Source organism: Pelodiscus sinensis, chromosome 6 (assembly GCF_052426305.1).
Source record: "Pelodiscus sinensis isolate ZL-2025 chromosome 6, ASM5242630v1, whole genome shotgun sequence".
NCBI classification, from domain to species: Eukaryota; Metazoa; Chordata; order Testudines; family Trionychidae; genus Pelodiscus; species Pelodiscus sinensis.
This window is the reverse complement of record NC_143057.1, coordinates 14,342,532-14,630,889: the sequence shown is the minus strand read 5'-3', so window position 1 is coordinate 14,630,889 and position 288,358 is coordinate 14,342,532. Positions and strand designations below refer to the sequence as shown.

Below are 288,358 nucleotides of genomic sequence, written 5' to 3'. Positions count from 1 at the left end.
GAATGTTATGGATAACTTCTTGGTACAAGTGCTGAAGGAACTGACCAAGTCCATGCACAGCTTGACCTGCTGTTCACAAACAAGGAGGAACTAGTACAGGTGGCAACCTGGGCAGCAGTGATCATGAATGAGATGGTAAATTTCAGGATCCTGACCAAAGGAAGAAAGGAGAGCAGCAAAATACACACCCTGGACTTCAGAAAAGCAGACTTTGACTCCCTCAGAGAACTGATGGGAAGGATCCCCTGCAATGGTAACATGAAGGGAAAAGGAGTCCAGGAGAGCTGGCAGTATTTTAAAGAAGCCTTATTGAAGGCACAGGAACAAATCGTCCCATTGAGCAGTAAGAAAAGCAAATATAGTAGGCAGCCACATTGGTTTACCAGGGAAATCCTTAGTGAGCTTAAACACAAAAAGGAAGCTCAAAATAAGTGGAAACTTGGACAGATGACTAGGGAGGAGTATAAATGTATAGCTCAAGAATGCAGGGGAGTTATCAGGAAGGCGAAAGCGCAATTGGAATTGCAGCTAGCAAGGGATGTGATAGGTAACAAGAAAGGTTTCTACAGGCACGTTAGCAATAAGAGGGTGATCAGGGAGGGTGTGGAGCCCCTACTGGATGAGGGAGGCAACCTACTGACAGATGATGTGGGAAAAGCAGATGTACTCCATGCTTTTTTTTCTCTATCTTCACAGACAAAGTCAGCTTCCAGATTACTACATTAGACAACACAGTATGGGAAGGAGGTGGGCAGCTCTTGGTGGCGAAAGAACACATTAAGAACTATTTAGAAAAGCTAGACACACACCAATCCATGTGTCCAGATTTCATGCATCTGAGGGTACTGAGGGACTTGGCAAATGTCATTGCAGAGCCTTTGGCCATTATCTTTGAAAAGTCATGGAGATTGGGAGAGGTCACATATGATTAGAAAAAAGCAAAAGTGGTGCCCATCTTTAAAAAAGGAAAGAAGGACAGTCCAGGGAACTACAGACCAGTCAGCCTTACCTCAGTCCCTGGGAAAATCACTTGGAAGAAAGGAACGTGATCAGGAATAGTCAACATGGATTCACCAAAAGCAAGTCATGCCTGACCAATCTCGTTAGCTTCTATGATGAGGTAACTGGCTCTGTGGACATGGGGAAATCAGTGGATGTGATATACTTTGATTTTAGCAAAGCTTTTGATACCCTCTCCCAGAACATACCCTCTCCCAGAACAAGTTAAGGAAGCATGGATTGGATAAATAGACTGTCAAGTGGATAGAGAGCTGGCTAGATTGGCGGGTCCAAAGAGTAGTGATCAATGGTTCGGTATCTGGTTGGCGGTCAGTTTCAAGTGGAGTGCCACAAGGATTGGTTCTAGGTCTGGTTTTATTCAACATCTTTATTAATGACTTGGATGAGGGGATGGATTGCAACCTCACCAAGTTTGTGGATGACACTAAGCTAGGAGTCACAACCATATATACCAAAGGATACAATTTAATTTTTTTTTAAATTGTATCCTTTGGTATATATGATTGTGACTGTTTTCTTCCATTATTTGATCTGAGGAAGTGGGTCTGGCCCACAAAAGCTCATCATCTAATAAACCATCTTGTTAGTCTTTAAAGTGCTACATTGTCCTGCATTTTGCTTCAGCTACCCCAGACTAACACGGCTACATCTCTACCACTAAGCTAGGGGGAGAGGTAGATAAGTTGGAGGTCAGGGATAGAGTTCAGAGTGACCTAGACAAATTGGAGGTTTGGGCCAAAAGAAATCTGAGGAGGTTCATCAAGGACAAGTACAGAGTCCTCCTCCTTCTGCCATCTGTCACTACTGAGAACAGCTTCTTGCCACCCTCTCTGGAATCCTCCTTCAGATAGTTAAAGGCTGCTATCAAATCCCCCCTCACTTTTCTTTTCTGCAGACTAAACAAACCAAAAACTCCATGGATGGTCAATGGGTTTCAAGAGACTGTGACAGACCAGGCCAGGTCTGGGCACAGCTGAGGGCATCTGCTCAGGGTGAATTGCTCAAAACTCAGGGCTCCTTACGGCCCCAAGCTGGAAACCTTCTGGACAGGTCACAAACCAGTCACACTGAACACTTCAGCTGCCAATCTGGACAGCCAGAAACCTCACGAGCAAAACCCTTCTAACACCCCAGCTCTTCCTGTGCCCCAATCAGTGGCAGGCCTAGACAAAGGTGAGGAGTTTTAGAACCCAATCTCACCTACCCTGAGCGGGTTATTCCAATCCCAGGAAACCAGCCACAGGTCCCAGTCAATTTACACTCCGGATCTTATCCACAAGATCATGCTGAGCCAGTCCTTTAGAATCTAACATCTAAAGGTTTATTACTATAAGAAAGAAAAGCATGAGAGTAAGGTTGTTAAGGAGAATACATTACATGCATCGAATCACCCAGTTCTTGATACAGGCTCTTAGCCGAGATGTTATAAGTCTCTGTTGTACATCCTATGTCGGGATGGGTCCACGGTTCCTTCTGGCTCTTTGTTCCCTGCAAGGCTGCATCTGGGGTCAGGAGCTGAACTGAAGACCAGATGGAGGATGACACATGGCACTTATATACCTCTCCTGGCATCTTCCTGGCCAGAGCAGGTCACGTGGTCAAGCGACCTATCTCTGTTTCACATGCTGGCAGCCATTATGCCCTGGCTGGTTTGCAAGTATCAGTCACATTCCTCAGATGTGTATTGGATACACACTTAGAGATTCATTGTCTCCTTGCTAATTAGCATAGCCACTGGCTGAACATTCTTTGCCCATTGCTCTGTCTCAGACAATTTTCCAGCATCAACACAGAGTACATATTTATAACTCCACATACAGATATTATACAAGTACATGAACAGCATATACAGAATCAGTATTACATAAGCTTTCATTTGACACCTCACATGGCCCCCTTTGTACCGACTTTTGGGGCAACCTCGCCTCCTATGGGTACAGCAATGATCCTTAAAATTCAATAACATGACAGAGAAGCACCAAGTAAAGTAAATTGTTCTAGAGTTTGTGCCCAGTTTTTACTCAAGTTAATTGTCTTTAAATTTGAGCTGACACAATATTAATGAAAAACTTAAAAAACAATTAATAATCCAGCAGCACCTTAAAGACTAACAAAATGTGGTAAAACCCATTTCTTCAGAAGAATTGAATATTAAAAGTCCAGTTCCAAAATGAATAGGGGATGGTGGGGCAAGGGGAAGGAAGGGAAAAATAGCGAATTAGAGTGTTCATGTTACAAGAAGATAACAGGAAAGGTGCAAATTGTTCTTAAGTACCCATTGTTTAGTTCGTTAAGGCATGAGACTGGAAGGTAGTTTTCTAGCCAGGAATTGTCTTTATTCATACCTTTGTGATGACTCCCAAACTTGTAAATAAAATTAAGTTCCAATGCTTCCCTGTGTATTTGGTTTGTGGAATTAACCTGAAACAACATGGTGACTTAGAGATCCATTAATGAGTGCCTAGGCAGGTTAAAGTGTTCTCCAACAGGTTTCTGTGTGTTGCCTTTTCAGATATCTGATCTGTGTCCATTAATTCTTTCCTGTAGAGACTGTCCAGTTTGGCCAATATACATGGCAGAGGGGTATTGCTGGCATTTGATGGCATAGATCACATTAGTGGATGAGCCTCTGGTGTAGTGGCGAATGTGATTGAGTCCAGTGATGAACTTGCTTGTGGACATGTGAGGACAGAGTTTGCATAGGGTTTGATTTCAGGGGTGAGTTACTGGAACATTATGATGGAGGTGTGCTGCATGGTTAATGGAAAGGATTTGTTTGAGGTTAGGGGATTGTCAGTAGGTAAGGATTGACCCTTTCCCCCAAGGCCCTTTAGCGTGAGGGGTCATTTTCCAAGATAGGTTGTAGCATGTTGATAATGCATTGGAGGGGTTTAAGTAGTGGGCTGTAGGTGATGACAAGTGGAATTCTGTTGTTTTCTCTTCTTGACCTGTCTTAAATTAGTTCATGTCTGGGTACTCTTCTGGCTCTCACTGTTTTCTCACTTTTCCAGGTGTGTATTTCACTTTTAAGAATGCTCTATATAGATCCTGTAGGTGTTTGTCTCTGTCTGTGGGATTGGAGCAAATCCGGTTGTATTTTAGGGTTTGGCTGTAAAAAATAGATTGAGAAATATGTCTTGGATGGAAGCTAGAGGCATGAAGGTAAGTGTAGCAGTCAGTAGGTTTCCAATATAAGATGGTGGAAATGTGTCCATATCATTAATTTGTACTGTAGTGTCAAGGAAGTGGATCTCTTGTGTAGACTGATCCAGGCTGAGTGATGCTGGGTTGGAAGTTGCTGAAATCCCTTTGAAATTCTTTAGGGGTCTCTTTCCTGTTGGTCCATAAGATGAAAATGTCATCTATGTAGAGTAAAGGTGATAGAGGGCAAGAGCTGAGGAAAGGTTCAAGGACAGCCATAAAGACATTGGCATATTATTAGTCAATGCTAGTTTAGACAATCCACAAATGTTTGTTCTAGGACACAATAATTTGTTATCTATCTAGACTAGTTGTTATTATTCTTAGTCAACTTGTGGTAACAGGCAATTAAATAAATTATAATCAGTGAAAATAGGACTGCAAACTCTTTTCTAGATAATCTAATCCAGTTTAGATTGGAGAGCAACTGAATGCCATGCAGTTGAGGTCTCCACAATGCAGAGAAAAGAGAGGAACTTTGGATTCACTATTACTGAAAACTGACTATGATGCTTATGATTGAGATTAGATTTCCAGAGGTGCAAAACACCTTCAGCTGTAGTTGTGGGTAAAAAAAATCAGACCTTGAATGTGTCAAGGGAAGCATCCACAAACAATGGCACCAAAAATTAATACAGTAGCTCCTTGAAAATGCTGATCTCAGCTTCTTGGAGATTTATAGCTACTGGTGCTACTTCTTGGAGATTTGAGAAGTAGTAGAATTAAATCTATACATATGTACACACAGCAAGATTGGTATGTGAAAGGATTCTAAAATTTTATCCTAACAATTCTGTCACTTATCAGGATTTATCTGAAACAAAATATATTTAGACATTGCCTATATAGGGCCATACTGTGCCAACTTTACTCCTGTTGAGCAGAATCTTATTGTGTGAATAACTATTTGTTCCACACGTGTTACTTGTAGTAGGTATTATTCAGCATCTGCATTAGAATTTGACCTATAATTACAGAATTGGTTCAATTAAAAGTAGATTTAAATCCTTATTTTTCACAAGTCTCCAAATCTTGTCCCATATACTTTTGAAAGCAAAGCTGAAATGTTTATGAGTCATTTACATATCATAGCACCAATTGGCCAAAAACTGGCATGACAAACTGTCAAAAAATACAAGAGATGATTATACAAGAGATCATTAAAAATGTTAAGTCTGGGTCAGAATAACCAACAGTACCATAAAGTCATAATAATCTATTTATTTTGTCTGGAAAGATTATTTAGTAATTCAAAAAGCTATCATTGTTTTATAGCTTATACAGTGAAGTAGCACTGGTTTTCATTGAGTGAAATTACATAAAAATGCTTCTTGTGATACAAAGCAGTCAGCTTCTTATGAAGTAAATAGATGGCATATTATCAAGCTGTTGAGAATAAATCTGGACACTCTGGGTGTAGTGAAAGCAAGCAAGAGGATTTATTACACACAACATTGGTAGAGTGTCACCCAGATGGTTAGGCTGGTGAGCACTGCTCAAGCAAAACTATACAATAGATTATACAGGGGGCTGATGGGCGGAGAGGAAGCAATTGGATAGGTTCTAGCAGCAATACGAAATGAGCACGTAAGCCAATATGCTAAAAAGGTTACACAGCATCTCCTCCCATCATCAGTAAAACACCTTATCTCTAATACAAATGGTTTTCCTTAACAAGCTAAATAAGCCAACAGAAACAAAGCAGACAATTTAATGGCAACCGTGTCTAATTGAATTATGATGCATCTGTGAAGAAGGCGGTGGCACCTTGAACTGGCATAATGCTTGGGACATGGGCCAATTATCTAGGATTAAAGCAAAACAGTGAGAACATATCACACTTACTAAGTTAGAAAGGTTGTTTTGGCGCCAGTCTGTGTCTTATCTGGTGTGACCCCCTGGAATGTGGTTGCCAGGGCAAAGTCCACTCACACTAACTGCCTGTTCTGTTAAGTTTGCAGGATTGTCCCAGATTTTAGGGTTGAATAGGGAGTCTTAGCAAAATACCATGGACTGAGTTTTACCCTACACAAGCAATCTTCAGCCATCTTTTTCAGAGTTGGGACACAATTGCCAGATGAAACCTTATTACTTGGTTCCTCTAACTAAAAGGAAATGGAAATTTTGCAAAAAGATATTTATTTCCATTAGTAATATTTTAATTCTGCAAATGTTGTATCAATTTGATGTGGGCTTTTTTGCTGCAAAAATTGAATTTCGGTTTAGATTTATGGGCCACTGAAGAACAGTCAAAAAACGGATTTCATATTTGTTAAGATTTATTTTTGGCAAAAATATATAATTGCACTGTATCCTTTAGAAAAATGTGTGCAGATATTCCTCACACACACATATCCCCTCAGTTTCTGGTTAAGTGACCTTTCCTGTGAGCCACAGATGTTAAATGTTCTAAATGAAGAGATCTGACATCCAGGGATATCCTAGCATTAGTTTAGCATGAAGCCAAGGCTCTGCTAGTTGAGGGTGAGGGTCACAAAGGATATGCTGTGCTTCCAGACAGCTTACAATAAGGATGAAGCATGTTTTCTTTGGTGTGACTTTATTCTAAACTGTCTATAATCTTTGTTTATAACCACACTGCCTTCATTATAACAACTGCATGGGCACCTCTATTTGTTGTGTTGCAAACTGTTCTTCAGTGTTCTAAACCTGTGTACCTTTTTATACCAAGAGAAACCCATTTGTTTTTGCTTGTTTTTGCCTAGCCTTACATTCTGCCAGAAGTCAGGTAAATAATGAATGACCTTTGCACCATACAGCAATAATAAGACAAAACCATGAATTTGCACCTAATATGCTGAAAAGATAACAACAATAATAGAGGCAAAATATGGATACCTGGACAAGGAAATCAGAATAATAACTATATTAAGAACAGCCTTATTGGGTCAGACAAAAGGTGAATTTAGCCCAACATCTTATTTTCAGACAGTGGCCAAGGCCAGGTGCCCCAGAGGGAATGAAGAAAATAGGAACTCATCAAGTGATCCATCCCCCTGTTGCCCATTTCCAGCATCTGCAGACAGAGGCTAAGGACACTATCCCTGCCCATCTTAACTAGTAGCCACTGATGGAGCTATCCTCCATGAACCTATTTAGTTCTTTTTTAACCTTGTTATAAGTTTGGCCTTCACAAAATCCTTTAGCAAATAGTTCGACAGGTTGACTGTGTATTGTGTGAACATGTATTTATTTTAAACATGCTGCCTATTAATTTTATTTGGAAACCTCCAGTTCTTGTGTTATGAGGAGTAAATAACAATAGCCATGTTTGTATAGACCTCTCATGTATCCACCCTTAGTTGTCTTTTCCAAGATGAAAAGTCCCAGACTTACTAATATCTCTTCAAATGGCTCCTGTCCCATATCCCTATTCATTTTGTTGTCTTTTTCTGAACATTTCCTAATTCCAATTTATCTATGTTGAGATGAGGTGACCACATCTGCACAACGTATTCAACATATGGGTGTACGATCATTTATATAAAGGCAGTATAATAATTTCTGTCTTATTATCCATGCCTGTCTTAATTATTCCCAACATTCTCTTCACTTGTTTGCCATTGTACACTGAGTGGATGTCTTCAGAGAACTAAGTACAATGCTTCCACGATCTTTCTCGAAAAAACAGCTAATTTAGACCCCATCATTTTTTACATATATTTGGGGTTATGTTTTCCACTGTGCATTATTTTGCATTTATCAACTTTACACATCTTCTGCCATTTTGTTACCCAGCCACCAAATTTTCTGAGATTCTTTTGAAGCCCTTCACAGTCTGTTGGGACTTATCTTGAAGAGTTTCATATCATCTACAAATGTTGCCACTGCCAAATTTAACTCTTTTTCCCAGGTCATTTAGAAATATTTTGAATAGGACCTTAAATAGTTAAGATTTATTTTGACAAAGTATGACACATTTCTAGGATAATAGGTCTTTATATAAAATATATTTTATTTTCTTCTATTTAGGGAAACAGGAGAAAATTAAATGTGAATTTATCCAAGTAGTATATTCCTGGGTGTAGCTATGTGCCAAGTTGTTAAACCCATCTGACAAAAAGGCTGTGTCAGCCGCTTTTCCGGAAAAACTTGCCAGTTATCTACACTGGCCGCTTGAATTTCCGCAAAAGCTCTGACAATCTCATGTAAGATTGTCAGTGCTTTTGCGGAAATACTATGCTGCTCCCGTTCGGGCAAAAGTCTTTTTCTGAAAAACTTTTGCGCAAAAGGGCCAGTGTAGACAGCAGAGATTTGTTTTCCGCAAAAAAGCCCCAATCGCGAAAATGGCAATAGGGGCTTTTTTGTGGAAAAGAGCATCTAGACTGGCCACGGTCCTGCCAATCTTGATGTGATTTTCCGAAAATGCTTTTAACGGAAAACTTTTCTGTTAAAAGCATTTCCGGAAAATCATGCCAGTGTAGACGTAGCTAAAGATTATGATAATGTTCACATTAACCACTAGAAGATTTGATCTTTTTCAATAGTTCTTGTGCTAAACTGTGTCCGCATGTGTCAAGATTGTTCCTCAGTCTGGCACTTTGAGTGTCTGCAAAAGACTTTAAAATACTTTTCCACTAAAGGCTTGTGTTACAACTCCACAAGGTTACAGACTCCTTGGCTTTGGGTTGATAATGCTGCCACCACCCAACTGCAAAACCCCTTTGAGAATCCAGAAAGACACGGTTGAGATTTTCTTCCTTTAAAGTGCCATCAAGTTATTTTTAACCTTTCCTCTGGAGAGAGCTTGAAAACCTAAATGCTGAGATCAGCTGCAAATAGAATTTTAATTTCTCTTAATAGTTGGATATGCAGTCTTAGATGTGTACACACAAGAATCTCCTGTGCTCTAGGACACAGGAGTCAGATCATGCAAAAGGGTGATTTTTATTTTAAAAAACCCACTTTTGATGAAACTTTGCTAGGTGTTGTAGAGCGACTGAAAAAGGATTAAAACATTGCTTCCCTGGCTGTAACGTAGGACATGTGTTCAGGACAGAGAAATCCAACAAACCCAAAAATAAAAACATAACTTTATTTCATCTGACTAAACAGTCCCTGTAGTATGCACATACCTGTTGTTTCAAGACTTAGCCCTTCACTAGGCATGAATGTTACTGGATTCTCCATGTCTGATACCTTGGTTCCTTATAGGTCCTCCATGGAGCTCTGTGGAACCCTGGCCACAACGGGAAACAGAAAGGGCTGCTGCCCCCAATTAAAAACCCATAATCTGCTTGCATTAGCTTTCCTGGCTTCTGCTAAGCATTCCTGGAACTCTCTAGGACTCACTGTCTATGGTTTTAACCCTCAAAGGCAAGACAATTAGAGTTAGATCTAAAGAGTTAACTACTGACAAATTTTTTAGTCAACCAAATGACAAAACACAGAACTGTAGCCTTCTGCCCATATACAGCCAATTAATTTCAGAATAGCAGCCATTACTCCAAAATAGCCATGCAAGCATCTACACAGCAATTCCATTATTTTGAAATATTTTCAAAGAATAACGCTTATTCCAAAATAGCTATTTCAAAATAAGGCATGTGTAGACACTCCACTTCTGCTATTTCGAAATAGCCTCTCACCAGGCCCATCCTAAGTTATTCCTCCTGGGGCTCTAAATCAAGATACCATGTCTATATTAGGGAAGACTGCCTCAGACTAATTTTGAGGCTTCCCTGCAGTATAGACATGCTATTTTGAAATAAGCTATTTCGGAATAACTATTCCAGAATAGTTTATTCCAAAATAACTGTACAGTGTAGACATAGTCAGTTGATGGCTGAATAGGACATTAAAGTTGTAGGCTAAATTCTGCCATGAATTACATCTCACACAAATCCGCAGGCTTCAGTGAGATTCCCTGGAGTGTAACTTATGGAAGAATTCAGTCCAAGGTGGATTTTTTTTCCATATCAAGAAGTAGTGATCTCTGAAAAAAGGAAATAAAAAGTCCTTCTTCCAAGAAGCTAGCTGAAAGGAAAGGATTTTTTGAAGGGTGTGTGTAATATATCAGAGTATGTCCAAAATATGGGATAAGGTTAATTGCATAACTGAAGTTCAAGTTCTATAACTTGACTTTTGGTGCTGTCCACACTGCAGGAAGTCGAAGGAAGAACACTCTCCCTTCGACTTCCCTTACTCCTTGTGGAAACCAGATTACTGGCATCGACCGGAGTGTCCTTCTCAGTTCGAATTAGTTGTCTTAAACAGACCCGCTAATTCGAAATCTGGAACATTGACAGAGGCAGCTTCAATCTTCTCTGTAGTGTACCCTCAGAGACAGACAGCAGTGCTACAAATTAGGGATGTGAAAGGTTAACCGGATAACTGGTAAGCATCAAACTTAATGGGGATTGCTTACTGGTTCCAGTTAACCAGTGGGGCTGGAGCACCTCCCTGCTTGCCATGCACAGAGGGCTGCTCTAGCACTGCGGGGAGCCCACTGCAGACAGAAGCTATTCCGGACATCTAGGGCAGCCCTGTCTGCAGTGGCCTGGGCACATTACAGGCATAGAGTACAGTGGTTGTCTGGAACAGCTCCTGTCTCTGACGCCCCCAGGCCCACCAAGACAGGTCTGCCTGTCCCTGGCGGGCTGCCTGCAGAACTGGAGCATCCCCCTGTCAAATCTCACTAACACTAGTTGGAATCTAGAGCAATCTGGATTTATGCCATTGCTATAGAACAGAATTTTACCAGCAGACTATAATGGTGAGTGGGCAGAACAAAAATCAAATACAATCGGTAGTAATTTGTTTTGTCTTAAATTAAAATGTACCAATATGTTTAATATTTGTACATGTATACAATTATGGCATGCAAATATTTTGCTTTTGTCAAAGTCACAAATTAATATTTTCAGTATCCTATCCAATATCCTATGCAAGCAACATTATATAAAAGTCATTTTTGTACTTCAGAAAATCATAAACACTTCAGTACAATGCCAAATGCACCTCAAAAAACCCATATGGGATTAAGTCACTTTTAAGGTCACTATTATCCCCCCATCAACACAAAAGGAAATATATTTGACAGACAGGTTTTCGAAATTGTAGATGACTGATCAGTAAAAGGGATGTAAAAACAAAATCATTCTGATTTACGTCCATAGGAATGAAGCTTAAATTAACAAAGTTGAAGTTAAAATAGAATCAGACATTTTATATACTATATAGGTTTCTTAACCTTCCCCACATAAAAAGAGCCGGACACTGAATAAACAAGGTTAGTAATATTTTTCTAAGGCTGACAAAAATCAAGAAATACACTGAATCTAACCCCTGACCACGTTTCTATGTAGCTGGGACAGTAACCATCTGTTGTCTAAAGAGGTCATGAACCTGTTTATTGCTCCTAGCTTTAGGATTTTAGGGAAAGTGAGTTTGATTAGCCACTTGGAACCAATTCTTTTCAGAAACAGCAAGAAAACTATTGCACCATTTCCGCACCAATCTTCCTGTAAACAGAGGTACATAGGGTTTTGGGGTGCAGTAACGGAAGACGGGCTGTGTCTACACTACACCCCTCTGTCGGCTGAGGGATGTAAATGAAGCACTTCGAAAGTGCAAATGAAGCGGGGATTTAAATATCCCGTGCTTCATTTGCATAATCACATCATGGTTCTGTTTCGAACAAGCGCCATGTCGAAAGTGAAATGGCAGTTTAGACGCAGTTTTTTCGACAACAGGGCAATTTTTTGAAAGATCTCGTACTCCTCATTTTCTGAGGAGTACAAGATCTTTTGAAAAATCACCGTTGTGGAAAAAAATGCGTTTAAACTGCCATTTCACTTTCAACACGGTGCTTGTTCGAAACAACACCGTGACATGATTATGCAAATGAAGCGTGGGATATTTAAATCCCCACTTCATTTGCACTTTCGAAGTGCTTCATTTACATCCCTCTGCCAATAGAGGGGTATAGTGTAGACACGGCTTGAGTGAACAGCTGGATGTAAAATATAAGAAAACCATACCAAAGACAATCAGTGGATGTAAGCTAATTTTAGAACCTTCCAAGAGAAGGTCTGTGATGAATAGGAGCAGTACTACCATTTTTGGACATTCTAGTCATTCAGTTAACTAAATTGTTTATAAGGGTAAAAACATAGACAGTGGATCCTAGAGAGTCTCCAGGAATGCTAGGGAAGTGGGATGTGAGTTGGCAGGAGGCCAGGAGAGTCAATGAAAACAGACTCTCCACATCTATTATCGTAATATATGCCATCATGTGCCAACAATGCCCCACTGCTATATACATCGGCCAAACTGAACAGTCCCTAAGTAAAAGAATAAATGGACACAAATCAGCTATTAGGAATGGCAACATACAAAAACCTGTAGGGGAACACTTCAATCTCCCTGGACACACAATTGCAGATCTAAAGGTAGCCATCCTGCAGCAAAAATATTTCAGGACCAGACTTCAAAGAGAAACTGCTGAGCTACAGTTCATCTTCAAGTTTGACACAATCAACTCTGGATTAAACAAAGACTGTGAATGGCTAGCTAACTACAAAAGCAGCTTCTTCTCTCTTGGTATTCACACCTCCAGATCAGCTACTAGAAGTGGGCCTCCTCCTCCCTGATTGGATCCAACTCGTCATCTCTAGCCTGATTCTGGCCTGCATATTATACGTGCCTCTGGACATTTCCACTACATGCATCTGACGAAGTGGGTCTTTGCCCACGAAAGCTTATGCTCCAACACTTTGGTTAGTCTATGAGGTGTCATAGGACTCCTCGCCGCTAATGAAAACATAACGTGAGTTATTGAATTGGAAGCAGTGACCTTCCTGACCTAGTCTTTGTATGATCAGAGGAAAGCCTGGGAGACCTGAATTAAGCCAAGAACCCAGTCATCTAGGCTGTGTCCAGACTCAGGGTTTTTTTCGAAAAAAGTAGCCTTTTTTCGAAAAAACTTCACCTGCGTCTACACTGCAGCCGCATTCTTTCGAAATTAAATCGAAAGAACGCGGCTTTTCTTTCGACGGTGGTAAACCTCATTGCATGAGGAAGAACACTTTTTTTCGAAAGTGCTCTTTTGAAAAAAGGTGTTCTTGAATGCCAACAGGGCTTTTTAGAAAGAGAGCATCCAGACTCATTCGCGGCTTGCTTTTTCGAAAGTACTGCTTGCAGTCTAGACGCTCTTTTTTGAAAGAGGCTTTTTCGAAAGATACTTTTGAAAAAGCCTCTTTTGAAAGAGGCTTGCAGTCTAGACATAGCCCTAGTGACATCTAGGCCTAGAGAACGGCTAAACCTTGGAACAGCAGATATGTGAATAGAACTGATAATGTTTAGTCAGACACATAAGAATATAGGAGCGGCCATACTGGGTCAGACCAAAGGTCCATCTAGCTCAGTGGTTCCCAGACTTTTTAGCATCTGATTCAGGGAGGGGGCTCCAGGCTAGAGAGAGTTGTGGTTAGGTGGAGTGTTGGAGTGCTGAGCAAACCACAGTCTTATGGATGTGGGGGTGCAGGAGTTCAGGTTGGGGTATATGAGGGGCTCAGGGCAGGGGGGTTGGGAGTATGATGGGCTCAGGACACAGATTTGCAGTGAGTGGATCGTGCAGTAGTGTTGTGGCAGAAGACTGGGGATGTGTGATGCTCAGGACAGGGGGTTCCAGTGTATGATAGGCTCAGGATTGAGGTGTGTGTGGGGGGGGGGGAATGCAGGAGTGTTATGATGCTGTGGCCAGATGGGGGCTTGCCTTGTGGGCCAGGCTTCATTTTTAAATTAAATATGGCCAGCACAAATATTTCAGCACTGTATTTATGGGAGCAGCGGGGAACTTGTTCTGGGTCGGGGTCACTGACCCACAGAAAAAATAAGTCAGGGAACACACAAGTGAGATGCAAAAAAAACCCCAAACCCTCCTAGCCCCCCCCCCCAAACCACATTGATGTGGCCCCAACTGAGACACCTCCTTCCCCTGGCACCTCAGCCTCATGGGGGGAGGGTAGATAGGACTGAGGTTCAAAGCCTCAGGCCAGATTAAGTCTTCTGCGGTTCAAGGGTTAGTGGAATTTGTGGGCCCTTCTACTCTCTGAGGTGGGGCCAAAAATGAGGGATCCAGTGTGAGGGACAGGGCTGCCAGTCAGTGAGATAGGGATGGGGTGAAGAATGTGGATGGAAAATAGGCTATAGGAGCAAGCTGGGGGTAGGTGTCTGGCCAGAAGGTAGGGGGCAAGAGCAGGGTCCTGGTTGGGCCCTGAGCAGCGGGCATGTGAGGCCCTGAGCAGGGGACAGAGAACAAGTGGGGCCCTGAGCAGCGGACAGGTGGGAGTCTGGGCGGGGGGGCAGGGTACTCGTGGGGGTCTGGATAGGAGGGCAGGGTACTCATGGGGGTCTGGGAGAGGGGAGAGACCAGCTAAGTGAGGGTGACCCACAACCAGGTCTGGGGTCTCAAAAACATGTGCCACTTGTTCCCTTGGCTGCTTCCTGACTTTGAGCTAGCAGCTGTTTGCAATTCTGCCCCCATTGGAGCCTTTAATCAATGATTATTCAAGGAGCTGAGCTCCTCGGGCCCTATTGTCTGGGCTAATTAGCACCTTTTCAAAATCAGCTCCAAATTAGCACCCTTTCAAAGTGGCTCTGGGGCTTGTCTGAAGGAGGGAGGAAGACAGACCTGGGGAAGCCACCGTGCAAAACAAACAGTTAAAGATGAACTTTGGGTGAGGTAACACCAGTGTAGGCTCTTTCTTGTGGGGCTGGGTCACCTTGCCCCCCCCTGGAATTTCTTCTTCCGCCCCCCCACTTTGGGAACCTATGATCTAGCTCAATATTCTGTATTCTGACAGTGGCCAATGCCAGAAGGGGAGAACAGAACAGGTAATCATCAAGTAATCCCTTCCTGTCATCCATTTCCAACCCCTGACAACAAGAGGATAGGGATACCATTTCTATCCATCCTGGAATATAAATATGGATGGACCTAACTTCTATGAATTTAACATGATCAGTTTTTTTAAAAAAAATTTGGGGATTATTGGACTGTGCTGAGCACATGTAACTACCTCCTCTTACACTGTTATTCGCTAAACTGAATCCCAGGGAAGCAATTGTGTTTAAACCTTTTTTTTCTCTTGCTCTATATTACCTAGCAACCAAGTAATGTTTTGCCAAGTATATTTTCTTGTTTTGTTAATAAAAATCACCTTTTCAAGACCATGATCTGATTCCTGGGCAGGAGCTTCTGTGTGCACGTGCAAAGCCAGCTATTACAGTTTTTTCAAACTGTCTCTAGAGGGAGGGTTAAAGAGCTTGAGAGTACCCCACAGAAAAGCATTCCCAAGTGTGCCTTCCTGGGTTCTCAATGTGTTTTTTTCATTTCGGTGGTGGCAGCAATTTCAAACCCAGACCAAGGAATCTGTGACCCTGGGAAGTTCTTTCAACAGAAACCTTTAGTAGCAGGATATTTTAAATGTCTCTTGTGGATTCTCCACTATCTGTACTTCACGGGGGCTACGTCTACACTGGCCCCTTTTCCGGAAGGGGCATGTAAATTTCAGCAGTCGTCGTAGGGAAATCCGCGGGGGATTTAAATATCCCCCGCGGCATTTAAATAAAAATGTCCGCCGCTTTTTTCCGGCTTTTAAAAAAGCCGGAAAAGAGCGTCTAGACTGGCCCCGATCCTCCGGAAAAAGTGCCCTTTTCCGGAGGCTCTTATTCTTACTTCAAAGTAAGAATAAGAGCCTCCGGAAAAGGGCACTTTTTCCGGAGGATCGGGGCCAGTCTAGACGCTCTTTTCCGGCTTTTTTAAAAGCCGGAAAAAAGCGGCGGACATTTTTATTTAAATGCCGCGGGGGATATTTAAATCCCCCGCGGATTTCCCTACGACGACTGCTGAAATTTACATGCCCCTTCCGGAAAAGGGGCCAGTGTAGACGTAGCCGGTATGTCTACACTGCATGCTTATTTCAAAATAAGCTATTCTGGAATAGTTATTCTGAAATAGCTTATTTCGAAATAGCACATCTACACTACAAGAAAGCCTCAAAATTAGTTTGAGGCAGGCTTCCCTAATGTAGATGTGCTATCTCAATTTAGAGCTCCAGGAGGCTGTGGGGAGGGTATCAAAATAGTAGCAGTGGAGCATCTACACCAAGGGTGGCCAACCTGTTACAGACGAAGAGCCAAAATAGTGGTGGATACAGTGCCAAGGGAAAAAAGTTGTTGAGCAAAAAAAAAAGCGGGGGGCAGATGCTGAGACCCTGCCCTTTTATGAGCAGAGCAGGCATTGCCCTTTTAATTGTGGCCATTTTGAGTGGCCATTTTGAAGGTTGCATGGGACACCGCAGCTCTGTCTCTTTCACACAGCTGCCCCTTGAAGAGCTGCAGGTGTGGGTGCAGGAGTGGGAGCCACAATTTTTTTTCTTTGAAGAGCGCAAGGCTGATCTACACACACCTTATTTTTGAAATAGCTATTTCAGAATAGGTGTTATTCCTCGTAGAATGAGGCTAGCAGATTTCGGAATAAGCTGTCTGTTATTTCAAAATTATTTTAAAATAATAGAATGGTTGTGTAGATGATCTCATTATTTTGATATAATACTAGTGGAGTGAGGAATACCCTTCACAAGGTTATTAATGGTAGTCTAGCTCCCCCAAATCTAGAAGGCAGATTTTGGCATTCTGTGACAACTTTGAAGAATGGGGACTTTAAAAAAATGAACAGTAGAGGCCAGCTATAGTCCTTCAGAATAACTCCAAGGTAATTTGCCTTGGCTTCTGGTTATTAGACTCATATTATAATGCTTAGTGCACAGTGTTTGCTTGAAATTTTTCAGAAATCTGCACAGTGTTTTATTCCAGGGTAACGATGTATATTTGATTAATGCTGGTTTCCCCATGAGATTTTTGGCATGTTATCTCATATATGTATTTGTTAGTCCAGTGTGTCCCATCGTTACTACATATAAAGTATTAATTTATAAATAGTACCAAATGAAATATGGAAGTCTAGCCAATTTGCAGATCAATGATATTTCCTAAATCATTGGTAGTCTATAATTGTAAAAAGCTGTCAAAGCTGATTAACAACTTGTCAAATTTAGTTTGTTTTCAAAGGTTTTTATATAGTCATTATGTAATTTCTGCTTAAGGTTCAATACTCCTGCTGTCACTGGGGACATTTTTCAGTTTTCAAAATCCTCATACTAAAAAAAGTCACTGTCATTGTTATTGCAGTACAGAAGCTTAACTCACAGCTTCAGACTGTTTTTCAGATTGCTCAGACTAGTACATTCTTGCAAATGCTGTATTCTGTATTCAAAACATGACTGTGTGTTCTTCACGATAAAACAGACCTGCATAGATCAAGAGCTCCATAGAACTGGACATAGCCATAACTAGCAAGTTGTCATAGAAGATGGATCAACCCATATTCAAGTGGCCTTGTTTTCAAACCAAAGCAGGAAGTGATAAAAATAAATAAATACAAATGAGAAAAGTAAAATAGTAGTGGTGTCAAGTACTCTTCCCTCAGATTTATATTGGATGGAGAGAACTAGGAGAGTCTGTTACATTTCTTACAGTTTAAAATGTCACATACACACACAATGCTCAGGTCAAACTATCCATATATGGATAAATTAGCTCTGAGAACAGTGTGGGAAAGGAACACCATGTGCACTTCGATAGCAGGGCAGAGAGACAGGAAGCCTGTGGAAGTCAATGCCTCTAAGAACATCTCTTGATCATAAACAGCAGTACCATGTTTTTCTAAAACTATAGAAAAGATGCAATCTGCTCCAGCTCACCTGTCCCACTCTGTATTGCTTCCAGCATTTGGCAGTAAGCAGGGGGTTAGAAAGGCCAACCCTCAGGTGCCAGCTAGGAGAGCAGGTAAACTAGATCATCCTTAGTGGTTAGTGGTCCCACTAACCCATGATGGCTGCCTCAAGAGCTGGTTTGCTGTGAAAATAGAGAAGGGCTTTTCCAGTCCCCTCTACCTCTTCAAAAGCAACAGCACAGGGCCAAGGATAAATTGGCTCTTAGGAGCTACATCCTCAGCTGGTGTAAACTGGACTGTGTTGCAATCAATGGACTTACACCAATTTCCACAAACTGACAATTAGCCTCCTAACATGTGGATGACAAAAGAGAGTTCTTTAAAACTGGCAATGAAGCTTTCAATACATTAGATGGGATTCTCTCCCTCAGTAAATGCATAATGCTCTCGCTGTTAATGAGAGTCCCAGACAAGTGCACTGACTACAGAATGAGAATATTGATTCAGACAATGAGGGCTAAATTTGCAAAGAAATGCCACGGACATGTAGCAGAAAAATGAGTAATTGTGAATGCCATTGGCAGAATAAGTGCATTCATGCCAACCTGAACATTTTCTACAGGTTGACGTTGAGAACACATCTGGGGTACGCCTAAGCAAGACATTCCAATGAGAAGTCAGATGTGATAAAAGACCATGTGTTTAAGTATGCAAATGCTTTTTTCAGCATACTGCAATGCACAAATGGCACTTCTAAGCTTATGTGGTAGCGCATGTTTAAAATACGAATTATCGAGGAATGCTTTGTAATGTTTCATTGCCCACTCTCTGTAAATCAAATTATTGACAGGATGCATTTGGTTGTGAACATATTTAATGATTATTTTGCTTTCTTCCTTTTGTACTTAAATGTGCACGTATTTATTGACCCGCCTCAACTAACAATTGCAGAATACATGAAACAAAGTTAAATGAAAAACAACAAAAGTCATAATCTAATAAACAGTTGTGTTAAAATCACTAATCTCCACATTTGAATAACTAATACATTTAATATTGACTCAGATAATTTAATTGCGTATTGGAAAATTATCATCAGTTTGATTTGTATCTCAGAGTGCAACTCAGAAAAAAATATATCCCACTGATCTTATACAGTTTCATCTTAAAATATTGTGACAAAATAAGTGTAGCTTGTCTAATATGAATTTCACCTGTAGTATAAATATTACCAGTCATTTGAACATTTTGGTTTATAAATAATGATTCATTGGAACATAATTTTTTCTGCTGGTTCGCAGTACATGAAAAAAGCTATTTTCCTTGCATGATAATGAAGAATTCAACACTCCAATAAGCATTTATGCACAGATTCCAAAACATCACTCTGTGCACTCTTAAATCAAAATAGTGGCTAGCAATGGAGAACACCCATTGTTAAAAAACAGGAAAAACAGGAACTGAGCTTAAAACAGTACATGGAGAAAGGACATAATGCTTTATGTAGGCTGAATTGTTCACATGGTTGTATAACAACATGAAATTAATTAAATTATCCTGTATTCATTCAGCGTTAAATCCACAGAACAATGGTATAAGGATCCAGATTCAGTTACCAGGCCAAATCCTGGTGCCACTGAAGTCAATGGGACATTGCTATTGGTTTCAATAGGATTACAATTTCATGGCTCACGATAGAGGATTTTCTTCAACACAGGAGAATGCTGCCTGCTAGAGACACAGGTTTAGGTCTTAGATTGTACCAGATTCAAAAAGATGTACAGAATAAACCCCACATTACCAGGAAGGGCTTGCTTATATACCCTGTTTTGAGGTCTAAGTTCTCCATTTCATCTTCTGAGATATGATCTCAGAAAAGCAGGATGGCTCTGCTGATTGAATAGATTGAAAGTTCCATGAATCAGATGGGACAATATTATGTAGAGCTACTCTTATTTCACACTCATTCCTCACAAGTGAGTAGAGTTGTCCATTTTATCACCAAGGTTTTCCTGTGTTACTGACTCATGTGTTGGGGTTTTGTTTTTGTTTTGTTTTTATTATCAGAAGCTGCTCCCCATTCTAAAGTGCAACCCACAGTGCCTAGCTTTTCCTTTGAAAGAGCTGGAACTTGTTTCTGCCTACAAACTCCCAATCATTTATTTTTAACACAAGTTCCAGTATCCAGAGCCATCTGTCTTCTGGTTTGTTTAGAAGAAGTGAAGTTATCATCAGCTTTTGCTTACCAGTTGAATGCTTGTTTATCTGTATTTCAAACACAAGACAACTCTAGCATCTAAACACAGAGCTGTTCCAAAAACAACTTTTCTCAAAGGTTGTGCCTTTACAATTACACCATCTTCAAAACAGGGAGAACCACCAGGTGTTTCTTGAGCAAATACATTTCTTGTATTACTCAGGGTACGTCTAGACCACAGGCTTTTGTTGACGGAAGTTTTTCGACAGATACAGTTGAAAAAGCTTCTGTCAACAAAGAGCGTCTAGATTACATCCAGTTCTGTCGACAAAGCAAGCCACCTTGTCAACATAGTGGTAGAGATGTAGCCGTGTTAGTCTGGGGTAGCTGAAGCAAAATGCAGGACAATGTAGCACTTTAAAGACTAACAAGATGGTTTATTAGATGATGAGCTTTCGTGGGCCAGACCCACTTCCTCAGATCAAATAGTGGAAGAAAATAGTCACAACCATATATACCAAAGGATACAATTTAAAAAAAATGAACACACATGAAAAGGACAAATCACATTACAGAACAGAAGGGGGATGTGGGGGGGGGGAGCTACATTGTCCTGCATTTTGCTTCACCTTGTCAACATGACAGTGTAGATGCAATAACACTTTCTGTTGACAGAACTCTGTCAACAAAAGGTGTTATTCCTTGAAGAATGAGGTTTATAGCCATCAACAAAACTGCTGAGTTCTGTCAACGTTATGTTGACAGAACTCAGCAGCAGTGTAGACGCAGGTATAGTTTTGTCGACAAAAGTCCACTTTTGTCGACAAAACCCTGTAGTCTAGAAACACCCTCAGTGTCCATTGTTATTTTTCAACTCAGGAAGCATAACACTACTTCAGAAAATCTTTTAACATCTTAGATAACTATTTTAACTGTAATAATGACTGTAATATACCAACTCCTTAATATTCTCAGTCATATCTCTATTTTGGGGTTGTCTTGCAGGGGAAATAAAAGGTTTTCTCTTCCTAAAGCTGCCTCCCACTAGCTACAGGGGGAACCACCAGGTGTTTCTTGAGCAATCTAGCACAAAGAAGAAGAAGAAAAAAAGAACATATCTCAGTGGGAGAGGCAAGCTGGCTGAGACTCAATATGGTCTTAGAAGTCTAAGCTTGTGAATCTCAAACCTCCATGCACACCTGAATAGGACTGAAATCTCCAAGTACCTACAAATCAGACACCGGGAATTGACTTCTGTTCATTCAATGAGAAAAATCTTTGGGTTTTCACACTTGAACCTGCACCTAATATTAATTTTCATGTTTCTTAAAGCCTACTGTTTATTCAAATGAAAAGAAGAATGAAGATGCTACAAACAGTGGGAAAAATCATGTCTATCAGTGAGCAAGGGGGTTGGCTATCAATATGTAATAGTGAGCATTTTCACTCATAGTCGCCTCTTATTGTAGATTGATTTTCAAAACTTCAGTCTGATTGGTTGAGGCTTTGAATTCTTTGCAGACCACAGGAGTGACCTCCCCATCTTCCACCTGCAAAGAACAGATTGCATATATATTTGCTGAAAAGGGGAAAAGATGTGAAAGGAAATGGGTATTCTCAAAAAAATCCACAACACTTTTACAAAAGGTTTCAGGTCACAGACTCATAGAATCATAGAACTGGAAGAGACCTCGGGTGGTCATAAAGTCCAGCCCCCTGCTCAAGGCAGGACCAATCCCAACTAAATCAACCCACCCAGGGCTTTGTCAAGTCGAGACTTAAACACCTCTAGGGATGGAGATTCCACCACCTCCCTAGATAACCCATTCCAGTGCTTCAACACCCTCCTAGTGAAATAGTTTTTCCTAATATCCAACCTGGACCTCTCCCACTGTAACTTGAGACAATTGTTCCTTGTTCTGCCATCTGTCACTACTGTGAACAGCCTTTCTCCATCCTCCTTGGAACTTCCCTTCAGGAAGTTGAAGGCTGCTATCAAATCCCCCCTCACTCTTCGCTTCTGCAGACTAAACAAACCCAAATCCCTCTGTCTCTCCTCATAGGTCATGCGCTCCAGCCCCCTAATCATTTTTTCGCCCTACGCTGGACACTCTCCAATGCGTCCACATCCTTTCTATAGTGGGGGACCCAGAACTGGACACAATATTCCAGATGTGGCCTCACCAGAGCCGAATAAAGGGGAATAATCACTTCTCTGGATCTGCTGGCAATGCTCCTCCTAATGCAATCTAATATGCCATTAGCCTTCTTGGCTACAAGGGTGCACTGTTGACTCATATCCAGCCTCTCATCCACTGTAATCCCCAGGTCCTTTTCTGCTGAACTGCTACTTAGCCATTCAGTCCTCAGCCTGTAACAATGCTTGGGATTCTTCCATCCCAAGTGCAGTACTCTGCACTTGTCCTTGTTGAACCTCATCAGATTTCTTTTGGCTCAATCCTCTTTGGTCACTCTGGACCATATCTCTGCCCTCCAGCGTATCTACCTCTCCCCCTAGCTTAGTGTCATCTGCAAACTTGCTGAAGGTGCAATCCATCCCCTCATCCAGGTGATTAATAAAGATGTTGAACAAAAAGGTCCATACTGTGCAAATCATAGTGAATAAGGATAACATGATCCCTTGTCCAAAAGATTAACAATCTTAGTGGACCAAATTCTACTCTGAAATACATGGAATATGCTTTATTTATGTAAGTCCTGAGTTCTCTTCACAGCTGGCCAACAGGGGTTGTGCCTGTATTTGCACAGACAGAATTGGCTCTTTTTTTATACTGTCCTCCTCAGGCATATCTGCTTATTTCTTACTTCTCCTTGCCCCACTAACTTCACTTTTAAGTCTGCTTTGGTGTTTGTTTCAATTTTAAAAAGCTAATGGCGATTATATTGGGTTTTTTTATTAACAAAACATATAGGCAGAACCTTCCATCTCAGGACAATTGAACACATAGGCAAATGGCACATCAAAGAAAAAGATTGGAAATAAATAGTTGATCCTATGAGCAGTTAAAAATCCTCTTGGATGCCAGTAAAGAACTGACTGAGTAAGGGTGCAAGAAGACACCTCACTAGCACAGGAAAAAATAAAAATAAAAAACCCCATGAACTAAAAATTTTTCAAAGTATCTAGCACCGAAAAGATTCTGAAAACATAGCAGAAAAGAGGTCTTCATTAGATTTGTCTTATACACACACATAAAATAGTTCTGTTATAAGAAACAAATACATACCAGCACACACGTTTTTGGGGAAAAAAATCACAAATATCCAAAAATTGTTTTCAAAGATTTATAATCAAAATAGAAAAATGGAAGACTACACATCTCAATCTTTGATAATTTTTACACAACATGCTACTGTATTACGCTAAAGAAATCAGCATCCATTTGGCAGAATTACTAGGGAAGTCTGACTTTTTAAAATAATATTTAGAAACGTAGGCAAAATAAATGGTTACCACAAGTATGTTTTCCAGACTGTGTTTTGCAAATATGTTCACATCCAGAGATGGATGAAGTTTTTCCAAAGATTTTTATCAAAAGAAACTGGTCCCTAAACCAATCAAAATATTTTAAATGTCCAACTTTTGGGTTTTTTAAATAAAATACATCCTTATTGAATTTTTGTGTAGCAAAAAGGGGCTTTTAGGAACTAAAAATATAGCAATTTTGATAATTTTTTAAAATAATATATTTCCAACTGTTTGAGATTAAATGAAAATGACCTAGCAGAATCAAGTTATTGTTGATTTACCAGTCCTACTAGCATAGCGTTGTAGACAGGCAGTCCATCTACATGGCAACCTGGCATGCTACAAGCAAACCATCTTGTCACACTCTAACACATTGTACAAACACTGCTTCAGCTCCTTTTTCTGTTCAGGGATTTATTTTCCCCCTTGCTCCTCTTCATCTCTCTCTTTCCATTTTTGTATCTTCTGCCTCTTCACTAATTTATTTTCATCCAGATCTTTCTTTACCTCTTCCATGAAACATTCTTTCTCCCAAAGCCCCATCTCTTCTCCATTCCCTGTTTATTCTCCCATCCTCTTTCCAGACTCGTTTCCGTCTGTCTTCTTGAACCCACCATTTCTCTACAACATCTTCTTTCCCATGTTTTCTTTGTTCTTTTTTCCTCTTGCCCTCAGCCCTTGCTGAAATCTCTCTCTCATACCACCCTATTTCCACATTTATTTTATATACTTTTACAGTCCCATCACACCCTCATCCATCCAGCTTTTCCCCAATTCTGTCCTCCGCTTCTTTGTCCCAGCGGTCCTGTGTGTGCAGTCTATTCCCCTACCTCCCATTCTTCATTGACATTGCTAGTAAAAGCAATTTTGTTATCCTCCATCTCACCTACTCCTACAGGAACACTCTTTACAAGCATTTTTTTCTCTCCATACAAACAGGAGGCTCTCAAACTCAACAGCTAGGAGAAATTTCCCAGAACAGAGATGGATATTGAAAGCAATCCTATAATAAAAATTTCTCTGCCTGAGCCTAGACAGAATCCATAGGTCACCTGCCCCATTTGCTATGCTATGTCAATGAAGGAGCACCCCAAGCAGTTCTCTTCCCTGCCAAAAGGATTCAACTGGTAGCCCCTGGAGCACTAATGAGAAGCTTCAACAAGGGAGAGACAAGGCAGATGCAAAAGAATGTTTGTCCTGTCCTACAGACAGCATCTTTAGAATGTTCCAGAAGCCAAGACAGGAGCGGTCTAGGTTGCTAGTGCAAATGTGCCCTCTGGGAGTTGTCTGTTGTTTATATATGAAATATATTGAAAATTTCACTCCAATGCTACATTATTAGGGGAAGGGTGGGGGATGTTATTAAAATAAACAGTGCCTCCTCCCCACCTCCCTCTCAAGAACAGGAATTTGAAGTTTTTCTGCTTTATATAAATATCTAATGAGTAGTTATACCAGGGACTTGTACCTCTCACATCCTCGATGAGGGCTCTTAACACCCAAAGACCTGATCTCATTCTCCTTCTTGGCCTAATGACTCGCCAATGTCTTTACGAAGGATATGCCATTTCACTATGAATTACAATGAACAGACAGTGTGTCATGGTGTGTGTGTGGGGGGGGGGGGGGGGACGACAACAAGCTCAAAGTCACAAGAATGACTCTGAAGCCTGGGGCTTAATGCCCTTATCTGTGGTGTGGCTGACTCCAGGTTCCAATTCCTGCCCCAATAACTATTTTATTATTTATAAAAGGTGGAATAGCATAAAGAAGAGAGTGTGATAAAGGGTCCATACCTGAATATCCCATATGCAGGGACTACGGTGGCCCCTCTCTCCCTGTGCTGCAGTAGACTCATATACCTTCCCCTCATCAGGCAAAGGGAGGAAACGATGCCCAATCCTCCTGCATCACTTGCACTGGGTTAAAAGTCATAAAGAGGTTAGTGGTGACTCTGCCTCACCTGGCCATTTTATCAATCTAGTCTTCCTTTGCTCTTGTTACAAGAGTTCAAAATCTAAACAAAGAGTTTTGCATAGGGTCAAAATCAAACATGTTGCTTTGACCCAACTCGATTTTTTCATTGTTTTATGAGCATTGAAATAAATAAATGAATGAATAATTCTTCCATTTTTGACCTGGAGCCAACTTTTTCTTTTCTGATATTTCAGAATTGCCAGTGAACTGCCAAACTCATTACTCACCCAGCTTTTAGTCAGGCATTTGTGTCAGAAATTCTATTGTTATAAATGACTTCTTTGTAAGGCTGAGATAGGCAACTGACTGTATAGCTCTGGAGACTGAGCACATCTCAGCCCTAATGATCACCCATCTGGCTATGAGTGAATCATCTTGAAGAAGGCTTCGTTTTACAAAACTTTGACTACCTCTATACAAGTTGTTCAGCTTCTGTGGCTAAGTAAAGAGATGAAGTGACAAGGCACATGAATCAATAGAAAACACAAAGATCATATTTCAAAATACAAGCTGCATTGGTCCTACAGCAAGGGTTGGCAAAAGAGCCTCTGCAGGCCAGATTGATCTGGTCCACAGAAGCCCTGCTGCTTCCCTCGCCCCCAGGTCAATTAGGGCCTGGGGATGGGGGGAAGTGTACAAAGTTTCTTCTGTCCTGTTAGGAGCACACAGCACTTCTAAGTGTGCCATGTGCTCCTCGCAGGTTGATGGCAAGGCAGAGGAAACTTCGTGTGCTCCTCCTGCCCCCAGGCCCTGATTGGCCTGGGGGTAGGGGGAGCATGGGAAGTCTCCTTCCACCACAAGGGGCATGGATACTTAGTGGGAAGGGGGGGAAAAGGGGCTTTCCCACCCCCAGACCAATCATGGTCTGTGGGTGGGGAAGCCCAGAAGCATCCTTGCCCCGCCCCTTCCGTTTGAGGCCCCACCTTTTTCGGAGTGGCTCCTGGCAAAAAATTATTGCTCCCCCTGTCCTACAGGAAGCAGAACATTGGGGAAAGTTCTAGAAGTGTCTGTCAGTGATGTCTCAGAGATCTGAGGAGAGGTTTCTGAGGCTTTAGTGGGAGTGAGAGAGAACGAACTTGTCAAACAGGGAGCCTTGAACCCAGGATCTGAAGTAAGGGAAAATGTTGCCAGAAGTGCATAGAAAGGTACACTCTCCTATGCTTGACAGTTTTCTTGCCCTGAAAAGATAGTTTGGTATTATTTAGATATGCAGGAGATGGTATCAAAAGGTTTAAGTATTTCCTTGGAATTTTTATGGAGAACATTTTTTTAATATAAAAGGAGGTTAACTACAGTGATGGCAACTCTTTGTTGCCCTGTTGTCCATGGACACACTTTTAGAATCCTTATTAGTCTATGTCAGAGGGAAACCTCAGAAACCAACTCACATCTGCTGCCACCGGCAGCCCATGAGCCTAGGGTGCTGGTGGCCCAGGCACTCGATGATGACATCACGGCCATTGACGGCCATGCAGGCAAGGGCACCAATTGCGCCACCCCGCCTAGGGCACCACCTGCTGCAGCCGGCCTCGGGCCACTCCTTTCTGCTGCCTTTATTACATGGATTACTACATGTGATTATGAAAACATATGCATACAATGGATAACTTTGTGTTCTTCAGAACTGCCTTATTTTAAAATCTCAGTTGCATGCACTGTTGACTCATACTGTGCATGTGGTATTACAGTGACTAATCCTATAACCATAAATTTTAATGTGTGAATGTTTCTATGCTAATAAGAGCATAAGCTATAATCTTGTCTGACAGGCACCAAATACAACTGCAATATTTATCAGTACACAGAACCCATCATTTATTCATTTTGGTCTCAGTTTTGCTAACCTAGTAAGTAAGTACATCAAATGAAATTTTAGTTCCAGGTATATTTCATTAGTCAGAAAACATGTAAATAGACAAAAATAGAGTTCAATACAGGCAAACAATATATTATGCAGTAGTATTGTATGTGCCATTGCAAAGTCAGCTTTTGCCAATATAATTGTCACATAGAACTAATCTTGATATTTTTTCCTATAGTGAACATAAGGAGAAAATGTAATAGCATTAAGGCATCTGTTGGTAGATGTTGACTTTTAAATGGTAGCTCATCTGAATCACTATAGTTTTGTGACTGATGTCATCTGTAGGGCAGTGTTCCAGACAGGAGGGGCCTAGTAATGAAATTATTTTTGCCTGTTGGAAATTCTGATTCCCCATCTTCAACAGCAAACTTCAAATTTTGTTAATGCTTTACATCTGACACATGATGAAGTGTGGAGGGGCCATCAGAAACCATCTGTACCAGTTAAGCCTTCCAGTGCACCTGACAGGACAAGAGGAACAGTTATGCATGGAGGGGGGGGGGAGTTCTTTCTGTAGAGTTCTTTCTGTAGAGGGGAATTACACTTACATATAAACCCCTACCATAAAACAAAAAGCCTCCAGAATCAATAGTTGATTATATTAGTCTTGCTAAGTCTCCTGTTGCTGGAGAAAACCAGGGTCTTTCATAGATTGCTCCTTGAGGTGCCCTTTGTATTTCTATAGGGGATGGAGAGGGGAACACTGAAATCAGGATGCCAGCACTACCGTATTACCAGGACCTATCTGAACCAAAGATATGGGAACTAAACTGTGTTTTCCAGCCAATGTCAGGAAATCAATCCCTTGGAAACACAGGACCTCCATCTGATAAATGATTGGTACACACACGAGTGATTCTGCTCAAAATCCTTGCTTTTATTGAGTACAAAGCACACACTGAAAACAGCAACAGACTCAGAATATACAAAAATAGTTATCCAAAGTCTAAGATGATATTTGGAGATAGCAGCAGGTTTTTGGTGGTTAGGTGTCCATCTCAAAAATCTCAGACTTCTTCACAGTAAAGTCTCTAACTAAACTCTTTTATAGTTTGCTCCTATTTAACAACTGGCAACATGGACAGAGGGGTCCCACATGTCATCCATCCAGTTTACACTATCCATTTCATAGCCATCCATTCCCTGTCTGGCCCCTATCCCATCTCTTTTCAGAGACTCCTTCAGGCAGGGCATTAGGTCAGCAGTTGCTTCCTGATGTTGCTTCTTGAGGCTATTTGAGATGCGTGCTTAAAGTGACCCCCCCTGAACAGCCGTTTCTTTGGTTCTTCTGCTTGCTTGCCTACCTCTCCAAGGAACAGCAAAGCATTTTCAGTGTGTGCTCTGTTTGCCCAGCTTTTGGACACCACAGCACATTTCTTGCCATGGAGCTGGAGCTGCTCCTGGACATGTGGTGGCCCCACATGGCCATGCTTCAGTTTCTGCAGCACTTTGTGCAGGATGCCTTTAAGGTTCTGCAGGAGCTTGACTCCAAGGTCAACATCGACACCCTCTGCCTGTGTGTGGGATCAAAGCCCTTGCAACCATACCCCATGGTGGAGAGAAGGTTCTGGAGGCTGGACACCAGTTCCGACTGATGGGACTGGCTGGTGATGGAGTGGTGGGATGACCAGCAGTGGCTCCATATCTTCTACATGAAGAAAGCCACTTTCATGAAGCTGTGTACCTGGCTCGCCCCATCCTCTGTTGACGGGACACCCAGATGCGATCTGCTATCCCCCTGGAGAAGTGGGTCGCCGTCTGGAAGCTCTCCACCCCAGACAGCTACCAGTCTGTGGGCAACCACTTTGGCATGGGAAAGTCCACTGTCGGGGCCCTCCTCATGGAGGTAAGGCTCATTTGGACTGCAGTCCCTGGAAGAGGGGGAGTACTTCAAAAGGGGACCTTTAGGAAAGGGGGGAGGGTTGGGAGTGTGGGAACTGGGCTGGAGAAGGAAGTTCCATCCCTAGAGGGTTCTGCAGTCCTGCCCTGACATAGCCTGTCGCGTGGAGTGGCCTCAGAGGGTATGGTTCCTGGGGTGTTTGTGGGGGGAAGCGGTGGAGGAGACATCCCAAGGGCTGGCTCAGGCACTCCCTTTGATTCCCTGTTTTGTGTCTTTGTTTGTCTCCTCCTACAGGTTTTGAGGGCCATCAATTCTATCCTGCTGTTCAGGGTCATCCACCTGGGAGACATGGACCCTATTATGACCGGATTTGCCACCCTGGGCTTCCCCAACTGCAGGGGAGCCATACATGGAAACCACATTCCCCCTTTCATTGTTAAAGGTGGCTTACCTAATTCTTTGAGGTTTGATCCCATCTGGGGAGTGCTCTCTCAGGAGGCTGAGCCCTAAACTGCACTCTCCTTGGTCCTGAAGTGGTTCAGTGTCTATACTGCTTCTCAGTGGGGGCAGGGACCTCAGTTCTGGGCCTTGACTGGGGGAGACCAGCAGAGCTGTCCCAGCAGGACCGGGTGGTGAGGAGCCTCAGGGAGCAGGAAGGCGAGTGGCAGTGGCCATGTCAGCACCCCAAGAGGCACCCCTGAGGGGTCATCTGTGACCGCACCTCATCATAACCTTCACTAAAGAGTTTAGGCACAAATAGTAATTGACAACTAAGGCTGCCTCTGTCCTTGGATATGGGTCTGACCAGCTGTGTGGATCTGAATGAGTAGGAGACTAAATAGATCACTTTTTCCCTCATCTCTGCAAATCAAGTTTACGTCTAAGCTGCACACAGATGCTTAATGAGCCCCACCCAGCCAGGGGTTCAGGACTTGTGCATGGAGCTGCCTGACTTGGGGAGGGGCATGCCTCCCTCACCAACAGCAGTAGCTCCCTGCTGAGAAAGGACTCTCCCAGCCTGTAGGGAGGGGACGTGTCCTAATGGGCTGGGAGACACTCACTACTCTGTTCTCAGAAGGGAACTTCTGCTGTCACTGAGGGAGGCCTGCCCCTCCCCCAGTCAGACAGTTCCATGAAGGAGTCCTGAGCCCCTGGCTGGGTGGGGCTCATTAAGCAGCTGTGGGGCTATGCTGCTGCGCACCTTAGATGGAACCTTGCTGAAAATGCATCCAGAACTGGAAAATACAGGCTAAGCAGGAAATTTTGTGGGGGCCTCTTATTAAATTGATGGCAGCACACCATAGTAGGTCTACTATGAGGGAGTGACATACAAGGTTATGGAGACAGTTAAGATGCTAAAGCCTCTTTGCCTACATGTTTTTCAACTGGCAGATGTCTTTGGCAGATTGCCTGATATCTGCACTTTCTGGAGGAACCAACCAAGCTAGCATTTCCACAAGGGATTCTATAATCAATCCTGAGATAAATCAGTGGAATGTCACACAGCCAAGTCCCCTGATCTCCTCTTTTACAAAAGGGGGGGAAGCCTATTAACAATAAGTTTATTGCATTTACTTCATTTAGTTTCTTGAGTGCCCAAAATCCATACTTAGTAGCAGTGGTGCTGTAACTAGAATTGTTGGCTTGAAGTAATAACAACAAACCCTCAAACACATGGTTTCCAGCAGCAGCACCACCACTATAAAAATGGTTCCAGCACCCCTGATTATTGTTGCACTAATGTGGGAGGGAAAGTAATCATGTAGTGCATACACACTGCGATGAGACGTATCTTCTAAATACCAAAAAATAGATACCAGCTATACAATTTGCATAGTTATCTAAATAGTGAGAAAAGGACACCTCTTATAGCCATTTAAAAATGAAACAATCATCTCTATACTGGAGGGTCACTCTTCAAAGCTATTTGGGACTTTCACATCCCATTTTCATGAGGGCTACATCTACACTGGTGTGATCTTGCGCAAAAACTCTTTAGCGCAAGAGTTCTTGCGTTAAAGTAGTTGCGCAAGAGAGTGACTACACTGGCATGTGCTTTTGTGCAAGAGATGTGTTTTTGCACAAGAGCATCCTTGCCAGTGTAGATGCTCTCTTGAGCAAGAAAGCTCTGATGACCACTTTAACCATAGGGCTTTCTTGCACAAGAAATTCATGTTGCCTGTCTACATTGCCCTCTTGCACAAGAACAGTTGTACAAAAGGGCTTATTCCTTAGCGGAAGCATTAGAGTTCTGGCACAAGAAGCCCTTATTTCATACATTAGAATTTCAGTTTACTTGCACAAGAACACGCTGCCAGTGTAGACAGGCAGCAAGTTTTTGCACAAGAGTGGCTGCTTTTGCGCAAGATCGAGCCAGTGTAGACACAGCCGAGGTATTCTCACTCTAGTTGCATAAGGCACCAACATGCCTTTTGGAAGAAGAAAGCTCATTGTCCTTGGGCATTTCTCAAACCTTTTGGCAGGGGAGAACTACGGTAATTTTAGGGTGGGAAATGGATAGTTATCGGACGACTTTGAAAAAAAAGAAATGGGAGGCCAACAACCTGCCACTCGCTGTCTTCAATTGGAATTGGGGATGCATAGCACCTTGGAACATGGCTTGAAAGTATTTGGCAGTAAGCGTTAAGGCAGTCAGTAAATGAGGCTAGAAATGGTAGAATATTAAAATATTCTCATTAAGTTAGGAATAAATAGGAAGACGTTCTAACTACTGAGTCCCTAACATACAGAGAAACAGTGTCTTTTTTATATGTAGAATGAAAGTTCCCAAGGGATAAGTTCTTTAAGAGAAAGGAACTCTTTGGGAACTTGATTTTTCTCACCTTGTAATTTATCTGCAAACCAGCATAAAGGAATTGCATAAGCAAGCTGGTTCAACTAAACCACTTAATACTGTTTGCTGTCAGTCAACCACAGAGTTGGCCGGTTTGCCAAATCTAGGTATCAGTAAAGGGCAAGAGGCTAAGGTGCAGTTTATTTGAAAAGAATGTAATATGAGGAACAATAAGAAGCTAATATGGCCTTACAAGGAATTGTTCAAAGGCCAGTATTTGGAAGAGGAGTAGGGTTGTTTGAATGGCAAAGCAGGGAGATAATCAAATGAGTACTCTTACTTATGGTTTATCCCATAGAGAGGAAAAAGAATAAGGAGCCTATAAAAATGTATTGTTGCCAAAAGGCTTACGGAGAATAAAACAATTTTAAAAAAATATGAGATGAGCAAAAGAAGCACTACAGATAAGAGCATTAATAAACATACGGAGGTGAAACTGTTGTCAAAAATAGCTAAGGTAGTGAACCTCTTTCAAAAATTTACCTTTACAAGAGAGATAAAAAATGAGGGACCAATGGAGAGAGAAAAAATTGAAGAAATATATTCTGAAATGAGAAAAAAATAATCCACACTGAAAGAATCTTTGAAGGTGGCAATATTTGCTATGGCAAAGTTCTTGCCATCCCTTGTTTTATTCTGTGCTTCACTTCTGACTTGTGCTGATTACATCCAGAGTTGACCAGACATAAGTGTTTAATAACATAAAGGCTCTCTCTCCCAACATAAATGAGAAGAATGTTGCTCGTTTTCTTTTAAGCTTCTAAGGAAAAATTAAGAGCACTCAGTCACTTCCAGTAGTCTGGTGATTTTTTTTTAAGTTTCTCTATCATTCTCTGCACTCCCCTTCTTCAATTGTAAGCACTGCTGGCAAAAAAGAGAAGTCAGACCTTGAAAATTTGGCACATTAAGGGGAATTTAGCCTCTGTCTTTCAAATCCCTTCTGGGCTATGATGTGCATTTCCTTTCTTCTGTCACACCCCTCCCCCTTTTCACAACAGGCCAGGAGCCTATCGGTGTGATAAGTGGAAGAAGTATTGGAGGTTTTTTTTTTATCATAAATGGTATTTATTATTAATTTTTATTTATTTTTCTGCATTGTAGAACCAGTGAAAGTGTTTTTGTCTTTCAGGGATTTTTTTTGCAAATCTCCATCTTTTTTCATTAGGAATCAGCAAATTAAAATGATTCTAGAGACAGAGTAAAAAATAGAGATAATTTAATTGGTAAGATTTTGCTGTGCTGCCTTATCCTATTCTGACTGAAAACAACAGAAATTCTGCAATGGAATTGTATCAGACCTGTGAATTTTTTAACACTTTTTGTAGTTAGCTTCAGTAGGGGGAAAAGAGACACTTATGGTGAAAAGACACCAAAAGCCCAACATCAAATTTGCCTTAAACATGTTCATCACTTTTGTTCACCTTTGTCCAGCTTGTTCTCATCTGTCCCTTTATGAAGACAAGTTGACACCACCGTTGTATTTTGCGAACACATTCTTTCCATTTTTGACCATAGAGTTTTGTCATAGGATTGGCCCACTGTATTTTTATCTGTCCAGTAAGTGGTTGCTTGTGGTTTCTGGGAATCCAGTCACTGAAGCAGGTTATTCACCTTATCTCTAACCTGTGGACCATATGACCTGTCCATCTTTACTTTGCATCATACATTTCCTGCACTACACTGATCATGTCTATTTGTTTTCTGAGCTCCTCATTCAGTATGGCTATGTCTACACTGCAAGGTTTTTGTGCAAAACCAGCTGTTTTTGTGCAAAAACCCATGGAGCATCTACACCTCAAATGTGCTTTTGCGCAAGGAAATCAAGAGTAAAATGGCAGAACAGAAGGCTTTTTCCCCCCATAGGTAAACCTCATTTTACAAGGAATAACTCCCTTTAGCGCAAGAGTTCTTGTGCAAAAAGGCAAGTGTGGATGCTCCAGAGGGAAAAAGCACAGGTGCTCTGATGGTCATTCCATGAATGGCCATCAGAGCTTTCTTGTGCAAGAGTGTCCATGTAGTGTGGACGCTTTCTTGTGCAAAAGCACATCGCACATTGAGCACATTGAGTTGTAGACTTGCTCTTGTGCAAGAAGTTTTTGCATAAAATCTCTTGTGCAAAAGGCTTCTTGCACAAGAAGCATGGGCTACGTCTACACTGGCCCCTCTTCCGGAAGGGGCATGTAAATTTCACGAGTCGTCGTAGGGAAATCCGCGGGGGACTTAAATATCCCCCGCGGCATTTAAATAAAAATGTCCGCCGCTTTTTTCCGGCTTTTAGAAAAGCCGGAAAAGAGCGTCTAGACTGGCCCCGATCCTCCGGAAAAAGTGCCCTTTTCCGGAGGCTCTTATTCCTACTTTGAAGTAGGGCACTTTTTCCGGAGGATCGGGGCCAGTCTAGACGCTCTTTTCCGGCTTTTTTAAAAGCCGGAAAAAAGCGGCATACATTTTTATTTAAATGCCACGGGGGGATATTTAAATCCCCCGCGGATTTCCCTACGACGACTCGTGAAATTTACATGCCCCTTCCGGAAGAGGGGCCAGTGTAGACGTAGCCAGAGTGATAGCTTACACTTTTGCCTTTGTATTGCTCTCTGGGGCTGTCGTCTAGACTACAGGGTTTTTTCGGAAAAAAAAAAGGCCTTTTTTTTTAAAAAACTTCACCTGCTCTTTTGAAAAAAGTCGTTCTTGACCGCAAACAGGGCTTTTTCAAAAGAGAGCATCCAGATTGCCTGGGAGCTTTCTTTTGAAAAAGCGGATCCCTTTTTCGAATAAAGTTGTGGCTGTCTAGATGATCTCTTTCAAAAGAAGCTTTTTCGAAAGATTCGAAAAAGCTTCTTTCAAAAGAAGTGTGTAGTCTAGACGTACCCTGGGTGACAGTGAATATTTTTCATTCACTTTTGTTGTTGATTGACTTTCTGCTCCATGTACCATCGCTTCCAAATCCATGGAGTTAAACAATTCTTTCCTTTTCTTATGGGCAGTTAAAGATACTTTATTTTCTTGGAACTTGCCCTCCCCTCTTTTCTCCTCCCACTGTATTCCCATTCAAATGAGTTGTCTTTGTACAGCTGCTGGCCCAGGTAAATGACCTCGATTCTTTTCCATTTACAGTGACAATTCCTGTTGTGCAATGCTCATTGCTAATGGTTACTTCCAACCCAATATCATGCAAAAGTGTTTCCACTTGCAGCAATTTGTTCTCCAGCTCTGCTGTGTCCTTTGCAAATCTTAGACAATCATCAGCAAAGAAAACATGTGTTAACAGTTCTGTGCCAATTCTGATTCAGTGTTTTGAACTGTACTACTGCAAAAATCTTTGGTGAGATTGTGTCATCTTGTCTGTGTACAAAAATTAAGCACAGGACATTGAGTAATGTTATTTCTGAACAATTTTAGTTAATTTCTTCCAGCAGGTCAATGTACCTTGGGTCAATTCTGATTTCATTGTGCATGTTGAATACAGAGTTCAACTCTGCTGAGTTGAATGCCTTTTTGTAGTCAACAAATGCAAGAAAAGAACTTGGTATTCCTTACATTTTTCCATGACCTGCTAATCTGAGTGGATGTGATCAATTGTCAAATTCCATGAACAGAAATGAGCACTGGTGTGAGGATGAATGGGTGGCTTGACAGTGAAGCATGGTAGAGCATATGCTCTAGAAGGTCATTTCAACATCCAGTTGAGCTAACATCCAGTTTAGTAGACAGTCAACCCTGTCTCTATTAATCTTCTAGGGCAACCCGGCCAATATGGAGTAGTAGTGCAGCTACAGGGCACAAGAGCTCCCCAAATGCACTGCTTCAAAATTCTTCTGTCAAACAAGCAACATAAACATGTTAATACATTTGCTAAGTACCCACTCTATTTACTGAAAAGAAAAAGGGGAGATATTTATAAATGACTGGCTATTACTGATTCATTTGGTCACAGCAGCCATACATAGGGGCTGTGTCTACACTGGGCCACTTATTCCGGAAAAGCAGCCGCTTTTCTGGAATCACTTGCCAGCTGTCTACACTGGCCGCTTGCTTTTCCGGAAAAGCAATGATGATCTACTGTAAAATTGTCAGTGTTTTTCCATAAAAACTGCTGCTCCCATTCGGGCAAAAGTCCTTTTCCGGAAAAACTATTCCGGAAAAGGGCCAGTGTAGACAGCACAGTAGTCTTTTCCGCAAAAAAGCCCCGATTGAGAAAATGACGGTCGGGGCTTTTTTCCGGAAAAGTGCATCTACATTGGCCACGGACGCTTTTCCGGAAAAAGTGCTTTTCCGGAAAAGCATCCTGCCAATGTAGACGCGCTTTTTCTGGAAATACTTATAACGGAAAACTGTTCCTTTTTAAGCATTTCCGGAAAAGGGTGCCAGTGTAGACGTAGCCATGGATTTTGAGTCAAAATTCTTGAGCATAGTAGCTTCTTTAACCCTGTAACTATTATCTGTGGGTTCTTTCTTTAAACTACTTTCCACAACACCTTAGATGCAAATACTCCTGAACTTTTGAAGAGTTTGGAACTGGGGTCTGGTTCCAAATATTTCAGATAGGTCACATTGCTAGCCTAAACAAAAAGTTTGGGGACAAAGGCCTCCTAACTTTGAAAGGTTTCATTTGAAATCCCTATGAAGGAGATAGTCTATGATAAATGACAAAAGAAAATGTTGGGGTCTTCAAAAACATAAGTCTTGTAAGGGTTAGATTTTGATTGACTAGTATATTATGACTGCTATTATGATACAGGGAATGCTATAATAATTAGCCCGTCAACTCAATTGTTACTCTTCATGAAAAATGAATATGAGGGAGAAAATAATCATACATCTTCAGCATGATTAGAACATTCTGTTTTTGCAGTTGTATGCAATTCATTCTCTCAATTAATCTTCAGAAGAGTACCACTTCCTAATAGCAGGCTTCTCCTTTATTATCTTCATTATGTACTTGAAGAGGAAGAGATAATATAATTCCCATGCATAGGCCCACTGCCTTATGACCTGCACCCATATATAAAAATAAATTAAATAAATAAAACAGACAAACAAATAATTAATTAAGGAATTAAAGGCTGGGAATACAAATTATTTACGGATTTTTTTTAAAGTTGCACTGACATTGAAATTGATCTCACAAGAAGAATTACAAATCCAGGTCATTTAAATAGAAAACCCCAAACCTGTAAATATATGGAAATTAACAGTTAAGATACAGAAGTAAACTTAACTGCCCTATAGTGATTCTGCGCAATTAACACATTATTCCAATGAATAAAGTTAAATACCTGTGGGCCCACAATAGATTACTCCTTTTTAGAAGCATCAGGACTGGTTTGATTAGAATGATGTTGAAATCGAGCAGCTCATCAATGAGAAGAGAATGCATTTCATGCTTGGTAGAATTATATAAATTGCAAGATGAAGAGAGAAGCCCATGCTAAGTCACAGGCAGAAGTCCAACATAAAAGCAGAGAATTCAGGAACAAATGGTGAACTGAGAAAGGACAAAACTCCAACATTTTATGAATACCCATAATATACATGGTTTTTCTAGTGGTATTAAGGCTATTTATGGGCACGAACCCCCTTCTCTCAAAGGATGGAAACACACTTTTGAAGGAAAATTAAGCTATTAATTTCACTGGAAATAACATTTTGAAGATCTTCTTAATCATAATTCCATGGTTGCAGATGAAGTTCTTGAGCAAATCCTGCAACGACCTTCTAGGGATGAGTTTGGAGACCCTCCCAATTTGTATGAGGTATATAATGACATCAAGCAGATGAAGAACAACAAAAGAGCAGGTCTAGATGGGATCCCCGCTGAAATCTTTAAAGGTAGTAGATCAGAGAGAATTTGGTAGTTTAGCCTACTTATCCTTAAAATCTAGCTAAAGGAAAAGATAACAAGTGAAATGAGGGTTGCCTTAGTTGTTACTCTCTTTAAAAAGGACGATAAAGTGGACTGTGGAAACTATCATGATATCGCTCTCCTTGCTGTTGCAGGCCAAGTTCTGGCTTGGGTCCTTGCAATCTGACTTCTGCCCCATCAAAAGAAATTTTATCAGTCACAGAGTGGCTTCCAACCATGTTGAGGAACTGCAGATATGAACTACATTGCACGGCAGCTGCAAAAGAAGTGTTAGGAGCAAAACTGGCCACTGTATATGGTTTTTATTGATCTAATGAAAGCCTCTGACTCAGTGAACACCATGCCCTTTGGACTGTACTTCTGAAGATTGGTTGTCCTGACAAATACATCAGAGTCCTAAAGTTGCTTCATGACAACATGGAAGCAACTGTTCTGAGCAGTTGTTGGCTCCCAGAGTGAACCTTTCAAAGTACAAACAGGAGTCAGTCAGTGCTGTTTCATTGTCCCAACCATGTGTGCAGTCTTTATTGAGTCATTTTTGACCTAATTACTGGGAAGCTCCCAGCTGGCATTGAAATCATCTACAGAATGAATGAAAAGCTGTTTAGGCTTAGCAGGCTGATAGCTAAGAGTAAGATTTCCACCACATCTATTGTAGAACTTCAGTATGTTGATGATAATGCAGTTGTTGCCCATTCTGAGAAAGATCTATAGGCTATTTTGAATGTGTTTGCTGAAACTTATGCATGTCTTGGTCTCACTCTCAACATCAAAAAAACCAAAGTGCTTCAACAGCCCTCTTCAAATGCGATACCATATGCCCCATCAATTAAAATCAACAGAGAGGCACTAGAGAATATCAATCATTTTCTCTACCTTGGAAGTTGTCTTTCATTCAGATCAGATATTGATGTGGAAATCCAGGATTGTCTGAGCTATGTCAGTGCAGTCTTTGCTCATTTATGGCACAGGATTTTTTTGAACAGACACCGAACTTCTTGTCTATCAAACCATCATTCTCCCAACATTATTGTTTGAGTCTGAAACCTGGACAACCTACAGACATCACTTGAAAGTCCTTGAGAGGTATCACCAATGCTGCCTCTTCAAGATCTTGAAGATTAAATGGAAAGACATGTGCACTACCATCAGTGTTCTAGAAGAGACAAAGACAAGCAGTACTGAGACAATGATCATCCATCAGCAACTTTGCTGGACATTGTTCAGATTCCAGACCATCGCCTCCCAAAACAGGTCCTGTTTTCTCAGCTGAAAGGATACCATAATGTGGGAGGACAATGGAAGCATTATAAGAACTTGCTAAAGGATAACGTAAAGAAGTGCAACATTGATATTGACACTTGGGAGATAGTCACCCAAGATCACTCAAAATAGAGACAAGTCCTATGCAATGGCTCCCTCCTTTTTGAATTTGCCCACTGACATGCTGAAGAGGAGAAGAGGAGCAGGAGGAAGAAGATACTGGCTTCTAGGAGGTCAACAGCCTCCTGCTGTATTTGAAAACATCTGTCCTCACTGTAATCTTGACTTGAGATTAGACGAAGGTTTCTAACCATTAGAGGAGTGAAGTTCTGGAACGGCCTTCCAAGGGAAGTAGTGGGGGCAAAAGATCTGTCTGGTTTCAAGATTAAACTAGATGGGTTTATGAAGGGGATGGTTTGATGAGATAAAATGATCTTGGTAACTAATTGACCATTCATTATCAGTGGGAAATAGGTCAATGGAGGGATGATAGGAGTTACTATAGAGAACTTTCTGGGTGTCTGGCTGATGAGTCTTGCCCACATGCTCAGGGTTTAGCTGATCGCCATATTTGGGGTCGGGAAGGAATTTTCCTCCAGGGTAGATTGGCAGAGGCCCTGGAGGTTTTTCGCCTTCTTCTGTAGCATGGAGTACAGATCACAGCTAGAGGATTCTTTGCATCTTGGGGTCTTCAAAGTATTTGAAGGCTTCAATATCTGAGATATAGGTGAGAGGATTATTCTAGGAGGGGTGGGTGAGATTTTGTGGCCTGCACTGTGCAGGGGGTCAGACTAGATGATCATAATGGTCCCTTTTGACCTTAAAGTCTATGAGTCTATGAGTCTATAATCCATTACAGTTCTGACTTGTGGTTCAAGGATCAGCCTTATCAGCCACCTGAGGGTCCATAACTCCCATGGAAGATGATCATACTTGGCAATGAGTGATCACCCATCATCATCGTCATCATCATGACTAAAGTTAAATATCTATTGGCCCATGTTAGATTACTCATTTTAAAAGATGTTTGGTATTTACTATTTTAACTTTTTTTTTCATGGTTATGCTATAGAGCAGAATTAAGGTTGTTTTGGCTATGCCTTTAGGGCCAGATTTTTAAAGGGGTTGAAGTATCATACAATGTGGCTAGGTGACCACTGGGATTTACCATGATACCAACCTAAATACCTTTTTAAATCTGTGCCTCATTGTTTACCTGGATATTTTAACTTCTTGCTGTATGTATGAACTTGACAGATCTTTGCTATCCTTTCTGCATCTTCTCTTGTCCTTGCTTTCCCAGTTCAGTATGCAACTGACAATGTTACGCTGTCATTTAGAATACTGAGTTGAGTTCTAGTCAATCCCTTTCAAAAAGGGTATAGTGAAATTAAGGGGAGTAAAGGTTCAGCGACTGTATGAGATCATCATTAAGTGAATAGAAAAACTGATAGATAGCATGTTAAAAATTAAGACTAGAAAATACTTTTCACACAATTAGCTTGTGGAATTCATTTCCACAATATGCTCAGGCCAAAATCCAAGGACATTTTTAAAAGGATTTGACCTTTTATATTGATACCAAGAGAGCCAGGTATTAAAATAGTAAGTACTAAAAACAAACAATTTCAGAAAGGATTTAAATCCTCATGGTTCAGGGCATAAGCCAAACTCTAACTATTGAACATTAAGTAGAACCTTTTTTCTGGAGGCAGGATACCTCATAATTAGCCACAGCAAGTTTTCTTGTGTGTATTTCTTCACGTATCTGGTACTGACCATTGTTGATACAGGAGATTGGCCAAGATGGACTGTTAAGACAGTATGGAAATTCCTATGATCATTCTTCCCAGTGATAAAGATAGATATAAATTAGTTCTTCCATCTTTCTTCACAAATAGGGCCAGGTACTCAGCAGGGGTAAATTGGCATAACTGTCTTGAACTAGGTTGGTTTATATTAGATGAATATTCTGCCTTATGGTCTATAAAGAAAACCAGAAAAAAGGATGCTCTTGTCTCCCCTCATTACTTTGTCACTGAAGTTGCCTGTGGCCAGTGGCTATGCTGTCAAAACCTAACTTGTGTGTCAAAAGCATAACTTTGTGGAATTGCTTGTACAACTTCCCCAGTCACCAAACACTGCTGATATTTCCCTTCTCTTCTCCATTCTATCCATTATGATATGTGGGCTTGTTTCACTTTTCCATTCATTAAAAATTCCCCTCACCATCTCTGTCAACTAGAGTCTAGAGATGTGTATGAAGAAATTAATTGAAACTGTTTCCTATGTTTAACAGATGCTACTTTTCACGTGGGTAATGTTTGCATTATCAAATGATCCACTGAAGAATAGAGAGGATTCTGTCATGACTGCATATATTAGTTTTTGCTTCTGATACCCACTTTGGAAATGAGCTGATTAAAACAACAACCACACATCTTTTATTTGCAGACTTGGAGAGAACTTCAAGTTCAATATATTTCAGATGACAAACAAGTCAGGATTTATGCCATTAAACGCTATAGCTATCATAGGATCTATTTCCCCAGTAAATTACATAGCAAAGTATTTGGCAAGACAAAGAGAGATTTGCTATGTGGGTATGTTCTTTTCTATCAAAGAAAGAACCATGGGCAAGACACGTAATTTCTCTCTCTCTCTGCTTCCTACCTGCATAATAGGTAGAATCATACCAATAACTTCCCTTTCTAAGGCACAGGTATACTGACTGTATCATCAGTTATTGCTGCAGGTGATCTGGGTTAGATTTAAAGCATAAGGTAATTGTTGCTGCCTGTTTAAGGGGGGAAATGGGAGAAGGTAGAATGTTTTTTATTTTATTTCTTTAAATATTTTACTCTGCCTTTCTATTTAAAATATGGCGGCTATTCAGTAAAATGAACAGCAATCATAGACTCATAGAATCCTAGGGCTGGAAGAAACCTCAGGAGGTCATCGACTCCAGCCCCCTGCCCAAAGCAAGACCAACCCTAATTAAATCATCCCAGCCAGGACTTTGTCAAGCTCGGACTTAAAACCTCTACCACCTTCCTAGGGTACTTCACCACCCTCTCAGAGAAATAGTTTTTCCTAATATCCAACCTGGACCTCTCCCACTGTAACTTGAGACCATTGCCCCTTGTTCTGCCATCCATCACTACTGTAAACAGTCTGTCTCCATCCTCTTTGGAACCTCCCTTCAGAAAGTTGAAGGCTGCTATCAAATCCCCCCTCACTCTTCACTTCTGCAGACTAAACAGACTCAACTCCCTCAGCCTCTCCTCATAGGTCATATGCTCCAGCTCCCTAATCATTTTGGTTGCCCTCCACTGGACCCTTTTCAATGCATCCACATCCTTTCTATAGCAGGGGCCCAGAACTGGGCACAATATTCCAAATGTGGCTTCAACAGAGCCAAATAAAGGGGAATAATCACTTCTCTAGATCTGCTGGCAATGCTCCTCCTAATGCACCCTAATATACCATTAGCCTTCAACAGCAATACACGAACTCTTTGTAAAATGTTTAGGGTTGTTAATGAGCTAATTGTTTGTCTTGACAATTTTCATTCAAACTGGGGCTTTGGGAGACCACAAAGACAAGAAACATCCTTTGAACTGGATCCTTCCACCTAGATTTTCAGGGCAGGGAGACAGGTGTTCATCTATAGACTATAGTGGTCTGTCTAGACTACATGGCTCCATCGACAGAGCCATGTAAACTAGTTTACCTGACATAGTCAATGAAGTGGAGATTTAAATAATCCCCGCTTCATTAAAATAAAAATGGCCGCTGCGCTGTGCCGACAATCAGCTGATCTGTCACAGTGCGGCAGTCTAGATGCAGATCGCTCGACAAAAGAAGCCTTTGTCTACTGCTCCCTTATGCCTTGTGAAACGTTAGGAATTTGATGCATTAGGAATTTGAGCCCTGAGTGCTTGCAATGTGATTATGATTCTTCATGAGTATTTCATGCTTGGTGGTTGAAACAATATCTGTGAAGAGAACTTTTGCAGTTAGGTGATTGTGAATGATACCAGGAAAATTAATGGAAAAAGAAGAAATAATGAATTGAAAATCGTCTGCTTTTTTTCCTTCCTACAATTCTATGCTGTTGGGATTTGAAACAGTTTTTTATCCAAGGGTGTGTCTAGACTACAGGATTTTGTCGACAAAAGTGGACTTTTGTCAACAAAACTATACCTGCATCCACACTGCTTTTGAGTTATGTCGACATAAACTCAACAAAACTCAACAGTTTTGTCGACGTATGTAAACCTCATTCTGCGAGGAATAATGCCTTTTGTTGACAGAGTTCTGTCGATAGAAGGCATTATTGCATTTACACTGTCCTTTGCGTCCACAACTGGATGTAGTCTAGACGCTCCAGTATCTGTCAACAAAACTTCTGTCGACAAAACCCTGTAGTCTAGACGTACCCCAAGTGAAAAACCCAATACTGTTGTTTTACAAGGCTGGTTTTTAAAACAAAGTAAAATAATCAAAATGTGAAGAGACATGAATGATTTTGCTTGCTTGAAAATAGAAATGTAAATTACTAGCTCTACCTCATTGTTGACGACTGTGCAGGATTATAAATGTTTTTGGCTTATTTAGGATCCAAGACGTGGGAGGCTGTGGGGTTGTTTTTTTCAGAATGGAATCACACATTATTTTCTTTCACAGTGTTTTATACTGAAACATGTAGCTATTGAATGTGAACAGTGTGTGTTTGACTCAGTGCTGGATTCTAATAAAGATTTCAGAAGTAAATGATTTTGAACTTAGTATTGAATTGTATACAAACTGGTAATGATGCAGTGTCACAAGATGAAGGAACATCAAGTAAACTTTGTGTTAACATATAGGTTGAGGTATGGTATTCTTCCCACTTCCCCAGGCAATACATATCTTGAAGTCATACAGACAAAAGACAAATGCTGTGTTCTCATTTCAGGATGATCTGAGATGGCTTTTGATTAGAAAATCCAGTTCTTGCACAAAGCAAACACCATGCAGTGGCCCCCACCAACAATGCAAGTCATCTATTGAACCGATCACACTGATTTCCATCACCATTCCACTTACGTACAAATGCATTAATACACAGTATAACTGGTCATTAGATTTTCTAACCCAAAGCCATCTTGTGCATTTACTCTTTCTCTCCCCTCCACAATTAGTTCAAAGAAGAGATACCACATAGTGAGAAAGAACCTGGCCTTGTTTAGCCAAACCTCAGGCATCTGTGCACCTCTGCGCTGACACTCAGAGATTTCTACAGAAGTGTCCTCTTGGACTGTGCATACATGGTGCCTGCCTCATGCACTGATAGTCCCTTGATATTGTTCATGGTGTGCAGCCCAACTCCTTAGTTCCTCATCTACAAAAGAGACCATATCAGACCAAATAGAAGGGAGGAGGGTGCATAGTGGAACACCCACAGGGGCACTCATCTCAAAGAATATCAGTTACTGCACAGGTGAGTATCCTCCTCTTCTTCTTTGTGAGAGATGTCCCTATAGGTGCTCCATGCCCAGGGACTAAAAAGCACTATTTGTTGACAATGCAGCGACGTCAGCTCTGATGGGAAGGCTGTAGACCATACAGCTCTGCACAATCTAATATCGGACAATGGTCCTTGCATAAAAGCATAGTGTTTGATGAACGTGTGCTCTGAAGCCCATAGGAATGATACTAACATAGATACTGATCTTGTAGTGTGAATCCTAGCAGAGGTGTGTGGGGAGGGGTCACATTCTTTATTTGCTAGCATGGTCAGGTGCAGAAATCCAGTAGGAGGTCTGTGATGGAAATGGAAAATTTAAGTGAGCTTCAGAAAGCTTCTGACCTTCTGTCCAGAGCAGTGGTGGGCAATAATTTTTGCCTGGTGGCCACTTAAAAAATGTTTGAAGGAGCCCCGGGCCATCCTGGAAGGGGCGGGGCCTAAATGGGAAGGGGCAGGACTCCCCCACCCCCATGATTGGTCTGGGGGTGAGGAAGCCTCTTTGCTCCCCCTTCCCACTAGGCACCCATGCCCTGGAAGGGGCTTAGCATGCTCCCCCACCCCCAGGCCAATCAGCACGCAGCCAGTAGAGCCCTGCAAGGAAGCCTGAGCCAGAGAGAGCTGCAGCCAGTGAAGCTGCAACTGGAGGAGCCACAGCTGAAGGAGCAGCACAAGCCAGAGGGAGTGGCAGCCAGAGGAGCAGCCATCTGAAGAGCAGCTGCCCGAGGAGCAGCAGCAGCACTTGGAGCAGCATCCAGGGGAGCAGCAGCCTGCAGCATGGCAGCCTGATGCCCAAACCATGCTCTATATGGATGGACAGGGATAAGAAGCAGCCCAGGGCAGGGACCAAGAGGTAGCCCAGTGAGCTTGGCACATTTCAGAGGAATTCCCCACTGAGCTTGTGGTTGGGAATGCATCCACCACCAACAGGGCCCTGGGCTGGGGGCTGGTGCAGAGGGTGGGTCCGGGCCCCCCTTCCCCCACCCCAGTGACTCCAAGGAGGGGGAACACTGATCTTGTGAGGGACTAGGCCACTGGGTCCAACTCTGTGAGTGATTACATCATTGGCCCTGACCCTGTGAGTGACTAGGCTGCTAGGCCTGACCCTGTGCATGACTGAGCTTCCAGGGACTACTGGTGAGGGTCAGTTTGTAGGGTGTCACCCCTTGGAAGAGGCACAGGGCAGGAGGTCCTGTCACAGATGGCTAATAAAATTGCTATTTTCATTAATTAATGTAGGAGGGAACATGTTTCTAGGGGTCAAAAGTTGAGTGGATTAAGTAGTTGAGGACCAAATACAGGTCCCATGACTGAGTAAATTGTTTAATATCTAGGTATAGGACTTATAGACCCTTCAGCAAACTCTTTGTCATGGCATGTGCAAAAATGGAGGTGTCACCAGTCTTAAGGTATAATGCAGTGATTGCTATTAGAGTAACTTTTATGGAGTTGAGGAAGAGGCCAGACATTTTAAGTTGTAGGAGCTAATCAGTGATTAAGGGGAGAGGTATGCAGCAGTTTACTTTGTAGAACACCAGTGAGGGTATGTCTATACTGCTGTTATTCCAGAAAAGCAATACTTGCATCCACACTGCAATTGCATTCTTTCAACAAAAAGTCAAAATAACGCAGGGCTTTTCCCAACGGCCATAAACCTCATTCTATGAGGAATAATGCTTTTTCCAAAAAAGCTTTTTCAGAAAAAAGGGATGTGTGGATGCGGAAAAAGGAGTTCTGTTGAAAAAAGAGGCCTACAGGAAATAACACAGATGCCCTGCAGGCATCTCCATCCACACTCATCATAACTCTATAGGGCCTGTCTCCTGGCACAGGCACCCGGGACAAGGCTTGTGGCAGGAAGCCAGTCCTGGGAGCTGCACCTCACCACGCAGCTGACATTGCCACACTTCTCCATGGCCATGGCCCAGCCTCAAGCCCACTGGCCTCCCAGGAAGCATGCCCAGGGCTCCCAGGAGCCTGCCAAGGGCATGAAAAGACATGAACCATCCTGGTCTGGGGCAGAGATCCTGTCCTTCCTGGAGGTATGAGATGAAGAGGATACCCTCCAGGATCTCTGCTCCAGATGAAGGAACACTGACATCTATGGCCAGATGGCCAAGGCCCTGGCCATGAGGGGACACCGGCCCAGGACTCTAGATCAAGTCAGGAGCAAGGTCAAGGATCTCCAGCAGGGCTACACCAAGGCCCAGGAGCACTTCCATTCCTGCTCCTACTTTAATGAGCTTCGTCACATCCTGGCGGCAGCCACTTCCCTATCCCTGGTGGTGGACTCAGGACTGGAGACACCTGTCATCACCTGCCCAGAGGTCCCAGCCAATGAGGAGGAGGACAATCAGCTGGAGGAGGAGAAAGAGATGGCCAGCACCGTCACCATCAGCGTGGAGCCAGTACCCCAGGGCCTGGATGTCTCCCAAGCACCCTCTGAGTCCGGGGAGGGATTATCAGGAGAGTGCTCGTAGTTCTTCACACACATAGGGTGGGGGAGGCTGGCTCAGAGATGCTGGTTGTGATCATCACTCAGCCTTCTCAACCTTGCCCTCATGCTCTGTGCATGTGGATGCATGTGCCCACAACCAGCCACTGCTGGGAGGAGGCTGGGGAAAAGGGCACATGCACGCCCTCACACAGACTGAGGAGTGCCACACGCCACATACGGACATGCCTCCATGCTTGAGACACCACCTGCTCCTGGTGACAGGGCTGCCAGGAGCATGTTTGTGCAGCCCCAATGGAAGCCGAGGCTGGTCCAGGCCCCTCTCCCACTCATGGGATCCCAGAATGGCTAGTTCGTGGGATGGAATGTGAGGTGGAAAGGATGGTCTCCTGGGCATCTCTGGGCTCCTGTGAGGCTTGCTCATGGGACTTCACCGTCCTGTGCCCCAAGGACTGTTGCTCGCAGCTCACAGAAGAGAGCAACACCTCAGAGACAGTGTCTGCATGGATGACTGACCACCTTTCTCTCTTTTTATTCTCCACAGCTGGACCAGCCATGACTGAGGGGTGAGCACTGGCAGGTGAGCCAGCCACCCCACCCTGGGGGAGCTGCAGGTGCTGGAGGGTACAGGAGGACCTCATGAGGGAGCATGTGTTCATCCTCTGGGACATGCAACAGACCCTGGCCCAGAAGGTCCAGGATGATTCTAAATGGCAGGCCCAAATGTGGACTGAGTTGGTGCAGCAGGGCCACAACATGTGTGCCACCATCCAGGAGATGATGGCATACCAGGCTGCTGTCCCTGCTCCTGTCCTTGTCCCCCGGGCCATGCCTATCCCTGCCCCCCACCATGCCTGACTCCACTCTAGTCCCACCTCCTGCCTATACCCCTGTTGTTCCTGCCTCACCCCTTCTCCCCCCACTGAGGTTGCAGAGGACCCTGAACCCAAGGTGGAATTTCCAGACCTGATATGCACTACTCTCAGCCCCAGCTCTGAGCCTCTCTTCTTCCTCTCCAGATCAAGGTTCTCAGTACCCCCACCCCCAATTATTTTTATTATAAAAAAATGCAAATGCTTTTTTGTTGAAACACACAACTGTTGTTTTCATTGAGTATATAGGAAAGGGGGGAAGGAGGGATTGTTGTGGGAAAGGCAGAGAAGTGCAAGGTACAGGCCCCTAGTGGGGAGGCCGTGGGGAGAGTAACTGGGATCCTTAAGAGAAACTCTCCCTCAAGGCCTCACAAATGTTTACCCCCCCACCTGATGGGCCTGCCAGATGGCAGCTGTGCACAGCTGCTGGAAGGCTCTTCCCTCCCAGCCAGCCTCTGCCCCCTCTCCTGGAAGACTTCCCCCCTGCTCTCCACAATGTTGTGGAGAATGCAACAGGCCAAGGCCCCCTGGGGGATGTTGTGTTCCCCCACATCAAAGCAGGTCAGGAAGCACCTGAACATCACCTTCAAGTGGCCGAAAGCACATTCAGCCTGGATGGGGGTCCTGCCCAGGCAGGCATCGAAATGGTCTTGCTCAGGTCGATGTGGCCAGTGTAGGGCTTCATCAGCCACAGCATGAGGAAGTAGGCTGCGTTCCCCGATGATGCACAGTGGCGTCTGCATATCCCCGACCTGAAGTCATACTAGGGGAAGAATATACCAGCCTTTAGCTTCTTGTAGAGGCTGGAGTTTCAAAACACGCAGGTGTCATGCGTCCTCCCTGACCACCTGACAAAAATGTCTGTAAACCATCCATAGTGGTCAACCATGTCTCCCATTCATACATTTGAAACTCACCAAGTATTCCCCACTCCACGTATCTAATTTTCCATACACAAATGATACATACAACAGAGTAAGATAAACAGAACCGGCAAATCATTACATGAAGATCGATGGGTTACATGAAATAATTTGCTCAAACCACTTTTGAGTTATGTATATTCACGTCCATGAGTCCATTTTATAAAGCATGGGGGGAGGGGCTCTGTCACATTGGTACTGAGGGTATAGCAAAGTGTTCAGCATCTGTAAGTGGCTGTGAAAGCCTTTTAAAAGAACCTGGTGGAAAGCTGATTTGAAAATTTGGTTCCATCAGAGCCATTCCAATGACCAGAGCTTGCCAAGCAGCTGCGAGCCCTGCTCACCAGCCCCACGGTTTCGCACAGTTCTGAGCTCTGCACAAGATGAACATACTGATGTTGAATATGAAAAATGTATACGTTTATAAAAATGGAGAAAAAATTGTGACTAGTATGAGGTGATCTCACAGTAAGAGCTACAGGATTTCACTATACTAGATACCAAAATAGATAATAGGCCTTGCTTACCTTTTTCTGAAGAAATATAACCACCAGGCTATTTGACCTCCACTGATAACTGCAGAAGCAGAAGGCTAATGTGGCTGAGGTTTTAAGTGTGACAACTCTGTACATGAAAAAAAAGATGAGACAGTTATGAAAGGTATCATCAAAACAGAGGGTGATTCATGAAATGGAATGTTTCATTATTAGGGGCAAAGGACAAAATTCAAATATTGCTGACATTTGAAATACAGTGATTCATGTGCTCAAACAGAGAGGAATCTGGTGACATCTGCTAAAAGGCAAAGAGACAAAATGTACGGAAAGCCAGTTTATATCAGTGGGTCTCTGATCTTTGCAGCAGAGAGAGCAGGGCAATGCTTATCAAATTAATCTGAGTACAGGGAGTTCCCACTATACATTGCCCCGGTATACATCTGTTCCGTACTAAAGTTGTTGACACTTGTAGAATTGTCAGGGACATAACCCCATGCTTTGGATATTCCTAAATCTCTGACTACTAGAAGCTAAGAATGGACAACAGGGGTACATCACTCTAAATACGCTGCTAGTTCCTTCTGAAGCATCTGGTAGTAGCCACTGTTAGAGGACAAAGTACGGGGCTAAACATATTGGTCTGACCCAGTATGGCCATTCTTTTGTTGCTCACCCCCTGCAGGAGGGACATTCATAGATAATGGTTTGTTTGTCAAATTGCAGCTTTTGGTTTTACATTTGCTATGTCAATTAGTTTATTTAATTTAATTACGATGTTGGTTTGTGTATACAGTATAGTTTGTCAGACTCATTATTCTAAATTCTAAAAACAAACTATGTGACAGTGCTTACACTGTATGATGGTAAACAAAAATAACAACTTTCAACCAGACAAGACCCAAATATATTTGAAATTCTCTTTTTAAAAATTGACAGTTTCATAACGATCAGGACCATCAATAATAAATCTATCTGGAATGCTAGATTGATTTAATCAGATACACTAAGGCTGCATCTAGACTGGCAAGTTTTTCTGCAAAAGCAAGGGGCTTTTGCGAAAAAACTTGCCAGCTGCCTACACTGGCCGCTTGAATTTCCGCAAGAACACTGGCGATCTCATGTAAGATTGTCAGTGTTCTTGCGGAAATGCTATGCTGCTCCCGTTCGGGCAAAAGCCCTCTTGCGCAAATACTTTTGCGCACGAGAGCCAGTGTAGACAATGTGGTATTGTTTTGTGAAAAAAAACTCCGATGGCGAAAATGGCGATCGGGGCTTTCTTGTGCAAAACCGCATCTAGATTGGCACGGACGCTTTTCTGCAAAAAGTGCTTTCGCAGAAAAGCGTCCTTGCCAATCTAGACGCTCTTTTCCGCAAATGCTTTTAACGGAAAAACTTTTCCATTAAAGGTATTTGCGAAAAATCATGCCAGTCTAGACGTAGCCTAAATGTCATAAAAATGTACCACTAGAAGGTACTTCAAGAAGTCATCTAGTCCAGTCCCCTGCATGTAAACCAGGACTCAATGGGTATGTCTAAATTACATGCCTCTGCCGACAGAGTCATGTAAAATAGGATACCTGACATAGTCAATGAAGTGGGGATTTAAATATCTCTGGCTTCATTAAAATAAAAATGGTTGCCACGCTGTGCCGGCTCAGCTGATCGTCAGCACAGCGTGCAAGTTGAGACGCGGATCGGTCGACAAGGGAAGCCTTTATTGACTGCACCCTTATGCCTCGTGAAACGAGGTTTACAGGAGCGGTCAACAAAGGCTTCCCTTGTCAACCGATCCATGTCTTGACTTGCGCATTGTGCCGACGATCAGCTGAGCTGGCACAGCGCGGCAGCCAATTTTATTTTAATGAACCCGGGGATATTTAAATTCCCTCTTCATTGACTATGTCGGGTAGCCTATTTTACATATCTCTGTCAGCAGAGGCATGTAATCTAGATATACCCAATATTTGAGACTATCCCTGACAGATGTTTGTCTAATCTGCTCTTAGAAACTCCAATGACAGAGATCCCACAATGTCCCTAGAAAATTAATTACAGTGATTAACCATCCTGACATTTTTTTCCTAATGTCCAACCTAAACCTCCTTTGCAGCAAGTTAAGCTCATTGCTTCTTGTCTTATCCTTAGGCCATGTCCACACCAAGAGATAAGGTTGAATTTATTAAGGTTGATTTTTTACTACCCAGTTTCATAAAGTCAAAGGTACATTAATTCAATGTAGTTCAAAGTAGCATGTGGTTGTTCGTCCATCATGATTGATGAAGACCTCAACACCACTAAGTGCTTTGTGACTGGATACAGTGTGTCTGAAGATGACTTATCAGGCCAATTCGGGCACCAAATGTCCTGGAACATGTTGGGCAGACATGTGTAGGCATTGCAATCGTTGCGCTGGTAGCTTTGGACTTGTGCAGCACGTGCTTGTGTTGTGCTTCAGAGACAAGCCTTGTTTCGAGAACTTGGCATCTCTTGTGAATGAGACTGCGCCAGGCAGGGCGGTTGTGTGCCAGCGATTCCCAGGTGGTTGTATCAATTCCGAACAACTTCAGGGAGGCCTTGAGTGTGTCTTTGTAACATTTCTTCAGTCCACCACGCGAGCGTTTGCGAATAGAGAGTTCCCCAAAAAGGAGCTGCTTAGGTATACGTTCGTCCAGCATACGAATGACATGACCTGCCCATCTAATTTTTGCACTCATCAGCAGAGTGTGGACTGACGGTAAACTTGCTCTAGAGAGAACCTCAGTGTCTGGTATTTTGTCTTGCCATCCGATGCGTAATATTCTGTGAAGACAAGTCATGTGGAAGTGATTAAGCTGTCTTGCGTGCCTCCAATACACAGTTCACATTTCATAGGCATACAGGAAGGTGGTGAGTACCACGGCTCTGTAGACCTTCAATTTTGTTGCTTGGCTGATTCCTCAACGTTCCCATACAGTGCGGCGCAGTCTACCAAAAGCAGAACTTTCCTTCGCTATTCTGCATGTGACTTCTATGTCAATGTTAGCTGCATGGGAAAGAGTACTGCCGAGGTAAGTGAATTGGTCCACTGCCTGTAGCATCCGCCCTGTGACTGTGATTGTGGGTTTTGTATATGGTGCATAAGGGACAGGCTGATACATGGCTTTAGTCTTTCTGCTGCTGATGGTGAGTCCAAAGTTGTCACAAGCTATGTAGAACTTGTCCATACTGACTTGCATCTCTGCTTCAGAGCCAGCATACCAGGCGCAATTATCGGCAAACAAGAAGTCTCTCAGAACAGTCTCTTTCACTTTGGTGATAGCCTGAAGTCTCCTCAGGTTGAAAAGATTCATGTCCACTTTGTACTTAAGGCTGATTCTGGCAACGCTGTCCTGGAAGGCATCATTCAGCATAGCAGTAAACATGATGCTGAAGAGTGTAGGTGCAAGTACACAGTCCTGTTTGACGCCACTGGTGACTGGAATGCCTTAGAAGATTCTCCAGTGTCTAGCACTCTGGCCATCATGCCATCATGAAACTGGCGTACCATCTGAATGAATTTTGGGGGGAGGCAGCCAAACTTTGACATGATCCTCCACAGACCTTGTCAGCTGACAGTGTCGAAGGCTTTTGTGAAGTCAACAAAGGTTGTGTAAAGTTCGCGATTCTGCTCCTGACACTTCTCCTGAAGTTGGCGCGCAGCAAAGATCATGTCAATAGTCCCGCGGCCCTTATGAAAGCCACATTGTGACTCCGGCAGGAGGCCACACTCCAGATGAGTGACTAAATGATTTAACATCACTCTTGCAAGGATTTTACCTGCAATGGAAAGCACCGAAATTCCCCGATGATTGTCACATACCTGTCGATTGCCCTTCCTCTTATAGAGGTGTACAATGGATGCATCCTTCAGTTCCTGAGGAATGGATCCTTGCTCCCAAAAAGACTGGAACAACTCGGTGAGCTTTTCTGTGAGTATGTGACCGCCGGCTTTATAGACCTCTGCAGGTATAGCATCTGCCCCTGGAGTTTTGCCACTGGATAGCTGGCTAACAGCTTGTGAAACTTCGACTACTACCGGTGGATCATCCATGGCGCTGTTGATGTCAACCTGGGGAATCCTCTCAATCGCCTTGTCATTGATAAATGATGGTCAGTTGAGGACGTCTTCAAAAATGTTCAGCCCATCTCTGCAGGATCTGAGCCTTCTCTGTAATCAGAGTTGAACCATCTGTACTAATAAGAGGGAAGCTCCCGAGAGACTAAGTTCCAGAGAGAGTGTTAAGGGATTCATAGAACCGTTTCAGGTCATTCCTGTCAGCATGCCCCTGAATTTCAGCTGCCTGGTCACTTAACCAAGCATCCTGCATTTTACGCTGTTTGTTCTGGACTGTCCTGTGAGCATTTGCAAAGGCGTTCTTCTTGGCAGCTGATGATGGATCGTTCTGATGTACACAATGAAGGCGGTGCTTTTCAGCAAGTAGAGACAATATCTCCCCATCATTCTCATTAAACCAGTAGCATCATTCTCATCAAAGTAGCAGGTACCTAGTAGGAAGACTACTGTCAACTTTGAGAGCAATGAAATGTGGGAAGCTATCCCACAGTGCCTGCATTGCTTTGCATTTGGAGATATGCTCCTGATGCATGCTGGGACCAAAACTGTGCCACGGGTGATTCTGGCTTCATGTTGTCAGTGCTCCATAATGTGATCATCTACTCCCTCCCCCCTTGCTTGAGATCAATGGGAAACAGTCTTTTTGTGCCCTTTTTTGCCCAGGTTACCTATGCAGATGCCATAGTTGCACAAGCATGGCCATCCTCATGAATGGTCCTCCATTATGCATCAAAGCATTGTGATGTTGATATCTATCTTGATGTGCCTAATGGTGGAGTATGTCAAGACAATATGCATATTACTCCAGGAAGAGGATGAGGACAAATCTCAGGATACCACGGGTATGTTGTTCAGGCAAGCCCTTGGGTTGAGCAAATTGGAAATGCAGCTAGCATTCAGTCCTGTGGAAACTGGAACGCTGGTTCTGGCACCATGAGACAAGCTCAGACTGGTGGGACCGCATAGAGCTGCAGGTATTGGGCCAATCAGAAGTTGCTGCAAAACTTCCAAATGTGCAAGGCCACTTGCATGGATCTTTGCAAATGAGGCAATAGATGGAACTCACATATCCATCTTGTCACCTGACCACGTTGCCAATAAGTACATAAACCACAACGTTTCTTCACAATGGAGCTGCAGGAGATGATGATTCACAGGGGCCATTTCACTGACATCAATATGGGAATATTGGGAAAGGTGCATGACATGCACATCTTTAGGAATTTGTGCCTCTTCAGAAAGCTGCAAGCTGGAACTTTTTTTCCCAGACCAAAAAATTAGAATTGGAGAAGTAGAAATGCCAATAGTGATCTTTGGTGATTTAGCCTACTCCTTGCTCCCATGGCTCATTAAGTGGTACGTGCGCAGCCTGGATCCCAATAAGGAACAGTTCAATTACAGGCTGAGCAAGTGCAGAATGGTAATTGAATGTCTTTTTGGCCATTTAAAAGGAAAGTTTAGGAGTCTAATGACAAAGTTAGACTCAGGAAATGCAACATTCCCTTTGTGGTGGCAGCCTGCTGTGTGCTCCATATTATTTGTGAAACCAAACAGGAAAGTTATCTATATGATAGGCTCAGATCTAGGGTCTGGGGGAAGGGAGAGTGCAGGAGTGGTTGTGGCCAGATGAGAGCTTGGGCCCAATTGGGGGTTTGTGGGCCAGGCTTCATTTTTAAATAAAATACTATGTAATTTACTATATACTCCACCCCTTCCACCTCCTCTACCATGCTGTCCTCCCAGAGGTGTAGCGAGGTATTCTATGCCCAGGGGCAAAGGCTAAATTTGTGCCCCCTCCCCCTCGATGCTGCCACCACGCAGCAGGGCCCTGAACCCTGGGAAGAGGGGAGGAGCATGTACCGCATCTTCCTCCACCCCCTCCAGTTTGGGACCCAGCCTCCGCACTCACTAACGTGCAGGCAGAGATGGAGGAAGCTCGGGCTTGGGGTGGTGGGTGGATGAGAAGCAGGCATGCCGAGGGATGAGAGGGGGAGCAGAAGGGGACTAAATTGGTGACCCCCTAGTGTCGTGCCAGGGGGCATCTACCCCCCACACACACGCTGCCCCCTCGCTATGCCACTGTGTCCTCCACACTGCTATCCTGAGTGTCTTGGGAGGATTCCATGGTCTGGCTTGGGAAGGTGGTTTGATCCTCCCCTAGGAGGATTACATGCAGCTGGTTGTAGAAATGGCATGTTTGCGGTAATGCATCAGACTGTTTGCTTACTTTGCGTGTGATAGGACTGCCTAACTGCCTTTATTTTAACATGGCACTCCTGGGTGTCCTTCAGGTATCCTTTTTTCCACCATGCAATTTGCCCTGGCTTCATAGGTTAGTGAGAACAATTTTCCTCCCTCCTCATTGTACTCCTTTTATATTTTTCAATCGTTAAGTCCCCTCTCAGTCTTCTCTTCTCCAGACTAAACAAACCAACATTTTCTAATCTTCCCTTGTAGGGCATGTTTGAGTCCTTTCATCATTTTTGGTGCTCTCCTCAGGACTTTGTCCACATCTTTCCTGAAATGTGGCACCTCAAACTGAACACAATACTTCAGGCCTTATAAGTGCAGAAAAGAACAGAAGAATTACTTTGTCTTACTTACAATACTCCTGATAATGTTTTTTTTCCACAATAGTGTTACACTGTTGACTCATAGCTAGCTTGCAATCCATTATGGCCCCCAGATCCCTTTCTGCAGTATTCCTTCCTAAGCAGTCATTTCCTATTTTGTATATGTGCAAATTATTGTTCCTTCCTAAATGAAATACTTGACATTTGTCCTTATTGAATTTCATCCTACATAAGTTAGACCTTTTCTCCAGTTTGTCCAGATCATTTTGAGTTACAATCTTCAAAGCACTTACAACCCCTTCCACCATGATATCATCTGAAAACTTTAAGTGTACTCTCTGTGCCATTATCTAAATCATTGATGAAGATATTGAACTGATCTGAACTGAGGACTAATCCCTGTGGGACTCTACTTGATATGCCCTTCCAGTTTGATTGTGAACCACAGGAAATTACACTCTTGAAATGGTTTTCCAATTAGATATGCACCCACCATACAGTAGCTTGTCTAATCTGTATTTTTCTAGCTTGTTTATGAGAAGGTCATGGAAGACCGTATCAAAAGCCTTACTAAAGTCAAGGTATACTATATATATTGTTCCCTTTCTCTCCTCATGGCTTGCTATTCTGTCAAAAAAGCTGCTGCTCTGGTTTGGCACTATTTGTTTTTGGCAAATCCATGCTGACTGTTACTTATCACTTTATTTTCTTCTAGGTGTTTGCAAATTGATTGCTTAATTATTTTCTTCATTATCTTTTTGTGTATTGAAGTTAAGCTGACTGGTCTACAATGCCCCAGATATAATTCCTCCATTTATAGCTGGGTATATGTTATTCCAGTTCACTTCAAAAATAATTGTTAATGGCTTAGATACCTTCTCAATTAGCTCCTTGAATATTCTAGGATGTATTCCACCAACTTGAAGACAACCTGAAGACACCTAATTTGCTTAGGTAATTTTTAGCATGTTCTTTCCCTCTTTTGGCGTCATATCCTACTCCATATTTACTGGCATTCACTGTGTTAGATATTCAATTGCTACTAAGCTTTCCACTGAAAATGAAAACAAAAAGTCACATAGCACTTGTACCATTTCAACATTTTCTGTTACTGCTCTCCTTCCAATGTGTAATGGACCTTCCCTGTCCTTGGTCTTTCTCTTGCTTCTCATGTACTTGTAGAATGTTTTCTGTTACCCTATGGGTATGTCTAGACTACATTGTTTGTTCGCAAAAAGCTTTTTCAAAAGAGAGCATCTAGACTAATAGGATGCTCTGTCGCAAAAAGGCCACCTGGAACCACTTCTGGCAAGACATTAGAGAAGCAGTTACTTCTGGGTGCTGATGCCTGAGGCTAGCTGAGGTGCAAGCATAAAGGGGCCCCTCAAGACAGCCATTTCTCTGCTGCTGCTGCTTGCTTGCCTACCTCTCCAAGGGACAGCAAAGCTTTAGCAGTACGTGCCACAGCAGTTCTTTTTCTTGGATACCACAGTTCTTTTTTCTTTTGGCCTTGGAGCTGGAGCTGCTCCTAGCCCCACACTGCCATGCTGCAGCTTCTGTAGCACTTTCATTGGACTGTTTGGACGGTCCTGGCCCAGCTTGACTCAGAGCTTGGCCTTGCAACCCTTGACCTAGATCCAGGAGTACTGGCCTTGCTCCCAAACCTCCTATTGGAAAGGCGATTTTGAAGGCTGGACACCAGTTCTGACTGGTGGGACCACCTCATCCTGGAGTGGTGGGATGACCAGCAGTAGCTCAGCAACTTCCGCATGTGGAAGGCCACCTTCATGGAGCTGTGTACCTGGCTTGTCCCTGCCTTCCAACGACAGGAAACCCACCTGTGTCCTGCCATCCCCTTGAAGAAGAGGGTCGCTATAGCTGTTTGGAAGCTTGCCACTCCTGACAACTACCAGTTCGCCATGGGGAGGTCCCAGAAAAGGAAGATCTTTGACCGTGGCCTGAACTTCATGTGGGAACCTGGACAGGTGTAGTCACAACAACCTCCTCATGACTACTTCAGCTGTAATAGATCTGGCTGCAGTGTCAGAAGCATCTAGTGCAACTTAAAGGGTGGTGCATGCTTTCAGGGTGCCCTCATTAATGTTGACCCTGAATGGGTCTCTCTTGGCCTCAGGTAGTGCTTCAATAAAATGTGTCATCAGCTCAAAAACGTGGTGTGTGTACTTGGCCAGCATGGCTGTATAGTTCGATATGCATAGCTGCAGGGAAGGAGAGGAATATGTCTCCTTCTCCATGTGGTCGAGGCGTTTCCATTCTTTTTCACAGAGTGTTGTTCTCGTTGCAGCCTGTTTTCCCCTTTGGTTCACTGCATCCACCACTATATAATTTGAGGTTGGATAGGAGAATAAAAAAATCAGTGCCTTGAGGTGCAACATAGTATTTGTGGTCTGACCTCTTGCAGACAGGTGGTATCATGGCTGGTGTCTGCCAGCATGCTTTAGCTGGGTCCATGAGGGTTAAGTCCATAGGGAGCGCTAGCTTAATTACTAAGGAGGCATGTAGGATATTAGTTTATATTGAACCTCAGGGAGGCTATCTAATGAAACTTCAAGGACCTCCACTACCCTTCTGTACAGATCTTGAAAGTCATCCCCCGCTGTAGGAGAGGGAGGCATCAGAGTATCGTTGGGAGAAGAGGACAATATGTGCATGGGTGGATGTGAAGAAAATGCAGACTCAACATCAGTTGAAGGAGGTTCGTCCTCCTCTTGATAGCGAGAAGAGTCCAATGATGGTATGGAACCTGTTGTTGATGGTACAGAACCTGTCGTTGATGGTACAGCCGTAGCTGGTTGAGGCTGCATGAGTTCAAACTGTTGGGTCCTATAAGGAGCCCAGGGATTCCAGTATGGCTAGTTAGGTGGCATAGGGACCAGAGATGGAACCCACTGGGGTATCTGCCATTGAGGTGCAGGTGACTGCATCTGATGCTGAGGTTGCAGCTGAAGTTGTTTGGGTGAGGAGTGTATGAGCTCCAACAAGGGGTTTCTCAACTTTGTCGCTTGACAGAGGCAGTGCCAAGAATGCAGAAGTGGACAAGGTGCTGCTAGTGGGGTGTATAGTGGAGTGGTCAGCACAGATGTCACTCTGAGCTTCTCCACTGTCATTAGTGGGAGCGGAGCCAGTGTCAACAGTACCAATGGAACCAAAGATGGGATACCACAGCTACTTGTGGTGCCAATAGCACCAAATACGCAGCAGGCTTCTTTTGTCCTTTTGGTACCAGGGTGGCATAGATACTGATGGTGCAGTGGGCACTTTGATATGCTTCAGCGCTAATGGACCATCTTTGTGATGCATCTTTGATTTGGCCTTTTTGGGTGCTGAATAAGAGGCGGGAGGTGCTTTCGGTGCCAACTTTGATTTGGGCTTGCCCAGTGCCCTGTCAGTCATCTTTGCAAGGTCCTTGGGCTCTTGGGAGCCATGAGGTGATGATGATCCCAGTACCTCCCTGTCTTGGCCCTAGAGTGGGTTCGTGCAGGGAGTATTTTAGGCATTGGCCCCAGTTTTTTTGAGGGGGAGTCACCTTTGCCTGATGAGTGATATCTCTTCCTGAGTGGATCTAGGGAAGAGTCTCGAGTGGTAGAGGCAGACAGGGCTGCCTTCTCAGATACAGCCACTGGTGAGGGCTGATGAGGCAGAGTATAGTGCTTTGCATTGGAGGCTTGCCTTAGTGTACTTTCCAGGGACATCAACTTCAGTTGTAGCTCCCTGCCCTGCATGTGGGCCAACAGCTGCTTACAAATGCTGGCAGTGAGCTGTAGCGTGTGCCCGGCCCAGGCACCGAATACACCATGAATGCCCATCCAAAATAGGAATAGAGCCTACAGGATAGGCATCATTTGAAACCTGGGGAACCTGGCATCCCGGTTAGGAGTATTATTAAGGCACCAAAAAACAGCCTTAAGCAATCCTGGAATGAGGTTTAACAGGTAGTTCAAACTAGGGCTTTATTTCAAACTACTGGGTCCCTGCCGTGTGTAGACACGGACAGTTAGTCTGGACTTGTAAATTTCAAAAATGGCGACCGGCCGGAAAGATGAAAATCAAGCGTGGGATATTTAAATCCTGGGCTTGATTTGCAACTTTGAATGCCTAGATAAGCTTCCCTAGTTCGAACTAGGGGGCTAGTGTAGACATACCCTTATAGACTTAACAGATTTATTGGAGCATAAGCTTTCGTGGGCAAAGACCCATTTCATCAGATGTAAGATGAAAACTAAGATGTAACTAGGCTATAGTACTTAAAAAAAGGAACCTAAGTTGGAGAGCACAGTGGTTCTGACTGACACTGGCGGTGACAGAGAAGGAACTGAAGGGAGGGTTGCTGCACATGCATAGTAGAGGCACCGTGCATGGCATCTGCTCCACATAAGCAGCCCATTGCTGCTAAAAATCTCCAACTAGGTGCACAGCAGCACCCAAGCACCTAAGGTGGAGCACTCCTCGAAGAAGTACATGGTTTGCTTCATTCCTCACTCTGGCTGGGGAACTCAGGATTGGACCTGCCACAGCCAGGGAACTTTCCCCCCTTCCCCAGTTGTGTCCACTAGAGCTGTAACAGCCATGATCAGATGCTTCTCACCTGGTCCTGAGTTTCTGTGATGAGAGAGGGCTGGAGTAATATTCTTTCCCCAAGGTAGCCTGAACCCCCCATCCCCAGCTCCACCTCAGAGCAATGATTTAAATAAAGCATGTGCATTTTCCAAAAACCAAAAATTAATTGAGTTAAGGACCTGAGTGATGATAGGTAAATCTTCTAATATATGTAAACCAGATATACTTTGTGCATAAACCATGGGTATCCTATATGAGTGAGTAGCACTTGAATTCCATTATGTAAGTGTGTGTGTGTATGTATATGTATAATAATGCAAGTTTGGCAAGAATATCCTTATTTTGCCATTCTATTTTTGGAATCTCTATAAATTACAAAACATAGGTTTTCATGGAACCCATTGCTTATTTGAAGCAATACAGTTTGTATGAGACTACAGTATGTGAAAACAAGTTTATTTTTATATTAAGCAATTCTGTTCACACCTAGCCATCTGCTAAAGCTTTCTATAAACCATAAGCTTTTCACAATATTTAACCTAAACCACTAAGAACCATTCACAAGCCAGTGTGTTTCATGTTTACTCTATTGAAGTAAACTAAAGAGCCATGCAGTTGAATCACTAAAGGTCATGAAAAGCCAATATTAAGAGTACATTTGATTTTTTTCACTCTGTTTATTTTGTATGTAGTCTTCTCTGTTTTAATGTATGCCTATTAGCCAAAAATGCCTATTTCAAATATACTCACAATTTTAATGCCATCTTTATTGCCAGTAATAAATTATGTGCTTTCCAATCTTTACATTCTATCTAGAAAATTCACATTCAGCTACAAGCTAGGAAGTAGGAATCAGCAAATATTATCCCTTGTATTACTGTTCATATGCAACAGACCTTACATACCTCACCAATTATCATTCTAGGCTCCTATATTGTTGCTTATCACGTGGGATACAAGAATTCTGAGTCCTGGTCAAGTGTTTTGCAAAGAAAAGCCAGGAGTGTACTGGAGGACACAAAATAAGAGGAGATTCTCCTGCTGCAGCCACTCATGAGTATTTTCTGAATTAGCCAGTCTATCTTGAATCCTGTGTTTGATTTCGAGTTACTGAAACAGCATAAGAGGAGGAAGGAAAAGAGTAATAATTAAAAGAGACAAAACAGAACCATCATGGGAATCTCAAAATAGAATTCTAAAAGCCTTCTTATGACAAGGAGCATGAAATTGCCAGTACAACAACATCACCATACTGAAAAACAGGCACTCATACTGTGTTCTAGCGCCACAATCATCTTTTTGAGGGTACGTATCTGTTTCAATGAAATTTTAGTGGAGAATAGGTTGTACACATCTAGGATGAACTTGTTTGAATCCTCAAAGTAGTCCAGGGGCTAGGACACTCACCTAGATTAGGTTAGCTGACAGCCTTGCTGGGCCCCTGGATAAGCTGTGGGTTGGGACCTGGTTCTGTCCTCCCAGAAAGGGTGGGGCCATGGGTGGAAGGAGTGGGGATGAGACAGCCAGCCTTCAGCACTGCCCAGATCATGGCATGCCCGCACCAGCCCTCAGTACTGCCTAAAGTGTGCTGTGCCTCCTCCCCCAGGTAGCCCTGGAGCATGCCACACAGGTAGCAGTAACAGTAGCATAGGCCAGGAGCCCCCCAGCCCTTTTGAATTACCAGGCCCTTTACCTCCCATGCTCCCATTAGCAGGCCTGCCTGCAATTTGAGATGTCCAAGTTCAAATACCTGCTCTCAGTTCTTTGGATTCCCAGTTTGTAGATGAGTGCCCTAACCACTGGGCTATTAGATATTCTAGGACGGGGTGAGGTCTCTCCCTCCAAACTTCAGAAAGTCTGTTTCATCCTGATGCAGAATGGAACAATTTTTTAGAAACTTTACAATTTTCATAGGATGAGAAGAGTTTACTGCCTATCTCATAAAACAAATGTTGAGAATTTAGCTTTCACCTTGGCATCCACCTGAAGCAAGCAGGAGCCTCATGGATCTCATGCATAAAATTGTCTAAGAATGAAATGCCCCTTTAGGGTGCATCTGCACTGGATCCTTAGCTCTAAATAAGCTACATAATTTGAGCAACACAAATTGCATAATGAGCTTATTTTGAGTTAATTTTGAAATAGCTTATTTTCTAATTTGGCGCTGTCTACAGAGAACCAAATTTCAAAACAAACCACTAGTCTAAAACATCCCTTAATCCTCATGAAATGAGATTTACAGGGATGTCAGAATAGTGATCCTATTATTTCAAAAGTTATTTCAAAATAATGGGCACGTTGTCATGATGCACAATACAATATTTAGGAATACCAAAAGTAACCCAAAATAGTGCTAGGCTGTGTCTACATTGGCACCCCTTTCCGGAAAAGGGATACTAATGAGACCAGTCGGAATTGCAAATGCCACGGGGGATTTAAATATCCCCCGCGGCATTTGCATGAACATGGCTGCCGCTTTTTTCCGGCTCGGGGTTTTGCCGGAGAAAAGCGCCAGTCTAGACGGGATCTTGCGGAAAATAAGCCCTTTTCCACAAGATTCCTTATTCCTACTTTCAAGGGCTTATTTTCCGCAAGATCCCGTCTAGACCTTTAATCATTCTTGTCGCTCTTCTCTGTACCCTTTCCAATTTCTCCACATCTTTCTTGAAATGTGGCGCCCAGAACTGGACACAGTACTCCAGCTGAGGCCTAACTAGTGCAGAGTAGAGCGGCAGAATGACTTCACGAGTTTTGCTTACAACACACCTGTTGATACAACCTAGAATCATATTTGCTTTTTTTGCAACAGCATCACACTGTTGACTCGTGTTCAACTTGTGGTCCACTATGACCCCTAGATCCCTTTCCGCCATACTCCTTCCTAGACAGTCGCTTCCCATCTTGTATGTATGGAACTGACTGTTCCTTCCTAAGTGGAGCACTTTGCATTTCTCTTTATTAAACTTTATCCTGTTTACCTCTGACCATTTCTCTAACTTGCTAAGGTAATTTTGAATTATGTCCCTATCCTCCAAAGAAGTTGTGACCCCACCCAGTTTGGTACCATCTGAAAACTTAATAAGCGTACTCTCTATCCCAATATCTACATCATTGATGAAGATATTGAACAGTACGGGTCCCAAAACAGACCCTTGCAGAACTCCACTTGTTATCCCTTTCCAGCAGGATTTAGCACCGTTAACAACAACTCTCTGACTACGGTTATCCAGCCAATTATGCACCCACCTTATCGTGGCCCTATCTAAGTTATATTTGCCTAGTTTATCAATAAGAATATCATGCGAGACCGTATCAAATGCCTTACTAAAGTCTAGGTATATGACATCCACCGCTTCTCCCTTATCCACAAGGCTTGTTATCCTATCAAAGAAAGCTATCAGATTAGTTTGGCATGACTTGTTCTTCACAAACCCATGCTGGCTATTCCCTATCACTTTATTACCTTCCAATTGTTTGCATATGATTTCCTTAATTACCTGCTCCATTATCTTCCCTGGGACAGACGTTAAACTGACCAGTCTGTAGTTTCCTGGGTTGTTCTTATTCCCCTTTTTATAGATGGGTACAATATTTGCCCTTTTCCAGTCTTCTGGAATCTCCCCTGTCTTCCATGATTTTTCAAATATCATAGCTTAAGGCTCAGATACCTCCTCTATCAGCTCCTTGAGTATCCTGGGATGCATTTCATCAAGGCCTGGTGACTTGCTGACATCTAACTCATCCCTCCTCCCCCCCCCCCCCCCCCCCAGTTTTCAACTGTTGAGGCTTTTAAAGTCTCTCAGTTAGCCAGCAGAGGAGTCAGCTGGCCCCAATCTGCCTGAGCCAGCTCCCTCACAGCTGCATCTAATCAGCCTGCAGCCCTCTGCTTTTAATTACAGGGTTTTTTTTTTTTCCTTTTTGGGCTGCCTTTTTTCCTCTCGGCAGCAGCTTCCTGGCCTGACCCTGCCACACTATACAGAAGGCAGGTATTTTGACATAATGTTGACATACTGTCAGCCAGGTGGACTTCTTACTCTGACTCCTGTAATCTTCATTTTTGGGGAGTAAGGGATGTTGGAAGAAGAGTGCTCTATTTCGAAATAACTGCTGTGTAGACAGCCCAAAACTTGAAATAAGCTATTTTGAAATAAGCTACTCAATTAGCGTAGCTTAATTTGCTTAGCTTATTTCAAGTAAATGTCTACTGTGTAGGCGTGCCCACAGTGATGAACTTTAGTATCAGCATCAGATGCAACTTCGAATCATATATACTCCACCACTTTTTGGTCAAAAGACCATAGTGAGCCCATCTATTCTGGGTTGGCCCAACTATGCTGGGTGAGCCCAACTAACCCAGGGTTTAATTTGCATGGCCAACAGATATCGATCCCCATTCATTCTTTCTTGAATTGGAACTGAATCTGGATACATTCTATTCTGAAATAAGGGTAAGTCTATCTATCTATCTGTTCATTGTTGGATTAAATCTATACAAAAGCTAATGTTGGAGGATGTATAGATATTACTATCTTAGAAGCTGTCTTGCCCTTGGTCCAACTCCACCCCACCTGGGCTCACTCCTCCCCCCCAACCTTATCCACACATTAAAAATTAATCAATTTTTTTTACTAGTTTTTAACAACTTTGCTGTTCAGGTATCTGATTGCTTCACTGCATTAGCACATGGATGATGATGATGTCCAGTTCCCAAGAAGATAGGTGGGGGATCTTGAACTGCTTGCGCGTGTATGTGTGTGAGAGTGAGTGAGTGAGTGTGAGAGAGTGACACAGCCAGACCAGTAAGGGTTTCTGTCAATGCCTGCCTTGTAACCTTGGCTGCCTTTATACAGTGTAGCTTCACTACAAGTGACATCACAAGTGCAAGGTCTCACCCTGGCTTACAGTATCCAATTTACTTCTTTTATAGTTTCCCCAATTCTATCCACTCTTGAGTTTTTATTTACCAGACATTCAGACTTTTTTCCCCTGGTTATTCACCTCCATAGGCATGAGACTAGTCCCTTGGAAAACAGCTTATTTTGGCACACTTGCAGAGTTTGCACCACAGAAATATGCTTGAGGTAAAAATAAACACAATTCTTATTTAACAGAACCCCCCCCCCCCCCTCCAATTTGATAGAAATAGTAAGGGGAAGCAAATATCTCCATTACATAGAGTACAAACATAAAGACACAATTGCAGGCTTTACACTTACAAATTAGATAAAATCCCTGTGCAAATACAAGTTTGAACAATTTCCCACAGTACCCTCTAGTCCTTAAGTGGATCCAGGGATTCACAGATAGAACCTGCCAAGCGAGTGTCCCTTTGGGTCTTTTTTAAAAAGGCTTTTTTGTTTTTGGTTGGCCTATGGCAACTCATATTTAAACAGAGTGTAGAAATCCCCTTTTAATTTGAGAGCTGAGATGTTGCAATACTTTTCCATTAACAGTAATGGTCCACCCTTGTCTCTTTCTGGCTGGATCACAGTTTGATACATGGAGTTGGTTTCATGTAAACAGCTGCCTTGGGAAGTGCAGCTGACATTTTAGTTCAGGTAGATTCACAACAGCAGTCTGCATAGATCTCATAATGAACAACAAGGTAAAAACATTAGAAACTTTCATAAAAGCCATGTTTAATATGCTTTTCTAGTATAGCCACTGTATCTGGTCAGTGGATTCAAATGCTGATTTTGGTGTTTAAACCCTCTGATCTCCTGTTGGGGTCTATGGACCCTGATTGGCACACAGTACAGACTCAGCAGCCCCACAGAATTAGGTACTGTATTAATGGGGGGGGCATTATTTAACTAATAATCCTTGAGGGGGTTCCTCCCATCCACGAAAATCTGATTTGGGAATAGGAGCAAGAAAGAATACTTTGAAGGGGAGAAACAGTGTAGTGCATCAATCAAAGAAATCACTGCTAGCGATTTTGATAAGCCTCTGAACCGTAGATTCTAATTTTGGTAGTTTTAGGATCCAGATCTCTGAATGCTACCTGCACAAGCTATTTCTATTTCATCCCCACCCCACCGTCCCCCAAAAAAGCATAGCAGAAATCTGAAAAAAATTATTTTCCAAAAAACAATGTCATATGTTTAGCAGTTTTATTTTTCCTCTGTACCTATTAGGATGCTGTGAATGCTTTATATCTGTGTGACTTGATGTGATTTTTAATTGAAAAGGGAAGATGGAGCAAATTTGCATAGAGTTTATTTGAGACCTTGTAAAGATTTGTAAGTTTACAAGTGACTGTGAATAATTGGTGCCATGCAAGTCATATGCATACACCTTGATAGCATTCTTATGACATAATGGCTAGCTTCCACTTGGTTAAGAAGTTGCTCTCTACTTGCTATATTCCAAGCTCATTTTCATGTAACAGCTTAAATGTTTAATTTTCTTGTTTTCATTCTAGCTGTGTTTGTGGACTATTAGAGATAATAGGCTTAAGACCAGATTCTGCCATTTTTATTAACTCAGAGTAGCCTCTTACTCCATGAGCAGGCCTAGGATTCAGTTCAGAGGATTCCCTTTCAAGTGCAGATGTAAAAGGTCTTTGTAGCAGAATGCAGGTGGTTAAGTCATTGAGAGAGTGTCCTTTCTGGTTAAAATGGCAAGAAACTGTTTTTTCGTTGTGATCTTGTCTGATATCTGTTTTGTGGGCATTAATCATTTGGCGAAATGTCAAATGAATTGTCATTCATGTTAAAATTCGACACTCTCCGGGAAGGAATGAACAAACACTCAAACTATCTTACCCATTACCAAGATAGCTTCCCCAATTATCACCTCTAATACCATTCCTCACAGACATCCCACTCTCCCCACCTCTAATATCATCAATTCACAGACACTTACCTTCCTTCCTCCCCACCCCGCATCTCCCTCCTGTTCTGAAATGTGATTTGTCCTTTTCATATGTGTTAATTTTTTTTTAATTGTATCCTTTGGTATATATGGTTGTAACTATTTTCTTCCACTATTTGATCTGAGGAAGTGGGTCTGGCCCACGAAAGCTCATCATCTAATAAACCCTCTTGTTAGTCTTTAAAGTGCTACATTGTCCTGCATTTTGCTTCAGCTACCCCAGACTAACACGGCTACATTTCTATCACTATTCATGTATGATTACCTGCCCTGTGGGTGGGTGGCATATGTGTGCACCTGTTTCAAGGAGCTCCTGACCCTCAGAGACCGAGTTCGGGCTTTGGAGGCCAGGGTAGCTGAACTGGAGGAGCTAAGGGAGGTAGAGAGCTATGTTGCTGAGACTTTCCAGGACACTGTAGTACTGTCCCACCTCCAGGTTGAGCACCCCAGTGCTCTTAAGGAGGATGAAAGTCTCAAGGGAATAGAGCATTCAATGGGAGCAGAGGGAAACCATCCCGTAGTTGGGACCCTCCTCCCAGAGGATGTTGCGGTATCCTCTCGCACTGAGGATACCTCTGAGGGGGAGGGAATGCCAATTAGGAAGAGGCAGGTGTTAGTAGTGGGTGATTCGATTGTTAGAAACATAGATAGTTGGGTTTGTGATGACCGGGAGAACCGTATGGTCACTTGCCTGCCTGGTGCGAAGGTTGCGGATCTCTCGAGGCATCTAGATAGACTTATGTGTAGTGCTGGGGAGGAGCCGGTGGTCGTGGTACATGTAGGTACCAATGACGTAGGGAAGGGTAGGAGAGATGTCCTGGAGGCCAAATTTAGGCTGCTAGGAAAGAGACTGAAATCCAGGACCTCTATGGTGGCATTCTCGGAAATGCTTCCAGTTCCACATGCAGGTCCAGGTAGGCAGGCAGAGCTTCAGAGTCTCAATGCGTGGATGAGATGATGGTGTAGGGAAGAGGGGTTTAGATTTATTAGGAACTGGGGACAATTTTGGGAGAGGGGGAGCCTATACAGGAAGGGTGGGCTCCACCTAAACCAGGGTGGAACCAGACTGCTTGCACTAAACATTAAAAAGGCCATAGAACAGTTTTTAAACTAAGAAATGGGGGGGAAAGCCGATTGGTGCGGAGATGCATGTAAATCGGAGGGAGACTTCTCTTAGAGGAGAATCCATTGATACAGATTCTCTAAGCTGTAGTTAGAAAGAGAGGAGGGTAGAGGGCAAACCATGGGCCAGGGCAGACAAACAACCGCATACAAAGGAATCCAATGGATCAGGGAAGGGCAGACAAATAACCAGTGGAAAATTTTTAAAGTGCTTTTACACAAATGCTAGGAGTCTGACTAATAAGATGGGTAAACTAGAGTACCTCGTATTAAATGAGGAGATTGACATAATAGGCATCACTGAAACCTGGTGGAATGAGGAAAATCTGTGGGACACAATCATACCGGGAAATAAAATATATAGAAAGGATAGAGCAGGCCGGGTGGGTGGCGGAGTGACACTGTATGTGAAAGATAATGTAGAATCAAATGAAATAAAAATATTAAGTGAATCAACATGTTCAATAGAATCGCTATGGATAGTAATTCCATGCTCCAATAATAAGAAATTAGCAGTAGGGATATATTACTGACCACTTGACCAGGACAGCGATACTGACATTGAAATGCTAAGAGAGATTAGAGAGGCTACCAAAATAAAGAACTCTATAATAATGGGGGATTTTAATTACCCCCATATTGACTGGATACATGTCACCTCAGGAAGAGAAGCAGAGATAAAATTTCTCAATGGCTTAAATGACTGCTTCTTGGAGCAGCTGGTGCAGGAACCCACAAGGGGAGAGGCAATTCTCGATTTAGTCCTGAGTGGAGTGCAGGATTAGGTCCAGGATATAACCGTTACAGGACCGCTTGGGAATAGTGACCACAATATAATAACATTCAACATTCCTGTGGTGGGAAGAACACCTCAGCAGTCCAGCACTCTGGCATTTAATTTCAAAAAGGGGAATTACACAAAAATGAGGAGGTTAGTTAAACAGAAATTAAAAGGCACAGTGACTAGAGCCAAATCCCTGAAAGCTGCATGGAAAAGACACCATAACAGAGGCCCAACTTAAATGTATACCCCAAATTAAAAAACATAGCAAGAGACCTAAAAAAGAGTCACCGTGGCTTAACCACCATGTAAAAGAAGCAGTGAGGGACAAAAAGGTATCTTTTAAGAAGCGGAAGTCCAATCCTAGTGAGATAAATAGAAAGGAACATAAACACTGTGGCGACGTCTACACTGGCCCCTTCTCCGGAATAGGCATGCTAATTTCAAACTTTGGAATAGGGAAATCCACGGGGGAATTAAATATCCCACGCAGGATTTAAATAAACATGGCCGCCGCTTTTTTTCCGGCTTGGGGAAAAGCCAGAAAAGAGTGTCCAGAATGGCGCGATCCTCCGGAATAAAGCCCTATTCCGGAGGATCTCTTATTCCGACTTTCAACTCTTATTCTAACTTTCAAGTAGGAATAAGAGATCCTCCGGAATAGGGCTTTATTCCGGAGGATCGTGCCAGTCTGGACGCTCTTTTCTGGCTTTTCCCCAAGCCGGAAAAAAAGCGGCGGCCATGTTTATTTAAATCCCGCGGGGGATATTTAAATCCCCCGTGGATTTCCCTATTAAAAAGTTCGAAATTAGTATGCCTATTCCAGAGAAGGGGCCAGTGTAGACGTAGCTTGTCAAATCAAGTGTAAAAATGTAATAAGAAAAGCAAAAAAAGATTTTGAGGAACAGCTAGCCAAAAACTCAAAAAGAAATAACAAAATGTTTTAAAGTACATTAGAAGCAGGAAGCCTGCTAAGAAACCCGTGGGTCCCCTAGACGATCGGGCTATAAAAGGAGCAATCAAGGACGATAAAGACATTGCGGAGAAACTAAATGATTTCTTTGCTTCAGTCTTCACGGCTGAGGACGTTGGGGAGATTCCCGAATCTGCACCGTCCTTTGTGGGTGATGAATCTGAGGGACTGTCCTGGATTGAAGTGTCATTAGAGGAGGTTTTGGAACAAATAGAAAAACTTAAATGTTAACAAATCTCCAGGACCGGATGGCATTCATCCAAGAGTTCTAAAAACTCAAATGGGAAATTGCTGAGCTATTATCTGTGGTTTGTAACCTATCCTTTAAATCGGCTTCCGTACCTAATGACTGGAAGGTGGCCAATGTGACACCAATATTTAAAAGGGGCTGTAGTGGTGATCCTGGCAATTACAGACCGGTAAGTCTAACTTCAGTACCGGGCAAATTAGTCGAAACAATAGAAAAAAATAAAATTGTGAAGCATGTAGAAGAACATAATTTGTTGGATAAAAGTCAACATGGTTTCTGTAAAGGGAAATCCTGTCTTACTAATCTATTAGAGTTCTTTGAAGGGGTTAACAAACATGCGGACAAGGGGGATCCAGTGGATATAGTATACTTGGATTTTCAGAAAGCCTTTGACAAGGTCCCTCACCAAAGGCTCTTGTGTAAATTACATGGCCATGGGATAAGAAGGAAGGTCCTTTCTTGGATTGAGAACTGGTTAAAAAACAGGAAACAAAGGGTAGGAATAAATGGTAAATTTTCAGATTGGAGAGGGGTAACTAGTGGTGTCCCCCAAGGGTCAGTCCTGGGACCAATCCTTTTCAACTAACTCATAAATGATCTGGACAAAGGGGTAAGCAGTGAGGTAGTAAAGTTTGCAGATGATACCAAACTGTTTAGGATATTCAAGACAGAAGCAAACTGTGAGAGACTTCAAGAAGATTTCACCAAACTGAGTGATTGGGCAACAAAATGGCAAATGAAATTTAATGTGGATAAGTGTAAAGTAATACACATTGGGAAAAATAACCCCAACTATACGTACAGTATGATGGGGGGGCTAATTTGGCTACGACAAATCAGGAAAGATCTTGGAGTTATCGTGGACAGTTCTCTGAAAACTTCCACACAGTGTGCAGCGGCGGTCAAAAAGGCAAATAGGATGCTAGGAATTATTAGGAAAGGGATAGAAAATAAGACCCAGAATATCTTATTGCCCCTGTATAAAACTATGGTACGCCCACATCTTGAATACTGTGTACAGATGTGGTCTCCTCACCTCAAAAAAGATATTTTGGCCTTGGAAAGGGTTCAGAAAAGGGCAACTAAAATGATTAGGGGTTTGGAACGGGTCCCATATGAGGAGAGGTTAAAGCGACTGGGACTTTTCAGTTTAGAAAAAAGGAGACTGAGGGGGGATATGATAGAGGTATATAAAATCATGAATGGTGTGGAGACGGCAGATGAAGAAAAGTTATGTATTAGTTCCCTAAATAGAAGAACTAGAGAACACCAAATGAAATTAATGGGGAGCAGGTTTAAAACTAATAAAAGTTCTTCTTCACACAGCATGTAATCAACCTGTGGAACTCCTTTCCAGAGGAGGCTGTGAAGGCTGGGACTATAATAGAGTTTAAAGAGAAGATAGATAATTTCATGGAGGTTAGGTCCATAAAAGGTTATTAGCCAGGGGATAAAATGGTGTCCTTGGCCTCTGTTTTTCACAGGCTGGAGAGAGATGGCAGGAGACAAATCGCTTGATCATTGTCTTCGGTCCACCCTCTCTGGGGCATTTTGTGCTGGCCACTGTCGGTAGACAGGATACTGGGCTAGATGGACCTTTGGTCTGACCCAGTATGGCTGTTCTTATGTTCTAATAGCATTTATTTTCAAATAAATGACACTGACACACTTAAAAAAATTACAATAATTGTAACCCTTAAATAATAACATTTGTTTGCTGGACTGTGGTTTTGAGATGAAAATAGGGTACCAAGACTCAAATTCTATTAACTTGACTTGAGCAAGCCACTTAACTTCTTTTTCTTTTCTCTGACTGAAAACTTGTTCACGGTAGTGTTGAAAGGCTTAAGTTTTTGATGTTCCAAGATATTTTGGAACCTTCCATTGTAAGGTACTGTAGAAATGCAAAACATTACTGATGTCAGGCCAAATTGCTGACACCACTTCCAGGCTAGCTAACTTCAGATGAAGCAGTTACCAGCCTTCAGGCTTTTCAACTGTTTGATGACAAAGGAGGCTTTAGCTGCTTTGGATGGTATTACAAAGCTTAAGGAACTGATTTTAAGTTTAGCATGATCACACAAGTAAGTAGAACTGCAGTTTTCTCTTGGTGACTTAGCTGTCTAATCAGCAGCCAAGATCTGTACTATTATGTTCTAGTGCTTTCCCCCTGAGCCTTTCCTACCTTTTTGACTCTGTCCCCTCCCCCAGATTGCCAGCTGCAAAACTCCCTTCTCCCAAGGAGTAATTGCAGGCTACTTGCATCTATAGCTACATACACACTCTCCTACTCTCCCAGGAAACAACAGCAGCCCCATTTGTTCCAAGCTCCTGAGCTTTCTACAGGCTGATCTAGACCAGCTGAGCCTTATCTAATTAGTACCCATCACAGTTTTATTGGTCAGTCTTACCCCCACTGCAGAAAAGCTCTTGGTTGTTCCAGCCACAAGGACAACTGACCCAATAACAGGTAGTTAACTTCAGTGTAAAAGCTTTCACACTGGGAACATATCAGTCGTAGGGGTTCCCCCAAGCCTATTGTACAGCAGTGTAGCATGGGTACTGAAGAATACTGAAGAAAACTGGTTTGACATTTTAATTTCTCGTAGACTCATAGACTTTAAGGTCAGAAGGGACCATTATGATCATCTAGTCTGACCCCCTGCACAGTGCAGGCCACAGAATCTCACCCACCCCTCCTAGAATAATCCTCTCACCTATCTCAGATATTGAAGCCTTCAAATACTTTGAAGACCCCAAGACTCATCATGTTCACTAGCTACTCAATATCAAGCAGGAGGTAAAGACGCATTGGAGAGAGTCCAGCGGCGGACGACCAAAATGATTAGGGGGCTAGAGTGCATGACCTATGAGGAGAGCCTGAGGGATTTGGGTTTGTTTAGTCTGCAGAAAAGAGAAGAGTGAGGGGGGATTTGATAGCAGCCTTCAACTTCCCGAAGGGAGGTTTCAAAGAAAATGGAGAAAGGCAGTTCACAGTAGTGACGGATGGCAGAACAATGAGAAATGGTCTCAAGTTACAGTGGGGGAGGTCTAACTGGATATTAGGAAAAACTATTTCACTAGGAGGGTGGTGAAGCACTGGAATGGGTTACCTAAGGAGGTGGTGGAATCTCCATCCCTAGAAGTGCTTAAGTCTCAGCTTGACAAAGCCCTGGGTGGGTTGATTTTGTTGGGATTGGTCCTGCCTTGGGCAGGGGGCTGGACTTGATGACCTCCTGAGGTCTCTTCCAGCTCTATGATTCTATGAGAAAGGAGAATACTCAAAGCAGAACTCAGACATGCATCTGACAAAGTGGGTCTTTACCCACAAAAGCTTATGCTCCTACACTTCAGTTAGTCTATAAGGTGCTACAGGACTCCTCGCTGCTTTTGCAGATTCAGACTAACACGGCTACCCCTCTGATACTCAAGTTTCTCCATCAGCACTAGTTTAGGTTTAGCCATGTTCTTGGTGTGGACATATTATTAGAATGGAGAGACAATGAACTCTGAAGCATGTGTGCCAAAAAAATGCTGTGACACAACTGGTAATGAGGCAGGTGCTGGAAGCTTTGGTGGCGTAATCAGATTGTCAGTGATAAACAAAATCACTATAGAACAATCTTGTGCGTAAAATGGAAATCATAGAGCTCTACTGATCAATTAATCAGAGATTTCATTAAAAAGAAATTGGGGATTTGAACATTAAGTATTTAGAGCAACTGGAGTTAAGCATTCTAAGCTTGTTTAGTTTATTACAAAAATTAAAGAGCTTTTGGATACAAAGGGGCATTTTTTGTTTTTTCTTGTGTCTAATCTTGATAGGATTTTTTTTTAGATTTGAACTGTATTCTGTTTTTTTTAAGAAAGTTGCCTATAATCTCTGCTGATCACTTTGGAAAATCTTGGTCTAAAACTTTAGCACTGTTAATACTATACCATAAATCTCCTCTGTTAACTAAATAAACAATAAAATGTCATGACCCAGGAAAAATGAGGTTTACAGGATCTGTCAAAGGGTTTATTTTCAACAGATCCATGTCTAGATTGCCATTTAAAAAAAAAAAAACCCTCCATTTAGAAAAAAAAAGTGGTGGCCGTGTTAATACTAATGAAGCACGGGATATTTAAATCCCTGCTTCCTTAGCAATTTCGACATGCCTAATCTATATCTCTTTGTCGATATAGGTGTAGTCTAGACACAGAGAGGTATAGTCTAGACACAGCCTGGGGAAGTAATACAAGGTCTAGTCTGGAAAGTCTCTCATAAAACTCACTGTAAAGCTTAAGGGGTGACACTTATTCTGCTTATCAAAGAAGTTTGAGTCTTGATCACTATATTTGCTATGTCAATTTCAATCTCACTGACAAAGGCATTACAAGACCCAGTGGCTGGAAGTTGAAGTTAGACAAATGCATCCTTGAAATAAGATGCAATTTCCTAGCTGTGAGGGTAATTAACATTGACACAACTTAGTGAGGAGGGGGCAGATTCTCCATCACTTGAAATCTTTTAACTTTTTAGAAATCTTTTGGCCTGATATGCTTTCAATCCCTCTGGTCAGTCTCTTCTTTCATGGCCCATGGCAGCAGAAAAGGTTTGCCTGTACTACCCTCAGCATGCTCATAACACATCTCTGTATTAAGACAATGACTATTATCAAATCTCATTCACTGTGCTTTCAGCCAGTTCCCTATTTTTTTTCCTGGTGCACAGTTGAACACATGATTTCTGAATTGTTTTGTTTGTTTGCGTTTCTTTGTTTCTTTTCACTTTCCTCTGAAGAATAAGTGTGGGTTACTGGGTATGATGGTCTAGGTCTCGGATGTAGCAAAGACTTTCTTGGATGCCTGGCTGTAGTGTCTTGCTCCCAGTCTATCTCAGGGGTGGGCAAATACCAGCCCATGGGCCAGATATGGTCTGCAGGCCCCCACACCACCATACTTACCCATGCCTCCACAGATATGGAGGTTCACAGCCTCTCATTGGCCACAGATTGCCATTCCCAGCCAATAGGAGCTACCTGTACCTGTGGAGGTGCACATAAATATGGTGACAGTGGCCCCTAAGGGCCATCCCTTGTGAACTGCTACCATTTTACTACCCTGGTCTGTCTGAATGACAGATTTGGGATAAAAAATAATTTTCCTCCACGTCAGATTGCCAGGGACCTTGGGTTTGGTTTGGTTTTTCTCTTTTTCTACCTTTGCTGCATGGGATATGAACTGCCACAGTAAGATAGACTTGCCTGGATAGACCTCTCCTAACAAATTCTCTACTGCTAGAGGAACCTTGAGCATTGATATCACATTAGTCTCTCCTGTTCTCTGACTGGGGTACAAAACAGTGCAGTCTGAGGACTGAAATGCTTTAACCTAACTGAAGTCATTGGGTTCAGTAAAGGGGTAACTTGGTGAAATCTGGTAGCCCATGCAATGGTCAGACAAGATGATCTAATACCTCTTTTGGCCTTAAACTCAATTACACAATTGTGTAATTGTGATTATTTCTCATGTTTTTTAAAAACAAATGGAATATGTTTTCTGAGAGACATATTGGAGTGAAAAATATCCTTAAGTGAGGAGTAAAATGACTTAAATAAATCACTATAATTTTTGTTTCAGGGTATATTCCAAGGTGGTTGGAATGGGTTTGAGCTGTTTAAAACACTATTGTTCTATTGTACTCTTACTGGAGTATCTAGAAGTCTCAAACAGGGATCAGGGTACTAAGCTCTCTTTCAAAATAAACAAACCTCACACAAACTTAGAATGCAAGAGGCTCAGCAGTACAAGTTCTGGGTCACTGTCCACCTGACAGACAGCATTTTCTTTGTGTTAAAATAGTCAAATTCCAAGCGCAGTATTTGGTACCAACTCTTTGCCTCTGTCGATCAAGAACAATTGCAGGCATATGCCATAAAAGCTGTGAGGGTTCCAACAGCCCCTTATTAACTGTCATAAAAGCACTGGGGATGACAAACAATTTGTAGCATTTCTCTTATATTACCTCATTTGAAATCTGTAATGTCTATGCTATCCAAGAAAGGGGCTCTTAGTCATTGGAATATAATCGAATTGATAAGACCACAGCTTGTCAGGTGGTGGTGATAAAATGGCAAAAAGTCAAATTCAGCAGACTGGATTTTTTTTAAAAAAAACTATCAGAAACTTTTTACAGCAATATGGTAAATTACATCTGTTGGACTCTGAGCTCCCAGAGGACAATCCTCCACCCAGGGCTACTTCTTACCTCTCCTGCTGAGCTCCTTCCCCTCTGGTGAATAGCCCTGACTGAATGGCTCCATGGGCTTTTATCCCCGGTCTCTCTCTTGAGCATGCCCAGCAAAGTTGTGGGGACGGAGCCCGTTCAGCTAGCTGAGCCAGGGGAACTCCTTGTGGTCCAGTGAGGGGTAGCCCTACCCCATCACACATTCTCTATGACCCTTCTGGAAAGGAGCAGAGGAAAAAGGTTTCTTGGAACACCCTCCCCCCATGTCCAATAGGTCCACAAATAAGTGTTGTAAATACATATTTTGAAGGACAATGGAATTGAGTACAAGGTGGTGTGTCCCTTCTTACAGCCCTGTATCTACTTAGGTAACTTTGGGTATGTCTACACTACAGCACTAATTCGAACTAACTTAATTCGAACTTAAGTCTAGACCTAAAAACTAGTTTGAATTAGCATGTCCACATTGAGTGGACCCTGAACCGAGGTTAAGAATGGCCAGAAGCAGTGCCGGCAGGGCATCAGATTAGGACTTAGAGAGTGGAGATGTTGTCTCAGGCTAGCTGAGGGCTGTGCTTAAAGGGGCCCGACCCCCACCCCGGACAGACAGTTCTCAGGGTTCCCCACTCGCTTGTCTAACTCGATGAGGGACAGCAAAGCAGTCCTGGTTTGGAGTGCCCTGAGTGCCCACACTCGGCACATCACAGCACTCGGCCATCAGCCCGGCTACACTTGCCACAGGCTGCCATCTGGGGGGAGGGTCAATCGGGGGGCTGCAGGACAGCTTCCGCCCCAAGGAGCCAGCAGAGCCACCCCAATCCTCCCCATCGGGGGCTCGTACCCCATTCCTCCCTCACCTCCTTCAACTTACCCCTCCTTAGCCCCCCTTCCTGATGTAAAAAATAAAGGACAAGAGTGTTCAAAAATAGAAACTCTCTTTATTTATCAAAACTGGGGGGCGGGGATTAACCTCTGGGGAGACTGGGAAAAGGAGGTGGGAGAGGGGTAGAGGAAACCTGGGAGCTGGAAGGGGGAAGCCAGGGGAAAAAGGAGGAGGGGAAGTATAAAACTATGGTACGCCATATCTTCAGTACTGTGTACAGATGTGTTCTCCTTACCCCAGAAAAGATGTTTTGGCCTTGGAAAAGGATCAGAAAAGGGCAACTAAAATAATCAGGGGTCTGGAACAGGTCCCATATGAAGAGAGGCTAAAGAGACTGGGACTTTTCAGCTTAGAAAAGACGAGACTGAGGGGGGATATGATAGAGGTCTATAAAAGCATGAGTGGTGTGGAGAGGGTGCATAAAGAAAAGTTCTTCATTAGTTCCCATAATAGAAGGACTAGAGGACACCAAATGAAATGAATGGGTAGCAGGCTTCAAACTAATAACAACGTTCTTCTTCACAAAGCAAATAATCAGCCTGTGGAACTCCTTGCCACAGGAGGCTGTGAAGGCTAGAACTATAACAGAGTTTAAAGAGAAGTTAGATAAAGTCATGGAGGTTGGGTCCATGGAGTACTATTAGCCAGGGGGTAGAAATGGCGTCCCTGGCCTCTGTTTGTGGAAGGCTGAAGATGGATGGCATGAGACAAATGGCTTGGTCATTGTCTTCAGTCCATCCCCTCCAGGGTACTTAGTGTGGGCCACTGTTGGCAGACAGGCTACTGGGCTAGATGGACCTTTGGTCTGACCCAGTACGGCCGTTCTTATGTTTTATGTTCTAAGCTCAGGGCTCAGGGTCTGGGTCTCACTGGACCACCCTTATTTTCATGCAAACGTGTTCCTGGGTGGCCAGGCTGGCAGCTCTCCTGCCCTAGACGGCCACTTTCCTGTGCCTAGTGCGGAGGTCATGGTTGAGGTCCATGATCTCCACACTAGACCAGGCGGGTGCCCGCCTCTTGCGGCCCCGGGCAGGCTCTTGGGAGTTGCCAGCCTGGTCCTGGGAAGAGGAGGGAGGGCTGGGTGGCAGCAAGTGGCTGGCTCATGTCGTGCCACGTGCAGGGTGCTGGCGGGCTCTGTAGCCAGACTGTGCTCCTTTAAGGGCTCCGGGGCAGGGAGGGGGCAGAAGAGTTTCCCTGGTTGTTCCCAGAGTGGCCACCAGGGCAAGCTGGGAAGGGCTAGCCTCCCACTAGTTTGAATTAAGTGGCTACACAGCCCTTAATTCGAACTACTTAATTTGAACTAGGTGTTAGTCCTTGTAGAATGAGGTTTACCTAGTTCGAATTAAGCGCCCGCTAGTTCGAATTAAGTTCAAACTAGCGGTTTGTATGTGTAGCTCCTATTGAAGTTAATTCAAACTAACGTCTGTTAGATCAAATTAACTTTATAGTGTAGACATACCCTTTGGCTACGTGTACACTGGCATGATTTTCCGGAAATGCTTTTAACGGAAAAGTTTTCCGTTAAAAGCATTTTCGGAAAAGCGCGTTTAGATTGGCAGGAAGCTTTTCCAGAAAAAACACTTTTTGCGGAAAAGCGTCCGTGGCTAATATAGACACGCTTTTCCGCAAAAAAGCCCAGATCGCCATTTTTGCGATCGGGGCTTTTTTGCGGAAAACAAATCTCTGCTGTCTACACTGGCCCTTTTGCACAAAAGTCTTTCGGAAAAAGACTTTTGCCCAAATGGGAGCAGCATAGTATTTCCAGAAAATCATTGACGATTGACAGCTGGCAAGTTTTTCCGGAAAAGCGGCTGATTTTCTGGAAAAACTTGCCAGTCTAGACACAGTCTTGGAGTCTTGCACTCCCCATTGGTTGAGTAATGGTCACACAATAGAGGTATTGAGGAGTAAGTACTTTCAGTGGCAATATTGCAGCCATAGGCTGAAGCTCCTGAAGTTGCCTGGGTCCACCCAGTCCTTTGTGCCTTTTAGTGTACTGAATGAGGCAGAGAATTACAGGAAGAAAAAGGCATTTGAATATTTTAAATCAAACTTTTCAGAGACAGTTGCTAATTTTATGTTCCTCATTTTCTGGACACCCAACTTCAAACAATGGAAGCCAGATTTACAAGAGCACTGAGTGTTCACAACAGCAGCCTGAATTATTGAAATTGTGCTTTGAACATCAAATGCTATAAAAAAGCAAAGTACTGTGAAAAATCAGTCTTTAAATGTCTCAAATTTGGCATCTAAAATTAGTAGATAGAAACTTCTGACAATTTTGGCCTTAATTTATCTGAGCCTCTGTTCCCCAGTGATGAAATGAGAGTACAACCTTCTTCTGATCTCGGGGGTGGAGGAGGGAGGGTGTGGACATTTGTAGTAGTGAGAAACTTCCACAGAAATGAATAAATTTGTCTTCGTAGCAGGATTTGAATTACGTGTGGTAAAATGATGACTGGGCTCACACATTGAACAAGGATAGAAACAAATATTGAATATCTGCACACTCAGTGCGCACTGTCCATCCAATGCACAGAATGAGGCAGGGATTCTGTGGAAAACACTGTATATGATGCTGTAACTAAAGGCTGTATTTCTTGCACAAGAGAGCTGAATTAAGATTGTACAGGAAAAAACCCTGGTATTTCTTAACTTCTGAGTGCTTGCTTTTGCAACCATAATGTTCTTTTAACACGTGCAGAAGGAATTATATGTAGTTTGTAGTAAAAGTTGAACTTCATACTTCATAGATTATAATCCCATGTGTTCCATTTCTCACTTTGCAAAAGCGGCGAGGAGTCCTGTGGCACCTTATAGACTAACTGAAGTGTATGAGCATAAGCTTTCGTGGGCAGACTCACTTCATCAGATGCACGTGACATGCATCTGACGAAGTGGGTCTTTGCCCACGAAAGCTTATGCTCCTACACTTCAGTTAGTCTATAAGGTGCCACAGGACTCCTCGCTGCTTTTGCAGATTCAGACTAACACGGCTACCCCTCTGATATTTCTCACTTTCAATTCCCATTCCAATTCAGAGCCCAGAGTAACTTTGCTCTGTCGGGCAACATCAGTAGCTTAAATGACCAGAGAAGCTGCTAGAGTAAAAAGGCAGCAGGTATCACTTCGGAAGTCAAAAGGAATGAGACAGCAGTCATCAAGGAAGGCACTGATTGATGTGGACACCAAGGCTATGTCTACACTGGCGGTTTCTTGCGCAAGAGCATCTTGCGCAAGGGTTCTTGTGCAAGAAGTCTTGCGCAAGAAAACGTCCACTTCCATGTGCGCACTGTGCTTTTGCGCAGGAGCTCCCATGGCAGTATGGACGTTCTCTTGCACAAGAAAGCTCTGATGGCCATTTTAGCCATATGGCTTTCTTGCGCAAGAAATCCCTGCCCACTATCCACACTGCCCTCTTATGCAAGAGCTCCTGCGCAAGAGGGCTTACGCCTGAGAAAAAAGAGCATAACTCTTGTGCAAGGAGCCCTCTCTTACTATGCCGTACTGTAAATTTCCTTGCGCAAGAGCTGGCGGGCAGTGTGGACGCTCTGCAGATTCTCGTGTGAGAATGGCCGTACTTGTGCAAGAAGCCGCGAGTGTAGACAGAGCCCAAAAGTGGGATGTGGTAGGGTGGGATATATCAGTGGTTTGAGCATTGGCTTGCTAAACTTAGGGTTGTGAGCTCAATCCTTGAGGGGGCCATTTAAGAATCTGGGGGCAAATCTGTCAGGGATGGTACTTGGTCCTGCCATAAGGGCAGGGGACTGGACTTCATAACCTCTCAAGGTGCCTTCCAGCTCTATGAGATAGGTATATCCCCATATATTATTATAAGTGATATCCTGAAAGAACCCAATTGGAAGTAACAGTAGCTCTAAGAATCTTGATGCTGAAAAAGGCAGAGGGCTACATCTATACTGCAGGCTTTTTGTGCAAGAATGGCTGTTCTTGTGCAAAAACTTGCAGAGCGTCTACACTGCACACACGTTCTTGCACAAGTAAATTTACAGTACAGTGTCAGAAAACAGGGCTTCCTTCGGAAGAATTATTCCTCTCCTCATGCGGAGTAAGCCCTCTTGCACAAGAGCTCTTCCACAAGAAGGCAGTATAGACAGGCAACATGAATTTCTTGCACAAGAAACCTCTATGGCTAAAATTGCCATCAGAACTTTCTTGCGCAAGAGAGCATCCACACTGCCATGGACGCTCTTGCCCAAAGGCACATCTCTTGTGCAAAAGCACATGGCAGTGTGAAAGCACTCTTGTGGAAGACCTTTTGCACAAGAACTCCTGCGTAAAACAGTTCTTGCGCAAGAAGCCTGCAGTGTAGACGGAGCCAGAGTGAAAAGGTGAGCTGAGCATATTACAGAGTCTCTGAAAAAGCTGGCAACCATTTATAATGGACCATAGGGATCTAGTGGTAAAAGTCCTTCCCATCAATAGCTCCTTGATTGCCCTCTACCACATCCCCATGTGTCAGAAATATCCAAACTTGTATTTAAGATGGTATTGCTGAAGAGATCTCAAAAGACGGAGAGAACTTAGCTTTTTAAACCAATTTCCTTAGTAGCAATTTGTGTGGTGACAATTCATTTAGCTACTCTATAAAATAGCTCAGATGATAAAAGTGACCTTTTGAACCATTAAAATCCTGTTCAGTGAAGCCTGGTGATACTCTGAGGGGTATTAATATAGCATGTGCATTTGTGTGTGAGTGTATACCTAATGGTTATTGTTGTTCTGTGTGGAAAATAAATACATTTTTAGAGAGAAGAAGAAAAACGCAGTATATAGCACTGACATTCATCTGCTTTCATCCTTTCTCACTTTGTGATAATAGCTACCACACAATCAATTGGATGAAAAATATTGGGCAATCCTACTTCTTCTGTAACAACTCAAATTTATAATGGCAGTGGTATTTTTTTCCATCCTTCTCATTGATGGATGAGATGCCAACTGTTTTTTGGCATTTTCTTTTTGAGTTTACTGATTCTTTTTATTTAATTATTTTTAATTTTTTTCCCCCAGAAAATATAGTTGATGACAAAAGTGCCTGATTGACAGCTGAGGCTGAGGTCTTCTTCCCAGATAATAGGGATAGCATATGATTTTCCACATTGTCACACCGATTTGTCCTTTTATGAAGGAAACTTTAGCAAATTTATCTTCATACTATTCAGTCCTTGCACTCTCTATTGACACTGGAACAGTGTGACAAATTATAACGATGGCATATGTGATATGGATACTTCTCAAGCTGTGTTTTTATAGGAATCATTTTCCCCAGAATGCATTTGGAAGGCAGGCCCTTTAAATTTGGACAGTACCAGCAGCCTCAGTCCTAGCATGGTAATTATACAAGTATTTTCAAATCAGTAAGTATTATAAATTATCTGTATATTTCTCTAGTATTTCTTTAAGAGGTCATATATTGTCAAGGTTGCTTTTGAATCTATGAACTAGACATGAAAATGTTCCCTATTTATTCATTTACAACTCTCTGTACCATCCAATCTTGTGGTTACTTACTCCTAACTAGGTTTAACATGTTTATATTTCATTTCAGGTAATTTTTTGAAAAGTATGGTTGCATTAGAAAATTTAGAGCTGATCAAATAACATTTACCAAATATATTAGTCAGGCTCAGATCATCAAAGATTTTTAGGAGATAATATACTTTTAAGAGTTTGATCTTCAGTGACTATTGCAGTTTTTCAACAAATAAATTATATAATGAGGTCATATTTGTGAGATTTAGTTTAGTCTATTGCTGATCAAATATATGTCAAATTATTTGAGGATTAAATACTAGAAAAAATTAATAATTATTTTCCCTAGTATGTGGCCTACTCTAATTAAAAGTAAACATTGTTGCGTTCCCTTTTTTTTATTTCACTATAGTTTTGTTCAAACACTGTCCTTCTGTATAAATTTGATTACAGAGATTTGCTCTTGTACACGAGGGGTGGCAGCAAGTTCATAGCTGTGATATTAAAGATGATGACATTAATTCCCCAAACATTTCTTCTCTTATAGACACCCAATCTATACTATTTTTAATTAAACTTCTGTACTAAAGAACTGTGATAAAATCATTTTTATGAAAGTGGGCAATTACCTCCAAGTAATTACCTTTGTGCATCTAGCAGAAGATTCAGTTCAATAAATGCTTGTGTTTCTAATTCTCTTTTTGTACAAGAAGGCAATTCCAGACTTGATTCCAAAGTGAAAAATCTCTTGTTAACACACAGGATGAACTCTTGATGTGGCTGTATGCACCGGAGCAACATCATAGTAAGAATATCTCTAACTATTGTTTAGATAACTTTCAAGATCCCTTCTAACCCATATTTCTATGATTCTGTTTTGAACTCCTTTTACATTAAACTAGCAGCATATCTATATATATGCTGCTAGTTTCTCTCTGTCTCTGTCTCTCTGTCTCTCTCTATGTCTCTAATCTTATAGATTAAAATGCTTAAAAGGGGTTCAAATGCTTAGCTGTGCCTCCAAAAGGTGCTACAGAGACAGCACGGCTGAAGGGCAGAGAAACTGTGGTACAGATTTGTAAAGACATTTAAGCTTCTCACTTCCATTGTTTCAAGGGAGACAAAGAGCTCAAGTACCTTTGTGGATTTGAATTACATGAATCTCCACCAAGCAATAACAACTTACATTTGCATTGTCACTTTCATTCCCCTAAGCACTATTACAGGTAAGCTAGAATTGCCCCATATGCATATATAGAGTCCTAGGGGAACTATTCCTAAAAAGAGTGCAGAGTGATAGTTTCATAGAGTGTAGCTTCATTGAATTCTTGGAGCTATGTTAATTTACATCAGCTGAGGATCTGGCCCAAAGGATTTCAACCATCCAGTTGTTCTCATTGTTCAGCTATATAACCACACATTACTGTTATCCTCCTCACTTGATATCCGTTGGCTGTTTGACACTGACTTTGAGCACTTTGGGTAAAATCTTGGTCCCAGGAAAGTCATGGGAGTTTTGCCAGAGCTTCACTCATTTCTTTAGTGTATTTGTTTGGATTGGGGAGACCATGCTGTAACCAGGAAAAATAACCACGTTAAACCCCATTCTTCCTCTGTTTCCTTATTACAGGTGTCTGGTTCTTGATCTGGAACATGGTCTATTATCTGAGGGAGAAGCTATGTGTTCCAATCCCACCCTTTCACAATGTGATTTAAAGGAAGAAGGCAAAGACAAAGGGTATGTTTCAAAACATGTAATGTATTAAGGGTTTGTTACATTAATTGGGATGAAAGGGGAGAACACAACTGACAAAAAGTCAACTGAACTATGGCTGTGACTCTTAGGTCAGACACTGGCTTCAAGGGCGGTATACTAGGCCTTACTGATATTAGATGGCATTGCTGCTGGATCTCGAATCAATGACAGATGGATGGCAAGGAACCCTGGATGGCAGTTAAGTTGATGGCAAGTAATAGTGTCTTCACAGAATTAACTGACTCTTGATCTGAGGACTGAACAAAACACTGACTGTATTCAGCTGCCACTCAAACAGACAGCCTTGTGTCAATGCCATACAGTTTCTTAAAGGGCCCATGGCAAGAAACCCTGAGGTAGTGGTAGCTGAAGAACCTGTCTGAGACAGTCTTTTCACAACACTTGTTTTCATGCCTTTCTTTTCCCCATTTTGGGAACAAGATGGAGTCTTATTGTTTTGGCAAGGAGCTGCCATTCTAAGTGTTCTACTCCATATTGGAAATTACCCTTTTCAGTAATTTTGAGGGATAACCATATTTAACAGTATATTTTAAAAAGACAACAAACATTAAAACTCATGATAACACCCATTTATATATTTGTATTAGGCTTAGATCAGTGAGGCCATCCTGACTGAGATCTTTATATGCTTTTATACTAAGAATGCATAATACATTTTCCATAGGACATTATGACTCTGACTCCTCAAGTACTTATGTGCATGCTTAACTTTGTGCACATGAGCAATCCCAATAGGATTGCTTGCATGCTTAAAGTTAATCATTTGTATAAGTTTTTGCAGGATCTGGGCATGAAATCTAGAATATTGGGTATCATTTGTGCCCATGTAAGATAAAAACTTAATGAATCAGATAAAGATGAATGATTTAGGGCTGCTGACATAAATTGTATTTGGGAGTCAGAAGATGATTTAGAGTTTGATGTGCTGACCCCATAATAAAAAGACAGAGATGGGCATACTCTCACGTTTGACTTAACAAAAATAAAAGAAAACGACTCAAAGATAAAAGAAGGGAATCAAAAATATAATAAATCTGTGCCAAACTCCAGGAGCAATGTAATAATTATAATGTATTAAAGCTGTCTTTAATAACATGAAATTTGATTAGAATTTTTCTAATCTATAAAGTAATGTTAAAGATTTGTTTTCAGCTTATTAAAAGAAGGGTTAGACTTTACTCATCTTTGAAGACTGAGAAATTTAATTGAAAGCAATGGATTAGTCTGTACTGGTGCTGATATAACAGCAGTGTAAATTAATGATCAGTGTTTATCATTCAGAATGAATTATTATGACTTTTGAATTACTGATTCTGATTTGAATTTGTTTTCCTACATTTTACCAGTGTAACTGATGTTGCAGTATTAGATCTTAAAAATACATAACAATGGGTAAAAAAGTAAAATTATGGGGCAGATCCTGCACTCATGTATACCATTATAGATTCAATGGAGTGACTTTGATCTTAGTCTCTGCTTACATGTGTATGTTTCTCAATTCTCATGACAAATGTAGATTAAAGGAAAGTTGCCCCCCATTACAAAGTGATTTACTGACAACTATTCATCCTACTCATAATTTCTGTTCATCTGATGCAGTGGCAAAAAATGTCATAATTAAAGCACTAAGGGAGAACTCGTATAAATCGCTTAAGCATGTGTCTAGCTTTAAACCCGCATAGCCAACTGAAGACAACAAGACTACATATATGCTTAAGTTGTTTGCTAGAATGGTGCATAAAAGTCAAGGAAGCAGAATCTGTGCTATGGAAAATATTATTGAGATGAAGTGATAGTGTGCCACTCTCTGTATTAAACAGATTTTGCTTGCTAAGGTCTAAAAGTGAAGTAATCAAAGGGAAATTGGAAGAAGGGGGTAAGACAAGATAACTTGGGAGCTTGAATCTGAGGGGGGGAAAAACAACTTTATTTTTATTTTTATGTAAATTTCTACTTCCTATACACTATTAGGCTGTGTCCACATTGGCATGATTTTGCGCAAAAGCAAGTGCTTTTGCGCAAAACTTGCTGCCTGTCTACACTGGCCGCGAGTTCTTGCGCAAGAACACTGACATTCTAATGTAAGAAATCAGGGCTTCTTGCGCAAGAAATCAGGGCTTCTTGCGCAAGAACTATGATGCTCCTGCTCAGGAATAAGCCCTCTTGCGCAACTGTTCTAGCACAAGAAGCCAGTGTAGACAGGCAACATGAATATCTTGCGCAAGAAAGCCCGATGGCTAAAATAGCCATCGGAGCTTTCTTAGGCAAGAGAGCATCTACACTGGCATGGATGCTTTTGTGTAAAAGCACACCTCTTGTGCAAAAGCATATGCCAGTGTGCATAATACTTGTGTGCAAAAACTCTTGTGTTAAAAGTATTTGCACAAAATCTTGCCAATGTAGACATAGCCTTAGTTTCCCTTTCTATTTTAAGAAATTTCTGCTTAGGCAGGCTATGTAAATATCACCCAAAGAGGGAAAATATATATATATTAGCCCCCAAATTAACTGAGCCCTGCTTCAATTATCTGATTTGACGTAAAGCAGGCTAACCACTTTAATGATTAAGTGTTTTCATTGTTATACTTTCTGTCATTACCTACTTTTTCTTCAGATATTTTTCCTTTCCCAGAATCATGGGACTGATTCTAATCCTCTGTGTTTCAGCATCTGTGACTGTACAAGACTTGGCTGAAGAAACTTTGTTGTTGCTTTAACTCTAGAAGTCCCACAGTTCTTGTAAACTCAGTTAAAAAATGTCTGTCACCAGTGTCTTTTTTTTTAAATGACAGACTTTAGAAAGATATTTTAATATTGACTTTTGTGTCATATTTCATTGTTTTATAAATGGATAAATATACTCTTATTTTCTATACAAAATAATAAATATTAATTATTTGTGAGAGTTATTTTACTGACCACTGCTAACAGAACAACATGAGGATAGTATTTCTAATAGATCCAAGAATCAGGGTTCTCTTCTCAGTACTGACCAAATCTGATGTGAAGTTTAATAAATGAACAAACCCCAAACTTTCATTTTAGCTGTTGGGACTCGGTCATCCCTTTCACATGTTGCATGTGTGTGTATCTAGGGGACTGTAAATACTTCATGAAGGGAGTAAGACATACAACCCACCTTACCTGCCTCATGGAATGAAACACATTTTAGGCCTCTAAAACACTTGTATTCTCCAGATTTCACGGTGATGTCTTTGTCAAAGATCTTCTTGCAATTCCCATATCATGGAGCAAGAAGATAAAGCCATGTGTTCTCTTACTGGCCATTGACCAAAATTCCCTTGGAGAGGGCATTATGGTTCTATGAAACCCTGGTCAAACATATATAAACTAGCCAATTAGCCCATCATAAGAAGGGATTTTCAGGTCTTCTCTCCTAAGCTCTCTCGCTCCATCTCTCGCTCTCTCTCTCTTTTCCTACTGCCTCCCCTCTCTCTCTCAGCTCTCCTCTGCCTCCTGCCTCTCTCTCCATCTCTTTCTTTCTCTTCTCCCCCGCCTGCCTCTCACTGTCCCTTTCTCTTCTCCTCCTCCTCCTGCCTCTCTCTCCCCTCCGTCTCTCCCTGCCCCCCTTCCCCTTCCCTCCTGCAATGGTGCTCGGCTGAGTGCTGCCTGCTCAGCCGGGCTGCTGCGAGGGAGGGGAGCATGGCAGTTATGTACACAGCCAGGGGGTGGAGCCGTGTACCTCACCACCCTGCCCCCCTTCCCCTCCTGCCGTGGGAGAGCCCAAATGGCCCCTTGTGCTGCTGGCTCCCCTGGCGGCCCGGCTGAGGGGTGCAGCACTCAGTTGAGTGCCACAGCAGGAGAGAAAGGGGGGGCGGTGAAGTACACGGCCATGCCCCTGGCCCATCAATGCATGGGGAGTGCGGACCACAAATGGCCGCTTGCCACCACTTGCTCCCCCCAGCCGGGTCCCAACTGAGCGGCGCTCACGCTGCACCACTCAGCTGGGCCCCAGTGTGTACACAGCAGGGGGTGTGGCTGTGTACATCACTGCCCCCCTTTTCCCTCCCACTGTGGTGCTGAGTGCTGCACCCCTCAGCCAGGTCCCAGCGAGGGAGCAAGCAGCGGCAAGTGGCTATTTGGGGTCTGTGCTGCCCACCCAAATGGCTCCTAGCCGCCGCTTGCTCCCCCGCTGGGGCAAGACGCCATTACAGACGCACAGATACTGGGCTACTATATTACATAAATATCTTATAACCAGCATTCCCTCTAAGATTTTCCATCCACAAGTGGAGTGAGTTTTAACTTGTGCACCAATATGAACCAATAAGTAACATGCACTTGTTCAGTTGTGTGCCACTGTGGCACGCAAGTTATAAACCTCTGCTGCCATGTCTCCCATCTTCCCCTAACCCCATCTGCTCCCCTGCTGCTGCCCCCAACACCTCACCTTGCTCTGCTGACCTGACTCCTGCCCTTTTCACTCTCTTCAGACCTCCTGGGCTGTTTCAAGTGTTCATTTTCATACATTCTTTTGGTTTTAGTATGACCCTGTGGATGAAAAGTTAGATATGTCAGGTGCTTGGGGCTGGACTCGGGCCTCTATACTCAAAGTGGCCTGAGCCTCTGTCAGTCTCTGAGAGGGCCTGCCCACAGCGATTCATACCACTCCAAGATACTGGAGATAAAAGGCATAGCTCATCTCACAAATATTTTTGCTTGATCTCTGAGTGTGAATGGGGCATGAGGTACGAGATTCTGAGCTTCAGTGGAGCTGTCTGAAATGGAAGCATTAGAATTGTGATTCCAAGTCAATGCTCACTTCCAGTTGTGGTCCAGAGCTTTGGGTCCAATTGTGTATTGAAATATGAATACACTTCATCTTGCAAACCTTTAGTTATGTATAAACTATGCTCATCAATATTACTTACTTTGGGTAAGTAATATTACTTACTACTCACTAAGCTTTACTGGCAAACCATTATTTATGTAAGTAAAGTTCAGTTTGAGATAACCAAAAAATAAGTAATGTTGGTGAGCAGTAACCCAAAAATTAATAGGAAACTTCCCATGAATAAGAGTTTACAGCATTGTAGCCAAGGTTTACTCTATAAAATGAACATATAATGAATGTTAACATAAGTTGTTTATTTTTATTTTTATTTTTATTTTTTTGCGGAGGTGGTGTGTGTATGTGGGTGCTACCCATTATTTTCTCTGTATATATGGTCAAACAGTTTGCTGTGAGTGATTTATTCATGTGTGTGAGGAGGTGTTCATGCTATACTGAAAAGGAAAGGGTTAAAAGCAGCCAAGGAGGCTGAACAGGGAACAGCCCATCAGAAATAGGCTGCACTGAGAAGCAGTCAATCCAGGCTCATCAGGATTAACTTTGCTAGAAAAGCAAGAGCTGTGTGTTCCTACTGGGCTTTTCATAATACCCTGGAAAGGGCACTTACTGGCAGGGACAGAGGGAGCAATGAGAAGCTTCTGGCTGGCTGCTGGGACATGATGGCTGGAGGCTCTGAAAAGAGAAGCTACTGAGACTTTGAGAAGTGGCGCTGGCAATTAAAGCAGCGCTGGCAGAGAAATTTAGGCCTACGTCGTCACTGGGCTGGGACCTGTAGCAATGGGCAGCCTTGGTTTGCCCCCTCCCCATCCTCTCACACACTTGCCACTGGGAAGTGGCTGGACTATTTGGACTTAAATACTTCCAGCAGAAGTGGGAAACACAGATGTTGGCATGTCTGTTGGGCTGAGTCATGAAGAAGACTTGGGCTGAGATGGGTCTCCAGATGGAGAAAATGTCCAGAGTGAGTACATTGGCTGAAAAAGCTAATCCTCAAGATTGCCAACAGGAGGTGTTGCTTTGATGTATGCACTCGATCACAATATGATTTTCACTTCTTTTTTTCCTATTTGTCAGTTTGTCATTTGAGTGATAACTTTTTGCAGTGTCTGCAGGAATCATTATGCCATGGAATCACTTTGCCTATGTCTACACAACCTGATTATTTTGAAATAAGTTATTTTGAAATAATAACTCATGAAATAACAATTCAAAATGTTCATCACAAGTAGGGATTATTATTTTGAAATAACAAGCTTGTTATTTTGCATAAAATGGGTTTGCTGTGTTAATGCTCACTTTGTTATTTTGAAATAAGGGGAGTTATTTTGAAATAACTTCCCAGTGTAAACATGCCCTAAGTGACTTTGAGGCTTGGCACATGCCACAACAGTGTGCTTTTGTTATTAGCATGTCCACTAGAATCATAGAACACTGGAACTGACCTTGAGAGGTCATCGAGTTCAGTCCCTTTCCCTCTCAGCAGGACCTAGTACCATCTAGGCCATCCCTGATAGATGTCTATCTAACCTGCTCTTAAATGTCTCCAGAGATGGAGATCCCACAGACTCCTTCTATAGAATCATAGAAGAAATGGGGACTCCCCCTTCACTGGAGAATGTGGACACTGATCCCACTGCCTCTTGCATACTAAGTGAGCACTCTGCCACTTTAGCTAATTCCCCCACTAACATTTCTGCAATTAGATTTTGCACAAATATGATGGGAAGAAAGATTTTAATGATTGCAAAACTACCCATTTTAGCATTAATAAATGCAGGAACATGCCAAGAAAAAAATTTCTGTCAGGAAATGTGGTCAATATCATTCTTTTTGTCAGTCAGCAAGTAATCCAGCCATTTTAAAATATAAGAGCTATGTACTTAGTTAAATATGAAAGGTTTTTGTCTCTCTTTTTTTCACGTGAGGGGACAGGAAAAGATTTGTACATACTAAATATTCTATATGGCTGTGTCTAGACTGGCAAGTTTTTCCGCAAAATCATTTGCTTTTGCGGAAAAACTTGCCAGCTGTCTACACTGGCCACTTGAATTTCCAGAAAAGCACTGACGATCTCATGTAAAATCATCAGTGCTTTTCCGGAAAAACTATGCTGCTCCCGTTCAGGCAAAAGTCTTTTTCTGAAAGACTTTTGCACAAAAGGGCCAGTGTAGACAGCATAGTACTGTTTTCCACAAAAAAGCCCCAATCGTGAAAAAGGCGATCGGGGTTTTTTTGTGGTAAACCGCGTCTAGATTGGCCACGGACACTTTTCCGCAAAAAGTGCTTTTGCAGAAAAGCATCCTGCCAATCTAGACGCACTTTTCCGAAAATGCTTTTAACGGAAAAGTTTTCCGTTAAAAGCATTTTCGGAAATTCATGCCAGTGTAGACATAGCCTATCTGTTTAACTTCTAGGTCTATGTCCCCAAACCATTTCCCCATCCTTTCACTATAGTGTTCACTGATTCTTTCAATGCTTTGAGGAACAATAGGTGCTGTGGAGAATTCTCTTATTGGAAGCCCTTTCCTCTTCCCTGATTTTAACACTTGACTTTCACTCACATCCCCCTTTTTTTTTAATTTATTGTCCCCAGCATTAATTTGTGGCTTGAGTTCAATAGCCCCTTTAGCAGGTTTAGGCCTACCATCTCATAGCAACCATAATAGGTAGCCTTCTGGAATGAAAGGATTTTAAGGGTGAAAGTCCCAAAATTCTGGACAGGCGAGACAAGGGGTAGCCACGAAGGCCAGGAAGCACTTGGAGCCCACTTGCCTTCCTGCCCAAGATAAAAGGAAATAAAAGCCAATAGTAGGCTGCTATTCTGAGTACCTGGTAAATTAATAATTGAGCTAAGAGAAGTGTTTCTAAATCTGATCCTATTAAAGGAAGTCAATGGTAGGCATATCAACTGTTTTATTTTGGTTGGACTTTGTGGTCATTTACACAGCCCTGAAAAAAAGGAATAACGAAGTTTTGTACTTGTTCATTGCCAGCCATACTTCAGTTTGGGTATGATACGTTTCCAAAAACCTAGGCTAGGGCTTGTAAGTAAACTAGCCAAGAACTTCCCTTTACTTTGAGTCTCAGACAAGGAGGAGGAAGATGTCATGTGGAGTAATTATGCAAATATGATCCCAAGAACTAGTAGTAGTGGGAGAGCACTTATGTCATAACATACCAGAAGCCTGATGAGGTTTTGTGTTACCCTCCTTCTTAGAGTTCTAATGTGTCACGGACAGTGGGTAAAACTTTACACTTTTCATAATGCAAAACAGTACAAGGCCTCCTGAGCTTATTGTCATTTGTTTGCATTCATATTGGACATACTATTAGAATTTTAGTTTCATAGTGTAAATATTTGTGCCTATTCATATTCTGCCTTTTTAGGATTATTTACTGCTATTTGGAACTAAATCTATATTAGATCTGTCTGTTAAAAGAAATAGTATTTTCTTTTAAGTCACCCATCCCTGCCCATCCTATCCAGACACCTATCATTCAGAAGAATAAATAGCATCAGACATGAGCAAACAATAATCACTGTACAGTACCCAATAGCTTAGAAGTTGTCACTGAATTTATCATCTATAGTCTGTTCAGTTCATCCCTCCACACATTACTCAGGCAAACTCTCTGATGTTTTCTATAGCTAAAAATTAGTTTTATGAATGGCAGTTATTTCTCTCATAGGCCTAACAAGGTAGTAATTTACATGACACGTAGTTATGATAGTGGAACTAGTATATTCTCCTGTGGAACTAAAACTCCCCTATTTAGGCTGCTAGTTTGTGCATTGTAATGTAACATCTCTCTCTCTCTCTCTTTCTCTCTCTCTCTCTCTCTTTTCATAGCACAGTTTCAGCGCTTTAAAAATCTTTTGCCAAATATTTGCCTGACTAGCTTGAGGAAAAGAGTTTTATATTTTACGTTTACCTCTTAAAAGAAAAGAAAACAATAAAGAAGCCTTTCCTTTTAAAATAAACTCCCACAATCAGAAGAATTCAATTTTTTTCTTTTGCTTACTGTCAAGTTATGGGTTTGTCCAGAAAACCACGTGTATTACTAAAATTGTATTAAAGCACTGCTCCAATAACAATTACAAACAGAATTGCCCTTACATGCCATAATTCACCTCCTTGTCTTTTTGTTTTGTGTGAAGAAAATAAACTCATAAATTAAATCACGATGCTGGATTGTGTAAGTGGAACTTTCATGGAAGGAATTGTGCACAGGGTTCAGTTTAGTTTTACTGGCATGAGGCTAAATTGAGATTGGCAGTATTCCATTTGTAGACTTCCAAATTCTTTTCTAGAATCCAGGAAGGGTTCAGTCTTCTTAGCCTGATACTGAGGGAAAAAATCTCTGCTGGTAGGATACAATAATTCTAAATATAAAAATTAAATCCTATTTCCTAAAGATGTACATAATACAATCTGTACCAAGCTTTTAACCCCTAAAAGTATAAAGAGGGGGAAAAATATTTCTTCCACATTGTGGGGGAACATGGGATCAGAAATTAAGCTAAATTTTAACTCTTTCAAAAAATTATTTTATGTGAATATAAATTCAATTTTCTTGACTGAGAACAATTCCTTTGGTCAACATTTTCTCATGGAAATGCACTTAAATTTCAACACTTTTCATTTACAAGAACACCAGATGAAAATGGATTACCTATCTTAATAATCTCCTAACCCAAATTTCCCCCAGAGTCTTACTATAAAACTCTCGATCCTGTGCAGTCTAAAATGCCTAATTGGACACATAGTGGCTGCATCTAGACTGGCAAGTTTTTCCGCAAACGTGGCTGCTTTTGCGGAAAAACTTGCCAGCTGTGTACACTGGCCGCTTGAGTTTCTGCAAGAACACTGACGATCTCATGTAAGAAATCAGTGCTTCTTGAGGAAATGCTATACTGCTCCCATTTGGGCAAAAGTCCTTTAGCGCAAAAGTTTTTGCGCGAAAGGGCCAGTGTAGACAGCTCAGATTTGTTTTGCGCAAAAAAGCCCCGATCGCAAAAATTGTGATCGGAGCTTTTTTGCGCAAAAGCGCGTCTAGATTGACATGGACGCTTTTCGGCAAAAAGTACTTTTGCAGAAAAGCGTCCATGCCAATCTAGATGCTCTTTTCCGCAAATGGTTTTAATGGAAAACTTTTCCATTAAAAGCATTTCCGGAAAATCATGCCAGTGTAGACGTAGCCTCAGTGTATTATTTCAATGCAACATTGCAAGTTCTATAATCAGTCTGCTGTCCTCAATGAAAGGGCAATACTGTTGCTCTTGTGTGCAAACCCTCCCCATTTTAGTGTTATAAATTTTGCCTGATTTTCAGCTATACTGAATACGCACAACTCCTTCAGAAGTCAATGGAGATGCAGGTGGTCAGTACCTATGGAAAGCAGGTCCTGTCTAGAGTTTAATACAATTACTTTGATTCCACTAGATCTCTGGGAGTGCAAATACCCTCAAGGAATAACCAGTCACTTGAGGACACTCTGACTCCCTTATGCACACTGAAGTACTAATATTAGTCCAGTGTTTCCTGTAAACTAAGCACCTGGGCGGCAAACTCAGTAGAGATTCAGAAGCCACCCAGCTAATTAGCAGAGTGCCCACAGCTGGCATCACGAGTTTCTATTGGTGACACATAGGCAAACAGACATTGGTGCACATAACAAAATTTATTCCAAACATAGAAGGAAAAGAACTACAGGGAACATTGTATTAGACTCTAGTTAGACTACTTGTGGTATGAAGTACTTTTCATCATGTGTAAAAAGTTGACAATCTGATCCTTATTTATAATTTGAATCATATGTACACGTGTCTACACCTGAATGTTAGAAACCATGCAGATAGATTTCATATTACTTATAACTTTCACAAGATCTGTAACTGTACAACACCTCACACAAAAGTCACATATGAATGAGAAAGAATATAGTGTACATTTATTATTATTGGTCAAAAAAACTTTTAATTCAAACAATTTGTTATCAAAATTGCTTTATATGTTAGGGTCCAAATTCTAGTCTCAGAGCATAAATATCAGACCAATATGTGCTTTGCTCTTCTGAGCAATATGTGGACAAAAAGAGTTAGAATATTCTCTATTTCAGAGAGAGGCCCTAATTTTTCAGTCTGATAACACAATACAGCATTTCCCTCTCCATCCTAAAGTTTTACACTTAGCTAATGATTTGTGTTCACTTACCCTCAAGAGCGATGCTCGGAAGGTTGATCTCTTGGGCTGCGTCTACACTGGCATGATTTTGTGCAAATACTTTTAACAGAAGAGTTTTTCCATTAAAAGTATTTACACAAGAGAGCATCTATACTGGCATGTGCCTTTGCGCAAAAGATTTCCATTTTAGCCATCGGGCTTTCTTGCACAAGAAAATGATGTTACCTGTTTACACTGGCCTCTTGCGCAAAAACACTTGCACAAAAGGACTGATTTTGTATCCTTGAGTGGGAGCGTCAGAGTATTTGCGCAAGAAGCACTGATTTTGTACATTACAACATCAGTGTTCTTGCTCCAACTCCCCAGACAAGGAAAACAAAAAATCCTGATGGACTATCTAAACAATTTAGAAACTGTAAAAAAAGCTGAGTTCTGAGAAGAGATTGGAAGGCAGAAATGAAGCCTGGATAACATGCAATGTCAGGAAGGTCATTCTTGTAGAAGGCAAGAAAGTACTTGTGGAGCAGAAAACAGAAGGTGCATCAAGGGAAGCAGACCTGGAGTCCACAGAATGAGTTCTAAATTGGCATATGTTAAGAGAGGAAGTATAGGCTAGGCAGAGTCGTGTGGAGCCTTGATGACAAGAATGATATTTGAATGTAGGCTTGTCTAGACTGGCAAGTTTTTCCACAAAATCATCTGCTTTTGTGGAAAAACTTGCCAGCTGTCTACACTGACTGCTTGAATTTCCGCAAAAGCGCTGACGATCTCATGTAAGATCGTCAGTGCTTTTCCGGAAATACTATGCTGCTCCCGTTCGGGCAAAAGTCTTTTTCCGAAAGACATTTGCGCAAAAGGGCCAGTGTAGAGAGCACAGTAGTGTTTCTGCAAAAAAGCCCCTAATGTGAAAATGGCTTTTTTGTGGAAAACTGCGTCTAGATTGGCCACGGACGCCTTTCTGCAAAAGTGCTTTTGCGGAAAAACATCCTGCCAATCTAGACGTGCTTTTCCAAAAATGCTTTTAACGGAAAACTTTTCCGTTAAAAGCATTTTCGGAAAATCATGCCAGTGTAGACGTAGCCATAATATGTGGATACAGTGAAAGGACCTGAAGAATTTATCAAAGATGCAGGAAAGGGAAATGAGATTGTTGTCAGTGTGTTGTAGGTTAAATGAAAGAGGAGTGATTTATTTCTCAGGTAGGCTGGGACAAAGAATTGCTGCAATGACATAAGTCAGAGGTAATCAAGATAGGGCCAAAGAGTTCAGCAAAAAGGACAGAGAAGAAGGAACAGAATTTGGATATTACACAGAAGTTTTATGGAAGTTACTAACAAGCTTAATATAAAAGGTGTGAAAGAATGATGCCAAGGGTTTCACTTGTGCCAAGTTATACATATGCATGTATGAGTAGTCCTACTGAAGTTTAATGTATCATTTACATTACAGAGAAGTATAACTTGGAGGAGCCAGAACTTTTTGCATGGCAGGAAAAATGAAAGAAAGATTGAATAATTAACTAAATAATGATATATTTCATCAAAAGAAGATTAGTAGAAAAAACTGGTAAATTTTTGTATTAAATCCCTATGGATTTTTTTCTTCCAAAGTTTGTTCTTTTATTTTGTTTTTTGCAGGGTTGGGGTTTTTTTGTTTGTTTGTTTGTTTTGTTTTTTTGTGCTGTAGTTCTTGGAACAGCAGTTTTTAGTCTCATTTTAAAACATTTCTTGGAACCATGTAAACTGAACTGAACATTGAGCTTTACAAACAATAGAAGAATAAGTATTTGCAGTGCTATTTAACTCCTTGAAGATAATGGGCCTTTGACAGCTAAGGATTACTGAAATCAAATGTTCTTTAAGATGAGTGCTTCTAAGTGTTCATCTTATTTTTGGCCATGAGTTATTCAGGTAGAGAAGATTCTGGACTTTGTTTTACTCGTGAAATGACTAGAGTTAAAAATAAACAAAGTAAATATTTATTCTACTGATTTCATTCATTTCCTGTGACTCATAATGAATATTTCCAAGTGCTTATTCATGTCCCTTCCATGTTAGATGTGAGACCTGACCACATGAACTTGTGTTGGAAATTTTTCCCTGAGTGGTATCTGTAAGGGGCTGGCTCTGGCACCCCACAGCTGTGTCTAGACTGGAAAGATTTTCTGTAAAATCATCTGATTTTGTGGAAAAACTTGCCATCTGTCTACACTGGCCGCTTGAATTTCCGCAAAAGCACTGACGATCTCCTGTAAGATCGTCAGTGCTTTTCCGGAAATACTATGCTGCTCCCGTTCGGGCAAAAGTCTTTTTCCAAAAGACTTTTGCGCAAAAGGGCCAGTATAAACAGCACAGTAGCGTTTTCCGCAAAAAAAAGCCCCGATTGCAAAAATGGTGATCGGGGCTTTTTTGCAGAAAACCGCGTCTAGATTGGCCTTGGACGCTTTTCCGCAGAAAGTGCTTTTGTGGAAAGCATCCTGCCAATCTAGATGTGCTTTTCTGAAAATGCTTTTAACGGAAAAATTTCCATTAAAAGCATTTTCGGAAAATCATGCCAGTGTAGACGTAGCCCTAGGATGCTGTTTGCATACCATCATATATGGGACACAGCTGACTTCCCCTACCCTCAGTTCCTTTTTACTGCCAGTAACGGTGCATAGAGCATCCCTTTGTTCTAGCAAAGTTACTCTTTTCTTGTCTTTCATACAAACTTTTACTGTTTATATTTGTTAGATGGTAGTTTTTCATGTCTTTCTGTACGGATGTAAGCGGGGTCAGGGTAAGCTCTATCCTGACATCTGGTGGTGAATTGTGGCAAGTGGTGAAAGAGACTTCAGGGGCTGATCCCAATTTACATAGACACACCCACCCCGTCTAGTGTGTGCTCCCAGAAACCCAAATGATCACTTTGGCCACTGTGGGATCCCCAGTCTCTCTGTTATTGAGGCGGGGGGATAAAAGTGTTGTTACCCTGATTAGGCTAATCAAGGACAATGGAATGGTGGAACTGTTTATGATAGAGGGATTCACCATAAACTAAGTAGCACTCGCTACACAAGGGGCATGGGTTCCAAACCCTGCCATACTGAGAAAGAGGCTGGGGATAGGTTCTTGTACCTGGTTGTGGGGTGCTGTTTGAGGCCCTAATTGACACTGATTGCACCCTCTCCACTGTGGAATATCAGAACTAATTTGGATTCCCTGAGGAGTCTAGTTGTGGAGTTAACTTTGCTGTTAACCAGTGGAGCCCTCTGTTATGAGCTGAGCTTGCTGAAGAGCTGAAATTACTGTTGCTGTGGGGAGCCTGGTGCTAAACTGCTGAACTATTAGCAGAGCAGCTTGCAAGGGATAACCAGCAGGTGGACAGCAGAGTGGTTTGCCGGGACAACCAGTGGGTGCAGGTGGACAGCAGAGCAGCTGGCAGGGATGACCAGTGGCTGGTAGGAGCGGCAGCAGACAGCCGGTGGAGCAGCAGGAGGAGCAACCAGCTGGCGGCCAGGGGCGTGGTCTGATACGGCTGGCAGAGCCAGACAGTTTGTGGGACAGCTGAGGCAGCTCACTGGATGACAGGTGGGGTGTGGCAGAGTGACTCGCATTGAAGGCGGCGGCAGAAACCTACAGAGAGGCGGAGGCATCGGCATACGGAGAGGCAGAGCCAGAGCCAGAGCCATTGGCAGACCCCTCCCCTCCCCTCCAGGTTGGGATGGTAAAATCCTGCTGGGTGAACATTTGAACTCTGGGGCAGCACTGACCCGGGGCAGAGACTTTTGGGGTGTTGGACTTTTGGGACTTTGGGGGATTCGTGGCTGGGGGGAGGGTCTTTGCTCATGTTTGGTCTATGAATACAAGTTGTGGTGTTTTCCCAAGTTAATGCTGATGTCGGTTACCTCATGTTATTAAAGGTTTGCTGCTATACTGAGGCTCTGTGCTTGCAAGAGGGGAAGAATTGACTCTTTGAGGCACCCAGAGGTGAATGTAAGATTTCCCAGGTCACTGGGTGGGGGCTCGAGCTGGTGTTGTATTGCCTCGAGCTGGTGTTGTATTGCTGGTGTTGTATTGTGTTGTATTGGGAGGAGACCCCTAGATACTGAACCCGGCCCTTGCTGCTATTAACTCGGCCTGGAGGAAGGGTTACACTAGTTTAGCCTTTAGTGTTGTGGAAAGGGACTTTCCCTTGGGATGGACATGCCCTGCTCCCTGGGGTGTAAGAACTGCAACCAATGAAAGAAGCCTATGCCAGTCAGCAATCCTCATACCTACTGTCTGCATTGACTTGAAGAGGCTCATATTAGTGACAAGCATCACAGTTGTAAAAAATTTAACCTTTACATTAAAAAGAAGAGGGACACTAGACTTTAAGCCCTGGTTATAGAATCAGTGCTGACCCCAGCACTGGAGCTGTCATGCACAAGTTCAGCGCACAGTACTGCCATCTCAGCGTGCAGTGCTTGGCTGGGACAGTCATTGGAGCAGTGAACATATAGGCTGTGTCTAGACTGGCAAGCTTTTCTGCAAAATCATTTGATTTTGCGGAAAAACTTGCCAGCTGTCTACACTGGCCGCTTGAATTTCTGGAAAAGCACTGACAATCTCCTGTAAAATCATCAGTGCTTTTCCAAAAAAACTATGCTGCTCCCGTTCGGGCAAAAGTCTTTTTCCAAAAGACTTTTGCGCGAAAGGGCCAGTGTAGACAGCATAGTACTGTTTTCCGAAAAAAAGCCCCGATCGCGAAAATGGCAATTGGGGCTTTTTTGTGGAAAACCGCGTCTAGATTGGCCACGGACGCTTTTCCGCAAAAAGTGCTTTTGCGGAAAAGCATCCTGCCAATCTAGACATGCTTTTCCAAAAATGCTTTTAACGGAAAACTTTTCCGTTAAAAGCATTTTTGGAAATTCATACCAGTGTAGACGTAGCCATACTGCCCTGGCTGTCAGCCAGTGGTCAGAGCAGTGTGTGTGTGTGTGTGTGTGTGTGTGTGTGTGTGTGTGTGTGTGTGTGTGTGTGTGTGTGTTACAACCACGTCTTCAACTTCTGGGACACAAGGCCCTGTTGCAGTGGGCAGTCTAGGAGAGACTGACGGGCACCCCGAGGAGTTTAACGTCTGTGTTTTAGTCCGCTAAGATTGGGATCCCTTCGCGGAGGGCAGCCAACAGGCTGACAGATGCCCCAGAGTTTATAGGAAGAGCTTATTACATCTCCGATTTTAACTGCTAAGATACAGGATCCCTTCGTAGCGAGCAGCCTAGGGAAGACTGAGAGATGCCCCTATGGATCTGTCCTCTGGAAGCGACATGATCCAAATGCCCAGCTCTGCCTGTATCTGTCCCTAATGACCGGCTGGAGTTCTTTTAAATTGTGCTTGGTTCTGTTACAGCAACTGAAGGAGTCAGGTTAAAGCTTAAACAGTTACAGGTTTATTAAAGAAACTTATAAATCATATGGTTACAATGGCTATTGCTCTATTTCTTAACTGCTAGCAAATATAGATCTTAAAAATGGTTACAAAGAAAATAAAGATAGAAAATAGAAATAACGGTACCAAGTGACAGCTTAATCTTTAAAGAGCTCTAAGTCTATGTGTACACTTAAAAAAAAGGACCACATCCAGTTACAATTTTTATCCCCTTCTGTGCCTCTCGACTCCAGCATATCAGGCCAGGGCCGGTCCCTCAATTCCTAGGAAAGACAAATACGAGGTGGGCATCCCTGTGGAACCTCGGGAGGTCAAACACCTAACCTGACTAGCAGATAGATGGTAGATTGACACTCAGAGTAAGTGTGCTGCTGGACCCATCTTTATACTCATAGGGGCCCGTATCCTCTTTCTTATCTAAGATGCCAAATTGTGTTGGTCCACCTTCGTAACGCCAGTTCTTACAAGGGAGTTTCAACTTAATTTACACTTGCAAGAGAGATAACTAAATTGTGAGTACTGGACATTTTTTTACTGGGCAGGAGATTCCTCCCCCCCGGACAATGTGTGTTCGTATCAATATAGGTTTCAGTCAAGGGCACTCCTTGGCAGCCTCTTGGTCAGCAATTGGCGTATCTCTGTTTACAGCCATCCAGGGTCATAGCAGCCTGCATATCTAGGCCTTCTGTCAAGGATCTTACTGCTCCAGGCAAGCAAAGATGGATGTTACAGGCAGGGTTTCTATCTGGCTACACTGGCATATGGTCATAATAAGAAGCTTAGCAGAGGTCGGTCGCCCCTCTCTCAAAGGCAAAGACAGGGCTGTAGGTGAGCCTGGACCCATTAAGCGTGGCTCATCCTCCCTAAGTGGGAATCTGGATCCTAGGAATGTGTCAGCCACCACAGACCATGACCAAGAGTTCCAACCCACACTGGTGGGAACTACTGAACTAGAGTGTCTCATATTGAATAAGGATATTGATATAATAGGCATCACAGAAACTTGGTGGAATGAGGATAATCAGTGGGACACAATAATGCCAGGGTAGAATAGAGGCTGTCTGACCAGGAGCAGGACCCTTCTACTGTGGGCCAAAAATTAAGGAGTTCAGGACAGGGGGTTGTGATGAGTGTGGGTGGGCTCATGGTAAGGGGTAAGAATGTAAGGAGTACAGGAGTCAGGACAGGGCTTGGTTGGTGGAGAGCTCGGGGAAGGGGGCTGGATGTATGGGGATGCAGGAGTCAGGGTTGGAGTGTATGAGGAGGGGCTCAGGGCAGTTAATGTACAGGGGGTCAAGGCTGGGGGAGTCTTGTCCTGGTGGAGAAGTGGAGCTCTTTAACCTGCTTGCCTGCTACTTTACAGAAAGTCCCAGGAGCCCATCTGGGAGCTTGTCATGCCTGCTCCTGCAGCTGAATGCCCCAGCCAACTGGCTCCTTCTTGTCAGAGTGATGCTAATTTTCACCTCTGGTAACTGATGTTCTTCAAGATGAGGTTCAATAAGGACAATTGCATCTGTCCCCACCAATTAGCTGGGAAACTAAAACCAGAAGGAGGCACAAGAAGTGATCTGAGTAACTACGGGTGCATTTACAAAGCACTCTAAACTCGAAATTGCATATCTTACTTCAATTGAATTTAGAAATAGCTTATTTTGAAATTTGGCGCTGTCTACACAGTGCCAAATTTTGAAATAAGGTGCTATTTTGAGATATCCCTTAACCCTTGGGGAATGAAGATTACAGGGCTGCTGAATAGCACATCCTCTATTTCAAAACCTATCTCAAAATAATGGGCTTGTTCAAAAGACACAGAGTAGCTATTTTAGGATACTTCCTGTATCCCAAAGTAACCCCACTGTGTAGACATACCAGAGGTGAATCTCTGGTCCCTTTAGACTCTGGCTATTTGGACCCTAGCCTATTCCTGATTCCTGTCCTCATTCCAGATCCTCCTCTTGGTCCTTGCTTTCCTGTCTCACTCTGGGTCCTTGGTCCTCACCCCATCCTCTGACTACAACTTTGACCACTGGCACCAATTTTTGACTTCAACCAATAGGCAAGACCTAGTCTTCACATTAGTTCTCCCAATAACTCACCTATATATTGAACAGGAAGGGATGGCAGACAGGCACCATGCAGTGCTTTGCACTTGAGAGTTCTTCAGGAAGAGGGACATGTGCTCACAATTGCTTGTTGAGATTTTTTGAGAGAAAAGAATGCGGCTATAAAGGGTAGGCCCTTCTACTCACCAGATTCAATGTGGTCAAGAGCATTGAAGGCCACTGAAAAATGTACTAATATTAGCATGGATTAGCATGATTTTCAGCCATTACCTGGAGGCCACTGAGCAGCACAACTGATGCTGTCTCTCAGCTTAACTCAGGTTTCTCACTAGAATGATGAAAGTCAAGGAGATCAGAACAGCTGGACGCTGTGACAGTTGTCTCATTGCTATCTCCTGTCTATTATCATCAAAATGTAGCTATGATAAGGTAAACAAGCACATTTACACACATGACCATTCACCCAGACTGGAATTCAGTGGAGATACCCCAGTTTAAGGGAACAGTGAATTTGGTGCAGTGAATGCAGGCTTTAGGTAGAGGGCTGTGCCTACAACACTGTCCTATCTTGAACCCACTTAATTGAAAAGCTGAGCTACACATGGTATTAATTATGCAATGATTTCCTCTCTGCACTCACTTTAAACACATGCATTTCAGGATTTCCCTGTAATACTTCAGACAAATAGGATTGTCCCATAATTTGACTTGAGTCCTCTTGTGCCTGGCAACCAATGACAGAGAGTAACAGTTCAATCAGCAGAACTTCACAGGTGCTGTCAAAAACCCACACTGACTACATTTCAGCTTCACAGTAATTTTTCAGCATTTTCTAGCACCATGAAATACCCTACATTTCCAACAATGGTATGAATTCTAGAAAAATCAAATCTTTATTAAGGAAATCCTGAAGTTTCCTTTCTGACAGCTTTGTTGTACAGTTCATAGTTAAGCAGAACTATGTATGCTTTAAACGGTCCTTCCCTAAAACTTAGGGTGAGTTCCCCATGAATCTGTAAAACAATGAGTGTGGCTAATTGATGCTTTTTGGCAGGATTACGAATAGTTGATGCACAGCAATTAATGTGCAAAACAGCATATATCACAACTTCCCCAGTCAATAGTCTTAGCATTTCTAAAACAGTGTAACAAAGAACTTCTCTTTGTTCAGAGCAGGAAAAGGAAAAGCTGCCAAGGATCAGTCTTCTCAGTCAAAGGAAACTTCAAAATTAATCCTTTTTCAGTTGTTTTAAAATGGCTTTTACTAGAGAAACTGATTTTGTTGGTTAAAAGCTATATTTAGTTGGAACAAAGCACCTTTTATAAAAATTGAATCAAGCAGAAGTATTCTCCATTCCTGGCAGGTCCATATTGGCATGGAATTGTTATCACTATCATAATGTACATATTGCAGCTAGGTGTAGCATTCTTGAGAGGATATAATATGTGGTGAATGTTATATAGTCCAGTCTTCCACTGGATGGTCACTAGTCCATTTTAATCTAATCAGTAAATCTCATATGGTTCTAAGCCATGTGGATATGTCCACAGTCTAGTCACCATTTCTAATTCTCGGTTTATAGAGAAAACTCTCAGACACAAATCTCATGTCTGACAATTTACTTGGCAAGTGGGACTTCAGTTTACTTACTCTAGACACACAAACTAGTGCCTCAAACATCCCAACTCCTTTCATGTACTTGCACATGCCTCCAAGAGTTTCACCAAGGAATTGACATTGGGCTCCTTGTTTAATCATATTGGCGACTGTGTGGCAGGAAAGCAAAGACTTTCCTGTGCTATAACTAAAATAAATGCAAAAAGTCAAAGAATTAAATCCATTGTGCTATATTTGATCTAGAATGCAGTGGCTCTAGCTGTTAGCATGAAGTTTAAACACACAGACCCAGGTCTTCAGCTGGTGTAAAATGGCTGATTTACACATAATTGTTTCAAGCACTTAAGAAATCTCTGCCCCCTTTGGCTTTCACGAGTAGTGCAAAGAAAGCAGAAAGTCAGGTGTTCCTCACCATTTGTGGATTCCCAACTTCTATGCCATTCCTTTCCCTGCATTTGCTGGAGGAAATTTACTGACCACGTGGGGAAACACAACTGTCCATAAATAGTTTTGAACAGTTATAGCCATTTTTGAACTCTGGTTGTGAATGAATTAAACACCAGCTAAGCCCCAATTTCGGAAGCCACACACAGTTCCTTTGAAACTATTCTACTTCAGTTATATCCAGTCAATATATTTTAGTGGATGCAACTAAGGATCAAGCATTAAGCAATGAAAATTCCTTTACAACATGTTACTAATTGATACTATATTTAGTACAATTGAAAAGTGTTGAACTGGCCTGGAACCTTTTTGTCTTAGGGTTATGATTGTGCTTTTTTTGTAACTTTATTTCTGCAGATAAAACTTTGAAGAAAATTAATTTCTTGAACATGACTGCTTTGTTTAGGGCATCTCAAACAAGATTGATAAGAGCAAATCAACTGTTTCTGGTAATGCCATAGAAAGAAATTTAATAAAATACTAGATTAAATCATAACAACGTATGAGATTTTAAGAAAGCAGTTTTTTGTTAATATCTGTCAAAGACAGTTTAGTTTGTCTAATTGTCTGGATATACAACTAGATTTTTTCAGTGGTGTAGTGATCACTAAAAGAACATAATGCTCTGTTTGTCAAATGAATTGCTAATCTATTTGTAGTTACTAACTACCAGCCCATCATTCAAAAGCAATTGTACTAAAAGAATTTGTTCTTTTCTGTTAATCACCTGCAGAATTTCTTGCTTTTTGAAGAATGACAATCTGTTTTGTAAGAGTGCTTTTGGCTTCTCTGAAAGTAGTTGATTTTACATCAAATTGAGAGTATGTAGGAAATAGTGCAAAAATGTCATTAAACTCTCAATTAACATTTGAGAATAACTAATAATGGGCCAATTCTTCAGTAAATGTTCCCTATGAGGAACTGCAGGTTATGACCCATTATAATGCACAACTACAGTTGCTTTTCTCTTTTGTAGTACCATCAGTATACACATTAGTACCTGTTAATAAATAGTAATACATTTAGTTCGTTCTTTCTGAATTTTTTATTCACTTAGGCCTGGTCTACACTAAGGGGAAAAGGTGACTTAAGATAGGTAACTACAGTTATGTTAATTATGTAGCTGGAGCTCCTGCAGGACCATGAAGACAGCCTACATGAAGTGCTGCAGAAGTTGCAGCATGTTAGTGTGGGGCCATTGCATGCCCAGAAGCAGCTTCGGCTCCATATCAAAGAGTATGCTGTGGCATCCAAAAGCTGGGCAACCAGAGCATGCACTGCAAAAGCTTTTCTGTTCCTCAGAGAGGTAGGCAAGCAAGCAGCAGAAGCTGAGAAACAGCTGTCCGGAGGGTCCCTTTAAGCACTTGTCTCAGCTAGCCTTTGGCAACAGCACCCAGAAGCAACTGTTGACCTAATGCCCTGCCTGAACTGGTTCTGGGTGGCCTAAAATGTGAGATAGCGACCAATGAGTGTGGATGCTATCTTTCAAAAAAGCATATTGTTTTTCCATTGCGCTTTTTGTGTGTAGACACTCTCTTTTGAAATAAGCTTTTCCAGAAAAATCTCTTCTGGAAAAGCTTATTCCGAAAGAAGCTTGCCATCTAGACTCAGCCTGTGCTACCTACAGAGGTTTTTTCTGTCAGTTTGTTGGGGGATGTGAGCGGCTCACAATCTGTAATGAATTTATCTGTAACTACACCCTACTTCAAAGTAGGAATAAGATCCTCCGCAAAAGGGCGCTTTTTCCGGAGGATCGGGGCCAGTGTAGACGCTCTTTTCCAGCTTTTCTAAAAGCCGTAAAAAAGCGGCGGACATTTTTATTTAAATGCCGCGGGGGATATTTAAATCCCCCGCGCATTTCCCTATTGCGATTTCAAAAATTACCATGCCCCTTCCGGAAAAGGGGCCAATGTAGACGAGCCCAAGGGCTACGTCTACACTGGCATGATTTTCCGGAAATGCTTTTAACGGAAGTTTTCCGTTAAAAGCATTTACAGAAAAGCGCATCTAGATTGGCAGGTCACTTTTCCGCAAAAGCACTTTTTGCGGAAAAGCGTCCGTGGCCAATCTAGATGAGCTTTTCCGCGAAAAAGCCCCGATCACCATTTTCGCGATCGGGGCTTTTTTGAGGAAAACAAATCTCTGCTGTCTGCACTGGCCCTTTTGCGCAAAAGTTTTTCGGAAAAAGACTTTTTCCCGAACGGGAGCAGCATAGTATTTCCGCAAAAGCACTGACAATCTTACAGGAGATCGTCAGTGCTTTTGTGGAAATTCAAGCGGCCACTGTAGACAGCTGGCAAGTTTTTCCGCAAAAGCAGATGATTTTGCGGAAAAACTTGCCAGTCTAAACACAGCCAAGTAGTGTTCTCCATAAGCTGAGTATTTGGGCAGCCACCCACAAGAAATTAAAATGCCACCCAGCTGATTAGCAGTGCACCCACAGCTAGCAGCATGTGTTTCTACTGATGGTGCACATCTGCACGTCTCGGGGCACATCACAAAATTTATTCCACTCATTAATGGAAAAAAATACTGCCTAGGACTAGCTTTCTCCTCTCAAAATCCTGCCCAGTCTTCATCCTTGTGCCTTTCATAGACAGCTTTGTTCACCTGCTCAGGACAGTATGATTGACTGGGATCACATGTCCTTGGCTGCCGGGGAACTGTTGCTTCTCCATGGAAGGTCCTAATTGCGTCTCCTCAGTACTCCAGTCATGCTAAAGAAAGGCGACAAAAGGAGTGTAAATGAAACAAGATCGAACAACAAATCGGAGAAAGAAAAAGGCTTGTTTTCTTTCTACTCTCTGGGTAAAATGGATAGATAGGCAATAGCAGGGATTTAGAAAGGAAAAAAAAGAGAACTAGGCAGATGTCATTCACACTTCATTTGTATCACTTTCACACACAAGTTCAGCTAAGGAAAGACTGCCTGAGCAGACAGCATAGTTTGTCTTAGCAATCTGAGGGATTGAACAGTAAAAATAAATTAATAAAAATGCAAAAAATTGAACTCAATACGTTAAAGAAGTCAGGAGCGAAAACAAAAATGAACTTTGCAAGGCATGCTGGGAGAAGGTAAGGGCATCATCACATGTGGCAAAGATGGTTGTGATCCGCTAGCTAAGAGCAGAAGAGTATGCACGATCCCGGAGTGTAGAAAATTGTGTCTGCTGCTGGTGCAGCAAGAGGGTATGGGGGCATCATTTGAGCTCCCTGCCTTAGGTGCCAAAATGTTGTGGGCTGGCCCTGGTCTCCAGCCCATTTTATCGTGCTGTGAAGAGAGTCATATTAAATATTTAATTGATAAATGTAAATTAGCGTCCCTCCAATGATTGTGAAACAAGTGCAACATTAATGAGAGATGGAAGCTTGCTTTCTTTCCATTCCGCTGGGCTCTCAATATATCAAGGAAGCAGACATAGCAAACAATGTTATTTTTTTAGCAATAGTGCTGGCCATTTACAAGGGACTCTCAAATGCCTATTGGACTAACGAACTTTATTTCCAAATATAGTTCACCACATTCATTTAGCTATTTACTAGAAGATTTATCCAGCTCCTTCAATACGATTTCTTTTTCTTCATTTAAATCATTGTTCTGGGGTGGGGCTGATGATGGGGGGAGAGAGGTGTTCAGGATCCAGGCTGCCCCAGGGAGAGAGGACAACTCCAGCCCCCTCTCACCACAGCAGCTTGGGGACAGGTGAGAAGCAACTCTCTATGGCCAGAGCTCCCCAGCTCCCAGCTGCATCACTCAGGGTTGGAACCACTACCCACACTCACCAGCAGGAAGGGGAGTTATGCAACTGGGAGTCAGGGGAGTGGGCAAGGGCCATGTCCTTCTGCTTCCACCTGACACCAGGTTAGGAGAGCAAGCCCTGCTGCCTGCACTAGACCACCACATGTCACTGAGAGGGAAGAGGCAGAGCAAAGGTGGAATGGCAGTAGAGGAGGGAGAAGAGACAGGGAGGGGGCAGAGCAGGGTCAGGGCCAGTGCAGATGGGGTATTGTCCTGGCCCGCCCCTGGGTTGCATAGGGAAGGAGGAAGTCATGTGGTCAGTGCCCCCATCCCACCCTGTGTCCTTCCTCACCATTCGCCTATGCCAATATTGGTGTAGGTAGTGTCAACCTCCTGTTAGTGTAGGTAGTGTCAACACTGAAGGTTTACAGTGGTGCAGCTGCAGCAGTGTCATACATCAGTTTCAAAGGTTGACATCTTTTTATATACTTCCATTTCCTGTTAACTCTGCTATATATTCATAATGTTTAGTTTTTAAGGGCTAGGAAACAGATCATAATGTTACATAACTGATTTGTAGAATTTGCCATAGCCCCTGCCCTCCCACTCAACCTCCCCACCCCTTAAAAAAAAGCAATGCCTCAATGAATCTTTGTTTTCTATAACTCAGCTGTAACAAGACCTGAAGCCCAGTGAGGATAGGTTTGGTTTCAGAAATTGCTACAAAAGTTTTGCATGGCTTTAGTTCAAAAAACACCGATAACAATAATAGTCCTGTCAGTTCACATCCAGACCTGCAAATGTGATAACAGATAGTATGTTTTATAAAAAAGGGAACTCACTTCAGTAAGTTGTAGAATTTTCTATAGAAATTCAGATAAGTCTTTCTGCCTTGAATAGTAGTTTGATCTTACTACAAATCCAAAACAGAGATTGCAGAATTCCTAATTTCCATTGTCAGCTTTTCCTTCTCATGTACAATAGCTTTAGGCTTGTGGCTAGAGGAGTCCTAGATACACAGGCTTAAGAACCTTTAGCAAATAAATCTTGTAATTTTATGGTGCTTTTGTTTACCATTCTGCTTTTGGACTATTTAATTATGCTGGCCACAAAAACGTTATCATCTACTTAATTTTTGCCAAGTTTTCTATTTCTATCTATATATTTTAGAAATGTGCATCTTTCTATCTGTCCATGAGTTGGTTTGTTCAAGAACTCCATCTAAATGATAAGAGCTAGGACCACAATTCATAAAGATATTGATAAATTGGAGAGGGTTCAGAAAAGAAAGACAAAAATGGTTAAAGGTTTTAGAAAGCATATCTCATAAAAATGGACTCAAGGAGCTCAATCTATTCAGTTAATGAAAAAGAAGATTTGGGGTTGACTTGATTACAATTTGTAAATACAGCAGCAGCTTGGAGGTGTTATCTGACTTCCTACGCTGTGAGGACAGGAAGGAACAAGCTGCTTCTAGCCACAGGGGAGCAGGGAGGAGGGAGGAAAAAATGACCCCTGAAAAAATATGGGCTATGTCATCCCTGCCTTCATTCCCACTCACCTTCATCTGGAAGCAGCTCACATCTCTTCCATCCTGCACAGTGCTGAAAGGCTGCTCCTTGTCATCGTCTGGTATAAGCACTGACTGAAATCTAGGAAGGGGACCTGTGACCCTGCATGCCCTCCACATGTTGCCTTGAGAAGACATGGCGCCAGGAACCATAAGAGGTGGGTCCGTCCCATAGCTTGGCCAGGCATGGACCCAGACATGGGGAGCAGGAGGTAAGGAAGGTTCTTCGAGACAGTCGTCCCTGCGGGTACTCTACAGCACGTGTAGATGCATCCCAGCACCTCAGAGCAGGTTCTTCATAGCAGTGCATTAGGGCTGCACAAATTCTTCTCCCTAGTTGTTTGTCAGGTTCTTACAAAACAAAACAAAACAAAACAAAACAAACCCACTGTTTGCCTCAATTGGCTTCTCCTGCCATTTTAAGATCACCTGGAGCGATGGGCTCACCGAGGTATAAAATGCTACACAGATTGCACTGATGTGATGCCAGCCTTAGACAACTAACTATAAATGTGTAAAGTGTCTCAGGGACTCCTATCGGCGGCTCACTTTTTCGAAAGAAGATGCGCTAGCTCAGTCTAGATGCTCTTTTTCAAAAGAAGCTTTTTCGAAAGTATCTTTCGAAAAAGCCTCTTTCGAAAGAGGCTTGCAGTCTAGACGTAGCCTTACTGTGCTATCAACTGATGAAGATTAGGAGCTAGGAGTTTTCTCACCCCAGCTATTCCCACGCACAGAGGCATTGGGACATTTATTTCATTCTGATTTTCCTGATCCTACCAGCATAAGCATGCCCCCCTGGGCTCTATACTCCTGGGCTATGTCTAGATTGCATCCCTTTTTTGTAAAAGGGATGCAAATTAGACGTATCGCAATTGCTAATGAAGCGGGGATTTAAATCTCCCCCGCTTCATTAGCATAAAAATGGCTGCCGCTTTTTTCCGACATGGAGCTTTGCCGGAAAAAAGCGCCAGTCTAGACGCGGCTCTTTCGGAAAATAAAGACTTTTAAGAGGGATAAGGGATCTTTCGGAAAAGGCTTTATTTTTCAAAAGATCCGCGTCTAGACTGGCGCTTTTTTCCGGCAAAGTTCCGTGCCGAAAAAAAGCGGCAGCCATTTTTATGCTAATGAAGCAGGGGAGATTTAAATCCCCGCTTCATTAGCAATTGCGATACGTCTAAGTTGCATCCCTTTTACGAAAAAGGGATGCAATCTAGATGTAGCCCTGGATACCACCACCCATGCTTTATCCATCTCAATGGCAATACTGTAGCCCATGGCCTCGACATCACAAAAAGAGGACACCATGAAAGCACTTTCTCCCCTAGACCAATCTCCTCAAACACAGAGGGAATGGAATGAAATCGAAGAACATCACTTTAGTAATTTGGGTCTGGAGGTATTGCTGCTATCATGCCACTGCCCTGGGCAAACACTGAGGACTTCACCTACTTTCAGGAGCTTTTTAAGAGAGTTGCACTTGATCTAAATATTGACATGGAGGAAGTGCAGGACACACAACACGATCTTACAAACATCCTGCAGGCGACACCTTCTTCAAAAATTGCTTTGACTATTAACTCAGCAATAATGGAACCTGCCAAAATTCTTTGGGAAACTGCTGCCTCAATCCCTCCCACCTGTAAAAAGGCAGATTGCAAGTATTATGTCCCACCAAAGGGGTCAGAGTTTTTACTCATCTACCACCAAACTCCGTAGTACAGAGGTGGGCAATAATTGTTGATGGGGGGGGCACTCCAAGATTTTGGAAAGTGGTCCAGGGCTGCACTCTTCCATGGTATCAATGGAGGAGATGTGGGGCCTGGGATGGAGGTTGGGTGCAGAAGGGAACTTGGGGTAAGGGATTGTGGTGCAGGAGGGAGGCTGGAATCTGGGAGGGAGTTTGGGTGAAGGAGGCGGTTGTGACCTAGGGCAGGGGACTGGAGTGCAGGGGTTTGGAATATGACCTAGAGTATAAGGGGACTATGATCTGTGGCTGCAGATTGGAGTCCCAGATCTGGTAGGGGATATGAGTGTAGGAGGGTTGAAGCAGAAAAGGGCTGGAGTTCCAAACTAGGGCTGGGGTTCCAAACTAACATGCCTGTCTGCAGAGCTAAGGCTTACAGAGCTTAAAACGTTTCCCAGCCAGGCAACCAGCCCTGCCTGCTTGCCTGGCCATTTGCTTCATTGAATAACTGAGCCAAGGAGAGGGGGTGAGAAACCAGCCAATGGGATGGTGCTGGGGGCAGGGTGGCTCCTGAAATTTCCCCCTTCCCCTCCAGTTTTAAAACAGAAAGGAAGCCCAGAAGCCGTGTTTCTGCACTGCATGCTAGGCTGCGGGGCAAGCAGGGGAGCCTGCCTGGGGCTCCCTGCTGACTCCGCAGGCCAGATCCAGTGGCTTGGTGGGCATGATTTGGCCCGCAGGCCTCATCTTCTCCATTAATATCATGGAATAGTGCAGCCCTCAACCACTTTCCAAAATCTTTGATTGCCCCCCCCATCAAAAATTATTTCCCATCCCTGGGTAAAATGGTTAACGAGTTAAACTCGTACATTCCTAATTAGAGAATGCAAGAGTTGATATTTTATGTGAAGATAAAATAAAGATTTTAGGTACCATGGGCAACATTTGTAAAGATTCCAAGGAGTTCAACAGCTTTAAAAAACTGGCTTTGTCTCTCTAGATGCCAAAAATAAAAATGTTTGGTAAACTTGGATGGAATTTTCTACTGCATATTTTACAGGTCGGAGTGCATATTTTTTCTGCAATTGGACAATGCCTCTCTAACAAAAGCATTGTTAATATATCTACAAATAAGATAACAGCTTTTGGATCCTTAAAGGGACACTCATCAAGAAGTCCTCTCTCCCTATAGTTATTTTGGGGAAAAAATTGGAGCCTTTAAATTTCCAAAAATTTGAGATTTGAACACTTTCACCGAGATCTTTAAAAGGGGATTAGAACATGCAGATTTTTGTTCTGTCTAGTAGACTTCCTGAGGACTTCTTCCTCCCCCTTTTTTTTCAGAAGAGCACACATGCTTTTTTGAGGAGCCCCGTATACCTTGTTCTAAGAGGAAAAAGGACTCCTCTGAAAGAGGAGGCTTTTCCACCATTTAGGGGGCCAAATGGTGGAAAAGGCTCCATCTAGGGGGCCAAATGGTGGAAAAGGCTCTTCTGGAAAAGCAATCAGAAAAAGCTACACAAATTGCAGAGAACAATTTGCGTAGCTTTTTCCGAAAAAAGGCTATAGTGTAGACCTAGCCTAAATGTCATCCTAGTGTCTCCCAAGGTATACATGCTGGGATACAGGTTTATAATGTGCTAAGTTGATGCCCACTGGGGTTCATGCATATTTATGGCGGTTTCATCCACTTTTTGTTTTCTTTACTTACTTACCACACTAAAATTTGTGGTGCCACATTTTTATTGTCTGGCTCCCTCTATACTCATTAGCATTTATGCTACTCAGTTGCCATCACAACTTGTGATTAGCACATTATGGATATCCAAAGACAGGAAAAAATCCTGAAAATATAATAACTGGCTTTACATGGTACATTATAATATATAACTTCTGAATATCAGCAATTATGTAGCACTTCTTTAATGCAATATTCTATCTTATGCTATCTTGTTCTATAATGTCATTGCTATCTTGTAATAATTTAAGTTCTGGAGTCATTTACTTATTAATTGGATATGGCAAGTCTTTCTTTAATTCTGAGGACTGTAGCTGTCATATTACAACATTTAATTAAATACATAAATGTTACTTCTTAAATATAAATTATGTCTTTTATACAAAGGCTGCCCAGTGTTGTTCTAAAACAATGCAGTGAAGCAGTTGAGAAAATAGTTCTAATTTAAGGTGACAGGTTAAATTAATACTGTATAAAGAAATTATATGCTTTATGCTGATGACACTCTGCTATTCATTTTGAAACAGGAAAAAGAACAATTCCATCAGTATTGCCATTCATTAAGGAATCTGGAACATTGTTTAATTATAAATTTGATCTTTACTGTCAGTGGTTGATTCAAAAGCATGTTTTGAAAAGTGACAATTCAGATCAACTCCTGTTGATTTCAAGTACTTTGGTTTATTCATCTGTAATAAATCAAAAGGCATAGTCAAAGTAAATTCAACCCCCAAATGAAATAAAATTAAAATTAAATTAGGTTGATAATAACAAAAGTATTTTTAGTGTATTGGGAAAATGAAAATGTATAAGGATGAATGTACTCCCTTGGATATGCTAAGCACTCAATGTTTTGCCCTTTAAAAATTTCTAGTAAACATGTAACAAATGATTTCAATGATTTGAAAATTTCATATGTCAATTGAGAATGTATTATCAGCTTATTTGGATAAACTGATACCTTAAACTAAAAAATGTTTGTACCATTTACTTAAAAATTAAAGTAGATCATGAAGCATTCATTGTAAAGCAAATTATTGCATGTACTGAAGATGACATTCATCTAAGCAAATTACATGTTGTTAAAATAAAGGAAAGTCATACAGTATTTTGGGTTTGGGAAAATTAATGTACTATCTAATTTTCCAATAAATTATACAGTTAAAACTGTCTACTTTGATTTTAAATGAATAAACAAATGAGATGAATCATAACACTACTGTGAAAAATATGATCCACATTCCCGTTCAGGGCTTTGTGCCATATGATAGGAGGAGGAGGGAAACCTATCTGAGCAAGCATACAACTCTGCTCAGCCAACTTGCAGCTGTCATGCGGTTCCTTAGGGAATGTGGCTAGACTTCATAGTTCAGAATAATGCCCAGGCCCCAAACATAAAATTGTTTGCTGAGCAAATCTCAAGGTGGGAAAGAATAGGGCCAATATCTTTCAAATAATTTATTTTCAATCATGTCCACCACTGATATGTGTTCTGATTGCTGTTCTGAATTGGATTAAATTTTAGGTGGATATCAAAACCACCTTTTATGCTTGATAAATCTAAGAAACAATAAAATTGTGCTAGGGTATGTCTACACTACATTGCTATTTCGAATGATCTTATTTCAAAATAGTTAATTTGACATAAGCTAACTCGAAATAACACAGCTATACACAAAAACTATTTTGAAATAGCATTTTGCTATTTTGAAATAGCGCGTCCACACTGAGTGGACCCTGAACCAAAGTTAAGGCTGGACGGAACCAGTCCCGGCAGGGAATCAGGTTAGGACTTAGGGTATGTCTACACTACAGCACTAATTCGAACTAATTTAATTTGAATTAGTTAATTCGAACTAAGCTAATTCAAACTAGTGCATCTAGACCTAAAAATTAGTTCGAATTAGCTTTTTGCTAATTTGAACTAGCATGTCCACATTGAGTGGACCCTGAAACGAGGTTAAGGCTGGCTGGAAGCAGTGCCGGCAGGGCATCATATTAGGACTTAGAGCGTGGAGCTGCTGTCTCAGGCTAGCCGAGGGCTGTGCTGAAAGGGACCCGACCCCCACCCCGGACAGACAGTTCTCAGGGGTTCCCTGCTCGCTTGTCTAACTCGATGAGGGACAGCAAAGCAGTCCTGGCTTGGAGTGCCCTGAGTGCCCACACTCGGCACATCACAGCACTTGGCCATCAGCCCGGCTGCACTTGCCGCAGGTTGCCATCCAGGGAGGGGGACCAATCGGGGGGCTGCAGGAGAGCTTCCACCCCGAGGAGTCCACAGAACCACCCCAGTCCTCCCCATCGGGGGCTCGTACCCCATTCCTCCCTCACCTCCTTCCACTTTCCCCTCCCTAGCCCCCCTTCCTGATGTACAAAATAAAGGACACGTGTGTTCCAAAATAGAAACTCTCTTTATTGAACAAAACTCGGGAAGACTGGGAAAAGGAGGTGGGAGAGGGGAAGAGAGAGGGTGGGAGAGGGGAGGGCAACTAAAATGATCAGGGGTTTGGAACAGGTTCCATATGAAGAGAGGCTAAAGAGACTGGGACTTCTCAGCTTAGAAAAGAGGAGATGGAGGGGGGATATGATAGAGGTCTATAAAAGCATGAGTGGTGTGGAGAGGGTGCATAAAGAAAAGTTCTTCATTAGTTCCCATAATAGAAGGACTAGAGGACACCAAATGAAATGAGTGGGTAGCAGGCTTCAAACTAATAACAGAAAGTTCTTCTTCACAAAGCAAATCATCAACCTGTGGAACTACTTGCTGCAGGAGGCTGTGAAGGCTAGAACTAGAACAGAGTTTAAAGAGAAGTGAGATAAAAGTCATGGAGGTTGGGTCCATGGAGTGGTATTAGCCAGGGGGTAGAAATGGTGTCCCTGGCCTCTGTTTGTGGAAGGCTGGAGGTGGATGGCACGAGACAAATGGCTTGGTCATTGTCTTTGGTCCATCCCCTCCGGGGTAGCTGGTTTGGCCACTGTCGGCAGACAGGCTACTGGGCTAGATGGACCTTTGGTCTGACCCAGGACGGCCATTCTAAGCTCAGGGCTCAGGGTCGGGGGTCTCACTAGAGCACCTTGATTTTCATACACACCTGCTCCTGAGTGGCCAGGCTGGCAGCTATCCTGCCCTAGACGGCCACTTTCCTGTGCCTAGTGCGGAGGTCGTGGATGAGGTCCACGATCTCCGCACTAGACAAGGCGGGTGCTCGCCTCTTGTGGACCTGGGCAGGCTCCTGGGAGCCGCCAGCCTGGTCCCTGGAAGAGGGGGAGGGCTGGGTGGCAGTGGGTGGCTGGCTCAAGCCGTGCCAGGTGCAGGGTCTGCTGGCTGGGTGCTGGCAGGCTTGCACCTGGCACGGGCACCGTAGCCAGCCCGTGCCCCTTTAAGGGCTCCGGGGGCCGGGAGGGGGGCAAAAGAGTTTCCCTGGTGGTGCCCAGAGTGGCCACCAGGGCAAGCTGGGAAGGGCTAGCCTCCCACTAGTTCGAATTAAGTGGCTACACAGCCCTTAATTCGAACTACATAAGTTGAACTAGGCGTTAGTCCTCGTGGAATGAGGTTTACCTAGTTCAAATTAATCGCTCCGCTAGTTCGAATTAAGTTCGAACTAGCAGTTTGCTAGTGTAGCGCCTATCAAAGTTAATTCGAACTAATGTCTGTTAGTTCAAATTAACTTTGTAGTGTAGACATACCCTTAGTGTGTGGGGCTGCTGCCTTAGGCCAACTGAGCTCCCTACTTAAAGGGATCCTACCCCCACCCCAGACAGACAGTTCTCAGGGTTCCCTGCTACCTTGTCTACCTTAATGTGGGACAGCAAAGCACTCAGCCACATGGAGCCAGAGCTGTCCCTGGGCATGCCGATGCGTCCCGTGGGGTCATTGCCATCAGCCTGGCTGCACTCGCTGCAGGCTGCCATCCAGGGGGTCCTGCAGGGGCTGTCGGTATCCAGGAGGCCCTGCGGGAGATCATCCACCCTGAGGAGCACTAAGAGCCTCCCTGGTCCTCCCTACCAGGGGCTCGTGCCCCATTCCTCCCTCACATCCTCCCAGTGACACCTCCCTAGCCCCCCTTCCTGATGTCAAATAAAAGACAAGTATGTTCAAAAATATGAAGTGGGTTTATTGTACAAAACTGGGGGGGATGAACCTCTGGGGAGATCGGGGATGGGTGGTGGGAGATGGGAGGGGCAAACTTGGAGGAGGGAGCTGGAAGGGGGAATTGAGGGGAAGAAGGGGGAGGGGAAGCTCAGCACTCAGGGGTGGGGGTCTTGCTGGGCCAACTGCCTCCCAGCAGCATGGGGACGAGGACCTCGGCATCCCCGGGGTGATGAGGAGAAGGATGTGGAGGTTGAGGAAGGAGAGGTGGGAGAGGGGGCAGGAGTGGGAGGAGGAACAGTATCGGGGGGGCAGCAGGTGCTGGGGTGGCACAGGGCAGCACGCTCTGCACCAGGGCCTGCAGGTGTGAGCCCATAGCACAGCCCTGGGCAAGCTGCTCCTGGAAAAGCAGAAGGTCCTCCTGCACCCAGCCCTGGATGGTGCAGTGCAGGGCTCGCAGGGCCCCCAGGTGCTAGTCCCGGTGCCCCTCCCCCGTGCTGGTGGTCCGGAGGAGCCCTTGGGTGTGGGTGGCTGTCCTGGGCGGGGTGGTGTACCCTGTACGTGCAGCTGGTGCGGCTGTGGAGAAAGAAGAGGAGTGGTCACTGGGGACGCAGTGGATGATGCCGAGCACCCCCTGTGAGGTGAGGACGACCGTGCCCTGCACCGTCAGAGCTGATGTGCTTGCACAGAGGCCATGCCATGGTTGGGATGTCTGGCTCTCCCCAGGAGTGGGAGCTGCCCCAAAACCACACCTATGCCGCTGTGCCGTGTATAGTGCGGCCAAGGTGCGGGGGTGCTGTCCCATGCCTCTGTGTAGAGGGGATGTGTGAAGGGAGGGTGTCCTGATGGGTCCCACCCCCAGGGTCGGGAGCGAGTCAGGTATCTTCACACTTGAGTGTGGATATCAGGCCATGGCCCCTGTGTGGCACGCAGCTGGAGCCACCTACCCAAGGGTGCATAGGTGGCTGTGTGATCTGTGAGAAGCATGGCCCACGTGCACAGTCCCTGGTCTTCCTCCCCGCCCTGCCCCCTGGGTAAGGGACAGTGATGGCACTTACCTGATGTGGCCTCCCCTGACGACCCTGCTGACTCCAGTGCCGGGACAGCTCAGGGGTCTCACTGGCGCGGCACCCACCATGCTAGCCCCTCTGTCGTGCTCGGATCAGGGCTCTCTGGTCCCGGCTTGCTGCCCCCCGGGGTGGCACGGACCGTCCCACCCCCCAGGATGCAGTTGAGGATGGGGCAGTAGGGGCAGGTATCAGCCCCTGTTGCAGCGTCACCACTGGTGGCCCTGGCGTATGCTTGCTGCAGCTCCTTTATTTTGAGGTGCACCTTCTACTGGGTGCACCTGTGGCCCTTTCTGGCCATTGTGGCCGCTATGCAGCCATAGACAGCTGTGTTCTTCTGTCTGGTGTGGAGATCATGGACATTGGGGGCCTCCCTAAAAAACTTCAATGAGGTCCATGATCGCCACACCAGTCCAGGCAGGCGCGCACCTGGCTGACCCCTGGGAGCTGGGAGACTGGGAGCGGGACACTGGACTGGCACTGGCTGCCCAGCTCATGATGGGGCCACTGGGTGCGGGGCTGGCAGTGCTGGCTCTCTGCAGGCAGGCCTCTGGCTCGCATGTGCCCAGTAACCAGACTTTACCCCTTTAAGGGCCCTTGGACTGGGGGAGAGGAGAGGAGTTTTCTGGATTGTGCCCAGAGCAGCCATCAGGGCTCCCTGGGAAGGGCTGGAGGCCCCCTATTTTGAATTAAGTGTCTATACAGCCCTTAATTCAAAATAACTATTTCGAATTTGGCATTATTCATCACAGAATGAGGTTTACCATATTCAAAATAAGCATTCTGCTATTTTGAATTAATTTTGAAATAGCGGTTTGCATGTATAGATGCTATTAAAGTTAATTTGAAATAACGCCTGTTATTTCGAATTAACTTTGTTGCGTAGACATACCCTGGGAATAGCAGCAGTCTCCACCTAAAATACAGGTACATAAGAGCAGAAGTTTTTCTCTGGGTATTGTTTCATGAAGTTGTACGTGTCTGTCACCTAAAAAGAAAGGAGAAACATCAGAGAAACTAAGAGACAATCAGAAGAGAGAAAGCCAAGGATGCAGCCAGAGCAAGCATTGGAAATATAGCCCTAAGAAAAGCCTAGAGAGTGTAACTCATGGCTAGAAATGAGTAGGCAGCTTGCAATGCAGCCTAAATGACCCAGGGGCTATGTCTACACTACAGGGTTTTCCAGGGAAAGCATCTGCTCTTCCGTTGGTGGTGGTGGGTTTTTTTTTTTTTTTTCAGAAGAGCAGATGCGCTGTTTCGGAAGCCCTGTCTTCCTCCTTCCATAGATGGGCCAAATTTTGGAAAAGCCTTTTCCAAAAAAACTATCAGAAAAAGATAGATCATTGTAGTCTAGACATAGAGGCTATGTCTAGACTGGCATGAATTTCCGAAAATGCTTTTAACGGAAAAGTTTTCTGTTAAACTCATTTTCGGAAAAGCGCGTCTAGATTGGCAGGATGCTTTTCTGCAAAAGCACTTTTTGCGGAAAAGCGTCCATGGCCAATCTAGACATGGTTTTCTGCAAAAAAGCCCCGATCGCCTTTTTCACGATCGGGGCTTTTTTGCGGAAAACAGTACTATGCTGTCTACACTGGCCCTTTTGCGCAAAAGTCTTTCGGAAAAAGACTTGCCCGAATGGGAGCAGCATAGTTTTTCCAGAAAAGCACTGATGATTTTACATGAGATCGTCAGTGCTTTTGCGGAAATTCAAGCGGCCAGTGTAGACAGCTGGCAAGTTTTTCCGGAAAAGCAGATGATTTTCCGGAAAAACTTGCCAGTCTAGACACAGCCAGAGAGTCTACCTTTAGAGAGATGTTAGAAAAGTTTATAAATGGTAATTACAGCCACTCCATGTTACGTATGTTAGAACTTTGAAATTTAAACCTGTATTATTAGACAGGCTATGTCTAGACTACATCCTTCTATCGGCAGAGGGATGTAAATGAAGCACAGTAGAGTCCTGATTATCTGACCTAAATGGGACCAACAGGTGGTCAGATTACCAAAAATGTCAGATGATAGGGACTCTACTGTAGCCGGCACCACTTGGTCCCCATCCCTGCCTGGCTCTGTCCCCTTCTCTCCCTGCAGCTCCCAGGCGCGGGCCAAGAGAATGGTCCCACTCACTGCCCCGTCACTCTTCTGGAGCCGCTGATGCCGCTCCTGCCGGCGCCACTTCATCCCCGGGTGCTTCAGGGAAGGGACAAAGCGGCACTGGCAGGAGCAGCATCAGCGGCTCCAGGAGAGTGACGGGACAGCAAGTGGGGCCATTCTCCTGGCCTGCGCCCTGGAGCCGCTGATGCCGCTCCTGCCAGCACCGCAGGATCAGATAAAACAAAATGTTGGATTACCGAAGGATTTAAATATCCCACGCTTCATTTTCATAATCACGTAATGGCGCTCTTTCGAAAATAAAACCACAGACTGGATGAGGTTCTTTTGAAAACGGGGCGCTTTTTTGAAAGATCCGGTAAACCTCAAAAAAACCTAATTTGTATAGAAGATTCTTGGGAATTGATCCTTTCATAGCAGATCTACAGGGGAAGCTTGAGTCATAAGACTGAGAGATCTTTGGTCCCTTCTGGATCACCCTGAATCATGTTGGACTACAACCTTTGGATTAATTCTGAAAGTACAAAGCTCACCATCTCTGCTATGAGTGTGGTCTCATGTCTGTGTGTATGCTGATCTTTTAATTGATACTTTGTCTCTTTTATTTTGAAATTAATTTTAGTTTAATTAATAAGAATAGGAGGTAAGTGTGCATTTGGGTAAGATCTAAAATATTCATTCGTTTGGCCATGGGATGGGTAGAACGTTCTTATACGATGAATAAGATTTTCAGTAATCCTCATTTGACCTGGATGTCTGGGTGGAGGCAAAAAAAAAAGTTGCTTTAAGGGAACTGTGTTTTGGCTTCTGGGTAAGTAAGGTATTATACAAGCTGTTTTGAAGCTAACATCATGGATCTAAGGACTGGAATGACCACTTGCTTTGGTGAGTACCCCATTTTTTGCCGTTTGCCTTAATTAAGCAACCTCAGTGTGGTTCCCCTGGAACCCTGGACACAGAGAGCTTTTAAGCTAAATGCTGACTAGAAAATGTCTTAGAACTGTGAGGAAAGAAATGGCTTCTGACTCTTGATTCATGCTGTGTTCAGGGAAATGGGACATTGTACATGGCTTGTAAATAAAGAGGATTGTATCAAAGAAATATCTGACTGACTCCAATATCAATTTCTCCTCCTAGCTGAAATTAGACTTCAATTTTTTGCTAACCACCAAAAGGAGTGTACATAAGGAACGTAAAGAAAGCAATATCCACAAGCTCTATCTGTCTCTTACATGAGGGCAAACTTAGCAGAAAGCAAAATCCTACTTTACTACATTGAGTTAGCCCCTTAAAAGGGCACCAAAGCTTTATTAATTAATGCTCTTATTATATTTAATAGTATGCTCTAGATGTGATACCGGTGTTAATGATACTGGTGTTAATAATCTTACATACTGCATGGTGCTTGTGGAAAGCCTCACCTCATACAAGGAATTTTAGAGGGTCAATAGTAGACCTAGAATTATTGCCATTAGGTTGTACCAATAAGGTAAGGGAAGTAAATAGTGGGAATCACTAAGGCTACGTCTACACTGGCCCCTTCTTCGGAAGGGGCATGCTAATTTTGAAAGTCAGAATAGGGAAATCCGCGGGGGATTTAAATATCCCCCGCGGGATTTAAATAAACATGTCCGCCACTTTTTTTCCGGCGGACATGTTTATTTAAATCCCACGGGGCATATTTAAATCCCCCGCGGATTTCCCTATTCTGACTTTCAAAATTAGCATGCCCCTTCCGAAGAAGAGGCCAGTGTAGATGTAGCCTAAGGGTACGTCTAGACTACATGGCTCCATCAATGGAGACATGTAAAATAGTTTACTCGGCATAGCCATATTATTTAAATCCCCACTTCATTTAAATAAAAATGGCCGCCGCACTATGCCTTGTGAAACGAGGTTTACCGGAGCAGTTGACAAAGGCTTACCTTGTCAGCTGCACCACGTCTAGACTGCTGCGCTGTGCCAGATCAGCTGATTGTCTGCACAGCATGCTGGCCATTTTTATTTTAATGAAGCAGGGATTATTTAAATTCCCGCTTCTTTGACTATGCCGAGTAAACTATTTTATATGGCTCCATCGACGGAGCCATAGTCTAGACATACTCTAAGAAAAGGAAACTAAATCTTCAGACATTAACCTTTTGAGGTCCTTTCTTAATGGTTTGTTTTATCGTTAACAAAATGATCAGCAATAATTCCCATAAGCATTCTTTTTAGGCAGTCAGGAGGAAAACGAATGCACCTTTTTCTCTCAGGCTACATCTGCATTGTGAGTGAGAGATGTGGTGCCCCTGCTCATGTGCATATGTGAGAACTATGCATTATTTGTGCTTTCATTCCCCCTTGACTGGCCTTTCCCATCTTTTCACATTACCCCAAGCAGCTATGGAAACTACAGGGCTACGAATAGATTGCATCCCTTTTTTGTAAAAGGGATGCAAATTAGACGTATCGCAATTGCTAATGAAGCGGGGATTTAAATCTCCTCCGCTTCATTAGCATAAAAATGGCTGCCACTTTTTTCCGGCTCGGAGCTTTGCTGGAAAAAAGCGCCAGTCTAGACACGGATCTTTCAGAAAATAAAGCCTTTTCCAAAAGATCCTTTATCCCTTATTTCAAGAGGAATAAGGGATCTTTCAGAAAAGGCTTTATTTTCCAAAAGATCTGCGTCTAGACTGGCGCTTTTTTCCGGCAAAGCTCCGAGCCGAAAAAAAGCAACAGCCATTTTTATGCTAATGAAGCGGGGGAGATTTAAATCCCCGCTTCATTAGCAATTGTGATACGTCTAATTTGCATCCCTTTTACGAAAAAGGGATGCAATCTAGATGTAGCCCATGGGTATAGCTCAAGGTCCAGTGTGCTTTAGGAACAGCCCTTGGAGCTATGGAGATGTCTACATTACAGAGTTTTGTCGGAAAAACGGCTGTTTTTCTGACAAAATGTGTGTTATGTCCACACTTTAATCGCATTCTTCCAAAAGTAAATCGAAAGAACAGAGAGGTTTTTCTGGCATTGGTAATCCTTTTTCTACAAGGAAGAAGCCTTTTTCCGAATGAGCTCTTTTGGAAAAAGATGTGTGGGGACAGGGAGGAGGGTTTTTTTTTTCTAAAGAAGAGGCCTCCAGGAGATAACACAGGTGCACTGTTGGACACTCCATACAAAGTAATCAGGACTCTATAGTTCCTGTCTCCTGGTCCCTCTTAAAGCTGCAGGTACCCCGGACAGGCCTTGTGGCAGGGAGCCAGCCTGACAGCAGCACCTTGAAGCACTGCCATCCATAGCAGAGCCTCAAGCTTCCTGTAATTCCCCTGGCCCTCACAGGGAGCAGCCCCAGAGGTTCCAGGGCCCACCCAGAGGGACCAAAAGGTGTGCACCCTCCTGGTCCGGAGTGGAGATCCTGTCCCTCCTCGAGCTGGGGGACAAGGGGACTCCAGGATCTCCACTCTAAGGCTATGTCTATACTTGCGGCTTCTTGCGCGAGTAATATGTAAAATGAGGCTAAGCGTGGAATATTGCCAAGCCTCATTTGCATACCTAATGAGCCACCATTTTTTCAGAAGAGGCTTTTGCTCAAGAAGGAGCATCTACACTACCCCTTCTTGCGCAAGAAAAACCCTCTTGTACAATGCCGTTCTTCCTGAAAAGTAATAGGTGTAATGGCATTGCTCAAGAGGGTTTTTCTTGCACAAGAAGGGGCAGTGTAGATGCTCCTTCTTGCGTAAGAGCCTCTTCTGAAAAAAATGGTGGCTCATTAGGTATGCAAATGAGGCTTGGCGATATTCCACGCTTAGCCTCATTTACATATTACTCGCACAAGAAGCCGCGAGTGTAGACATAGTCTAAGTGGTGTAATGCCAACATTTTTGGGTACATCGCCAAGTCCCTGGCAGAGCGCGGACATCCACCCTGGACTTTAGAACAGGTCTGGAGTAAGAAGAAAGAGCTCCATCAGGGATACGTTCGGGCCAGAGAGTGTAGCTCACACTCAGGGGCAGCCCCCCATAACTGCCCTTATTACCAGGAGCTGCACCAAATCCTGGGGGAGTGGGGAAACATCTTCCCCACACATCATTGTGGACTCCGGCCTCAAGATCCCCATCATCACCTGGCAGGAGGTCATGGCGGAGGAGGAGCAGTAGGACCAGAGCCAGCCAGAGGTGAAGCAGAAGGAAGAGGAGGGGAGGAGGAGGCGACAGAGACAATCACCCAGGACAGCTCCCAGGCCTCGTCCGATGCCGGGGAGGGATCTGCAGGTGAGTGGTCTTCCTTTGTCACACACACAGGGTGGGGAAGGCTCTTCACGGAAGGCATGAAGGGAGGGGTTGTGGTGGGGAAGGGATAAGGCAGCAAGCCAGAGGCCCCAGTTGGGGAAGCCCTGGGGAGAGTTACTGGGGTCCTTGAGACAACCTCTCCCTCAGGGCCTCCCAGATGTGCACCCCGGCCGGATGGGCCTGACAGATGGCAGCTGTTCTTGTCTGCTCGAATGATCGCCCCTCATGGCCAGCATGTGCCCCCCCACTCTGGAAGGAAGGCCTCCCCCTTCCTCTCCACAACATTGTGGCGGACACATGCTGCAACCATCTCAGGGATGTTGTGCTCCCCCACATTGAAGTGGGTCAGCAGGCACCTGAATCCGGGCCCAGGTCAGGCAGGCATTAAATTGGTCCCTGCTGGGGTCCAAGTGGCCAATACTGGGTTTCATAAGCCACAGCATGAGGGGGTAGGCTGCATCCCCCAAAATGCACAGTGGAATCTGCATGTACCCAGCTGCTAGTTCACAGCAGGGGAAGAATGTGCCTGCCTCCAGCTTCCAGCACAGGCTAGAATTATGAAACACATGGGCATTGTGTGCCATGCCCGACCACCTGACAAAAATGTCCGTGAAGTATGGTCGACCAGGGCCTGCAGCACCATAGAAAAGTAGTTCTTTCTATTAATATACTGGACCGCTTGATGCTCCAGTGCACGGATTGGGATATGGGTCCTATCAATGGCTCCAGCACAGTTTTGGAACCCAGGGCAGCAAATCTGGCCATGATCGGATACAGGTCTCACAGGCGGATGACCCTCTGCAGCTGGATGAAGATGATGGCCTTAACCACCTGCAGAAGGAGACAAACAAACCCACAAAACAGAGAAAGAGAGAGGAAGTGCCTGAGCCCTCAGGAGGTGCCCATCCCCCTCACCTCCCTCCCCTCCCCCAAACACCCCAGGAGCCACCCCCTATGAGGCTGTCTCCTCAGCAGCAGGGCAGTGAGGGCCAGACGGCACAATCCCCCAAGGACAGGGGATCTCCATCCCATTCCATCCCTCACATTCACCCAACCCCCTTTCCCGAGTGTCCCCCTTTTCCAGGACTCCCCCCCATGCAGGGACTGCAGTCCCAGAGTGCCTTACCTCCATAAGGAGGGCCCTGATGGTGGACTTCTCCATGCCAAACTGATTGCTTACTGCCTAGTAGCTGTCATGGGTGGCGAGCTTCCCAAGGGCTATTGAGCTTCTTGAGGGGGATGGCGGCCTGCAGGTGGGTGTCATGTCTCCAGAGGGTGGGGGGCGAGCCAGACACATAGCTTCAAAAAGGTGGCCTTTCGCATGAGGTAATTTTGTACCCACTGCTGGTCGTCCCACCGCTCCATGAACAGCTGGTCCCCCCAGTCTGGATTGGTGTTGAGCCTCCAAAAATGCCTCTTCACTGTGGGGTGTGGTTGCAAGAGTGTAGCTCCTGCACCCAGGGAGAGGGTCCCCAGAATGAGCTTGGGGTTGAGCTCGGTCAGGAGCAGAAAGGCAGCTGGCACGAAGTGCTGCAAAAGCTGCAGGAAAAAGCTGAGGTGTCCATAAAAGCTGGGCAACCACAGCAGGCACTCTAAGAGCTTTTCTGTCCCTCGAAGAGGTAGGCAAGCACGCAGCAGAAACAGAGAAACGGCTATCAAGGGAGGGTCCCTTTAAGCGCATGTCTCTACAAGGCTCCAGCACCAGTACGTGTAAGCAACTGGTGACCTAAAGCCCTGGCTGAAAAGGTTCTCGGTGGCCTTTTATGAGAGAGAACATCCAATCAGTCTGGACACTCTTTTGAAAAAGCAGATTGCTTTTTCCATGCACTTTTGTGTGTGGACGCTCTCTTTCAGAAGAAGTTTTTCGGAAGATCTCTTCTGAAAAAGGCTTCTTCCAAAAGAAGCCTGCAGTCTAAACGTAATCTACATGTTGTGAACTACAAAATGTGGCATGTTACGAGAACTTCTTGGTTCCTTCCAGGATATGCACATAGGCTGCAAGCAGAGAGGAGGCTGCTGAACTGTAATCCTTTTCTATGTTCTTCATAGAATAAAACCTGTTCCTGGTGGTTTGTCTGAGTGGGTTTGGCTTGAGATGCTCACATACACTGACACACAACCCAGAGCACACAAAGGAGCCTAAAGCCTTGTCTCCCAAATCACCTCATACTGGGCTAGGGAACAGGATGGCCTACAGATGTTTAGAGACTGCAGTGGCACATACCTTGTCAAAAGGGTTTAGAGATTTCATCCCTGAAAAGTGGTGTATTAGAAAGCACCAGAGAACAGATTCTACCCCCCCTCCCAAAGACCACTGCCATTGAATGGGGGACAGGTGTTTCAAAAACAACTGTCAGACAATCAGTACTCGATAATAACTCTTGTTGCTAAAGAAGAAATCAACTCACCACAATGATAGTATGAGAAAACACAAGGTGAGGGGTCTCTTTGCTTTCTCCCCATCCCAAGGCCCTTGAAAAGCTCATACAAAATGGATAAATCCTACATGTTCATCCAAACCTTTTGGTATTTGCCTACAACAATTTCTCAATTTAAAGGGGTTTTCAACACTCTACTGAGCATAAAAATTGATAGCAGCAAGGTCAGTCAGAAAAGAGGAATATTTTATGTTTTGTCATCTTTAACAAAGTTTTAACAGCTTTGTAAAGTTTAATTCTCATTTGCAGCATATGTGCACAGTGATGATTAGAGTAAAAGCAGCATCATTGCTAGACATGATCTCATTTTCTAATGACTCAACTTCACACTATATTACAGAGATGTAAAAGAGCACCTTCTAGAAAGTATACGTCAAAGCCCATGTTAGTCAATTCAGATAGGTGATCTACTGATACATCAAATGATGCACTGCTACAGGGCTGTGTCTAGACTGGCAAGTTTTTCCGCAAAATCAGCTGCTTTTGCGGAAAAACTTGCCAGCTGTCTATACTGGCCGCTTGAATTTCCGCAAGAACACTGACTTCCTACTGTAAGAAATCAGTGCTTCTTACGGAAATGCTATGCTGCTCCTGTTCGGGCAAAAGCCCTCAGCTGTGTCTAGCCTGGCAAGTTTTTCCGCAAAATCATTTGCTTTTGCGGAAAAATTTGCCAGCTGTCTACACTGGCCTCTTGAATTTCCGGAAAAGCACTGACGACCTCCTGTAAAATCATCAGTGCTTTTCCAGAAATACTATGCTGCTCCCATTCGGGCAAAAGTCTTTTTCCGAAAGACTTTTGCGCAAAAGGGCCAGCGTAGACAGCATAGTACTGTTTTGCACAAAAAAGCCCCGATGGCTAAAATGGCGATCGGGGCTTTTTTGTGCAAAAACGCATCTAGATTGGCACGGATGCTTTTCCGCAAAAAGTGCTTTTGCGGAAAAGCGTCCGTGCCAATCTAGACGCTCTTTTCCGCAAATGCTTTTAACGGAAAACTTTTCCGTTATAAGCATTTCTGGAAAATCATGCCAGTCTAGACGTGTATATTCATTGTGCTACTATAGCAACAGAATTAAAAGAGGAATTTCTGCTTCACTGTCCACTCCCAACACAAGCAACTGTTGAAGAGCTTTGTAACTATTAATTTTGTCCAAGACAAATACCTTGTTTTGAATTTTCAGCGATGGAGCATGGTCTATTGTAGGACAGTATAGCATACTCAAGTCAAGGGTAAAATACTTGTCCCCTGTAGCATCCTGGAATCATTGTATGATCTAGAGGTAGGCACTGGATTCTAAGCAGATGCCAGAGGAGTTGAACAACGTTCTTACATTTGCTGTGAGAATTGTAAACTTTATTACATCAAGCCCAGTTAATTCAATGATTTTGGCTATTTTGTGGATCAAGATGGGGCAAGCCTCACACAGTTGCTACATGCAGAAATGTGTTGGCTGTCCATGTGTAACATGCTGACAAAACTATGTGAGTTATGCAAATAAGTTTGTATGTTTCTTTCTGCACAAGTTGGGTGTCATTACTGGCATTTCAGTGGCACTCACTGGATATTCTTGTTGTCATATGGAGTTGACATATTGGAGAGATTGAATTTTCTGAATGTGTTACGTCAGGGATGAAATACATATGCTTTAATTGCTAATGATCAGATAGCAGCATCCATTAACAAACCTGAATTGTTGTCTTTGTAGGTGCAGCAGGGATCTGAATCCATGTTTTTAGCACTGGAGAAGGTTGTGCAACAGTGCAATGACAGGCTAAAATTGTTCTGTGCTTACTGGGTCTACAGGAGAAGTTCCATGAGTACTTTCCTGAAGCGGGCAAACAAACATATAGTCAATGCATCAGGAACCAATTCACTTTAAGCCAACCCCCATAGATATGCTGCCTTGAAAAGAGGAGGAAAGACTTACTGACCAATCAAGGGGTAAGGAACTGCAGCACAGAGTTTTACTAATGCCAATCGCAGATTTTGGTTATGAGTGGGCTCTGAGTCTTGGGAGTTAACACACTTGTCACATTACCGAATTGGAGGGAAGCAGCCAGATCGCTGCTGCACCCCTAGGTGGGGGTGTTGGCCCCAGAAATCTGTATGAAAGGGAGCCATGTGGGGTATTGAATGGGAGCTTGTTGTTTTCTGATCCTGTGTACACTGTTTATGTGAGTATATAATGTCTGTGTGTGTAGATCTGTAATCTGTGTGGAAACTGAAGATTTCCCTGCATGTGGTTAAGCATTGGGCAGGGCCGAGCCTGTGGAGCCTGTGGACATGCTAATTACCTGTGGAACAATGGTTCTCAATGGGCCAAAGACACACCCAAAGAATGGGGGCTGTCCTGAGAGCAGCCAGCAGGGAACACAGAGAGGCTGAGGACCAGGTGACCTGCCACATACTAGAAGAGGCCAGGAAGGAGTATAAAGAGGCCATGTGGTCGATGCCATTTTGTTCTCAGCTCAGCACTTCATCCCAGAGGCAGCAGTGCAGGGATTGAAGAGCCCGGAAGACCTGTGAACCCATCCTGATCGTAGGATGTGCAATAAGAACTTTTAAACCAGCAGCTGTTACATCTCTGCTAGAGCCTGCATCGAGAACTGGGAGATTCGGTGCATGTAACGTACTGTACTTTAATAACCTTACTCTCATGCTTTTCTTTCCTGTAATAATAAACCTTTAGATATAGATTCTAAAGGATTGGCCTAGCGTGATTTGTGGGCAAGGTCCAGAGGGTAAATTGACCAGGGATCTGTGGCTGGTTTCTTGGAACCGGACAGAACTTGTTCGGGGTAGGTGGGATTGGGTGCTAGGACCCCCCACCTGTGTATGAGGCCCGGGGCCATCTGGGGCACGAATATTGCTGGGGTGTCGGAGGGGTTTTACTCGGGAGGCTTCAGGCAGGCAGCTGAAGCACTCTGTGGGACTGGTTTGTGGCCTGTGTGGGGAGGTCGCCAGTCGGGGGCTGTAAGTAGCCCCGGATTTGAGCAATTCGCCCTGAGCGGACGCCCTCAGCTGTGCCCAGACATGGCCCGGTCCATCACAACACTGTGGTCTTGAAGCCCTGATTTCTTGTTTCATCCACTTACCTATGTGAGACAGGATTCTGAGCACTAACCACAATCAAAACAAAATATCACTTCCAGCTAAGTGGGGATGCCTCCAGAACAGCATGAAAGGATCATGACATCCCAGCTGTGCCACAATTTTCAAATTATGAATTTATTTGAAAAAAATATCATCCCGTTGTAGTAAGAAGCTCTCACGAAGGAAACTAGAAAAGAAACAGATAGGATGCATGCTTCATAATGTCAAGTTCACTGAATGTCTAAGTGAACCTCCAGCCACTGTGGACCAAACAGCAGGTAGGGAATGAGAGAGTTTGGTGGTTAAACACAGAACAGATTCTTAACTCTTCTGGATTCTATTGTAGCCCTTGCAACTGATGTAGGTTGCTATAGCTGCACAGTGGCACAGTAGCACCATTGCAGTGGTGCCTCTATAGCACTGTAGTGTGGATGCCTCACTCATCAACCAAAGGAGTATTCCAGCTATGTACCAGTCTGAGAGATGGTAACTATTTCCACAGAATAATATTTCTCTTTATCTACCTGAATCTACATCAGAGGTTAGGTCAATCCAACCAGGATACCTAGAGCAAAACGTTTTTCACAGCCCAAAGTTACATAGTTTGAAGATCAGACCTAAAAATATTATCTTGTTTATACCACTTCGCCTTTATCCATTTCCAGTAAATGAAATCAATAATATGTATCAATTTTGAAGGGCTGTTCCAAGGATTAACAAATATTTGTAAATTGCTTTGAGAGCCTCAGATTAAAGGCATTATTGTAATGCAAAAATATGTTTATTTTAGCTTATAGACCTGATGAACCCCAAAGGGTTCATACAGCTCTATTAAGTATCTAAGGGCTTCCTTCAGCACTATCTTACAATGAGGTAGAATGTGCAGTAGTATTCAAAGAGAAATAATAGGCTTCACCCATGTCACTAGACTGGAGGAAAGAGTCGAAAATATCGTGTAAAAGAAAATTTCTCCAGAGGCAAGGAAGGATTAGAGAACTGGTCCAAAGCCCATTTAAGTTAATGAAAGTAGTCTGATCAAGCCCTAATAACCTAATAGTCATTTTCTGTCTCTAACTTATATGATTCACTGAAAAATGATACTTTTGTGCTTTGAAGATGAGTTTTTCCATCCTGTCTATAATCTCAATTGTACTATAGTAGAATAATTATTTTGACATATCTGTTTTGTGCTACAAACCTAGCAACTGATTTAAAAGAGCAAGCTCTTAGGCATTAATAAGAGAGAACTTTGAGAAAGAGGCTTTTAATGGGAAGTTAATATTTTTTTATTTTTATTTCCAAGAGTGTTTTGTGGACATGATTGCTGAAGTATTCATTAAGGTCATAAAAGCTTCTGATGGCTTATTATTGTTAAAGAAATTAAAATGTTATTTCAGAAAGAAACAATTCCAAAAATGGTCCAGGAGCATATAAAGAAGATTATATGGGCCGATAAGCCTTTAATGAACGTTAGTCGAAAGAGTTTGGCAGCAATTATACTTCCCCATAGTCACAAAAATTATTTTTGCCGTTGTTGTTTCAGTAACACAAGCCTCAAAGCCATAGTAAATATGCTTAGCATTTTGGGAAACACTATACTGGTTAACTACTTTAATTCAGTATATATATCTCCTGATAAAGAATGGTATAATTAGGCTCAAGCTACCATTTGTTCCTGGATATGTTTCAGCTTGTTTTCATCATGTTTCTAATTCATCTGTGTCAATGTTAAATGTAATTATTATTAATTCTTCCAAAAGTGGGGAAAAGAAAAACATTCTGGAACACTGAGGCTGTGTCTACATTGGCATGATTTTGCACAAAAGCGGCTGCTTTTGTGCAAAAACATGCTGCCTGTCTACACTGGCCGCGAGTATTTGCACAAGAACACTGACATTCTAAAGTGCAAAATCAGTGCTTCTTGCACAAATACTCTGACGCTCCTGCTTAGGGATAAGTCCTCTTGCGCAAGTGTTCTTGTGCAAGAGGCCAGTGTATACAGGTAACATCAATTTCTTACGCAAGAAAGCCCAATGTCTAAAATGGCCATCGGAGCTTTCTTGCGCAAGAGAGCATCTATAGTGGCACGGATGCTTTTGCGCAAAAGCAAATCTTTTGCGCAAAGGCACATGCCAGAATAGACACTCTCTTGCGCAAATACTTTTAATGGAAAAACTCTTCCGTTAAAAGTATTTGCGCAAAATCATGCCAATGTAGACGTAGCCTAAGAGACTGAAGTGGTGTGCAAACAAATAACAATTAATGTTAGCTTTTTGGTTACATGTCCATTTGGGTATGTCTACACTACCACCCTAGTTCAAACTAGGGTGGTTAATGTAGTCAATCGAAGTTGCAAATGAAGCCCGGGATTTAAATATCCCGGGCTTCATTTGCATCTTGCCGGGCACCGCCATTTTAAAATCCCCGGTAGTTCGGACTCCATGCCCGCGGCTACACGTGGCACGGAGTAGGTAGTTCAAATTAGGCTTTCTAATTCGAACTACTGTTACTCCTCGTGGAGTATTCGAACGGTAGTTTGAATTAGAAAGCCTAATTTGAACTACCTACTCTGTGCCACGTGTAGCCGTGGGCACAGAGTCTGCACTACCGGGGATTTAAAAATGGCAGCGCCTGGCAAGATGCAAATGAAGCCCGGGATATTTAAATCCCGGGCTTCATTTGCAACTTCGAATTACTACATTAACCACCCTAGTTCGAACTAGGGTGGTAGTGTAGACATACCCCCGGAGAGTTGCACAGAATCAACCCTTCATTTTGTGTATAAGTATGAAAGAAAAATCTCCTGGATCAGGCCTGGGGAAGCCACTGGGAAGCCCACAGAGGGAGTGGGGAGCCCCAGGCAGACTCCCCTGCTTGCCCCACAGGGGGAAGTTTCAGGAACTAGCCAATGGAAACTGCTTGTTAGAATAACAGGCAGCCAAGAAGAACCACACCCCCTCTCCTTGGCTCAGTTATTCAATGAAGCAAAGGGCCAGGCAAGCAGGAAGGCTGGCTGGCTGAGAAGCGTTTTAAGCTCTGCAAACCTTAGCTCTGCAGACAGGTAGGCTAGTTTGGCAGGTGGCAGGTAAGTCTCTTGGCCACAGCCTGCTTCTGGCACCCCAGCCCTTTCCTGCCCTAACTCTCTGACCCCCCTCTCCCTCACTCAACATACCCAAACCCTCTGTCCCCCTCTTACACCCAGGGGCGGCCCATGCCTATAGGCAAACTCAGCAACTGCCTAGGGCACCAAGTTAAATGGGGTGCCAAATTCCATGCCACTTCCCCTTCCTGGCATCAGCCAGGGAGGAAGGCTTCCCTGCACCACAGGAGGGGTGAGTCAGCCCTGTAGAAGAAGCGTGGGGAGTTGGCCCCGGGGGAGGCACGCGCCCATTTTCCCTGCACCACGGGAGAGGGGTCAGCCTCAGGAGTGGCGGCGTGTGGGAGTTTCCGCCCCAGGAGAGGCGGCATGGGCAGGTTTCCCTATGCTGCGGGAGGGGAAGGTGTCAGCCCTGGGAGAGGCAGTGTGAGGGGGTTCCCTGTGCCACGGGGAGGTGGGTGCAGGGGACTCTCTCCCCCCACTGGCACCCTGTTCCCTCTCCCCTCTCCCCTTTGCGCAGCCACAGAACTCCATCCCCAGCCCCCCTTTATTTTCCGAAAGATCCGTGTCTAGACTGGCGCTTTTTTTTGGCAAAGCTCCGAGCCGGAAAAAAGTGGCAGCCATGTTTATGCAAATGAAGCAGGGGGGGATTTAAATCCCCACTTCATTTGCAATTGCGATGTGTCTAACTTGCATCCCTTTTACAGAAAAGGGATGCAGTCTAGACACAGCCTACAAGTATATTGGTATTATTAACAACTAAATATTTGTATTTTGAGAGTATGTAAAACCCCCAATTAAGATTGGACACTATTGTGCTAAATGCTGAACATTTCATCAAGTCTATAAGCTAAAATAAACATTCTTTGCATTACTATCCTATGTAGCTCTAGTCACAAAGAACTACATGCAATGTGATTCAGAACAGAATTTGATGTGTTTTATTTTGGAATGTCCTATATTTTCTGTCAGCAACAACAAAAGCAAACATAGAAAGGATAAATCTATAAACTTTAGCAAAGAGAGATGATGTGATAAGAATTTAAGCCTCTGAAGAAGCAATAGCAACTTTTGCAGAAAGAAAATCTTTCCCCTCATTTTTTCCATTACATGGTAAATGGGTGGCATTTGTAGCTATAACACTATTAAAATAAACCAAACTTTTGAGATGCTTAGTTTAAATATTTTTAGAAATACAAACAGAATGGACTTCCAGCATAAATATGCGAAGGGGAGGGGGAGGACAGAAGCAACTCTAAAGATATGAAAATCAAATTCTGAGAAGATTGGGAAAGAGGTGAGTAAAACTGAAAACAGACAAAACATACAGCTTACACCACTGGCCTCTAAACTGCATTAGATCTTTGTCCTACTTAACCTGTTATAGATGCCTATGTAGGCTTTTAAAGGCAAATAGAATACTTGATCCCATGTCCTCCCTTCAGTGTTACCTAGTTGGGCTGACTGTATATCCTCAGATAGTCAAGGTTTTTAGACAAGAGAAGGAGGGGGTAGATGAGTACTAAAAAATTTAACAAACCCCACAAAGCCTACATTGATTAAAAGGAATGTTTTATGTCTTCTCTGAGGATGGAATGAAGAAACACATGTTGTGATTTAGAGAGAGAGCAAAAAGCATTTATGCCAACGAGCATCACCATTAAAAAAATCATCACAAGCCTCTTTGAGAGGTATGAAAATAGGGCTTTCTCAAGCTCCAGTTAAATACCAAACATTATCCTGATGCTGACTGCCCTGCCATACAGACATGTCAGGAAATATTTTTTAGGAAAAAATCATGCTAAGAAATCAAATTGCAACCCATTAATTTTCATCAGACATTAACGATAATTTCACCACATCTCTTAATTTACATATCAAACATAGGGGATATGGAAATCAAAACCAAAATTTTCAAGTTGTGTGCCCACAACTAAAACTAAGGGTATTTCTACACTACAGTGGTATTTATAAATATCTTATTTTGAAATAGTTAATTCAAAATAAGTTATTTCAGAATAACACGTCTACACACAAAATGCATTTCAAAATCATGTTTTACTATTTTGAAATAGTGCATCCACACTGAGTGGATGCTGAATTGCATTTAAGGCCGACTGGAACCAGGTCCAGCAGGGCATCAGGTCAGGAGTTACGTTGTGTGGCTGAGGCCTGTGCCTAAAGGGACCCACCCTGGACCTCAGCTTTCCCTGATTGCTTGCCTACCTCGATGAGGGACAGCAAAGCATTTTGTCTCTGCGTGCTCTGGTTGCCCTCACTGAGGACACCACAGAACTCTGCAACATGGAGCCAGAGCTGCCCCTGGGCACTCTGGTGCTTCTCGTGGTCGTGTTGCTGCGAGCCTGGCTGCATTTTCTACAGGCTGCCATCTGGAAGGTCCATTGGGGGTCTGTCAATATCTAGGAGGCCCTGCGGGAGAGTTTCTACCCTGAGGAGCGCTAAGAGCCTCCTTGGTCTGCCCCACTGGGGGCTTGTATCTCATTCCTCCCTCATGTCCTTCCACTTACCCCTTCCTAACCCGTCTTCCTGATGTCAAATAAAATGCATGTATTTTCATGAACACAAACTCTCGTTATTTAACAAAACTTGGGGGGTGGTGGATGAAACTCTGGTGAGACTGTGGAAAGGAGGCAGGAGAGGGGAGAAAAGAGGGTGGGAGAGGGGAGGGGGAAACCTGGGAGGAGGGAGCTGGAAGGAGGAAGCAAGCGGAAGAAGGGAGAGGGGAAGCTCAGGGATCAGAGTTGGGGGTCTCGCTGGACCAACTTGATTTTCATGCAAACCTGCTTCTTGGTTCCCATGTGGCCTTTGGTGGCCAGGCTGGCAGCTATCCTGCAGTAGACGGCCACATTCCTCTGACTAGTGCAGAGATTATGGACATTGGGGGCATCTCCCCAAACCTGAATAAGATCCATGATCTCCACCCTGTACTGGGAAGGCATCCACCTTCTCTGGTCCCTGGCATGCTCCTGGGAGCTGGCAGACTGCTCCTGGGGAGTGGTGGAGGGCTGTCTGCCCGTGGCTTGCTGGCTCATGTTTTGGGGCCACTGGGTCGGGGCAGTGACTGCTGACTCTGGGCTTGCAGGCTTAGAGCTGGCACTGTGGCACTGTGGCCAGAGTTAACCCCTTTAAGGGCTCCAGGGCAGGGGGGAGGGAGAGGAGTGTTCTTGGTTGAGGCTGGAGTGGCCACCAGGGCACCCTGTGAAGGCTGGAGGTCCCCTATTTCGATAAAAGTGTCTACACAGCACTTATTTCAATTTAGCTATTTCAAATTTAAAGTTATTCCTCATGGAATGAGTGAGGTTTACCAAATTCGAAATAAGCCCTCTGCTATTTTGAATTAATTTCAAAATAGTGGTTTGCCTGTATAGACGCTAGTAAAGTTATTTCAAAACAACAGCTGTTATTTTGAAATATCTTTGCTGTGTATACATACCCTGAGAGATAATTTTGCCGTGAGCACTATGCCAGAAAATGTCCATTGAAGTCAGTATAGCCCTGCATAGCAGCAGAACTTGACTCACAGCAAGAACTGTAGATCAGACCTTTTCTGATCACAGAATATTAGAGGCAAATCTGCCATAGGAAAGGAATAATTTTAATATCAACATAATTCATGTTGTGTGTTTGAGAGAAGCACCTGAAGGCAAAGAGTAAGAGTGCCACAGAAAACAGGCTTTATTTTAAAAAAAGGAGGCTGATATCAGAGGCTGGCGCTTTTCTCCGGCAAAACCCCGAGCCGGAAAAAAGTGGCAGCCATGTTCATGCAAATGCCGCGGGGGATATTTAAATCCCCCGCGGCATTTGCAATTCCGACTGGTCTCATTAGCATCCCTTTTCCAGAAAGGGGTGCCAATGTAGACACAGCCCAAATGTATTGCTTTAAATTTAGAAATAGTAGCTTTAAACTTCTTTTATTTCTGTGTGTGTTAATGACCTTGTGGGCAATACATCTTTGTGTGCATATTACTATATATTGTTAGGGTGCAATAAAAATCACAGGTACTTAAGACATCCAAGAGAGGAAGTACGTCAAGGGGCTGCTGTCAGGAGAATTGTTGTGGTGAATTCCTGATACACATGACATCAGTGGGAGTTTTATCACTGTATTCAGTGGGGCCAGGATTTCACCCCTGCTCCTGTCCCTGACTCAAACTCTCTGAATCATTATTTGATTTCAGCTAAGTCATTTAACCTTCTGTTTCTTATCTGTAAAATAAATGAAATAGTAATTCACCTACCTCTCAAGGCTTTCATGAGGTTTAATATACCAAAAGTGAAGTGTTGTGATAAATAAGAAGACTTCAGTCCTTTCAGCTAAGAGAAGTACTTCAACTCTTAGTCAATTCTGGGAAAAAATTGTTTCTTGGTTGCCTAATGTTTATTCCCCCTCCCATTCTTCATCTTTGATAGGTAGAAATGTGTTTGCAACATTTTTAAGCCAGTGGGGACAAACAGAATTTAAAGGCGAATATGACCAGTTGCATTAAATTCTTCCATTCCCTTTCCAGTAGTCCTTCTTTCACAAATCACAACTATTGAATGCTTTTAGTGCCTCAAGAAAGGAGGAAGAATTAAATCTCAAGGAAGAAGTTAGAATTCAGCTGCAATTTTTATCATGTTAGATAATGCTTCTGTTTAAAAAAGACAGACACTTTTTAGTGTAAATGAGTAGGTTATTATACAGTTGGGAAAAAAGAATGCAGGCCATGTGTGTAGGATGGGGGTGCACAGGTGACTCCAAAAAAGATTTTGGGGAATAATGTGACCAAATGTGATGCCATATACACAAAAAGTAATGCAATCTTACGATATAGAAAATGCAATTCCAAGCAGGAGTGAAGGTTATTATACCTCTATGTATGGCACTGGTATGTATAGTGCTGGACTACTGTATTCTCTTCTTGAATTGTGGATACCAGATAGAGGTTGATAAATTGAAGAGGTTTCAGAGATAAGCCAGAACAATGATTTAAGAATTGGAACGTGTCTTCTGTCTACACATCAGGGCAAAAGTTGAATTAAGCTACGCAACTTGAGCTACGTCAATTGCTCAGCTGACACTGAAATAGCTTATTTTGGCTTCTGGTAGTGTCTACACAGTAGGAAGCCTGAGGAAGAACACTCTTCCTTCGACTTCCCTTACTCCTTGTAAAATGAGGGTTACAGGAATCAGAGTAAGAAATCCTCCAGCTCAACATTATTTTGACATTATGTCGAAATAACTGCTTGCTGTATAGGCACGGAATATGTTATTTTGGAATAATGTCAGTTATTCCAAAATAATACTGCTGTGTAGACGTACCCCAGAGAGATGTGGGGCTCAATTTATTTGGCTTAACTTTATTTAACTTAACAAAGAAAAGATTAAAGGGTGACTTAATAACTAGCTACAGTGGGAAGAAATATTTAATAATGGTAATTCAATCTATCAGAGGAAGCTATAACACAAGTCACTAGCTGGAAGTTGAAACTAGTCAAATTCAGACTGGAAATAACACATGAATAATTGACAATGAGAATAATTATCCACTGGAACAACTTACTGAGCATTGTCATGGATTCTGTATAACTAACAATCTCTAAATCAAGAGTATCAGAGGGGTAGCCATGTTAGTCTAAATCTGCAAAAGTGGCGAGGAGTCCTGTGGCACCTTATAGACTAACTGAAGTATTGGAGCATAAGCTTTCGTGGGCAAAGACCCACTTCATCAGATGCATGTAGTGGAAATTTCCAGAGGCAGGTATAAATATGCAGGCCAGAATCAGGCTGGAGATGACGAGGTGGATCCAATCAGGGAGGATGAGGCCCACTTCTAGTAGCTGATCTGGAGGTGTGAATTCCAAGAGAGGAGAAGCTGCTTCTGTAGTTAGCAAGCCATTCACAGTCTTCGTTTAATCCAGAGTTGATTGTGTCAAACTTGAAGATGAACTGTAGCTCAGCAGTTTCTCTTTGAAGTCTGGTCCTGAGGTCACATTAATACCACCCTATACTGAAAGCCTACCGACCGCTATGCTTACCTGTATGCCTCCAGCTTCCATCCCGGACACACCACACGATCCATTGTTTACAGCCAAGGACTGAGGTACAACCGCATATGCTCCAACCCCTCAGACAGAGACCTACACCTACAAGATCTTCAACAAGCATTCTGTAAACTACGATACCCACACGAGGAAGTGAGGAGACAGATTGACAGAGCCAGACGTGTACCCAGAAGCCTCCTGCTATGGGACAAGCCCAAGAAAGAAACCAACAGAACACCACTGGCCATCACCTACAGTCCTCAGCTAAAACCTCTCCAACGCATCATTAGTGATCTACAACCCATCCTGGACAATGATCCTTCGCTTTCACAGGCCTTGGGAGGTAGACCAGTCCTTGACGACAGACAACCCGCCAACCTGAAGCATATTCTCACCAGCAACTACACACCGCACCATAACAACTCTAACTCAGGAACCAATCCATGCAAGAAACCTCGGTGCCAACTCTGCCCACATATATACACCAGCAACACCATCACAGGACCTAACCAGATCAGCCATACTGTCACTGGTTCATTCTCCTGCACACCTACCAATGTAATATATGCCATCATGTGCCAACAATGCCCCTCTGCTATATACATTGGCCAAACTGGACAGTCCCTACGTAAAAGAATCAATGGACACAAATCAGATATTAGGAATGGCAACAAACAAAAACCTGTAGGGGAACACTTCAATCTTCCTGGACATACAATTGCAGATCTAAAGGTAGCCATCCTGCAGCAAAAGAACTTCAGGACCAGACTTCAAAGAGAAACTGCTGAGCTACAGTCATCTTCAAGTTTGACACAATCAACTCTGGATTAAACAAAGACTGTGAATGGCTTGCTAACTACAGAAGCAGCTTCTCCTCTCTTGGAATTCACACCTCCAGATCAGATACTAGAAGTGGGCCTCATCCTCTTTGATTGGATCCACCTCATCATCTCCAGCCTGATTCTGGCCTGCATATTTATACCTGCCTCTGGAAATTTCCACTACATGTATCTGACGAAGTGGGTCTTTGCCCACGAAAGCTTATGCTCCAACACTTCAGTTAGTCTATAAGGTGCCACAGGACTCCTTGCTGCTAAATCAAGAGTGGATTTTTTCTAATAGTTATGCTCTAAGAATTATTTTGGGGAATAGTTCCCTATGGCCTGTGTTTATATGAGAGGTCAGACTTGACGACAAGCAAGGTTCCCCCAAGTTACATGGTAGCAGGGCCCTGTAGATGCTTAATGAGCCCTGGCCCAGGGCTCCACACACAGATCTTCCAGGATTGAAGATGGACATTTCTTCCTCAGCTACAGCAGGAGCTCCCTGATGAGGACAGAGTGATGAGTCTCTCACAGCCAGTAGGGAGGGAAGACGTCCTTACCAGCTGGGAGAGACTCCTTGCTCTGTCCACATCAGGAAGCTGCTGCTGTTGGTGAGGGAAAAGTGTCCCTCCCCCAGCCAGGTAGTTCTGTGCACAAAGCCCTGAGCTCCTAGCTGGTCAGGGCTCATTTAGTAGCTGCGGGGCCCTGCTGCTGGGCAGCTTAGGGGGACCTTTGATCACAATGATCTCCTCTAGCATTAGAATTGATGGATGTTTGTATAGGGAAAACTCTCAGACAAATTGTTTTGTTAATAATGTGTATTGGGGAAAATGTGCTGAATCTGCTATACTGGTTGAAGTTATATGTTACAGCTGTAGTTAAGGGTTTAAATGCTATTAGAATTGATCAAGGAATACAAAGGCACTGTGATATGGTTCCTTTATCAAGGGTACCATTAAATGTTTTTCCTTTTCTGATGTTGTGAATACAGGGGAGAATGAAGGCCTCCTGTTCAATGCTATACTGATAGATTTGGGGTAAAAAACGTGTAGCTATAATTTAAAGTGTGATATCTCCAGACTCCCTCATGCCTTCTGTGTGTGCAGAAAAACACTGCTCCTGAGGCTGAAACTGTTTGTCCTCTGCAATAAACGTCAATGTATGGTCCTTTAAATACTTGCATACTAGTGTATGTACATTTGAGAGACTAATAAGACTGACAGGAAAAAAACAACTGCATGGCTCAGTAGAAAATAAACAGATCTTCTATAATGTATTTGATACTCCATATGCACAAACTTCATGGCTTAGTGAAAATGGAACCTGTACTGTCAACACCAAATAATCATACCAGCTGAGCTAATGTAGTAATTCATTAGTAAGTCACAGCATCTCTTCTTCAATTCAGGCCAATCACTGTGGGATTGTCTTGAGTGTTTACTGTGTGCTTAAAATTCACCATGATGCTTCATCTACAAAAGTAGTAATGTCTTCTCCAAAGTATGCATTCTGTTCTGTCAATGAAAGGGAAAGTTCAGCTTTTGACATTAGGTTGATTTGCCATAAGGCCATACTGAAGAGATCTGATAAAAAAATGTCCATTACTTTTTGTCAAAAATGTGGCCTTTTCTGAAACTGAAATAATGAATGTTTTCCACTATTCACAAAATATCCATACTTTTCAATAAAACTTATTCCTGAATATCTCACATGATATCAGGCTTTCAGGAAAAAATATTTCTTTATAATTTCCTATTTTAAAAACCCTCTAATTCTAGAGTTGGCTTCAAAGATTGTCTAATGAAACCAATGAGCATTACAAATGAATACCACTGACCCAATAGGATGACAGAAACAGAAGTTTCCTCAGCAGTCAATTTATGTCCTACGTAGAAGTTTCTGCATTAGTAATGGCTTCTTCATAAGAAATTGATTGTCTTAAGGGATGGGGAAAAACCATTGGCATAGGCAACCAAGAAATACTTTGTCTTTATGTAGGAATTTCAAGATGGCACTTTTGTCAGGTTTCTTGGCAAGCAGGATAGACTAAACCACCATGAGCACATGGGAGTGCATTTACAGTGTAGTCGTATTAGTACAGGTGTTCTATATAATGTTCACATGTGGGAAATATTAATGGAAGATGCTCTGTTTAATCAAATTACTTCTTCAAACTAATGTCCATAGCCATCGAGGTTAACTTATTTGTAGGAAGTCTGGCTTCTCTCCCCCCAGACAGTCCTGATCATTGACTTTTTTAATCTAGCAGGAGGAAAATGTTATGCAGAATAATATAATAAAGAAGGAAGGAAATCTAGGTGCCAAATTTAGGGTTAAATTCAACTCATACAGAGTTTAGAAAAAATGAGATCATAGATATGAGTTTCTTTAAATGATGAATAGGCTACGTGATGCCACAATTTGTTGTTTAGTATTACTTATTTTCCTTAAGTGGCTTACAAAAGTCTGGGGTGTATGTTTTTTATACTGTCTAACCAAGCAAGTAGTCTTTTCAGATTAAACCAAAGAATAGGGCATCTCAATTTTTTTCATGGGTTGCACCACATCTTATTAGAGATAGGCTTTTGGAACTTATTTGCAGAGACACAGGCCATGTCCCCTTCCACTCACAATTACACACCTGCTATTTTTCCATACACCAGCTGCTGTAAATGTAACACTAGAGAAATTTATGTGTATTTTTGTGATAAGTGCTTTAAACAATGTTCTTTTGGAGGCAGCACTGATCTCACTAGGTAACAAGAAACACTTAAGTCCCTTTTCAAAGTTAATGGAAATGCACTTTTGGAAGACCCATTGCCTAGCTCTGTTCAGCATTCTCCACTCCCACACATACCTCCCATCTGGTCCTTTTTCTCTCTGCATGTATTTTCATGCTCTGTATTTCCCTTCTTTGGATATGCTGCACTCATGCACATATTTCCTAGTGGACTCCTGTCCTGAAGTTCTGCGAAATCATAAGAACATAAGAACATAAGAAAGGTCCATCTAGCCCAGTATCCTGTCTGCCAACAGTGGCCAGCACCAGATGCCCCAGAGAGGGTGGACCGAAGACAACAATCAAGTGATTTGTCTCTTGCCATCCTTCTCCAGCCTCTGACAAACAGAGTCCAGGGACACCTTTTCTATCCCCTGGCTAATAGCCTTTTATGGACTCCTCCATGAAATTATCTAGCTTATCTTTAAACTCTGTTATAGTCCTAGCCTTCTCAGCCTCCTCTGGCAAGGAGTTCCACAGGTTGACTACACGCTGTGTGAATAAGAACTTTCTTGTATTAGTTTTAAACCTGCTACCCATTAATTTCATTTGGTGTCCTTTAGTTCTTCTTATTATGGGAACTAATAAATAACTTTTCTTTATCCGCCCTCTCCACACCACTCATGATTTTATATACCTATATCATATCCCCCCTCAGTCTCCTCTTTTCTAAACTGAAAAGTCCCAGTCACTTTAACCTCTCTTCCTATGGGGCCCGTTCCAAATCCCTAATCACTTTAGTTGCCCTATTCTGAACCCTTTCCAAGGCCAAAATATCTTTTTGGAGGTGAGAAGACCACATCTGTACACAGTGTTCAAGATGGGAGCGAACCATAGTTTTATACAGGGGCAATAAGATATTCTGTGTCTTATTTTCTATCCCTTTCTTAATAATTCCTAGCATTCTATTTGCCTTTTTCACCGCCGCTGCACTCTGCGTGGAAGTTTTCAGAGAACTGTCCACGATAACTCCAAGATCTCTTTCCTGATTTGTCGTAGCCAAATTAGCCCCCATCATACTGTACGTATAGTTGGGGTTATTTTTCCCAATGTGCATTACTTTACACTTATCCACATTAAATTTTATTTGCCATTTTGTTGCCCAATCGCTCAGTTTGGTGAGATCTTTTTGGAGTCCCTCACAGTCTGCTTCTGTCTTGACTATCCTAAACAGTTTGGTATCATCTGCAAACTTTACCACCTCACTGTTTACCCCTTTCTCCAGATCATTTATCAATAACTTGAAAAGGATTGGTCCCAGGACTGACCCTTGGGGGACACCACTAGTTACCCCTTTCCAATCTGAAAATTTACCATTTATTCCTACCCTTTGTTTCCTGTCTTTTAACCAGTTCTCAATCCAAGAAAGGACCTTCCCTCTTATCCCATGGCCATGTAATTTACACAAGAGCCTTTGGTGAGGGACCTTGTCAAAGGCTTTCTGAAAATCTAAGTATACTGTATCTACTGGATCCCCCTTGTCTGCATGTTTATTAACCCCTTCAAAGAACGCTAATAGATTAGTAAAACAGGATTTCCCTTTACAGAAATCATGTTGACTTTTGTCCAACAAATTATGTTCTTCTACATGCCTTACAATTTTATTCTTTACTATTGTTTCGACTAATTTGCCCATTAGTGAAGTTAGACTCACTGGTCTGTAATTGCCAGGATCGCCTCTAGAGCCCTTTTTAAATATTGGTGTCACATTGGCTACCTTCCAGTCATTAGGTACAGAAGCCGATTTAAAGGATAGATTACAAACCACAGATAATAGTTCATCAATTTGCCATTTGAGTTCTTTTAGAACCTTTGGATGAATGCCATCCGGTCCCGGAGATTTGTTAACATTAAGTTTTTCTATTTGTTCCAAAACCTCCTCTAATGACACTTCAATCCAGGACAGTTCCTCAGATTCATCATCCACAAAGGAAAGAGCAGATTTGGGAATCTCCCTAACGTCCTCAGCCGTAAAGACTGAAGGAAAGAAATCATTTAGTTTACCCGTAATGGCTTTATTGTCCTTGATTGCTCCTTTTAAATCCAGTTACTGGTGGTTTTCTCTACTCCATATCCTTTTCTGCTGTAGAGATTATTAGGTGCTCCTCTCTCCATCTCTCGTGGCTGATTTTACTGGTCTCTTGAATTTTCTCTGGAATGAAAAGACTGGATGCCTGTAGCAGCTGCTGGAAGCAAGGAGGAGCCAGAACCACATGGCCAGCCAGTTTATTTCAGACCACCAACAAATGTTCTGCAGACCACAGTTTATCAATTCGAGCCATAGACTGTTTTCTTTCTCAACTCAGACTCTTTGGCAGCAAACAATCTACACTGAGCAAAGAGCTAGAGGGAGGTGGGAAAGCCCAATACTTTTTTCACAGCATGAAGTGCTCTGTAACTCCATCACACTTGTATTCCAAGACAATAAAAATGTTAAAATGGAGTTAAAATTCATTTTTCTCTTGGTAACTAAAGAGTAAAAAATATGGCAAGGAAGAATGTTTTAATTTTCCCAAATCTAGGACATTCAAAATTAAAGTTACATTTAAAAGAAATCGTAACATGCCAAAAATACACACTTCAGGCAGCCATACAATGTTAAATTGGCCTGTAATTACCATGAAATAAACATTGTGTATCATATGATTAAGGCATCTTTCCACCCCGCCGCCTCCTTTTGGCTTCAATATTGACTAAAAAGGGAGAAACTTCCCCATCCCCATTTTTAAAATTCCAAATCTCTTAATCACCTTTACTATTCATAGTAACAGAACACACTGTAGCACCACAAATATTTAATCACTTACCTGGAAACACAGCTGGGTTAGCTTTAAAACATGTTATATTCTTCCTGTGCTTCTTTAGCACTTAACTGGCACTTGCTAATTATGCTCTTCAACTGGAAATAGTATCTTGTTAAAAATATTAAATATTCCAAAAATATAACAAAAATGAAATATTAAACCAATAACCGATAGGTCAAACATCATTTTGTTATGATAGACAAGTTTCTCTACACTTGACAAGAATAAATGGGCATATTGTTCCACCTATTTTTAAGCAGATCTCTACACTGATTTCAATTTCTTCTTAAAAAACAGATGGCCCAATTTGGATCTCTTTAACTATTTTTTTCTTGCTTTTGAAGTGCTGGTGTTTTATAAATATGTGCTAAGTAATTACTTTGTTTAGAAACCTGAACTGTATTTTTTAAATATTTTTGGTTTGGAATAAGATAGTAACTAGAGTTTCTTCTATAATGCATACTGCTGGCTTAAAGCAATTTATGGGGAGTGTAATATTTAATATATTGATATTATTTTTCTATTATGGACCTGATCCAAGGCCACTGAACTAAATACAAATGTTTCTGTTCAGTTCAATTGGCCTAGATTTGACTGTGGGAAAATACTGACTAAAGTTCACTACTGTGCCCCTCAGTGACACCTGACATACTTCCTTCTCCAGACCTTATAATCAGAGAGAAGAGTCTCTTTAACCTCCCTGAGTCTAATTGTCCTCCACAAGTCAACGCCACAAACTTATATTTTGGACTTGTTGTCAGAGCCATGAAATCAGGAGGGATAAAGGAGCTGGTCAGTCATTCATGAACTTGAAGGTATGCAGTTTGAGAAGCCTGTTGCTTCAGGAGAGACACTCAATTCTACCCACCCTAGTTTCCTCCCCAAAAGCTGAACCAGCAGGTGTGCTCATACATAAGGCCTCAATTTCTAAACTTAAAGTTAATGCAAGCTTTGGTTTGCCCCAACTTTGATTACTCAAAAACACCTAGCTTTTTGCACTTACACCCTTAGGAGATGGTGCTTTCTCTGCTGCTAGCTACTACAGAAGGCCAAGATGACTATCATGAGCTGTATAATAAAATAACTGGCCTGCTCAGCCTGCATTCTAGTTCTGGATTTGACATAGGTGAACTTATAGTCATGAGCAAAAATCATTTGGTGGGTTTTGACGGACAACTGGAGTTTTTAGGCTAGTTCAGAGTGACCTCTGGGAAGCTTTTAGCATGCATGTATGTGTTGCACTTCCTCGGACCTGCTGAGGAACAAACGCAGACAAAAGGTGCACTGGAGCAGTATTGCTTTTCGGGTTGTTTATTGGTACACATTCTTAAGAGTAAAGTGATACTCACTGTAGGGGTAAACTGAGGCACAGTACCTGCCTGTCTGTATGCTTCCCCGGCCTGGCCTAATGATTTCGGATTTGAGTACTCAGTTCTGAGCAAGATACCATGGAGTGCCTCAGTTTACCCCTACACTCACACACATACATCACATTCATGCTGGAGGCAGGCTGAAAGTGCGATGTAGATTACTTTTGATTTCGCAGGTGGCTAGAGTTCTGGTCAGGTGTCAGCTTCCCGGAGACTTGACCATGATGTTCCTTGGGATATTCCTTCAGATTTGCAGGAGGCTTTACTTTTTCTAGGCCAGTCTCAGGTTTCTGCTGTGATGTTACATATTGTACAAGAGAAAGAGATTTTCTGTCCGCTTCTCAGTTAATTTATCTTTGTCTGCCTTAAAAGGTCACAGATCCTAAAACTGCCTTTTTTTGAGTATATCTCATTCACACCTCACACACATTCCACGGGTTACATACATATCATAAGAAACATGGTTTCTAGGCAAAATTGGGCCTCATGGCCTTGAGTACAAGAAATTGAATTGTACTAAAGATAACATACCAAAGGCATGGTAAAAAGCTTAATATAAATGCTAATTAAGAAAGCCAAGGTCAAGGAAGAAGGGAAAACCAGTAAGTTAGGGTATGTCTACACTACAGCGTTATTTCAAAATATCTTATTTCAAAATAACGCGTCTACACAAAAAATGCATTTCAAAATAGTGCGTCCACACTGATTGGATGCTGAATCACATTTAGGGCCATCTGGAACTGGTTCCGGCAGGGTATCAGGTCAGAAGTTACCTTGTGGCCAGGGTGGCCAGCAGGGCACACTGGGAAGGGCTGGAGGCCCCCTATTTCAAAATAAGTGTCTATACAGCGCTTATTTTGAAATAGCAATTTTGAAATTGGCACTATTCCTCGTGGAATGAGATTCACCAATTTCAAAATAAACCCTCCACTATTTCAAATTAATTTCGAAATAGCAGTTGGCTTGTGGGAAAGTTATTTCAAAATAATGGCTGTTATTTCGAAATAACTATGCTGTGTAAACATGCCCTCAGACTCCAGTGGCAAGAAGGGAGGGGGGGTCGTGTTTTACTGGTTACAGTATGTTCATCCATTGTTTTAATGTTCTCATTAATTCTTATATCTTAAAATTAAATGTGCTTGCTTAGAATGAGCTGTGTAGGAACTTATAACTGAAGGCAAGATACTAGTCTTAGAGGTTGGCCTGAAGACTAAACATAAACTGGACTTTTAAGGCAGTCTTACTTGATGGGGATATCTTAGAATCATAGATTAGGGTTGGAAGAGACCTGAGGTGGAAATCTAGGCAAACCCCCTGCTCAAAGAAGGACTAGCCTCTAGGGATGGAGATTCTACCACCTCCCTAGGCAACCCATTCCAGAGCTTTGCCACCCTCCTGTTGAAATATTTTTTTCCTAATATCCAACCTAGACCTTCCCCACTGCAACTTGAGACCATTGTGCCTTGTTCTGCCATATGTCACCACTGAGAACAACTTGGTTCCTTCCTCTTTGGAATCCTCCTTCAGGTAGCTGAAAGCTGCTATCAAATCCCCCCCTCACGCTTGTCTTCTCCAGACTAAATAAGCCCAGTTCCCTCAGCATCTTCTAACAGGTCATGTGCCCCAGCCCTCCTAATCATTTTCATTGCCATCCACTGGGCTCTCTCTAATTTGTCCACATCCTTTCTGTAGTGGGGACCCCAAAACTGGACACAATACTACACCAGTGCTGATATTGTCATATAGATCAGGTAGCAATGCAGTTTAAGGAGGGAGTGACAGTGACAGTCAGGAAGGAGTGACATATGGGTCTGTGCCCTGAAGAAGTGCAGGCTGTAAACAGGAATCCTTTAAGAAGATGCCATCTGGAGGGACCACGGATAGGTGAGAGATTGTACTATACTTGCATTACCTAAGGGAAAACTAGGGTGCTTCAGTTCAGTTACTGTAAGGATTTACATAATCCAGTAAAACTACTTTATCTTTCAGGATACATTGTAACTAAGGATATGTCTAAACTGCATCCCTCTGTCAGCAGAGGGATGCAGATTAGGCAGGTTGACATTGCAAATGAGGCAGGGATTTAAATATCCCATACCTAATTTCCATAAAAATGGCCGCCTGCTAGGAGATTTACAGGATCTGTCGGGAAAGGCTTTCTTTGTCGACTGATCCCTCTCTAAACTGCCGCTTTTTGCCGACAAATTGCTGAGTCGGCAAAATGTGGTGGCCATTTTTATGCAAATTAGGCACGGGATATTTAAATCCCTGCCTCATTTGCAATGTCACCCTGCCTAATCTGCATCCCTCTGCCGATAGAGGGATGCAGTCTAGACATGTTCTGTGTGGCTTGCGTATGAGACTGAGAATCAAGTTTCTGACAAGAATATACTTTTGTACAGTGAGAGCTCAAAAAGGCTGAACCAGTTTTGCTGAAACTTTCCCAAAAAGGGCTATGAATGCTCACAAAATTGGGAATTGGGTGCAGGAGAGAGTGAAGGCTCTGTCTGGGGGTTCAGGCTTTGGTGTCCGGTTGGGGATGGAGCAGTCTGGGGTGCAGGAAAGTGCTCCAGGCTATGATTTGAGGGTCAGGAAAAGGGATTAAGGCTTGCACGGAGTGTCAGGGCACTGGGAAGACTGAGGCTCCAGCTGAGGGTGCAAACTCTGGGGCAGGGTGTTAAGGTAGGGGAGCAGGGTTCAGAGGTGGGGAGCAGGGCTCTGGGAATCACCTGGAACAGCTCTTGGAAGCAATGGCCCATCCCCTCTCTGGTTCCTGTGCACTGCCCTGTCTGCAGGCACCATCCCTGCACCTGTCATTGCTTACCTTGGTTCCCAGCCAATAGGAACTGCAAATCCAGTGCTTTGGGTGGGGCACTGTGCAGAGCCCACTAGCTATCCCTACTTTTGGGAGCCCTATGGAGTGGGGCAAGGCAAGCCCCTAACCCTCCCCCTTCTCAGTAGGAGCTGGAGGGAAGGATTAAAGGTCCAGTGGTCCATATGCAGGCCATAGTTTGCCCACTTCTAATCTGAGATGATAAATCTGGATTACAATGTCAGGGTAGCTGCCTTTGCTCGAACACTCTCCTATTCACAGCAGAACACCCACATATTGTAAACCATATGATGATCAATGCATAGGCAGAGAAGGAATGGAAGAAGGTAACCACAAACATAAAATTCATAAAATTAACTCCCTCATATGCAGCTTTTAGTGCATGCAGATTGTGCAGGAGGGGGCATTGCTTATATGCAAACTTACATGCCTAAATGTCCTCTATCAGTCCAATAAGCAGTGGAAGAGTTAGTAATGCAGCTAGACAATATTGTCATGGTTCGAAAAATTCTCTGGTTTGGTCAGGTCCCGAGGGAGCTGGACTAGAGAGGTTCATCCTATAGTAACATTTTTAGTTCACAGTAATGCACTTTACAGAGGGTTACCTAAAGTTTCTTCTATATTTTCCTACAGTTTCTTTAGGTTAATTCCTATACCCCAAATCGAGATTAACTCATTCTTTTGCAGGAATTTGTGATGCTTGTGAGACAGGGCAAAAGTCACAGCATTTAGTATTAGACAGTAAATCACGAACCCTAACATAGCTCTTGGTAAGAAATCTTATTATTGAGTTTGAATGACTTTTTTTGCCAGGGATACCGAGAACCCCATTGGCTCCCTTGTTGAAGGTTCTATTGCCTCAGTTTGACGCGGGTTCTCAGCCTGCTATCCAGAGGAGCATATTTGAAAGGCCCTTCATCTAAGCTATGATATATTATTTAAAAATGTCAAACTTGTTTTTCTGTTTCTGGATTGTAAATGATTCAGGCTGAACTCCTAATATGTACACAGAATCCTCTCACTAATTTTCTTAAATTATGTATTTCCTCACCATCTGTAAGAGAATTCAGTAGCTATCTTTTTTCCTGATACAGCATTTTTCTTTTTCCTCTCCCTCGTTGAGTACACATTTCAGAAACATTTTTCCACAGGCTCGCATTTGGAAAGAATAAACTTGGCTCGGCAATCAATGATGCTGAAAATATTGCTAGGTAACCTCACTGTGCTTCACTGATTTAACAAAGCCATATGTGAAAGCATGTGGACAGTTCCTTCTTGTAGTTGGGAAAAAAGCAGCATCTCCCAGTAGCTACTACACAGTGGTAATTGTAATACTAGAGTATTGGGCTCCAATTGGAATGCTAAGTAAACATGTTTATATCAAGTACCACTGGGAGAGATTCAGCAGTGTGGATGGGCTTGTAGGAGCCCAGAAAAGGAACTGGGACTCAGTATAGCAAGTCTTTCTCTTTTTACTCTTTCTTTCTTTGGAAAGATAACTTACTGCTGCTTGTTTTGCCCCTTGGGGTTGACTCAGTTCCACTGACTGGCATAGAGAGGGAAAGAGCTATAGCTCCACCCTCTTGCCATCCTTCTGTTGGCCCATCATCTCAGGGTATATTTAAGAGTCCAGGAGAGAGAGACATCCAGATGTCATCCAGGCATCTTTGTTCACACATCCAGAAACACTGTGTGGTATGTGCAGTTGGGCTGCTGATAGGAATTGGGCTTTGTGTTCCAAAGAATAGTGCCTTGCAATCCCCATGCACGCCTTTTTGTCCCCAAAAAATCATACACCATAAGAGATCCCTTTTCCCTTTAATGTAGGAAATCATTACCAATTACATGTTAGAGTAAAATAAAGGTTTGAATATCCCATAACTCCTCATTTCCTTACTTAGGAATAACCTACAATGAATTGAGACAATAATAATTCTCTACATTATTCATTTTCCATTATACTAAAGTAAAGTTTATTATATTGCATTAAAAACACAAAGGCCCAAATTTCTCTGCTTTGCCAAGACTCTGCTCAACATAGCAGGATGGGAGGAAGATACAAGAGAGCTGCATATAAGTTTCCAATTTCTAGGATGGATTTGCACTAATCAGAGCCCTGGCATAGATGACAGCAACCCGAGGGATGTTCTAGTTTACACCAACTGGCTAAGTACTCTAGATGATGCTGGTTGAACATAGTGTATTTCTACTGCATTGCCTCTCTGGCCCTGATATGCCCCCTTACACTAGCCTGCAGTGGGATGATGACCCAAGAGCTGGACATGCCAACTGTGCACCAGCTGAGATTTCCCTTAATATATCCTCTGTAACATGATATGGTTTAATTGATCTACCCTCTCTACATTAATCCATAACAAATTAAGGGAACTTGATGACAGGACAGAGAACCTTGTTTCCTGGCTTTGGTTCATACTAATTTAGGTTTGTATTAAAGAAAATGAAAGCCAGATTTTTTCCAATGGTTGTCTTGAATTATGATTGATAATGCTAACTAATGTCAACAGTTTTCTTTAAAAAGCCCAGTATTCTCTATCATTAGTTGGCATCATCTGGGTGATAAAATTAAGAAAATGAAAGGATTAAGAAAAAAATCTAAGGGATGATTTCAACAGAAATATTCAATCAAGAATTTATAGACTAAAGTGGATGATATATGGAAGAGATATGATCTATTCCAGGAAAAGTAGGACTATGATTTTGAAAGTTTAAATATTGCCATATACAACTTGACCTTTGTATGTAACCACATAAAGACAAGAAATCTGGTGTGGCAGAGCTGTGGTCTGTGCAGCAGCCATGCGGTAGGGGACACAGGTAGCTTTAGGCAAAGATGAGGCTTTGCATGAGCTGAGTTTGCCCCTGCTGGCAGACAGAATGAATTCAGAGCTGTTTTAACTTATACTCAGCTGTCCACATTGCATGTGTTGGGTACCAAAACCAGGTCTCACCTAAAAAGGCACTATGCCCTCTAAGGGTCTGTCTATACTACACACTTATTTCAAAAATAGCCAATTAGCCCATCATAAGATGGGATTTTCAGGTCTCTCCTCCACGTCAGTCTTTTCTCCTGAGCCTCCGGTATCTCGCTCTGTCTCTCACTCTCTCTCTCTCTCTCTCCTCCCTCAGCTCTCCTCCACCTTCTGCCTCTCTCTGCCCATCTCTCTCTTTCTGTTCTCCTCCTCCTGCCTCTCATTCTCTCTCCATTCTCCTCTGTCTCCATCGGGGATGCACGCTCATCCAGGCCCCACCCCCTGGGCGTGTACGTCACCGCCCCGCCACCTCCCGCCATGGCGCTGGGCTGACTTCTGCGCTGCTCAGCTGGGCCGCATGGGAGCAAACAGTGCAAATGGACTCTCTCTCTTTTCCTCCTACTGCCTCGCCCTCTCTCTCTCTCTCTCTCTCTCTCAGCTCTCATCTGCCTCCTGCCTCTCTATCTCTCTCTTTCTCTTCTCCCCCTCCTGCCTCTCACTCTGTGTTTCTCTTCTCCTCCTCCTGATGCATCTCTCTCACTCTCTTTCCTGCTGTCCTCCACCTCCTCCGTTCTCCTCTCTGTCTCCGCTCCGCTTTCTTCCTTTTGTATCTGGCACCCTTTCCTGACGTCAGAGACGCACACTCGTCCAGGCCCCGCCCCCTGGCTGTTCCCTCTGGGCAGCGCTGTTGCCTCCCGCTGTGGTGCTCGGCTGACTTCTGCGCCACTCAGCCGGGCCGCTGTGTAGGAACAAGCAGCGCAAGCGGCCGTTTGGGCCCCACGCTCCCTCGCAGTGGCCCAGCTGAGCAGCACAGAAGTCAGCCGATTCTGACTGAGTCAGTCAGTCTATCTCGATTTAGAGCCCCAGGAGGCACTGGAAAGGAATAACTCAGAATGGCCCTAGTAAAGGGCTATTTTGAAATAGCAGCAGTGAAGAATCTACACATGCCTTATTTCGAAATAGCTACTTTGGAATAGGCATTATTCCTCGTAGAATGAGGTTTACAGATTTCGGAATAAGCCGAAATAACAGAATGGCTGTGAATTTCAAAATAACTCTAGTTATCTCGAAATAATGGTGCAGTATAGATGCATCCTTAGGATTCTTCTTATCTAAGGGCAATCTCCATAGAGGATCATCCTGCTGCTGCAATGCTGTACCCAATTCTGATGCCCAAAATTGGAATGCATGTTGAAAAATTGGGATGAGTTCAGAGAAAAGCCACAAGAATGATTAAAATAATTAGAAAATATGCCTTATAGAGATAGATTCACAGAACTCAATCTATTTGGCTTAGCAATGAGAAGATTAAGGGATGTGATCCAATTCTATAAGACTGTACATAGGGAATAAATGTTTGATAATGGTTTCTTCATTCTAGGAGAGAATTGGTTCTTTGCTTTAGTAGAGAAAGATATAACGATATTGAATGGCTGAATTTTGAAACGAATTAAATTCAGACCAGAAATCAGGCCTAATTTTTTGACCGTGAGGGTAATTAACCACTGAAACAACTCACCAAGGGTCATCCACTGCATCAAACCAAAATTGGATGCTTATTTTAAAAGATATGCTTCAGGAATTACTTTGGGGTTTTCTGTGGTTTATGATACACTGGAGATCAGACTGAATGATCACAATAGTCCAATCTGGTTTTGGAAACTATGAATCACAAAATCATGCTAAAAAATCCTTAAAGACTAGAAGTTTAACTGAAATGGCCCTTGCCTTTTCCTCTGAGTGCTCAGATCCAGCTGTTGCCACTTGAGTGCCAATCCCTCTGCCACTGCTGTTTCTCAGACACAGATGGAACAATAACTCCAAGACTTCATCAATAGCAATGCACTGAAAATACCAAAGGGCAGACTTACAGGTGCATTAGTCAGTGGGTGAGACTGATATGGGTTTCAGCACCCTTTGAGTCAGCATATCAAGCTGTGGATAATGAACTCAGCAGTTCTTGTAGGGCAACCTGACCCCTTATTCCCTTCACATTTTAGAGCTGGGTGGAAAGTAACCAGATAGTAGTTGTGACAAAACTGGGACAGGGATTGGGGGGTGGGTAATACATGTCTATCTAAGAAAAAGCTCCCAATTTCAGTACTATCCCTGCTAAGCTGGGACCTCTGGTCAACCGTGCTGCATGCCAGCAATTCAAATGATTGCCATAAATAATTTTTTAAGAAGAACAAGTGCTTTCTATTTGACCTTGAAAAATAACAGTTTCCTTGACAGAACTCCTACCCATCAGTTTACCCCATGTCATAAAGATTTACTTGGGACATCATTTGCATGTATGTGCAATAGTGCAAGTCCCTCCAGTTCTCCTAGGGCACAGGCAAGATCCCCAGGGACAATACTGGGTCAATAAAAAGATTAACAGTGCAAAAACTGCCTAGTAACACATCAAGGACTTAAGCTGGGAAATGCACAGCACTGCATGAGGGATTATAGGAAATCCTACTTGCAGGCTGCCCCCCAGAAGTGTCAAAATAAACTGTCACAAAGCAATAGCGGCAGGTTAGATGGGGATCCTCTCTGGTCTCTAATCAGTTCCTTGGAACGTAACACTGTGAGAAGCAGGTTTATTTCTATACCCTGAGCAAGTCACAGCAAGGAATTAATTTTCTTTGTGGCACTTACTGGTACAAGAAATTCTCTCAGCACAACAGAATGGCATGGGCCACCCATTGTTGTATTATCTCATCCAGAAAACTCCTCGCTGCTGGGCGTTCAATAAGCTGTTTGTGAGTAAAAGGCTTGAGATGCGCTTTTGTACAGATTCAGTCTGGCAGCCTGGTTGTGAATAGTTGGAAAAATGCTCCCTACCACTTTCAGCTGATGTCCTGAGCAACCTAGGCATAGTTCAACTGAAGGATGTGTGTGGTAGAGCTAATGTCTTTTGGGGGCATTGCAGTAACAGAGGTGAACAAAGCTGGACTTTCTACCCTGTGAGAAATTTCAATATTTCTACTTTTTGCTACCCACATTTACTTGAAAAGTTGAAATATGAAACATTTTGTGAAACAAATTATTCTGATTTTTTTTTTTTAATTTTGGAAGCGCTCTGGATGTCCCCAAACATCTGACTGACAGAAGCTTATACTGGATGATGTGGAATGGATGATTCAATCAATTACCCTCTTCTGTTCATTTTATCAAATACCAGGCAACTCCTTCTGTTGCAAGAAAGGATACCTGGCTAGATGGACCATTGGTCTATGCATGGCGGCCATTCTTAGGTTCTTATTTGAATCAAGGGCCAGATTCTTAAATGGCAGTAAATGACAGAATTTGATCCTTTACAAAAAATATATATATATTTAACATATATTAACTAAATATGTGGGATTCTCCAAAAAGAATAGCTTGAAGTTGGGAACAGCTGGGTACAGTTGGGAACAATTTGGTAATAACATCCTAGTTTCTTTGTGTGTCCTGAGTCTTTGATAGAGTTTTTGGTACAGAAAATTAGTCCTTTATAGTGACAAGATAAGATGGAGAACGCTAAAAAAGATTGTCAGTAGTGCTACCAGGGGTAGAATTGTGGATCTGCTATAATACTTGCTTTTACTTTTAAAACACTATTGCAAAGGTAGATTAGCCTGGCCCACTGGGAGATAATTGATGTTAAAGACTGGGTCTGTGTCTACACTGGCATCCCTTTCCGGAAAAGGGATGCTAATGTAGACTTCGGAATTGCAAAATCCGCGGGGGATTTAAATATCCCCCGCGGCATTTGCATTAGCATGGCTGCCGCTTTTTTCCGGCTTGGGGATAAGCTGAAGAAAAGCGGCAGTCTAGACATGATTCTCTGGAAAATAAACCCTTTTCTGGAGGATCTCTTATTCCTACTTTCAAGTTTTCCAGAGAATCACGTCTAGACTGCCGCTTTTCTTCGGCTTATCCCCAAGCAGGAAAAAAACGGCAGCCATGTAAATGCAAATGCCGCGGGGGATATTTAAATCCCCCGCAGATTTTGTAATTCCGAAGTCTACATTAGCATCCCTTTTCTGGAAAGGGGTGCCAATGTGGACACAGCCTGGATGTTTGCTGACTATGCATGGAAGACATTGACTATAAAAATGTAATAAATAAATATTCTAAAAATGTGGCAGTATATTGCATTGGTTTCTTGTCACATTATGTATAATGGATACATAACAGAGAAGTATAATGGATTATAATGAAGTTTACATTTAGAAAAGTAAATTTCTTATTCCAGAAGTCCTCACTTTAATCCCAAGAGCAAAGAAAACACAGCACTAGTGAAAGGTTTGTTTCTCTTTTTAAATGTATCCATAATGAACTTTATCTGCATAGACTGTAGCTATGATTTGAAAAACACATATGAAAATTAAGAGAGTAACTGGAAACTGTCTTCAGACAATGTAACTATTACAAAATATTAGGGATACATACACAAAGGGGCTACATCTATACTTGGCATGATTTTTGGCAAATGCTTTTAACAGAAATTTTTTCTGTTAAAAGCATTTGCGGAAAAGATCGTCTAAGATTGGGATGGACACTTTTCTGCAAAAGCATTTTTTCCGGAAAAGCGTCAGTGCCAATCTAGATGCGGTTTTGCGCAAGAAAGCCCCGATCGCCATTTTCGCGATTGAAGCTTTTTTGCGCAAAACAATACCGCGTTGTCTACACTGGCCGTCTTGTGCAAAAGCATTTGCGCAAGAGAGCTTTTGCCTGAATAGGAGAAGCATAGCGTTTCTGCAAGATTTCAGACAGTAGGAAGTCAGTGTTCTTCTGGAAATTCAAGCGGACAGTGTAGACAGCTGGCAAATTTTTCCGCAAAAGCACTTGCTTTTGCGGAAAAACTTGCCAATCTAGATGCAGCCAGGGTGCTTATGCTCTTTCTCTCTCACACATACGGGAGCTCAGGGTAGGGGATTGGGGTGCAAAAGAGGGTGTGGGGTCTGAGAGGAACTCTGGATAAATTGGGGTGCAGAATCCAGGACAGGGTATGAGTGCAGGAGAGAACTCTAATATGGAGAAGAGATGAAGGCGGGAGTAAAGGATTTGGGAGGGAGTTGTGATCTGGGGCAAGGAGAGGGCAGTATAGAGGGTTGGGTTGTGACCTGTGGCAGGAGGGGTTGGCAACCTGGGACAGGGAGTTGGGATGCAGGAGAGTTTGGGGTGCCAGATTCAGGTTCTTACCTAAGCAGCTCCTGGCCAGCAGCCCAAAAGGATCCTAAGGCAGACTACCTGCCTGCCATAGCCTTAGGCTACTCAAAGCAGCTGTGTGCCTCTAGGGGACGAGACTTTGTGCATTTTCCCTGCCCCCAGCACAATCATTGCAGCATTCATTGGTTGATGATTTTTCTGGGGTTGGGGGCAACGCATGAAGTCTCCCTCCTCTCCCCAGGTAAGAGTGTGTGGTGCCAAGAGGCACATAACCCCAGTAGCCAGCTGCTTTGAGCGGTCTGGGGCTGTGGCAGGCAGAGAGCATCCAAGCGGCCACGGGTCAGATCCAAAGGCTTTGCAGGCCGGATCTGTACTGCTGGCCATATTTTGCCCATTGCTGGATTGAGCCACTAGTCACTACTATAATACAAATAATAAGTACTATGCTGAATATCATTGAGATCCCATGTGATATATTTTGATGAAGATTAATTTTTTATCAGTAGCCAATTGACACGTGGAAATTAACAGAGTAAAATGGATGAACTGTAGTTCAATTGATTTTAATTATGTGTGTTTGGTTGCTCACATCCAAGTGGAATGCACCTTCGGTGGCTGAAAGGGAGGTTCTGTTGCCTTCTCACACTGCTGGAGATGGGTGAATGCAACATCCCAGAGTTGGTGACCGCATGTTGGCCCTCTATAACCTGGTGGACAGGAAAGGGGAGGCCTTACTGTTAGCCATACCTCTGGTCTCCCCTCAGCGATGTCACTGAGTTGGGGTCATAGCCCAGACCAGAGATACACAGACACTAAGGGTATGTCTACACTACCCTCCTAGTTCGAACTAGGAGGGTAATGTATGCATACCGCACTTGCTAATGAAGCCCGGGATTTGAATTTCCCGGGCTTCATTAGCATAAGCGGGGAGCCGCCATTTTTAAATCCCCGCTGCTTCGAACCCCGTGTAGCGCGGCTACACGGGGCTCGAACTAGGTAGTTCGGACTAGGGTGCCTATTCCGAACTACCGGTACTCCTCGTTTCACGAGGAGTAACGGTAGTTCGGACTAGGACCCTAGTCCGAACTACCTAGTTCGAGCCCCGTGTAGCCGCGCTACACGGGGTTCGAAGCAGCGGGGATTTAAAAATGGCGGCTCCCCGCTTATGCTAATGAAGCCCGGGAAATTCAAATCCCGGGCTTCATTAGCAAGTGCGGTATGCATACATTACCCCGCTAGTTCGAACTAGCGGGGTAGTGTAGACATACCCTAAGATCCACTCAGCACAGAGAAAGGGTCAGTCATAGGACTTAAGATAGCATCCAGGTACACACCCCAATGGGGCCAGAACCCATATAAATCCATTTTACTCTGTATAAAGTTTGTATAGAGAAAGCTCATAAATTGTTTGTTCCCTTTATCAACGAAAGAGAGCTCTGCACAGCTGTTGCTCTCCTCAGGTAATATTTACACTATTAATAAATAAAAGTGCTTTTATTAAGTATGAAATGTACAAGTGATATCAGACAGATCAAAGAAGCTACTAAGCAAAATAAAAAACATAACATGTCAGCTAAACACAATACAGTAAAAGAGCTTCTTACAAATAATAATTTCTCACCCTAGTTCTTATTTCAGGTAAAGTCCTTCATAGGTTAGAGATGTCCTTTCCGACCTGGGTCCAGCAGTTCTTTTGTTTCAAGGTGTTTGCATGTAACCTCTCAGGATGGGGAGGCAATCTGTAAAGCCAGCTGAAGATCCTCGTTGTTTACTTCCTTGCCTTATATAGAATTTTCTAGGGCAGGAAGCCTTTGTTCAATCCCCCACTCCTCTGTGGAAAAGTACAAAATTAAAGATGAATTACAGAACCAAGTGACATGGTTGCATGTCTTTCTCTGGCCAACCATAGTCCAGGCTTACAGAAAAAGCAAGACTATGCACAGACAATTGTCCTAAATACTGGGTCATTAAGTTCCATTAATGGTCATCACTTAGCATGTCTAGATGAGTAAATAGGCTTATGTTTCATATTTCTCACTTCAAATATCAGAATGAAATGAGCACACAAATAGACTATACACATTTAGCAGATAAAAACTTTTAAATTATGTTACATGAAGTATTTTGCGTTAAGCATATTCAAGTGTTATCACTTTCAGAGGCATATTTCCATAAAGAATATGGGGTGTAATGTCATACTAATAAGCACATCAAAAATAAAGCATCAAAAGGTCAAACTTGTATACACATTAGAGCATCCTGTGACTCTCTGAATCCAAGCATGCAAGCAGCTATGTACAAAAGTATCAAGAAAATCTTCCTATTAAAGAACTAAAATTGACAGCAGCAATAACAGTGAGAACATAGAAGAGGCACAAGGTTTAAAGTGCCAGCTCTGTGCTACTGAAATTGATGGATGAGCCAAAAGAAGCCAGAATACCTACACAGTAAAGGACATGAATCTCTGAAACACTACTGAGAGATGAGATATAAGGTCTTCATTTACACAGGCTCATCTTATGATTGGAAACTAAAAAAAAATTATATGGGAGCTCATGCAACATGTGTGGTGCATTTTGAAGGGCAGCCACTTTTCCTTGCCACCAAAAATGGAAGGTGAATTTGTTAAAATATTATCTTGTTTAAGTATTAATGTCACCGGATGCTCTATATTCATGCTTCTGAATCTTTTCAGGATGGCAATCTTTTCTTCAAGGTAAAATAATAATCACAGCTCCCTTCCATTCAGTATAAAAGTATAAAAATATCAGTAACAATATGATAAACCAGTATGATTTAAAATCATAGAGCTGCCCCAATGGGCCTCGAGAGATTTTCTAGTCCAGTCCCCTGCACTCAATGCAGGACTAAGTTTTACAGTACTTAGGTTTAATAGTGTGTGTGTTTCAAGAAACTGACAGAGTACTTAATGTTGAAAGATAATGGTGTGCAGGGAGTGGGGGAATGATGGTTTCCAAACCTTAGATTGTCATAACATTTTCAATACTTCACAATTACCCAGATTTCTGTGTGTGACATCGCACCTCCCTACCTTGGTATGATCAATTGAGAAAGACTGGTCTAACTCACAGGACTTAAGTAGGGAGGAACTATAACCATTCTCCTTTTCTAGATTGGAAAATGATGTCCTATTGTGGTTTTCTGCTGTAATGTGGGATCGGGTGTGGCAGAAATCAGAACAATGCAAAATCATTGCATTTAATGTACCATTTTTGATGTTGTAGTTTGTAATCCAGCTTTATTTTGCAGACACTTTTCCTTAACACAGTCCCTTAGAAAATAATTGGAAGTTGCAAGTGCTTATGCAGAAGTTATGATGGATGACAGTATTACTGCCCTTCAGTCTGTTGCTTACATCACAGAATATGACTAAATAACCAAGCTTAATAAGATGCCAATTCTATTAACTTTTACTTGAGCTACCGATTACATCCATGTAAGAGACAGTGAAGTAACCACTGGTGTTGAAGCTGCTGAATGTGTCATTGCTTTAAAATAGCTTTAAAACAAAGTAAAAATCTGTTTCATGCTATAAAATAGAAAACAATGTCTGTAGTACTTATAACAGTAGAGCTGTGTCTACACTGGCCACTTATTCTGGAAAATCAGCCGCTTTTCTGGAATAACTTGCCAGCTGTCTACACTGGCCCCTTGAATTTCCGGAAAAGCACTGACAATCTACTGTAAGAAATCAGCTGCTTTTCCGGAAATACTATGCTGCTCCCGTTCGGGCAAAAGTCCTTTTTCCGGAAAACCGTTCTGGAAAAGGGCCAGTGTAGACAGCAGAGTAATGTTTTCTTCAAAAAAGCCCCAATCGCGAAAATGACGATCGGGGCTTTTTTGCAGAAAAGCGCATCTACATTGGCACAGACGCTTTTCCGGAAAAAGTGCTTTTCCGGAAAAGCATCCTGCCAATGTAGACGTGCTTTTTCCGGAAATACTTATAACAGAAAACTGTTCTAAGCATTTCTGGAAAAGGGTGCCAGTGTAGACGTAGCCCATTAGTATGTTGTTGACATGTTGTCTGTAGGCTGTACCAGGTAGAAGAAGGAAAGAAGTCTTTAATAGTAAATTCACTTAATTTTGGTCAAAATTTTGTTCTTATTCACGTACCTGAATATATACAATTACATAGGAGTTCTGCACATATATCAAAGGACAAAATTCAGCTACTCAGAACTTATTCTCCAACATCCTGTTTGATAACTATTAATCAGAAGCAAATGGAAGCTAAACAAGATCAGGATATGTATGGAGTTACTAGAAAGGGAGTGACTAGGTAAATGAGATGATGCAATGCTAACATGGCACTGATTATATTAATCATATATTTGAGCATGCCTAGAATTCCTTACATGTTTCTAGATGCCTGAATAAATTCAATCTGACCTTGAGGCTATTGTGGTTAATAAAAGCACTGACCAAATAGTCTAATTCTGCAGCTTTATATCCAAAGAATTAGAAATACGTGCCCATCAAAAACTGTTTTAGATGAATAAGTTTTAGATAGAAGGGCCAGAATTGATTTTCATTTATGTGAATTCCAACATAGCCCCAAACAACAGGGGTGACTACGTCCTTCATGAAATATGAGCCTACTTAACATGTTCCTGTCTTAATCTCCTTAACAATGCTCTCAACTTGGGCTTTGCCTATGCTAGCCATGTACAAATGGCTCTGTTACAAATGGGGGACAAATAAATGATCATTTCTCACCCTTCTCATCATTGTTCTGGCCTGCATAATAAACCCATAGTAGATGGTATAGAATGTGGAATAGCTTACCAGTACCTTCAAGGCATTGGCAAGAGCTTGCAAAAGCTGTGCTCTTTTGAGATTTAAACGGTAACATTTGATTTTTTTCCCCAAAACAAAATGCAGTCTTTTAACAATAGGGATAATCTTTCTGAAGTCTAGAGCAGCAAGCTCATAATTGTGCTTGTTGTGTTGCAATAACAACATGAGTGGTAGTATGTTGTATGAGCTATGTTTGAAGTGCCCATATACCCTGCTGCACCATTTACATTCAGACCTAGCACTTGCTTTGTATTACTGATCTTCACAACTTTTCAAGCTGCCTGCATTCCCTTCTGCCAGATTTCATGCAGACAAGTCTGTCAGCAGAGAGTGCAAATTTCCCTCAACTTTCTCAAAACTAATATATACAGCATCTTGCCCAGCCAGTAAATCTACCAGCAAATACAGTAGTAAATCTTGCATTTATGAATTTAAGAGACTTTGCAATTGACTCATTAAGGTTTTCGCTTTAGTACTTATGGGCTGGACTCGATGACCTCCTGAGGTCTCTTCCAGCTCTAGGATTCTATGATTATAAACATAGTTTGATTAAAGCCAAGATTAAAGCCAGTTTTTGTCTGTGAGATGAAGAGTACAGTATTTCAAAACCTCTGGAACTGGAATCAGGTATGAAGTGTTAAACAAGCTGGCAAGCTTTAAGATGTCCTCATGTTTTATGGAATAATCTAGTACCCAGAGCTTCTTGAGGACAAAGTGAAAAAGCTCACACTTCATGAGAACACTGGAATGATCATGTCTATTTAATAATAGCATCTGATTCTTATAAATAATGTTTTTCCATCCAAAGTCCCTAGAAAGGAAGCAAGAATTATTTCAATTTTTCATATTGGAAAACTAAAGCACAAAGAGACATGAATTATCCCAGACCAACCAGAAAGGCAGTGTCAGATCTAGGAAGAGAAATTAATTAGAAAATTAGAGGACTTGACACCCAAGACCCTATATTCCATCAGAGAAGATGAAGACTTCCTTGATAGAAGGCAGCATTTAATCCTGCAGGCACAGCAGGCTGAAAACCCAGTGAGGGTAGTATAGAACAAGGAAGAAAACTGGCAGAATATAACCTCCAGGAGAAGAAAGCCAATTCAGGTATCCAATTCCACTAAAGGTAAGTAACCCCTTTCAGGCTTTCTGCACAGGCACTACGATAGAGAATGCTTGGCAGGGACCTCTTAGGGAAGAAATCAGGAGACACCATCTACCGGAAGGCATGGGATGGGGGTTCTACAAGCTAGGGATAGGAGTTCCATGACCACTACCCCCAAAAGAAGAAGATGGGTGGTAGACGGGGACTCCCTCCTAAGAGGGACAGAGTCCTCCATCTGCCATCCAGACCTGGAATCTCAAGATGTGTTCTGCTTTCCAGGAACTAGAATTCAGGAACGAGAGTCTTCCAAAACAGATAAACCTTTTGGCTCACTACCCCTTCCTGATTCTCCATGAGGGAACTAATAATACTGCCAAGAATGACCTGGAGCAGGTCACTGAAGATTATGTAGCACTGGGAAAAATGACCAAGGGATGTGAAGCGCAAGAGGGCTATGTCTGCACTCGTGGCTTCTTGCATTAGTATGGCCGTTCTTGCGCAACAATCCGCAGAGCGTTCACATTGCCCACCCGCTCTTGCTCAAGGAAATTTACAGTACGGCGTGGTAAGAGAGGGCTTCTTGCGCAAGAGCTACTCTCTTTTTTAACAGGTGTAAGCCCTCTTGTGCAGGAGTTCTTGCGCAAGAGGGCAGTGTGGACACTCAGCAGGGATTTCTTGCTCAAGAAAGCCCTATGGCTAAAATGGCCATCAGAGCTTTCTTGCGTAAGAGAGCGTTTACACTGCCATAGGCACTCTTGCGCAAAGGCACAGCTCGCACATGGCAGGATGGATGTTTTCTTGCACAAGACTTCTTGCACAAGAACCAGTGCACAAGATGTCCTTGCACAAGAAGCTGCCAGTGTAGACATAGCCGAGGTGTTCTCACCATCCACCCTGTTGAAGGAAAAGGTCCAGGTAGGGTTTGTCAAATCGTAGAAGTAAATGCATCTCCTCAAGCACAGGACTCTCTTTCGGACACAAACACAGTCAAGATTCTCCAAACATTCTTTTTGAAGCTCAGTAAAAGGAGCAATCCATCTCCTTTATATAGAACAGATTGCTAGCTGAGGTTCACTCCAAAGCATTAGGTTGCATGGCAAGTCAGGATGTGCCTTTAGAGTGAAGGGTTTCCTTGTTCCAAACACAAGGGTTAGGGTATGTTGTGTGTGTTGACAGAGAAATCAAGGAAAAGGAGTTGCGAGTAGGACCCTGAGAGAAAAAAGAGGGAGAGAATTTCTTGTTTGTAGAGTGTACTAAAATGCCTCGTTTGGGAAGGGAAGTTATAACCTGTTATAATCTGTCTCTACCGCATTCAGGAAAACAGAACTTCCTGTACATTTTTTTGTAATTAAATATAGCACCAAGAATACACCTGCCTCTAATAACTGATTTGTCATCCTAATGGAAACAACTCTCCCAATTACTTGAATACTGACTAGCCAGTTGGACAAATATTGAACTGTTGCTTGTCTTTCTGACACAGATGACCATTTGACTGCAGCCTACAGCTTGAAAATGTTAATCTTCATCTTAAAATCAAATCAGAAGGTGTATTGCAGAATATATGTTGAGATGAGTTTTTGAGGAGTAGCAGAATATATGTTGAGATGAGTTTTTATAAATAATGGGTTTCATAAAACACACTGCGCTAATTGCTCTTGCTTCTTCACTTCTTAGCTCTGGAGGATGTTCAACCACCATCAATCAAAGAGAGACAGTCAATATTTGAGCTTGTATGCTGTCTGAAATCTCAACAGAGAAGTAATATGGCTTGCATGCAAGTCTCTACATACTTAGAAAATCCATTGTAAGAGTGTTCTGAAATCAGAGTAGTAGCCAACCATGAGGAAAAAAGGAATTATTCTGTACTTCTAGCTACTGAAATATGGTTAATAACCTCCTGTCACCATAGAGTGGCTTGCTTTACAGAAATCAGGAAACATTCATTTAAAAAAAAAAAAACCAAGTACACTTAGCGACACATAGTCATAGAGCTTGAGTTCTGGCCTTCTATCTCTGGTTTACAAAGGACCATATGCTGTCTGGAACTCTGTAAATCACACAAGACATCCAATGGCTTAGTAATATTCTGCAAGTAAACCTATCATTTTACACATTTCTGCTTGAATTTCATGACATAAAGCAGTGTTTAATCCTTCTCAGAGACTGTGGTCATCCTTAGCTCATAGGCCAGAAGATCAAGCTACATTTGAGTTTCCAAGCACTACAACAAACAACAGAGATCAAAATATGCCTTGACAGTGTCCTTATAAGTCTAAAGTAACTTAAAAGGGAACTCTTAAAACTTCACAGCAGCAAGATCACAATTTCAATAAATTTGTGTCATGTAAGAACTTGATTTAAAATAATATATATAAATCAAACTGATTTATTTCAGTCCTCAGTTTAAACTTCTGCCCTGAATTTCACAGGAAGTATATCACTCATACTGGTAAGATAATTATTGATATTCTGGATAACTCAGTAAATGATCATAGATGCTGAATAATTATGCAGCCTGCCAACGACTCTAAAAGGATACTGTAAAGTAAACATAGGAAAACGATGTCTTTACTGATTGGCTGTGTCTAGACTGGCAAGTTTTTCCACAAAATCATCTGATTTTGCAGAAAAACTTGCCAGCTGTCTACGCTGGCCGCTTGAATTTCCAGAAAAGCACTGACAATCTCAGTCTAGATTGGCCACGGACGCTTTTCCGCAAAACACTTTTGGCCAATCTAGACGTGCTTTTCCGAAAACACTTTTAACGGAAAACTTTTCTGTTAAAAGCATTTTCGGAAAATCATGCCAGTGTAGACGTAGCCATTGAGTTTCCTGAGGCTATTTCTGAAAAGTTGCAGGTCTGGATCTATTTAGCCACATGAATGAAATTAGAATGGAGATGATAATTATATGCAGAAAATACAGAAGATGAAGAAATCACAGACACTGTTTCCTATTGCATCTGATTTATGCTGGTTTGTATTAAGATCACAGATAGTTTTCTTTCTCCTTTTGGTATATTGTATTAGTTCTCTACTATTACAAATTTTCCTTTTTATCTTCTTTCCCTCTGATTTAATGGAGTGGCTTTTCAAAATCATCTGTTTCTAACCACATGCCCAACCTAACATTTTGGGAGGGTTTATGTCAGTCACAGAAACATATTGGTGGAGGAGCATTGCTCCATTCGGATTGCCATACATGTACAATGCCTCCTGGAACTTCTGGGAGTACAAGTCAAGAGTGGTCACCGCTATTGAAAAGAGCATATTTTCCAACCCCTTCAAAACCACGACAGCTCAAAAGTGACCCTTCCAATCCCTCAAAGCTCTTTGCAAAGTCTTTTGCTGAAATCAGGATTAGCTCTGCTGTGTCTTTGAATTCCTCAGCAGAAGGATGCATTGAGGTGATAAAAGCAGATTAAATTCAAAGGGGAGGCTCATCAATTCTGGTGGTTGCATACCATCCTGGGTATATTAACATCATGTAACCCTTCTGCCAGGTAGTGCCAGCAGAAGCCAGTGCTAGGTTCAATATCTAGGGGTTCCTTTCCATCCATTCAATGCAGAACTGGCTTGAACTCCTCCCCCCACCCCAGCAGCCTGGGAAATTGACACACATCCCTGGGCACCTCTGAGAGGTAATGCTTCCCCACTCGCAATCACAGAGTCTAAGCACAGAAAAAGAAACTTTTAATCAAAGAGGAAGAGAAGTAATGTGGCATTAACTTGGGAAAACACCACAGACAGAGTTAATAACCAAACCACTAGTAAACATCCCTGATCAAGTGGATTGAGCAATGTCATTTGCCTTTCAGGCTCCTAAGTCCAGCAATGTAAGTGTCCCTTGCACATGCCCAACCCTCCTCTGGGCCCCACTCACAGTTGCTGACCTTGGTCAGGGAGACAAGAGCTCAGAGGTGATTTGCAGACCTGGCCTCCCTTCCTGAGGGGGTTAAGAGGCATCTCATCCACTCCGCTAGTCACTCACCATCCACTTGCTTGCTGCTCTCTGGTGCCACTTTGCTGACCACTCTCATCCGATGCCTGCTAGATACTCAATGCTGCTTCCACCAGATGCTTATTCCAGTCAGCCACTCTGCTGGCCACCTGCCGCTGCTCCTGATGGCTGCTTGCTCCTGCCAGTTTCCCTGCCTGCTGCCACTGGCCTTGTGATGAATTTGGATCCAAACCTAGTGATTTCAGCTCTCAGTGATTTCAGCTCTTCAACCACAGCACAGGCCAGCAGAAAATAAAGAGATTCCTTATAAAGTCTGTTTTAGTTCTATCATTAGAAAGGGAGAGGGAGGGAGGAAAGAGAAACTGGTTGACTCAGTCTTACAGCTCATGCCTGGAGGGAATATAGCCTGCTGGTTCAGCGCTCTGCTCTTCCCTCAATTCACTTCATTTTAGTCTGGAAGGGAAAGCCTTGTCCATCCAAGATTCTTTACAATGACCATGTCTCTCCTACAAGCATTAGTGGTCATAGTTTACAATTTCTACATTTAAGGTTAACATGGTTTGTGACCTCACAACAGCCAAATTAGTTACAATAGGCAAAATACCATTCTAACAACTGAGCATCCATCAGGCCTATAGCATTACCTGAACTGTATTTACATAAGCACAACCAGAATCTCTTTCCCATTCCAACATGAACTCTATTTACATTACAGTTGAATACCTTACAGTGCTAAACAACTGAGTGAGCATAACCACAACCAGGATTCCTTTCCCCTTCCAGCTGGCTGAAATGGAAGTATTGATTCAAACCCTGCTTGCAATCATATGATGAAGTGCCATTTATTCATTATGGCTACGTCTACACTGGCCCCTTTTCCGGAAGGGGCATGTAAATTTCACCAGTCGTCGTAGGGAAATCCGCGGGGGATTTAAATATCCCCCGCGGCATTTAAATAAAAATGTCCGCCGCTTTTTTCCGGCTTTTAAAAAAGCCGGAAAAGAGCGTCTACACTGGCCCCGATCCTCCGGAAAAAGTGCCCTTTTCCGGAGGGTCTTATTCCTACATTGAGAATCCATGTGTGATTTGTAGAATAACTGGAATGGATACTACAGAGTATTTGTTAGCTCCAGGTTTTTCTTCTATAGAACATCACACTCTGCTGCTTGCTATACTCATGCTTGCTCGCTCTTGTCCTGGGGACATAGACTCTTTTCAGCTCCCTTGTGCCTGTTCTCTTCCCAGTCTCATCATACATAGGCTACGTCTACACTGGCCCCTTTTCCGAAAGGGGCATGTAAATTTCACCAGTCGTCGTAGGGAAATCCGCGGGGGATTTAAATATCCCCCGCGGCATTTAAATAAAAATGTCCGCCGCTCTTTTCCGGCTTTTAAAAAAGCCGGAAAAGAGCGTCTACACTGGCCCCGATCCTCCGGAAAAAGTGCCCTTTTCCGGAGGGTCTTATTCCTACTTCAATGTAGGAATAAGACCCTCCGGAAAAGGGCACTTTTTCCGGAGGATCGGGGCCAGTGTAGACGCTCTTTTCCGGCTTTTTTAAAAGCCGGAAAAGAGCGGCGGACATTTTTATTTAAATGCCGCGGGGGATATTTAAATCCCCCGCGGATTTCCCTACGACGACTGGTGAAATTTACATGCCCCTTCCGGAAAAGGGGCCAGTGTAGACGTAGCCTATGTATGATGAGACTGGGAAGAGAACAGGCACAAGGGAACTGAAAAGAGTCTATGTCCCCAGGACAAGAGCGAGCAAGCATGAGTATAGCAAGCAGCAGAGTGTGATGTTCTATAGAAGAAAAACCTGGAGCTAACAAATACTCTGTAGTATCCATTCCAGTTATACTACAAATCACACATGGATTCTTAATTCAAAACATATTGGACTGTTAGGTTGCATCTACACTGCATCATCTTTCCAGAATAATGGACATCATTCTAGAAAAACAATACTATACTGCAATTGTGTTATTTCAAAAGAAAGTCGAAATAATGGATGGCCTTTTTTGACAGTGGTAAACCTCATTCCAAGAGGAATAATGCCTTTTCCTAAAAAACTTTTTCAGAAGAGGGGATGTGTGGCTGCATCACAGCAGTGTGGGGCCATCACATGCCCAGAGACAGCTCCAGTTCCATAGCAGGGTGTACTGTGGTGTCCAAAATCAGGGCAACCAAAGCACACAGTAGAAATGCTTTGCTGTCCCTCTGAAAGGTAGGGACATAGGACTGTGTTTTTAACTCAGGTTAGTAACTCCATTCAGCCCAGGCTACTACTCCAACTGCTAACTTAACAGAGTTGTGTCTTCACAGCTATTTTAACTCATTAAGAAAGCTTATTTTTGTTCATATAGACATATACCAAATGACACTATTTAGCTCACAGAATGTTAGTTATTGAGGGCAAGAAGTGTGTGTGTGAGATGAAGTGTACCCCATAACAGCTCTCATCATCTTATTGACTTCACAGGTTAATGAGAGCCTGAGAAGTCAATAAGACCATATAGAAGAGGGGTAAAAATCAGGCAAAATCAGGACCAGGGGGCTGGATCTGGCCCACTAAGCATTTCTTTCCAGCTCGCCCAGCTGATTAGTAGGCTGTGTATATTTACAGTGGCAAAGTGTGTTCCGCTGTTCCCCCCAACTTGCTCCATCCTGAGGCCGAGCTGCTCCCAAGATTCTCCTGATCGCTGTGCAGAGGGAAGGGAAGAGGAGAATGCTGAAGTCCTGCCCTTTACCCAATCTCTGCAGACACACGGCAGAGACACACAGAAGAGCTGCTCCAGTCTGAAGTATGGATGGTAAGTGATATACAGGCAGTCCCTGGGTTACATGTATTCAACTTACATCGGATCCCTACTTACAAACGGGGTGAGGCAACCCCGCACTAGCTGCTTCCTCTCAGCAGATCAGGGAGATGCGAAGCTAGTGCCCCCCCCCCCCCCCAGCAGACCAGGGAGACGCAGAGCAGCTTTTCTCAGCAGACACCTCAGCTTGAGAATAAAGGACTGAGGGAAGTGAGGTGTTGGAGAATAAAACTGAGCTCTGGAGAAATGTTTGGCTAGAGTTTCCTACAATATGTACCAGTTCCGACTTACATACAAATTCAACTTAAGAACAAACCTACAGTCCCTATCTTGTACGTAATCCGGGGACTGCCTGTATACACATACACACTCTTCCTTCCTATACCCCATCTCTTCAAAGCAGGGTAGAGAGACAGAGCAGGACAGCTTTCTTTGTCTTAGAGCATGGTTTCTCTCAGACACACAGTCTATGCCACACACATGCAGGCACTCTCTCTCACACATACACACTCTCTTTCCCGTCTCTATGCTACATACAATCTGTGTCACAAAATTGGTCTCTCACACACAGAGTGTCTCTCTTTCACATTCACACACTCTTTCTTTCTCTCTGTTGCCCCCAGTCCCACCCTTCCTGTCCAATGCCCTGCCCCTTCTGGGAGGTCTGAAGCTGGCCTGTGACTACGTTCCAAAATTCATGCAGTAGTCCCCTACCCCCCACAAAAATTCTTGCCCACTCCTATCTAGCATGACCTGAGAGAAGGAGCAGGGCTGACAGAAAATGAAGCCCAGCTCAGAAAGAATTGGGCCAGTACTACAAGGCCAAGAAGGTAAGAGCAGGAAGAAAGGGGCTCCAAGGAAAGAAACCTATGGTCTCTCCCTGAACAAGGAATAATGCTACAGGGAAAAGTAAGCATTCAGGCTTACTGCACCCGGTGCTGGAGAAAGGAATCGGACTTGAGGCTAAGAGGGATAAAACAGCCACAGGGAGTAGAGTAGAGTCAAATGGCAAACCCTGAAAGAAGGGCAGCTTGGTAGGAAGGAGCCCAGGGAAACAGGAATGGGGACTGAGGACATGGATTACTGATTCTAAGCCTAGAACCTTGTTTAGGGGGTTGGCTCACATTTCACTACCAGCCACTAACAAAGTGGCTCAGGTCCCAGGCCAGGATTGAACACCATCTAGAGAAGGCATTTGGATATTTGTCCTCTTGGACTCTGTAACCCCAGAAGAAGTGGATTAAATGGTGACATGGCCAGAGTGCCATGTTATCAAATGAAAGACTATAGCACCATGAGCAACAAGCTCCAAAGGTGGACCTGCTGCAAGGACAGCTGCATTCCAGACCTAAATGCAAGGAGGTACACTAGCAGTGAGTGTGGTAACCCTGTTACGATGCAGCTCTATTACACTGTGTCTGCCTTAATTTTCAAGAGAAATGTGCAAAGTTTTGGTGGAGGTGCTATATACACATGCATTTCTTATAAATGGTTATTTAAAAGCTATGTCAGTATAACCTGCACAGAAGACAAATCATTTTAGATAACTGCCTCTTTTGTCACATGCTTTGCACTTTATCTTATTAAAAGGAAACAATTTTACTACCATTATCTGTTTTTGTGAACATGTTATTTAGAAGACGGTTACTTGGTAGCACTGTTAAACAGAAGTGAGGAAGATTATGGAAAGAAAAGGGAGAAAAACAAATTGATATAAAGAGAGATGTTGTCTTTGCATGAACACACACTACATATCTAGCCATGTGTTTTTGGAACAGAATATAACATATCTGAAAGGCAGATCAGATTGATCTAGTTCCAAAGTAGTAGACTAGGTTGATTGCTAACTGATATTTGTTCCAGTGTTAGCACTGCCATTATGCCATAGACAGATTTATCGACACTCTGGATTATTTTTTACAATAGCAAAGGGGCAGAAGAAAAAACAGACAAGAATCCACAGAAATGTTATATAAAAATCAAGCAGGATTGCTCAAGTTAAAGTATAGAACTCTTTCTTAAATTTATCTCCTACCCTCATCAATACAGCTGTGGAAGGAATAATACAAGTTTGCACAAAAAGTGGTGAGTGTGAGGCTAAATATGCTATTCTTTTACCATATTAGACATAGATTACAAGACAGACTATGTAAACCAATTCTGGCTATGGAAAGATGACATGGGTCATCATGAAAACTGCAAAACATGTATATAATCAAGATGCCATACAAGTTGCCTCTGAGCTAATTTGTGAAAACAGGAATCATGTGTGGGACTGGTATGATGAGTGTTTCTTTCTTGAACTTCATGCACTTTTCTGAGTAGTGGGATATGCATTTCTACCTATGCAATGCAGACTTTAGTGTCTGTGGACAAGATTGTAACTTAAACTAATAGTATGGCAGTTCTTAATATCCCCTATAGTAGGAGAAGGTTGCTCCCCATAGGAAGTTGCTTCTATCCTGTTCAAGTGACAGGATAGACTTACATTTTTTGCTCCACAGGGATGGAAAAAGACAATGGCTGAGATTCTCTGTTATATAAACAAGGTTGGCATGACAGACTGAGAAAGATGCTACTGGTTGACAAGAGAAACTCTACCTTATCCTGGGGAATTTCCAGCCACTGCAAATCTCTGTATAAAGTGCAGCATTTCAGGACGTTTCCAAGTGACAGCATTAGGCACAAAATAAGACCTAAGATGAGATTTCAAAGGAAAACAAAAAAAATCAACCTTGTAGTCCTATTCTTTTTCTCTCTCTGGTCTCCAGGTTTGAGGCCACTCATTTGCCCTATTAAATATGGACACTGTCCTGGTTTAGAAATCTGAAAAATGCCACATCTGGCACTTTTGAATATTCAGCAATATATTTAAAAAAAAAAGAAAAGAAAAATAAGAAGCTGTTGGTGTCAAAAGTCATAAGATTAAGCTTTGAAATGTTTGGGTGGTTGCACAGATGATATTTATTATGCAGATGCTTATTGAAATCTGGTTGCATGGTGAGTTCTTATTCCTTATCTAGGTCTAACTCCTCTGATACTCAGGCCTGGCTTCACATGAGAAATAGCAAATATGAAAAATGTTTTGTTTTATCTTGAATCTGTTTTGCCTTTCTTTTTGATAGACTTGTCAGTCAGTCTATTTAATACTGGACAGTTCCAGTAGAGAAGCAAGGAACTGCTATGCATCTGTCTTTATGAGTAGAAGTAACAGGATTTGCCATCACTCTTTTCAATGACGTACTCTACAGTGGGGTCAAAGGCACCACCTGAATTTCTGTTTAATAGCATGAAATATACCAAATAGCCCCACCAATCGCAGGGGGCAAAAGTGGCAGTTGCTACAAGGCCCAGAGATTCAAAGAAGCCTGGGGCTGTGGGCTACCGCCACTACCACTATGTCAGTGACACAGGCCAGAGCCTTGGACCCTTAAATTGCCACCAGAGCACCACGCTGTGCATTTCGCGTGGCTCTGAAGACTGCGGAGGGCACACCATGCTCAAGGCAGCACGGGGCCTGGCTGCCCCTGGTCCCGCCCCTTCTATCCAAGGTCCTGTCCTTTCCAGGAGTGTGGAGCCAAGTACCCCACACCACCCACACAGTTTGTCCATTGGCCCACGAAGAGAGGTGAGTGATGTAATAACTGTATTTGGTCCAAAAGAAAGTAATTAAAAAATCAAGCCTCTCAGGGTAAGCTTGTTTTTCTCCAACAAAAGTAGGCCTAATAAAATATATTTTCTCATTAGTCTCTCTAATATGCTGGGACTCACATGGCTACAACAACACTACAATCAGACAAGTCAATAGTAATTCATATACCATAAGCCCAATTCTCAATTATATTGAGGCCACTTTAAACTTCTCCAAACAGGCCACAAACCAGTCCCACAAAGTGCTTCAGCAGCCTGCCTGAAGCCTCACGAGCAAAACCCCTCCTACACTCCAGCAATATCCATGCCCCGGATGGCCCCGGGCCTCTTACACAGGTGGGGGATACTAGCACCCAATCCCACCTACCCCGAACAAGTTCTGTCCGGTTCCAAGAAACCAGCCACAGATCCCTGGTCAATTTGCCCTCTGGATCTTACCCACAAATCACGCTGAGCCAATCCTTTAGCATCTAACAACTAAAGGTTTATTACCATGAGAAAGAAAAGCATGAGAGCAAGGTTGTTAAAAGAACAGTACATTACATGCATCGAATCTCCCAGTTCTTGATGTAGGCTCTAGCAGAGATGTTACAGCTACTGGTTTAAAAGTCCTTGTTGCGCATCCTAGGATCAGGATGGGTCCACAGTTCTTCCTGGCTCTTCGATCCCTGCACTGCTGCCTCTGGGATGAAGTGCTGAGCTGAAGACCAAGATAAAGTCTGTAACATGGCCTATTTATCCCTCCTTCCTGGTCTCTTCTTGGCTACAGCAGGTCACCTGGCCCACGGCTTATTCCTCTGTGTTCCCTGCTGGTAGCCCTTAGGTATGAGTCACCACTCATTCTTTAGGTGTGTCCTTGGCCCATTGAGTGCCATTGTCCCATAGGGCCTTGCTAATTAGCATGTCCATAGGCCGGACTCTGCCCACTGCTCAACCACATGCAGAGAAATATTCAGTATCTACAGAGATTACAGACACCTAACTACACACACAGACATTATACAAACACATGACTAGCGTACATAGGATTAGCAGACAGTAAGCTTCTATTCAACACCCCACATGGCTCCCTTTTATACCATTTTTGGGGCCAACACCCCCACCTATGGGTGCATCAGTGATCTGGCTGCTTCCCTCAAAATCCAGTAATGTGACAACTGTAAATATCATTAGCCACATTTTACAGATGGGGAAACCGATATACAGAGGTGGCATGACTTGCCCAAGTAATCCAGGAGGCCAATGGCAGAGCAATGAACAGGATCCAGGTCTTAGTACTCCAAAATCCAGTGTTTTTTACATGAGGCTATACCGCCTCTCATAAAGTTGTTAAAACTGACATTTAGTAATGTTTTATCATATAATATCTCTCTAGCTCTTTATGTATCAATTTACAGGCAACTCCAGTTGCCAAAATGGAAGCAAAACTTTACCAAATGACAATTTAAGTATTTTCAGTAAACTGGAAAATATATATATATATTTTTTACTATCAAACTAAAATAATTTTGGTTGCCAAAAACAGTTGTGGGGGTTCTCGAGTTTATGGCATATTGACAACCCCCTACATTTTTTAAAGAAACTGTTGGGGTGGGATGATGTTGTAACCCCCTTTTTCCTCCCCGGGTTACTTGAGAGCACGTCACACTCACAGCTGTGCCTGGGCGCCTGATGGTTTTAACCCAAAAGGAGATCCTGAGCACCCCCGTAGTAATGGTGTTTAATTTGGAGGGGGGAACCCTTTCCACCCCCTTGCTGCAGTCCCTTGCTCATAACGAATGCACAAATGGTGGTGCCGCCACCTGGCTGGCCTTGCACACACTCACTGGTGTGCCTTGAGAGCCTCCAGGAACATACTCATTCCAACTATGACCTGGATCTAATTCCAGAACAACTACAAATCATATACATCTAATAGAATACTTTAAAATAAACAATCTTTACTTAACTTAAATAATCAGGGGTTAACAGATTAGCAATGAACCGCATTAACAAAACGCACAACACTAATTGAAGCTTATATAGCTAACATTTGTACTGCCAATATTGATCCCACCCCAGAGTGTGCACACCCCTAGACTCATAGTCCCAGACTCTTGCTTGCATTGGCACGCGGATGTTGCAGCTGTAGTGGAGATTTGGTCCAGGCTAGACAGCAGCTCTGTCCCAGGTAGCACTTTTTCAACAAGGCCCAAAAACTTACTGCCTCATGCTGTGCCTATCGGAAGCAGCCTGCTAAATCCCAGTTCCAACAGGCATCTAGTCCCGGTCTGTAGCTGCATCCAACAGCCCCTGGATCAATCTCCTTGGCAGCAGCCTGACTCCCCCGTAGGTTCGAAACTCCAAGGCAGAGTCCCAGACTGCTAGGCCTCTTTTCATTCATGCACATGGAAAGAGAGTAATCTCCCACACAAGAGTCCTTCCTTCCTCTTTTTCCCAAGGGCTCATGGGACTTGTAGTCTGGATTGCAGCACACAGGGTCTTTCCAGTGAAAAAACAGAGGCCCCTTTAGTAAGGGGACTACAATGAGGTTTGATAAAATCTTCTATTAGTCAAAAAGACTTTACAACAGATTTTTCAAGCAGCTCTACTCATTTATTTTTCTAATATTCCTGCTATTGTTCTTTATGGCAGTGACAGCATATGCAACAGTTCCAGGTGTACATTTAAGCTAACTGGTTTTAAGCCAATTTTTAACTAGTAGGGATCAGTGTGAAATCTGTGTGGAAGCAGATTATCCCTGCTGTGGGATTCTTACACCTTCCTCTGATTGGCAGAGACTTCCGCATAGTTATTTATGCTGTTATTTCATCCTCCTAAAACTGCATGCTTTGTTTCCCTGGTGCATCCACTTGTTGAATCCTGTTATTAATGAAACTTCACATATTGGTTAAATCCACTACTCTTGGGGGGAAGGCTGCTCAAGACAGGTTTATCTTTGAACAAATCCAAGTTTAATTCTACAAGTATTTCGCTTGGCTAAAAGTCAACATGATTTATATTGCATATCAGAGAGAACAGAATTCAGATCCCTTTTTTTAACAACCAAAATGTGAAAGTTGAGTATTGGTCAGTTGTACTTCCAACGTCTGCAAGCAATGGACAGACATTTTGCCATTTTTAATGGTATCAGTGGGTTTTAGCTGAGAAGCATTATCTTGCTTTCTTATCTATTTTAAGTTAATTCATGCTGTTACACACAACCTCGTCATTTAATATTTATTGAAACTAAAAAACACATACCTGTAACAGGTCCGATTCTGCTCAGTCTCACTACAGACAATGAGAACAGAATTTTCCTCAAAACTGAAAAAAACAAAATCATGGACATTGCTTTTTGTGGTTGGTTAAATATAAAATGCTAGACAGAAGAGCCTTCAGCTTTACTTTTGTATTATTATTGTATTGTTGACTGTAGTGACTAGGATCAAATGCCACAGAAGTTTTACTTAAGAAGGACTGAGTAAAGATGACTATATAGACTTTAAGAATTTTGTATATGAGTGTAGTCCATTTATAGCTGTAATTGATATCTTTACTCTTTCTAACTACAAATAAATATCACAAAAAAACCCTAGCAAACACAAGAATCAAAAAGTCTGTCACACAATGCTGAATTACTCGTATACACTTTAGAAAGCAGTTTTCACACAGAGATTATGATTAGATATAATTTCTCAGAGATTAATGTATGTTTATTCTTTAACATATATGCCACTTGTCCTTATAATTTTTATGTTTAACACAAGAAAAAATTCACAAGGATTTAACACAAGGAAAGGATCTGCAATTTCTTTTCAAACAACTTTCAGTCAAAGCCCCATCTGCTATGGCTGCCTGCTAGACTAGACAGCACATTATCAGTTCTGTGGCTGGATTTGAAAAGAGCTAAAGCTTCCATATTGGTACTTAAATGAAGAGGCCAGATCTTCAGTAGTGCTCAACCCCCATTATTTTTGTTTAAACATTATGCAAGAGGAAAGAGCTTCGAAGGCTGATAAAGGGAAAGTGGAGCAAAACATAGAGTGAACTTGCTAGTGGATTTATTTACTCTTACTTTCCTTGGTAAAATGAAAGGAAGGCATAGGGTGAATCCAGAAATGCCAATTACTTAGATTTACTGGGCATCTATCTTTCTTAAATAGAGCATTTTTGGTAACTGAAACACAAATTCAATCTTGCAACTCTAGTTTGAGTATGAGATGCAGGAACATAATACATTTATGTACACTGACAGCTGTAAAGAAATGTCATTATGAACAGATGCTCCTATCAGGCTTCGTGGTAGAAAGATGACAGGTTTATTTTTTTTCTTCCTCCTGGTAAAGCTGTTTTCACACGTAAAATGAAATGGAAAAAGAGAATATCACTGTGACTTCTTGCTAAGAGGAAATATGGATTGAAGATTGGCCTACATATGTTCCGTTGTTGGGATTTATTCCATTTGAATAATAATGTCACTTTTCTCACTGGAACTCTGTTTCTATAATCTTGTTTTTGTATAAACAGTGGAGGAAAAGTAAACTTTAGGTATGTGACAAACCCTGGCTATTGTAAGAGAAAGTGGAAAAGGATATGTGAACCAAATGGATGGGCCGATTTCTAGTGAACATTGGGGATTCTTCCATAGATTTGAGGAAAAGCACATTCTCAGTGAAATTAGAAAGGCTACAAAAACAGAAACCCCAATAATAATGTGAGATTTCAACTATCCTCCTATTGGGATCAGCTACGGAAATAAAATTTCTGTATCCCATTAGCAATTTCTTTTTGACACGGCTATTCCTGGAACCCATAAGGGGAAAGACAAATGTTGATATACTGATAGAATCTGGACCAAGAGGTGAACATTGCTGAAATACTCTATAATGGCATCCATGATGTAATTTTATTTAACATCCTTGGGGAAGGGAGACGGAAAAACCAAAGAAATTAACCTCATAAAGGGATATTATACAAAAGTGAGGAGGCTAGTTTAGTAGAAATTAAAAGGAACAGTAAGTAGAATGAAATGTTTGCAAGCTGCATAGAAAGATCTTAAAAACATCACAGCATAGACTCAAACTATATGTATGCCCCTAAATAAAAGTAAATAAATAATGGTTAGATGATCAAAAGTACACCAATCGTAAATTAAGTAAGGTAGTTAGAGACAAAAAAAAATCCTTTAAAAATTGTAAGTCACATCCTACTGTGGAAAACAGAAAGGAACAAACTCTGGCAAATATAAAAATATAATTAGGCAGGCCAACGAACAATTTGAAGAGCACAAAAGACATAAAAACTGAGAGAAATTTTAAGTACCTCAGAAGCAAAGGCCTGATAAACCATCTGGGGAGCAGTGCTTCAAAATGGATTCCAGCGGCGGGCAACCAAAATGATTAGGGGGCTGGAGCACATGACCTATGAGAAGAAGCTGAGGGTTTGGGCGTATTTAGTTTGCAGAAGAGAAGAGTGAGTGAGGATTGGATAGCAGCCTTCAACTTCCTGAAGGGAGGTTCCAAAGAGGCTGGAGAATGGCTGTTCTCAGTAGTGACGGATGGCAGAACAAGGAACAATGGTCTCAAGTTGCAGTGGGGAGGTCTAGGTTGGATACTAGGAAAAACTATTTCACTAGGTGGGTGGTGAAGCACTGGAATGGGTTACCTAGGGAGGTGGTGGAATCTCCATCCCTAGAGGTTTTTAAGTCTCCACTTGACAAAGCCCTGGCTGGGATGATTTAGTTGGGATTGGTCCTGCTTTGGGCAGGAGGTTGGACTTGATGACCTCCTGAGGTCTCTTCCAGCCCTATGATTCTATGAGTCTAAGTGGACAATCAAAGAGCTAAAGAAGCACCATTGTGGAGGAGTACAAACAGATGGACATCAAACAAAATGAACTGAAGGTGAAGAATCCATTACAACAGGATGATCAAGCATGAGCTCTTAAAACCAGAGACCCCCAGTCTTTACACAAAATTCGACGTGGCTGGACTCTATAAAAATAGACAAACAATTTACAACACACACCTGGTTTCTCTACAGAAAGAAAGGGACACTAAACTATCCAAACTCCTATGCTCCGCAAGAGGCAACAACAGCAGTACCTTAACTCATACAACAATATTGTTAATCTATCCAGTACACACATAGTCCAGCAGAGGAGTATGTCCCTTCTCAGGGACTTTCTTTCTTCCCCACCACCGCCATCCACATGATACAGTTCTGCAGTGACCTGGAAGCCTACTTTCACTATCTCTGACTCAGGAAATACTTCCACCATGCCACAGAACAGCACATTAACCCACAGAAACCATCCAGGTACAAATCAGCTGCATGCTATTGTAGGCAGTTTCATGATGGCATCTCCTCCACAAATTTACAAAGTTCAGTTTTAAGCCAGTTATTTTGCCCCAATGATTCTCCTGGAAGGTTGTTCCACAACTTTCATCCATCAATGGTTATTAGCCAAAATTGTCAGGGATGCAACCCCATGCTCTAAGTTTCCCTAACTTTGTGCCTGCTGGGCAGTGGGGTTGGACAACAAGATATGGATGGATTCCTTCAATACATTACCCGGTTATGTGTATTCCCTTTGAAATCTCTGGCTCTGGTCATTGTTGGAAGACAAGAGCCTGGGATAAATGGATTGTTGTTCTGGCCCAGTGCAGCCATTCTTATGTACTAATAATTAGGATGATGATACTGCAAGTAATGTTGGTTGGGTCTCTAATCCATTAATGCTGAAATTTCAGTTTGGCTCAGTCTCCAAAATTAAAGTCAACTATTTAAAATTATAATTTTTGTATAACTGGACAGGAAATGTCATGTAAATAGGTGCCCTTGAATTGCCTTTTACATCTGCACTTGAAAGGGAATCCTCTGAACTGTCATTCATGTTAAAATTCGACACTTTCCAACAAGGACTTAACAAACCTTTGAACTATCTCACCCATTACCAAGACAGTTTCCCCAATTATCACCTCTAATACCATTAACTCACAAACATCCCACTCTCCCTACCTCTAATATCATCAATTCACAGACACTTACCTTCCTTCCTTCCCCCCTCCCCCGCATCCCTCTCCTGTTCTGCAATGTGATTTGTCCTTTTCATATTTGTTCATTTTTTTAATTGTATCCTTTGGTATATATGGTTGTGACTACTTTCTTCCACTATTTGATCTGAGGAAGTGGGTCTGGCCCACGAAAGCTCATCATCTAATAAACCATCTTGTTAGTCTTTAAAGTGCTACAGTGTCCTGCATTTTGCTTCAACTACCCCAGACTAACACGGCTACATTTCTATCACTATTCTTGAATTGCCTGACACTTTCCATCCTGATAAGTACGTGTAACAAACAATAAGTAGAGCCAGGTAATTTTTTTTTAACTCAAATAGTAAATACAACAAAAAATATAGTTTTAGGTCACTTTTTTCTTGAAAAGCTTCAGAGGCATAGAAGTGGATGGTATCATGATGCCATCTATATGTTTGTTAATCTTTAAGGTGCTGCTAGACTATTCGTTGTTTTTTAAGTTTTTTTGTTGAATTTGGCAAAGTATTTTAGCCAAGTGGAAAAAAAAAGCCATTTTTAAAATAAAATATTTTGACTTTGTTCCAAAATATTTAGCTTATGAATGTATTTAGATTTCTTTTATTTTAAAATATAAAACATACTTACAAATAGTACAAAACAAAAAGCTGACAAAATATTTCTGGTCCAAATGAAGAGTGGCCAAACCAAAATATCTATGTAAATGGAAAATCAATAATTCACTCAGCGCTACTTGGAAGTATGAAAGTATGTGGAAAAATCTTAAAGCTACCTGAACATTTCAGAAACACAACCTCTTCCCCTGCTCCACAATCCATTATCCACTTAAAAAAAACCCTTTTATTCCAGAAATTTGTAAAGGCTCAGATCAGGGAGTAATAGAAAGTAAAACAAAGGGATTTTTTAGGGGTGTGGGGTTCTTTGCTTATTAAATCAATTAAGCATCAGACTAAAACTTTTTTTAAAAGAAAACATTTCACAATATAAACACCCATATGTCATCAGTAAGGACTGACAGCTTTGCTGGGCTTTTGACATATCTTTACATCTCAATAAATGGCCTTCTCACTTTGCTCTATTGCCCACTCCCCTTTTCCTTCAACATCAGTGATTTAGAGAATGTTATTAGCTTCAGTGAAATTTGGATAAGGGCCTTCATAAATAACACTCAAATACAAATACAAATATATGCCCTGTTCCTAGCTTACTAAAATTTCCCCAACTAGTAATAAATGAGTTCCAACCAAAAGTGTACTGCTCTTTCTCCTGAGCCATCCAACAGCTTTTATGTAATTTGACTCTTATAAAAGATATTATTTATCCCAGTTTAGCAAATTTAAACATTCCAAAGGCTTTATTACACTTAGTTACAAGAAGTATCTATACATAATAAAACTCTGAAAACGCTGTATCTTGAAGTGCATCAGGAATATGTAGAAACCTGTAATCGTAGCTCGGTGATTTGATTACATTGTGTTTATTCAATTACTTTAGCTTACTGTTATACTCCCACTCCAGCACATTGATAAGCATCACTTAATTATAGCAATGCAAACCATTGCCACTGTTATTTAATGGTCCTCCAGCATTACAACTACAATTATTTTGCCTTGTTGGGGCTTCTATAATGTACCTAGATGAATGCAAAAATTCCTCTGTGTTAAAACTTGACATACATGCTAATGTTAGCCTAGCAGATATTTGATATTTTTCTGCTTCACAATTTAGAACAATAAAGCTTCGTCTACACTGCAGGGCTTTTGCACAAGAAGCCTTTTGCAGAAGAAATCTTCTGCAAAAACTTCTTGCACAAAAGCGCGTCCAGACCTCAAAGCACATCAATGTGCTTTTGCACAAGAGAGCATCCATACTGCATGGACACTCTTGTGCAAGAAAGCTCTTCACAGAATGGCCATCAGAGTACCTGTGCTTTTGTCAATAGGGGTTTCTTGCACAAAAACCCCTCCAGAGCGTCCACACCTGCCTTTTTGCCCAAGAACTGTAGTGCAAAAAGGAATTATTCCTCGTGGGGAAAGGAATAACTCTACCGGCAAAAGCCCTCTGTTCCGTAGATTTTCTTGCACAAAAATGCGCTTGAGGTGTGGACGCTCCGCCAGTTTTTGTGCAAAAACCTTGTACTTTAGACGTAGCCTAAGTGAAGAACCTGACTCCCATTCAAGTCAATGGAAAGACTCAATAATTTGAGTGGGCTTTGGATCACTCTCTAAATTAAGCCCAATGCCTAAATTGGCTGCTAAGAGGAAAGACTCTAGTGGAGGACCCTGCTGTCTTTCCACTCAGAGGAACTGTGAAAGGCACCAGGACCTAGTAAAACAGAAGATGCTAACTAATGAAGCCAGGGGATCCATTCATTCAACACATTCCTGTAATAGTTTCCACTGGCAGAGCTTTCTGGGAACCTGCCGGATTTTAAAGCTGACCACATCTGGTATATGATTCTTTCTCTATAATATATCTTCAAGCCTAAAACAATGCGGGGGAGGGGGCACAATTTACATTTCTCTGTGCCAGATTGAATTCACTTGGCTCTATACATACAGCGAAAGATGCATTAAAAACCACGTGTCACAACTGACCACAGTAATGTGATCTAGAGCTCCTCTGTAAAAAGTTATGAATCATGTAGATGTCCTGGATGTTGGCTGTACAGTTATGTTGGTTTAGTTTGAAGGAACGGTTGTAAGATAAAGAAGCAGAAGTTAAACACCCCTCAGCTCATTTCAATGTTCAAAGGTACAGTGCACACATCTTCAGCTCTGAAAATTCTAGTTCTACCTGAGGAAGTAGTTTTGAGAAGCAAGGTAAAAGTTTGGGATTAGGGGCATGCTTGGTGGCTTCGACACTGAACTTAACAGCTGAATAATATTTGGTAGTTAGTTCTTAGGTCTATTCAATCTCAGGATTATCTGCTTGCCACAACTATCTTCTAAGGTCCAGCTAAGTGGCTGAAAATTCCTCATAAAATTAGTGCATTAATAAGGTGTAATTATAAATATTTGAATAATTACATTTTGCTTTTTTGTTTAGTTCCCTTCTTCCAGACACTGAACCTTAAACCTCTTCGGGTACGTCTACACTAGCTTGTTAGTTCGAGCTAGGTAGGGTAATGAGGGCAAGCGGAGTTGCAAATGAAGCCCGGGATTTAAATATCCCAGGCCTCATTTGCATGTTCCCAGGTGCTGCCATTTTTAAATCTCCCTTAGTCCGAATTCTGTGCCCATGGCTACTCGTGGCATGGAGTAGGTAGTTCAAATTAAAGATCCTAATTCAAACTACCGTTACTCCTCGTGGAATGAGAACTAACAGTAGTTAGAATTAGGGTCTTTAATTCAAACTACCTACTCCGTGCCACGAGTAGCCACGGGCATGGAGTTCGGACTAAGGGGGATTTAAAAATGGTGGTGCCTGGGAACATGCAAATGAAGCCCAGGATATTTAAATCCCGGGCTTCATTTGCAACTCCGCTTGCCCTCATTACCCTACCTAGCTCGAACTAATGAGCTAGTGTAGACGTACCCTTATACTTAATAACTATGCAATGATTAGCATCACTGACTCAGTTTTCTAAATAGATTAAAACTGATTGGGGAATGAATGTGTTATAGTAATTGTTGCTGTAGAATATACTGAATGCACTCTGGGCCTTTTCAAAATGCAGTGATATGGAATGTTGCATGGTCACTGAATCCCTCCATGTCTGTCACAGACAATGCTACTGTTTATCTACCAGTCTACTTGTCAGTAGTAATGGGAATGGGAGGTTATTGTGAATTGTAAATTCAGGAACAACTCCAGCCTGTTCAGCTTTTAAAAGTTATGAACGTCTTTCTAAAAAAATTGCCCCAAACCATGGAAGCTACAATCTACTCCAATCTATGAATGTTTTAAAAGGTTTTGCTAGAAGCCGTAGATTGACAATATTACTCTGTGAATGTGAACCTTGAAATTGTACTATTTCTAGCTAGGGCAGCTGTGTCATTTAGACAACACTACTTTATTTTGGGGCTTTTTAGAGTACTGTTTCAGATGGCTTTTTTGTTAGCATTCAGATACTGCTGAAGACTTTGTCAATTATCTGGTATGACTGAAAATAATAACACACCATATAGGGTGACTTAAAATGTATATTAAAATCTTTAATGACTGAGGTTAAAGGTTGTCAGCAATACAATTAGGGCATTCTGAATTGAGAAATTAAGCTTTGTTTTGTCAAAGGGCTAATTAGTATATACTTTCTTTATGCATGCCTTAATGAATCAATGACAGCCATATTTATTATTTAGCTACTATTTTTTAAATGACCCTGATGACAATTACCTCTGAGTTTGTGTATTCATAGTGAATGACTTCAAAAGTTTTCATTTTTTCCGATGGACTAGCTAAGACTCAACAAATACACAAGTACAGAGGGCCTAACCATGGAACTCTTACTAATGTAAAACATGCTTATTCATTAAAAAGTGATCCTAGAGGAGTTAAAAATCTGGAATAGACTCACATGAGTGAAGCTTGGGATTTAATTTGAATTATGAATGTGAGAAGCATAGAAAATGCTTTCCTTCTATCTAAAGCTGGTATTTCTTGCTGAAATAACGATACTGATAAGAAAGAGTTATGTTTTATTCTTAATAGCATTATTTGTAATTGATTTTGGAATACCACAATCCACTTGATTATTTTGATTTGTCCAACATTTCAACTGGTGCTATCCAATGGTCTCGTCTAGAAAAGAATTCTGAATAACATTCCTGATTAAGAGCCAAATATCCATGAATGAATAAATGAAAGAATAAGTTAACAGAGCCTTCTGATTTTGTCTTCTTATAAACATGGAAATATTTGGGAAACTTCCTTTGCCTGAAACTAACTTCATTTCACTCCATATGGTTTAAATTGGAATAAAAATGCATAAGGGAACTAGAGGACTTAATCTGTTCAATCAGATTTTAAAAAGATACCAACAAGACCAACTGCACGTCACAAATTCACAAGAAGTCTAATCCCAAATGTGATTGGAACAAATATTTCCCTCTTCGGGGATGTCATTATTCCCCTTTATTCGGCTTTGGTGAGGCCATATCTGGAGTATTGTGTCCAGTTCTGGGCCTTCCACTACAAAAAGGATGTGGACGCATTGGAGAGGGTCCAGCGGAGGGCAATCGAAATGATTAGGGCGCTGGAGCATATGACTTATGAGGAAAGGCTGAGGGACTTGGGTCTGTTTAGTCTGCAGAAGCAAAGAGTGAGGGGGGATTTGATAGCAGCCTTCAACTTCCTGAAGGGAGGTTCCAAAGAGGATGGAGAGAGGCTGTTCTCAGTAGTGACAGATGGCAGAACAAGGAGCAATGGTCTCAAGTTGTGGTGGGAGAGGTCCAGGTTGGATATTAGGAAAAACTATTTCACTAGGAGGGTAGTGAAGCACCGGAATGGGTTACCTAGGGAAGTAGTGGAGTCTCCATTCCTAGAGGTGTTTAAGTCTCGGCTTGAAAAAGCCCTGGCCGGGTTGATTTAGTTGGGATTGGTCCTGCCTAGAGCAGGGGGCTGAACTTGATGACCTTCTGAGGTCTCTTCCAGCTCTATGGTTCTATGATTCTATGATAAACTATGCATGCAACAAAAGTAGTAAGAAAAGAAAATTGTCTGTGAAAAGAAAAAAAAACCCTGAATAATATGTAGGTTTGCTGAGGAGGGATTAAATATTTATGACAGAATCAGTACATGGAAAAAATAGTAGTGATTACCTTAGTAGGATGGCATAGCTTTTCTGGCAACAGCTATGTTTGATCTGTCTTCAGGCAATTTTAATAGTAATTTAAAAGTACTCCATACGCATCACTTTATGGTAGGCATTCATTTTAAGACATTACATAAAATGATATGAAGTTCTTAAATCCCCAGCCCCAAATACATTCGTGGTTTCTGCTTAAGCATTTAGAGTGGCAGACTTTTGCAATTTGTAAAATATGGGGCTCCTAAGAAAACAACTTATCCAGAGTCCTTTTTTTCTGTGTTGGGTTACCCTCTTGATACAGAAATACATATTTCAGTTTAATAAACAGTTTAATCATTATTTTACCTCTTTTCAAGTACTAGCTAAATTGCAATAATATACAGATCGGCTGACATATGGAAGAGATATACCAAATCTAGCACTTTAGGAAACAGAGTTAAAACAAAGGACTTATTCTCTTTTATGAAAATTTACTAATTAATATTTCTTTTTACTGAAGCTGCTGCTGCTGATGGTGGTGGTGATAGCAACCTCTTTTCAGCCCATGTGGTATCCCAATGATTCAAACAAATTACATACAATTGAAGGAATTGATTCTTAGTTATAAAAAAAAGTATTTGGTTCTTCCAAGATATTTTTGAAAAGTGAAAAATAATATATTCCAGTAGTTTAAACATTTAACTATACTGTTGATTTGCATGGATCTTAGATACCTACTGCATTTTCCTCATAACATCCTATAAACGTGTTGCACTACAAACTTATTGGTCATTGGTAATTTTTTAAACAGTGGAATAAGGTTGTACTGAAAATACACGTCATTCATGTCTCCAGAAATAAGCAGTTAACTGATTCTAAAATACGAATAGGTAAATACAACATTGTTATCTCAGCCTTGTTCATGAAGATAATGTGATGTCAGTAATTTAATCATAACAAATTCCAAAGCCAGCCACCTAGTAGAAGCCTAAGAGAGTCATATTTTGTTTTCTATAAGCGTTGCTCCTTTTTGTTTTTCATTTCATTCTTTTTCTCTTTTTGACTATTCTCAAACTTCCATTAATGCAATCAAAATTACATTATATGTAATAATCTTTGGAGGGACAATTATGGGAATGGAAATGAAAAGGCCCAGAAAATATGTGGATTACTAGAAAGAAGCTATAAAGAGAGTAATTTTGATGATCTATTTAACAGTATCAAAGTGTTTTTCCTCTCACTGAAAGCACTCTCTCTCTTTTTCTTTAACTCCCATAAATGCTTTTAAGACTTGCTTTGGAAAACCCATCATTTTCAAAGTATCCATAAGAGCATGTAATCCCTACATAATTTGCAAAAAAATGCACTTTTCTAAAATAAAGGCAATTTTCTAGATAACTAGTTTATACAATAAGGAAATGCCTTAGACTTACTTTGAAAAGGGTAATGCAGTTCAGATGGATACCATATGCCATACTTAGGAGGAAGTATATTACCAGCAAAAATAGAAATACAGAAATTAATGTGCATTAGACAGTAAATCAATACTCTTATCAGGAAAAGTAGAAGAAAGCTTCCTAATATCTGAAGTCTGAATATAGTCAGGAAGAAAGTGCAATATCATAGACCAAAGCTTTTAAGACTTCCTTACAAATAACTCCAGTAATCAGAGTGTTCTGGTATTCTCAGAGATGACGTATAGTATATGAAGACAAATCAAGAAACATGAGCTTCTAGTGGAAAGCTTACTGAAAATAATGGAAAGAATGTGTATTTTTAAGTAGCTGAACTGAGTAAATTGCAATTCTCTTAGGGTCTGTCTACACTACAGCGTTATTTCGAAATACTTTATTTTGAAATAGTTAATTTGAAATAAGTTTTTAGAAATAATGCGTCTACACACAAAATTCATTTCGAAATAGCGTTTTGCTATTTTGAAATAGTACATCCACACTGAGTGGACGCTGAATCATATTTAAGGCTGACCAGAACCAGGTCTGGCAGGGCATCAGGTCAGGAGTTACTTTGTGTGGCTGCTGCCTGAGGCTATCTGCGGCCTGAGCTTAAAGGGACCCCCCCTCCCCCCGGATAGCCGGTTCTCAGCTTTCTTTGCTTGCTTGCCTACCTCGATGAGGGACAGCAAAGCATTATGTGTGTTCTGGTTGCCCTCACTCGGGACACCACAGCACTCTACAACATGGAGTTAGAGCTGCCCCTGGGCACTCTGGTGCTTCTTGTGGACACGTTGCTGTGAGCCTGGCTGCACTTTCTGCAGGCTGCCATCTGGGAGGTCCATCAGGAGGCCCTGCGGGAGAGCTTCCATCCTGAGGAGCACTAAAAGCCTCCCTGGTCTGCCCCACTGGGGGCTTGTGCCTCATTCTTCCCTCACATCCTTCCACTTACCCGTCCCTAACCCCCCTTCCTGATGTCAAATAAATACATGTATTTTCATGAACACAAACTCTCTTTATTTAACAAAACTGGGGGGTGGGGAATGAAACTCTGGTGAGACTGGGGAAAGGAGGCAGGAGAGGGTAGAAGAGAGGGTGGGAGAGGGGAGGGGGAAACCTGGGAGGAAGGAGCTAGAAGGGGGAAGCTCAGGGCTCAGGGTTGGGGGTCCGCCGGACCAACTTGATTTTCATGCAAACCTGCTCCTGGGTTCACATGTGGCCTTTGGTGGCCAGGCTGGCAACTATCCTGCCATAGACGGCTACATTCCTCCATCTAGTGTGGCGATCATGGACATTGAGGGCATCCCCCCCCCCAATCTGAATAAGGTCCATGTTCTCCACCTTGGACCAGGAAGGCACCCACCTTCTCTGGGCCCTGGCAGGCTCCTGGGAGCTGACGGATTGCTCCTGGAGAGCGGTGGAGGGCTGGCTGCCAGTGGATTGCTGGCTCATGTTTTGGGGCTACTGGGTCAGGGGAAGTGACTGCTGGCTCTGGGCTGGCAGGCTTAGAGCTGGAATAGGTACTGTGGCCAGAGTCAACCCCTTTAAGGTCTCTGGGAAGGGGGGAAGGAGAGGAGTGTTCTTGATTGAGGCACCCTGGGAATACTGGAGGCCCCCTATTTCAATATAAGTGTCTACACAGAACTTATTTCAATTTAGCTATTTCGAATTTGGTGTTATTTCTCATGGAAAGAGATTTAGCAAATTCAAAATAAGCGCTCCACTATTTTGAATTAATTTTGTAATAGCAGTTTGGCTGTGTAGATTCTAGTAAAGTTATTTCAAAATAACGGCTGTCACTTTGTCCTCACCCACAACTATTTCCAGTTCGGGGATAATTTATATCTTCAAGTCACCCTCAAGGCCCCACAATATGCCAACATCTTTATGGTGACTTTGCACAACATTTCCTCAGTTATTACTCCCTCACACTCTTACTCTACTTACTCCACATTGACGACATCTTTGTCATATGGACTGATGGGAAGGAGACTCTTGAAGAATTCCACAGGGATTTCAACAACTTCCATCCCACCATCAACCTCAGCCTAGACCAGTCCACACAAGAAATCCATTTCAATGACATTATAGTACAATTAAATGTTGGCCATATTTCCTCCAATTTATCCCGGAAACCTACCAACCATTTCACTTACTTACATGTCTCTAGCTTCCACCCAAGACACATTACCCAATCAGTTGTTTACAGCCAGGCCCTAAGATACAACCGAATTTGCTCCAATTCCACAGAGACCAACACCTACAGGAACTCTATCAGGCACTCTTAAAACTTAAATACCCATCGAGGGAAGTGAAAAAACAGCTTGACAGAGCCAGTTGAGTACCCAGGCATCAGCCTCTTCATGATAGGCCCAACAAACAAAGTAACATAACACCACAGCACATTTCCATCATAATCACCTACGAACTCACCCCTGCAATCAGCTCTGGTGCCAACTCTGTCCACACATCTACACAAGCGATTTCATCACTGGACCCAACCACATCAGCCACTACATCAGGGGCTCATTTAACAGCCCCTCATGTAGTGATCTATACCATTGAATGCCAGCAATGCCCCTCTGCCATGTATATTGGCCAAACTGGACAGTCTCTATGGGAAAGAATTAATGGACACAAATCAGATATTCAAAAAGGCAACACACAGAAACCTGTTGGAGAACACTTTATCCTGCCTGCACACTCATTAATGGATCTTAAAGTCACTGTGTTATTTCAGGCCAATTCCACAAGCCAAAATAATCAGGGAAGGGTTGGAACATAATTTCATTTACAAGTTTGATTCCTATCAGAGAGGAATGAATAAAGATATTGGTCTCATACACCACCTTCCACATCCTAATGACTTAACCAACCAAACAAAACAAACAATGGGTACTTATAGAGGTGCAAATTGTTCTTATCAGCCTCTTGTAACTTGAACAATGTAATTCACTATTTTTTCTCTTGCTATTCTTTTCCTCCCTCCTTCCTCCCCTTCCCCACCTCCAGCCTTCCCTGGACTTTTAATACTTAAGTCATCTTAAGAAGTGGGTTATACTTCTTAAGAAGATGGTGATAGCTCATGATACCATCTACATGTTTTGTTAGTCTTTAAGGTGCTGCAAGACTATTCATTGTTTAAGATTTTTCATTAAATAAACTCAGACAGAGGACCAACATTTGCATCTGAAACTTGATTCTTCATTACAGTATTCCACTTACACACCACTGTAACACCACTATAGTAATAAGAAACCTGGTATAGCAGAGTAAGGCATTAAAACCCAGGTGTGAGTACTGACTCTAAGTGTTAGAACATTCATAGATTTATGTGCAATAATAAAACTGGGGAGTGAAGCCACAAATTTACAGAATGTTGAGATGAAACCTTTAGGGCACAATTAGTGACATAATACCATCTCCTGATAGTTTCAATGGAAGGATATGATATGTGTGCCAAAATGCATAATAAGGAGATTCCAATACATGGAGCTGCAAAAAAAATGGTCATCTCTATATCAATACCTCATATATACCAAAAAAGATTACAGGGCAAATTAAACAAGCACTGCTTAGACCCACTGGGCATAACTAAAGCTACTGATCTGAAAAAGGACAATCTACACTCCTACATACTCTAGGATAAATTGGATTTTTCAGAATTCTGTTTATGGAAGTTGGTGAATGGTACCGTGAAGAGGCTCATTAGAATAACATAACCTTACTGCACATACTTTGAATACCCAAACATTAATGCATTTGGGAAAACATATGCTACACTTGGCTTATTAAAGAAAGAATAAAACTCAGTATATCTCAGCAGTGCACAAGCTTCATGAAGCGGGTGGGTTACAAAATTATGGGAATTTACCAACTGGAACTTTTAAAATTTAAAAGCTACACTTTTCTGCTCAGGTTTTGGAAAGATAAGGTAAGAAAAATGGAAGAAGATGAAGTTACTGCTCTTGCTGAGGAAGTAAAATATGCTATAGGCTGTGAAGACTGTGTGAAATCATTATGGCAATAGTCTAAATTGAATTTTTTCTTTTATGAAATGGAAATAGCTAATGAAAAATATGAAAAAAGTTCTTACATATGGCTCAGATGGCCAAAACAGATAACACAAAATGGGAAAATATGTCAAAAAAGATTAAATTATTTTTCACCCAGTTAACATCAAGTTTTGAAAAATAAAACCTTTTTTTAAAATGGTCTAAAAAGATTTCCAAATATTTCATTAAAAATTTATCTGGTTTTGGGGTCAATTTGGTTTTTGCAATGAAGAGTTAGTATGGAGCTGTGCTGTTCTGAGAATAGATCGAGAAACAAAACTGTGATTCCAAAGAAACACCATAATCTACCTCCGATCTTACTACTGCTCCACAGGGGACAAATTCTGTACCAACATTATATGTTGTTCAGCACATGTCTCCTAGCCAAATAGCACAGCTCTGAAGATCAGTATGTTGTGAAGGCATTTCTCATCCTTTCTACTGCTGGGTAGGTGTGCACAGGTTGTGGTATGAAATAGATGTGATGGGCGATCAACTCACATGGGTCTCTCTTCAAAAGCAGATAAAGCCTTCAAATAGCTGAAGTAATTATTGGGCTTCTAACATCCGCTAGTATTTTTTGACTTTTTTTTTTTAATAGAAGACTTACCCAACATTGCCGGGTCCTTCAGAGCAGGGGGCTGGAAGTGGGGGAGGGAGGGTGTGGGAGTCAGTGTATGGCCTTGGAGATGTGGCAGGCGGGAGGCTGGGGGCAAAGGGGAGTGTGAGTGTGAGGGTTGGGGGGGCAAGGAAGAGCTTAGGGTGAGGAGTCCAATCTGGCAGGGCTTTCTCTCCCTCCCTGGGACTTTTCTGTCACATCCCTTCTCTCTTTGCCTCTCCCTTTCCATGTTATGGAAAACAGTGTAGACAATCGTGTTCAGGCTGATGCCAAGGTTCTAACATTTCTGAGGGCCCAACAACTCAGGCTGCATCTTGAGCTCAACATCTACACCACTATTAAACAGCCCCTTAGCTTGAGTCCTGTGAGCCCGAGTCAGCCAGCATGGGCCAGCTGCAGATGTCTAACTGCAACAGAGACATATACAAAGATAAATCAGTAATGTTTCCGAGATTGTTTTCTTATCTTCCCTAGATAAATTTAATCAGGCTTTACCAACTTGAAGTCATCTCAATTATCAACATGTTCTGTAACTTAGTCTGGATTTGTGTCCCTTCCCTTTTTTTGTTAATATTGTGTAAAGTATCTGGTCCCAATTTACCTTTTTAGTGAAGACTGGAACAAAAATTAAACACCTCAGGCCACTTGGTTTTTTCCTCCATTATTAGCTCTCATTCTTCAAAACTAGGAGAAATTTACTTTCTTTCATCTTTCCCTTGTTCCTAATATATGTGTTAAAACCATTCCCTATCCCTTTCTACGTATAACTCATTTTGTGCAATAGACTTTCTGATTGCACTCTTAAATGCTTGAACTATTTTTTCCACTCCTCCTAAACAATTTGACCAAATTTCCACTTTTATTTTTATCTTCAGGTCCCTAAAGAACTCCTGGTGCAGTCATGTTAATTTCTTGCTATTTGTCCTATCTTTTCTTTTCATTGGTATAGTTTGCTAGTATGCCTTTAATAGTAAAACAAAATACAGGACTATGTAGCACTTTAAAGACTAACAAGATGGTTTATTAGATGATGAGCTTTCGTGGGCCAGACCCACTTCCTCAGATCAAATAGTGGAAGAAAATAGTCACAACCATATATACCAAAGGATACAATTAAAAAAATGAACACATAGGAAAAGGACAAATCACATTTCCTTCCTTAATTTTTTAAAACTTTCCAATGCTGACCATCTCTCTCCACTTTCAGTTATGCATCAGATAATGTATTACTTGAATTCTATGTCTTATTGTCATAGTAAGGAAGCAATCTTGTCTTTTTCTTTCGCAAACCATTCTATACAATGAAAAGGTACATTAACAACTATAATCAGATCTCAAAAGATGTTGCATCCTACAGAATCTACCGGTTTTATTTTACATTTGTTATAGCAGCCAAAGAGAGTTTAGGAAAATTAATCCAAAAAATAACACAGAAGACCCCCCCCCCCCCCCCCATGCACACCAGTAAACGAATACACTAAACCTATGGGTTATTTAATACTGGCATTTTCTGTAATTTTATTCATCACTTCAGCAAAATCTTCAGACTCCCAGGAATGATATTAAAGATATAAAACAACATCCAATAACTGAAAGCTTACAACCATCAGGAGAAAAAAGATGCACTAGTAACAGAATGTTGAAAGTTTCTAATGTGACTATTCTTTTACATAATTCTTTATTCCTCCCATTTTAGTACTACAGTACAACTAGCCATTAAAATATATGGAGCTGAATAAAGTAACATCGGTTCAGCATTGAACAGCTGCCAGCAGTCTTTATATGAGATAAGGGGATTGAGGGTATGACTACACTACAAAGTTAATTCGAACTAACAGCCGTTAGTTCGAATTAACTTTAATAGGCGATACACATACAAATCGCTAGTTCGAACTTAATTCAAACTAGTGGAGCGATTAATCGAACTAGGTAAACCTCATTCTACGAAGACTAACGCCTAGTTCGAATTAAGTAGTTCTAATTCAGGGCTGTGTAGCCACTTAATTCGAACTAGTGGGAGGCTAGCCCTCCCCAGCTTGCCCTGGTGGCCACTCTGGGCACCACCAGGGAAATTTATCAGCCACCCTCCTGGCCCTGGAGCCCTTAAAGGGGCACAGTCTGGCTACGGTGCCCATGCCAGGTGCAAGCCTGCCAGCACCCAGCCAGCAGACCCTGCACCTGGCACGGCACGAAGCAGCCACCCACTGCCACCCAGCCCTCCACCTCTTCCCGGGACCAGGCTGGCAGCTCCCAGGAGCCTGCCCAGGGCTGCAAGAGGCGGGCACCCCGCTGGTCTAGTTTGGAGATCATGGACCTCATCCACAACCTCCGCACTAGGCACAGGAAAGTGGCCGTCTAGGGCAGGATAGCTGCCAGCCTGGCCACCCAGGAGCAGGTTTGCATGAAAATCAAGGTGGTCCAGTGAGACCCCCGACCCTGAGCCCTGAGCTTAGAACAGAAAAATATAAGAATGGCTGTACTGGGTCAGACCAAAGGTCCATCTAGCACAGTAGCCTGTCTGCCGACAGCGGCCACACTAGGTACCCTGGAGGGAACAGACCAAAGACAATGACCAAGTCATTTGTCTCGTGCCATCCATATCCAGCCTTCCACAAACAGAGGCCAGGAACACCATTTCTATCCCCTGGCTAATAGCACTCCATGAACCCAACCTCCATGACTTTATCTAACTTCTCTTTAAACTCTGTTATAGCCTTCACAGCCTCCTGCAGCAAGGAGTTCCACAGGTTGACTATTTGCTTTGTGAAGAAGAACTGTCTGTTATTAGTTTGAAGCCTGCTGCCCATTCATTTCATTTGGTGTCCTCTAGTCCTTCTATTATGGGAACTAATGAAGAACTTTTCTTTATACACCCTCTCCACACCACTCATGCTTTTATAGACCTCTATCATATCCCCCCTCTGTCTCCTCTCTTCTAAGCTGAAAAGTCCCAATCTCTTTAGCCTCTCTTCATCTGGGACCTGTTCCAAACCCCTGATCATTTTAGTTGCCCTCCCCTCTCCTCTCTCTTCCCCTCTCCCACCTCCTTTGCCCAGTCTCCCCAAGTTTTGTTCAATAAAGAGAGTTTCTATTTTTGAACACACGTGTCCTTTATTTTGTACATCAGGAAGGGGGGCTAGGGAGAAGTAAGTGGAAGGAGGTGAGGGAGGAATGGGGTACGATGGGGAGGACTGGGGTGGCTCTGCAGGCTCCTCGGGGTGGAAGCTCTCCTGCAGCCCCCCTATTGATGACCACCCCCCCCCCCCCGGATGGCAGCCTGCGGCAAGTGCAGCTGGGCTGATGGCCGAGTGCTGTGATGTGCCGATTGTGGGCATTCAGGGCACTCCAAGCCGGGACTGCTTTGCTGTCCCTCATCGAGTTAGACAAGCGAGCGGGGAACCCCTGAGAACTGTCTGTCCGGGGTAGGGGTCGGGTCCCTTTAAGCACAGCCCTCGGCTAGCCTGAGACAGCAGCTCCACGCTCTAAGTCCTGCCCTGCCAGCACTGCTTCCAGCCAGCCTTAACCTCGGTTCAGGGTCCACTCAATGTGGACATGCTAGTTCGAATTAGCAAAATGCTAGGTCTAGATGCACTAGTTCGAATTAGCTTAGTTCTAATTAAGTTATTTCAAATTAGTGCTGTAGTGTAGACATACCCTTAGGGTATGTCTACACTACCACCCTAGTTCGAACTAGGGTGGTTAATGTAGGCAACCGGAGTTGCAAATGGAGCCCGGGATTTGAATTCCACGAGGAGTAACGGTAGTTCGGAATAGGAAGCCTAATCCGAACTACCTAGTTCGCACCGTGTGTAGCCGCGGGCATGGAGTCCGAACTAGTGGACATTTAAAAATGGCGGCGTCCGGCAATATGCAAATGAAGCCCGGGAAAGTCAAGTCCTGGGCTTCATTTGCAACTCTGGTTGCCTACATTAACCACCCTAGTTCGAACTAGGGTGGTAGTGTAGACATACCCTTAGAGACTTCCTCCTTTTTACGATTTTTGAATGATCAGTGAAATTCACATAATACTATTGTACATAGCTGGTGAAATGAGCCTACCATAGTGGTCAAAACAGGAGGCTTGCACTAAGGATTCTGCTTCTGACTATGCCACTGATTTATGTGCAACTCTGGATGAGAACACATAGGGCCAGTTTATTCTAAGCCCCGATATATATGTATAAACTCTTTTAAATGCAAGAGGGGTCCTCTGGTGGAATAGAGGTTCCTAGTCATTTCCTATTGGTACTAGAAAATTGTTTTGCTCTTCTTGATACAGGAGATAAGGAATCACCCCCTACAACAGAGGAGGAGAAGCCTTGTACCCCCAGGGCTGAGAGGTCTGCTGCCACCACTGTGAATAGGAAACACAGGGTAGTGGTGGTTGGAGACTTTCTTCTGAGGGGGACAGAGGCACCCTGACATGTCATCTTGGAAGGCATGCTGCCTGCCGGGGGCACATATCTGAGACATTACAGAGCCATTGTCGAGGATTATCTGGCCCTCTGACTACTACCCCTTACTACACATCCATGTGGGCACTAATGCTACTGCGAGGTGTGACACTGAGTGGATCAAGAATGACTACAGAGCTCTGGGAGTACGGGTGAAGGAGTTTGGCACGCAGGTGGTATTCTCTTCGATCTTTCCTGTCAAAGGTAGGGGCCCAGGAAGAGACAGGTGCATCCTGGAGGTGAATGCCTGGCTGCAAACATGGTGTCAACAGGAGGGCTTTGGCTTCCTCAACTACAGGATGCTATTCCAGGAAGAACTGCTAAGCAGAGATGGCGTTTATCTTTCGAGGAAGGGGAAGACTGTATTTCGATACATACTGGCTAACCTAGTGAGGGAGGCTTTAAACTAGGTTCAGTGGGGGCAGGTGACCAAAGCCCATGGGTAAGTGACGAACATGGAGACTTGGGAGATGGTTTGGAAATGAGAGGGACTGTGGGCTATAATAGTAGAGAGAAAGGAGGGACAAGGCAGAATTGGGAGGCAAGATCAAATCAGGATCTTAGATGTCTATATACAAATGCAAGAAGTATGGGTAATAAGCAGGAAGAACTGTAAGTGCTAATAAATAAATACAACTATGACATAGCTGGCATCACAGAGACTCGGTGGGATAATACACATGGTCGGAATATTGGTATAGAAGGATGCGGCTTACTCAGGAAGGACAGGCGGGGGAAAAAGGGAGGAGATGTTGCCGGGCGCCGGTGGAGGTGGACGTAGAAGACAGACGTGTTGAGAGTCTCTGGGTCAGGCTAAAAGGGGTTAAAAACAAGGGTGATGTCATGCTAGGATTCTACTACAGGCCACCTACCCAGGCAGAAGAGGTAGATGAGGCTTTTTTTAAACAACTAAAAAAATCATCCAAAGCACAGGATTTCATGGTGATGGGGGACTTCAGCTATCCAGATGTATGTTGGGAAACTAACACAGTAGGGCACAGAATATCCAATACGTTCTTGGACTGCATTGAAGACAACTTTTTATTTCAGAAGGTTGAAAAAGCTACTGGGGGAGAAGCTGTTCTAGATTTGATTTTAACAAATAGGGAGGAACTGGTTGAGAATTTGAAAGTGGAAGGCAGCTTGGGTGAAAGTGATCATGAAATCATAGAGTTCGTGATTCTAAGGTATGGTAGAAGGGAGAACAGCAAATTAGGGTATGTGGAACGAGGTGTACCGGTAGTTCGAATTAGAAAGCCCAATTCGAACAACCTACTTCGTGCCGCGTGTAGCCGCGGGCATGGAGTCCGCACTAACGGGGATTTAAAAATGGCGGCGCCCGGCAAGATGCAAATGAAGCCCGGGATATTTAAATCCTGGGCTTCATTTGCAACTTCGAATGACTACATTAACCACCCTACTTCGAACTAGAGTGGTAGTGTAGACATACCCTCAGAGACAATGGATTTCAGGAAGGCAGATTTTGGTAAGGTCAGAGAGCTGGAAGGTAAGGTCCCATGAGAGGCAAGACTGAGGGGAAAAACAACTAAAGAGAGTTGGCAGTTTTTCAAAGGAACATTATTAAGGGCCCAAAAGCAAGTTATTCCGCTGCCTAGGAAAGATAGAAAATATGGCAAAAGACCAACTTGGCTTAACCAGGAGAACTTGCATGATCTAAAACTAAAAAAGGAGTCATATAAAAAATGGAAACAAGGACAAATTACAAAGGATGAATTTAAGCAAACAATACAGGAATGCAGGGGCAAGATTAGAAAGGCAAAAGCATAAAACGAGTTCAGACTAGCTATAGGTATAAAGGGAAACAAGAAGACATTCTATAAATGTATTAGAAGCAAGAGGAAGACCACGTACAGGGTAGGCCCATTGCTCAGTGAGGAGAGAGAAACAGTAACAGGAAACTTGGAAATGGCAGAGATGCATAATGATGCAATTCTAGGTTTAGTCCTGAGTGGAGCACAGGATCTGGTCCAGGAGGTAACTATTACAGGACCACTTGGGAATAGTGACCATAATATAATAACAATTAACATTCCTGTGGTGGGAGGAACACCTCAGCAGTTCAACACTCTGGCATTTAATTTTAAAAAGAAAAATTACGCAAAAATGAAGAGGTTAGTTAAACAGAAATTAAAAGGTACAGTGACTAGAGTACCCTACAAGAGTAAAATCCCTACAAGCTGCATGGAAACTTTTTAAAGACACCCCAATAGAGGCCCAACTTAAATGTATGCCCCAAATTAAGAGACCTAAAAAAGAGCCACTGTGGCTTAACAACCATGTAAAAGAAGCAGTGAGAGATAAAAAAAAGGCAACTTTTAAAAAATGGAAGTCTAATCCTAGTGAGGTAAATAGAAAGGAACATAAACACTGCCAAATTAAGTGTAAAAATATAATAAGAAAAGCCAAAAAAGATTTTGAGGAAAAGTAATAGCACAATGTTTTTTAAGTACAGTAGAAGCAGGAAGCCTGCTAAAAAACCAGTGAGGCCCCTGGACGATCGAGATACAAAAGGAGCAATCAAGGACAATAAAGCCATTGCAGAGAGACTAAATGATTTCTTTGCTTCAATCTTCATGGCTGAGGATGTTAGGAAGATTCCCAAACCTGCATCGACCTTTGTGGGTGATGAAACTGAGGAACTGTCTCAGATTGAAGTGTCATTAGAGGAGGTTTTGGAACAAATAGAAAAATTTAACAGTAACAAATCACTGGGGCCGGATGGCATTCACCCAAGGGTTCTGAAAGAACTCAAATGTGAAACTGTGGAACTATTAACTGTGGTTTGTAACCTATCCTTTAAATCAGTTTCTGTACCCAAGGACTAGAAGATAGCTAACATAATGCCAATATTTAAAAAAGACTCTAGAGGCGACCCTGGCAATTACAGACCGGTAAGTCTAACATCAGTACCGGGCAAATTAGTTGAAACAATAGTAAAGAATAAAATTGTCAGACACGTAGAAGAACATAATTTGTTGGGCAAAAGTCAACATGGTTTCTGTAAAGGGAAATCATATCTTACTAATCCACTAGAGTTATTTGAAAGAGTTAACAAACATGTGGACAAGAGGGATCTGGTAGATACAGTATACTTAGATTTCCAGAAAGATTTTGACAAGGTCCCTCACCAAAGGCTCTTATGTAAATTAGGTTGTCATGGGATAAGAGAGAGACGATCATTTCGTGGACTGAGAACTGGTTAAAAGACAGGAAACAAAGGGTAGGAATAAATAGTACATTTTCAGAAGGAAGAGATGTAACTAGTGGTGTTCTCCAAGGGTCAGTCCAAGGACCAATACTATTCAACTTATTTGTAAATGATCTGGACAAAGGGGTAATCAGTGAGGTGGCAAAGTTTGTGGGCGATACCAAACTGTTCAAGATAGTCAAGACCAAAGCAGGGTAAAGTAATGCACATTGGAAAAAATAAACCCAACTATACATACAGTATGACGGGGAATAATTTAGCTACAACTAATCAGGAAAGCGATCTTGGCATTATTGTGGCTAGTTCTCTGAAAACATCCACGCAGTGTGCAGCGGCAGTCAAAAAAGCAAATAGGATGCTAGGAATTATTTTTAAAGGGATAGAAAATATGACAAAGAATATCTTACTGCCCCTATATAATACTATTTTACACCCACATCTTGAATACTGCGTACAGATGTGCTCTCCTCACCTCAAAAAAGATATTTTGTCATTAGAAAAGATTCAGAAAAGAGCAACTAAAATGATTAGGAGTTTGGAAGGGGTTCCATATGAGGAGAGGCTAAAGAGACTGGGACTTTTCAGTTTAGAAAAGAGGAGACTGAGGGGGGATATGATAGAGGAATGTAAAATCATGAGTGGGGTGGAGAGGGTGAATAAAGAAAAGTTATTTACTTGTTCCCATAATATAAGAATTAGAGAACACCAAAAGAAATTAATGGGTAGCAGGTTTAAAACTAACAAAAGAAAGTTCTTCTTTACACAGTGCACAGTCAGCCTGTGGAACTCCTTGCCAGAAGAGGCTGTGAAGGCTAGCTCTATAAGGGTATGTCTACACTACCACCCTAGTTTGAACTAGGGTGGTTAATGTAGTCAACTGGAGTTGCAAATGAAGCCCGGGATTTGAATTTCCCGGGCTTCATTTGCATGTTGCCGGGTGCCGCCATTTTTAAATGTCCACTAGTTCGGACTCCGTGCCCGCGGCTACACGCGGCATGAACTAGGTAGTTTGGATTAGGCTTCCTATTCCGAACTACCATTACTCTTCGTGGAACGAGGTGTACAGATAGTTCGGAATAGAAAGCCTAATCCGAACTACTTAGTTTGTGCCGCATGTAGCCGTGGGTACGGAGTCCGAACTAGCAGACATTTAAAAATGGCGGCGCCCGGCAACATGCAAATGAAGCCCGGGAAATTCAAATCCCGGGCTTCATTTGCAACTTTGGTTGACTACATTAACTACCCTAGTTCGAACCCTCACAGAGTTTTAAAAAGAGCTAGATAAATTCATGGAGGTTAGGTCCATAAAAAGCAATAAGGGGGTAAGGAATGGTGCCCCTGGCCTCTGTTTGTCAAAGACTGGAAAAGGATGGCAGGAGACAATTTGCTTGATCATTGTCTTCAGTACACCCCCTTTGGGGCACCTGGTACTGGCCACTGTTGGCAGACAGGATACTGGGCTAGATGGACCTTTGGTCTGACCCAGTATGGCCTTTCTTATGTTATGTATGTTATGACTCCTTTGTTTTGGTCTTTATGAAAAAGTCTGATGAAGGAATGCCTAACAGTGAATGCTAGTGGGAAGGGGGTAGATTTAGAAGATAAAATAAAAAAGAACATATTAAAAATCACTTAGAAAAGTTAGATGTCTGCAAGTCACCAGGGCCTGATGAAATGCATCCTAGAGTACTCAATGAGCTGATAAAGGAGGTATCTGAGACTTTAGCTATCATTTTTGGAAAATCATGGAAGACAGGAGAGATTCCAGAACACTGGAAAAGGGCAAATATAGTGCCCATCTATAAAAAGGGAAATAAGAACAACTCAGGTAACTACAGACCAGTCAGTTTAACTTCTGTGCCAGGAAAGATAATGGAGCAAGTAATTATCGAAATCATCCGCAAATACTTGGAAGATAATAAAGTGATAGGGAACAGCCAGCATGGATTTGTAAAGAACAAATCATGTCAAACAATCTGATAGCTTTCTTTGATAGGATAGCAAGTCTTGTGGATAGGGAGAGGCAGTGGACGTGGTATACCTAGATATTAGTAAGGCATTTGATATGGTCCCGTATAATATTCTTATCAATAAACAAAGCAAATACAATTTAGATGGGGCTACTGTAAGTTGGGTGCATAACTGGCTGGATTACCATTCCCAGAGAGTAGTTATTAATGGTTCACAATCCTGCTGAAAAAGTATAACAAGTGGGGTTCCGCAGGGGTCTGTTTTGGGACTGGCTCTGTTCAATATCTTCATCAATGATTTAGATATCGGCATAGAGAGTATGCTTATTAAGTTTGCAGCTGATACCAAGCTGGGAGGGGTTGCAACTGCTTTGGAGGACAGGGTCATAATTCAAAATGATCTGGACAAATTGGAGAAATGGACTGAGGTAAACAGGATGAAGTTTAATAAGGGCAAATGAAAAGTGCTCCACTTAGGAAGGAACAATCAGTTTCACAACATACAGAATGGGAAATGACTGTCTAGGAAGGATTACGGCAGAAAGGGATCTAGGGGTCATAATGGACCACAAGCTGAATATGAGTCAACAGTGTGATGCTGTTGCAAAAAAAGCAAACATGATTCTAGGATGCATTAACAGGTGTGTTGTGAGCAAGACACGACAAGTCGTTCTTCCGCTCTACTCTGTACTTATTAGGCCTCAGTTGGAGTATTGTGTCCAGTTCTGGGCACCACATTTCAAGAAAGATGTGGAAAAATTGGAGAAGCTCCAGAGAAGAGTAACAAGAATGAGTAAAAGTCTAGAGAACATGACCTATGAAGGAAGACTGAAAGAATTGGGCTGTTTAGTTTTGAAAAGAGAAGATTGAGAGGAGTCATGATAGCGGTTTTCAGGTATCTAAATGGGTGTCATAGGGAGGAGGGAGAAAATTGTTCTTCCTGGCCTCTGAGGATAGAACAAGGAGCAATGGGCTCTGAGGATAGAACTGCAGCAAGGGAGGTTTAGGTTGAATATTAGGGAAAAGTTCTTGATTGTTAGGGTGGTTAAACGCTGGAATAAATTGCCTAGGGAGGTTGTGGAATCTTCATCTCTGGAGATATTTAAGAGTAGGTTAGATAAAAGTCTATCAGGGATGGTCTAGACAGTACTGGGTCCTGCCATGAGGACAGGGGACTTGACTCAATGATCTCTTGAGGTCCCTTCCAGTCCTAGTATTCTCTGATTCTATTACATAGAAGGAGAACTTTTCACCTCAGAAGTCCTGGACTAAAATTAAGTTTAGTTGGATATTTTCAATCAAAATCATTTTCTGATTAAAAATATACTTTCTACAATGCCGTGAGACTCTGGCATCTATTCCCTAACTTTACAACAATGAGGCAGAGAGCCAGCATGTTGTGCAAGTACGACAGATGAAACATTGTTTTCAGGAATGTAAAAATGTTTTGTTTTGATAAAAACCTGAACTTTAAATTTTTCAGAACATTTTGTTCTATGGGATATTTTCATTCCACTTTGAAATGAATGAAAACTAAATGTTGAAATTTCCTGCACTATGGAAATATTGATATTTTTCATTCAGCTCTAATTGATATATGTTAAATGCCATTAAAATGTAAATCTCATAGAGTTATCAAAAATAACCATGCCATTTTAAGAATAAGGGGAAATGATATTCTCAGATAATGCTATATAATAACATTTAGAAAATAACATCTGAAATGCCAGCCACTCATATATATAATTACTCAATTAGCAGGAAAATAACATAGGGAAAATGTTGGAGTGATTAGTAATTAAATACAATCACGTATTTTTGAAAAGGGATACATCTATTGCTTCATTTGTCAGTTCGAGTGCAAATCCCAAATTAAGTATCAGAGGGGTAGCCGTGTTAGTCTGAATCTGCAAAAGCGACGAGGAGTCCTGTGGCACCTTATAGACTAACTGAAGTGTAGGAGCATAAGCTTTCGTGGGCAAAGACCCACTTCGTCAGATGCATGTAGTGGAAATTTCCAGAGGCAGGAATAAATATGCAGGCCAGGATCAGGCTGGAGATGACGAGGTGGATCCAATCAAGGAGGATGAGGCCCACTTCTAGCAGCTGATCTGGAGGTGTGAATTCCAAGAGAGTAGAAGCTGCTTTTGTAGTTAGCAAGCCATTCACAGTCTTTGTTTAATCCAGAGTTGATTGTGTCAAACTTAAAGATGAACTGTAGCTCAGCAGTTTCTCTTTGAAGTCTGGTCCTGAAGTTTTTTTGCTGCAGGATGGCTACTTTTAGATCTGCAATTGTGTGTCCAGGAAGATTGAAGTGTTTTGTATGTTGCCATTCCTAATATCAGATTTGTGTCCATTGATTCTTTTACGTAGGGACTGTCCTGTTTGGCCGATGTATATAGCAGTGGGGCATTGTTGGCACATGATGGCATATATTACGTTGGTGGATGTGCAGGAGAATGTACCAGTGACAGTATGGCTGATCTTGTTAGGTCCTGTGATGGTGTTGCTGGTGTATATATGTGGGCAGAGTTGGCACCGAGGTTTGTTGCAAGGATTGGTTCCTGAGTTCGAGTTATTATGGTGCGGTGTGTAGTTGCTGGTGAGAATATGCTTCAGGTTGGCGGGTTGTCTGTGGGCAAGGACCGGCCTACCTCCCAAGGCCTGTGAAAGAGAGGGATCATTGTCCAGGATGGGTTGTAGATCACTAATGATGTGTTAGAGAGGTTTTAGCGGGGGACTGTAGGTGATGGCCAGTGGTGTTCTGTTGGTTTCTTTCTTGGGCTTGTCCCGTAGCAGGAGGCTTCTGGGTACACGTCTGGCTCTGTCAATCTGTCTCCTCACTTCTGTAAGGGCAGGGGACTGGACTTGATGACTTCTTGAGGTCTCTTCTTGTTCTAGTGTTCTATGATTCTATTACACTGTTCAGCAAATAGAAGGCACAGTGGGCAAAATGCCTTATTTGAAAGAACCTCAACCATAGCTGGCAGAGCATTAAAGGATCATCTTGTTATGAACAAATTTGGTTCTGTAGTTGGTCCATATCTGGTACAGAAGAACATGATGTGGTATCAGAAGTAAACTAAGACCAGAAAAATAAGGGGACATAGCAATAAATGTGGCAGGATCTCATCAACAAATCACTCTTTAATGTCCTAGAGATCTTTGGTTTTGACAAACATTCACTAAGAGCAGAACGGAAGCATAATTTTGCAAGATTTTGAATTGCTAAAAACCTCCACAGAGACACTGGAGATTTGCAGATATCTTCTTTAATGTAAACCAGGCAGAAACAAATAGACCATATCTTTAAATCCTTCAATTTCAATGAAGGCGCTTATAAAGATGAAAATTAAAATGTTCTGGCTATGTTTGACATATACGTTATACTATAGGGCAGTGTTTCTCAACCTTATTTTATAAAGTACCCTTTTTTCAAAAAAAATTATAAATACCCCCAGAAGCAGGCACCCCCCATTCCCCTTGCTCTAACCCAATGCACCCACCCTTCCCCCAGAGCCAGGCACCCCCAGCCTCCCCGCTCTAACCCAATGCCCACCCCTCTTCCAGAGCCAGGCACTCCCAGCACCCAATACCCCTCCTCTCCCCCAGAGCCAGGCGCCAGACGTATGGTAACCCTAAATTTGAAATGCCCACTCCTGCTTCTGCCTCAGTGGCTTGTCTACAGGGAGCAAGTGGTCCTCCAGCACTGGGCTGGCCGCATGGGGCTGTGCACTCCCACTCCAGAGCAGCACCCCCCAGCATGACATTGCAATACCCACAGACTCCAATGAGAACTCACATGTATAAGAATGGGGGCTTTTGCCAGTAAGGCTCTGGGTTCAGTCCTGCAAGCCAAGCCTCAGAAAAATCTCAGATGAATCCTGACTCCTCACTCAGTCAACCTTGCCTGGCCAGCAAGACAGATTTGAGCCACGACTTGTAACTATATACCATTTGCAGGACATCTGTGTGCATGTATGTATGGGCTCGCCTTTATGAAGCATATGCTAACTGCTTTTCTACTGTACTCTCAATAAATGTGATATATTGCTTTTTCCCCTGAAAAAGATCTTGTGTGCTTCTTATAAGTATAACATTATAGCATAACACAAGGTGTGAATGCATATCCAGCCAGAAGCACATGGTGTATTATATGCATGGAATATGGACATTTTGCAAGTGTTAGCCACACCAAAGCAATCAAGTAGTTGAGTCACATTACAGCCTTTGTTCCAGAGTCTGTTTGGATAATAAAACTGAATATACATGCCAACATTTTTGACTTTCAGATTAACTCAGAAGCTGATGGGACAGCTGATATAATCTCAAAAGGGCTTACAAACCTACAACTACTCCCATAGCTGGTCACCTGAAACAGCTCAGACTAGCTCAGGAAGTATTTTAAACAACTGCATGGGCCATTAATCACAGAAACAATCTTATAAAAGCAAAAGCTATTCATTCAGAACCCATGTGATTAAAGGATCAAAGACCAATAGCATTGCCAGTTACAGTATGGCACCCATGATGGACTTAGGTGGAAGAACACAATGGAGGATTTGATAAAATTGGGCTTTTAAGAAAAGATCCAGTACCAATACAACTGAAACAATGCATGACCATATCATGTACAGGCACTTCTACCAAACAGACTTGGGAAGAGACTATCTGCAGATTTATGCAAATTCAGAGGACAACATTACCTGATAGAAAAGGACTATTTTTCCAGAAATGTAAAATAATATTCTTGAAAGACATAACATGGTATAATATGAAGAAAGTCAAGTGCATTGCTTTTGCTGAATTTACTTTCCCAGAATGACTACAATTCTCTCTGGGAGAATTTAAGTTTTTCTAAATGTATTAAGATGTTGATCGCATTACCCATCAACAAATCAAGAGGTTGAGAGAGCTCTACAGACAACTGAGAAAATCCATCAGTGGAGAGTGCAACAGAAGCCATTGACATCTGCAGTTTGTTCTTTCAAAAGAACAATTTGTTTTCTAGTTTGGGGTTTAGGAATAGCAACACACACATTACTAAGATAGGGTCTGATACTCACTCAGGGTATGTCTACACTACAGCGCTAATTCGAACTAAGCTAATTCGAATTAGCGAATCTAGACTTAAAAACTAATTCTAATTAGCATTTTGCTAATTCGAACTAGCGCGTCCACACTGATTGGACGCTGGGTCACATTTAAGGGCAGATGAAACTGGTTCTGGCAGGGCATCAGGTCAGTAGTTGCTTTGTGTGGCTGCTGTCTGAGGCTAGCTGAGGCTCATGCTTAAAGGGACCTCCCCCCCCCCCGGACAGCCGGTTCTGAGCTTTTCCGCTTGCTTGCCTACCTCGCCGAGGGACAGCAAAGCGTTTTTCTCTGCGCCTGTCTGTGTTGGTGCTTCCCTTTGGGGATGCCGCCGCAGTTGGCAACATGGAGCCAGAGCTCGCCCTGGGCTTTCGGGTACAATTTTTGGACTTGCTGCTGCAAGCCTGCCAGCAATGGCTGGAGGCTACCTGGCACCACCTGGTGCACGTCAGCCCCCTACCTCTCCGCCTGGCCTCCCTGGGGGCTGTGGAGGATCCGCAGCAGCGCCTGGATGCCAGCATGACCCGCCGCATCTGGCGTCTGGACATCAGCAGCGACTGGTGGGACCGCATTGTCCTGGAGCACTGGGGAGACAGACAGTGGACCCAGAACTTCAGGATGAAGAGGAACACCTTCCTGGAGCTCTGCGAGTGGCTCGCCCCTGCTCTGCGGTGACGGGACACTCGCATGAGGCCCGCCATCCCCCTCCAGAAGCGTGTGGCCATCGCCCTCTGGAAGCTCTCCACGCCGGACAGCTACCGCTCCATTGGGAACCAGTTCGGCGTGGGGAGATCCACCGTCGGAGCAGTGCTCATGCAGGTATGGCACTCACCAGCCACTGGGCCGGGGGTGGAAGGGGGGCTGCAAGGAGGGGATGGGCTGCCCCAGGGAAAATGGGGGGGGTAGGCGAAAGTGCCCTGCCCCAGAGAGTTTGGTCTGTCCCGGCCGTACTACACGCCGCCCGTAGTGGTTGCTTCCGGAGTGGGGCACGGGGCAGTGCCAGGGCACGAACACTCCCAGCCACCCTGGCGCCCCAGTGATTCGCGGTTTGCTGTGTCTCTCTGCAGGTGGTCAAGGCCATCAACCGGGTGCTGCTCCACAGGGTAGTCCGCCTCGCCGACCCGGACGCCGTCATCCGGGGGTTCGGCGCCCTCAGCTTCCCCAACTGCGGGGGGGCCATCGATGGGATGCACATCCCCATCTGTGAAGCCCAGCGGGGGGGCGTCCGGATCCGGGAAGCCCTGCGGGAGAGCTTCCAGGTGGAGGAGGAGGACTGAACTCTCCCTGAATGCCCCACTGGGGCCTTCTTCCACCTTCCTCCCCTTCCCCTTCCTAACCTCCTTTTCTAATGTCAAATAAAGACACCTGTTGTGCCAACAAAAATCTCATTTTTATTTTACATAACTGGGGTGGAGGGAGGGAGGAGTAAGGGTGGGAGAGGAGAGGGAAAACCTGGGAGGAGGGAGCTAGAAGGGGGAGGAAGGGGAGGAAGGGAAGGGAAAGCTCAAGCTTGGGGGTCCTGCTGGCTCTCCCATCTTGCAGCATTGCGGGTGCGGGAGCGTCGGGGGGAGCGGGTGTGGAGGGTGGGGCAGGATGGATGGGGGGTGCAGAGGAAGCGGGAGGGGGAGTTGGGTGGGAGGAGGAGTGAGAGCTGGGACAGCCGCAGGGGTCGGTGCAGGAGGAGGCAGGAACCTGTCCACCAGGGTCTGGAGGTAGCCTCTGAGGGTACGGCCTTGTTCCTCCAGCGCCTCCAAACTCCGCTGCCGCAGCCGCAGGTCCTCCCAGACCCAGTGGTCCTGGGTGCGGAGCTGGTGCTCCAGGAACCGCAGGTGCTGTCGCTGGTACTCCTCTTGGTTCCTGGCGCGCCTGCTGGCCCAGGTGCAGGTGGCTGTTGCAGGCGGGGTGGTGCGCCCTGCAGTCCCAGGTGCTGCGGCTGTGGTGAAACAAGAGCAGCGGTCAGTTTTCCCTGGGACAAGGTGGGTAAAACCCAGCCCCCACCTGCAAGGCCAGGGCCCCTGCATGACACCCAGCTGCTGCTCCATGGTGGGCAAGGCCCAGGCGCGTGTTCCCTGGGCTCCCTCTCCCCCACCCCCCCGTACCCATAAGGAGAGCATGATGGTACTCACATGTGGAGCCCTCCCCGGCCTTGGACGACACAGGCGATGTGCTCTGTGGGGTTCCTCGGGGGTTCTGGGTCCTGGGCAGGCTCCTTGCAGGCTCCTGGCTCTTGGCATCCTCTGCTCCTCCTGCTCGGTGTCAGGGACGGGGCCCTCTGCCCCGGGGTCGATCACCACCTAGGGGGCATGGACGGCATGAGCTCCCAGGATATGGTCCAGGGCCTCAAAGTGGGGGCAGGCCTCCGGGTCGGCCCCTGGCTAGCAGGCCCGGGAGTAGGACTGCCGCAGGTCCTTAATTTTGCAGCAGACCTGCTCCCGGGTCCGCATGTGGCCTCTGGTAGCCAGGCTGTCAGCCATGCAGCTGTAGACGGCCGCATTCCTGTGGCTACTGCAGAGATCGTGGACATTGGAGGCTTCGCCCCAAACCTCGATGAGGTCCACGATCTCCGCACCTAACCAGGCGGGCGCCCGCCTCTTGCGGCATCGGGCAGGCTCCTGGGAGCCGCCAGCCTGGTCCCGGGAAGTGGGGGAGGGCTGGGTGGCAGTGGGTGGCTGGCTCATCCCGTGCCAGGTGCAGGGTCTGCTGGTTGGGTGCTGGCAGGCTTGCAACTGGCACAGGCACCGTAGCCAGACCGTGGCCCTTTAGGGGCTCCGGGGCTGGGAGGGGGGGGCAGAAGAATTTCCCTGGTGTTGGCCAGAGTGGCCACCAGGGCAAGCTGGGAAGGGCTAGCCTCCCACTAGTTCAAATTAAGTGGCTACACAGCCCTTAATTCGAACTACTTAATTCGAACTAGGCGTTAGTCCTCGTAGAATGAGGTTTACCTAGTTCGAATTAAGCGCTCCGCTAGTTCGAATTAAGTTCGAACTAGCGGTTTGTATGTGTAGCGCCTATCAAAGTTAATTCGAACTAGTGTCTGTTAGTTCCAATTAACTTTGTAGTGTAGAGATACTCTCAGAGACAAAACAAAGAGGGATTTTGGTTAGCTCAATTTACCTGTTCCTGTGTCCATTGCTGAAGTTCATCCTTAGCATCCAGTGTTGGGGAAGCAGCATCTGTCCACCTGCTGCCCCCGCAATCAAAGTTAAAGATAGTAGCTAATCTGCCAAACCCTCCAGACATCTCAGGTCTCTGATAATTTCTGGGTTTGACTGGTTTTAGCAGGGAGTTCTTTGAGGACTATAACGGAAATGTTTGTCCCCTCTGCCAGCTCCTGAAAAAGTTGGGAGGTCTTTGACCTCAAGTGGGCTGCAGTAGCTGCATCAGTGCTAGTTCACCTGTGTCCAGATCTATCATTCCACCTGCAGTTTGCCACCACGTCAAATAGCATTAGCGCCATGTTGCTGCAGAATCATGCAGATTGTTCAAGACCAGTGGTATATGGATCCAAGACATTACCTGAGGTTGAAGCAAGGTTTTATCTCTGAGAGAAAGAGGTCCTTTGCTTTAATCTGGGTATTGTCTCACTGGGAGTACTTGACAGGAACATCTTCCACTTGAGTCTGCACTTTACTCCAGTTAAGCACGCTATCTCTGGCAGAATCAATGAGGGTACCGAATCCTCACCCATGTTTGTTGGCTAGCCCCTCAGCTAAATCAACAGGGATTTAAGGATGGAGAAAATTTCCACAGGGTGAGACTACAAGAGCCCATTACCAGACCCATCTGTGGTGATGCAGTTTCCCTTCATCCTGAAACAGTCCTGGAAGGAGCTGAAAGAAGCCAACCTGGTAGTCTGGGTCATGGCAGTGTGTACTGCTCCAAAGGTCATTCAATAGCAAGATATGCTGCTATCCAAGAAGGGAATCAAGAAACCGCAGAGTAGGTCAGACCACCATATTCCTAGGCAGCAGAACTGATAGCTGTTTTAGCCATATTGAAAGGAAAGGAGCAGGATACCAACATTTGTCTATGCACAGATTTCAGGTGGGTAGTCAAGGCATTCAACTGGATTTCTATCTGGGAGGAGCAAGATAAACCACGGATGAAAACAGGTGAAGTATGCAGTGTATCTGAACTATGCCTGGGAATTGGCTTCAACTAGGGAAAGTCAACCCTTCATACTGAAGGTAATAGCTCACACAAAAGGGAAGTCAGCAGTGGCTAGGCTGAATAGCCTAGCTGATTCACTAGCTAAGTAAGCAGCTAAGAGAGGGCTAAATTACTCCTGGGGCAAGATGCCAATTGCTGCTCAAAATGCCAAAATGTCTGCCTCGGACCTCTCAATCACCACAGATTTCCTGCTACTGCAAAGCCAAGGGTTGAAAACCCTTTCAGAGGAATGAGATTTTCAATGGTGTACAGTTTTCGAAGATGTCAAAGACTGATTATGGCTAAGATTAAGAACAGTGGCATCCCCGTTCCCTGAGGAGGGAACTTGTGATGCTGACTTACAGTCAGGGTCATTATAACACTATGAAGACTCTAGATAGAATCTTGAGAGTTGTTTTGTGGTCCCATGTGAAAGAGGATATAACACAGTACATTCAAAGTCATCTTCGGTGTGCAGAGAACAATATCAATACCCAGCCAGTGAAATGAACTATATTCCATCACTGGTCAAATGGACTGTGGTTGAATGACCCTTGTGAAAAGAAGGAAAATCCTTCCAGATGTAGCTGCACCAATGTGGTATGTCAAGGTGAACAGCTATTATGTCAAAGAAAGAGCGCTCTCCTGTTGATGAAACTACTTCATGTCATTGAGAAACAGAAGCATATCATAGTATATATACCCCTTTAAGTTGATTAAACTTATGTCACTCGAAGTGGTGACTTTTCATCTTACATTAACTTAAGCGGTAGTGTAGACAAGCCTTATGAAGCAGTTAATCTGTCTTCTCATAGCTAGCACATTAACTAGTGGGTACAATCAAAAGCTGTTCCCTAAACCCATTTTCTATCATAACTTCAGCTCCTCTATTTTCCTGATGTTTCAGAGCTAGGGTATGATCATGCTCTCTTCTGCCACAAACAGCAATGGATCTGGTGGCTCCCAGGTATTATTTCAAGGGGAAATGGTTTACAGAGCACCATATCCATCAGAACACATTTGTTTGATTAGCAGGCAACAACTGTGGCCAGTCATAATAATTAGATTAAGTTCTTCAGGGAATGGACTTTCTCTTATTGTGTGTCTGCACGGCTCTTAGCAAAAAGCATCCAAACCCTGATTGGGATTTCTAAATTCTTCTGCAATACAATTAGAAGGGGAAAGCATTTGAGGGAGCAAGTGTAGGGGCTTGAGAACATGGTCAGAACAAGAGTCAGCAAAAGTAACTGCCTGCACCAAACACCTGCAAGATGAGACTCATGAAAACCAATCACCATAACCAGTCAAACCAAATTAGATAGCACTGTGTTCACAACTGCTCTGCAACTACTATTGTTATTATTGCCTATTATACTGCATAACCATATTGTTTCCTCCTGTTCTGTATCCTTGTATTAGTTGTTGTCTCTTGTCCAATACTTCCACTGTTAGCACTCTGAGACAGGCAGGGATATTCCTTTTTTCTGGCTTTCTACAGAGCCTAAGATCCTAGTCCATGACTGGCATTCCTTAGTGCTACTACACTAAAATTAAATATAAATACAGCATTGTAGTTAACACTGCTTTTGAAATGTACCTCACATCAAGTGTTCATATTACCAATCCCTCACTATTAGTTGTGAGTCCCCATTTAATTCAGATCTAAAAAATTCTGAATTCCTGACCAAAAGGTTGTAGGAAGGTCCTGGCATATAACCAGTGGAACTACACAGATGTGCAAAGTGACCTGTGGGTTGGGCTCAAAGCATGAAATATTATTACTACTCACTATATTTTTACACACCAGACTACCCTAGCATTTCATTGTAACCATGTTTAACATTTTGGGAAATTGGTTAACATTTTAGTGAAAGCTCAGCTCAGAGTCTCTTGTGTTCTATTACAGATTGCAACCAGCAGGGAAGAGGGAACACATCACCCATAAATGAACACTTCATTTATATTGGCTGACAATATAAAGTGGTGTTCACATAGGAGAAAGGCCATTAATTCATATGCCACAAACGCATTCACAGCTGATAAAACATTGCAGAACGAAGTTGCACTTAGGGGGATAAGTTTGCACATGGCTAAACAAGTCCAACGCATCTGCATGCAGATTACCAGCTAAATAAATGTCCATCTTATTCTGCCAGTCCTTGGTCTGTTTTTTATCACAAAGAGGTTCACATCACCCTAAATTGGTTTAAGAACTTTCATTATACATCCTGTTTTTTCAGGCATTTCTCTTGTCCCCTATAAATGTACTCAATAGGTCATGGATGACTCAAGTTCTTGGGTGGCATTTATCTAAATGAACTAAGTTGCATAAATAAAAATGATGGATCACACTGAGAAACTGAATGACTTAGGTCACAATCAAAAATGTTTGGCTGGTTATCCCGACTTCTTTTTCTTTCATCACAAACCTGGAAGGATGCAGATGCATCATTTACATTTGTTTAAAAATACTCTTTCAAATTTCAAAACTCATTGAGAAGGGAGAGCCCTGAGGTAAAGGTATTAATCATAGATCTTATGAGTCATAGTCCAGTCCCTAACTCTGCCACAGAATCCCTATAGGGCTGTGGGAAAGTCACTCAATCTCAGTTCCTCAGTTGCAAAACAGTGATTAACTTCTTTTTGCCCATCATTTGTCCTTCCATATTTAGATTGCCATCCCTTCAGGACAAATACCATCTTTTGCTAGGTGTTTGTACCAGACCTAGCACAATGGGACTGCTAGACACCAGTCCCTTATACATAAGTAACCCTGATATAGTTTGGTTTAGGTTTCAGATGGAGAGTTCCAGTAGCCTTTTTCATGCAAACCCATCACTAATTAAAATATTTGTAGAAAAATATTTAAGATCCTATGTCAAGTAGTTTATTCACCTTTGGTGTTTATGAGTGGTTTATTCTGACAAAGATTATAAACTTTTTGGGGCTGACACTGTAGTAAGCCAGGTTTGCATCAGGCCAGGTCTGCACTAGACAGGGAAGGTCAGCATACTCAAGCTATGTAGAATAAGTATCTGGCATTGGTTTACCTCAATCTGAGTTTGGAAGCATCCTCACAGTGGGAGCCCAATGGGAGCAAACACTCCTGTTGGCTTCCCTTACTCCTCCCAACAATGTGTAGTACAGACACCAGCTAGAGCTGCTCTCAGCATTTGATTTATGGGTCTATACTACCACCCGCTAAATTAAATGCTAGAACGTCATTCTCTGATGTGGTGAGTACCTTTAGAGGATTCATTTATATTGGCACCAGGGGACCCAGATTCTGTCTGTACTCTCTACTGTAATATAAATAAGAATAATTAGCTGCTATAATGTTAATGTTTTGAAAAGGTTAAATTCAGGGCACTTGTAATACATTCTCAATCACCAGGTGGCACGATTGCAAAAAACTCTACGGCTACGTCTAGACTGGCATGATTTTTCGCAAATGATTTTTCCGTTAAAAGCATTTGCGGAAAAGAGCATCTAGATTGGCATCTAGATAAGCTTTTCGCAAAAGGACTTTTGCCCGAATGGGAGCAGCATAGTATTTCTGCAAGAAGCACTGATTTCAGACAGTAGGAAGTCAGTGTTCTTGCGGAAATTCAAGCGGCCAGTGTAGACAGCTGGCAAGTTTTTCCGCAAAAGCAGTTGCTTTTGCGGAAAAACTTGCCAGTCTAGACACAGCCTACATGTTTTATTTATACAGGCTGTGTGTATTGGTAGTTGTGTAGCAGTTCCTCACAGAAACTATTGTGTATCACAAGTAAAACTTGTTCTTTGATATAATCTCCTTGAAGCATCATGGTGCAGATATGCTACCCATAGGCTACACTGATACATTGCATGGTGTCAGAAGTTCTACCTGTTCAGAAACTGCCAAAGAAAGGAAAACTGTCCAGGATTTCAGAGCAACATCAGTTTACACTATTGATAACTTATACCAATGCCCTCATATTGTATATGCTGCATATTTGCCTATCTTCAAAATTTCTGTGCAATTAGATTGTGTAATCTTAGTGTATTACACGTACTTTGTCCCCATAGCTTAGATAGGATAAAAATTTAAATAAAAAAACATAAATAATATGTTACCTTACAATAATCTTTTCCTAGAGGCATTAAGGTGACTATAATCTTCATAAAGATTACAATGCATTTGGATAGTAAGATTTAACATTCTCAAAGGTTGTAAAATATCTGGGGCAGCAGGTTAGCTAAATCCAGAAGCTGCTATAAATGCTAAAGAATACACTGTGTAAAAAGTGAATGTATTTGCGATTCAAATTAACTATGAAGTTTTATTACAGTAGGGCATAATCTGGCTCTTTAACCTTAAATTCAGAAAATTTAATTATTGCTTGCAAGAATAGGCTGAATTTGAACAAATATATTGTTCTTGCACTATTACACGTACGTATTAGAAAAGTTAATCCTCTTACAAGGCAAGGTTAGTCACGTTCCTAACTCAGTTGAGGTCCGTTATAAGCAATTCATTTGTAATATGCCCTTGTAAAACAAACATTTTATTTCATTAGAATGTTGTTATACAAGCATATTGGAACCAAAAGATTAACTTTGTTCAGTGTATAAGGATTGTTCTCAGAATGCATCAATAAAGGAATATATACACATATGTGCTCAAATATTTAACACAAACCCAAAATCTGCTGAAGATGTGCATGTATTTCTCTTGTTGAACTGGGAATTGGATGTGCATTGTGTATTAAGTTCTCTCTCAATGCATGAATTGTTTGCAAGATATTTCTTTATTGCATTCAGTTCCAGCAGGCTATTCATAATACAAGCATCAGAGTTTCCACTCTTTGTCTGGGAAGCTCACCTCTTAAGTTAATCATTCCCAATATGACATGCATATCCGACAGCCAAATTTGAACCACAGTAATAAAAATTCAATCTATTTGTAGTGGTTGAGTAATTGTGATGGTCCCAGAATATAAAAACATGGTGGGTGAAGAAATACCTTTTATTAGATCAACTTCTCCTAGGGAGAGAAAAGCTTTCCAACTTATACAGAACTCTTCAGATCTGGGAAATGTACTCAGCATGTCAATGCTAAATACAAGGCAGAACAGATTCTTTAGCATAAACTAGTTAACATATTTCAAGGAAACCAAGGTGAAGTGGCACATTAACACCGCTCCAGCCAAGGGGAAGCAACTAGAGAGGATGTTAGTACATTACAACCTGCTATAATAATCTATTAATTCAGTGTCTCTATTCACTCCATGATATTTAGTGTCTCAGCATAGATATGGATTTAAGTTCCCAGTTTACGTTAATGTGCACATTTCCATTGATGATGAAGACCAATAGATCAGATATAGAGCAATCACTTTGAGAAATGTTCACCCAAGAGTAACAGGATGCTTTTGTCATATTTGAAATTAAAAATAAAAGTTCATTTGTTCATTTGAGAACATGATCATTGTTTGGTTTCATCCACATAGTTGGTGAGTTATTTAGTGCACTGGAAGAGATGCATCACATGTCTATTTCTGTTGTCCTGGCACTGTTTGGGGCCACTTTGAATTGGTGTGTCCTGGTCTGTGTGGAGCTTGTCCAAAACACGGGACCAGCCATGTGTACTAAGATGGCTCTCAAATATGTCAAATTCTTCCTGGACTACCTTGAAAAATGTATGGACAAATGCACAAGAAAACCAATGAATTTCATCATCTGCACAGAAAACTTATAAACTTCTTCAGATTTCCGCCACAGCTTCAACCACCAGAAGCCATCCATTAAACTGTCTCTAGAATACTCTCATGTCAGCATTGGCTTCCTGCACACAACAATCAGCTTCATCAATGGGGGCCTACGGACAACTTTATATAAGAAACACAGAGATTACCACACCTAATTCTGAGATTCAGTAATACTCAAAACACACCAGTAAATCTTAGCTAGAACCACACATTCGTACCTCTGAATATGCTCCAAAGAGCAAGTCCATATATATATATTGACTCACTCACACAAGGACACTCCACCAGAGAGGTCAATCCCATCATGGAATGGGCCACTCAGAGAACCTAGTTCAGTACAGAAAAACACCTGCCTGATCACACCCTCCTAGTTCTCAACTATCCCTTCATGCTGAATCACACATGGGATAGCAACAAACAACGCTCAGTGGGGATCCCATCTTGGAAATCTTTCTGGAAGACCATTTTATGGCCTTCAAACAGGCACCCAAATTCTCCAAGCTCATCATCAGTTGCAAGCTTCTTCTTATAGCAGGGATGGGTAATAATTTTTAATGGAGGGCCACTCCAGGATTTTGGCAAGTGGTCGAGGGCTGCACTTCTATTGAGGGGATGTAGGGTTTGGGCTAGAGACTGGGTGCAGAAGGGAGCTTGGAGTAGTGGACTAGGGTGCAGGAGGGAGTGAAGGGTCTGAAAGGGAGTTTGGGTGAAGGAGGCAGTTGTGATCTGGGGCAGAGGCTTGGGGTCCAGGGTCCAGGAAGGGGTATGCATGCAAGAGAGAATTCTGGCCTGCGGAGGGGCTTTAGGAGGTGGGGTACCAGGTCTGGGAGGGAGTTGTGACCTCTTAGAAGTGGATACAGAGGGAGGAAGCCACATGCCATACTGGGCATGCTTCAATTTGACTCATTCAGGGTGGACTGATAAAAAGGAAGGATGCGCATTGTGATCTCCAGCCCAGGAACTATGGAAACACCATATGGTGGAAGCCAGGAACACTGAGACTTTGGATGATGCCCAAGGAGGGACAGAATTACTGTGAGCCATGCTGACAGAAGAATCTGGGACTCCAAAAATACTGGGCCTTCTGCATTAGAAACAGGATAGGAAGCAGCTCAAGGGGTTATTGCACTAAATGTGGTCAGTGAGTTTCACGCTGATTCTCCTCTGACCAAGAGGCAGGCTTATTCAACGCTGTCAGGGCCCTAAGCTTAGACAGTGTCCCCCTGTCCAGCCACTATCTGCCCCAGGGATTTGGCACACTCTGAGTATGTCTAGACTACAGGGTTTTGTCAACAAAAGTGGACTTTTGTTGACAAAACTATACCTGCGTCTACACTACCGCCAAGTTCTGTCGACATAACATTGACAGAACTTGGCAGTTTTGTTGACGGCGGTAAACCTCATTCTACGAGGAATAACGCCTTTTGTCGACAGAGTTCTGTTGATGGAAGGTGCTATTGCATCTACACTGTCTTTTGCGTCTACACTCTCATGTCAACAAAGCGGCTTGCTTTGTCGACAGAACTGGATGCAGTCTAGATGCTCTTTGTTAACAAAAGATTTGTTGACAGTATTCCACCTGCATGTCGACATTCCACCTGCATGCGGGCCCAGTTGAGGTGCACATTGAATTGTTCCCTGCTGGGGTCCAGGTGTCCAGCATAGGGCTTCACAAGCCACGGCATGAGTGGGTAGGCTGTGTCCCTGACGATGCACAGTGGCATCTGGATGTCCCCCACTGTCCCTCTGGACATCCTCCGAAAGTCCTGCTGGAGGAAAAATGTGACAGCCTCCAGCTTGTGGTAGAGGCTGGAGTTTCTGAATATGCAGGCATCGTGTGTCCTGCCCGACCACCTGACGAAAATGTCACAAAACTGTCCATGGTGGTCGACCAGGACCTGCAGCAACATGGAGAAATAGCCCTTCCTGTTGATGGATTGTGCTTCTCGATGATGTGGAGCGTGGATTGGGATGTGGGTTCCATCTACGGTTCCCCCACAGTTGGCAAACTCCGGGGCGGCAAATCCTGTGACAATGTGGTCCAGGTCTCCAAGACAGATGATCCCGCATGGCAGGATGGAGTTGATGGCCCTCACTACCTGCAGAAGGAGACAAAGAAACAAACAAAACAGAAAACAAGAAGGAGTGCCTGAGCCCTTGGGATGTGCCTTCCCCCACCTCCCCACTCCAAGCATCCCAGCAGCTACCCCCTATGAGGCCGGCCCCACAGCAGCAGGGCTGTGTGAGGGTGGGATGGCACAACCCCCTATGGATGGGGCTTTCTCCCAACCCCCAGGCCATCCCTGCACCTCCCCTCTCCCTTTTCTCTAGGGTCACCCCTTTCCAGTACTCCCTCCCCTTTGGGGACTGCAGCCTGAAAATGCCTTACCTCCATGAAGAGGGCCCCAATGATGGACTTTCCCATGCTGAACTGGTTGGCCACTAACCAGTAGCTGTCTGGCATGGCGAGCTTCCAGACAGTGATGGCGACCCACTTCGCCAGGGGGATGGCGGGCCACAGGTGGGTGTCACGTCATCAGAGGGCAGGGGCAAGCCAGGCCATAAAGGTGGCCTTCCACATGCGGAAGTTGTTGAGCCACTGCTGATCATCTCACAGCTCCATGACCAGCCAGTTTCAATAGTCAGAACTAGTGTCCAGCCTCTAAAAGCATCCAGCCTCCATTGTGGGCTGCAGTTGTAAGGGCCTTGCTCCTGCACACAGGCAGAAGGTCTTGATGATGAGCTTGGTGTTGAGCTCCTGCAGGACCATGAAGACAGTGTGCACAAACTCCTGTAGCAATTGCAGCATGGCAGTGTAGGGCCAACGCGTGCCCAGAGGAAGCTCCGGCTCCATGGCTAAGAGTATGCTGTGGTGTCCAAAAGATTGTGCAGTGTGTGCTTTGGTTGCCAAGCTTTGTTGTCTCTTGGGGTATGTCTACACTACCCTCCTAGTTCGAACTAGGAGGGTAATGTAGGCATACCGCACTTGCAAATGAAGCCCGGGATTTGAATTTCCCAGGCTTCATTTGCATAAGCGGGGCGCCGCCATTTTTAAAACCCCGCTCGTTCGAACCCCGTGCAGCGCAGCTACACGGGGCACGAACTAGATAGTTCGAACTAGGCTTCCTAGTTCGAACTACCGTTACTCCTCATTCCACGAGGAGTAACGGTAGTTCGAACTAGGAAGCCTAGTTCGAACTACCTAGTTCGTGCCCCGTGTAGCCGCACTGCACGGGGTTCGAACGAGCGGGGTTTTAAAAATGGCGGCGCCCCGCTTATGCAAATGAAGCCCGGGAAATTCAAATCCCGGGCTTCATTTGCAAGTGTGGTATGCCTACATTACCCCGCTAGTTCGAACTAGCGGGGTAGTGTAGACATACCCTCGGAGAGGTAGGCAAGCAAACAGCAGAACCTGAGAAACAGCTGTGCATGGGAGTCCTTTTAAGCATGCATCTCAGATAGCCTTAGGTAACAGCACCCAGAAGCAACTGCTGACCTAATGCCATGCCTGAAGTGGTTCTAGGTGGCCTTTTATGTGAGAGAGTATCCAAGGAGTGGATGCTCTTTCGAAAAAGCAGATCATTTTCTCTATGTGCTTGTGTGTGTGGACGCTTTCTTTCGAAAGAAGTTTTTTCAGAAGTTCTCTTCTGAGAAAAGCTTCTTCTGAAAGAAGCCTGCAGTCTAGACGTAGCCATAGACTTAGCCATGGAGTAACCATTACCCCTATCCTGTCCCAAGAAGTAGCAGAGGTACTTTCCCCAGGACATGAATTCTCCCCAAAACACTTCATTTAAAACATTCAAAATAAAAATGATTTATTTTGAAACAAGTTGTTTCAAATTTGGGGATCAGTTTGTATTTTTAAATGTAAGCAATTTGTCCCCATCAACACAAATTCGTATAATGTTTCAGTGCTGCCAAATCCGCATTGCTCATTGAAAAAAATGTTTATTGCAAAAAATTGCATCCAACCATAGCACCTCGATCACTACTGATCTCATCACACACAAAAAAGTCTCTTTAGTATGAAAGAAAACACCTCAAGCTTTTTAAAGTCCCAAAGGAAGCTTTTCTAGAGGACACCAATATTTTTCTAAAAGAGAAAAAGTAAGATGTCACTAAACAGACCGAGAAGGAAAAATGGCAGTTGATTTGAAATAAAGAGCCAGCCTTTTCTATATGCACTGCACTACTGTAACAATGGTACCTCACCAAAGTAACAATTGAAAAATATATACAGTGCTAAGTCACACAATTTCAGCACTAAAAGTCACCTGAACTGTTACTCATGGTTTTCACATTTCCAAAAGAACTTTAAATTTTAAATAAGCACATGCCATAACATCAATTTTAGTTTCATTATGTGTTTTCACTTTATATTATGAAGATGTTTTCAATTAATCCCCCTCTTTCTAAATTGTTCTCCCCATTTGAACATCCTCACCTACCCTGTGCTCCCCAGCAAACAATCTAGATTCATGGTTCAGTGCAAAGGAATGTTAACAATTCAGCACACTGTTCCCTTTCCAGACCTGCTCATGTCAAGGCTGTTGTCCACTCTGATATTTCAAGTGCAAAAGATGGGGGCATGAAAGAGACTTTAAAATGCGCTGCCACTAAAAGTTCCTGCTTAAAAAACTCCCCAAGATCATAAGAACGGCCACACTGGGTTAGACAGATGGTCCATCTAGCCCAGTATCCTCTCTGCTGACAATATCAGATGCCCCGGGGGGGGGGGGGGGGGAACACAACAAGTAATTCTCATGTGATTCCTTTCCAGTCACCTATTTCCAGAGAAACAGAGGCTAGGGACACGATTCCTACGCATCCTGGCTAATAGCCATTGATGGACCTAACCTACATGAATCTATCTAGCTCTTTTTTGAACCCTTTAAATTCCTAAATCTTCACCACATTCCATGGGTTGACAGTGCAGAGTGAAGAAAAACTTCCTTTTGTTTGTTTTAAACCTGCTGCCTATTAATTTCATTTGGTAAGCCCTAGTTCTTATATTGTGGGAATAAGAGAGGGCATGTCTACACTGCCACCCTAGTTTGAACTAGGGTGGCTAATGTAGGCATTCGAACTTGCAAATGAAGCCCGGGATTTAAAAGTCCTGGGCTTTATTTGCATGTTCCCGGGCGCCGCCTTTTTTAAATGCCCTGTAGTTCGAATTCCCTGCCCGCGGCTACACGCAGCACAGACTAGGTAGTTCGAATTAAAGCTCCTAATTCGAACTACCGTTACTTTGCAATCAGGAGTAACAGTAATTCAAATTAGGAGCTTTAATTCAAACTACCTAGTCCGTGCCGCGTGTAGCTGTGGGCAGGGAGTTCGAACTACGGGGCATTTAAAATGGCGGCACCTGGGAACATGCAAATAAAGCCCGGGATATTTAAATCCTGGGCTTCATTTGCAAGTTCAAATGCCTACATTAGCCACCCTAGTTCGAACTAGGGTGGCAGTATAGACATACCCTAAATAACTTTTCCTTATTCACCTTTTCCACACCAGTCATGCTTTTATAGACCTCTATCATATCCCCTCTTAATCTCCTTTTTTCTAAGCTGAAATGTCCAACTCTTTTAAGCTTCTCTTCATTCCCTGATGTTGAGTGGTATGCTGCCACCTCCCAAATGCAAAAACCCCTTTGAGAACACAGGAAGACACACATGGGAATTTTGTCCTGTGGGGTACCTCTTTAACCTTTCCTCAGGAGAGATCTTGAAAACAAACCATAATTCCTAATAGCTGACATGGCATGTACACAGACCCTCCTGTCTTCTAGGACACAGGAATCATATCATAGTCTTAAAAAGGTGATTTTATTAACAAAACAAGGAAGACATACTTGGTAAAGCATCATTAGGTTGCTTGGTATTACAGAACAATGGGGGAAAAGCAAGATTAAAAACAAAGAATTACATCCCTCGGATTCAGTTAAAAAGTGACAGTGTATGGGGGGGGAGGAAGGTATAGTACATGCGTTCAGCACAGAGAAAGTCAACAAATCCCAAATTAAAATGGGGTAATGGTGGCTCCATGGCTAAGTCTATTTACCCCTATCCTAAATTCATCTAACTAAACATTCCCTGTACTACACACCTATATGTTGTTCCATGCTTTAGTCCCTCCCTAGGCAAGGTTATTGCTGGAAATTCTATGCCTTGCTCCTTGTTCAATCCATGGTCAAAGATTGCAGCAGAAAGGTCCTGCTTATCAATTCAAAACCCACTTTCTGTTCTCATTGGCTTTCCTGACTCCTTGCCAACACTTCCTGGAAACTCTCTAGGCTTCAGTGTATCTGGATTTAACCTGCACATGCAATTTAATTAGCTGAATGGCTAAGAAGCCCAAAAATGGATAGCACCTCTCCCAGGGTATGTCTACAATACAAAGTTAATTCGAACTAACAGACGTTAGTTCGAATTAACTTTGATAGGCGCTACACATACAAACCGCTAGTTCGAACTTAATTCGAACTAGCGGAGCGCTTAATTCGAACTAGGTAAACCTCATTCTACGAGGACTAACGCCTAGTTCGAATTAAGGGCTGTGTAGCCACTTAATTTGAACTAGTGGGAGGCTAACCCTCCCCAGCTTTCCCTGGTGGCCACTCTGGCCAACACCGGGGAAACTCTTCTGCCCCCCTCCCGGCCCCGGAGTCCTTAAAGGGGCATGGGCTGGCTGCGGTGCCCGTGCCAGGTGCAAGCCTGCCAGCACCCAGCCAGCAGACCCTGCACCTGGCACGGCTCAAGCCAGCCACCCGCTGCCACCCAGACCTCCCCCTCTTCCCAGGACCAGGCTGGCGGCTCCCGGGAGCCCGGGTCCGCAAGAGGTGGGTGCCTGCCTGGTCTAGTGTGGACAACGTGGACCTCATCCATGACCTCCGCACTAGGCACAGGAAAGTGGCCATCTAGGGCAGGATAGCTGCCAGCCTGGTCACCCAGGAGCAGGTTTGCATGAAAATCAAGGTGGTCCACTGAGACCCCCCGACCCTGAGCCCTGAGCTTAGAATGGCCGTACTGGGTCACACCAAAGGTCCATCTAGCCCAGTAGCCTGTCTGTCGACAGCAGCCAACACTAGGTACCCTGGAGGGGATGGACCGAAGACAATGACCAAGCCATTTGTCATGTGCCATCCATCTCCACCCTTCCACAAACAGAGGCCAGGGACACCATTTCTATCCCCTGGCTAATAGCACTCCATGGACCCAACCTCTATGACTTTATCTAACTTCTCTTTAAACTCTGTTAAAGTTCTAGCTTTCACAGCCTCCTGCAGCAAGGAGTTCCACAGGTTGACTCTTTGCTTTGTGAAGAAGAACTTTCTGTTAGTTTGAAGCCTGCTACCCATTCATTTCATTTGGTGTCCTCTAGTCCTTCTATTATGGGAACTAATGAAGAAATTTTCTTTATGAGCCCTCTCCACACCACTCATGCTTTTATAGACCTCAATCATATCCCCCCTCCGTCTCCTCTTTTCTAAGCTGAAAAGTCCCAGTCTCTTTAGCCTCTCTTCATATGGGACCTGTTCCAAACCCCTCTTCCACCCTCTCTCTTCCCCTCTCCCACCTCCTTTTCCCAGTCTCCCCGAGTTTTGTTCAATAAAGAGAGTTTCTATTTTTGAACACACATGTCCTTTATTTTGTACATCAGGAAGGGAGCTAGGGAGGGGTAAGTGGAAGGGAGTGAGGGCTGAATGGGGTACGAGCCCCCAATGGGGAGGACTGGGGTGGCTCCGCGGGCTCATTGGGGTGGAAGCTCTCCTGCAGCCCGCCCATTGACTCTCCCCACCCCCCCGGATGGAAGCCTGCGGCAATTGCAGCCAGGCTGATGGCCGAGTGCTGTGATGTGCCGAGTGTGGGCACTCAGGGCACTCCAAGCCAGGACTGCTTTGCAAGCAGGGAACCCCTGAGAACTGTCTGTCCGGGATGGGGGTCGGGTCCCTTTAAGCACAGCCCTTGGCTAGCCTGAGACAGCAACTCCACGCTCTAAGTCCAAATCTGATGCCCTGCCGGCACTGCTTCCGGCCATCCTTAACCTCGGTTCAGGGTCCACTCAATGTGGACATGCTAGTTCGAATTAGCAAAATGCTAATTTGAACTAGTTTTTAGGTCTAGATGCACTAATTCGAATTAGCTTAGTTCGAATTAACTAATTCGAATTAAGTTAGTTCGAATTAGTGCTGTAGTGTAGACATACCCCGAGTTATCACAGCACATGTCTAAAATGACAAGGCTGTGTTGCTACTGTTGTTGTTGCTCCTACTATTCTGCTGCTTTTTTAGAACTGTTGCCAAACTAAGAGGCTGTGTCTAGAGTGGCCAGTTTTTCCGGAAAATCAGCCGCTTTTCCAGAAAAACTTGCCAGCCATCTACACTGGCGGCTTGAATTTCCGCAAAAGCACTGACTTCCTACTGTAAGAAATCAGTGCTTTTTGCGGAAATACTATGCTGTTCCCGTTTGGGTAAAACTCTTTTTTGCGCAAAACTTTTGCACGCAAGGGCCAGTGGAGACAGCTCAGATTTGTTTTCCGCAAAAAAGCCCCGATCGCGAAAATGGCAATGGGGCTTTTTTGCGCATAAGCGCGTCTAGATTGACCACGGACACTTTTCCGCAAAAAGTGCTTTTGCGGAAAAGCGTCCATGCCAATCTAGACGCTCTGTTCCAATAATGCTATTAACGGAAAACTTTTCCATTAAAAGCATTTCCGGAAAATCATGCCAGTCTAGACGTAGCCAGAGAGAATGTTTCAGTTTTTATTGATATCTTTGAAGTGACAAGTGAGAAACTCTAGAGATGTAGGGAAACAAACACAGAGTTGCCAATTTACCTCACAGTCCATGACATGAAGTCTAATGACTATGATCCTGATTTTATCTCCCTGTCAAGTCATGGCAGTTGCACTGAACTAGTGATCCCTAGCACCATTTTCACAGTCTTTGTCACATTCTGTCCTGGCTTACACCTAAACTGTGGTGCAAGGGGCTGTATTCTAAATTGTCCAAAGCAAATACAAAAGGTTTATAAAATTGTTAATAAAAATAAGCAAGTGTTGGAGAAAAATTGATCCCAGTTGCATGTGTTTAAGCTAAAATTGTCCAGAATGAAGTCTATGGTTAAATGTTTAGAGTTGGTCTTTCGGTGTCCTGGCTCCAAAAAGATAACATGCCCCAACAGATGCAGTAAACCAGATGCATCACATTTGACTAAATCAAAGCCACCATTTAGAATGTGAGCCACCTTTCCTGTGTGCTATTTTTCAGGTCATTTGTTCTCAGTTTTTACTGACTTTTACCAAAAATTCCTTACGTTTTACAAAACATATTTTTGGGGGTTTTTTTAAACAAAAACAAAAAACACTTTCATGCGAATTTTGGAAGTGCTGCAATTTCCAAAATGGAGATCTGGGTCAGGAGTACTGACCAGAAAGATTCAAGCACAGGGGCATAGATACAGACTCTTTGGGGGCTGGATGGAAAAAAGATAGTGAGTGCTAAGTAGAGACTGGTGGACCTCTCCCCCACTCCATAATGCCTCCTGTCAATGGTGGGCCCTGCAGATCAGTTAGCTCATCCCATCCCCCCAGCACCTCCTTCATGTCACCAAATAGCTGAGCTGATGGCAATGTTGGATGCACTGGAGGTAAAGGGAGAAAAGCAGGAGTCAGAAATGGGTGACTCATGGCCCAGATTGTAGAGGTGGAAGGGGTGGGACCAGCAATTCTCAGCAGCTAAGCCTAGGCAGGGAACAAAAGTCACCTCCTCCCCAGCCAGGCTCTCTCAGGCAGCTGTTTACAGGGCTACAGAACAGTGACCAGGAGGGGCTAGCACTAAAATCTGTTACCTCCTGCTTCACTTGTGGGGTCCTGCCTTCCAAGGAGAGTGGCAGAATTTGCTGGGGGTGCAGGCATTGTGGGAGGACAGATAACATGGGGAGGAAAAAGCATGGTGGCCCTGGGGTTGGGGAACACATGACCTGACCTTTAGATCATGCCTCCTTCCAATAAGAGAAGGCACCAGTTGAATAATGGGCATCCTTAGAAGAGGCGATGGAAAGAGATGGGGTAAGGGTGTGGTATTGGGGAAGGAGTGGAGTGTTGATGGGGTTTAGGACAGAGTCGGAGATGTCAAGCATCCCAGAGGAAATTTGGAAGTTGGCATCTTTGCACAGGTGTATTTACTGTTAATCCCACACACACACATACACATACACACACCACGTACACATTACAACAGCATTCAATATAATTGTCTACAATATTAAAGAGACAACAACACTGCATATCCATGCTATTAATATTCAAAGTAAATGCCAGCTAGAGAACTACTGTTTAGGCTAATGTAGGTCTAAAGAACAGAACTGTATCCACTTATGTTTAAAGTAAAATTTTCCCAACAAATTTTCACCAATTTTTATTTTTTTACATATTCTTGCAAACTTTAAACAATAAACTGAAAATGAAGGGCCCTAGCTACTTTCTTTCCTCCACCTCCTATCTGTCTTCCTTTTTATGCCTTCTGTTTAGTAACCATATGGCTCAACTAGACAAGATTTCAATGTGTTAACATTGGTTGTTAATGTTTGTCAGGTTCTGGATTTGTAGACAAGAACCTACACTGTGCTCCTAATTTTCCCCAGGAGCTAGACTGGAAGCAAGAAAGAGCTTGCTCTCCTGTTAAGCATAATCATCGGCTGTGTCTACATTGGCATGATTTTGCACAAAAGTGGCTGCTTTTGCGCAAAAACATGCTGCCTGTCTACACTGGTGGGGAGTTCTTCACAAGAACACTGATGTTCTAATGTGTGAAATCAGTGCTTCTTGCGCAAGAACTATGATGCTCCCACTCAAGAACTGTTCTTGCACAAGAGGCCAGTGTAGACAAATGGCCATCAGAGCTTTCTTGTGCAAGAGAGCGTCTACACTGGTACGGATGCTTTTCCACAAAAGCACATTTCTTGTGCAAAAACACATGCCAGTGTAGATGCTCTCTTGCGCAAATACTTTAATGCAAAAACCCTTGCGTTAAAAGTATTTGAGCAAAATCTTGCCAATGTAGAAGTAGCCATCTTGTTTTGTCTTGAGGTGATTTTTAACCGTAGCTCAGTTAAAGCTAACTATAATTGTCCCCCCCCCAAAAAAAACAAATTCCCCCCCTCTTCCCACAGAATTCCCTATACAAAGAGGCTGTCTGTGTCTACATTGGCACCCCTTTCCGGAAAAGGGATGCTAATGTAGAATTTGGAATTGCAAATTCCGCGGGGGATTTAAATTTCCCCCACGGCATTTGCATTTACATGGCTGCCGCTTTTTTCCGGCTTGGGGATAAGCCGGAAAAAAGCGCCAGTCTCGACAGGGATCTTTCAGAAAATAAAGCCTTTTCCGAAAGGTCCCTTATTCCTGATTTTAAGAGGAATAAGGGACCTTTCGGAAAAGGCTTTATTTCTGAAAGATCAACCTCACCATGATATCAACCTCACCGTTTAGCATCCCTTGCTCAGGAGAAATACAGCGCACCAGCAAAGTCCAAAGTTCAGTGCCCCTAACTTAAAGGAAATACAGCCCACCGGCCTAGTACCAAAGTTCAGTGCCCCTGACTTAGGGGAAATACAGCCCACTGGCCTAGTCCAAAGAGGTCTGTGGTCTCCCTCTGGAAGGCTTTTTGGCTCCCCTGGCTATCAGGAAAGCGAGCTTTGCAAGGCAGGTAGGTAGGGGGACCTGGGCCCTCCCACTCCTCCAGGTCCCAACCCAGGGCCCTGACAGCAGTGGACACTTTCATGGCCTGCTCAGCGGGGCATCCTGCCAAAACATGCTGAGCTCACGAAGGGACAAACCTCCACCCTGGGCCACTTCCTACCATCCCTGTCTCTGTGGCTGCTGCCTGGGCTCCAGCTCCTGAGGCTGCTGTGGCTGTGGCACTGGCTGCTGCCTGGGCTGAAGCAGCTGCTCAGGAGCTCCAGCCTAAGCTTCTGCCCTGCTAGCAGTCCACCCAGACTGAGCTGCTCCCCCAGCTTTTATACAGCTCAAGCAGTTGGAGCATGCCAAGTTTGGGAAGAAGGGGGGGGACTTCCACTGCCCACAAGGACTTAGCCTCCAGTGTGTGGCATATCCACCCCGTCACACACCCTCCCCTAAAGAGGGTGTCCGGCTCTTTTGCTTCTTCTCCCTGCCTAGAAAAGAAATCTGCATTTGCATGGGCTTTACCCGGTGGATGGGATACCCGGAAGTCATAGGGCTACAGGGAGAGGTACCACCACGTGATACGGGGATTAGTGTCTTTCATGCTGTTGAGCCATCAGAGATGTGCATAGTCTGTCACCAATTGAAAGGTCGTTCCTAGCAGGTACATAAGAACATAAGAACGGCCGTACTGAGTCAGACCAAAGGTCCAGCTAGCCCAGTATCCTGTCTGCTAACAGTGGCCAGTACCAGGTACCTCAGAAGGGGTGGACCGAAGACAATGATCAAGCAATTTTTTTCCTGCCATCCTGCCTTTGACAAACAGAGGCCAGGAGCACCATTCCTTATCCACTGGCTAATATCCTTTTAGGGACCTAACCTCCATGAATTTATCTTAGATAATATTTTAGGGTGTCAATAGCCCATTTTACCACCAATGCCTCTTTTTCAATGGTTGAGTATTTTGTCTCTCCAGGGAACAGTTTCCGGCTTAGCAAAAGCATTGGGTGTTCTTCCCCATCTAACTCTTGTGATAGGACTGCTTCCAGTCCCACTCTTGAAGCATCTGTCTGGAGTATAAACTTCTTCTCAAAGTCGGGGTGTACCAGAACAGGTTCCTGAGTCAACTTTCCTTTTAGATTCCAGAAGGCTCTCTCGCATTGCAGTGTCCACTTTACTTGGCGGGGCTGAGAGTTCTTGGTTAGGTCCGTGAGTGGCACCGCAAGTGTAGAGAAATCTGGAATAAACGACTGGTAATATCCAGCCAAGCCTAAGAGCTGGCGCACTTGTCTCTTTGTTCATGGGGTTGGTGTCTCTGGTAATGCTTGGACTTTACTAATCATTGGGTACAACTTTCCCCCGCCAGCTATATATCCTAGGTATGTCACCTCCTTCTCACCGAAGTGGCTCTTTGTGGGGTTTGCTGAGAGGGCTGCTTCCCGGAGAGACTGCAGGACTACTCTGATGCTGCTCCCAGTCATTAAAATAAAAATGGCTGCTGCGCTGTGCCAATGATCAGCTGATCTGGCACAGCACAGCAGTCTAGCACAGCAGTCTAGAAGCTTTTGTCGACCGCTCCGGTATGCCTCTGGAGCCATATAGTCTAGACATAGCTGATGGGTCCAACGAGATCCATACCGATTCTCTCAAAGGGCACACTTATGACCGACAGAGGTATCAGGGGAGCCTTGGCTATCCCTTTGGGACCCACTCGCTGGCATTCAGGGCATGAGGCACAGTATTCCTGAACCTCATGGTGTATGCCTGGCCAAAAAAAATCGGTGTGCCACCCTCTGTAACATCTTTTCTCTACCCGAATGTCCTGCCCAGGGCGTGGCATGTGCCAACCGTAGGGGGCTTCATCACAACCTCCGAGAAACCAGCAATTGGTGCATCTTCTCCTGCATCTGGGGATCCCTTACTACCCAGTACAACCTATCTTTCTGGATTTCAAATCACAGCCCTTTTGGGCATCTTACCCCATCTGAGTCCTCAGCCTCTTGGGCTTGGGCCTGCTCCCAGGCCCGACTTAGGGTCTGATCTTCCCTTTGTTCCTACAGGAAGTCTATTTCGCTCTCCAGCTCTGCCTGTAGATCCCCCTCTGTGGGGCCCTCATTGGGGTCTACCTCCCCCATCAGGTTCGGGCCTTTGGAAGGTCCCTCCTGTGATCAGTCTCTGCTGGAAATCCCAGCACTTTCTCCTCCCCATTTCTGGGTTGCCGTCCTTTTGGCGGGTAGTACTAGGAGTCCCTGACAACCTCTTTAAACATTGGCCAGTCTCATCCCAGCACCACTGGATACACTAGCTGAGGCGCTACCCTCACCAATAGTAGCTTCTTGCGGCTCCGGACCTCCAAGTTTATGTGAGCTGTCACATAGGGATGGATGTCGTCATGTATACACTGAAGGTGGATAGTGTCCTCAGAGAGCTGGAGGTCAGGTATGGGCCCCCCCCCCCCCCCGCTTATAACTGTTTCGCTGCATCCTGAATCCCCAAGAGCCACGGTCTCCATGCCTTCCACCCTGATGGGAATCCCCAACTTCCCAGGCTGAGGTCCCCTAGCCTGGTGTCCTGCAACCCAAGCCTGGCCATAATCGCACTCCTTATAGGGGCATTCTTTCAGAAAATGACCGGCTTGACCATACTCCCAACAACCATCTCGAGGGCTTACCAGTCTGGAATCTGGCCTAGGGGGGCTTTGCTCCCTTTGGGAAGAATCCTCTTTCCTTCACGAGATCTGCAACACTGCCCGCCAGGGTTCCATCACATACTTCTTGGGATTCAGACCCTTCCAGCCATGATCCCTGATCCTTTGCACAACAGCTTGGGGCCGTGCCCCTATGGGGTAACTTTCCTTCTGCTGTTTGTGTTGGTACCTCTCAGGGCTGCTGTCGGTACTATCTAAAATCGTGGCTTTTACCCATGATAGTCTAGTGCATCTCGAGTGTCTAAATTATGGTAGGCTGCTTGCGCTGGTTCTGTCAGATAAGGTGCCATGATGGTGGCCCAGTGCTCCTGGGGCCAACGAGCAGCGATTGCTATTCTTTCAAACATGACTAAGAAAGTTTCCAGGTCGCCTCTGGGTCCCATCTTAGTCAAACGGATGAGGAGTCCACACCTGGAGTCATCAGGCCCTCCTCCTGGGGTGGCAGACCCTTTCTGTTGCAGCAGTGAAGTGACTTGCTGAAACAGCGTTTCTTGCTGCGCTTGATGTTGTGCTGTCAACTCACGGAGCAGCTGTTGATGTTGTTCCTGTTGCTGTGTCAGCAGTAGTTGGAGTTGCTGTGTCACTTGCTGCTTCTGATTTTCCACCATCCACTGCCAGAATTTTTCCATATCCATCTCAACACCACTCCTAACAGGGAGAGACACTAGCAAAAGGGAAAGAAAAAAAATATTCCTCTTCCCCACCTTCTCAATACCAAGCCCTAGTGGCGGGTCCAACATGTGCCCACATTCTCCACCACATGTCACAGAGTGTGCCCCCTCCCCCCTTGGTCCTCGGGTGAGACACCCCTCGCACTGTGATATCAACCTCACCATTTAATATCCCTTGCTCAGGGGAAATATGGCCCACCGGCCTAGTCCCAAAGTTCAGTGCCCCAGATTTAGGGGACATACAGCCCACCGGCCTAGTCCAGAGGTCTGTGGTCTCTCTCTGAAAGGCCTGGAGGCCTATGCCTCTGGTGAGTCTCCCTTGGCTATCAGGGAAGCGAGCATTGTGGGGCAGGAGGGTAGGGGGACCCAGGCCCTTCCCACTCTTATGGGTCCCAACCCAACCTAGGGCCCTGTTGGCAGTGGACACTTCCACAGCCTGCTCAGCAGGATTTCCCATCAAAGTGCACTGAGCTCCCAGAGGGACAAACCTCCACCCTGGACCACTTCCTACCATCCCTGGTGTCCAGGCTAACGCTGAGGCTGCAGCAGCTGTTGCCTGGGCTGTGGTTCCTGGGGCTGCTGGGACTGTGGCAGCTGCTGCCTGGGCTGTGGCTCCTGGAGTTGCGGTGGTTGCAGCGGCTGCTGTGGCTGCGGTGGCTGCTCAGGAGCTCTAGCGTGAGCTCCTGCTCTGGGGCAATCTGCCAGACTGAGCTGCTCCCTTGGCTTTTATACAGCTCCAGCAATTGGAGGATGCCCAGTCTGGGAGGAAGAGTAGGACTTCCTCTGCCCACAGAGACTTAGCCCCCTCCCCTTCAGTGAGGGGCATATCCATCCTGTCACACACTTAAACAAGGCTTTTAGAACACATTTTGGGCCTAAGAATCCCCCTCGCAGGAGCACAACAGTGTAAAGCTATTGAAATCAAGTCAGTAAACAATTTGGTTATGTCTACACTTGATTCCTCCTTCAAGGGAGGAATGCAAATATAGACATGCAAAATTGCAAATGAAGCAGGGATTTAAATATCCAGTGCTTCATTTGCATAATCTCTAACTGCCGCTTTTCCGCAAGAGCGCTATTTTGGGACATCAAACTCAGTCCCCGAGGGGTTATTTCGAGAGAAAACCTTTCCCTCAAAATAACCCTTAAACCTCATTTTTTGTAATTTCAGATGTCATTTTTTGCATTCCTCTCTCAAAGGAGAAATCAAATGTAGACATACCCTTTATGAGCATATATTCAGAGACAAGATGCTGGCTGTGTCTACATTGGCACCCTTTTCCGGAAAAGGGATGCTAATGAGACAAGTCGGAATTGCAAATGCCGTGAGGGATTTAAATATCCCCTACGGCATTTGCATGAACATGCCTGCCGGAGAAAAGCGCCAGTCTAGATGGGATCTTTCGGAAAATAAAGCCTTTTCCAGAAGATCCCTTATTCCTGATTTTAAATCCCCCGCTGCATTTGCAATTCTGACTTGTCTCATTAGCATCCCTTTTCCAGAAAAGGGTGCCAATGTAGACACAGCCAGTGTTCTTAATTCTCAATGTTTTAGCAGAATTATAAAAGATTGTTTTAGAATGATGGTGCTTGTGAGATGACTAAGTATGATGGCAAAAAGGCTATGAATGATTTCTTTGATCTTATAACTTATATACAGGAGACCGGCAACTGAAAACCAGAACTTCCTAAAAAAGCAACAAAAATTATTGCATGTTGCAACTGGCTCTTCTTTTGAAAGCAAAACAGGGGATTAACACTTACAAAATTCCAATTACTACTTACTTGGAAACCCTCACCTCCAGGGCTGACAGCTGGTGTAACAGCTGCAGCTGCATTCTTCCTAAACCATTTTTTTCATAGAGCACTGGTATACACATTTGGATAGCAAAATAGAGCTTGTTGAAAACTATTCACTCTCTTTCCCAGTACCTGCAAGAAAATCTGGATAAAATGCATGATACATCTAGGCTACTAGGAAAGTTAAGAGCTATCCAGGAGTTGTTAATCTGACACACCATTACTTAATTTCAACAAGATAAACATTAATTGTCAGAGTACATCTGAATTATACATGTATATGTTGTGATGGATGTGACGCACTAGAATATAGTCCAGACCAGTGAGTGGCTATGTTACCCCTGCCCTGAAATCTTGGGTGCCTCACAATACCTTGCTAATAGTAGCTCCCAGCTGGTCCACTCACAGCCAGATTTCTGGCATGCAAGAAATCATGGCAGCCAGCTAGCTGCACTCTTTCACTCTTCCAAGTATCAGGAGACAGGCAGTCTGCTGAAGGAAGGAGACTCCATGTTCTTTCTTTGTAAGGTTCAATGGGTGTGTCTAGACTACATCTCTCTGTCGACAGAGAGATGTAGATTAGGCACATCAAAATTGCTAATGAAGCAGGGATTTAAATATCCCACGCTTCATTACCATAAACATGGCCACTGCTTTTTTTCTAAACGGAGTTTTTTCGAAAAAAACGGCAGTCTAGGTGCGGATCTGTCAAAAATAACCCCTTTTTTGACAGACCCTGTAAACCTCATTTTTTGAGGAATACAGGATCTGTCGAAAAAGGGTTTATTTTCAACAGATCCACATCTAGATTGTCAGGGTTTTTCTCCAAAAAACCTCCATTTTGAAAAAAAGCAGTGGCCATGTTTATGCTAATGAAGCGTGGGATATTTAAAACCCTGCTTCATTAGCAATTTTGATGTGCTTGATTTGCATCCCTCTGTTGACAGAGGGATGCAGTCTAGATGTAGCCTACGTGTTTTATGATTCCAGTTCTAGTGTTCTGGAAGGTGCAGACCTTTGTCTCTGCCTGTTTTCCATGCCAAAGAATGGTCTTTTGGTAAGTAATGATCCCTCAGCTTTTCTGACACTTGGCTGAGTGATCAGCTTGCCCTTTGTCTTTAAAAATTAGTTGAATCTCTTCACAGAACTATAAGGGAAATATTCTTCAGTCATGTCCCAGTAAAGAAAATGGAGCAACTAACAAAGGAGTCCATTGCCAAACATCTAGAAGATAATAAAGTGATAGGTAACGGTAAGCATGGATTTCTAAAGAACAAATCATGTCAAACCAATCTGATAGCTGTCTTCAATATGATAACAAGTCTTGTCAATAAGAGAGAAGTGGTAGATGTGAAATACTTATATTTTAGTAAAGCATTTGACACTGTCACTCATAACCTCAATAAATTAGAAAAATAAATCCAGATGGAGTTACTATAAGGTGAGGACATAACTGGGTGGATAAACATTTGGGCTACGTCTACACTGGCCCCTTTTCCGGAAGGGGCATGTAAATTTCATGAGTCGTAGTAGGGAAATGCGCGGGGGATTTAAATATCCCCCGCGGCATTTAAATAAAAATGTCCGCCGCTTTTTTCCGGCTTTTAAAAAAGTATTCCTACTTTGAAGTAGGAATAAGAGCCTCTGGAAAAGGGCGCTTTTTCCGGAGGATCGGGGCCACTGTAGACGCTCTTTTCCGGCTTTTTTAAAAGCCGGAAAAAAGCGGCGGACATTTTTATTTAAATGCCACAGGAGATATTTAAATCCCCCGCGCATTTCCCTACTACGACTCATGAAATTTACATGCCCCTTCCGGAAAAGGGGCCAGTGTAGACGTAGCCTTCCAGAGAGTAGTTACTAATAGGGCATAAAGAATGGGGTTCTGCAGGGATAAGTTCTGGCTCTGGTTCTGCTCAATATCTGCATCAGTTATTTAGATAGTGGCATAGAGATGTAGAGTATATGGAAGATACCTAGATGGGAGGGATTGCAAGTACTTTCAGGCAATAGGATAATAATTCAAAAATTATCCGGACAAATTTTCTGTGGTAAATAAGGTAAAATTCAACAAAAACAAATGCAAAGTACTCGACTTAGGAATTAACAATCAGTTTCACACATAAAATGACTGTCTAGGAAAGAGTACTGCAGAAATGGCTCTAGAGGTCTTGGTTGATCACAAACTAAATATGAGTCTAGAGTTTTCAAATGCTACCTCACAAGTAGTAAGTTCTACACTTGGGCAGACAGCCAGAAAAGATTCAATTGGTGCTCAGCTGATTAACAGAGTATCCAGAGCTAGGAGCTTGTGTTTTATTGATGAGTCACGTCTGTATATGCCTCCGTGCACATAACAAAATGTATTCTGTACATGGACAGAAAAAATTATAGTGAATATTGCTCACCAGATATGCCTTGAACAATGATTACTACATTAGAGTGTAGAGTGTGAATACAGGTTTGTACATCATAGTAACAAACACTCACATTTCTCAACACAAGGCCTTACAACTTGTAAATTAAAAATGGATGGAGAGTAGGCTAGAATATAGGAAGCAGTAGGAGTACACTGGTCTTGCCAGCAAAACCTGCTCAGAGTGATGGAGCAAATATATTTTTCCTTGGTAACTCTTTTTATTTTGAGGTTTTTACTAGCAGTTATTGTTTCTATTTTTTTTTTTTTTTTTGAGAAAGGAAGTGGAGAATTAATTTTAATAGGTCAAGGTTTGACTAAATATACTACCTACATGAGAAATTGCACTCTTGGCCTTACCTCATCACACCTCCTTAAAAATCTCATCCCTATTACACTCTGTTCCAAACAATTATATCGACTTCCACTTCCTATCGCCAAAACTGAACTCACAAGGATTGGATCTGATAACCTCTAATAGGCTTGATTATAGCAGTTTGGGTTTTTCATCTGAAGTGATCACTAAGTCATATTTCAGTTACCATTATTATTTTACAGATACATTTCCCACTATCCCCATCAAATACCTCCATTCCTGTGTTGAGCAAACTGAAGACTTGAGCTGGTGAAAGCATCCTAAAATTGTACATCACTTTGTATGGTTGAAAAACTGAGTGTTCCTACCAGGCAGACCTATCTAGAGGTTTCTTTAAGTGCATATTCAGTGACAAACATTGGAATGGAGGGTTGGAAAATGATTTCATATTCTCATTGAAGCCTGGTCACTCTTTTTTTATATAGTTAAGATTTGGGTAATGTGTGACTTTTCATTGCCTGAACTAACTCCCAGCATCAGACTTCCTCTTTTTCCTTTAGGAGAAGGAAAACAAGAAAATAGCCAACTCTTCTACATGGTAGCTCCCTAAAACTGGTTAAATTTAAAGACAATAGGTGTTCTCTGTAGTTAGGTCTTGTCCTTTTTTACTGGGAAAATTTTAAATTTGCAGTCACCTGCAACACAGAGGCTACGTCTACACTGGCATGATTTTCCGGAAATACTTTTAATGGAAAAGGTTTTCTGTTAAAAGTATTTCCAGAAAAGTGCTTCTAGATTGGTCCCGGAGTTATCGTTATAACGATGCACTTTTGCGGAAAAGCGTATCTAAGATTGGCGGCGCACTTTTGCGCAAAAGCGGAAGCCCGGAACCATTTTGAAGAAGGCAAAAGGCCACCAGACCTTTCCGGGGGTGGGACTGGAGCTCCGTTCAGACACGTGCTTAAAGGGGTCTCGCCGGACAGCTATTTGTCTCCTGCTCCATGCGTTAGGACCTCTGGCAGGGACTGACAGCCATAGCAGGTTTGGTGGTTGCCCTCTGACTTTTGGGGACATCACCCTTTTGCCCCCTACTGCTTTTTCCTGATTTGGGTTTCTTGTGCCCTGCTCTGTCTGACATGGAGCCATGGGTGGCCATGTGCCTGCTCTGGCCCCTGTCAGCCATTTTCAAGTGCCTGCAGCTGGTGCTCCAGGCCGGTGCCCTCATCTTTCAGGATCAGGAGGCAGAGATCGCCTTTGACTCCCTCACCAGGAAGGCTATGGCATCCCTGTGGCATCAGCACCCCACTATTGTGAGGCCAGTCTAGAGATTGGACACCAGTATGGACTGGTGGGACTGGCTGGTCCTCAGGCAATGGGACAACCAGCAATGGTTCCAGAATTTCCGCATGCAAAAGCGGACGTTCCTGGAGCTGTGTGCCTGGCTCACCCCCATGCTACAGTGAGCCACCACCCGGCTGCGTGCACCCATCCCCGTCGACAAGAGGGTCGCCATCGCGCTGTTGAAGCTGGCCACCCCGGACAGCTACCGCTTGGTGGCACAGAAATTCAGGGTGGGAAGATCAACCGTTGGTGTCGTCGTGATGGAGGTAAGTCCCAGGGGGAGTGGGGTGAGGGGAGGGTGCTGCACTCCATGCCCAGGGGCAGCCAAGACTCCAGGCTGGGTCACCTAGGGGTTTGGGCCGTCCCTCCCTTGCACAGGCCTGCTGGTGGGGGAGCCCTGGTGTGTGTGTGTGTGTGTGTGTGTGTGTGTGTGTGTGTGTGTGTGTGTGTGGACAGAGGGAATCACGGGGCGGGGGGCCAAGGCAGCGCACACTCACCCCTGCCTTATGTGATGTGTTCCCTTGTGTTTCTCTGCACCCTTCTGCAGGTCGTCCACACCATCAATGACGTCCTGCTCCCAAGAGTCATCCGCCTGCGTGACGTGGATGCTACCATGGCCGGCTTCGCTGCCCTCGGGTTCCCCAACTGCGGGGGAGCCCTGGACGCCACCCACATCCCCGTCCGGGCCCCGGAGCATCGAGCAGCCCATTTCATGAACAGGAAGGGGTACTGCTCGATTGTTCTCCAGGCCCTCGTGGACCACCGGGGCCACTTCCTGGACATCTATGGGGGCTGGTATGGCAGGGCACACGACGCCCGCAGCCTCCGCAACTCCAGACTCTTTCTCAGGCTGGAGGTGGGCACCTACTTTCCCCGGCGGGACTTGACTGTCGGGGATGTGCCTATGCCCTTCTGCATCATCGGGAATGTGGCCTACCCCCTGCTGCCCTGGCTAATGCGGCCCTACACGGGGCGGCCGGACCATAACCGGACCCGGTTCAATGACCTCAACTGGGCCCGAAATCAGGTGGAGCTCGCCTTCGGAAGCTTGAAAGCCCGCTTCCGTTGTTTGCTCACCCATCTCGAGATGGGTGAGCGGAATGCAATGGAGGTAGTGGCTGCGTGCTGCGTGCTCCACAACATTGGGGAGCAGAGTGGGGAGGCCTTCCTCCCTGCATGGATGGCAGCCAAGGCACAGACGTTCAAACAGCCCCACACAGCTGCCATCCGCCAGGCGCACCAGGATGGGGTGCACATCAGAGAGGCCCTGACGGACATGTTCGCACAAGCCCCATAGTAGGGTCGCCTGGGTCTCCCCAAACGACTCCTTCCCATCCCCTTCCCTTTTCCCTCCTCCCCTTACCTCCCACCAATTGTAAAGCGTTGGTTCCAAGCACATCGGCCGTCATCGTGAATGTTCGTCGGGTGCGTCGGACGTAGTTAGGGTTTTTCTTTTTAGTTTAGGCTAGGGTTTAGGCCACCATCACCTGTCCAAGCTGTCCCGAAGAACAGGAAGAGGATTCGTGGTTCATGCGGAAGCCTCGAGTCACCGTACCCAATTCCAATAGTCTTCGAGGGATCTCCTGGCTGTTCCTCTCCCGAGGCCCGGAAAATTGAGGTTGCCAGCTTCGCCGTCGTCTTCCGTCGAGGGATCTCCTGGCTGTTCCTCTCCCGAAGCCCAGAAGGACGAAAGGATTGAGGTTGCCAGCAACACTAAAATCGTCCCCTGCGTCTAGGCTATGTACATATTTCTTTTGTGTGCGTCTTTTAACCTTTCTTGCTTGTTTGTTATCTATGTTAATATAGTTGTGGTTTAAATTTTACTTAAAAGTTGTCAGTATTTATTTATGCGCCACAAACCAATGACCACTTAAAGGGATGACCGGTGATAGATACAGAATTTGGTGTCCGCATTTCGTAATCTCTTAAATTTAGGTGGCTAATTGGCATCTCAAATCATTTATTACGGTTACCTCGAGTAACACAATGACCAACACAATCAACTGAAAAATTGTCTATTTTTATTTACAAGGGGGAGCGGTAGGCAGAGGGGGAGGAGACCTTCAACTGGAACAGGGCGGGGGAGGAGACCTTCAACTGGAACAGGGACAGGGAGGAGACCTTCAACTGGGACAGGGACAGGGAGGGGGAGGAGCTACTCGTGGGAGGGGTGCCCCCTGCAAGCGCTCCTGCAGGGGCGGACCTGCACATGCGGGACAGGCCGCATCGGGGCAGGCTGCATGGGGAGATGGGCAGGAGGAGGGGGTATTGCAGGGATAGGAGGGGGCATTGGAGCAGGGGGCATTGCAGGGGCAGGAGGGGGCATGGGCAGTGCTAGGGGAGGGGCATTGGGTAAGGCCATGCCATAGTGGACGGCATGTGCTATATGCGCTGTGAGGGTGGCCGTGGGGTCGGCCATGCATGTGCACTGGGCCTGGAAGGCGGCCCAGGCCTCCTGGCACCATTGCAGGCCCCCCTGCACGCACTTGCGAATGGAGCCCTCTATTCTCTCGACCGCCTGGACGTGCCAGCGAAGGAGCTGGTCGCGGTGGCGGAGCCTGTGCCTGCATGGTTGGGCAGCTGGGGGTGCCGCTGCTGCCGGACTAGAGGGTCCCCGGCTTGAGCTCGGTCCGCTGTAGGGAAGAGAAGAAAGGATGGGTCATGCAGGCAGGCCGGCCACTGTCCCCACACCTCATTCCCTCCACCCCTGAGCCCAGGTGACCCCACAGTAGTGTGGCTTGGGCCCACTCAGTTTCCCTCCTTGCCCCGTGTTGTATGTTTGCAAGGAGGACCGCTCCTGGAGTAGGGTCCTCCTCCATGTATTGTAACCACCGGTCTGTGTCCTGGCCCTGTGGAGGGTGTGAGGGCGCTTGTGTTGCGTTCACCTGTGGAACTCCTTGCCGGTGAAGGCTTTGGGCTAATCACTGGTGTTTGACAGGGAGCGATATGCATCCCCACACAGTGCCTGGGAGCACCTCTGGCAGAGGTGGTCTGGGCTCTCAGATCCCCATCACGTGGGATATCTCCTGGACGGAACCGAAGAGTGACTGGGAGGGGGTGTCCCATCCTTGCAGCAAAACGCAGGTGGCCCTAAGGGCGGCCCAAGCGCTTCCCCCCCTTCTCCCTCCCACTATCCCTCACAAAAAATGGTAGCCCAGGGACATGTGTGGCCACAGTGGGGACTTACCTCGAGGAGCCAGCCAAGGCGAGGGTCTCAGTGGGAGCCACGGTCACACAGCTGTCATGCTGCAGTTTACCCAGGAGCAACTGGCTGTGCCTCACAGCCAGGCATGGGACAGTGTGCCGTTCTCCGTACTGCACCCTTGGCGGAGGTGTGGGCTCTGGGCTGAGTCCCTGGGGCCCTGGCTGGTTCCAGCCGGCATCCACCCTTCCCCCTGGTCCCGCCAAAATGTGTGTGAGCAGCACGGTCCCAGGCGTGCCCTGCAGCTGCCTGCCGCGGCCACGTGCCGCTCGGTCACCAGGCTGCACGTGGTTGCATGTGCTGCTTGCTGCCTAATGCTACACAGCATGCAGCTCACGTGGCCTGAGTGACATGCTCTCCCCCTCCCCCCTCTGGGTGCCTGGCTCCTCCCCTCGCCATCCGCCTTTGTGAGTGCAAAGTGCAAGACTCACCAGCAGATCCTTCCCCAGCCTTGGAGGGGCTGCTGGTGGGGGCCTGCTGGGTCATGATGCTGGTCTCCTCCTCTGAAGCGCTGCTTTCTCTTTCCCCCACCACAGTGGTCCGGGTGACGGGGGGAGCGCTCGTGTCCACGGGGACATCTGGGGCTTGCAGGGCTGGCTGGCCAAGGATGGCGTGCAGCCAGTCGTAGTGGGGGCAGGTGTCTGGTCCTGCTCCCCTGCCCTTGCTGGCCTGCACATAGTCCAGGTGCATCTCCTTTACCTTCGCCCGGACCTGGTCTAGGTTCCGGGCAGGATGTCCGTGCTGGGCTAGCGCCTGGGCCATGCGGCCGTAGATGCCGGCGTTGCAGCGCCAGGACCTTGTGTCATGGAGGCCATCCTCCTCCTGCCAGAGGTCAAGGAGGGTCTCCAGCTCCCTGGAGGACCACGAGGGAGCCCATGTTTCCAGCCCCTGGGGGCCTCCTGCGCTGGGGGTGCAGGTGGCTCACCGCCCAGAGCTGCCATGGCTGGGTCAGATGGCTGCTGGGCAGGACAGGGGCGCTGCGGCAGACCTCAGGCCAAAGAGCTCTGTGGCACGGTCCTGCCACATGCGCTCAGCAGCCTACATGTTCTTTAAGAGCTCGGGTTACCAGGAAGTCCGGGGCTCCTACGGGGTCTCCTGGCGTCCAAACCGATTTTTTCTGTTTAGCCTGCTTTTGCGCAAAAGCGTTAGCTAGCTGTCTACACTGGCCCTTTTGCACAACAGTTTTTTGCAAAAAGGACTTTTGCCCGAACGGGAGCGGCAAAGCTTTTCCGGAAAAGCAGCTGATTTCACACAGTAGATCATCAGTGCTTTTGCGGAAAACCAAGCTGCCAGTGTAGACAGCTGGCAAGTTTTTCCGGAAAAGCAGCTGCTTTTCCAGAAAAAGTGGCCAGTCTAGACACAGCCAGAGTGTCGTGTGAGCAACTGGAAACTTCAACCTTTCTGGTACCTTTTGCTATCTGTGAGGTACAATCCCAGAAAAGAAAGAGGTCAGAGGTGATACTCTTGGATACCATCTAATGAAATGTTTTCACTCTTTTAATAGCACTGAGGCCATAGAGCACTGAAAAAATCCTGCTTTATAACCACACTTCTCCCTATATGAAAGTCAATAGAAAGGCACCCAGAAAAGCACTAAAAGAGGACACCATTAGACAGTAAAACTCTGCATATGTTTAAGTAGCTTCAAGGGCAACAATTAGATGTACATGACTAACTTTTTCTGACCCATAAAATCACCATTTCAAATAAAATGCTCCTGCCATACTAAGCAAAGAGGAGCAAGCCTAGATAGAACTGCTCAAATTATATTAGGGTATTTCTACCCTACATTGCTATTTCGAATTAACTTAATTCGAAATAGTTAATTCAAATTAAGCTAAATCGAAATAATGCATCTAGACACAAAAATCTAATTCAAAATAGCATTTTGCTATTTCGAAATAGCGTGTCCACACTGACTGGACGCTGGATCACATTTAAGGGCAGCTGAAACCGGTCCCAGCAGGGCATCAGGTCAGTAGTTGCTTTGTGTGGCTGCTGTCTGAGGCTCGTGCTTAAAGGGACCCCCCTGGACAGCCGGTTCTCAGCTTTCCCACTTGCTTGCATACCTCACTAAGGGACAGCAAAGCGTTTTCCTCTCTGCCTGCTTTGGTCACTCTCATTTGGGACACCACAGCACTCTGAGCCAGAGCCACCCCCGGCACTCTGGTGCTCATGTTGAATGTCTTGCTGCAAGCCTGACAGCAATTGCTGGAGGCTGCCTGGCACCTTCTGCTGCAGGCCAGCCCCCTGGCCCTCCCCCTCGGGTCCATGGAGGAGCAGCACCCGGACACCAGTGTGCCCCACCACATCTGGCATCTGGACACCAGCAGCGACTGGTGGGACCACATCGTCCTGGAGCCCTGGGGAGACCAACAGTGGACCCAGAACTTCAGAATGAAGAAGGACACCTTCCTCGAGTTCTGCAAGTGGCTCGCCCCTGCTCTGCAGCAATGGGACCTACGCATAAGGCCCGCCATTCCCCTTCACAAGCAGGTGGTCATCTCCCTCTGGTAGCTCTTCACACCAGATAGCTACTGATCCATCGGCAACTAGTTCGGCGTGGGGAGATTCCACCATAGAAGTGGTGCTCATGCAGGTACAGCAGTCACCGGCCACTGGGCCGAGGGGGGGGGGCTGCAAGGAGGACATGGCCTCCCCCAGGGAAAATGGGGGGGGGAGATGGTGTAAGTGCCCTCCCCGGGAGGGTTTGGTCTGTCCCAGCCGTGCTACAGACCGCCCGCGGTGACCAGGATTGCAGCGGGGGTTGCTCCTGGGAGTGGAGCATGGGGCAGTGGCGGGGAATGAACACTCCCAGCCACCCAGGCACCCCAGTGACTCTCGGTTTTGTGTGTCTCTCAACAGGGTGCTGCTCCACAGAGTCATCCGCCTCACTGACCTGGTCAGCCAGGGGTTCGGCACCCTGGGCTTCTCCAACTGCCGGGGGGCAATCAACGGGACGCACATCCCCATCCATGCCCCAGACCACCAGGCCTTCCTCTACATCAACAGGAAGAGGTACTTCTCCATGATCCTGCAAGTCGTGTCTGACCACTGAGGCCAGTTCACAGACATCAATGTTGGCTGGTCCAGCAAGGCACACGACACGTGGGTGTACCGCAGCTCCTCCATGTGCCAGAGGCTGCACGCCGGGACTTTCTTCTCTGACCACCACATCAGGGTCAGGGATGTGGACATGCCAGTGTGCCTGCTGGGGGATACAACCTATCCCCTACAGCCCTGGCTGATGAGGCCCTACACGGGACACCTCAACCCCTCCCGGCAGGCCTTCAATGCCAGGCTCAGCAGGGCCCACATTGTGGTCGAGGGGGCCTTCGGCCGACTGAAAGCCTGATTTAGATGCCTCCTCACCCGCCTCGACCTCTCCCAGCACAATATTCTGCACATGGTGGCAGCGTGTTTTGTGCTCCACAATTTATGTGAGAGGAAGGGGAAGGCTTGCCAGCCTGGATGACAGAGGCTGACCACCTGGCTGGCCAGTATGCACAGCCCCGCACGGCTGCCACCCAAGAGGCCCTTCGGGGGGCTGCCCGCAACTGAAAAGCTCTGCGGGAGAGCTTCCAGGCGGACGAGGACTGAAGTCCCCCTGGCGTGTCCCATTGGGGCCTTGTGCCTTACATTCCACCCCTACCTCCTTCCTCTTTCCCCTCCCTAATGCCCCTTCCTGATGTACAATAAAAACACCTGTGTTGCCACAAAAATCTCTATTTAACATAACTGGTGTGGGGGGAAGGGCGGAATGAGGGTGGGAGAGGGGAGGGGGGAAACCTGGGAGGAGAGAGCTGGAAGGGGGAGGCAAGGGGAGGAAGGGGGAGGGGAATCTCAGGGTTGGGGGTCTTGCCAGGCCTCTCTTCTCGCAGCACTGCGGGTGCAGGGGCCTCAGCATAACCGGAGGGGAATGGGTATGGAGGGTGCGACAGGAGGGATGGGGGAGCGGAAGAAGTGGAAGGGGAAACAGGGATGGGAGGAGGAGAAATAGCTGGGGCGGCCACAGGGGCTGGAGCAGCAGGAGGCAGCAATCGGTCCACCAGGTCCTGCAGGTGCTCGCAGAGGGCACGGCCCTGCTCCCGCAGCTCCCGCAAGCTCTCCCACCACAGCTGCAGGTCTTCTTGCACCCACTGCTCTTGACTGTGGACCTGCCTTCCCTGTAACTGCAGCTGCTGCCTCTGGTACTCCTCCTGGTTGCAGGTGCACCTGCTGGCCCGGGTGCAGGTGGATGTTCCAGGCCAGGTGGTGCGCCATGCACTCGCAGGTGCTGTGGCTGTGGTGAAACAAGGGAAGTGGTCAGTTCTCCCTGGGGACGCAGTGGATGAAATCCAGCCCCCCTCTGCAAGGTGAAGATGACAGGTCTCCTCACTATCACATCCTGCTATTCCCAGTAGTGTGAGCTGGCCCAGGACTGTACCCTAGCCCCTGTGTTGCCTATAGTGTGGTGTGTGTGGGGGGGAAAATGTGCCCTGCCTCTGTGTAGAGGGGGCATCTGGAGGGAGGGCAGTGTGCAGTGTCTCTCCCTGGGGTCAAGAGCCTGTCATGTGCCTTCATGCGTAGACGCATGTGGGGAACAGGCCAGGGCCCCTGCATGGCACCAAGCTGGGGCCACATGTCCCAGCTGGCACAGCAGATGCACATGTTGCCACCTGCTCTGTGGTCAGCAAGGCCCACGCGCACGGTCCCTGGGCTCCCCCTCATCCCCTGGCCCCGCATAAGGGGACCGTGATGGCACTCACATGTGGAGGTCCCCTCCCGGCCTCGGATGAGGCTGCTGATGGGCTCTCTGGTATGGCTCGGGGGTCCTGGGTGCAGGGCATGCTCCCCGCAGGCTCCTGTGGCTCCTGGCTGCCAACTTCCTCCTCTTCCCCTTTGTCATGGGCAGGGCCCTCTGCCCCAGGGTCAATGACCACCAGGAGGGCACAGACATTCTGACCCCCCCCAGGATGCGGTCCAGGGCCTTGTACTGCAGGCAGGCCTCTGGGTCAGCCCCTGGTTGGGAGGCCCTGGCATAGGCCTGCCGCAGCACTTTGATCTTGCTCCACACCTGCTCCTGGCTGCACATGTGGCCTCTGATGGCCAGGCTGGCAGCCATGCAGCTGTAGACGGCCTCATTCCTGTGCCTAGTGCGGAGATCGTTGGCATTGGAAGCCTCCCCCCAAACCACAATGAGGTCCACAAACTCCGCACTAGACCAGGCAGGCGCCCACCTTTTGCAGGCCCCTGGGAGCTGCCAGCCTGGTCCTGGGGAGTGGGTGGCAGCAGGTTGCTGGCTCATGCTGTGCCAGGTGCATGGTCTGCTGGCTGTGTGCTGGGAGGCTTGCAACTGGCACAGGCACTGTGGCCAGATTCTGCCCCTTTAAGGGCTCCAGGCCTAGGGGAGAGCAGACGAGTTTTCCTGGTTGTGCCCGGAGTGGCCACCAGGGATCCCTGGGAAGGGCTGGAAGCCCCCTAATTCGAAATAAGTGTCTACGCAGCACTTATTTCTTATTAGCTATTTTGAATTTGGTGTTATTCCTCGTAGAATGAGGTTTACCAAATTTGAAATAAGTGCTCCACTATTTCAAATTTATTTCAAAATAGCAGTTTGCCTGTGTAGACTCTATTAAAGTTAATTCAAAATAACGGCTGTTATTTCAAATTAACTTTGTAGTGTAGACATATCCGTAGACAATTCTCCATATTTTGTGGAGGAGAAGGTACGGGTGTTGAATTTTGACATATAAAGTCTCTATTTTTTCCATTAGCCACTCAGCACATAAAGTAATTTTTCCAATATACATCTTCAGCCCTAACTCTGAAACCTTTTGAAGCATTCAGCACAAATTGGTTCAGAAACTGAGAGCCAGCAATGAACTACAGATTAAGTAGTCAGCCTTTATGGAGTGCAGATTAAGTAGTCAGCCTTTATGGAGTCCTGAATATAGCCTTTTTACTATTAACTATTTCTTGAATCAGCAGCACCTACATCTCTTTTGAAACAGGCACTGTATAAATTAAAAGAGCAAAGAGATCCCATGTTCTAGAGAAGTCAATTTGGATTTAGAAAGAACACAGCAAATGGACACACAAAACTAATATCTGATGGGAATCATGGTGGATGGAAGACTAGGTCACAGCAAAGACAACAGGTGTATTTGCCAAGTTAATAATCACAGTGATCTCAATAGTCACACCTGGACACAATATAATGAATGCTGCATACCCTTTTTATGGAGTTAGTTGAATAATTTACATGTGTCTTTAGAGAAGAGATGTGTACAAAAAAATCCTTAATGCTGTAATACTTTGTTTTCAAGTATGGGTAAGGGGTTTTTTTCTAGCGCATTGAAAAAAAATGGGAAGAAATCACAACTCCTATTTAAATGACTGTGGGCAGTTTTAATTTGCCAGTAAATAATACAGATCTGACTGGTTCTGAATCAGAGAATTTTCCAGACCACAGGAGGTCAATATGATCTAGCAGAATTATCAACATTTCTACTGCTTACTGGGCTGTGAGAATACATTTAGGGATAAATTACAGCTAGATTAATTTCTAAGCCAACTAAAATATTTATTGGAATATAACTACTTTTTAACTGTTTTAGGAGTACTGAAACACTGCTCTTCAACTACATCTACAGCCAAAGGAGGTTGAGAAAGAACTGGGGAGTTCGGGTCATGGACATGCTACACCGTTAACACCATAAAACTCCTACTGCACATGTGTGACCCACATGAACACTGCTACATTAAATCTGTGATCAGCTGCTCTGGGACAAGCCACCAGCTTGAAGTCGTGCACTCACAGAGACTCCACTTGAAGAACACATGACTATTTTATTTTACACAGTGTGAGTATTCCCACTGATTCCAGAGGAGCTGTTCATACTGTGGAAAGCAAGTGCATGTAAGTCTTTCTAGGATCAGGACCTAAAGTTATTATGGACATTATGTTATTATGGACATCTCTTAGCACACTTGGCTTTAGTTTCCTGTACAAGATTCAGATACAAAATAAGAGGATGTCAGCAAGACACCACCAATACAACTTGCAAAGAGTAACTTTATCAAGAGCATAGAGCAAAGTAGTCACCCTCTATCATTACAGCATCTGGCAGCAGCAGACGTTTTTAGCAATTTGAGGAGGGGGGGAATAAATGGATTATGGCTGGTGCTTTCTTTCATTGGCTTAACCACATGTAGATGTGCTGAATGGAAATCTTAAAATTTACAGCTAAGAAGCAAAACACCAGATGGTCTTGAAATTGGATCTTCCCATTTTCCTAAAGCACTCCAGTCTCATTGACTGACAGTCAGATGCTATAAATAGACATACCTGTATTTGCACTTACAGCTGGTCTCTGACTATACTACCTGAGTAAAAACACCCCAAGCTGCTTGAAACAATGAAGACTATGTTTGCAAACTGACCTACTTTTTTTGTTCATAAATTTATGAGAACTAATTAACTGAATTATTTTGGCTGCACTTTTCTCAGTTTTTGAGGGACTCACATGCCACCTCATGTTCCTGGGTACTAAGATTAAATAATTCAGGGTTTAAGTCATTACAGCAAAAGAGAACTTTGCACCCATAAGTATTGACTCTGAGTTAATATGCTTCAAACTGAATGTTGCAGAACATGAGTGGTTTTTGTAAGTTTGCATGCCATTAAGAAAAAGTTAGTGTAAAACTCTTCTGAATAACCCTGTAAAAATGTTCCATCTCCTTGTAAACTATTCTTTAAAACCCCCACATTGCAAAGATTTCCTTTTAATTTATTGAACACATTTTGTTAATAATTCTTTTGATGTCTGTTATTCAATAGCCCAGTAAAGTTACTGCAAAAACATTTGCTGCTCCATCAACTATATACAGAGAAGAAAAGCATTGCTATGGTAGATATATATTAAACACATTGGGTCAAATTCAACGTGACTGATGAAAATTACACATTTTCATATTAGCAAACTCACATTCTCCTTTCTGGATAGTTATCTGTCTGATGTTTACCTACTGAAAAGCAACTTCCATTTGTGCAGGGAATCGATAGGAGTTCCCTTGAAAGGAACCAAAGAGGGCACTGTACATCCCCTTTATTAGTTCAGATATCCCACTTTTCAGACATAAGATTGATCAACATAGCCTAAATGAAGTGTGACCCCCTATTTTTGCCACCACCGCTTGTGGTCTAGTAGCAGCGAGCTTCAGTTTGCAAAGACCTTTTTCTGAGCATACCTGGCTTAAATCCATAAATAACTCTAGTTATAATGTCATCTCGCTGACTGGCATTTGCCTTTTGGTAATGTAATAAAAAATAGAATCTGGTCTTCCTGACAGTTCAATTAATTAACGTTTTTCATTGCTACATTTGCTGGGTGTCTGACAGATCTCTAATCAGTAAGTTTCTACTTAAGAGAACTTAAAATAATTTTGCAAAACCAGTTGTTATGATTTGCCTCTTCAGATGCATGCAACAATTTCTGAAATTGTGATTTAACTTTGTTAAAAAATTGTGTTCTCTTAGGCAGAAAATGTGCACATACTCATATTTATACACACAGAGAGAATATGCTAAATGGTAGCATAAGAAATCCTATTATTGCTGAAATGAGATCACAGCAATCACTATATAAAACTAGAACTGTGCGCGTTATTCATTTTAGACAAGTTATCCAAACTTTAGGATCAGATCCGCTAACTTCATGGATTTGAATATATTGTTGTTTAAATATGCCAGATGTTGAATCAAAAAAAAGTATGCAGTGTGTGTGAAATGGCTAATTTTTTTCCCCTGTATTTACTGATCATTTACATGGTGTCTGATGATTTAAGTCACCTGGTATTGTTTCTGTTCCTTGACTTAATAATTGAAACTTTTCTCATAGAACATGGGTGATGAATGACAAATGACCAGTAATTAAGCCTTGTTTATGATTGTTTGCATGCCAATAAACTACCATTCCCCAAACATTCGTTTGAACATTTGCACAAATACGTGAATTGAAGTGAGAAAGGTGCTGTCATCACCAATTGTTTGATATATGGACAAAAGTTTGCAAACATTGTTTCAGCAGTATTTAGCAAGTTCTAATATAACCCAGAAGGGGTAGGAAGCATTAATCAAAAAGTCACATGTACCAATACTTTTGCAGTTAATTAGAGGGGTGTTTTAGTGAACTAAGCATCAGATTTCAAACAGTTAGAACTCTCAGAGCCATCATTTTAAAAGCTAGAAGTGTTGATGTAGCATTTTATCAGTTCAAGATAAATAAATGGAGAACTATATGTTGACTTTGTGTAGCAGTCCTTAGAATGTGACTTTACAACAAGTCCTGTGTGCATTTTGGGGCATGGTGGGGTTGGATGAGAGATCCAGTTATACTTCTTGTAAGGGTTGCTGCAGTGGCTTTGGAGACTTTCAAATAGTTCAAAACATTTTTTGTGTGTGTGTGTGTGTGTAAATTAAAAAATTCTATTGGGCCTTTCATATAATACTCTTAAGGTTTGTCTACAGAATGGGACCATATGCTGCACAGAGGTGTAAATTCTAAAGTACACTAATGTATTATACATTAGCTGGTCTGGGTAGACCCTGCTGTTGCACATTGAAGATTCCCTAATAGTTTTAATATAGTCCTGTTTCAGGCAGCACTACTTTAAAGCATGGTTTACACAAAACTATCAGCCAAGCATACAGCAGCTCACACTATACTAATTGGGTCTTTCAGAACTGAATAGTACCAAAGTTTTTAAAAATTCATACCTTATCTTTCCTCCAGGTTTGGGCTTGTGAGGCACCAGTCCAATTCCCTGGCTTCCTACATTGCCTGAGAACTGCTCTATATTATGCCAGCTGTCCACAAGTTTTTTTTTCTGGACTACTGGGATGTACAGCTGCCCCAGTCATAATCCCTATGCCATGAGCTGGGGCCACCACCAATATCTTGCAATTTGAAAGGGCCCAGAGTTCCCGGATACTGTGCTGCTACTGTTGCCATGGTAGTGGCTAGAGCCCCTGACCCTTTAAATTGTTTTCAGAGCACCATGTAGTACTCTCTGGTGGTACTCAGGGCTGAATCTCCCAATCCCTCCCGTTCTGACTCAGGCCCCTCCTCTTCTGGGAGGGCCGACTACAAAGAGTCAACCTGTTTGTAAACTCCCGTCTTGGTTCAGATCTAAAGCAACTTCTGGAATACAAATAAATAATACAAATAATCAATAATTGATGTCAGCTGTTTGATTACTAGAAAGCTAACAGACAAGCAAATGGCCAAATGTAACTGTAGTACCTAAATCTGTAAGGGTGGGAGATTTGGGATATAATCCTCCCCCCATGGAAGTGCTCTCATCTCTATCCTCCACCCACATTTCACAGGTTTTTAAGTTTTCAGTATGATGGGCTGAAAGATGTTCACTTGCTACATCTTTTTTCCAGTAGAAGTACCTAACTCTGCAAGGGTATGTCTACACTAGCTCGTTAATTCAAGCTAGGTAGGCAAATGAGGCGACCGGAGTTGCAAATGAAGCCCGGGATTTAAATATCCCAGGCTTTATTTGCATGTTCCCATCCGGTTGCCATTTTGAAATTTCACTAGCCTGAACTCACTGCCACATGGCTACACTAAATCCTTAGTTTGAATTAACTGTTACTCCTCGTGGAGTAACTTCATTAATTCATTCCAATGAATTAATTCACTGCAATGAGGTGTAATAGTTAAGCCGAACTAAGGACTGAGTTCGGATTACCTTCTGACTGCCGCATGTAGCAGTCAGTTCGAACTAAGGGGATTTAAAAATGGCGCCCGCCCGGGAACATGCAAATGAAGCCTGGGATATTTAAATCCCGGGCTTCATTTGCAAGTTCGAATGCCTACATTAGCCACTCTAGGTCGAACTAGGGGGCTAGTGTAGATAGACCCTGAGACTCAGAAGCTGATTTATGGGCTTAAATTCATCATTCCTCCCTAATAATCACGTGTTTTTCATCTCCTCAAATTAAACATAGCAACAGGAAGTGAGCAATTAATAGACTTTCAGGCTCCTGTCTGAGTAGCCATATGAGGCTATGGGACAATACTAAAGCCTTCTGTGAAGTTCAGGGAGTAGCATCCACTGTAAGAAATTTGGTGGCACTCTCACATGACACCTTCAGAACAACATTCTGTAGAGGCATTATAGGTTCCTAAATCATATATACGGCCTTCTCTGTGTCTTTGTGGAAATCAGTGTGATGGCCCTAGGGACTTTAAACCTCTGTGCCTCCAGTTTTAGACAACTACAGTCTAGTACTATTTTATACTACAGTGCCAACACCAGCACTAATGAATATTATTCTCTCTGCCCTTTTCACATGTTTGGTGAAGGTAGTTTCCTATTGGTATTCAGTTAGCCATTACGGGTTGGAGCTAAAATAACTGTCTGGCACTAGAGTAATTATTTAAAATGCTGTGTATAATTTATTAAATAAATTCATAATGATTGCTAAAGAAAGTACAGGATGAAATATGTTTTGACAGCTGTCAGTCCAGAATGTCATAGTGTTAGATTGTCAACCTAAAAGATAAAAACAACCGGTTTTTCCCCAGCTGTTTCACAAGAGAATAAAACACAACTTGAAATTATATTTCCTAATCTTAGTCAAATAATAAAGATCACTTAATTACAGAATCTACAGGGGCCATGAGGAGGCAAAATTCTGGCCATATTGAAGTTAAAAGCTAAATTGTCATTGATTTCAGTAAGACCAGGATTTCACACTAGGGGTATGTCTAGACTACATGGCTCTGTCACCAGAGCCATGTAGATTAGTTTACTACACATACCCAAATGAAGCGGCGATTTAAATAATCGCCGCTTCATTTAAATTAAAATGGCTGCCGCACTGAGCCGATCAGCTGTTTGTCGGCTCAGCACGCTAGTCTGGATGCTCCATGGTTGACATCAAAGGCATTTGTCGACCACCCCGGTAAACCTTATCCCACGAGGCATAATGGGGCGGACAACAAATGCCTTTGATGTCGACTGCGGAGCATCCAGACTAGCGCGCTGAGCCAACAAACTGCTGATTGGCTCAGCACGGCAGCCATTTTAATTTAAATGAAGTGGTGATTATTTAAATCGCCGCTTCATTTGGGTATGTCTAGTAAACTAATCTACATGGCTCTGGCAACAGAGCCATGTAGTCTAGACATACCCTTGAAGTCCAGCAAGTGGTAGCAATTCTTGCTCTAATCCTGAAGGTTCAAGCCCTGATGATACTGCATAATGGGACGATTCTTAATTACCATGTATAAGTATCGTCATAGAAAAAAATCAGATATAAAGGGCTCTTTAATTTAGCAGAGAAAGATTTAATAAGACGCAATGTTAAAGACAGAAATTCAAATTAGAAATAAGGCAGACACATTTCTGTCAAACACAAGTTAATAAGCTCAGTGAGTAACAATGAAATTTTAGGGTTCATGTGATAAAGAGTGTCAAGCTAGATAGCTCTGGTTTGAAAGTTTCTTGCACAATGGGGCCAATTTTTCCTAATCTAACTGTGTGCTATCAGAAAATGTGGATTCAATTAAGCTGAAATGCTTTAATGAGCAGCAAACAAGGTAGCAGGCTTCCCTGGCAACCAATCTGGCCTTCTGAGGCTGCCCAGCTTCTTGAAAACCCACCCAGCAAGCAGTTTGGGATCTGGAGCTTCACAAACTACATAGCATCTTGTGTGGTGCAGATTTTGTTTGTTAAGCATCTGCCTCCCTAGTTCACAGGGGGTAAAAGAAGAAATCTTAGTTCTCCTGAAATGACATTTAAAAATACTTCTCATTAAATGTTGACCTTTTCTTGCAAACTGGGATGAATTCTCTATCAAAATTCAAAAAGTTTTATGGGAGAGAACTGCCTTTTCCAACCAACTCTAATTTCTTTATTTTGTGCTGAACTACCTGAATTCGGTCACATTTGGAGATATGCACTCGTTTCATTCTGGTTGGCAGATCCGATGTTCGTGGAACTGACCACTGAGCCAGGAACCCCTGCAAACTTTTCTTGGGTGACCTTGGCATGTGTGTCCCAGTCTCCCCCACTGTTGGGCTGATTAGGACAGTTCATGGGACTGACTTTCAGACAAGCCTAGGCAGTCATTCTTTATACATAATTACGCAAATATAAACAACAGTATTTCAAGTTACTTGCCAGCACCCTTTTATGTTATTAAGGCTACTCTTGGAGGTAAGGGTTACAATTTCCAGCTCAAGTAGATATGATAGTACTAGCTCCGATAAAGTTAAAAGTGTGTTAAAAATAGAGTGCTAGTGGCATCCGTGAGTCACACTAAGTACCATCCCACCTGGACCCTATGGGCACATACTCAGGGCAGCCATGCCCCATAATTGTGATGTACTATCAGAACACTGGCTAGGTAGCTTGAATAGGTAGATTCGAATATTACTTGTCACTTCCTTTTCCTTAAATGCTTAATCATGAAGCCTGAATGTGGTTTTAATCCTGTAAGTTTTTTAATACGGAATTAATATTGTTATAAAGGGAAATTTTAAAACCATACTGTGATTTCTTTAAAGAGGTGTGGCAGCTATTATAGAGAGCTATAATAACTTTTATGAAAATAGAGTAGATTTGCATCTTCAATCAACATTTTGTGTGTTGGTATTTTTTTTAAAGACACTAACACAAAAAATATGTGGTGATATATTGCAATGATATTCCAGAAGGGGAATAATGGTTTCAAGATACTCTTTATCATGTTCTTTTTTTTCCTTGCAAACTTGGTATTTCTTGGGCTTTAAGAGTTGTAAAATATCTCTGTGGCTATAACATATGATAAATGAGCTGCCACATGAAGAGGCACACGGGCCAGAATAATATAAGGTTTGCTAAACAAGATTTGGCTCAATATATTAAGTTATTTCCACACATTATTCTCAGAAGCAAGTTATTGATAGCAAAAGCATTTAAAATTTTATCCTGATTATTTCATTAGAGCTGATTTAGCTATCATAATAGTGATGTTTTGTCTAAATATTGGGTATTCAACCATTTTTCAAAGATTTATTTTTCCAGAAAGATTTAGGAGACAAACGGGAATTATAAATTAAGCATTAAAAATTATAATGTGGTTAGTGAGTGTAACAAACTTTTCAGTAAGGCCACAATTGTGCAATATTAATAAATAAATCAGAGCAAGAAATAGCATGAGCAGCCCGAGAAAGCTCCTACCAAAATAAAATAAAATAAAATAAAATAAAATAAAAATAAGGACGTTTTCTCCAGATACATTCTTCAAAAAAATTAGGCTAAGCCATCCTTCATATTATGCTTGATTCATCACTTCTGGCACAGGCAGCTTCTTTCCTCCAGAGGAAGGATTCATTCCAGAACAAGGGCAGGAACTATAGCTTATTACTAGGACTCCTTTTTAGTTATGCTGACGGATACTGACAAAGGCTTCGTCTAGATTGGCATGATTTTATTTCTTCCACAATTTGATCTGAAGAAGTGGGTCTGGCCCACGAAAGCTCATCATCTAATAAACCATCTTGTTAGTCTTTAAAGTGCTACATTGTCCTGCATTTTATTTCTAACTTAGAGAGTCTCATCTCAAGACAAACATCCACACCGACTGATACCTTGCAAGACTTTTGTTCCACCAGACAAGAAATCTATGATACACACTTCTATTCCCTACAACAAAGAAAAGACAATAAATTTTCCAAACTGCTCCATACCACAGGCTACAACAGCAACAACCTCAACCCACCGGATAATATTGTTAACCTCTCCAGCTACAAACTCAATCCAGCAGAAGAGTCTGTCTTGTCCAGGGGTCTCTCTTTCTGCTCCACGCCCCCCACAAACTGGATACAATTTTGTGTGACCTTGAAGCTTTTTTTCGCCGCCTCCGAGAATATTTCCAAACCACCAATGAACACCAATCTGACCTACCAGATCCCCCCATCAACACAAAAGGAAGAATAATTCTATATGGACTCCCCCTGACGGTTGGAATTACAATCTGGATTTCTATATACAAAGCTTCCGCAACAACGCACAGACTGACATTATTCGCAAACAACAACAAGCGACACACAATCTCAGCCACACTGAACAACATGCCATCCAGAGTCTCAAAAACAACCTGGACATTATAACCAAACCAGCTGACAAAGGTGGTGCTGTGGTCATTATGAATAAGGCCGACTATAACCAGGAGGCAACCAGACAACTCTCCAAGACAACATTTTACAAACCTCTCTCCTCTGATCCCACCTCGGAATACCAAAAGAAATTACTCTGTCTCCTTAAAAGCCTCCCTACAGCTACTCGGGAACAAATCCACACAGAAACACCTCCTGACCCCTGACCAGGATTTTTCTATCTGCTTCCCAAGATCCATAAACCTGGACACCCCGGACGCCCCATCATCTCTAGTATTGGCACACTCACTACTGGTCTATCCAGCTATGTAGACTCTCTCCTCAAACCCTACGCAACCAACACCCCCAGCTATCTCCGAGACACTACTGACTTCCTAAGGAAACTACAAAACATCGATAACCTCCCCAATAACACCATCCTTGCCACCATGGATGTAGAAGCACTATACACCAACATCCCACATGAAGACGGATTACAAGCAATTAGAAACACTATCCCAGAGGACACCACTGCCAACCTGATAGCAGACCTATGTAACTTTGTTTTCACCCACAATTATTTCCAGTTTGAGAACAACTTATACCTCCAGATCAGCGGCACAGCCATGGGTACACGCATGGCCCCACAGTATGCTAATATCTTTATGGCTGACCTAGAACAACGTTTCCTCAACTCCCGTCCCCTTCTACCCCTTCTCTACTTACGCTACATCGATGACATCTTTATGATCTGGACGCATGGCCAAGAAACACTGGAGACATTCCACAGAGATTTCAACAACCTAGACCCCACCATTAACCTCAGCCTGGACCATTCCACACGAGAGATCCATTTCCTGGACACCACAGTACAAATCAACAATGGAAAATTAGACACCACCCTCTACAGAAAACCCACTGACTCATACAGTTACCTACATGCTTCCAGCTCCCATCCAGCACACACCATACGATCCATCGTCTATAGCCAAGCCCTTCGATACAACCGCATCTGCTCTAATCCCACTGACAGAGACCAGAAACTTCAGGATCTCTACCAAGCATTTATCAACCTCAACTACCCACCCGGAGAAATAAAAAAGCAAATTGAAAGAGCCAAATGAATACCTAGAAACCATCTACTACAAGACAGACCCAAGAAAACCAACAATAGAACACCACTTGTATGCCTACAGCTCCCAACTTAAACCTGTCCAACACATTATCAATAAATTACAGCCTATGCTGGAACAGGACACTAAACTCCAAGAAACTCTGGGAGACAGACCCATAGTCTCCTATAGACAACCACCTAACCTCAAGATGATTCTTACCAACAACCACAGGACATACCACACTAATACCAACCCTGGTACTTTCCCTTGCAGCAAACCCCATTGTCAGCTTTGTCCACATATTCACTCTGCTGACACCATTATTGGGCCTAACCAAGTGAGTTATAAGATCAAGAATACATATTCCTGCGCCTCCAGAATGTAATCTATGCTATTGTGTGCCGAAAGTGTCCGTCTGCTATGTACATTGGACAAACGTCTCAGACACTTCACCAAAGAATCAATGCTCACAAAACAGACATTAGACAGGATCACAAAGAAAAAACAGTTTCTTGCCATTTCAACCAGAAAGGACACTGTCTCAATGACCTAATCACATGCATCCTACTCCAGAAGACTTTCAAATCTGCACTTGAACTGGCATTCATGCTAAAATTCAACACTCTCCGCGGGGGGGCTGAACAAAGACCCCAACTACCTTACCCATTACAAAGATAGCTTCCCCAATTATCACCTCTAATACCATTAGCTCACAGACATTTACCTTCCTTCCCCCCTGCCGTTCTGAAATGTGATTTGTCCTTTTCATATGTGTTCATTTTTTTAAAATTGTATCCTTTGGTATATATAGTTGTGACTATTTTCTTCCACTATTCGATCTGAGGAAGTGGGTCTGGCCCACGAAAGCTCATCATCTAATAAACCATCTTGTTAGTCTTTAAAATGCTACATAGTCCTGTATTTTGTTTTAACATAGACCCAAAATTGAACACTGAACTGAGGGCAGCTCCAGCCAGCATCGGTGCTCATTGCAATAACAAGGAGTAAGGGAAGCCACTGGAAGTGTTTGCTCCCATCAGCCTCCTGTTGTGTGAATGCTTAAGGTAAACCGACCCTAGCTATGTAGAATATATAGCTGGAATTGCAAACCTTAAACTGACTTTCCAGGTCTATTGTAGACCTGGCCTCAGTGAATAGTGTACAACATCCAGATAAATAATTCTGTCTGTGATAGTACTAACAGACATACAAGTACAGCTGATTAATGTATATAAGAGTTCTTATGGGTTTTAGTTCTCAAAAATATTTTCATTTTTAATAAAAAATTAGGGTTTTGAAAACTAAAAACTAAAAGTCAGTTTTCAATACGTTTTTTGCTGACAACATTCGGGTTTATGAAGATTTGAAAAAATCAATTTAATTATTTTTTTGCAATATTGTTTTTGACAAAGTAATTTTTGTTATTATATTTCATTTTAAAATATTTCAACAAAACTGACACTTATGTTTTCTTTTATTAATTGGCTTTGAAATATGTGCATTAATGTATAGAATGTCCTGAATCTTCATAATGAGAAAGGTTATATTTGGTTAACATCAGGCAGCCAAATCTATAGGCAGGAAGCTTAGGGGGTCTGCTACTTAGGAACCTAGTTTTATGAACCCCAAAAAAGACCTGACTAGGCAAATTCTTTATTTGATGTTCTATCTTTTCACATTATACTATAGTTGAAGAAGCACTTTGGATATGCCCCAAAATGCAAAGTAAATGTCATTATTAAGAGATTTTTCAAAAATAAAATCCATCTAAAAAGTTTATTCAATCCCACCTTTCCCAAATGTGACAGCTGCAATCCAGACTTTGATGATCCAAGACAACTTTAAGATGCAGAACACAAAAGCTAATCATGTCATCTGAACATAGTCATATATTTAGAACAGAACTGTTCTATACAGAACTTTAGTTGTTTTTTTTAAAAGCATTGTAATGTCAAGTATTCCTTGTAACAAATTTTTTCATACCATGGCACCTATGCCACCCCCAAATGTCTCAGTGTATGCCTTCAGTAGTACCCATGCAAGTCTACTAAAGACCAGTGGAGCAAAATAGTTGCCACTGAGGACAGAATTTGACCTGGTGGCAATGTGTGCAATGGGAACAAGCCAGTGCCTCAGTCAAGTCTGTGGGTTGGCAATCAGAAAATGCATAGAGTAGGCCCAGTACAGTGGGGAAGCTGCACAATACAAAGGGTTGTAGTAGTGCTCATGCTGCGTATGCCTCCCAGAAAAATGTGGAAGAATGCTCCTCCCCATCCCTTCCACCTATACACTGAACTGTGCCAATGTCACAATCTTACCTTTAGACTTTTTACTTTACACCAGACTCATGATGCACCTTCTCACTGCTGATAAATGAGGGAAATACCGAAGTGAGGTCAGAGAGCCTGCTGGTTCAGCAGAGGTTCCTGTGCTGTACAAACGTGGAGAGAAGGCTTGCAAACCTTCCTTGCTGAATACCCCCATGGCCACTGGGATTTCAGGTGCCTCTGTAGGAAAGCTAAATAGCTATTGTTCACTTCCTTTACATTGTACAGGGTTTAATTGTTATTATAGCCTTATCCAATCAATATGATACTAAACCTGTGACAAATTTGAGATCCCAGAGTTGAATAATACGTTCTGCAGACTCTTTACTGTGAATATACTGGATTGAGAGTATAAAATAGATACTTTTCCATTTAAAAAAGGAGAAAAGAATCTGATGCTACTTAAAATTGGCAGCTGATTTTTTAAAAACCCTTCAAGTATTGTAATGTAAAATGGGAAGCTTATCTGTTTTGATTCAAGGGATTCAGATTCTCTAGCATCACTTGAACTTTCATCATTACCCTGTACATTTCAGTGTTCAGTAATCAAGACAGAGCATGTGAAAACTGCATAATCCACAGTTATGCAAGCAGAAACATGATTATACGATGGTAATTTTTCACTCAGTGTTTATCTTCATAGATAATTATATCAAACACCACTGCTTCTCTGTTAAACAAACACAGCTTAGTAATAAAGTGTTGGTTCATATTGCCCATTTATGTAGCATTTTTAACTCCTCAAACCTTGACTGGTATTGTAATATACTTCCTCTCTACTCTATCATGACCTTCAAGGGCTTGAAGTGCTGCAGCTGGTTTCTTTAAACACTGCCACATCCACTTTTCCCATGTGAGTCTTCTTTAAGATGCATTCAACTCTGCATGTTGTAAAAGTGAATATAGTTCCAAAAAAGGGCTAAATATAGTCCAGGAATGGGCACTAAGTAGCCCACGTGCCAGATGCAGTTCTCCAAGGCAAGCTGCCAGCACTTCATTTACCTCCCCAGGTACTTAAAGGTTCTGTTGGCCGTGGATTGCTATTCTCAACCAACAAAACCTGTGGGAAGCAGTGTCCTGGCCTGTGCTTCCTAAAGCTCCCATTGGCCAGGAATGGTGATCCACAGCCAACAGGAGCTGCAAGTGGACGTATCTGCAGGTGTACTGGTATATAAAGCACCAGCAGTGTGCCAGCGGCTACTTTGGTGAACTGCCTCCAATTTATTGCCCACGCTGCTCTGAGTTTTTTAAACAATGAGGCAATTACTCATGGACAATTGCAAATCCTTAATGTATGCACAGGTCAGAGCTTCTGGCCCGCAGTATGGAGACTTGCCACAAGCCAGATCAAGTTAATCAGGGTCTGAATTTGGTCATGGACTGGAGGTTCTGCATCCCTGATTTACTGTCTTAAATTGCTAAAATGGATGCTTAACTATCAGCAGAATTTCACTTTTTAATCTATAGATTTTTGCTACTGAGAAGAAAAAAACCCTCATTTGTGAACTAGAGTACAAAAAAAAATCAAATTTCAATAGCACAATTTTTAAAATTAGTTTTACAAATCTGTTGAAATCAATTACTTTTCTCCAAAATGTTCAGTGATCAAAGCTGCTTCATTCTGAGAAAGCGGAATGTACTTGAACAAACATCCTTGGCATTTGCACACACAAATTGGTTGTGCACAGTTTACTCGCACATTGAAGCTCGGTGAGGGATAAGGGATCTTTCGGAAAAGGCTTTATTTTCCAAAAGATCTGCATCTAGACTGGCGCTTTTTTCCGGCAAAGCTCCATGCCGAAAAAAAGCGGCAGCCATTTTTATGCTAATGAAGCGGGGGAGATTTAAATCCCCGCTTCATTAGCGATTGCGATACGTCTAATTTGCATCCCTTTTACGAAAAAGGGATGCAATCTAGACGTAGCCAAGAAGGGCCAATACTGGGTCAGACCAAAGGTCTCTCTAGCCCAGTATCCTGTCTTCCAACAGTGGTCAATGTCAGATGTCCCAGAGGGAGTGAACATAATAGGTAATCATCATGTGATCCCTCTCCTGCCTCTGACAAACAGAAGCTATGGAGCTTTTTATGTTCTTTCATTATTGAAATAATATTAGACCATGGAGTTGCAGTCACAAAAGGGTTATGTAAAAATAGTATTTACTTGTTTTTCTTGTAAAGATCACAAGTAAACTTTTGGCACCATTGATGTCAATAGGAGTCATGAGACAAGCGTCAAAGAAACTAGGATTTCTCCCCAAATTTTACTTCTGTTTGCAAAAGCAGCATGACTATAAAAGAGAAAACATTTCTATTATTTATTTTATTTTATTTAAAATATTTTACCCAGCCTCTCTATTTAAAATATTTGAGGCGGCTTACAAAATTTTTCAAATACAATATAAAAATATATAAAAAATTAAAATACAAGACCCCAGGGATACATAAAACTTTCTAAGACATCTCAAAAGGAGGGAGACACACACACACACACACACACACACAACACAAACTCAAAAGTAGTAAAAGTACGAGTAAAAAGGGTGGCTTTAGCCAGACACTGAAACAATGCTAATGCTGGCATCATGCAAATATCCAGGGGGAAAGAATTCCACAGCCTGGGAGCAAAAGCTGAGAAGTCCCTGCTCCGTGAAGATGTTAATCTTATCTCCACAAGTGGGGGAACATGGAGCAGAGCCTTCCCAGCTGATATCCATATCCAGGCAGGCTTATATGGAAGAAGACGGTCCTTCAGATACTGTGGACCTAACCCATTTAAGGCTTTATAGGTCATAACCAAGACCTTAAATTATGCTCAGAAACATACCAGTAGCCAGTGCAGCTACCGGAGCACTGGCATATTGTGCTCCATATAACGAGTATTAGTCAAAACTCGAGCAGCTGCATTCTGAACCAGTTAAAGTTTCTGAAGGCTCTTTAGAGGCAGCCCCACATAAAGCACATTACAGTAGTCAAATTGGGATGTAACAAGAGCATGGATCACTGTGGCCAAATCATGCTTATTCAGGAAGGGTTGCAGCTGGTGGATCAGCCAAAGCTGCCCAAAAGCACTCCTGGCCACCAAAGAAATTTGGTTCTCAAGTGTTAAAATAGGGTCCAGGAGGACTCCCAAGCTGTGTATCTGTTCTTTCAGGGGCAGCATAATCCTGTCTAGAACAGGTACCACGCCACATTCCTGAACAGATGGCCTTCTGATCCACAGGACCTCAGTCTTATCTGGATTCAACTTCAGCTTATTTAAGTTCATCCAGTCCATCACTGCTTCCAGACACTGGTTTGAATTAGTCACCACCACACCTGATTCTGATGTTTCAGGGAAATAGAGTTTGGTATCATCTGCATATTGATGGCACCATCCACCAAAACTCCTCACGACCTCTCCCAGCAGCTTCATATAGATGTTAAAAAGCATAGGGGACAAGAGGGAAGTTTGTGGGACCCTGGAGCACTATTGCCACGGGTCTAGTAGCAGACTCCTAGCTCCACCTTTTGAAAGCATCCTGACAGGTAAGACTGTGCTTCTGATACTCAACTCCCCCAGGTGCTCCAGAAGGATACTACAGTCGATAGTATCAAAAGCCACTGAGAGGTCCAAGAAAATAAACGGGGATACGCTCCCTCTGTCTATCTCCCAACTTAGGTCATCTACCAGGGCAACCGAGATAGTTTCCGTTCCAAAACTTGGCCTAAAGCCAGACTAAAATGGATCTAAATAATCCATTTCTTCCAAGAAAGCTTGGAGTTGCAACACCACTGCCCGGTCAGGTACCTTGCCCAAGAAAGGAATATTAGCAACTAGGCTATAGTTATTCAAATCATGTGGGTCCAAGGAAGGCTTATTAAGCAGCAGATTTATTACTGCCTCTTTCAAGGTAGCAGGAACAATACCAGAACTAAAAGAAGCATTAATAATCCCCTGGACCCAACCAGTCATCCCTTCCTGGCTATATTTAATAAGCCATGAAGGGCAGGGGTTGTGCATGGGCCCACGAAAGCTCATGATACCATCTACGTTTTTTGTTAGTCTCTAAGGTGCTGTAATATTATTTGTTGTTTTTTCGGTTACATACTAACAGGACCCTCTGAAACTTGTATCTCAACATAGTACATTTTTTTATTACAACTACACTTTCAAGAACATGTGTGATTGTTTATTTTCAATGGGATAAAACATTCAAACCGCTGTTTTTTAAAAAGCATCATCCTTACCTTCTTAAAAGGGAAACTGTTTTGTTTGGGGGGTTTTTTTAGAGCTGGAAAACATCCATATTATAGTGGAGCTAGCGGCCCGCATAGCGGAGAGAGGCGCCGCAAGAAGGGAACCCAAGCGGCGAGACGCCGCTGATGAATGGTGGCAGGGTCAGAACGTGCCTCTGCGCCTGCGCAGTAGCAAAAACACTGGCCCCGCCCCCGGCATATCGTGGGAAGGCGGGGGGGGGCAGGAGTAGTGAGCAACGGCCCGGACGTGGCGGGGGAAGCCCCCACATCACAGAGAAGGCGGGGCTCCTGGGCCACGTCACAACTGGCGGGCCCAGGTCCCCCTTTCTCCCATGACCCAGCGCCTATGTGTATGCCAATGCACGCCAGTTTTGGCGGGCAAGGCTGGTGGGCACTGCCCAAGGGAGGGGCTGAATGTGGCGCATAGGACCCCACCAACTAGACTTTAAGCTGGACTTAAAGTCCACTTAAATCCTCCCTGCTTGCCCGAGAGTGGGTGATCCCACCGAGTACCCCGTCTGCAGGGCAGAGGACCCGGACTACGGTACAGAAAGTCAGACAGGGGGTAGGGGGTGTCTGCCAAACCCAGTGACCTGTCACATATAGATACAGGAGATAAGGAAATTTCAACCACAGAGCTTTCAGATTTAGAAGAAGCTCTCTCCATCATATTTATTGCTATGGTCTTGTTGGAAATTCCTGTCTGAGCCACTGTATGACTATTAAATAACTCCAGATTTTTTCCAGTGATAGCAGGGAACCGTCACCTTTGAAACTACCACACCATGGAGCATGTCATAACCAAAGCAGCATGCCTTAAGACATTTTTTTATTAGTACAGCCATAGTGACTCTTAACATTTACTCCAGATAAGCAAACAGTTGAAATTCACTTCTTCCATCTTGCATAAAATGCTTCTTGGGGTAGGATTATGCTTTTGCTTTGAAGTGGTTTGAGGGCCTTGCTAAATCTGCAGCATAACAGAAAACAGATGTTTGATGATTTATCAGAGTGCATAGGTCTGTGTGTGTCTTAGCAGCAAGTGCTGACCTAAGGTAAAACAATGCTGAGTGATACAAAGAGTTCTAACTGGAAATTCAGATTTCCTTTGCCATTTTTAATCCTTTCTGGCTAGTGGGTGGAGCAGGTAAATGGAAGATAGAACTCCTGGTTCTTTTCTCACTGCTACCACACTTGTGTGCTAATGCAAGTTAACCACCTTTTCCATTCTTCAGTTTACTCACTTAAGTGGGTACAGTATGCTTTTTTATGGAGGCTTGTGAAGTTTTGATGACCGATATTTATGAAGTGCTTAACCTCAGCAGAAAAAAGCTACACATCAAATAATGTATAGAAGCTGAGTGCTATTTTGAACTTACCAGTGAAAAAGCTGCTTTCTTCTGAGGTTCTTCAATATATTGAAGAATATATTACACCCAAAAGTTGAAAGAATGGAGGGCAGAATGGTATTGTGTGTCTCTGGTAGGTGCTTTAACCACAAGATCTGGTGTATGAATTGTAGGTTGTTGACTCAGCTGCTACTAAGGGAAACTAAGATGAGGAGCATTAATATAATTCAAAAAGTGTACTTCTCTGATGCAAATGTAAACTATGCACCTAATAGGGAGCTATCTCTGTAAGAGACCCTTGTGGAGGAGGTTGAGTGTTACTATTGCTAGGCAGATTTAGCACTGCACACCCAGAAGCTTCTGGAGTTGGGTGTGGTAGTTTGGGGTTCAGACTCCATGAACAAGCAGGCAGGGCAGATGCTTTTCTAAGGCCTGTATGAACTAGGAGAAGGTGAGCCAGGAGCAAACAGCAGACTGTTCCTCACTGCAGCAGGTTAGTGATGTTAACCCTCTACCGGGGATCATGGGCAATGCTACTTACAGCAAGGAGAACGGGGAAGGAAAATGCTTTCTTCTGTGTTAATTGTCTGCTTTAAATGCTGTTTTGATTTTAGCCAAACTGTTCTAGTTCATTTTCTCAATCAGTATGATTCTTCAGCTTCTCTGTAAATTTAGTAATGGGGAAAGAGTAATTTCTATTTTGTTCTCTGTTTTTGTATTTTCTTGTAACAGGGTTTCTTTAAGTCTGTTCACTTGTGAGTTAACTGACTAGTTAATGAGTTAGCTGGCTCCCTAGCAGTGATCCACAGCAGAGGAATAGTATGCCTCGATTCCAACTGAAGATTTCCTAACAACAAGTTGAGAGAGGACTCAGCATATGGTGCAGATTTGATGATCAGAGGCACAAACAGACTTTGAACTAAATCTGAACTTTCGGGATCTCTGTCTCTTCTTATTGTGTTCGTGTGGACTCAGCTGTTCATATTTTACTTTGTTTTCTCTTAATGTCCACAGTTACAGTAAACATCTGTGGTTTATAACAACAGCTATTTTATAAGAATTCATTTCTTTAGTTTCTTTGAAACTTGAATGTAGAGAGGCTGAAACTGGACAACCCTTGCTGAAATTCTTCACAGACTGAACTCTGGGTCTCCACTACTTTCTATGGGAGTGGGGGATTTTTAGACACTGGAGAATGGCACCCAAGGTTACACAAGATCAGGTAGCAAGTGAAATATTTCAAGTTACAAACTTGCTGTAAGCTTTATACACATGCCTATCAAATTCTAACTAATTAGTGGCACCATCACTAACACTTGGGCTGCATCTAGACTGGCATGATTTTGCACAAGAGGCTGCTTTCGTGCAAAATCTTGCCACCTGTCTACACTGACCATGAGTATTTGTGCAAGAACACTGACTTTGTAATGCACAAAATCAGTGGTTCTTGAGCAAATACTCTGACGCTCCTGCTCAGGGATAAGCCCTCTTGCGCAAGTATTCTGGCGCAAGAGGGCCAGGGTAGACAGCAACGTTAATTTCTTGTGCAAGAAAGCTCCGATGGCCATTTTAGCCAAGAGCATCTACACTGGCACAGATGCTTTTGCACAAAACCAAATCTTTTGCGCAAAATCATGCCAGTCTAGACACAGCCTTGGATTCCATGAGAATGTCGAATAATCAAGCTGTGAGCAGGGCTGTAGGATATGTACTGAAACCTTTACTCATAATGTTAGCCGTTGAAAATTTATTCCAGAAAGCCAGCCAGGGAGTCATTCACTATCCCTGTTTTGCATCTGCTGCTCTCCAGTCCTACTATTGAATAGGGTGGAGAAACTAACAAAGACGTTTCCTAAAGTGGTTAATTTATCCCCCCCCCCCCCCCAAACCAATGTACTTATAACCTGACTTTTGAAAATGAAAGGGAAGAGCACACTGTGGTGGGGTTCATTCATTGGAGTTGTGCCTTCTGCTAGTTGTATGAGGATTTAAGTATTTCAGCCAGTAGAGCCTCTCTTAGTGGTGTCTCTTCCCCTCACCTTCTCTGCTAGCAGACCACCTTGGTCTAATCACCACAGCATCCTTTCATGATTCAGCCTGCCAGTCATGCCCACTCCCATGTTTCCCCGGTATGTAGAATAGTCATAGAGATGTAGACGTGTTAGTCTGGTCTAGCTGAAACAAAAGACAGGACTATGCAGCACTCTAAAGACTAACAAGATGGTTTATTAGGTGATGAGCTTTTGTGAGCTAGACCCACTCCCTCAGATCAAATTGTGGAAGAAAATTGGCATGACAGTATACCAAAGGGATACAAATAAAATTGACAAATCAGATTTAAGAACAGGAGGTGGGGGGGATACCAAATGAAATTCATAGGTAACAGGTTTAAAACAAAAGGAAGAACTCTTTCACAAAACACACTCAACCTGTGGAACTCTTTGTCAGAGGATGTTGTGATGTGAAACACTATAGTAGGGTTCAAAAAGACTTAGATAAATTCATGGAATAGGTCCATCAATGGCTATTAGTCAGAATGGGTAAGAATCAAGTCCCTAGCCTCTATCAGAAGCTGGGAATTGGTGACAGGGATGGAGCCTTTCATGATTATCTGTTCTGATCATTCCCGCTGGGGCACCTGGAATTGACCACTGTTGGAAAGTGGGATACTGGTCTAGAAGGACCTCTGATCTCACTCTGTATGGCTGATTTTAGATTATGTTCAGATTAATGCCATTGTAATCTTTATATTACACAACAATATTATGGCCAGGGGTAGACAGTTGTAGAAAGAGGGTTTTATATATAAATATAATAGTAGGTTATTTTAGTAATTAGTCTCAATATATGCTCTATAAAAGCTCTCACTTTGTGATATTTCAAGTTTTTCCACTAGTATTTTATTCAATACATTGATTAAAATCAGTAACAATTTCATGATTTTGTTTTTGGCCACCAGGAGAATTTTTCTTTGGGGATCTGTGACGGACCCAGGCAGGTCCACACTAGCGCCAGGGCAGGGAGCGCCCCCCCCCAGGACGCCGGGCGGGCCGACAGGCAACCTCAGGGGCGAGGGAGAACGGACCCGGGGGAGCACCCAGCCGTGATGTCAGCGAGCGTCGGGACGCCCGGGGGGCCGGAACTGATGCCCCCAGCGTCCTCGCCTGGGCCGCTTGAAAAGCTGCTGGGCGGAACAGGCAGGGGCGGCACTTAGAAGAGCTGCCGCCGACCTAGCTGCCAGGGGGAGACCCCCCCACGTTGGAGGAGAGGAAGGACCGAACCCAAACCCACACGACGGCAGCGGGACGAGATCGACGCTTTGGGTGGGGTAAGCGACCTCGGGGGACCCTCCGACGGGGCGGAGGGTAGCGGGGAGTGGAAGGAGCCTGGGGCGGGGTCCTTCTGGCGCCCATGGACAGGTGCGTTACGGGGATAGTCCTCACCTGTCGTGGGAGGAACGTCCCCATTGTTCCCCCACTTAGGGCCCCGGGCTGGGACCCGGTGGAGAGGGCGGGCCCGGGTCCCCCACACCCCACTCCCTCCCGCGAAACTCCAACCCACGCACCCCCCTTAGGGGGTGAACAGCACAAGGTACAGTAAAGGGCAGGAATTGGGCCTTAAGGCCCCAAGGGGCTAAGGCCCTTACCCTTCCTTCGCCTCGGCGAGGACCTTGCCTATGGACAGGCCGCCGGGGGCGACCCCGTCCCCTCGCCCATAGCGCCCGGACAGACTAGTGCCCCGGGGCTGTCAGAGAGTAGTCGGGACAATGAGTCCACAGATCCCCGGCCGGGACTCGCGGCCGGGTGATCGCACTCGAACTGCGGGCCCCTTTCTGGGGGACCCTAGGCGGTAGGTCCGCCGAACCCCCGTGCCCCGTCGGGAGGGGTGTTCGCACCCACACGAGCCAGCACAGTGGTGGAGAATGTGGGTACTAGCGGTCGTGCCCCCCTCATTACGCAGAACCTAGGCGCCCGAGTAGTTGGCGCATGCGGAGGGCAACCGACGACGACGATGACGCGGTCCCCATGATGGAGCCACGCCAGCTGTTGGACTGGCTCGGGGAGACACAGCGGCAACAGCAGCAGACCCAGCAGGAGCAGCAGGCACTGCTGATTCAGCAACTCACCGCGCAGTTCCAGGAGCACCAGTGGCAGCTGGTACGGGAACTGGCCACACAGCAGGATCAATGGCGCCAGACAGTCGAAAAAAGAATAGGAACGCCGGCAAGCAACCCTCCAGGACCCGGGGAAGGACCCGGGCTACCCCTCCGGCTTACGAAGCTGGGCCCCCAGGACGACCCGAAGGCCTTCCTGACAACATATGAGCGGGTGGCTACCGTGGCCCGGTGAGCCCCGGAACAATGGGCCACCCTGCTGGCCCCGTACCTGACAGGGCCCGCCCAGCTGGCCTACCGGAGCTTGTCCGTTAACGACGCCCTAAACTCTCATAAGGTCCGGGAGGCGATCTTAGACCAACTGGGCCACTCCCCCGAAACTTACCGCCAGAGGTTCCGGCAGGAGTCCTTCACGGCGGGGGATCGGCCTAGGGCGGTGTCACATTACTGAATTGGAGGGAAGCAGCCAGATCGCTGCTGAACCCCTAGGTGGGGGTGTTGGCCCCAGAAATTGGTATAAAAGGGAGCCATGTGGGGTATTGAATGGGAGCTCATTGTTTGTTGATCTTATGTACGCTATTTATGTGAGTATATAATGTCTGTGTGTGTAGATAGGAATCTGTAATCTGTTTGGAAGCTGAATATTTCTCTGAATGTGGTTAAGCATTGCTCTGGACAGGCTGAGTAGCGAACCCCTGTGGAACAATGGCTCTCAATGGGCTATGGACACACCCAAAGAATGGGGTTTGTCAGCTGAGAGCAGCCAGCAGGGAACATAGAGATTGGCCTCTGACCAGGTGACTTGCTGCATACAAGAAGAGGCCAGGAAGGAGGTATAAAGAGGCCACGTGGTCGATGCCATTTGGTTCTCAGCTCAGCACTTCATCCCAGAAGCAGCACTGCAGGGATCGAAGAGCCCGGAAGACCTGTGAACCCATCCTGATGATAGGATGTGCAACAAGAACTTTTAAACCAGCGGCTGTAACATCTCTGCTAGAGCCTGCATCGAGGACTGGGAGATTTGGTGCATGTAACGTAATATTCTTTAACAACCTTACTCTCATGCTTTTCTTTATTGTAATAATAAACCTTTAGATATATATTCTAAAAGATTGGCCCAGCGTGATTTGTGGGTAAGATCCAGAGGGTAAATTGACCAGGGATCTGTGGCTGGTTTCTTGGAACCGGACAGAACTTGTTCGGGGTAGGTGGGATTGGGTGCTAGGACCCCCACCTGTGTATGAGGCCCGGGGCCATCCGGGGCACGGATATTGCTGGGGTGTCGGAGGGGTTTTGCTCGGGAGGCTTCAGGCAGGTGGCTGAAGCGCTCTGTGGGACTGGTTTGTGGCTTGTTTGGAGAGGTCACCAGTCTGGGGGCTGTAAGGAGCCCCGGATTTGAGCAATTCGCCCTGAGCAGGTGCCCTCAGCTGTGCCCAGACACGGCCCAGTCCGTCACAGTGGCGTATTCAGCAGGATCCACAGATCTCGGTCAATTGAGCTTTGGGATCAGGACCCCACGCTGTCTAAATTTGATTTTTAGTACTGAGAGTTTGGTTGGGTAAAGGGCAGCCGAAATGAGTCAGTGCCAGTATGAGAGCCTAAGTAAAAAGGCTCTGAAGGATTTGTGCTCGGGGAGAGGCATTGCCTTTAGGAAAAGGGCCTCCAAACTAGATCTGGTAGTGTTGTTACTAACCAGAGATGTGGATGAAAAGGAGCAGAAGCGAGCCAAGGAAGCTGCTGAAAGAAGGCAGAAGGCAGATGGCAGATGAAGAAATTGCTAAGAGAAAGCAGGAGATGGATCGGGAACTTGAGATGAGAAAAGCAGAACATGCAGAGAGAATGGCAGAGTATGCAGAGAGAAGGGCAGAGAGAAGGGCAGACGTCAGCTTAAGGAAATGGCGGAGCATGCAGAGAAGATGGCCCTAGCCAAGGAGGAAAATGCTAGACTTGACCTCCAGCTTAAGAGACTAAAAGAACAAGAGAGACTGTATTCTCCTGAAGGTTCAATGTATAACTCTGTGGGTATGCGGTATGCTTATGATATGGCAGACGTATTTTGCCCAGCTGATGTGATGACCCAACCCCAAAGCATGTGTGAATGCAAACCTTTTGTGTTACCTGTAGCTAACAGGGAGGTTTGGAAAGGGGGTGCATGTGGGTATGGAAAGTTTCCTGGAGCTCGTCAGTCTCCCTGTAACCAAGGGGAAAGTGTCTCTACATGTGTGCCTGTGGCAGATGGCTGTGTGTCTGTGCAGGGGGGCAGTGAGCCTGTGGGTGAGGGCCCGTCTGATGCCTCAGAGGTGAGGCTGGAATCAGAACCAGGGCAGGAAGAGCCCAGAAGTCAGGGAAATGTTTCTCTGGCGCAGCCTGGAGTGGCTGGCCAGAGTGAAGTTTTAGTTGAGGAGTTGGTGGCTGGTGAGGTTTGTGGAATTGAACCTGCACAAGCTGAAAGTGATTTGTGTGAAGAAGCACAGTGTGTGCAAGCTGGCAATATGGCTGGTGGAAGTAGCTATGGGGAAGTGAAGGAAGCTGTCCCAGTGGCTAGCTGTATGCCTGAAATTAGCCAGGGGTGTTGGGACAAGGGAGAAACTGTCTCTGATTGCCTGTCTGTGTGTGGGGAAGAGTTTCTTCCTTTGTCTAAGGAAGGTGCCCCACAGCCTGTGTTGGCCGAGAGCAGGGCTGTTGTCCCAGAGTTGGGTCTGGATACAAAGAAGGCCCAGAAAGGAGGTGTCTCTAAGTATGTGTCTGCTGGGGAGGAGGATGCTGTGACTTGGGTAGATCCAGGCAGTGTCTTGCCAGAACCCCAGAGACCAGACAGTGGGGACCCCGATGTTGTGCCTGATGCTGCTGTGTTGCTGGAGGAGGGGGGAGTGACTCTGTGGGACCAGGGTGACCCCTTAGCCCGGGCACAAGGAGAGAATGAGGGCATGATAACTCTGGAGCCTAATGAGGGCGAGGAAGTTTACAGCCATCTAGAGAGATGCAAAGGGAGAGAAGGTGCCTCTGACCCTGTCTCTTGTGAGTCTGTCTGTTTGCCTGAGAGGGGATTGCCTGTGAATCCGCCTGAGGGGCCAGAGATAACTCAGGGAGTAAGGGAATTGCGGGAGGAGTTGGTTGTGGCTCAGCAGGGTAATGCTGCTATGGAGCCAGATAAGGGTGAACTGCTGCTTAAGGAAGCTCATAGGGAGGAGAGTCCTGGCAGTGCTTGTAGCAAGCAGTTTGCTGTGACTGAGGGAGGTGACAGGGCCTTGCTGGGAGAAGGCATTCAGGAGAAAGCTCTGCCTGTAAAAGGCAGCAGCTTCTTGTGTGAGGCACTTGTTGCGGTGCCTGACAGACAGAACTTGTCTGTTAGCAGGGACTCCACTGACTTGGGTTTAGGGAAACCCAGTGTGGATGGTGTTGGAGAAGTCTCGGAGGGACTGAGGGTTGTTCCAGATGAGGCAGAGAACTGGAGACAGCCAGAGAACTGGAGCAGTCTGATAACCCAGTGACTGTGTGTGACCAGCTTGCTGGGAAGTCAGTGTGTATGGAACAGGATTATTCCCGGGTGAATGAGGAGAGTGGGAAGTTAGTGTCTCAGATTCAGGAGAAGGACTGGGTAGCTAAGTATGCAGAACAGAACGGCTGTGTGGTTACTTTCTCTAGGATGCAGGAGATGGCAGTTACGCTCCCATCTCTGGACACGGTGGACACTCATACTCAATCAGGGAAGTGGATAGCTGGTTCCATGTGGATACAGAGGTTGGAGGTGGACAGGAGAGACTTGGGAGTCTACGGCTTACTGCTGTTACCCCACTGAGTGGGGGAAGGGGGAGAATTCCAGGGCCATTGTGAGCCAGGGAGTCACGCCCAGCCATCCCTTTGTCTTGTTCAGGCCAGAGGTTTCAGGCCTGGAGCCCACAGGACAGGGAGGAGGGGTAGGACTTGCTTTGACAAAGAAGATTTGCAGGTTGAACCTGAAGGGCCAAAACTGCAATGGTGTGGGGCCAGAGAAGGGGCAGGATGGGGAATGTCAATTTACACCTGGTATAGGATTGTTCTTGTTACTGATGTTAATTCTTGTAACCAATGTATTATTGTGGCAGAGAGTTGTAAAGGTATACAATGGGCATGATCTTATGGAAACACTTTGTAACTTGTCAGGAAATGTGCCCAGTGACAGACGGTATATAAGGGGACATTGTGATATGGCTAGTTCATGGTTAATACTTGTAACCAGTCTTGGAACTTCTTACCGGACAAAAAGGGTTCCCGCCAGAAGGTCCTGTGTGAGAAGGGAAACTGAGGCACGCCACCATTTTGTTGGGGGAGGCCTGTGATGCCCTCAGTGATGTTACTGGCATCACTTCCTGCATCAATTTTGCGTTGGGGGTGTCACATTACTGAATTGGAGGGAAGCAGCCAGATCGCTGCTGAACCCCTAGATGGGGGTGTTGGCCCCAGAAATTGGTATAAAAGGGAGCCATGTGGGGTATTGAATGGGAGCTTATTGTTTGTTGATCTTATGTACGCTATTTATGTGAGTATATAATGTCTGTGTGTGTAGGTAGGAATCTGTAATCTGTGTGGAAGCTGAATATTTCTCTGAATGTGGTTAAGCATTGCTCTGGACAGGCTGAGTAGCGAACCCCTGTGGAACAATGGCTCTCAATGGGCTATGGACACACCCAAAGAATGGGGTTTGTCAGCTGAGAGCAGCCAGCAGGGAACATAGAGATTGGCCTCTGACCAGGTGACTTGCTGCATACAAGAAGAGGCCAGGAAGGAGGTATAAAGAGGCCACGTGGTCGATGCCATTTGGTTCTCAGCTCAGCACTTCATCCCAGAGGCAGCACTGCAGGGATCGAAGAGCCTGGAAGACCTGTGAACCCATCCTGATGATAGGATGTGCAACAAGAACTTTTAAACCAGCAGCTGTAACATCTCTGCTAGAGCCTGCATCGAGGACTGGGAGATTCGGTGCATGTAACGTAATATTCTTTAACAACCTTACTCTCATGCTTTTCTTTATTGTAATAATAAACCTTTAGATATATATTCTAAAAGATTGGCCCAGCGTGATTTGTGGGTAAGATCCAGAGGGTAAATTGACCAGGGATCTGTGGCTGGTTTCTTGGAACCGGACAGAACTTGTTCGGGGTAGGTGGGATTGGGTGCTAGGACCCCCACCTGTGTATGAGGCCCGGGGCCATCCGGGGCACGGATATTGCTGGGGTGTCGGAGGGGTTTTGCTCGGGAAGCTTCAGGCAGGTGGCTGAAGCGCTCTGTGGGACTGGTTTGTGGCTTGTTTGGAGAGGTCACCAGTCTGGGGGCTGTAAGGAGCCCCGGATTTGAGCAATTCGCCCTGAGCAGGTGCCCTCAGCTGTGCCCAGACACGGCCTGGTCTGTCACAGGCAGTGGCCCAACTCCTCCGAGAGTGGGCGGCCCAGTGGTTAGAACCGGAATACAAAACGGGGACCCAGGTCCTGGAGCTGATAGTCCTGGAGCAATTCGTCCACATCCTGCCCCGGGAGGGACAGCGGTGGGTGCGACGAAACCGACCCACGACCGTGAACGAGGCTGTGGGCCTGATGGAGGCCCACCTCTTGGCTGAGGCGGAAGAAGGAGGCAGCCGACGGGAGATGCTACCGGGCCCGAAGACCGGGGGCTCGCGACCCCAAGGTAAGCCCGCCGAGAGGGCTCAGGCCCCGGGGAACCGGCGGGGGAGGGACAATATTCCCCGGCTGGCCCCCGTGTGGCCGACCAAGGCCCCGGAGAAATCGGAGGAGGAAGACAACCCCGAGAGGCCCCCGAGAGACCCCAGGCCCGGCCCAAGGGGGCCCTGCTTCCAGTGTGGGCAAGAGGGGCACTTTAAATGGGACTGCCCGCTCATGGACTGTACCCTAGCCCAAGAGGAGCGGGCTGAAGCCCCCGGAGGGCGGGAAACCGGGCAACAGAGAGTCCTCACCGACATGAGGGTCAGGGGCCGGCGCGTGAAGGCCCTGGTGGACTCGGGCGCAACGATAACATTGGTACGAGCAGACCTGATTCCCCCGGGACGGCCCGCCGGGGAGCCCGTGTGGATGAAATGCGTTCACGGCGACGTGAAGGCGTACCCCACCATCTAGATCCGCCTAGCCGGGGGCGGGCAGGAGCAAACCTGGAGAGTGGGGAAGACCCCACATCTACCCTACCCCATATTAATCGGACGAGACTGGCCCGAGTTCGGGCGATTACTGCAGAATCAGGGAACTCGGAGCACCGACCAACGAACATGCGAAAGCCCCAGGAGAGGGACGTGCCTGGAGGTGGAGGAGGCCCCGGACTTTGTGGTGGAGCAGAGACAAGACACGTTGCTCCAGCATGCCTGGGAGCAGGCAGTCGGCCCAGAGGAATCGGAGGGGGACCCGGACCCCCCAGCCCAAGGACCGAGCTTCCAGGTACTGAGCGACTGCCTTTATCGTGTGACCAAAGGGGGGGGGGGAACTTAAACAACTAGTAGTCCCGGGAGTTCCAACTAGTTCCAACGGGAGGTCCTAGAACTAGAACATGCCAACCCGTGGTCGGGCCACCTCGGGCATGAAAAGACACTCGCGCGGGTACTACAGAGGTTTTATTGGCCCGGGGTGTTCCGAGCCGTGAGCGACTCCTGCGAGTCCTGCCCCGAGTGCCAGCGCACGGCCCCCGCCGGGTGCCGAAAGCTTCATTGGTACCTCTCCCTATAGTCACGGTGCCATTCGAATGCGTAGCGATGGATTTAGTAGGGCCCCTCGAACCCTCAGGGAGGGGGCACCGGTACATCATGGTCGTAATAGATTACGCGACCCGCTACCCCGAGGCGGTCCCGCTCAGGAACACCAAAGCACCTACCCTGGCACGAGAATTGATGAAGATCTTCTCGAGGGTAGGTCTCCCCCAGGCAATTCTTACAGACCAAGGCCCGAACGTCACCTCCCGGGTCATCCGGGAACTGTGCCGCCTGTTGAAGATCAGGCGGCTCCAAACTTCAGTCTACCACCCACAAACGTACGGGCTGGTTGAAAGATTCAATCAGACGCAAAAGGGAATGTTGAGGCGATTCGTGCAGGACGACCCCCGAGGATGGGACCAGATGCTCCCCGGCCTCCTATTCGCGATTCGGGAAGTCCCCCAGTCATCAACAGGCTTTTCGCCCTTCGAGCTCCTATACGGACGCCACCCCTGGGGGGTTCTAGACCTGCTGCGTGAGGGATGGGAGAGCCAAGCCACCCCGGGAAGGGGAACCGTCCAGTACATCACGGAGCTACGCGAAAGGTTGAGCCGGCTCGGGGAATACGCACGGTTAAACCTGGAGGACACACAGAGGCGCCAGGCCTGGTATTACGATGCCAAGGCCCGTCTGAGGGAGTTCCGACCAGGGGACCGGGTGATGCTCCTGCTCCCGATGAAGGAGTCCAGACTACTGGCCCAGTGGCAGGGGCCCTTTGAGGTGGTCAGGAAAATTGGAGAAGTGGACTACGAGGTAAAGCTGACGGGGAGCCGGCGAGGCACCCAGGTCTTCCATGTGAACCTGCTGAACAGGTGGGTACCCCGCGAGGCCCTGATGATCACGACGCCCTCCGAAGGAGAGGACCTCGGACCCTGGGGCGGGGAGGAAGAGCTGGAAGGGGAGGGCGAGATAGGGGCGGAGTTGATGGCCCAGCAGCGGGGGCAGCTACGGGACATCCTTCGGCGACATCGACGGACCCTTACCACCCGACCCGGGCGCACAACCCTGGGGGCGCATCGAATAGTGACCGAGGGTGGGAAGATCGTCCGGGAACTGCTCCGGCCGTTGCCCCGGAAGGTGTGGGACACCGTCGCCAAGGAAATCCAGCAGATGCGGCAGTGGGGCGTGATAGAAGAGTCAAATAGTGAATGGCGGAGCCCAATTGTCCTTGTCCCGAAACCAGACGTGTCGACGCGGTTCTGTATTGATTTCAGGAAAATCAACTCGATCTCCCGCTTCGACGCCTACCCCATGCCTCGGGTGGACGAGCTCCTCGAACAGCTAGACCAAGCCACTTACATATCGACCTTGGACCTCTCAAAGGGTTACTGGCAGATCCTGCTGGACCCAGAAGCCAGGGAGAAGACGGCCTTTTCGACCCCCGTGGGGCTATTCCACTTCATCACAATGCCTTTCGGGCTACACGGGGCGGAGGCCATCTTCCAGAGAGTAATGGACCGCGTACTGACCCCCCACCAAGAGTACTCCGCCGCCTATATAGACGACATCGTCGTCTATAGCCAGACATGGGAGGAACACCTGAAACACCTGGAAGAAATACTCACGGCCCTTGGCCAGGCTGGCCTCACAGCCAACCCAAAAAAAGTGCCACTTCGCGCGATGCGAGGTATCTTACTTAGGGTACACAGTCGGGGGGGGAAACTGAAACCGATCTACAGCAAGATCCAAGCGCTCCATGACTACCCGAGGCTGACGACGAAGAGACAGGTGCGACAGTTTTTGGGGCTCGTGGGTTATTATAGATGGTTCGTGCCGCAATTTGCCACCCTCGCGGCGCCCCTGACAGAGATGGTAAAGAACACAGAGCCAACGCAGGTGCGGTGGACCCCGCTGGCGGACCGGGCTTTCCGGACGTTAAAAGACAAACTGTCAGATGCCCCGGTACTGACCCAACCTTATAGACCTTTATGCCTGTACACAGATGCCTCAGAGCTAGGCCTCGGCACGGTACTCGCCCAGGAACGGCAGGGAGAAGAACACCCCATCCTGTACCTCAGCAGGAACCTTCTACCCCGAGAAAGAAGCTACGCCACCGTAGAGAAGGAGGCTCTGGCGGTGAGGTGGGTAGTCGATGCCCTGAGATACTATTTCTGGGGAAATAAATTCAAGTTAATAACGGATCATGCCCCCCTTGTTTGGCTGAATACGATGAAAGATACTAACGCCCGCATCATGCGCTGGTATCTAGCGCTGCAACCCTCCTGTTTTGAGGTGGTACACCGACCGGGGGCCACCCATAAAAACGCGGACTTTTTTTTGCAAATAGGAGAAACCGAGACCACCCCGAGGGAGTCCCTCCAAAGGGGGGAAGGTGTGTGACGGACCCAGGCAGGTCCACACTAGCACCAGGGCAGGGAGTGCCCCCCCAGGACGTCGGGCGGGCCGACAGGCAACCCCAGGGGCGAGGGAGAACGGACCCGGGGGAGCACCCAGCCGGGGAAGGGGCGGCCGGCCCCGCGCCGGGGAAGCAGGGACCGGGAGCGGACGCAGCTGGTGGGCGGGGAGCCCAAGCGGCGCGCCTCTCAAACCGAGCGGCGCAAGTCCAGCGTCGGGGCGGTACGCCCCAACTGTGACGTCAGCGAGCGTCAGGACGCCCGGGGGGGCAGAACTGAACCCCTCCCGGCGTCCTCGCCCGGGCCGCTTGAAAAGCTGCTGGGCGGAACAGACAGGGGCGGCACTTAGAAGAGCTGCCGCCGACCCAGCTGCCAGGGGGAGACCCCCCGCGTTGGAGGAGAGGAAGGACCGAACCCAAACCCACACGACGGCAGCGGGACGAGATCGACGCTTCGGGCGGGGTAAGCGACCTCGGGGGACCCTCCGACAGGGCGGAGGGTAGCGGGGAGTGGAAGGAGCGTCCTTCTGGCGCCCGTGGAAAGGTGCGTTATGGGGATAGTCCCCACCTGCCGTGGGAGGAACGTCCCCATTGTTCCCCCACTTAGGGCCCCGGGCTGGGACCTGGTGGAGACGGCGGGCCTGGGTCCCCCACACCCCACTCCCTCCCGCGAAACCCCAACCCACGCCCCCCCCTTAGGGGGTGAACAGCACAAGGTACAGTAAAGGGCGGGAATTGGGCCTTAAGGCCCTTACCCTTCCTTCGCCCTGGCGAGGACCTTGCCTACGGACAGGCCGCCGGGGGCGACCCCGTCCCCTCGCCCATAGCGCCCGGACAGACTAGTGCCCCGGGGCTGTCAGAGAGGAGTTGGGACAACAAGTCCACAGATCCCTGGCCCGGACTCACGGCCGGGTGATCGCACTCGAACTGCGGGCGCCTTTCCGGGGGCCCCTAGGCGGCGGGTCCGTCGAACCCCCCTTCCCCGTCGGGAGGGGATGTTCGCACCCACGCGAGCCGTCACAGGATCATTGAGAATTTAAGGGGGAATTTAAGTGGCCTAGTGGATTGAGCAATGGAGTAGGACAAGATTTAAACTCCATTCTTGGGTCTATCATTGCCCTAAGGGTGAGCTTGGGCTAAACGCTTCTCTCCCTGGGTCTCAGTTTTTTGATCATTAAAATGGGGATAAATGATATTTTCCTTCTTTGTGAAGTGCTTTGAGATGTACTGATAAAAAGTGCTAGCTAGGTACTGTTATTAATCAAGGCTAGTGAAGTCAAACTATTTCCTAGCTCACATCAGGACTGGCAGGCCTACAACATTTTATGAAAACCAGCAAGTGACTCTGCCTTTCCCTGCAGCTCCTTTACGTTAGCCCGTTGGACCCTGATTGTGCAGGCTTTCTCTATGCAGCCTCTCTGATTGGTGGCTTACTAAACAACTGGGGAAACTGGGCTCTCACTGAAGCATCTGCTTTCAGCAGTTTGACATCTTCCTTGAGCAAGCAGGGTAAGGACTGTTCACCCTTACCAATCTTTAAAGCCCTTCAGTAACAGTAAGCTAATTCTTAACAAGATTAGCAAGGGTAAATTACTTACTATGCTACAGGCTTGAACCTCTAGTCTGGCACTCTTGGGACCTGACTGATGCCCTACCAGAGAATTTGCCGGACCACAGGAAGTCAATATTGTCTAGCAGCTTTACCAGCACGTCCATTACTTACTGTGATCTTAGAAGACACAGGAGGAGAGGGGTAAAGTAGAGCTAAATAACATCACAGAACACTGAAAGTCAGGACTATTGTTATACAGTAATTCCTCATTTAACACTATAGATGTGTTTCAGAAAATGGTCATGTTAAGTGAAAACGTGTTATGCAGGGTCAATTTTCCCATTGAAAATAATGGAAAAGGGGGGGAGTTGCGTTTCAAGTGGGGGTTTCTGTTGGGACCAGGACATAAGGTTGGGGGAGAAAGGGGACTGGATTACAACAGGGAGGGGACATATTTGGCTCTGGGGAAGGAAAAGTGAGGACAGGGGAGGAGGCTTGCAGCCAGCGGCTAGGTTTCCCCAGCCAGCTGGTTGCCGGCAGCTGAGCGGGGCTTCCCCTGCCTCCTTGCAAAGCAGAAGAGGTTCACAGCAGGCCACACTGTTCCCTCCTCCGGCGACAACTCCTCGCTGGGAAACCCAGCCAACGGCTGCAAGCAGGAGGCAGAGGAGAGGGAGTGAGGCAGCTGGCCATAAAGGCCAACTGCAAATCTCCACTGCTTTGCAAGGAGGCAGGGGAAGCCCTGCACGGCTGCTGGTGACTGGCTGTCCAGTCGGGGAAATCATGTGATTGCGGGGATGGTCGTATTGTTCGAAAAATGTTCCCTAAAAAAAATCATGCTATCGCAAAAACGTGTTAAGCAAGGAATTACTGTATACAAATTTTATGAGACCAAAATGTGGCCACCCCCATGATAAGTGGATATCCAGCTAACTAAAATCATGCCAGACCAAGGATGTTGCCAACACAGAGGTTGTCAGACTAGAGACGTTCAACCTGAAGTTTTCACAAACCTGCTGATTTCTGATGTTCCCATTTTTCTTAAATGATAGTTTGTGATTATATTTGTATGGTGAGTTCCTAGCTCAAAACAAAGTGTGAGCCATTCAGACAGAGCATCCACAGACCAAAGAGCATTTACTAATATAAATATACAAGAGGTTCATGAAACACAGCTTTAATGAGGCATATGACAACATGATCCACATGGGTTAATATTCACATAATTCAGCAAAAAACCCACAAAGAACCCCTAAAAACAAAAATCAGAAACCTTGAAACTCCTCTGAAAAGGGATGCTCATTTGAAAGTGATTTCATTTATTTTTTTGAAATTGAAATAACGTGAAACCAAGGGATTTTCATTATTCAAAATCCATAAGAAGGTCTACACCAGTGGTCTCCAACCGTTTGAAGCTGCCGGGCGCCAGGGGACGTTGCCGTTCGCCTGCCAGGCGCCAGAGGGTGGGGACACTCACAGGGGTGGGGCCGTACATACGCTACACCCCCATGAGCCACGTGCCTGGGGCCAGCAACCCTATGTGCCATGTGGCCACGGGTGGGGAGCCACCCATTTGCAGCAAGCCTGGGGCCAGCGTCCTCCAGAGCCGCGCACCCAAAGCCGGCACACCTCTCCCCCCATAGCTGCATGCCTGGGGGGTGGGGAGGCCAATTTGCCATGCTCCTGGGGCCAGCGCCCCCCCACAGCCGGGGGCCGGCACCGAGCACTTGGCAGGCACAAACAAATGCTCCCGGGGGCGCCATGGTGCCCTATTGGGGACCAGACTTTAAAATGGGTCTTCTGCCTCATTGAAAAGATTCATGTACCTCAGGAAGCCTTTCAATGAAGAGAACTTAATGTGGCATTCTAGTCAGAAATAAGTCAGAATCAGCTTAGTTGTGTTGGGTATCAACTTTTGTTGTTAACAGATCAAAATGTATTAGACTTTTCACAGGCTAATGTTTACTGGAGTGACTTTAGTGATTGTTGGCACCCTATCATAATGCTATTAACATACAAACTAAAGCAGAATTTCATGTTGGACTCTTACCACTATTTCCTCCTTTTAAGTCAGCATGACACCTGTTTCTCTTCTCCAGATCTAAATATCTGAAAACTGACATTGGGCAGTGGATTCAGTGCCGTTTCCTAATTATGTGATAGACAGAATTCATGCATTTTATTCACTGTACTTGTGATGAGGCGAAGCAGCCCCACACTGATCTCACAGGAATACCTGCCTACAGAGACCCTGCCCCCACAGTCCTACCAAGTGAGCCCAGGCTGCAGCTCAGCTATAAAAGCCAGAGAAGAGGTTCAGTCTGGGCTGGTGGCTGGAGGGGAAGGACCTAGAAAGGGAGCTCCTGACAAACATCCGCCAGCGACCCCAGAAGAAGCCAGCGCAGGCACCGGGCCAGTTGGGATTCATGGGGGTCGCCCGTAGAGGAGAAGTGACCCCCGTGAATGCAACAGACCCTGCGAGTACGTGGAAAGAGGGCCCGTCGGAACAGGTAGGAAATGGGCCGGAGCAGCCTCTCCCACCCCGGGAACCTCGGCACGTTTTGGTGGGATTTCCCTGCCGAAGGAACGGCAGGCTATCCTGCCACTCACAAAGCCCTGGGCTAAGACCCCGTGGAGTAGGATGGGCCCGGGACCCCACCATATCCATGACCTGCTGGCTCAATTCCTGCCTTAAAGGACTAGCCAGTGACCTTGTGTATTGATTCAGGCCAGCTGGCCCTGCCTTAAAGGGCTGGCCAGTGACTTTGTTTATTCACTTTGAGTCAGTGGTCCCTATATGAATGAGACTTGACATAGGGACTCGGGTTCCTATCCCTGCCCACTGGAGGGAGCAGGAGAAGTTGCCCCATGACAAGTGGTGGAGAATGTGGCTATACCCAATCTCTCCCCTGATGTGAGGGGAAAAGTAAAGGTTACAGACTTGTCCCCAGGAAAAAAAGAGAGAAAAGAGGTGGTTTTCTTTTTCTTTCTTTCTTTCTTTCTTTCTTTCTTTCTTTCTTTCTTTCTTTCTTTCTTTCTTTCTTTCTTTCTTTCTTTCTTTCTTTCTTTCTTTCTTTCTTTCTTTCTTTCTTTCTTTCTTTCTTTCTTTCTTTCTTTCTTTCTTTTCCCTCCCTCCCTCCCTCCCCCCGCCCGGTTAATGTTTGTTGCAGAGACAGGATGAATTCCAGTCAGATTGCACAGCATGTAGATGGGAATGCTGGAAGTTGGGCCACTGTTCTTGCATCCTATGTGACGGGAGCTGCCCCCTGGAAGCGGGACACTCAGACACTAGGAGGTTCGGAAGTGAAGCCAGCCAGGCTAGACCCAGCTGGGATGAGTACTGGGACTTATCAGCAAGGGCTACATCTGGAGAAGTTCTGTGGAGGATCAGCCACAGGCAGTGGCCACAGCAGATATGGGACACATGTTGGTGGCGGCTAGAGCCGGCCCAGCGAATGGGAACCCAGGTGGCAGAAGCAGAGGCCTTAGAACAATTCTTGTAGGCCCTGCCAAAGAATGGGTGTGGCAACACCACCCAAAGACCCTCGAGAGGGCTGGTTTTTTTTAGTAAAGAATTATATAGCTGCGGACAGAGCCGGTACTCCGGCATCAAAGCGAGAGGGCCCTCAGAGGTGGAACCGGCCAGAGAAGCAGAACCCAAGCCAGACAGGAGAGTGAGCCCAACGTACGCAGGGGATATCCCCATCCCACAGTGAGACCATGAGGCTGGATGGATGTTCCCCGGAACCCAGCCAGCCCCTCACGCAGCTCAGAGGGTCTGCCGCATACTTGGGCCCCAAAACCATGGTGAGCTCAGGGCGATGAATGCTGCCAGACAGGGCAGCTTCAGAGGGAGCAGCCCTTCCAGAATTATAGCTATGGCCATGTGCTGGTGGCCAGACAGTGGTGGGACGGGGCCAAGATAGTGGTACCCGTGAGGATGAATGGGGCCCCCACCACTGCCTTAGTGGATTCTGGCTGCAGTCGAACCATTGTCCGGGCTGGGGTGGTGTCCAGAACTGACCAGCAGGGATCCCCAGTGCAGATCTTGTGCATTCATGGTGATGTGAGGTCTTACCCTACAGCCTGGGTGAGGTTAGAAGACAGGCAGCGCGGTGCATGTTGGCAAGTTGTGGTGGTCCCAAATGTACCATATCCGGTGGTCCTCAGGCAGGACTGGCCAGAGTTTGCCGAGTTACTCCAGGAGGGAAGCACCCGCATGGCAAGCACCATCTTGGCTCGTCAGGTCCGCCAAGTCCTGCTAGGCAGGCCACCAGTGGCTGACCCAGAGGAAGGGTCCTCAGACCCACACACCCTGTAGACCTACACCAAGACTGAGCAGTACCCCAGTGGAATTCTGGGCACAATGAGCAGTACTTTCGTACCTTGTGATGGATTCCCAGCCAGAAGAACCATTGTGCCACTCTATGCAGTGTCTTCTCCCTGCCCAGGTGTTAGACAGAGAATTAAAGTTAGACAGAGAATTCCTAGAAGAGCAACAGAATGACCCAACACTTAGTCAAACCTGGGAGCAAGCGGTTAGCCTCCCGGAGGGAGGGGAACTGCCCCGGCATCAGCCCGAAAGGCCCCACTTTGAGGTGCAACAAGACCTCCTGTACCGCCTAGTCCGGGATCCCCAGATCCAAGCAGAGGTGTGCCGGCTACTGGTCCCAAACCGGTTCCACCAGGGCCTGTTGCATCTTGCCCATGCTGTACCCTGGGCAGGCCATCTGGGCAGGGAGAAGACACTGCATAGAGTGGCACAATGGTTCTTCTGGCTGGGAATCCATCACAAGGTACGAAAGTACTGCTCATTGTGCCCAGAATTCCAGAGGACCAGTACCACAAGTGTCCCACGGGCCCCCCGCTGCCATTATTTGTAGTGGGAACCCCATTTGAGCGGATTGGCTTGGACTTAGTGGGCCCACTAGAAAGGAGCCAGACAGGGCACAAATACATTTTAGTGGTAGTGGTCTACACCACACATTATCCAGAAGCAGTCCCGTTGTGGACAGCCACCGCCGGCGTCATTTCTGAGGGGTTGTTGGAGATATTTTCCTGGGTTGTGTTGCCCCAAGAGATCCTCACGGATCAGGGGATGAATGTGATGTTACAACTCATGGCCAAGCTGTGCCGGTTGTCGAATATCCACACTCTCAGGACCTCGATCTGCCACTCGCAGATGGATGGGTTGGTGGAACGCTTCAACCAAACTTTAAAAGTGATGCTGAGTAAGTTCATAGAGGAAGACACCTGCCACTGGAGTAAGATGCTGCCGGCATTGATGTTTGCAGCAAGAGAAATACCTCAGGCCTCCACAGGGTTCTCGCCCTTTGAGCTTCTATATAAGCGACAGCCCTGGGCGATTTTAGACCTTGTCCGAGAAACCTGGGAGGAACAAGAGACTACCGCCTGAGGCTCCGTGCAATACATCCTGTGATTACGAGACCAACTACGGGAATTGGGCCATTTAGTGCAAGAGAATTTACACTGAGCCCAAGAGATCCAGTCTGCTCATTATAACCATGGTGCCAGGACACAGACTTTCCAGCCAAGAGACCAGATGTTGCTATTGCTCCCTTCCTTGGAATCCAAGCTCCTAGCTAAATGGCAAGGACCATTTGATGTTGTGAGACAGGTGGGCCCAGTGGATTATGAAGTGCAACTGCCAGGAAGGAGGAGAGAAGTACGAGTGTACCACGTAAGTCTCCTGGAAGAAACGGGAGGTCTTGATGATTACGCTGTATCCTATGGAGCTGGAATTGGGGCCATCAGCAGTGGAAGACCCTGCACCATCGCTCCTCAACATCGGCTGAGATCTCAATCCAGAGCAATAGGTGCAATTCCACTGGCTGCTGAGCAACTTCCCCCATGTCCTGTCATCCAAGTCCGGAAAGACGAGCTTGATGTGCCACTATATCACAACCCCCGCCCCCCAGGTCAGAGGCTGCATCTACACTGGCATGATTTTGCGCAAAGAGCGTCTATACTGGTCCAGGACTCATTGTA

The 288,358-nt window shown here is 44.1% G+C and overlaps 1 long non-coding RNA gene across 1 annotated transcript; it reads right to left on the bottom strand.

Moving 5' to 3' along the window:
- Positions 1 to 116,927: 116,927 nt before the first annotated feature.
- On the bottom strand, positions 116,928 to 266,428 carry LOC142830032 (uncharacterized). The gene is made up of 6 exons (XR_012905047.2): positions 266,249 to 266,428; positions 161,057 to 161,266; positions 146,301 to 146,448; positions 144,375 to 144,485; positions 120,531 to 120,626; positions 116,928 to 119,147 (listed from the first exon to the last, which is right to left on the bottom strand). It is a non-coding gene; the product is annotated as an uncharacterized LOC142830032 (long non-coding RNA).
- Positions 266,429 to 288,358: the final 21,930 nt, after the last annotated feature.